The sequence below is a fragment of the Pholis gunnellus genome (assembly GCF_910591455.1).
Source record: "Pholis gunnellus genome assembly, chromosome: 4".
NCBI lineage: Eukaryota > Metazoa > Chordata > Actinopteri > Perciformes > Pholidae > Pholis > Pholis gunnellus.
In genome coordinates this window covers 10616404-10904761 of record NC_136530.1, presented here as the reverse complement: position 1 = coordinate 10904761, position 288358 = coordinate 10616404, and the positions used below count along the sequence as shown (strand labels likewise).

At 40.6% G+C, this 288358-nt stretch overlaps 3 protein-coding genes across 3 annotated transcripts; all 3 read right to left on the bottom strand.

The window, feature by feature from the left end:
- Nucleotides 1-50848: 50848 nt before the first annotated feature.
- On the bottom strand, nucleotides 50849-175324 carry negr1 (neuronal growth regulator 1; the record flags this gene model as incomplete). Its single annotated transcript, XM_079158108.1, has 8 exons — nucleotides 50849-50949; nucleotides 75618-75659; nucleotides 84829-84977; nucleotides 88332-88452; nucleotides 101036-101167; nucleotides 117427-117552; nucleotides 138589-138827; nucleotides 175155-175324. 8 exons carry the CDS (start codon nucleotides 175322-175324, stop codon nucleotides 50849-50851), a joined length of 1080 nt encoding a protein of 359 aa, XP_079014234.1.
- Nucleotides 175325-214556: 39232 nt separating this feature from the next.
- vtg3 (vitellogenin 3, phosvitinless) lies at nucleotides 214557-225087 on the bottom strand (the record flags this gene model as incomplete). Its single annotated transcript, XM_079158604.1, has 28 exons — nucleotides 214557-214940; nucleotides 215131-215234; nucleotides 215327-215465; nucleotides 215659-215804; nucleotides 216202-216405; nucleotides 216664-216747; nucleotides 216840-216949; nucleotides 217326-217494; nucleotides 217600-217735; nucleotides 218635-218820; nucleotides 218958-219045; nucleotides 219166-219355; nucleotides 219450-219569; nucleotides 219654-219755; nucleotides 219832-219956; nucleotides 220029-220126; nucleotides 220235-220452; nucleotides 220588-220806; nucleotides 220945-221070; nucleotides 221319-221484; nucleotides 222438-222595; nucleotides 222884-223034; nucleotides 223122-223270; nucleotides 223364-223525; nucleotides 223615-223866; nucleotides 224306-224457; nucleotides 224562-224582; nucleotides 225048-225087. The coding sequence occupies 27 exons, from the start codon at nucleotides 225085-225087 to the stop codon at nucleotides 215157-215159; spliced, it is 3789 nt and encodes a 1262-aa protein (XP_079014730.1). The 3' UTR covers nucleotides 214557-214940; nucleotides 215131-215156.
- Nucleotides 225088-228842: 3755 nt separating this feature from the next.
- Nucleotides 228843-242501, bottom strand: adgrl4 (adhesion G protein-coupled receptor L4). Its single transcript, XM_079157329.1, has 16 exons — nucleotides 242444-242501; nucleotides 241855-242004; nucleotides 238821-238970; nucleotides 237976-238125; nucleotides 237515-237585; nucleotides 236132-236311; nucleotides 235490-235673; nucleotides 235205-235318; nucleotides 234441-234640; nucleotides 232657-232836; nucleotides 231562-231765; nucleotides 231014-231234; nucleotides 230394-230460; nucleotides 230166-230257; nucleotides 229802-229970; nucleotides 228843-229224 (listed from the first exon to the last, which is right to left on the bottom strand). Exons 1-16 carry the CDS (start codon nucleotides 242487-242489, stop codon nucleotides 229162-229164), a joined length of 2241 nt encoding a protein of 746 aa, XP_079013455.1. The 5' UTR covers nucleotides 242490-242501; the 3' UTR covers nucleotides 228843-229161.
- Nucleotides 242502-288358: the final 45857 nt, after the last annotated feature.

Below are 288358 nucleotides of genomic sequence, written 5' to 3'. Positions count from 1 at the left end.
GCAGATTGGACTCAGATGTTTAAACAGCCCCATACACATATCAGGTCATTTTTATACCAATTGATGTAAAATAAGAAGAAGCCTTTTACTACATCTATTACATTTAACGACTCTTCATGGAGGGGGCGCTTGTTGTACAAGTGATTTGCTCATGTCATGAATAATAACTGGAAAACTTTAATTCCCATGAGTGAGTGCTACCTTTCCCCGCCACGGGCAGCCTGCTGGGCTGCTGGCAGCCTATCAGCCGTGGACTGACAGGTGATTGACATTAAAGAACTATGGGATTCAGAGGTAGATGTGAGGCGTTGGTCTGATACGTTTATATAAAGCTATTGTCAGTGACATTGCAAGCAAGCAAGTCTGTTTGTGTCTGTCTCGTCTATGTAGGTCTGTGTCTGGAGCCTCACACAGCCCGGTTGGTGGGGGGATTAATTGGTAAGGCTCTGCATGCATGAGTGCGATCTAATTTACCTCCATCAGTTGATACACAATAGTAAAGGTCCCTTAACAGGCACTGGTGAAATACATCTGAAGGTCTCATTGCCGTTCGGTGTCTGGTCTGGTTAGTACAAGTGCAACCTGGTGCCTCGACTGTCACTGAGGCCAGAGCAAAAACATCCTGCTATCTGATTGGTATTGAACACTTTCTTCATTCCATTTTAAATGTCATGCCCGAAAGACAACATGGCTGAGTATTTGCTCCGGTACGCTCCAGATCCATTCCATTTGCATAAATGGAGAATCAATTATTTCAGCCCTGATGGAGCTGATTATGCCCAGACAATAAAGGCACAAGGAAGAAGTCATAATTACAAGATGACCTTTGTCGCCTTTCCACCATCACCAGTGTACCACCACCATGTTGGTATTTCAAGGGTGAGCCGGTAATTGCCTGATAAGAGCTGCTGGGAAAGTGGGGGAAGCAGAATGACCCGTTTTGCACATCTTTTACAGCACACTTGCATTGCAACATGGACAGATTCAGTAACTGCTGAAACCATGGCCCTATACCCACTAACACGCAAACAAGACACAATCATCATACGCGTCCACAGCAAAAATATTGACTCCTCTATTTAAATTAGATGTCAAATTTAACCGATGTGTCAGATTCTTCATACTGCTGCCCATTTGTTGATAATATCCGGTGTAGCGCTCTGTGGGCTGAGGAATACAATTCAAATGGCTCTATCTCCTGAGGCAGAGGTGCTGTGATGTGCCAGCCACTCAGCAGCACAGCCCACAACCAGCGAGTGCACAGAAGTGGGTCTTACCACTTCCATGTCATGCCTGTCAGAATGAGAGAGGAGGTAACAGAGAGGCAGACAGAGCGAGGAAGGGCAATATGTGTGAAAGAGAAGGAGGGGGAGGGCTACAAGGCTTATATCTGCGCTGAATAAAAACCCAGCTCATAAAATCATCTCTGCTGGATGCCAGGGGAAATGTCACAGAGGTAATATTAAAGAGCTAGAATGACTGTTTGCTAAATGAGAATTGTGCCCACATCTTTTATACTGATCAGGACCAAGAGCACCTTCTGAGCCATTAACCCTTCTACTAAAATCATCCAGTGCCATGCCTCATCTATGAATTAATGCTTTCTAAGAGACCACCAAGCATGGAAAGCAGAATCATACTTTTAGCATTGACTTTATTAAGAAACCCAGAGCCTGTTGGAGTCATGGTGGGAAAAACACGGCTTAGCCCACTGACTTACGAGTGATATTAGCAAATGCGTTGCAAGATGTTGTAAATTATTTACATCGCTGGAAACACAGCGTCCTCTTTTGAGGATGACTTTAAAGGTTTTCCTCTCCCGACCCTTGTAATAATGTTGACTATATTAGCGCGAGCAAGCAGTAAGCATGTATATATCAGTCAGGGCAGGAATCAGTGTGAGATCAGACACAGCTTCGTCATTTCCACTCTGCCGTCACACAGCTTGCTTTTGAAGGGCCTGGCTGCAAAGAATAATGGATGCAAGGTCATTTTGGGAAGACTTGGGTACCAGCACACACACACACACACACACACACACACACACACACACACACACACACACACATAGAGATATCAACACAGAGGAGGAGAAAAAAGTCAAAGCAAGTGTTGTGTAGGTAGAGATAATGGTAGAAATATAGATATTATACAGAGATAGATGCAGAGAGCAGGCAGAGTGACATAAATGTGCTGTATTATGACTGGTATTTGACACAGTAACAATTGCAGGTCAACTACTTGACATTGATGAGAACATTGTGAACTGTTTTCACTCTTAAAATAAATGGTTGGATCCTAAAACATGAATGGGGTTGCTGAGCAACTGTGTGGATTTTGTTGTTAGTTGATGAATAGAAACATACTGTAAGAGGGAGACACAGTTGGTAATACCGTATTCTATAATTCAACTGGTAGAAGTTGTGCAAAATAAGGCTGGCATGCTTGTTCTCTTGACGGACATGAGAATAAATATTACCTAATGATGTACAGTCCAATTGTTGGAGACTGAATTTCCTTCTTGCACATCTCAGCCCCAAACTTCCTTGCAAATCATGCCACATTGCTTCCACCTTTCGAGACAGCTGGGCACAATTGTGTCTGGCAGATGTCAAGGCATGCTGGCAAAGCAACACAAATCTGGGACAGTTGGACTCAGACAACAAGCAGACGGGGCCGTCTTCTGAATCCATGCCACCACAAGAGGACACTGTTGATGTGTCAGCCTGCAGGCTTGTTTATTAATATTGATGTCCCCGCAGTTTTTATGATTTCAAACTACTTGAGTTTAACACAACACGCTTTAGATGAAAAGGTAAGTGGGAATATGCTTCCATCAACATTGGTAAATTGGGTTATTAAATAGTTGAGAAGGCTCTTATTTCATATTCTGTCTGAGAGCGGGTGTGTGCGTGGAATATAGTGGCGGGCTATATGGCTAGCTATTTCACTCTCTAATAACCTCTGTTGAAATGAGAGGTTTGGGGATAGAGATAACAGCCGATTATCACACTATGTTATTGTGATAACCATGCAAAGAAAACTACAGAGAGACACAGGGCATGGCCAATTATGAATATGAAAACCAATTCATTAAGTCAAACCTTATTCTTTTCAGACTGTAACAGCCTGACACAATAGATATCCTCTGCTGATTCCCAAATTACTTCCTGTCATGTTGATACAGATACAGGTTGAGTTGAAGTCCATGAGTGTGGTGAATTATAAATATGGATGCCTAATCAGTGAGCAGACACTATTAGGCAGCAGTGCATTATTCTCTCATTCCCATAAACATCCAGTCATATTCAAAGACATTCATGCCGCATGAATGTCCATGAGGTGTATAATTATCAATGGAAAAAGTACAGACAGAGATTTCCTATTCATGCTGACACCTTGTCTCTCTGTATTCCACTCAAACAGATACAGATGTCAGTATAATGTATTTCATAGGTGCCATTATAGGCAAGTGATGGCTGGAATTTATGATTTATTCCCTGTATTTCCATAAATATCCCATCATATTGTTACAAAATGAGGTTTAGTCTGTGATTGTGACGAGTTATCAACGTGGACACTTAAATACAGTGTCTTTTCCCAGAAGTCCAATTAACTCACACTTATGTCAATTTAGACACAGGAGTATTGGATATTTGTGCTGAAGGTGAATTATTACTATGGACAGTTAAATACAGTTCTTTCTCCCTGAATATCCCACTCACACTGATACAGAGCGTGGGGTGTTATTACTGTGGACCCTAATACAAAATCCCACATCCATACAACATACTAATTATATACACACGTGTAGAAATGGTATGCACTATTATACTAATTATCTTAGCAATTGTTTTGTACTAACAGGAAAAGATGCAATAAATGCACCGACATACATCAATCCACCAGCAACTATGGAAGGTCACTGACCAATGGAGTCTCTGCCTGTTGCCTGGCAAACAGACGCTGACGAGGCGAGTCCCTGTGAGATATAGTCTAGCACATACACTTTATAAAATCAAAACTAGACTTCTCTTTGCACAAATTAAACTAATGAGAAAAAATATGAATTATTTAGTGAATTGGTGTTCATTAGTGGTAGTTAATTAGTCTTAATTAGAGAGCTTTAGATGCACTGGTTTGCAGAGCCATTTGAACTAACCGGTTGCTGGGTTTCCTTATATCCAACAAATTTATAGAAGAGTGGTAACAATCTTCTCATCGAAGTAAAATTCTTTATACTTATTGTTGTGGTTCACAAAGATATTCTTTAGCTGTTCCACGTTTTCATTGTCTGCAGTTATCTCACCTTTCTTTTTGCGGCTGTACGTAGCTCTTTGAGTAGCTTTTCTTTCTTTTTCCTACTTTGTCCGATTACTCAAAATTATCTTGGATTACGGGAATTGCTGCATTAAAACCAAACATCATAACCAAACACATTAATAAAGACACACATGCAGACACTGGCCTGAGATGAAATAACCAGCAAATTAGTTCACTCTATTAAAAAAATTACATCTCAAAGCACAACCTACATATCAAAGTGCATAAAATATAAGCAAACAAACATGCCTCAATTTAAATGCTCACAAACAAACACACATTTGGTGGAAATCTGCAATAGTGTCTGCTTACTCCTCTGTCTATCCTCCAGGAGTTTCACATTGAAAGGTTTTAACAGATAAATGCTTGTAATGATTATGTAGCTACTTCAGATAGAATCCTGTTGGCCTGCTGAATAGTAGGCTGCTCAAACATGTCTTGGGGGGGTTAGGGTGTTTACATTATCTTCCATGCCATCGTACCTATAACCACTGGTAAAATCCTTAACGTAAAATGAAAGCTTATAGAATGAGCACAGTCTCAGAAGGAAATGGAGACCAATGGAGATCAATTTGGAACCCTACAGTAACTATTTAAAAGAAGTGACTTGTCTGACTACGATCTGGGATTCAACACAGATTTCTTCAGTTTTGATGTGCAAATGATGCTCGTCACACCAGTCCAGGAACCTGTCCACTTCATACATTTCTAAGTGCTTTGAAAAAAAAGGTACAAAGTATTGTAGAAATAGTGTCACTTTTTGGCTTCCATTTCTTATGTAAGCAAGGCTCCTCCACCCTACGTAGTTCCTGCCTGATCCTCCCTAAAGATTTAAATTAAAGCCACTGGCCTATAATCATCAGTTTTACCACCCAATAGAGACACCGTGCTTTCTGTCGGTATTCCCATCGACTTCCACTCACATTAATGCCGATCCTGACATTAAATGTCAGGATTCACCAGATACAGTATCTATTGCTGTCTCCACTGAGGGAAAATAGTAGAATGTGTTACACTGTTGCTCTTTAACCTCTGTATGATGCTCCATATATCATCAATCCACTTCCCACTAGTGCTCCCAGCTTCTTTTCTCTTCATCACAGAGCAGGTTCCCATGAAGGCATGCTGACCCCCCATGCCTCCTCAGTATGCAGGAGGTGTGTGTGTCTGCAGGAGTGTTTCTATGTGCACAGCAGTCAGGGTGACAAAGCACAGATTGTGTTATATATCTAGATGGGTGTTCTTTTGTGAAGGCTGATTCGTGACAGTGATATTTTTAAGCTGAAGCAGCTGATAGTTGTGCTTTTGTTGTGAACATTGTAGAAAGATCGTAGGAAAGTATGAAAGCATAAAAGTATAGCTATTATAACCTGTAACCTTTATTGAGTTCATAGTATAACCATCACAACATGTAGCTTGTTTACACTTTTTATAACCATCATAATGTAACTTGTTTTATTTTACGATAGACGTGGTTAACATATAAACTGCATAGATGCCTTATATAAAATGGTCACTCCAAACTTTTAGAATCCTTACTCTTCTGAACAGGATCAAACCAGTTACACTCTGTGTCTGCTCTAGAGAGAGGAGGACTCATGTGTGAGTGACACATGAACTGGAGGAGGTTCCAGCCTTAGATCAGCATAAAAAGCAGCAGGAAAACTGAGAGATTTGGGCTTCTACCCCAACTAGAGAATGGGATATACTTCTTACCCACTCTAAAGGGAAGAGAATACTCTTTAGGGGTCTTACCCCCTCAGAGATGGACTTTTTCCCGACTAGATCCTTAGGGGTCTTACCCCCCAAAAATAGAATGAAATTAGACTCTTTTATTTACCCAAAATTAGACCCTTTTATTTTACCCAAACTAAGACCCTTTTGCTATCAGAGGACAGCATAAAAAGGAGAGATAGACTGCCAAAAAAGTAAGAATGTCAGAGAGCTGACTGAGCTTCCTGCACTGGCAGGAGAACAGCAGAGCTGAGCAGAGAGAAGAAAGATTGGAGCCTTTTCCCTCAACTAGTGAATTATACCTCATAGCAAAATCAGTGAAAGCTGACAAAGAGGAGAACTTATTAAAATAGGAGTGTTCAAATTAGTCCTTGTAGCCACTGTAACTGTTTCATTGAATTGAAATTGTTGTATGTCAATTGTGTGCGAAGACCTGAAATAAAAACACAGCCTTACATTTAGTAAGTGTCTGAAACCAAACACGGTATTCTGGTCCTTTAAAACACTTTAACCCGCTTCCCCTGTCCGTTAACGGTGCGATAAGATGTGACGACTGAAACATGCAGAGGAGCTTAAGGTGAGTACCCTGGGTGAACACTTGGCAGTGTTAGTCATAAATGGTGAGAATGTTCACAATAGGCAATAGTAAATAAACACTCGAATAAAATGGCCTAAAGGCCCCATAAATAGTGTGTGGTATATCATACATTTAGCTATATGAAGCTCCACTTTTTTTGCAAGATTGAACCAGGTTCTGTATATTGTCTAGCATTGCATTGTCTGGTTTGTGTGTGCGCATGTGATTGTATGAGATGTTTGAGTGTTAGTGTGTCTGTTTCTCCCTGGTATTTCATTTTGTGTTTGTGGTTTTGAGTGCTTGTATGTGTGTGTGTGTGTGTGTGTGTGTGTGTGTGTGTGCGTGTGTGTGCAGCACAGAGCAACTGACATGGCTGTCAACTTGGCCAAGGCCCAGTAAACCACATCCAAACATTCACAGCTGTTCCGACTGTCCTCTGTGGCAATCCTGACACACTTTCAGTTCATTCATTCACAGTTCATTCTGATGCCATTATGAGCTAATTCCATATCATGTTGGTTATATGGGGGAAGAGTAGGAAACGCTGAATGTTAGAGAGCGTTGGTTTCTCACATCTCCATCTCATTACAATGCCTTTGATGAATTCATCACATCAGGGTCGGCTAATGAGTTTGAAAGGCGAATGTCTGCTTTGCTCAGGGCTTGCTGACAGCAATAAAAGCCTGAGAGCTCTCCGCGATGATGCCTTAGATGTGGAGTGGCCTTGTCAGGGTTTGACAGCTCTGCACGATATAAAAACCACACCGAATGCACTCTTTGTTATGAACTAATCAATCCGAAACTGATCATTAATTTAGCTTTAGTCATTTCAGCTGGTCCGATGGCTATTTCTTTTTTTACCCCTCTCCTCTTTTGTGCTGTGTGTGTCTGGGTACAGTAATTATACATGGAGCTGTCTCTTCATCCCTGCCAGGTGCTCTTTGTATCTCAGTTCTTTCCTTGCTTGTGTTTGGTCTTTCTGCTTGTTGTTGATAATGTAAAGCTCCAACTTGCAAAATCTCCTCCACATCCTACATTGCCGATTATCAAATAATATCCATAAAACTTGTCATGTTTCATTTTTACCATTCTAACTATTCTGATATGACTAGACCTGGGTGGTCCTCATTGCTTATCAGAAATATGGCACATGTCAAATATGTTATCAGTCTTGAAAGGGAGGTTGGTCTTAGTCCAGAGAGGTGATTAGATCACTTTGACACATTTCAATCTGGGGCACTTGATTGCAGTTAACCAAGCAATCCCCATGGAAATAATCTGGGATTATCCCGTTGCAATGCTTATCCCCCACATCTCTGAAATGGATTTCCCCAAGACATCAACCAGCACATGGCTGCAGACTGCATAGACTACACTGCCTGTCATCTGTGATGCCATTTTTGTCCATATGTGAGTGAGATCTCAGAGGATTGCTTAATGCCACTAAACTCAACTCCAACTTCTGCCAGCTTCACTTAGACACTGGATCATGCGCCGCAGACATTGCCAGTCAGTACTTCTGTTGCTGGGCAGGACACAAGGAGTGCAAGAGTTAAAGGAATACTTCACCCACATAATGACCATTTGTATATCAATTACTCACCCGTGTTGCGTTGAGTTTTTCTCGCAAGCCTCTATGCTGAACGTGTTATCAAAAAACGGAAAAAAATCTTGATGAATGTTTAAGTAAATTGTTTAACCGCAGCAAAACCAAATCAAAACATCAGGTGACAAACACTCACACAACTCGTTTAGTATAATCCAAGTCTTAAATCTGAATAGTTTCATTTTTTGGAGCTCCACAAAACACACTGTTTTAATAATAATAATAATAATAATAAATGATAAGCAGGGACCTCTGAGAAACCAAAAAATGTCATTGGTTAAAAATCATGTTAATACGTGATTCTGAAATTTCTATCTATCTATCTATCTGTCTATCTATCTATCTATCTATCTATCTATCTATCTATCTATCTATCTATCTATCTATCTATCTGCGGGAAAGTGTTTCTTAAAACATCAAACAGAGGGTCTAAACCTTTCTAAGTGGCAAGTACAAACAGACGGTACACTGTTTGTGCTGCCCCTTGAATGACAAGTCAGAGTCAAGTGACCAGTAGGAACAGATGGATCGGGTTTGGAGGGGGCCTTGATGAACTCTGGCAGCGTCTCAAGCCCCCATAGTGTTGAGTCGTCACGGCAGTCTCGTGGGGTTTGTTCGATGTGCGTCATTGGTTCCACGTAGAATAAAGTGGTGTCAACCCACCTGATTTTCTAAAGTACTAAACGTCTCGCCGGTGTTGGTTCTGTTAGAGTAATTGCTGCTGTTTGCTACCTCTCACATACCAGTTTGCAATGGGCCTTTTACAATCACGCTGAGAGTATCAGGCCTCTCTGCCTGACACAGATGAGCTCTGGAGCACGGCCCAGGTAGGAGATGATGAAGACTAGCCACAGGCCATCGATGAGCAGCTCTTGCTCCCAGTTCCCTCCTTCTATATGCTTTCCATTTTCCCCTCCCTCCCTCTATCCTGTACACTCCTCCCTCCGTGTCTCCGAGGCATGCTGCAACTGTCCCTGTACCAAAAATACCCAGGGATGCCAGCAATCTGTCACCTCCAGGGCCTCTCTGACATTTTTAATCAGAAAGTGATAGGATCACTGGTATAGACGATATTTACCCCCTTAGCAAACACACTCCCCATACTCAAGGCTTACCTAGGAGTGTGATTTGTGGGATCGCTGTTGTGAGAGTGGTACACACTGGTTTTGGAAAGAGGTAACAAAAAGAGGAGCCATGTTTCCACCTGAAAGCTTTTTGTCTCTGCGCAGTCTGTGGGTTAGACACAGCTTTGTGGTTACCAAGACAGAAATACATCAAAGGATACATGTGATGGGGTCCAATTATTGGAGTGGTGGGATTAAAAGCCAGTATGTAAAACACACTTTGCACTTTCCCACCGTTTCATGCTTTGTTATTCTCACACCAAGGGGGGGGGGGGGGGGGGGGGGGGGGGGGGGGGTAATGATTTCCCCAGAGCAAAAACAGAAAGGTTGTTTATGGGTGATGCTGTGAAAGCATTACAACAAACACAACATATTAGCACATTTAATAAAGATAGCAGATTTTAGGCTTGATCAGGCTACAACATTGCTCATGCAAGTACCAAAGAGTGCATTATAAAGTGTGATGAGAAATGTTTTGATCACACCTAGCATTCTGTATCTACCTGTGCCAAAAAGTTTGTTACATCCCATTGGCAGTTGTTAAAAATGTGTGCTGAGGGCACATTTCCCTGGCCCTCACTATAAAACATTCCCTTTGCATCATGGGATGCTGCAGCCTCGGGGAAAAATAACACACAGTCTCTTGAGCAAAGTATTCTAAATAAATCACAAATGGAAAATGCATTTAGTTTTTGTTTTTTTACTTCAGCGATGCTAATGGCTAATTAATGCAAGAGTGAACAGGAAAATGTCCCATACAGTCATTGTCAGGACCCTGCTGAGGAGGAGACTCGCACACAGGCAGATGTTACCCTTAGGCGACTGATCTAGAACAGGATTTCTCTCTCCCACCCTCTCTTACCATGGACAATAAGAGGCAAAATTATAAATTCGTCTCTGTATCTGTAATAGGAACAGTGTGCACCTTCATTAGTGCAGCTGTGGGCTGTTGAGGCAGACAGGTGAACAGGGCAAGTAATCAAATGAGAAGTTCAAAAATCCACCAACCCCACCAGAGAGATAAGCGGCGCTCCTCCGTCGAACTTAGCTGCTGTATAATTAAGGGTTATGGAGTGTCTCTCATCCCACTATTTTCTATTGCTCTTTGTCAGAGGCAGACTATATAGTCTGCAGTGGCTGTGTCCCATTTCTCACATAAAAAATGGCTGGGTAAGGGAATGGCTGCCATCCCCTCTATGGTTGAATAATGGTGTGATGCCCTTGCTGTGCAGTCCCTTGGGGATAATGTTTCAACAGTAACCTGCCAGAGTAAAGGTTGTGGCAGTAATTAAAACCAAATATTTAAGAGTTGGCCAACAGTCCAACACTGAATTTTCAGATCAGTGTGGGCCAAGCCCAAGGACCTTGTTGCCTGCCCAGGGCTCCATGTGGCCCACAGAGAAAGTCAAACAGATTGAGTCAGCTCAACTGCTGGCTAACACCACTGAGCTGTAAGGCTGCAGGTCTGCTGGGACCTCTTGTTTCAGAGCTGTATCCTTTCTCTCAATGTTTACTGAAGAGAGGAATGGGATGCACTAAGCATGTTCACTGTGCTCAGTTAAAAATATTTTTAACTTCAGCATCAAATGGGCTCTTCCCAGCAACAGCAAAAAATTGTCTCCAGCATCTCTTGATATTCTTGCTAAAAACAATTCTCATGATGCACCTGGCCAAATGCTAAATGTTAGTACTTTTAACACTGACCCCACCTGACTGAGTAATTAGACTCAGTCAGGTCTGACTTTTCACACATTACTTTGTGACATGAATGCATGTATGATGTGGCAAAGGGACATTATTGACTCCTTCAAACTAGACAAAACACAGTGTTATCCCTCGTCGTCACAGGTCACAAAATATCCAGGTCTGCATCTGTGGTTCGAGACATCACTACTATGGTAGAACTGGTGTCATTTTCTTAGATGTGTTCATTTGGTTGCATGATGGAAACCTGCACTGTACAATTATTAACACGTATCTGACTGAAAAAGTCAACAACATAAGCTTTATGATGAAAGTAATTATTTACAGATTCAATTGTAATCTCATAGAGTCAGTATAGAAGCTTGTGTTCTCCCTCTGAACCAAAGCAGAGCAGCATCAAAAGGTCAGGAGCAGGGCGAAGGCCAGCGTATGCTAAAAAAGAGCTGGGTTTGTACGAAGTGTTGTCCAGCAAGTCTGAAGACATTCATGTTGCTGCATCCAGTTGAGCACATGAAAATGTACAGGTTTCAGAAAGTTACAGAAATTGTCAGACGCTGTTCAACCACCAGACAAGCTGGAGTACACTGGCGTGTTCACAAAGCAGGGTTGGAATTCAGACCGCAGGTTCATCCAACGTTACTGCGTTGGTCTAACAGAGGAGTAAAAGGCACTTTAACATAAAGCTTTCTATCTCAGTCTTGTGACATTATTAACCCAAATAGTTTACAATGATAGTCTCACAGAGCATAGAAAAGGTGCTTAATTGTCTTGTGTAATAATTTATATTTTGAAAAACTCCTCATGGGAGCACATATACGTTCACAGTTCAATTTCAGCCAAGGACCTGCGTAGCAAGAAAATCCCCTTCTGTCAGCCCATGTTTCCTGACTGCTTCTTTACTGTTGACTTTCCAATAAAAGCAAAAAAAATGCAAAATAATCATGAAAGGGAAAAAAAAACATCCCGTGAAACTTGAAAAGCTTTAGGGCCACAGTAATCCAGGTCTTGCAGTCCCTTTTGAATTGAGTCAGTCTTTTGATTCACTCACCTTACAGTCAAAAATAATTCAGAAACCAAAATCAGGACGACTGCCAACTCCACTCCCTGGCAGCCTTCTCCTGGAGGCAGTTAGTGGGCTGGCAGTTAACATCCTTTGAGGATCATCACATCCCCTTCACTATTTCTTATAGACACTTCCCTCAGGCCAAATACTTACAACCGCAACAATTGAAAATGTTTAAAAATGCATGTATTTATACCCTTTGCATTCACACATCTTAACACCTAAGTGAATAATAGTGTAAGTTACAGAAAACCAGCATTAACACACAAGTTCTTAACACTTCTTGAGGACGCTGTTGTAAAATCTTTGTAACAGCATGTATTAGCATGTTTGTTGTACTGATTCTGTATTGCTTGTCCACTGGCTTTAAGCTGAGATTGTCTATGTCAGTGACGGTGTGTTAACAAGATTCTTGATGAAAAAAAAAACAATTCTTATTTCAACAGACAGTTAAGTTGAGTGCGGAGTGAACATGGTATGTGCTGTTGGAAAACAAATACTGTTGGTCCCTCAAATGATAAGCTGATGTAGGGAAGCATGCAGGAGTGGATTTGTGGACAGAAATGTAAACAATTAAAACGCCTTTGTTGTGGAGGAGCTTATGAGCCCTACTTTCAAAGTCTCCCCACTAAAGGAAGACGATACACACACACACACACACACACACACACACACACACACACACACACACACACACACACACACACACACACACACAGGCTGGAAGTTGAAACAGAAAGATGTATGCATACACTTACTTTATGATTAATGTACACAGCTATAGTTACATGACCTTACGATTTTTCCAACTCGTCTTTTGATTCTTGTTAACAAGCTACAATTGCAATAACTGTTTGATAATTGATCACAGTGAAAGCTACTCTTTAGTGAAAAATAAAACCATATATCTATAATTGTTGATTCATTTGTGTGTGCACGTTTGAAAGTTATTATTTACTTTGTACATCTTGGAAGTTGGATGCTTTTTATTTTTGATGAAGATGCAAGTTTTTGGTTCAGCTACTGGATGTATATATATATATATATATATAATATCTGACCTGATTGCTTTCACATTTTCTTCACATGTCAAATGGCAACTTGATGTGTCTAACAGAGATGCAGAGAAAGTGCTGCAACCAGCATCAAACTGTACCTCCCGCTTCTCCGTGCTGCTACACATGGAAGCTTGCATTTGGCAGGAGAGAGACTGCCTTGGAGAAATGGGTTCTTCAAAATGTTTTTGTATATCCAGTCAATGTCAGATGTTCCCCATCTTTGCTAAATACTGTATGGGCAGAGCATAGCTCTTCCCTATGTCATCTTAGTGTTTGCCAAAACTGTTTTGAGGGCACCAAAGGGCTCTCTCTTTGGATTCCTTCCACAGCAGAGCTTTTGCTTCTTCGACCATAAAGGCAGTAGTTCTTAGGACTATGTGACACTTGTCAAGAGTCCCTTTAAAAATGCACAAAATAACAGGCATGGTGCTACTGTCAAACAGCCTTCATCAAACCCTCTACCAGAGAAGCCCATTCAGCTACTGTTATATGGGAAAGTTATTTCACCCAATCAGCAGCATTACTAACTATGTTAGCCATTGCATTGAGGACCATTTAGTGGACAGAAGACCTAAATAAACTGTATGTGCTGTCTGATCTTCTTTTGTTTTACTATACAAACTGTCTATCTTTTCCATTATGCTTGGACTCGGTCCGGTGAGACACAACTCCAGACGAAAGCTCTTTGCTGTGGAGGGTTTGGTTGCCCTAAACAGTGTTAACGTCTTTTAGCGATGATCAGCTCTTCGCATGTGGGGACAGCGGACTATTGCAATTCATCTCTGGGAGGAGCCAGAGTGACCTGATTTATTTGTATCTAATGGGAACACTGGTGTGCATAGGCTCTCAGAGGGACAGTGCCTAAAAATGAAAAAGGGACATCTTTTCACAGGTCTAGGTTAAGGGGCTCATTTTTCTCATCAAGTCATGTGACAGCAGCAATAAAGCGACCAGAGAGATCCGCAGGGCACCTAGACTGACTAGAAGGGCACTTATAAGGATCAAGGGCTGTACACTGAGGCATTTGAATTGGTCAAGGGCAAAACTAACTAAAATAAAGCATCAAGACACACATATATCATGATTAAAGCAATGCTTTTATGAACAGGCACTCAAAAGACAAACCCCATTGAATCTGAATTTTAGCAAATTAGATTAAATTGTGTAATAACAACACAAATAAAGAGGGTTTTCAGAGCATTGTGTACTGTATGAGGCTAATTTTGTTCCATGACATTATTAACATAACATCTGGGTCACTGTCATAAATATGGGGCAATTAATTGGTTTGATTTTAGGTCTCTGAAAGCAGACCCAGATCTTAAAAAAACCGGATGTATGTATCCACTGGGGCGACACTAAATATAAAGAACACAACCAAAGTGGTTTGAAAGGACAATATAACTGTGTATTCACACAGCAAGCAACTTGGTATGTTATGAGGTCAACACAAATCCACTTGATTATAATATGATTGGATTATGCACATGTTGTTTATGTACAGGACATGCAAGCATAAATATAATTAGTGGGCTTACAAGCAAAGAAATCTATGCTTCAGCAGATTCTTTGTAGGATAAAGTTGTTCACTTCTCTCTCTCTCTCTCTCTCTCTCTCTCTCTTATTAGTTGTTGCTTTGTTGTTCACTTGTTTCACTGTGCAAAATATTTAGAGCAATGGTGTGGGCGACATTCAATTACAAACTTCTGCTACATGTCCTGCCTTGTGTATGCAATTTAAAGCTTGTAATTACAATATTGATCCGCCATTTGTGAGTAGCATGTCAATATTTTGGCTGGTGACGTGATTAAAAGTAGTGTGGTAGGGTTGTTGGATCACCTGCTGATGTTGGTGGGTAAGTGGTTTTGTAATTCAACAACTACCTCATTGTATAATTCTATTTCATGTCATTTTCAACTGTAGCAATTGTTTTTTGTAGATTTACCCAAATTACATCTTTTGCTATTCGTGACAAATTTTCACACATTGCATATATTTGTATTTTAGGGGTTATCACACCAGCCACGACGCCAAATCAGGCCACTCAGCCTCCATTTTTTAATGTCAAAAATGTAAAGGCTGTAAAAAAACATATAAACATCTGGCACAGTACTAAAAACCTCTTAGTTAGAGTAACAGCACCCAGGTAATGTTTGAGATATTTTTGTAATCATGTAATTTCTTCGTATAATTAGTGTACCATGCAACACTAGAACATGAAATACTTGTATAATAATTTGGTTGTGGTTGTGTGTATTCATGTGGCCAAAGTTTGCCAGCAGAATATAACGTTGCTGCAACATTGCTGCATGCAAATGAAGTGAACGTTTTATTGCTAATTGCTAACTCTGTTTATGTTGATTATTTCCTCTCTCATTGTACAGATAACAGCTATCTTCTATTAGAAAAATAATAAGGGTTGTGAGTTGTGCGGAGGTTTGGGGAGGGGGCAAATGAAAGGAAGATAGAACGCAGACTGTCTTGTGAATGCAAAGCCTGAGCCAACTAGAAACGACACAAGGATATAAGTCTCGGGAGAGTTTATCGGCAGCTTATGTCATGCATCGACGGCTATATAAAAATAGCATAATTTGAAAAATGTGTGAGACAGGAGCACAGAGTGAGGCTACTAGCTTACGATTAATAAAAAAGGCCTAAAATGACACCCTTTCAGACCTAAATATTTGATAAAACATCACATTAAGATTACAGCGTTAATATAAGATGCAGCATACTCATTTTCCATTAAGCGAGAGAAAATCTGTAACTTGCTTTAAACACTTTCAGTAATTCCCAACCCTAAATCTATTTAATCTTAAATAGGTGTTCACCCCTCTGCAGGCTTGACAGGTTAAATGTTCATACTTTTGTACTTTTTTGTATAACCACAGATTTAATAATTAACTATTGAGCGTAGTGGTGGTTGAGTGATTAAGACACATGAATAATAAATGTTCCCAATTTAGTTCATGCTTGGGATATTTGTTGCATGGTATATTTCACTGTTACCTGTCTGAACCTCTACAGGGACCTACGGGATGACTGTGTCTCAGCAAGGTCGTCCTACGCTAGTCCATTGGGCAAGATGCTTGGTGTGTGAAAGATTAGATAGTTTTGATGGGCAGGTGGCATCTTGCATGATAGTACAAGCTATACAAGTACAAGTCCATAACAAAGTAAAACTCTGAAAAAATAATAAACAACTATGATCACCAGAGTAACTCCTCATACGACTCATGCAGTCACTTCTTTGCTGTCCATCCATATTATCTCTTTATTCATCGCTCAAAGATTCAGAATAATGTTACTAAATACACTAGATCTATCCACAAGTACAGAACCAAGCACTGTTGTACACTGTGTTATCACCGCATGAAGGTGAAGGTTAAGCTATGCCAGTCAACCATTATGAGAGCTGGGAGTTCGGGACTGTGGCATGGTGATGGCTAATCTATATTCTTTGACATCTTGGAGAAAATAATAAGTTGTGATTGTACCTGTGGTTTGTGAGCATCCAAAATCCTTGAGAGGAAATGCTTTTTATCGACACAAACTCTACAGAAGCGCAGAAAATCTATAGAATGTCCAGAAGTGCATTTACTATGTTTCTCCAAGAAAAGTAATCAGAAAAATCAAATGGAGGAGCCATTTGATGAGCGCTTACCCCCTTGCTGTGGACCAAACAAGCGCTCGCTCTCTGGTTCGCCTCAAAGGGATGATCTTTGACTGCTGTCCAGTGATCTCTGCAGTAGTTCATGTCTGCTAAGAACAGCATTTGAGTCAATCACAGGAAGCGTACCATTTATGTGTAATTTTACTGTTTAAAAAAACGCTAGCGTTTTGCTGACTGGTGAACTAGTAGCCAATTTGTGCATTTGCTATACTGCCAGTAGTACTACCTTTTAGACCCTAGCTAGCTAGCTAACTTGCTAACTAACTAGGCAGTTGCTAAATTAGTCAAACTAACAACTTAATGCTTCATCCACACACTATTCTCACACCGAAGAAAAGCACATCACACGCTTCAAGCCAACTGTATGATATTTCCACCAAATTACTTTTCTTTACTATTTTCTGGACTGTTTTAGTTTTTCCTTTTTCAATGCAAACCAGAGAAGTTTGAAAATTGGAAACTATACATCATCGTTCAATGGTTCAACTGGACCTTTAGGTGTAAATGCATCCAGAGACTAAACTGTCTTGAGGCTGTAGTGGAGGCAGAGACTTTTGTCAAGTGCCCTCTCAAAATCATCTGACCAAAAGAAACAAACTAAAATGCTATTCCATACAGTGAATTTGATTGTCTTGGCAAGATGCATAATAACTATCAGTTGTTTCTTTTTCATATACCCCGGGGGAGCACTACTGTATAGTTGCTTTCTTACTCTTTTCTGCAGTGGGGTCACTCCATGCCCGCTCTCTAGGAGTCAGGAAACAAGTGCAAATCAGCACCTCAGCTGATGACTCAACAGGAGGGGACATCTGGGCCTGATGCAGCCTTGAAGATCCATTCATTTACTGGGCTATCACAGGGATCTTTTACACCCTCTAATGATTGCTCCACATTATGCCATACTAGCAGAAAAACATTCTTCATTTTCTCCCTTTTTATTGTGCACTTTTGTCCGTCTTGACTGCAACAAATGTGATGGTTGGTGATTGCAGACTTGAAAGGAAGGGGCAGAGCTTTGACGCCACAGATTGATTAGAAAACATGCTTGGAGTGTGCTGTGATTCATTCTATATGAAATCACAGGAGCTTTGTGCCAGAGCTTTGTGGCAGATTGCTGTCCCGTTGATTCACTTTGCCTGATAATGTGCATGGGCACTGGGACTAGACGTGGATCACAGGAAGGGTCTGCTGAAAGGGCTTACTTCAAATGCACAGGGGTCATTAAGAAAAGCAACGGCTTAAACAGTACCACGTTGTTCTTCAGACGCTGATAATCTCTCCATATCGTTCCAGTTTTATTTCCAACTTGAGTTCATAGCCTGTTGGGTTCAATAAGTGAAGCATTATGCAAATACTGCTATGTTCAGAATGATGACTTCCCCTTGGGTAAGCAAAATTATACCTTATTTTTGTACCATAATGGGCATCCGGATATGAGTGTTTTTTGTTTCAAGTAAAAAAAAGTACTTTTGTGTTTGCTGCTGCAGGAACTAGAAATACTCTGTTTATGGTCTCTCACATGAAGCAGATATTTAGTAACGTAAATTCCCAAAACCTCAGTCACTGCATTGTAATGGTACCATAGCCTGAAGTCCACCTCACATAGTCCATCTAAAAACGCCAGGGTTTAACGAGCCGGCAGACTCATGTCCACGCAAGGCAATGTCGCACTTTCCCCAAAGTTTTATTCAGGTTATAATTCTGCCAAGGACATACCCGTTTTCTTCAGTCTGACGATTGTATTGTTCAATGCTACGACTTGATGTCATTATCCACATGCGATGTACAACTCCCGTGTTTTACCAGCTTTGTTGAAAGGGGTTTCAAGCCTTTAAATCCACTTGCTACTTAAAAAAAAAAGACATGGAAAGCAGAACAGGGCTGTTTTGATATGCTAGCAGTTAGCCAGGTTTTCCTTTTGAACCATGGTTGAATCTTTATTTAATCTTTTCCTTCTATGATTAAGTCGATATGGTCCCAAACAATTTATTTCCATTTTTTTCTCCAGGGGGTAACGTTCCAAATCGTACTGTAGTTAAATAATCCACACGAGTCATCATTATTGTTGTAACGTCAACGTAAGTACAATATCAGTCCCTCTTTAGCAAGCTAGCAAGACTTCCACCCTTCCACCATTCAAATCAACCAATGGGATGCTTATAGGAGCCCTGGCCATCAGGCCCCACTCACGAGCTGAAAGTTCACGTTGATTGTGCACACACGTGTGCATATGGTATGTCGGTCCAGAGCGACAGGGGCAGTTCTGCCATGACCCACCAAGCGGAAACGGGGAAGCAGCATCAGGCACAAAGACATATTTACACAAACTACAAAGCAATATTTTTCTAAGAACATATTTCATTCAGATTATGATGTAAAATTACAAAATGTTTACGAAGTATACAATAAGTTTGCCATCATTGTGTCTGGTATAAAGTAAAGCCGATAACCTTCTGTACGACGGCTGTGCCCCACAGGCCCCTAATGCAAAAACACTGATGCTGGTAATACAGAATGGCTCCTTTCAACATGTCATACTATAGCATGTTATGGGATTATGACTAGTGTTGAATTAACGTGTCAGCAGCATTTTAATGTTGCAGTTGGTTGAGATAAGCCATTTTTTAAACTATTTTATACACTTTTGAGTAGTGCAATGTGGAACAATGAATCATATTTTATTAGTGCTGGGCAAGTAAACGCGTTATTATCGCGTCAACACATTAATTAATTAACCCTCGACAATTATTTTATCGGCGTTAACGCAGTGAACAGCTGTTTGTGTGGCGTCGCTTCCTGTTTCCTTCACCTACATTCCCCTCGGTCCTAACTCCCTCCATGTACAGCTTCTTATCACCCTCTATGTACCAACGTACATTTATAACAAATACCACACATATTACGGTAATTAGCGTTGCATGTGTCTGACCAAAATACCCCAAAAAAAGCAAAAGAGAAATTATTCATTATTCATCCTTATCCCAGCACTATATTTTAAACATTGATACTTTGTTTTGTATGTAAAATCAGAATCTGCAATATGAACTATTAACTATAGCTGTCAGATGAAGGAAGAGTGCAATTGTTCCCTCCTAAATTAAAAAGGATGTAGAAGTATATTGTGGTATAAAATGGAGATACTCGGTTACAACTATTACTTTCTACCATCGCACGCGGCACTGAATTAAGGCCTCGATGTTACATAAAGCTATCTATTTGGACCGAAGCTGAATCTGACCAGTATGTGTGACAGTGGCAGGAGACAGTAGGGGTCCTATGCTCTCGCCCTCGCTCCCCGTCACCGACTCTACAGAGCGGAGGGGGCGATTGAGTCCTGTTGCTAGGATACGGAGAATGGCTCTTAAAAAGGGAGCAAGAAGAAAACAGTGAAGCGAATGATTCTCCCCCACATACAAACCTGGATTTTCAAGGCACTGCAAATATGTTGCTGATCAATGACACTTTCCACTTTCCAATGTGTGTCATCAGTGCTGCTGCTGGCGAAGACATACTCGGTTCATCTTAGGCAAGAAGAGCAAATGATCCATAGAAATTAAGGAATTAATTTATAATTCAAAAGGCATCAGTAATATTGACATATAGGACCTATCAGAGGCACAACCATTAATTCTCCATTTTGTATACTTTCATTGAACGCATTAAAAAAGCATTAAAGCTTTGTCTCGGCGCATCAAGCAACACCCTTTGTGCTGCAGCCAGGTGGTTAAAGTTCAAGGCACTTTGTTAAAGTGACTTTTTCTTCCCATCAATCAGCAGCACTACTGACCCTAAAACCCCACGCCGTAATTGCCTTCAGGATTAAAATGGATCGGAGCCTCCGCTGAAATCCCGTATGCATTTTCCATTAGTTTTCACGAGCAGGAAGTCTGCAGATGCAGGCTGAAAGTAGGGACGCAAGGAAAATCTTGGATTAGTTTTTTTCCTCTTTTTCATCTTTATAAACACTTAAAACACTTGTCAGGGAGTGTAAATAAAGCAGTACATGCTCATATAAGCTGTTTAACATGTATAGTGCAACTTTTTGCTGAGGTAAAACTGTGATTTTCCACATGTATTTAATATTGTATTAGGCCTCTGCCAGGAGCTATGGTCGTTTTAGGCTGTGTGTCGTTAAGAGCAGGCAGTAGATGTAATTATATCAAACATTAGATTACATAACATTAGATTACAGCTCCGTCCCTATTATGAATACGGAGAAGGTCAAATGACTCACTAGATTGCCTGTAATATGATTACAGTTGAGTCAATGGAGGATAATAATGCATGAAAGAAAAATTATGTTATCAAATGCATGTCACAGAAGCAGTGAGTTGTCTCTGTGTGCTGCGAAAGCCAGTTTAAGATGCAAAAACAAGCAGCATCAAAAGACAGCAGCATTTGCATATTTATGATACAAAGAATCCTAAGAAGGCTGTTCACACAGTAATTGGCTGAGCTTACTTGGCCATAAATAGAACACGTAAATTACATGAAGCAGGTAAACATGTCCCCCCCCCCCCCCTTACATTAATGAATGCCTCCCACCAGCATGTGCATTGTTTATTTATTTCCTCTCTCTCAGTGTAAAGCAACTCGTGCAGCACTGGGAAGGGACTGCAACCTGCTCCCATTAGCAGACAATGATGTGCTGAGCTGTGTTCTCCTCCAGTGAAAGCTGCAGTTAACCTTGTGTGAGTGCTCATTACAGACAGGCTTCAGCATATGCCCTCAATCTATAGTTTACTGTGTGTGGATCCGCGCCGAAAGAAAGCAGCAATGTGCCTCTTTCCCGTCCATCTATCACTCCCCTCCATCTTCTCGTTCTGACTATTACCATCTCTTTGACTTGTCCTTTAGGTCCTTCCCCTCTTTTCTTGACATCTCCATCAGCCACACGGGATCAATAGATATATGGGACCAGGAGGCACCGCGTTTCTACTAAGACAACAGCAAAGTGCATTCAAAAACTGCTTGTTAGTCAAAATGTTCCAGCCTGCTGCCCTTTCCAGCTGATTCAGTCTTGTTTTTGTGTCTCCCTCACTGTCTTTCTCTTCTGTCTTGCATTAAGTTCAGCAAGCTGGATCAATGTTCCTTTATTTCAGAGAAAGAGAGGAAAGAAAATCTCTAATGTATCATATCACTGTGTGGCAGAATAACCGAGCTCCACAAAGGGATATCTCGATTTCAGTACTCTTAGTGGAGTTGTGACTGATTGTTCCTTTCTAAATATTTGTTATTGAAATCAAACACTTACAATGGCAAGCGTTTACTTTAATCCCTCGCACAGACAAGAGAAGGTGTTTGATGTGTGTGTTGTGTCCAGCCAATTCTCGCTGGGCCACTGAAGTCACATCGGTAAAAGCTGCTTGATGAATAACGTTTATGTAAAGTCTGTCTGCTGGGCTGAAATCTGCCTGGTTTAGTGACCCGACCGTGCAGCAGACTCTCTGCACACGCTGCTCCTCGCATCGGTCTCGAGTCTGACAAGAAACATGAAAATACATTTCGTGCCTGTAATCACACAGCTTGGTCTGATTGCACTATTGTGCTATGGTGTGTTTTTGCTGTTGTTTGTGCCTGTTGGATGGGTGTGGTAAGGTGAAAGGAACAAGCTGGAAAAGGCAATTTGATCCTGCTGTCAGTTAGCTTCATGCATATTGCTCCTGTGGGAAACAACTGAAACAATTTGTTTTTGTGTTACTGAGCGGCGGCTGTAATGCCTCCATTTTTCTGCTCGTTTGACACTGAAATTTGTGTGTTGGCAGTTAAGCGGCATATTGCTGTTCCAAGTTCTTTTCATCCATAAAGCAACATGCAGGTCGGTTTGAACCCAAAGAGGTTTCACGGTCAGCATTGCTTGCTGCAGGGAGATTTCTAAGACCAGTATATTGGTACATGACTGATGCATTTTTAGCCAGCAGTGTGGCTCAAGGGATGTTGATGTGTTTGTCAGTTGGTCTGTCGGTCCACCCCTCTGTTATATCTTATCAATTATTGGATGGATTGCCATTAAACTTTGACATTCATGGTCCCAAGAGGATGAATTGTAATAACTTTTGTGATCTTCTGACTTTTTGTCAAGTGCCATGTCATGGTTTGGAGTACAGGTCGCAGGAGAAGAACACAAAATGCAGATTCAGAAGCAAGTTTAACGGCAATGCCCCCAATGAAAGACGACAAAGACAAAATGTCAAACAACAAAGGAACTGGGCTGGTATATGTAGTGAATGACTGATTGCGAAGTGGGAACAGGTGAGCAGGAGGTGAGGCGTATGCAAGGCTAACGAGGGACAGGGGAAACTAATCGGGCGGGGCTGACCTCTAAAACCGGCGGGAAAACCCACAAAGGCAGGAAGAGAAGTGAACTGGAAGGAGAGGAGAGGTGAGTACCAAAATAAAGCAGGAAACACTAAACATGAATGAATCAAACAAAGGAAAAACATGGATATAGGCAGATTATATTTATTTAGATTATTAGTGGATTTAATTACCACCGTGGCTTTTCCAGCCACTAACAGGCCACTATATATCAAAAAGCTTTGGTTGTCATCCCATGAGACAACCCAAAGATGCAGGCCTTATAAATATACCCTTACAAATCAGAATGTATAGTAGATAAATAGACAGAATGCACATGTGATAAATACACAAACAAAACATTTAAAGTTCATTCTTTACCTTGGTAACGGTGGTGGTCAAAACGTTCTCACCACAAGTCTACAGTTTCATGAAAACTGGGTGAACTCCATCAGCTGGGCAAGACCATGTGATACAACCGAAAGCTCCAAAACAGTACATACGTTTTTTAGAATAAAGTCTTTCATGGTTGACTTGTCTTACAGTATGTGTGAATGTTCCAATCAAGCGCCTGTAATGGCTAAAGAATGTTCCCAAACTCACTCCAAGTAATGGGCTTTCCTTTCACATTCTGTACAAATGGCAACAAAAACAATGGCTGTGCTCACACCAGTCAATATATCATACAATGACACACAGGCCGACTGTATAGGACAGCACACCTATTAGCGTGTCCCTAATGTGTTTAATCTATCATGGACGACGTGGTGGACATTCGATCGTTTCTACTGCTGCTGTGGAAAAAACATCACCTTAGTTATCCATTTGTTTTTCCTTTTCTTTCTCTTCTACCTTCATGTCTCTCTTTTAGTCATTTTTGATGACAGTGGAGTTAATGTGGCAGGTGCCAATTCCAGCTTTCCTAGAAAACATAAAGGCAGGCAGCCAGGCAGGCCACAGTGATTTAATTGGAATAATGTATGAAATGAGTCAGAGTCGCAGGCGGGGAGTGTTAACTCTCGGCTGTGCCAGCTTCGACAGAGATCAATGCACCTAACCTCAATTCAAGAAAACATTCTTTAATGGATCCCCCCGGGATCTGCAAAGAGCCCCTTCCCTTCTCCTCACTTATTTATTTATTTGAATCTTTTTTTTTTACCCTTTTTCGACTGTGTCACACACTTTTTAATTATCCGCCTGAGGATTACCAGGCCAGTGGGAGAGGAGGACTTTTTCTCCAGTCACACCAAACAATGCTGTATTTACCATGTTTCTTTCATTCAGGGAGCATGCTCTCCTCTTTTTTGGATATATGTACTGTATGTATGCTCATGAGTGTTTCACCTGAGAGCATGTTAAGGTTACACGTCTCTGCTGTATTTCTCTTGACATCTTGTTTTAGCCTTAAAGAAGCTGAAATGTGATAAGCATATTTTCCCCATAAGATATGGTCATATTCTGAAGCAATTCAGTATTTTCTGTGTGTATGCGTGTTTGCATTGTGTGTCTTCAACATAATATGATGGTGATGCCGTATTGTGGGTCTATCATCAATTCATTTTCTTTTTTTAATGTCAATTTTCCTCAATAACAATCATACATTTGTGCAAAACTGAAACGAAATCAGACAAAAACCGCACTTACACTGTAATTTTATTGTTTTATTACAGTCGACATTTGCTTCATACAACCACAGCAGCTCTTTTTTGGAAAAAGAAGATGCTATTATATCAGGTCTGCTGTTGCTTGAGTGCTTTTCTCGTGCATCGACATCGCAGCTGTTTTCAGTGTCTCCAAGATGTTGGATGCATGGGAAGGCATGCAGATGAGGAACATCAGAAAACCACAAGAGTTGAGTGACAAAATATGTGTCACAATCTGATCGCACACAGAGAAACAATTTTGAGATGGGAACTGTCTTATAGTTTACATCTCTACTTTTTGTCCTCGCGAGAGTTATTAATTATTCATTGGAGTGATTTACTACCCAGTCAGGGAACAATCCCAAAGTATGCCTGGATTTGACAAATGTCCACCACGCAGTCACATTGAGTGGTAATTTTTTTTTCTTTCTTTTAATTATCTCTGGTGTCTTTGACCATCAACACATTTTAAGTGAAAAGCCACAAGCGACTGGCGTGTCTCCTTATTGCCTTCTTTCATTACCAAAGACATCAAAATGCTTTTAGGAGAGAAAAATGATTACAACACTTTTGACATTTACAACAACTAGATGCCCGTGGCTGTCAGAGATTGAATGGAACCATATAATAGTCTGACAGGTTTTATACATTTCTGTCTCAGACGTGCATACATTATGTTATTGCGTTCGATCCACTCTATTTGAAACATTAGATTGTACATTTAAATGAATATATTTGACTCTTTAAACAAATTAATAATGACGTGTCTTTTACTTGAATGTTAGATGTTTCCATTCAATGTTCCCAACAAAACGTATCATCGACGCCTGACAAATATGTTGAATGCATTTTCTTACTCATTGAATAATGAAATCATTTTGAAACCTGCATTGTTTACATGCATGTTTGCTCGCTCGCACTATTTCCTTCTTCCGTGTGCTGTGCGAGGTTGGTTCACTACAGACTTGGGCACAATCTTTGTCAGACTATAGAAAGAAAAACAAAAAGAATATTTAATAATCTACCATCAATCTGTGCTGCTCTCATGTGTTGAAAATGTAGCCAAACAATAAACAAGCTTTGACGACAATGCTGGCATTTATGTGCATCAAAAAAGGAGGAGTGTGGCCCTAGCCAGGGAAAACAATGGCAACATGAAACGCTGCAAAGTGTAGTCTGCATCATTTCGTGACGAATTGTGCTTGTTTGGTTTGTAAACGTGGGGTTGAAGTAGCTGTCACAATGGAAGAATTGGATCATAATTTGGTAGCCAAACCTCTGAACCTGCTGCACAGTGCAATCAAAGACCACCATTTTTATATTTGACCACGCTTCTCTCGCAATTGTCAAATTTAGTCGGGGGCAGCTGTGAATCAGCGTAAAGAGGCCTTAGCATTCTCATTTGCCTGCATGACTTACAAACAACATAGGGACCTGCTCGTCAAAACATCCACAGCTCCACTAGTGGTCTAAAACTCCACAGAGTACTGTTAATTGGAGTCAATCTCATATAGTCTTTGGGATGACTGCCTGCTCTTGGTTGTACTGTAGAATTTTCTCAGAGAGATGACATTATTGCCACAGCACCAGCATCTTCAATTTTCTTTGTCCTGATTGGCTGCCAGGTTAGAAGGTGAAGGCTTGTCTTGTCAATCGCCTCGGCGGTTGCTTGTTAAAGTGACAGTGCGTCCAGCCTTTCGTGAAGACCATGTGTTTGTGACAGTGAAGGTGTTCCTTTCACACTCGGAGGAAAGTTTGTTTGTGGAGCTGTTTGGTGGTCGAGCGGGACCACAAGCTTGTCCAGGTGGGAAACAGAAGGCAAAGTTTGCGCACATTCTTTTACAGCTTGCTTGAGTCACTTTACTGCTGTTTAATTGTGAGTCAAAATGTATGGCTCACATTTATTGTTGCTACTTGGTAAATCGATAAATATATGAATAAATGTATCCACCAGTGTACAGCGGGTGTACATTTTGACAGGGGGGGCTGTGAGTAACAGATGTGACAAAGCCTTTCGTCGCTCTTCCTGGATGCATGGATCACTTCCTGTCACTCAAGTCCCACATTGGACACAATATGTCACTCTGAGATGCGCTGATCAAAAGCCTGAGCTGTCTCCACAGCCATCATTCCCTCCTACTGCTTCCTTCCAGTAACAATGATACATTTATCCTCAATTCTTCTGCCGTTCATATTCATGTTTTGAACCAAAAACAAATACACATATACCTTGCATAACTGAGAAAAGGAAGGATGCCAGCACAGCAATCCCCTTAGCTCAGCATAACTCAATATCAACTACAATACCCATAATTCTATGCAGGCAACATCTCATTGCTTAAGTCAGATTCACCCTCTGCAGAACAAAGCATAAATGGCTGCTTTGTCCTCGAAAATTGAGGAGCTGAACTCCTCTCACATCTACTGCTACACGTGGCTGATTCTATTGTTGCTCAATTGTGATTTTCTGAATACCTTGATTACACCAATCTTGCCAGCAGAGGTATCTGCCCCCTCTGCGAATCCATAAGGGGCTTTTATTATCGTGCGACTGCATTTACAGCTCTGCTTTTCTTTCTTCTTTGAACATTTTTAATCATACAGTAGGGATGGTCAGAGAAAAGAATGGAAGTGACATCATGCTGTGCAAAAATTGTGCAACTATTGCAACAATTTGGATCATTTAAGGAGAGAAGACATTTAAATCTCTACAAAATACTAAAATGTACAATGCACAACCCAGTATCACTATGAACTATGTTCATACCACCTCATGTTTTCTATCAAATGCCAACGTTAAGTGCCAAAGCAAGAAGAAGAAAGTGAGGGTGTGGAGGTAATGATGGTGGATGAGCAAGTACCACATTCCACTGTCCTGTTGGAGTCCAGAGTTTGCATCCTGTCACAGACCTGCACTTAAAGCTACAGTTGCTAACGTTAATAAGAATCATTTTTTGTCATATGGGCTCAAACTGTCACTTTTTCCTGACAGTAGAGATTCCCAGATTTCACTGCGCCGAAGGAAAACAGCCAATCAGAGCAGAGGAGTCGCTGACGCAGCTGTCAATCACTGCTCGTGATGCTCATGATTTGTAAAATGTAAAATGAGAAAGTTTAATCCGGCGGGTGAGCCATACTTGGTTTAGGGTTTACTGTTTTCAACATGGCGAAAGGGTCACAGACCTTCTAATTTGAGTCCTAAACGGTAAACTAAAACATGTTTCTGAAAACACGAGGCGAGAAAGGCAATGTAGTAACAGAATATTGATTCATATTTGATCAGCGCTGACTAGTTTGACAGTTTGATTGGAGTTCATGAGCAGTGATTGACCCTGAATTAGAGACTTCTCGGCTCTGATTGTTTTCCATCGGGCGCAGTAGAGTCTTGTAAATACCATTAGGAGCTCTAGAAGGAGGCAGAGGAACCAGATTTGTTTTACAGATTATCTGTCTCACTGTCAGGATATAGTGACAGTTTGAGTAAAGAAAAACATGTTTCATTAAAGTTACCAACTGTAGCTTTAATGCCGACTTTTTTCAACCTTTCTCTAAGCTTGGCAGTGTTTTAGTTGCTCCGACCCCACCGTAGTTACCGTGCACAGAATTTGTGGGGAAGATGTTTAAAAGTTGAACATTAACAAAGAGTTTTGCAAAATCTTTCAATATCGTCATACTTGTCTGGTGAGAGGATTGCTGAATGTATTGACTCAAAGCTCCCCTCCAGGTATGTTTGACAAAGAATTTAAAAATGGGCGTAGAGGGATTTAAAGGTTAGGAGTATGACGGTACTCACAATTCATGGTTCGCTATTCACCTGGTTTTAGGATCACAGTTCAGTATATTTTGGGGAAAACAAAAGAAATGCAAATTAAAACTTGTTGTTATTTATTTTGGAAAATGTAAACAATAAAGAGAGGCCTGTTGGTTTTAATTCTAACTGTAAAATGTATGCTACAGTAACCCTGGCATGTGGTTCATGAGAAATCAATATCAATATGCAAGAAGTGCTTCAATTCCAACGTGCATAATCACAAATCAAGTAAATGACAAAAAGGTCATTAAGACAAGCTGCAGTATAGTTTTGATAAACTTGTATCAACCTTTGGAGCCAGCAGTCCAGGTTTCCAGCCCACAATTCAACCGTTTTTGCTTTCGCGTTATTCATTATTCATTATTCATTATTCAATCAAGACCTGGTGGGCCTCCATTTGTAGTAAAACTGAGTGGCTGTGGATAATGCCTGCATGACTGTTGTGCTCATTTATACAGGGCAGAAACACACCGACAGACATGTTAAGCTCAACACAGTTTTCATCTATTCCACTCACAACACAAGCATAAAGTATTTAAACGTATGTGTAGCATGGCTATACGCTTGAGACCAGATTCCTATTCATACAGAGGGACTGAGTGCATTGTTTGTAATGCAGGAGATGCGGTGCCTCTGTCTTAAAATTACACATTTTTAATGTACTTTGTGCACAATGTATCATTGCAGTCATTTCAATACTTGACACAAAAACACATCGTTATATATTCATGCATACAGCAGAAAGATGGACAGCAGTGTGTGCACTGATACATTTCTATTTCTGTCAAACATCTATTGTACTGTGTGCCTCATTCATTACACTGCATTGTTTTTGGCTTTCCACTTGATATCAGCGTCTACAGAGCAAACCATTACATATAAGTCATTCTGATTATTTACTGTCTGAGGCCCCTCAATGAACGGAGAGGCAGAGGCTTCAGAAGCAGCACGGGACAGCAGCTCATTTGTAGCTGCTCTTTCACCTCTAATTGAAAAGCAATGAGACGCATGAGTAATATACACCCAGGTACCTCCTGGAACAAGCAACACACTCTACAGTGTTTCATAGTAACTAGTTTAAATATAGTTTGCATTCTGTAAGTGAAGATGGAGAAGTGTTGTGAATTTTGGGATGGCAGTGCAGGAGATAAGCAAGAAGGATGATGCTACAACACCCAAAATTAAGATTGAGCACAGTGCCTGCTCGGGTTATTGTATTGTACGGAAGGTGAATTCATGTGGGAGGTCTTAGCTGATGACGGGTCAAATTGATGTTTGGGAATAAAAACTTAAAAAGAAGTCAAAATACAGAGATCTATGTGACTGCAGTCCTTGAGGCCTCCCATGACAAACATAAGGGAAACTTGTCTAGACAGTTGCGCAGGATGAGGGGGCAAAATGCCAGACCATCTAGTTTATTTGTGTGTGCACAGTTATTGTTTTCAATCACGCCAACAAACTATACCCATTGTCCTCTGAGTTTTCCACTGGCCAGAGCGAAACCAATTATTATGGGCAACTATGAATCATGCCGTCAGTCAGCAGCTTTCTGCCAGGCTCTTCAGGTCAGCCCATCCTGGGGTTAAATTACAGCAGAGGAGAGTGAATGAAAGAGAGTGGTGGAGTGCGATTAACTGCTTATTATGTAAAGGTGATGGGGAAGAGACTGAGGTGAGGCCAAGAGGTCATCATTTATTCTACGCATCCGCCCTGAAATCATTAACGAGCCACAGACTCCACAGGCTGCGTAATAACAAACAAAATAATAACACAAAACATGAAATGGGGAGAGCAACAGTGAGCTCAGTGGCAACTGTCCATTTCATTCTACATCTATAAAAGGATTCATTATCACTTTATACAATTGGAAAAACTGTTTCTGCACTGGTTCTAGTTCCACATGTACATTTTGAGTTTATAGGAAGCTTGTTATTCTGTGAGATGTTTCCTGTAAATGTTCCTATCAGAGTGAAGTGACCTGTGAATGTAGAGCGTAGCCATGATACAAGCTGATCCAATCCCACAATTCTGCTTCATCAGTCCAGCTGTTCTATCCCTCCAGTAAATGTGGAAACAGCTGTTTAATGATCAGTAAGTTATCTGTAAATTGGTACATTGTTAATAATCTTCATTATTAAACACGCCATATAGTTGATTGTAAACTACGCATCAACAAGTCATTTACAAGGAGTTATCAGTGTATTGTTGATATAATTAAATCTGTCATTTATTTATTGGTGATTTTGTTTAAAGGTAGAATCCAGTCCAGGCAACAAAAGGACTTGTTATTACAAACATTCGGCAGGATCAATGCTCAAAGCTTGGAACAGAGACTTTGATCTGAGGGACAAAGACCTCTTTTCGGACACGTTGTGGACAAATATCTTCCATCCTTTTATTCATTTTAAACTGTGTCAGCCACTACACCGCATACTTGTCACCCATTTTTGCATGAAACAAATACAGAAGTCGAACTGTAATACGGTGTAGCCAGTGCAACGCGCTGGGACGCAACAAACAAATTGTGTGAGAGAGCTCTTCTGGTGAAGACTCTTGGTTCTTCCCTCTAAAGTAGAATTGACAGGAAAGACTTTACCATACAAATGCACTTTGTTATGACTCAATGAGGACTCTGAATAAAAGGAACATAAACTGTTGCTTGTGCGCCTTACACCTGCCAAAAAAAATACAAATCCTTTTAGCCCAAAGATTGCTACAGCCTCACAAGTTTCCTGTAACACCAGAGAATGGAAGGTTTTCATGATATTGTACTGCTTGAATTTTGCTACTGCCTGATCCTCCACTTTGAAGATTTGGTCACATGTACTGATGCAGGCTTTGTGGGTCACAGTAGGAGCACTATGCATTATAATCTACTTATACATGATAATGCATGGGAGTCCATAGGAGGAGTTCCCAGGGAATGTATGGGTGAGGTGGTTTAACAGGGATACTGCCAGCAGTCACTTTTGTCTTGCAATTTTGTCTTTAATTGCTCCTGTATAGTTTCTATTTTTACTTCTATTTTAGCTGTATATAAGACAAGATAAAGGCTTATGTTATCTTCCCTTATCTTAATTAAGGAAAAGAAAAGTCTCGCCTCTTTCTCCGAGCTTTGGGAATACCCAGACTGAAGGTATCTTAGTGCTGATCACAAATGACCCGTATCAATTGGACCAAACTTTACCTAACTTTTCCATATAATTAACCTTATTTCACTGTGATCTACTTGTGTTTGTTCTTGCAGGCTACAACCAGTTGCAGCTCTTGAAGAGACCCTCTCTGTTTAAAACACTATTGTATTGTTTATTTCCTGACAATAGCTGACAGGAAGTAAACCCTGACCCAAGCTGTTACTAGCAACAGCATTTCAATGGAACGGTGGCCAGCAGCGCTTTGACTGATCACTTAACGTTTTCTCATAATTATAAGATATTTCATTAGATTCACATTTACATTAGACTACTTTAAAGCCAAATTAACGTCATCATAATACTAATTGATCACCTGACAAAGTAGTTTCTTCATGGTTTTCTCAATTTATACTGTAACCTTAATTTTACACTGTCCTTGCCCTCGTGTGAACGTCTAAGCATGACTGACAAAGTCATTTTAATTTGATCGCCCCAGCAGAACCACTTTCACTTCCAGACTTTCTGCACTTTGCCATTTTCCACGTGTCTACCCTCAGGGAGCATTTGTCAAGACAGCCAATTTATCAGATAATAAAATAATGATAATGTTAATTAGATTAATTCTCCTGATCATGACCCGTGCACTTTGAATGCCGATTACCATGTAAACACAATCTCTTCGTGATTTTCCAGGCTGATAGCTGGGTGCCCAAATCAGAGCAGCACACGTGTATCCCAAGGTCTAATGAAATAATAACTTCAGCTGCTCAAGCATAGTCAAGTTTTACTTCCTCCTTTTCATGCCACTGCACCACTAACAACAACTCTCCTGCCTGCTCCGAAACATTAGCCATCAATTATGCTGTAATTAAGAAATATCTAAGCTTTGGCACTTACGACCACATTACAAATTCTCCACAGCTGACTGATTTCAGAATAGTGAAAAGCAAATGCAAATGGTTTCGAATTTGGAAAAGGGATGTAGGCTAATCGAGTTGACCTTAAAATTGTCTTTTAGTCCAAATTAACAACAGAATGCGTGGAGTTACATTTGTTAAATATGCAGTGATAATTCACACACGGCGTTGACTTCTGCAATCTAGTCTTAGCACAAACATTTTTTTTTTTCATTTCATGGCAAATAAACCACATGAGTAGACTACAACTGACATAATATTTGTTGCTCTGTCAGTTTTTGTTTGTGTCTTACAGCGCTGCCCTAATACTGGAAAATATCAACCTGAACAATTTCTCTATGCAAATGCACATTTGCACAACACAGATTTCAAGTAGTGTGTGTGTCATCGAAGTTGACAGCGGGTTCACGAATGCACGGCCGGCTTGACGAGTTGGTTTATCACCACTGGCTGCAGAAACGTCACTCCCCTTAATGCCAGAGAGGGCTCTTCATCTGAAGCAAGCAGGTGCATACACGCATGGTCTCACACTGAGTCGTAACCGAGCCTCACCACATTAGCTCAGCTGTTTATGCATGTAATGCTAGCTACAGCTATACATGCAGCAAGCCATGAATCACCCAGAAGACTTTTTGTGTGGTATAAATCATTTTTATTGTTAAGCTTTCAAGAGGACAGAGTCATTTATTCTCAGTTCAAGGAGACACGGGCAGCTTAAGACACTTGTCAATGACGCGTTCGGGAGAGAGAGAGCTCATAACAGGCTGTCAAGCAGAGATGAGATGTACGCCGTGTACCAAGACAGTGCTAAAACCAACATCCTCTTGCTTATCTGTGCCACAAAGGGATGCACACACACACAGATGTAATCGATGGAGATAGTGCCAGCACTCATGTCCTCCGCCCTGCAGCTGCCATTGTAAATTATCACCTGTCATATCTGTGACATTTTAGCGAAGACACTTGATGTGTTGATGGTGGAGATGCAAACTTTTAGGTGTGGGGGGGGGGGGGGGGGGGGGGGGGGGGGGGCGTTCTGGGGGAGTTTTGCACCCGAAGACCCCGTGCTAGCGTCTTCCATTTCAGGCTGTTATCAGTCTATCTTAAGAAGATAGATCAAAACATGAAAACAGTGGCAGGATGCTGCCTAAACAGAGATCAGAGTTCGGATAAGGGTGATTTGTAATTCACCGTGCCTAATCTGCACCAGGCGAGATGCGTTTGTTGCAAACAGCTCTTGGTGTTGAGAGACATGACTGCTGTTTACGCAACACACCTGCAGCACAGTTAAGCATATGTCCAGGTGGAAAGATGAAAACATGAGCATATCCACGCAGGCCTCACATGAAAGTCACAAAGTAATTAAATGATGTTTTATCTTTAAACATATGGCAGTGTCAAGAGAAAACAGCCTCGACTCAGACGGCCACTAATGAGACACACCTGTAATTACTTGGAAATGTCAAGTTCTGCGACAAAGCCAGCCAGCGCATGTGTCGGAGACAGCGGAGAGTTGCAGTTGGTATAAAAAGCTCTGTCTGGAGGTAAACTGCATGGTGAGTCATTTTGTATTGCGGGTTGCCTCTCTGATCACCTTGTTTTTCTGTTTCTCTAGAGGGAGAGTTGGCCAAGTTCTGAGATGGAAACAGCAGAGGAGGAGGACACACTATTCCCCCGTGGGATTGTTCTGTCTCTGTAACGGTAGCGGGGAACCTTTCAGCCCACCAGCTCCGCACGTTTCCACATCATCAAATGTTGCCTGCAAAATGCCCGTTTGCATTCTGAGGAAAGTAGTCTGCTTTAACAAAGAGAAACACAGCAGAGTTCATGTCGCGTCTTTGTTTTTGAGAAACACTGAAACACACGATGAAAGGCAGCTGTTAAATGTGCATATTGCTCTCACTGCATTGTGCAAGAAGTTCACATACTGATAGCACAAAAGTTTTCAGTCTTCGAAAACGATCCAAATGACCTTTACTGGAAATTACTTCTTATCTGCTATCTCTATGGTTAAAGTTTAAATAGGATTAGGGAAATAAAACTACCTGGTTAATGCTAGGAATACATTGTCGTCACGGTTAAAACACAGGCTGTACCAACCTGAACTGTTCGTCTGTCTGGTGAAGAGTTATGTAAGAAGATTGATACCACTCTCATGTTTGTACAGTAAATAAAGGCTACAGCCAGCACCCAGTTAGCTTAGCTTAGCATAAAGTCACAACATTTCTGTTTTTTTTTGTGTTTTTCTTTGTGTAATGCAGTAACCTCCTGGAGAATGTTATCATGTTACTTCCTTTCATTACCGTTTCTGCTTAGAAAGTACGGCACTTACTCTCAGGAAAGCAAGTGAAGTTATAGATGAATTCAAAACAGCATTTAACCTGCAAAATACCACAATTTGAATTTATTAGACATGCTGACTTGGGTTATATTTTAAGAAAAATAGATCCTGGTTTCGGGTCACTGAGATCAAACGCTCCATTTGGGCACCTCATAAATCCTTTTGTATCTTCTGCTGAATGTCTAGGATGTCACAAGGACAGCTCTTACGTTGAGAAAAGCCATTTGTGCTCTTTATCTGATAAAAGCAGGTAATGGATTTGTTCAGAAAGTGCCGGTCCATCCGATGCGTCACCAAAACGAGCACAAAGTTTTGAAGGCCAGTCTTCCCACAGATTGAACTGATACATTCCCGTCTGTTCTGAAACAATTACTAATTACTAACAACTATTAAAAGCCATGACCTTGGAAGCTTGGCGGTGAGCCGGCATGTGGAAAACTCATTTTTAACCCTTTGCATATATGCCAAGCATACTCGTTTTTGAAAACACACCGACTGTGAGCAGCAGGCTGAGAAAACAAATCTCCTTGTCTCAAACCTTTATATGTCTTCTTTGTTTTGCTATTGAGCTATTATTTCCCTTTAATAGCATGCCATTCATTTGGGTGCCATTTTCTTGTACAGAGAAGTGCCTAGTTAACAAAGGGAGAAGAAAAGCCATTAAAATGAATGTCTTTCTAATCAACAGAAAGCTACCAGCGCACAGAGGCACAAGTCGTTCTCTGAAACCATCTTAATCATCCAACAAACACAGTTATCAGCTCCGTTTCCCTGTGGGCCGAGCTCGGTCCGTGTTGTTTGACATCTGAAGTCACGTTTTTTTACAAACTTTCATGGATTCATTTAAACAAGGGCACTGATAAGATAAGTCTAAACAAAAAGCGTTCAAGATGTGGAGCAGCTTAGTTTGATCAATGATAGTATTGTTTGCTTTCACTTGTCTGAAATACAGTCCTGTGGTTGTTTTGTTTTCGCCACAATGCTGTTATGAAAGAAGAAGAAAAAAGAAACCTCAACAGCGAGACTTGTGTTATCTCAGCAGGACGTCGTGCAGCGAGCCTCCTCTCTGTCGCATTTGTTCTCAAACCAATATGCTCAGTAGATTCCACTTAGTTCATCTTCATTTAGATATCTGGATGCTTGCTGAAGACGTAGTATGTCTCTGAGCCAGAGAGAGGGTGGCGTTTTATTATTTTTAATTCTTAGGTGTTTCTGTGAGATTATACATCAACGTCAAACCAGAAATCTGCAGCAGCGTAGAGCTGGAAGCTGTTCCTAAATTAATTCTTCCATTTTCTTGACGCGCTCTACCTTGAGGGGAGTCCTATGTAGGTGCATAACCGACTTAACGTTATTATATATTCAACACTTTTGAGATTATGTGAAGCTCTAGCTGTGCTTTTAAAATGTAGGATCATACTATATGAAGCATGGTGTGCATGCAGTGCCAGGATTCATCTAATTACTCCCTTGCATGGACTGCCAGTTCAAGGAGATGTGTGACAGATCTGAAGCTATTCAGCGAAGTCCAACTGCCAGCTTTTGAGGACCAAAACAAGACTTGATTAGCGATGCCTCTGCAGGGATGCTGCTCTGTACAGCTGTACAGTTGCACTGACGGCTAAGGTATCAGACAGATTCAAGCTGTCGAGGAAAAACAAGAAACTTAAGAAAGGGATGAGCATAACATGCATCTACCTCAGCTGCACTCTTGTGCAGGCAACAGTTCTGCAGCTCCCTTGACAGCTATATTAATGCTAATGACATGCTGTGTTACTCTGTGCCACAGATGCACCTGGGCTGCAGGACGGAATGGCTGCTTGATCAGCGTGATATGTCGATTCAGCTGGGAAAACGAAGCCCTTTCAGAGGTAAAGTGAACGATAAAAGTGCATCCAATTGGCCTCTCATCACAGGGTTCAATCAGTATAGTTGTTCTGGAACATTCTTTAAGCAACACGAGCAAGAAGTCCTTCAAGTTATAATCCTCAAAATCTTCATGAAATCAATTCTTGTTCATGATACTATTTGTTTTCTAAAATGTTTCAGCAATACGCATTCGATTACATTGTGCAATCACCTCTCTATCTAGACCGTTTCAAAGGAATTCCACTGCTCGGCAACAGCTTGGGCCCATGTTTACTTCCTGTCAGCTGATGTCATTCGTATGCAACCTATAAACGAAGTCCTTACGTCATCGTGCCAGACTTTGGTGCCAGCTATATTAAAGTGAATGGGGCGGCATGCCCACTATAACCCATCAGATCTGTGTCGTTTCACCGTTCTTCTAAAAAATAGAATAAAAAAAGACATTGAATTTACCGGAACCTATTTAGAAGGTGAAATGATCTAGCCTCGTTTTCTTTATTAGTGGCGGCCTCCACGGTTCAAATGTCCTATCTTCAGCATGCACCCAGTCCTAAACCCTGGAAATGAGTTAGAATTGTGTACTTCCGGTTCCCTCGCCTTGATCTTGTTGTGATATTAATTTGTCAACTGCTTTGTCAACTGCTGTCTCTAATGTCAGGGACGTGTAAACTCAACTCTCGATAAAGATCCTGCTACGTACAATTCTTTTATCAAATGCAAAGTTTAGGTGCTGCAGTTGTGACGGACATTTGATACTAAATTAAAAAGTGTCATATTTTGGCATCTAGAAATGAAATGAACCTGTAAATGAATGTAATTAAACTCTAAATGTCACCAACGGAGGCCGTGGTGTAAAGCCAACTGTGAATGGATAATTGGGACTAAACATGGGATTTTGTCCCTGGATAGATTCATAGGACACTTTTGTACCTTTGTTGAAATCCAGAGTGGGATCTTGTCGAGATGAAATACCAAATGTGCGTCATGTGTAGTCTGAATACGCATGTTTTATAATGATTCACTGCAAGAAATGTCACTCTACAGTCATTTTAATAGAAATAAACTAGAGTAAATATATTTTGTTGGAAGCACAAGTTATAGAGCGCTCAGGTCTCATCTTTTGGGTCACCTTCCGTTAAATACTAGAGGAGAGCGCAAAAGGAGCAATTTTGTCTTAAAATACGTGGACATGCTGAGCATTTTGAAGTAATGTCGGTTTGTAATGGCTGCAGCACTTTATATTGCTCTTTATCAATTTAGACCTACTGCCATGGTGCTCAAACACTACTGACAAGAGGCATTCGGAAAAAAACTGAAAACGTTTCTCTGAATAACACAATTTATTCCATAAATGATAGGCTGTGAAATATGATGCATACCACTTCGGAGCCATCAAAAGGAAGCTTCAGGGAGAAACTGCATGAGGAGGTATTATCAGGCTTGTCAGCACGGCTTGTCTAAAATAAATACAATTTGCATCTTTCTTCTATTTATCATCTGTTGCATTATGCCTGCTGTCCTCTCTTGCTGCTGATTAAATTTCCATTAGCCATGCTTACTAGTTGTGCTGGGGAGGGAGCTCCTGAAAAATGCTCTTTGAATGCGATTGCTCCGAGAGAGTCGAGGTTGGGTAATGACACGGTGGCATGATTATTTTTTGGGGGGGATATGCACCGTGTGACAGCGTGTCTTTTTCCACTGCATCTCTGGCGTCTGTCTTGGAGGTTGCCAGGAGGAGAACGGAAAAGCAAAAAAGGATACTTTGAAAGATTGAAGGGGAGGGAAAGAGAAGAGTTGGACGTTTCAATTGAATGGAAAACATCTCTTTGCATTCTCCATTCATGTATTAAGATGAGAACCACTGCTGGAGGTTGTTCGGGAAAAAATAATCTCTCAGGAAGTGAGTACTGTAGGCATCTGTATTTAAACCTTAAGAATAAAAGACTCAGTTTAATACTTTTCACATACGTACTGATGATTCAAAGTTGATTCAATGACATTAAATGAACTTATTTAACCCAAAGTCACTAAGTTGTCTAACCTTAGACTCTTGATAAATGCACAATTGTCACATAACAAATAATGAATGTTATGTAATCTCTATCCTGTGCTCATGAGGAGTTATGTGTGGTATGTTTTTGGCTCCAACGACATTTTGTCTGGACTCAAACACAAATTGTGGCTGGAACTTAAATTCAACTAAAAAATTCAAAAAGCTACAGATGTGGTCAGCATAAGACTAATGACCATCTTATAGAGACTGCAGATGACCACACAAGGGTTTATGGAGGTATGAAGCTGCAACTTTCTCTGACTAGCTGCACTTCTCCTCGGTTCCCTTAATGGCGAGCTGGATTGATTAGTGCAGGGAGGATGGGCGGCCGCGCATCCTGCTGCCTCATTACTCTCAGTTTGCAGGTGTTCCCGACGCTTCGGTGCCCCTGCTGCCTTGGCACAGAGAAGACAGAGGACAGAGAGCAGACCCACCTCGTTCGTCTTGCACGCTGTGATGGAGGTCATGCAGGAAAGCACTCTTGCTCAGAATAAGTCGCTGGGACTGACAGATGGAGTTGCAGAACGGGAGGCGAACCAGCTCTGTGTTTCATTTGTTTTTCATCTCAGGAAAGGTGGCTGCAGGCAGACTTTTGATGACATCACCCGCCAGGCTTACTTTTATGGTTACGTAAGGCACCCTGGCTCTGTGTGTTTGAATTTTACTACAACTTGATGAAACTGCAAAGTGTGTGCTGATTGTGTGTTTATTGTAGGGTTAGAACAGCGCAATATGTCTACGCTTTTATATGTTTGCTTTGCGTGAGAATGGAGGCAGAATAGCTCTGGTGGCCACATAATACACATAAAATGAGGCACTCATGTCATTTTATCAAGATGTATTGAAATGGAGAAGAGCGCAAAATGTGTTCTCATGTACCTGCTGGAGTCTTGAAATAGGAGTCCGGGAGGTGACAAAGAACAGGGTGGGTGAAGATTTGACTATTTAAAGATATGCATGTAAAAAAATAAATACGTAGATGATAAGATGTGCATACACAGTGTACTTACATGTACATGCACACATATGCATACACACACATACTCGAAAATCAAAACACAAAAGGGACAATCAGTGGATCTGCTGGGTAAAGTAATAATCTGGGATTATTTTCTAGTACATTCGTTCTTCTTTAGTTAGATTTGTGTTGACTGGAGTCCGTCTGTGGATAATAATGGGCCGTTTATATATGCTGTCATGTTTTTGATTACATTTAAAATACTATTTTTTGAGTCTTGACTTCCTGTCTGATTGTGGTTGGTTGGTTGGTTGGTTTTGTAACCAGCAAAGAGAACACATTTTACTCTCAATTAACAATAAACGTCTTAAAATATATTCTTTGTTTCCAAAAGGAACAGCAGCGGGTTCATATAAAGAAGCACAAACTGTTTTGATTTCAACATGTATGCCATTCAAGTACTTTACTAGTTTTGGACAACTCATACAGAAGTTATGGTCACAGCCTCTCCAGCACAATGGTGAATGTGGATGTCACTTGTCACTGGGATGGTTGTTGAAGACAGAGAGTGGGTCTGCTGACCGAGTTGAGTTTCGGTAACAGAGGGACCCCACAGGAGAAGGATTTGGATTGAGGTTAATAACATTTTTGTTCATTAGCAGCGTTCCCTCATTATGTGATAAAAAAATCTAACCCAAGCAGCATTACGTTGTTCTATCAAAACGTATTTTCTGTTGCAAATTAGCATCTACCCGCAATTTCTAGGCAACAGGGTTGTTACAGAACCAAGTCTAATGACTTTAGCCGAGATAGTTAAAATAAATGCAAAACAACACCTTTTGTTCTTACCAGCTGCTTCACCAAAATCTCAGGGCATTACATCCAAATGGCCATCCAGCTTGTGACGGTCCTCCTAATTGCCATGTTAGAGCAGGGATACGCTTGGGATGCAGGTCTCATTATTTTCACTTTTATTTCACAAATACTTGGCACATTCTTCCTTCCTGACTTCAGCTGCCGTCACTTATTGTTCCATCTCAGAGCAGAGTAGTTCTGGATCATAAACTCCATCTCCTCACATTTGCATATTTTTCTCCAGAGCCTCAAAGTCTGCACTTGCCTCAGTCGTCTTCTCAGGTGAGAGGGTAGACGGGCTATGCCAATTGCAGAAACACCGCAATTAAACAGTGCCACCAGGCCTGTTGTTCAAGTCTCTTGAATTTACGCAGCTTATTGTTGTGCGACGCATTATCTTGACGATCTCAGTGGGCTTTAATTATTGGAACACTGAAAGTGTGATGTAGAGTTCACCCGTGCTCTGCAACACTCAACACAGGGCTGCCAAGAAAGAAACGAGTAGGTGGGCGGGGGGCAATTAGAGTGTAGAGCAGCTTCCACTCAACTCTCGTCCCACAGGAATTCTGTCCTTACATTTTGGTTCCAGTCAATAATTCAGCCACTGAATTTAACCATTTGTCATCATATCAAACTCCCCGTTGCCACTGAATGACTGGCTTTTACAAGGAGCTGGAAAAAAGAGCTGTCAGGGTTGAACAGTGCGGCCAGGACAGCCCGTAACTTTCATGGCTAGAAGTTTGTAGAGCCATTGACTGGTTAGATATAGTGAGAATATTGAAGCTGATCTCACTTCCAACTTGTCAAAGACCGACGCTTGGTCAGTGGCTGCGAGCTTCAAACGAGGACACTCTAGGTACCCTTCTAGCGTCAGTCTTAGAAGCGTCAGGGACGTCAGGAGATCCCACTCAGTATACATACAGTGTCTTTTCAAAGAAGCTCCGTCCTTTGCTAAGTTATTGCGGTTAGGTTTAGGCAACAGAAATACCTGGTTAGGCTGATGAAAATTGGAATAAGTTGAATGCTCAGATATAAGCTGAAGGGTGACTTGGTGTGTCAGTATCAGATGCAGAGGGATTCAAAACTACATATATTTTCGTTTTTTTTTTTAGATCTGAATCCACTTGTAGCACATCGATCGTCACCTGAATGCTGTAGTTCAGGTTTGATTAACACTATTGCTTATGTTCAGGGCTAAGAGATTTAAGGATCATAAGTTAATTCTTGACTTTGGAAATAGTAGTTTTCAGTAAAGGTTTTGCAGTGATTCAAGGAGATAGAGTTAGGATTGATACATGACTTTGATGTTTAAGTTTTGAACAAAAAGGTCCTAGAAGTGCTTCTGTTGCTAGTGGCAACTGCTACTTATAGCACCGTTCTAGTTAGAGTTGATCTGTTATCTCCTCCACAAATGCCCTTACTGGAGCATTATCTGTAGGCCATTTTGTGATTGTTGATGGGCTTCACCGTCAGACGATGGACAAAATTGCAGGCCAATTTCGTCCCACGTCTTTTGCTTTCCTCACAAACTGTTCACCTGCAAACGTGATGAGTCGATACCAGAATCTTGTCCCGTAACCTACGGACTCAGTATATGAATGCAGAATATGTTTTAAGTTGTTTTGTGATTTCGCAGAATTCTTTTCCCTGCAATCAGTTTACTGCTAAGAAGGATTATAACCTTGATGATCGGTGAACCCCGAACGCAGACACAAACAGAATGTGGAGTAAATGAAGGATTTATTGTTGGAGCCGAGGGCGAAGAGGACTGTGAGAGGCTGAGCAAAGCTGATGAGAGTGAGAGCCTGGCTGGTGCGATCGCTCAGGATTACGGTAAACTGGTGAGGCAGGCAGGAAGGGGAGTCGGAAGAAAGCAGTAGTAGAGTAGCGATCCTGGAGACACGAGGAAAAAGTAAAAAAAACAACAACAACAACAACAACAGGACAAAGAAATAACTCACATAACAGCGCAGCCAAAAACAAACTGCAACTGTAGTTTGCAACAACTACTTGTGGGGAACTGAGTGAAGAAGCAGGGTTGATATACTGCAGAGGGATGAGCTCGATGGAAGGCAGGTGTGGGCAATCAGAGGTAACTGGAAGCCAGGAGGGAGCCAGGAGAGGAGCGCCACGCCCACGCCACTCAGACACAAACAGACATGCACGAGGGGGGGGAAACAGGGGAACACAAGGAAAACCCAGAGTCACGGCTGAGAAACTAATGACATCCCAGTCAGCCTCAGCTGTAGCCTACTTTGTGTTTAGCTAAAGTGGTAATTAGCAAATTATAGCATGCTGATGGTGAACATTATAGCTGCTTAGCATCAGCATGTTAACATTGCCTAAAGCCGGGCTCAGGAGTTTTAAAAACCTTGAGTTGGGTTTGTTTGGTCAAACTTCTTGGTTGAGGTTTTGGGAAAGATTGTGGTCATAAGCTGTTGGAAGGAAACAGGAAATCAGGTCGGCTGAGTCAGTGAAAACGTACTTTTAGCCCTTTCTGAGTTTACTTGAGTTTTAATTTCCTTTGAAAAAAGTTTTCTTTTTCTTACCTTTTTCTTTGTTTATCAGTTTTCTTTTAAACCTGATGATTTATGACTTGCCTAATTCATTTTTGCTGCTTTTGAAAAGTGCTCTATAAATATTAAAGATTGTTATTATCATTTTTATAAAATGCACCTGTCAGGTAAGCATAGATTGTTTTAGGCATTTGAATAGTTTCTGTTTTTTTCTTGTGAGGACACTTTCTGTATTTCTCAAATGGTTGACCTGCTGTGAATGACCGACGAAATAAAATGTTTGATAATTAGTATTGAATGTCAGGGTTTTGAGTATTTACATAAAAGATACAAAACGGACAGATTCCCATTAAAATGCATATTAAAAAACGAATCAATTAAAAGTGTTTTTACACGAGAAACTCAAATCACAAAGTTTATGTTCACTAAATGGACGACTTGGACATTATGTCTGTAACATGTTGTTATGAATAAATGATTCTATTCCAGAGTGGCTCCAGTGTGAGTAAGTTCAGTCAAATCCCGTCTCTTGAACACATTTGAAAGCACGACAGTTATTTGTTGTTGTGAAGGTCACATCAGTTCAACACAAACACAATCTACAATGCCATCATCAACTGCCATTTATTAGTATCAAACCACTGCTACAAAATTACATCAAACATGATGAAAATGGACTTGCATACGTGCTATACACAATGTAAGCTTTAAAGTAATTAAAGTACATGAATCAATATATATTTATATATATTATATATAGATATATCAATGCCACTTAAAGCCATATATATCATTCCAGTGATCTAGAGCCTATAAATGTACAACTACATCCCTGGTGGCTAACGGACCTTCATACACATTTGAGTAAACATTTTTAATTCCAGACTGTTTTTCAGCACAATGATTGAAATAACAACGAACAAATAAAAAAAGAGAAATAAGTGTCCACAGAGAAAATGTTAGGATGTTCCCGTCAACCCTCATAATATTCACTCCATTTGTTTTTGTAAAAAGAGGAAAGAAACAGTAAATATAAGTACATATATTCAACTTGCAGAACCAAACAAAAAGAAACGCTGCACCTCGTTACCTTGAACTCTAGGTCACTCCATTTAAACAAATACAGCACTGAAGACACATATGATGAACTGGTGCTACAAAGAACTGATTTGCTGCGTCTTTCAGTGTAAATAACACAATGTGTAATCCGCCTTTTGGGGCATGAAAACAAAAGAAATTGGATTACATTTACCGTGAGTCAAATGATGACATGCCCTCATTGGCAAAGCCATTCAATCCCTCATGAAAACTGACGATTGCCCCGGAGCTTTACGTGAAAACACGTTGGCGCCACAGAGAGACCTGGTTTAGATAGCTCGCTTTAAAACCCAGGCATTATCTCAGGCTCTGCATCATTGGCTGGCAACTTATTTTCCAGTTCAGTGGAAATAATGAGGGACAGGTTTGACAAATACTTGACGCAACTTGTTTTTAAAATAGCATGTTTCTCTTCTACATTTGCAGTTGCCACACGGTCAGAGGGATTTCAAAGAAAATGGAGAGTCACACCAGTCAGAAATATTTTACAGATCAATATTTTTGTACCAGATGAAATGTTTGAGAGAAAAGAAAAAGGCCTATTTTTTTTTATTTTTAAAAGAGCATTTTCTCCCCCATTCAGAGCTGAATCAAACTTGCCCGGAGACTGGTTATAGAGAAAGAAATTCATCTTTTTGGTTCTCTTTCTGCCTGCGTTTGACAGGAGGGATAGCATTTTCCTGCTGTGCAACAAACATATCTTCCAAACTGAATGCCAGCACTCAAGAAACAGAGTTTTTGTTTTGATACCAACAACTCAGTATGCTGATCAGCGAGGTGGGATGGCGACTGCAGGAGCCAGGCGGCAGTTCCAGGGTACGACACAATCTCCCAGTTAAAACTGACAAAGGCACAGGAAGGGTTTCATTAACCGCAGGGTCAGGAGGAATCCCTCTTTCACATCTCCTCCGCTCTGCTCTCTGCTCATGCCGGCCACAGACGTCTTTGTGAAAAGCCAAACAGCACTTTGACACCACGCTAATCATTTCCATAACCTACAGTACATGCTGCCTTCGTTTCGCTGCAGGATAATGCAGGAAAACTGCAAAAACATCCAGCATTGATGCTTAAATCACAAAACACTGTAAAACATTATGTGCTGAGAAAACACCCTGACAGGTTGAACATTTGTATTAGTTGCAATACAAAATGACTCATTGTCTTTATCAATGCATGGCTGTCTTTTTAAGACTAGATGCCACACACGATATATCGAATCACCTCCCTACACCAGCTCTTTATTGGCAACACAGCGGATGTGCTCCTGCTGGTGCAGCAACACTCCGGTGCGCGTGTCACAGCAGAGTTCCTCATGATGCCTCTGTGACACTCAAGAGTCGCACAACATCCGCAAAATAATCCTCGCTCTTTGTTTAAACTCAAGCTGTGTGTGTTTTCACTGGAGCAGGGACATTTTTAGACAGTGTCAGGTACAGTTTGTCAACCACAGAGAAGATTAATAGACATGCCTTTCAAATATGTCCGTGCCCATACGAAAGAAGTGAAACAGTTTGACCTGATAAAAACCGAGATGAAGACAATTTGAACCCTGCTTCCTGTTCCCCAGAAGATAAATACACATGGCTACGCTTTAACTACGCATTAATCCGAATTATTTTAACGATACCGACATTCAACTATTCATAATTCATTTGTTACCTGTGTTAACGGGTCAGAATGAACTAAATTAGTGCTGTAGTTTGCTTCTATGTTAACACGGTGAATGTTTAGTTAATGTTAAGAGTTGCTTGTGATTGATACAATACTTTGAAGGCACATTCAGTACAGCACTTATCCCCTCCAAAACTCAGCTGTTGTTTCATAAATCCAAACTTGTATTAAACGCAACGGAACACGATGATTCTGATGCATCGGGATTAGAGGAGGATGCTTTGAAAAGGACAATTTGAAAAATTCAGAGAGGGGAATGTGGAGCCGTAATAATACGCACATGCATGAATTTTTTAAATCCTCTTATCTTAAATTTAAAAATGGAGAGATTTTTTCCCCTCCGGTGTCAGCTGGGAGCGGCAGGTGAGGCAGTGATCTCTGCAGGTGGGTGGCGTGGCCTCTTTTCAGCTTGTACATCAAAATGACTTTTTTTCCACTGAACTTTTATGAGGTAGGTCACACAACCGTGGATTTTTTACTCAAGAGGAGTGTGTATTCAGGTCAGAGGATACTTGATAGCCTTGTGCTGTTGTGGGAAAAAAAAGGGTCAAATCGGCCCCTGATGTGTTATGGGACTGAATGTGCAGTGATTTATGTTTGTATGTATCTCCAGATTATACATACTGGGCAACTCACTCCCGTTAGTGATGAGGATGCGGTGCAAATGGTGGTTAATCCTGAGGCTTCTGGCCATCTGGGCTCAGGAGGATTTACGCAGTGTTTAATGGCAGAAGGGAGAGGATCAAATATGCATGATACAGCAAAATTAAGATGACTCAATTATTCAGGCAACACTGTACAAACAGACTGATATTTCCCTCATGCCTCTCAAGCCTGGAGAAAGGTCCCAGCAGTGCCTCACCAGGGTTTAACGGCCAAAACACACCAGAGCGGCGGCAAAGTGTGGCCACAGTAAAAGATGAGAATAGTTTCAGCCACGAAGTGCCACCAGAGAGTAAACAGAGTGACGAAGAATCTCACCCTGCCTGAAACACACACCTTCCAGCCGCAGAAAAAATGAAATTTTGCAACGAGCCGCACTTTGCCGCAGCCTGGTGTGTTGCGGTGTAACTGTGCCGCCTGCTCATCAGTATTCAACTTGAAGTCCACTTTGAAGAACTTGATAATTAATCTCTGCAAAAGCCGACCAATTTACTGTAGCTCACACTCAAGTTATAATATGTAGCTACATTACAGTGACACCTAAAATAACTCTCTCATTATTCCAACCACTATATCAAAAGTAGAACTGTATTTAGTGGTGATCCTGATTAAAGTGATCAAAATATTAGCGGTGATGGTAAATGTAACTGAGCGAGTGTTATTCAATTACTATCTGCTAGCTTGAGCCGTACGTTGTAGCTGTGCTGCCGTCAAGCTGCAACGTACCAGGCTGGAAATTTAATGCGAGCAGTCAGCCGATCAACAGACTCATTACGTCGCTGATCCTCCAGCAATATCGTTGATACGTTTTTTTAAAAAAAGCTAAATGGTACAGAGTGGTGGTTTTTTTTCTGAAAGATTTTGTAGAAACACAAAATAAACATCAATATTGTACATTATACATTATACGATCTAAAGATGAGAAACAGCATTGTTTCTGCTCTTGATTTTTAAGGGGGAACGTTGGGTGCAGGGAGAGTGTAATGACGAGATGGTTTGAATCCTAATGATATTTTAGTGATAACGACAACCCCTTTGAGTGCTCATTAACTCAGATGTGGGTTTATATTGTAACATGAAGACTTTTATTGCAAATAATAGTGATTCGATAAAAGGGACTTGTTAATACCATTATTCAAAAAGAATCAACATCCAGTACATTTCATATGTATATGAATACTAGCATGGTCGTGACTGCTTAGACAAGCATACCAACAGAACTCCACCATGTGCCACAATAATCAATATGACTCTGAATAGCAGATGATTTTTTCAACAAAAGTTGATTCAAATAAATCACAAACAAACATAGCCGGCTCGTCTCTAAGAGGGATGTATTTTTAGACCAGGTTTAAGAACCAAATGTTTTGGAAAAAAAAACTGCTTCCATTCATAAAAAGTATGAATATCTGTAAAATGGCCACCTTAAAACCACAGGGTAACTTTGACATGCAGCACAACCATACTCTCTGCACATCGTCAAACACGCAAGTGTGTGAAAACTATGACTACACACTGGCTCTAAAGATCAAAAGGTCTCCTATGTTCTCCAAATATACACACATCGATTCTGTTCTATAATACTGTTACTCTCCGTTTCAAAAAGTAGGTAATTTGATTGCAAACATTGTTCTTTTTAATGTACTCGTCTGACAAAAAATCAACAACAGTCATGGCATCTAAATGAACCCGACAACATTATAAACTATGCCATACTGTACCTCATTCAAATAAATGTCACATATCCAGTTTTACACGTTTCAAATGTAAATTTTTTTATACATTGTTTTCATAAAGGAAGAGAATAAATATACTTCTGACCCATTTTCATTATACCTTAACATTTAAACAAGATCATATGGTGCAGTATTTTCATAATTTGTAAAACAAGCTGATAACAATTTCAGAACAAATAATAAAATAAAAATTGTTTAGCAGACCTCAAAACAAATCACCACAAAACGTAAAAGTAATAACAGTGTTTGTGCTTTAAGTCTTTTAACTGCGATGGCTATTTCTCTATAGGTTTGCAGTTACAAGTTCATGTGAAAATACTGCGTGAACTGTTAGTCCCCCGACCGCGGGGCAGAACAGAACACAATCCAAATCCAAACAAGACCTGCAAACATGTCAACCTGTACGACAAATACTGCATTTTCATCAGATGCAACTGGCTTATTTGAAAATACCTGCAGGAGCCATACGTTGAGAAATTTAGATTTGACTGAGAATGATGCCTAATTAGAGAGATTAGTGCTACTGGTTTATAAACATTCAATAAGCAGTATCTTATTGAGAGTTTCTGGAAGTGTCCTTCTAAAAGGAGGTTCATTTAATGTCTATGGTACTATTAAGGCATTACAGTACAGTATCTCTGTTTACACCATGAATTGAAGATACTTGAGGATGAATATGCCGTGTCATAAAGCAAACCTTTACAATATTTCTTTTCTTTTTAAGCCTCGATATGGTTGATTTCAGTGAACAAAAAGCCACATTTTCTCCTATTAAACGACCTCATGGTTTAATTTATTCTCTGCTGGACATTCACTGACCTTGTGGATACTGGTCAGGTGTTTGAATACAAAAGGACTTTCATCTTGGAGGAGCTGTTAGCACCGTAGGCCATGTTTGTAGAGATGAGCATGTTCATAAGCTTCAATTTTGTATTCTGTTGCTCTTAATTTACATGAGTTGGAGGCAAGGCAGGTTTCCTTATTTGTACTTTTTTAAACATCCTAAATGTTGGTGTAGTTGCCAGAAATCTTAAGTCAATGAGCTTTGGCTCTCTGGATGTCCTTTATTTGTTAACTGGTGCAATGAAGTCAATATATGTACTGTAAAAGAGACTGTGATATATTTAAGTATTGAACTATTTGTAAAGAAAAGCAGAGACATATAGTACCGCGCTGCAGAATGCTGCTTTCCCAGAGTCCATTATTTAAGTATCGTGCCAAAAGTTGAAGCCAAAAAGCTGAAGCGACCTACAGAGCGCCGCTGTGGGTTTTCAGCTAGTTGATGATGAGGAGGTTGACAACAAATTCAGAGGCAAAACTCTCTGCTCAGACGCCCACGGGAGGTGGCGTGTTTAAAAGAACTGCATCTTTAGGAGAAAAGCTTACAACAGTTGAACTTCGGCTCTGCTTTTTCTTCCCAGCTGTAACAGCTTGTTGTGACATTCACGTATGTGGACTCTCCGGGAGAAAAAGTGTGGAGTATATACTGCAGTATTTATACTTTCGAGAAAAATGTAAACATAGGGCAGCGATGTTCCTCCCTTCATACTGTACAAAGTCATGAACTGTGTTAATGTTCTTGGTCAAATGAGAAAAGCTGGTCCCACTTTAAAACAAAAAGCCTACTCTATATTAAAATATAAAGATACAATACAGTATACTTTGCTACTTTGACGGCTGCCTGATCAAATCTGTTAGGCAGGCATAGTAACTGACGGACCCATTTCAGAAGACAACAAAGCACACCTTCAACACTGTTCATCCATCTATTGAGTAATCATGACAATACAGGTCCTGAAAAAACTCTGCCGTTATATTCTTTTGATTTTTTTCTGGGTTTTTTTTTCCTCTATTTTTTAAGCACACTTCATAATCTGAATTTGTGTTGTTAGGAATCTAAATGTCTTTCCTTTGTTCGACAACCCAAAATACATTCAATACAACATTGGTATGTTAATTCTGTGTACTGAGAGACTTGGCACAATTGCTTCTTTTTAGCCATGTACAAAAACGGATGGAAATGTCAATTTTGCGCCATCGCCTTCCAAAGAGAGAGGCATGTAAGTAACTCATTTGGGAGGTTGGGGGGGGGGGGGGGGCTGATATGACTGAAGGTGGGGTTGGGGGGGGGGGGGGGGGGGGTTGGGGTGAGCACTGATTCACAAGGTGGTCGATCAATCAGAAAAGAAGAGAGGAAATAATAATAATAATAATAATAATAAAAAACATCATAGTATTTACATGACAGAAATTTCACCAAAAAAAAAAAAAAGCAAAGAAAGAAAATCTCCCCACACAAAGTAACGCTGATTATTTCCCCCATCACGGCCTTTCAACAAACTGTACCAGATTGGATTCCAGCCTTCAGCAATGTCAAAAAGGATTCATAAATGCTCTCGACAGTCATTGTGTCCGGACCCTCGGCTAGTACATGCTGATGAAGTAGGAGAGAGCCAGGACCAGGTATTGGCAGGCCAGCGGGACGTGCGCGTTTCCTGTGCTCCCATAGGGTGCAGTGTTGGGCGCTGTGGGCGGGAAACAAGAGAAGCTCTGATTAGTAGTGATTGCATTCTTCACCATTTAAAAAAAAAAAACATGGGGAGTAAAAAGTACAATATTAGCTCTCTGAAATGTGGTGGAGTAGAGGTCTGAAGCAGCATTAAATGAACAACTAAAGCAAAGCCCAGACAAGATTAGCGTCTTCCATGCAGGGGTGCTGCGGTTGAAGTGCCTAACAAATAACGATTACATATAAACAGGTTGAATCCAACATTTACCACCAGCTGCAGTGTACGCGCTAATCAGGCAACGAAGTTCCTAGTTCACCCGCACGGGAGACTTAGCAGCCACGATGTTGCGGACAACATGCAGCCGTTTCCCCCGGTACGTTTTTTTTTTAGTTCAGCTTCGAGGTTGTCAGCTGCTTGTCTGCCTGGGTGTACTCTGTCAGAGTTTCTGCCAGTGCATCACAACCTCAAGCAAAACGTGAGCGAGTGTTTGGTTGAGAGAGAAAGCGTGTATGTTATAGCTATGAATGTAGCAGTGCAGTGTACAGTTTATTTGAATAACTGCTACAACTCCCAAGCCAAGCTGCTGATTGAAACCAAAGGGGGTTAGCCCCAAAAGTTAGTTTAAAAGACTTTTTTTGCAATCTCATCGTATTCTAGTTGGTGCCAAAACACCTCTTTCATATTAGTGGTACAGAAAAAAGGCCATCAGTGGAGAGAGGAGAACAAATGAGGATGACAAAAGGTCCGTTTCTTCACATTCCTATCCGAGGCGGCTTTGTTTTGGGCTGTTTGTGTTTCTCTGAGCAGGAGACAGCCACAGTAATATGAACAGGTATCTCTGGAGAGCTGCGTCAGGCGGACAGAGCAGCCTTTCATTTGGAGGGGCTACTCAGCCTCCTCAACACAGACACACTCTTTTAGTTTGTAGCTCAATAAAGCACACCTCCCGGGTCACGAAACATGCTCTACCTCAGCACACACACACACACACACACACACACAGCTGCATGTACGGGTCACATGCACGTCTGCGCAAGAACGCACACACACACACACACACACCTACACACACACACACACACACACACACACACACACACACACACACACACACACACACACACACACACACACACACACACACACACACACACACACACACGCGCAGTATGGCAGTGCAAACAGGCTCTGCTCTACCAGGGGAAATCATGTGGTGCACAGCCCATATCAGCAGGGTGCCTCTCTTTACACAGCCATATAATTAGTTCACAATGTAACTCCTCTGATGTGGACCTCACGTTGCACAAGCACACCGAGCAAAGCGAACAACAAAAATAACCACATATATACGCATACTGTGCGCACACACAGATGCAATCACGAACGTACAGTACGAAGTCTTTTTCTGGGGGGAGAAGCAACTCGGAGTTACACGCGGTTGATTGTTATCCCACTGTGTTGTTGTTATTGTGTCCCGGGTATTTATTCAATAAGGCGGTTGTCATTAGTGTGGCGTACCGTATGGCTGTTGGCGTGTTAAAATAAATACAACGATGCACAGATTGATCCCGACATAATAGCTTGTTGGAGAGCATTTTCACAGGGAGGTGGGGAGGGAGGGGGGGAGGGGAAGGGAAGAGACACACATGCCATTATCACCTGACACGGCAGCGCTTTCACCTGACATTTCCACCAAGCATTATGTTGGTACTGAAGTTGTTTACCTATTAGAGTGAAAACTACAGCTCCGCTGACAGATGGAAAAGGGGAAAACAGAGGAGCACAAATGGGTGCAAATTTTGATGATGTGTGTGTGTTAGACGCATGGCTGGCCTGTGTGAACTACGCCCCCCCCCCCCCTCCTTGTCTCTGGCTTTCTATCTTTGTCTCCGCTTTCTACCTCACTCACTCTCTTTGTATCCCTTTCTCTGCCTCCCTCTCTCTCTCTCTCTCTCTCTCTCTCTCTCTCTCTCTCTCTCTCTCTCTCTCGTCCTATCCAAAGTACAGGATAATGACACAGTTTTCCTGGGCTGTGAGAGCGAGCCGAGAAATGGTAACCATAGCAACAGCTCCTGTCCTGCTCAGCCGGCCCACAGAGTGCGCTGCATTGTGCTAGCCACGCTAGCGAAAAACCATTTAGGTTGTGTGTGTGTGTGTGTGTGTGTGTGTGTGTGTGTGGTGGGATGGGGAATAGGCAAATGTCACTATTTCCCTTCTTCGGTTTCTCATCAGATCATCTGTGTTGTTTCTGTCGGAGTAAATGCTGCAGTTATCACGTTAATATCTTGAACACAACTGCTTTTCCTGCAGCTCAGAAGGTAATTATGGGATTGCTATGAAGTGTCGACTGTGCTGGAGGTCGTAACGATAAAGCCCTCAGTGCTTCAGGAGGGGAAGTGTTAAGTGAGTTTGGGGGATAGTGTGTGTGTAGCCGGGTTCCTGCCTCCTCACAGCTTGTTTAATATCTCCCTGTGTCATTGCGAAAAGCGGCGGCCTCCATTGTTTTGACTGTGTGGGTTGTAACTTGCCGTTTTAATTAACTCCCCAACCAGGAACTGCCTGCAACACCATTACTCTGCTTATTAACATGAAGGGAATAAGAACGGGGAAAGAGACGGAGAGAAAAGCGAGCGCAAATTAAAGACAGATACGGGGGAGAAGAAGGGGGGAATCAAAAGGAAGAGAGAGCTGGGGAAAGAAGACAATGATTGAAAGGAGTGCGAGAGCGAAGCTGCAGCAGTGGACAGGAGACAGAGGAAGAGGGGGGGGGGGGGCCCTGACTGAGCTCTACCTCTTTTGGGTTTGAATTTAATTGCCGTGTACATCAGCACCGAGCGGCATGAAGTACCAGAATCCCAGACAATATATCATAGAGAAACCAACAGTGTCAGGATGCGCAAACGGCAGGAAGACAAGCAGCGCTCCAAAGGGAGAGGAGGGGAGGAGATAAGTGGAGATGAAAGCGATACGCTTCAATTACTGTTTTGCAACTGAATTGAAATGAAAAACTAAAGCCTCCCCAGCTCTAGCCAGAGTCATATGAAAATAACAATCCCTGGTTCTCCCCTCTGATTCTGGCCTGAAGCCATCAGCTTTAAATAGTATGAGCCTCTCTCTCTCTCTCTCTCTCGTCCTTCTTCCGTCCCCCTTCCCACCCAAATCTCCATCGACAGCAGTTTTGTCACCCACATATCATATGCACAACAAATGCTAAGGCCCTGAACCGCGGTCACTGTTGACACGGATAATGAATCATACTGAAATATGCAACAGTGACACTCAATGCTGGGTTTGTTTTGAGTGCCATCTCGAGTGTTATGCGCGGCACCGTAATTCACTGGAACATCAGCATCCATTCAATAGCAGCGTGAGCTCCTCTCCCTGCCTCTTGTCAACCCTTCAACACGCTGGGTTTGTAAGGTTTGATATGTTTAATACATGTTCCACAACGCCTGAAAAAACGCAAAAAATAAGGAACGAAGAGTAGAACAGAATCTGCCATGTGTTTTTTTGTTGAGTTGGGTTAAATACTCCAAGTCGTTCTTTTGTTGTTTAGCTGACGAGACATCCGTTGAGTTGTCACGAGGGACGTAGAGGCGGCAGCCAGCTATAGGAGCATCCCAATCCCCCCGAGGACAAGGCTTCAGAGATGGGCTGTGAAGCAGGGGGGAGGGGGTGTGGGGGGGGGGGGGGGGTTCAGTGTCCTTGACCATCAATCAGTGGCCTTAGCCCCCCCTCCCCCCAGCTCCCCTGGGAGAACCCACATGAGACACTCCTGAGCCAGAACTGATCCTGTACACACCATGCTGTAAATCGGGCTAAATCCCTCTACATGCAAGGTTCACAGCAACCGCCAAGGGTGTCTTTAACACAGTACTGCACAAACTAAAAGCAGGTTGTTGTTTTTTCTTCTTTTTTTTAAAAGAAGAACGGCGCTGGTCTCCGGTAAAGAGTGTAAATGGAATATCATACAACGCTCATGACATTTGATGATGGGATGCCGCACCTTCAAAGAATGTGCTGCGCTCCACCGTCTTTTAAATGCTCGCACACTCTCGGCGTGCGAGCATTTCATAGAAGGCGATCAAGACATTTTCCATGCTTTACCTCACTTCAATCCACTGACAGTGAAATACGCTCATCCCCTCCGCCACTCATCTCGTACCCTCTTGCCTGTAGCAGCCTGCCATATTGAGTTGCTGCACAATTGACTTGCCGACCCATCAGCGCATTCATCCATTCCTTTCTCTCTCTCCATTCCCCCCCCGTTCCTGTACAAGCAAAGTGTCCATCATGACCAGATACGATGTTCAAAACTCATCACCTTCGTCTCCCGCTATGATCATCACATACTGCTGCTCCACAGAGTCCTCATTCACACGGACCTTCGAGCTCATTAGCCCTACCAATCATTTGCATTAGTGCTAGTAATGAAAAGCCTCCATTAATAAGATGGCCTTCAGAGATCATTTACCGTCCTCCGCCTCCCAGCACTGCCATATCCTCATCCCACCCCCTCCATCCTGCCCTTCTATGCTCCACATCATAGTACCTGCCGGTTATCAACACCCAGCAGAATGCTTTTTAGGGCTGGAGCCCGGCCTCTAATAGCTCCTCTCAGCATCCGTATCTAACTGGAGAGTGAATCCGTTAGAGAGACGGGTCACCTGATAGCTTGCTGAGTGAGCCGAGGCCTCTCGATTGCAGGCAGGCTTTGGCCTTCAGCTTGACTTAATCAACGCCTCTGTGGGATATCTGGACACATAAGAGAGCCCTCAGCACGGCGTGAGCTGAGGGGGAAGGAATCCCAAAAGAGAAGACATTTCCGACGTTCTCCACACAGATACTGCTCCTTTTCATTATTGATCGACTTCTTTCTTTAACAGTCTCTCTTTCCCTCCTCCTCCTCCTCCAGAAAGTGTGCTCTGTGTCTTCCTTTTATTTGAACTGAACAGTGACGGTATGAGTCTGGCATCCAAAATTCAGAGTGACCTACACGTATGTTTATTACACCTTCCAATTCAAGGACGTACTTTATGCAGGGAATCAATGAGCTTGCAAATGATGTACTTTATATGCATGCCTGATGGATGAATCTCCATTTTTCAAATGTTTTATGAATTTTCCCCGTGTAGGTTTTTTTTCTCTCTTCTCTTTTCTAAATTTAGAGGGTAAATCCACATCAGCACATTCTGGGAATAAACAAAGAAACGCTGTACAGTGTGGATTGATACTTTAAGCGAGCGTTTTTAATTACAGCATTTCCAAAAGCATAATTACTCCATGACTTTGGCTGCTCCCAGCTAAGTCTGTTTAATGTTAGAGGCTTAATAAAATGCACAGGGACGCAAACAAATGGAGTCAGCATGTAGCAAATTCATGCAGCCCTACTTTTCCTTCCTCTCTTCCTCTCTGTCTCTTTAATAATCTCCCTCTCATATTTGGGTCTCTCACTCCCACTATCTCTAATAACTCCCAATGCCCCCGTCTCTCTCTCTCTCACTTTTGAATGCTTATCAGGGTTTTATTTCAGTGCGAGTGCTGCTGCAGGCCCAAGGATTTTGCTGAGTCAGCCGACGCTGAGCTTCTGCAGCCCTGTGATGACAGCGACAGTCTGGCCAGTTATGAGGAACGTCTTACGTCAGACCGACGCTACTTGCATCTCCAAGAGCTGCTCCATCAATACAGCCCGATAACATCTGATCTCCAACCAGGAGGCTACCCTCTCTTCCTGCCCTTTCCTTTCTGTTCCGCCCTTCTCCTTCGCCTGTAGCGTCCTAAAATAGCAATTCACTCCTATGTATGTAGGATTATGATAAGACAGCTCCCTTTTTTTTATCAATTTCCATTATGGTGCTGATAACACAGCAGGCCTGAATGGTGAGGGTTAAGTGCATTTTCTTCTTGATGGATATAAGATAACTTTATCACTGCACACTGCCTGGTTATCACAGCTCACCTGGGGCTACTCGAATCTGACTGGAATTTGCTCACGCTGAGCATCTCCGTACAAGCACACAAGCTGCAGCCCCAATTTGCTCAGATGGTCAAACTGTATACCGAGCAATCCATAATTTCTGTTACATATTTACCTACCCTGAGCTGTTAATTGATTTCTCTCAGATCAATTCAGTGGTTTACAGAAATTGTTCGACCAAAAAGGGCCAAATCAATTGCCCAAGTGATTAGCATGTGCAGTGGATTATTTCTAGCCGAGGTGCTGCGTACGGCTTGAGGCTGCGAGGAGAAGAGGCACAATTCAATGGAGGCACACGCCATATGTTTACGTTAATTATTGCTAGCTCAAAGTCTGCTTTAGATAGCGTAGGCCCATAGGCTGTGTGAGTGTCACACATGAAATATTCCTTTATTACGCCGAGACAAAACCCGAGGCAGTGAATGCACTCCAGTCGCTACTCCCCACCTTGTTGCTGACTGCCTGTGGGAGGTTGAGATAAAAGCTATAGAGTCCTGAAGTAAGCACCATTGATCCAGCGGGGCATTTTATACAGCAGTCTGAGACAGTGCAGGTCAGGCCCTGCCCCTCTCTCTCTCTCTCTCTCAGTCAGTCAGTCAGTCACTAACACACACAAACACACACACACAAACCTTATTTCTAATACACACTGTGAATCTGTTAAGTATTTAACATTTCAAGGTATAAGAACTGGATCTAAACATTCACAACCATTCAGCATTTCCTGTCACAATATATGCTTTATCTTCATGGACAATATGAGACAAAATGGTGCCATAATGCTGCTTAAATGACCCTCTCGAAGCATGTAGCTTTGGGAGATTGGATTCTGGAATGAGAATGAGTCCCTTTTTATACTGAAACCAGAAGACTAATTGTGGCGTCGTTAATTAATTCCTAATACCCTCTGTCTGCAGTCCTGGAGATGGGCTGCAATAAAGCGGCAAAAAAACAAGAAGTCACTTGTGTCAGAAGCATTTAACCTCGATAGCGTATCTAAGGCAGAAATTTGTATTCAATTTGGACGTGTCAAGTTGACGCTCTTTGTCTGACGTCTTTGTCTGGTAGATCACTGCAGACGAGAGGAATGATGGCTAGGTCTCCTGTTACAGTTCTACAAACAACACAAGAAAAGTAGTGTATGTGCTCGGCCAGTGGTGGAAGATGAAGTTTATTGTATGTATTTTTGTAAAAATGTGGATAAAGTATGAAAAGTAAAGGTGCTTATCATGCAGACAGATTATCAGTGACATATTACTATACAGTGTATATTATTGGATTAGTCTCCGTGATGCATTAAAGCTACTACAAGGAACTATAATTGTGTGTTATTTATGTTGTCCCTGTGGACAAAAGAGGGAGTGTTTCTGAGCGCCAGAGTTGCTGAAGGCTTCAAAGAATCAAAACAGTTCAGGAGTAGACAAATCAAGGTGGTTTGATGCACCACAAAAACTCTGCCAAATAAGTACAATGGGTGCATTTGAAAGGTAAGTGTGACGTACATCCAATTTGAGTGTGTTCCAGGCTCTAGATCACTATTTGGAAGGGCTGAGTTGTGTGCACTCTGTACAATGACTGGATGCTAGGGTTGTATGAATGAAAGGCAGACAATACCAGCCCACAATGAAATGTGTCAGATCCTAAAATAGGGCAATAACTCTTATCTTCGCCTCCAAATACCCCCCCCCCCCCCCCCCCCACCACCACCCGCAAATCCACTTTAGCCTTTCCTCTGTAGGCTTATCCTCACTGCCATGCTAACACTATCGACATCCAACTTTCATGGTTGCATAAATATGAGAACTGATGACGGTGACACATGCTCTTTCTCCTTGATGTAGGAGAGAAAGACTTGGTGACTGCAGCTCCCAAGTCTGTAAGTACCACTCTCTCTGCCTTTGTGTTCCTGTTTTTCACACGAGGTCAAACATTATTGACTGGAGTCACTGAGGGGAATAAGTCTGCGTTTACTGACAAATTGGACCGGTGGATTGACTCCTGGTTCAACTCACCTGGGTACCAGGAGCAGCAAATATCAATATGTCTGGTAAAGCGGCCTTTTCCTTCTCATCGACAGTGGGGCTGCAGTTTACTTTGGTTTCCAAAACTACCATCTGCTCCTGCATGGAGAGCCATTTGCTGTTCACTGCGTTAGGTTGTTTCACTTTAACAGCACTATAACTGGGTCTTCTTCTTCTTTAAGTTCTAATGGGTTCATTAGCGCCACCTATTGGACTGGAGTGTGGTGCAGGAGATTGGTAGAAAATAACAACAGCAACTAAATTATTTGATATTACTGTTGCTTTTAAAAAACGATTAGACTCTGTACTTAACCAACGTAATATTGTGTTTTTCATCAATCGACCCTTTACTAAGCCCTGACCCCACTGCTACTTATTTATTATTGATAAAACAAAAAGCAATTTCCGAGAGAAGCAGAAGGGTCTACAATGTGCGTTTGAATGATGTATCCAGGATGTCAAACTGACGCAGGGTTAAGAGTTCATTTCAACCAAACCAGAGTTGGTGATTATTGAAAAAGTGTAAAGAAGAATCAGGGAAGTTTTGGTGAGTTTTATTTTGTTTCGAATTCAGTGTTTTTTTACGACACGCTAAAATTAAGTTTTTTGTCAATGGAGTCTTGAGTATTTAGCAAGAGAGATATAGCTGCTGTTACTGGTAAAACAACAAAAACAACAAAAGTGCTAATGCTAATTAATGATGTGCTAACACACTCTGCTAATGTTAGCTCTACAGGTTCTTACGTAGAAACATTTTCTTGCGACCTCTTGGGGCAACGACTATCACTATTACGCAACGTTTAACGTTTAAGACTTGCTTGAGTCAACAAAATCCAAAAATGGATTGCATGCAGGCTTGTAAAACGAGCAGAAATTGAAAACCAACATCAATTCCTGGCAGTTGCTTGTAGTTTTCTGGACTGCCTACAAATCACTGTGAACAGTCGTAATTCTGCCCTTCCTCTGCAATTTACCGTGCTGCTTACTGATGAAATCCCCACTTTTCATGAAGTGCACTATTTTCCCTTGTAGCTGATAACATTTCATATTTATGTACAGTATTAATCATCAAGTTGACTCGCTGCTCTCGTGACAGTGAGCGTGAGTACCGGAAATGTCAGTTCAATTACATTGTATTCAGTCCAATAAAGGCAATTATGGCATAATGTAAATGGTCAGAGAGTAACCATATAATGGCGCTAATGCTATCTGTCTAGCAATAATGATCAAAGTTCCAACAGAAATTAAAAAAGAAATTGTTTTAATGGTGTATAAGACCCAGAATCCAATCACTGGGCTACTCTGTCATTGTTCATTTGTCCTGCATAATGTGTGAGGAAAAGAGTGAACCAAGATTAAAGTGAATCTGCACGTCTTCATCATGACTACTTCTATTGTTAGAACACTATTTCCAAGTAAGGATGTTATACAAGCAACACATACAGCATGCTGAAAAAAAGTATTTCCACATAAGCTAGAAATATGTCAAAGCAATAACAAAATCACTCTGACTCTTTAAAAAACCCTTTTCTAGATATAATTGCATACTTGCCAAACCGACAGCGAGAGTTTGACCACAGATTGTGCAAGGTAACAAATACCAATTCATTCAAACACACTTTCCTTCTATGATTCATGACAACTGTCTCGCTTGAGTCAGACGGTGTTCAGCTATGTACAGTGTAATTAAATAATGTTTCACACTGAAATCAGCATTCGTCACTCTGGAGACTTACGACATCTCCAGAAGTCTTCAGGTGTCAGTTCACCACGGCTATGATATGGCTGGTGATAAATCCCACGAAAAGGCCGCATCCTACCATGTATTTGTTTGTCTCGCAATCCTTTCCGACTTTCCCAGCCTGTCTGTGGCACGCAGCACCAACTCCACTGGTTCCTACTGAAGACGTAAATCCATAAAGCGGCTCAATAATATGTTGGGTTCAATGGTTCAATGATTTCCTCAATACACTTTTTGGCAAACTTTCCTCAAAAAAGAGAAAACACATTTGGTTCTCTAGAGAGTATTTACGTAACGGACTCAAAATAAACGCCAGTGCACACATTCATTGTAATGAAGGAACATGTTACACAGTGCACAAAGTTGGCTCATTAATGTGTTTTTTGGAAAACAATGGAGCTCCAGACTTTTTTTCTAAACATTTGTATATGTTGCAACACTTTATGGATGCATGTTTATAGTTAAAATCCTTGACAGAATATATCTCACGGAAAGGCGTATAAATAGCACGACATTTCCAACATTTCCGTGTGTCAAAAGCAAGAAACGCGTTGTTATTGCATGATAAATAAGAGCTAAGAGCTGGCTGGAATACATACAAATTAGATGGTTAATAAACCACCCAAGAATATTTTGGGGGTGGTTTATGAATCCCTCTCTTTTGTCCGGTTTGGTCCAACTTGTAACAAAGAAAAGGTTTTTTTAGTCCTCTCACAACCCATAACGATCAGTCAAATGTAAAAAACTAACATTTTTTACAACCAAATTTAGTGGCAGATATATAAAAGCAATGCAAATGAACAATGGTGGAAGTAGGGAACAACTCTCTGATTCTGATCTGTCCTAGGATTGCTTACTGTTCAAGTGAAAGGCACGTGGGCCCCTCTCCAGTCTGTTTTCGCTGTTTCATGTTGGGACACAGATCTGTGGCTGGAGGCCCACCGGGAGCCACCCACCATCACTAAGATCTCCCCACGCTAGCTGGTATTAGGAATAACAATTGTAAAGCAAAATGGTCTTATCCGCCCGTCTCCTTTCAAATGTGCTCAGACAAAGGCGCCTGGGATTCTTCAGTGCTAATTAACAGTGTCAATGGTGACAGGACTCTGGCTTGCGAGGAGCTCAGCCCATTGATTGTTTCAAACACATTACAGTAATTCAGCAGGACGGGGGAGAGAGGCGGGGACTTGAATTTAAAAAATGGCCGTTTATCACTTCAGAGACCTATAATGCCTTGGTGTATAGTGTCCCCGAGATTATTTTGCCAAAGGCATCTCTCAGCGTGTTCATTGACCTTTCTTCATCATTAGTGAATGTAAAGAGGGTGGATCCTTGTCAAAAGCCTCGAATAACTCATCAGCTGCAAGGCCGGGGGAATACTAAAGGGTTAATGGTTGCTTTTCGGGGTCTTCGAGGCTTTACCCTTAAGCACTTGCATTTCAATTCCTCCGTTGCTTGAGAGGAGCTGAAGAGGGGAGCGGGGAGGAACGGAGAAGGCAGTGAGCTATGCAGGGTGCATCAAATTGTTTGTGCGTGTGCCTGAGTGTGTGCGTGAAGAAGTGTATCATCAACAGTCAGCAGCAACACTCCAGGCATCAAGCACTAATGCGATCACACACACACACACACACACACACACACACACAAAACTCACACACACTCCTACCACCACCAATACTCATAAGCATGTAAGTGCTTATACAGTATGTGTGTTTGCATGTGTGTGTGTGTGAGCATGTCTTGCACTCTTTATTAGCCTCGAGGGGAGTGTATCACACATGGAAAAACCAATCCAACTTGCATTGAGAGCCTTTAGTATTAGCAGAGCGCTGGCTTCCAAACAGCTTGGAAATGGAACAGATAGAACTAACCTTGTTTAACGGCCAGACATCCAAGCCATTTCCTCAAAGAGAATGTCATTTCTGAATGTCGTGACCTTTTCTAACCGCGTTTAAAAACCTCCAAGGTCTTAAAGGTGCGGTTTGTCAATAAAAAGATTTTGAAGACTCGTGAGGAGCCGTAAACGGAGAGAAAGGCGATATGCATAATGCTCAAGCTTTTAATAGGTGGTGTATTGCAGATACTGTCATCTGTAGTTGGGCTGATTGAGAGGTTTTTCTTGAGGCTCGTGACAGTGATTGAAGAAGTGTGTGTGTGTGTGTGTGTGTGTTTAAGTGTATGTGCTAGATGAACTTAAGTGCAAGACCACACAGCTTTAATAGCATAAATACAAGAGAAATGAAAAGAGAGAAAAATGCTTTCGGGGTACCTGTGTGTGTCAGCATGATTTAGTGTGTGTGTGTTTGTTCCATTTAGTGGGTGATGGGAAATGTGGACTGATTTAAGGTTAGGGGGGAAATTGTCGAGAGGAGCAGCTCTCTCTGTTCTGGCGTCTTAGAGATAATTGTCTGGCAGAGTAAAACAACACTGTGCTGCACCCAGCAAAGAGCTCATTCTGAGAGGGCGAAGGGGCGACGCTGAAGACATCAAACTTGACAAAAGAAGTAGGGAACGATTCAAAGGAAGGGTGTCTGGGGTGTGATTTGAGAGACCGCAGACAAAAACCGTGGCTGTGCCATAAGGAGAGCACATATGGAACCACATAATCGATATCACACTGTTTTAAAAAGTGACACACGTGCAGGAAGTCGACAGGATTCATTTATAAATCTCTGTGGCCAAACGCTACCGGGGAATACCACTCGTGATTCCTGCGTTCACATTTCTTCTCCAGTATGATCTTGCATACAAAGTGGAGAATTTGTTGTGCTGTTTGTGTACTAGCTGTTGTGATTAAGAGGAGCTTCTGTTTCAGCCAAAGCTGAGATGAGATGCAGATCAGGAGTCAATGCAGCCACATCTCTGATGACTGACAGGCATTTCCATGCAAGTGCTATAAGTGGGAGTTAAAGTTCAATCGAGGGAGCGAGCCCCGAACAAACCAGCTGACTGGACTCTGTTTAACACATTCTGGTATTTAATGCACCTTTATGCATTTTTTATATGCATATTATAACTGATCCCACATTGCATATGGTTGTAATAATACTTTACTTTAAGCCATACTATTAAGCATTTTGTAAGCGTTGAGAAAAAATGTAATAATCAGTTCATAACACATGTTTACATGTACTTTATTTATCAACAGTTATTACCTCTCCTAAGACACATTTCATTGTAATATGTTTGTGTTTTAGTTTCATTATCTGTTTTTATATAATTCTCCACTTATTGGTGCCCATAGTTATAGTTGTTGACACATATAAACACTTATATCTGCTCACAACCTCGGTTATAAACTGTTTTAGGGGTTATTTATGGCTTACAAGTGCTAAATAGGGGGACTTAAAGTGTTGCAGTTGTATGGTTTGTATAATAATGCTAATTACTGAGACAATATGGATGGGCTTATTTATCCTAATTTAACACTACATTGCAATATTGATAGTTATTGCGAAACATTTTCTGGAAATTCCGTTGAGAAGCTGTTCAATCATTTAGTGAGTTTGTGATATTTAAGAGACAACTCCAGTATGAATGGTATAACAAAATGAGGGTAAACACATTTTATATTGTCTTACCATCAAATCGCAAAGCGCATAGTTAATGACGGGGATAAAATGTACTTTATTTTTTATATACTTATATATACATACGGGTAAAATGATTCAGCAACAGATTTGAACACTAAGAACAGCAGCTTAAATGCATCCCCATATTGTTATGTCTGTATGTTTGATTCATCCAAGTCAAACAAATCCTTGAATAATAATTTCTGTGCATATTTGGGAGGCAAAGGGGTTAGTTAACGGTTGCTTTTGGAGTCAGTGGGCACAGTATCTTTACTCCTCAGGCATCTCCCACTGTCAGTTTCAGTCAGGGTTTGTTTAGAACGGGCAACCTAATTACTGTGTAATTCTCAACACTTATCATGGAGTGACATACAGGCACCCCGTCCCTCTAAGATTCAAATACATGGGAAGAAGACATGTCATGGGTGGGTACAATTCCTGCAGTTCAAGTACTATCAGGATGGCTGGCAACAAAGGCTCAACCCCTCTGGCACAATCACATGAAAGACCAGTAATCTGTTGGCAGCCAGCTGTCATATATGAATATATATGAAAACACACAACAAGCTGCCCAGGCTTCACTCCCCAAGTCACAAGTGAAGCTTGCACGAAATGGTTGGATATGGTTGGAAATACAGGTTGCCTGACAGAAGCTGTGTAATAATTGCTCAGTTTACAAAGTAACACCACGGTATTGTGAGGCAGTGTTGATGGAAATTTTAAAGAAAATAAAAGTTTAACGTTACCCGTTGTTGGAAGTAAAACATTTCAGATTTAGGGAATCAATTTATATACATCCACCTGCGAATCTCACAAAATAGTGTCAAAAACAGCTGGAATAAACCACGAAAAGGTTAGCGGTAGGAAAGATTTAGACTAGATTAGATTAGATTATTTCGGCGGTCAAACGAAGAGCTGTTTGCTCGAGGATTCATATTGCATGAATATGGACGTTTTCACTAGTCGTCTTAAGCTGAACACAGACTGTGAGTAGTATTTCCGTATTACACAGTGAACCGTACGCAGTGGAGAGCTCAGGTATAGCAGCACAAAGTGAGCAGGAATGAAGTAGTTGTATGTGTTACATCGAAATCTGTGACCTGTCAGATCCAGGGTCAACTGTAGGAAAGAGTTTAACCAGCTACAGCTTGGAAATGACAACTGCACCTACTAAAAACACTCACGATTGTTTTCTTGTGAGTTGACCCTGTGCGCTCATACTCTGTGATAAACAGGTAACCGGTGCCTTTTCTGATAGCACAGTAACCATGTAACCATGGTAACTGCACAACTCAAGCACTGGTGTAGCTCCAGAAGGACGTTAAAGTAAATGCACAGTGAACCAACACTTCTACTAATAACAATCAAATGACTCAAATGAGAATTCTTGTTGAAAGACTTAATTAAAAACTGAATGAAATTTTTAAAAGTGAACCCTGTCTCGAGGCTTAGAAACGGCCGGACTTTGCACATTTTACATGCAGGTCTGTACATATGCAGTCCAGCTGATGTCTTCATGAAAGCTACTGCCTCAGCTCCTCACCCCTCACGAGCTGAATACAGAAGCTGAGAGTGATGCAGCGACGAGCATCCGAACGACTGAGCGAGGCTCGATGAGTGCATTTACTGTATTTCCAAGGGCAATGACAACATGTCCAAAGCTTTTCCTCCATTACCACTAAAAGTGTTCTCTCCTTTGCCTCAAAATTATACCCATTTAACTCTGCTGAAGAGTGCTCTCACCAGAGATGAGAGAGAGGGCGGACCCAGAGCACAGCACAGTGTGAACCCACTGCAATCTACAAGTTGGCCGCAAAAAGCCATATTTTCTGATTTACCGCAGCCTCTACTGTAAGTGTGTTGCTTTCTTCAATCATCCTCCTTAATGCACTAACCATTAGAGTCTGTCCAGAAAGAGACTATACCCTGGTGTCTCAATTATAGACCAAGACTGAATCTCTACAGCAGCCATTTGTGGTCATAAAAGGAAATGACTATCCATTTTCTGCTCCAGCTCTCACACTGCAACTGCAGAGTCCAGTCTGTTGTTGGGAGCACCAAAAACCCATCTTTCCAGCTGAATCGTCTTATTAATCGCCCTGACTGCTGTGGCGAGCGGGCCAATTAAAGTTGGAAAAGATTTGAATTGACAAAAAAAAACACTTTTCTTGTCCATTTAATGGTGACTTCCCTTCTGTGGGCTTTTCTTCTTATTTGCCAAACTTTCAACTCAAGAGTAAGATTGCATGTTTTTGAAAAACAGTTGTAAATACAACATCAAAACTGGAGAAGGATGTCACAGACCTGCAAGCACTAACACAATGCATAATGTGCTTTGATCTTCTGAGCATGGTAGATGTGTGAGATTTGGTGATCTGCAAACTCTGAAAAGTTATGCTTGAGAAAAAGAATATAAGTGACAGCGACAGGGATAAAAGCACCGCCTGCGACGAGAGCTCAAAAAAAGAGGTGGGAATAAACACATAAAAGAAAGAAGATTCTTTGGCACAATTTAAAAACTGGAAAGGCTCTGACAGCTCTCAGTTTTAATACCCACCACCAATACTATCCTCACAAATACTGAAAAATATCCATGAAAGATGAGCAAAAAAAAAAGAGTGAAGTCTGTGAAAATAGTTTTCTTGTTCTTCTGAAGACAGTTATTTCGTTTTCCGTGTGCACCGCTGTGTTTCTTCTGTGTGTGCGTGGGACTGACAGCATGACCAGGTTTGTATTTAATGGCCGACACTCCTGAGGAGATGCGAAGGGAGAGAGATAATCAGAGGCAGAGAGGAGAGCGGTACATGTGGGAGCAAGGGAATGATAGAGCTGGAAAACAGAGAGGCAGAGGGACTCAGCGAGCGAGATGTTTGGTAAGTAGAATTATCTGCTGAAGGGAGGGGGCAGCACGGCCATTTATATCCGAGACTGACAAAACAGGTGAAAAGCAACCCTGAAAACAGGTCTTTGTGGAGACAAACAGCTAATATGGATAACAACATGTTTATATTGTAAAGATTAGAGGGAAGAGAGGTAAGTGGGCTTTTGTGGGAGACCGAAATGTGCTGTGAATGCTCAATGAGAGTCTGGAATCAGAGAAATGTGGGGATATATTTTATTACTGCTAATCCAGCAATAATTCTCAGAAGATCAGATTTAAATGCGTCAGCTTAGCAGTCCTAAACCTAAACCTATCACCTGATAATGGTGACTCTGCAAAACCCCTAAATATATCCAATAGCAACATTTTCAACGTAAGATGAGGACGTTCATTTTTAAGGATTAAACTTTGGTTACCCCCGCAGACACTGTAATCAAAACACCTGCCTTTGATGTAAACTAGGAAGTAAGTGAGTACAATCCACAGCGTTCTCTCATTTGAGCCCCCAGAAGGCATCGCCGTGGGTAGATTTTACTGTTGTTTTATGATCTAGTCTTTATTATTTGCATTACTTTAGTATCATGTATTGAATCTAATAGATGCCGAGTTATTATTTCTAAATTATGTAGCAATATGATGGATATGATGTTTAATGGCTAATAAATAAGTAGCACCAAACATGTTGCATCAAGGATTCTAAGCATATTTTTGTTATTATTACTGGTAACGTAAGAATATTTGGATTGATTTATTTGTCTACAACTTAAAGACACAGGTCAGTTCATCGTGCACCAACTACGCCTTCCTGCATTTGCACTGAATGTTGCCATTAGCTGTATATTGAGTGGTGCAAATCAAGAAAAATGGATGTTAATCCTAGAAACACTGCTCATCTTCTGTCTTTGTGTATTGTAGCAATCGCACAATCAATACTAATTTCTGTGTTTCGGAGTTTATTTTAAAAAGGTTCCTTTTTTTAAAGCATATCTTAAGTGTTTCACAATTAATTAACAAAAGCAAATAAGGAGAAAGAGACATCGCTTTGTTTTAAAGCTCCCTTCCTAGCTCAGTAAAACACAAAATCAATTTCATTGTCAGTATCTCCCACATTTCACTAATCAGAATTAGCACAGAATGTGTTTTAGGGCACTGTGATAAAAAGCCCAGGCAGCCAGAGCAAAAGACAACCTAACCCGTAATGACTAATATCACACCAACAACTGAGCACCAATCAGCGAAATAGCAAAAATAACACTTTCCTTGATTCATATTCATTAAAATGAATTACTGAGAGAAAACAGAAGAGCGTACGGCAATCATATTGCGTGCTATTAGAATATCAAAAAGAATGGCTTACATTTCCTGAAAACATATGCTGTTACAATAAAGCACATGTTGTAATAAGGCATGGGATGTGTTGATCAAATAAATGAATTCTGGAAATATTATGGCACACTCAGGAGCACTATAAAAGTAATTAGTGGTCTTACTTATTGCTGGATGTATCCTGTATAATGTGGTGCATTATGAGGAGTTTTGTACATGTAGTCACTGGAGAATTGTGTTTTCCTATATTACTTTACTTTCATCAGATATATAATATAGCAGCAAAGGAGGAAATGCCAGCTCTTTTTCCACAGCACACACTTTAAACCTGTGTGCTGTAACAACAGTTTTGCGACTGGAGAAGCTCACGGCTTCGATTTTCACAGGACAAAAAGCCATCGTATATTTACATTGTCCAGGGATCCAGGGGTCAAGGATGATAGATGACATGCCATCTGCTTATCAGGCCCTCCCAGAGATGAACGTTGGAGTTAGCACTAAGAAAAAATGAAGGTCAGCATATCACCTCAAAACAAACCGTACGGGACAGGAGTCGGGGTGGCGGCGTGAGGTGGCTGCAGAAGGTTTGCACGGCTCTTGATCTTGCCACCATATAACTGATAAGGCTGGTAGAAAATGCACTGCCAAAATGGATTATCTGTGGGTAGCTCAGTGTGTCTGACACCAGGCATGCTGGGTAAAGTGAGGCAGGGCTGTTTACTGTAGAGGCTCCTCGAGCAGTTAAATACTGCTGTCCAGACTTCTAGGATATACACTGCCAGTCTTCTCAGACAAAGACCCCGGCGTAAGCTAATCAGTGGGAGACGTTCTATTGAATATTTCACAAGTGTAGTGTACTTATAATGTCATTAGCTGGGGAGACTCAGCTCACCATCAACAGTCACATTGGTGCCTGTATTGTAATTGCTTCTGGACGAAACTCAACTTTAGCGCTTCTGGCTTTTGCAGTTCACGATCTAAAAAAAAAAGCCTCTTTTTCAATCTAGTACCTGGTTCTATTTGACTTGAGAGTGTCAGACTGCTTATCTGCTACGCTAAAAAGGTCTGAAAAGAAAACAAATGGGATGTGAACCAAGTTTGGTTTGAAAAGAACTGAGGAACAGATGAAGATACAGTCTTATGAAATAGGCGATGTGTACTGATCGACGGCGATTGGCTTCACCTGGGGTGAAACAAAAGACTGCCAGATCTGTTCAGCTCATTCAATCACATCCAAGGAATCCAATATCAATCTCTGAGTATCAATGTTCTCCTGCACAATGTCAGAAATAATTCTGAGGTAAATTAAGGACGTACTGTGCCAGCAAAAACATATTTCCGTGTCTTAAATCAAAGATATCTTTAATCTTCTTTTAGTTTTTCCTTCCATGATTTTTGTGAATATTTAACTTTTTCCGGGTCACCGATTAATTCAGGATGACCTACCATTCAGGTTATCAATTCAAATCAGTAATAACTAATCCATGTGGACATGTAGCATATGTTGGAGCATATGTTGTGTATGAATTCATTGTAAGAACTTAGTATGCACCGCTGCAGGGCCCAAGAACTTTGTTAATCGTCAGTATTTTAGAGGAATGAGCTCTGAGTTCAACATAGTAAAATAGATTGTAGTGAATTATTGAAAACCAGAGTCAGTTTCTCCATTTCACCGGCTCTGATGTAGAGGCTTTCGTGTTGAAAAATGAAGAGAGCTTTTGTCTGATGTGACACCATATTGACGACAGCCCCACAAAGTAAAGACGCTGTTGAAAACAAAAGGAAATACAGTGAACATTTAAGTCACTTTGCCTTCATTACAAACCAATAGCTGATAGCATCCAATACTCGGGCTCGGCTGTCTCTCATCCACAATGGAGTGCCTCAGTTGAACTGGGTAAACATCTGCAAACTTTCACTTAAAATTTGACTTCAAACTGTTACTCTTTTATCACTATTAATTCCTACTGAGGCCAATCAGGAATCAAATTGTGATAAAAGGTACGTAAAGTACTAACATTTGAATGCACACAGCTAAAGATGCATTATGTATTAGGGCCAAAGTTAGAGAATATTGCTACAGTATTCGGAAAAAGCTGCAGATTTTATCACCAGAGTAATGCATCAAATGGTTTCAAAGACAAACAACATGCACATATGAGCTCTTTCCAGTAATAGTTAGTCTAATATTTACAAAGTGACGGCCAAAAGAGAATATTAATTCAGAACTTAAGAGAAAAATACCAAGTTGTTTATTTATTGAGAAGCCCTCGCACAGTAAGACCACCAACATGTGCCTCAGGGTCCAACTTGTACCAACATTAGATAGCAACATAAAGAATTAAAAGAGGAAACCTAACCTTGTTTAGAGTCATCTTCCAGAGGAGACATTACCCCAATTTCAGATATAAATTAGCTATCCTTTGATTAGAAGAAGCTTCACATGCTCACTAAAATAATTTCATTAACCCAGCTCCCAGAGCCTCGGGGAGCTGAGTGAGTGACTTCTGCATTTTGGAGGACTTTGGAAGAATACTTAATAAGGTAGATTAACTCTTTGATGTTCCGCTCTGGACCTTGAATAAAGACATATTTCATTGAAATATGACCTACTCTCATTCTAAATCAATCGGGAAATTGTCTTCATTAAGCTTGTGATTTCTGTGTGATTTTCAAAACATCTATAGGAAATTGATTTGACTAAAATTCAGACGACAATGCAGGGCCGCATTGTGGATTAAAAGTGAACAATTCTTAAAAGGTTGCTCCATCATGGATTCCCTCAACACAAGTTGTTTTATGACCTTCTCCACAATATTAGCAAAGACACATACACCTTCCTTCATAAATCTCTCCTTCCTTTCTCTTAGTGCTTCATGCTGGGTTGGGTTACCTCCTTCTCTGAAATTAGTTCTGATTACAACAGATAAAGGAGAAAAAATAAATAATAGTGTCCTGTGAGAAAAGAGGGCTAAGAACAGCGAAACAGTGTGTGGATCATCCTCACTTAGCTACTATCAGGCTGCCTGTATTTTGTTTATTGGGGAGTTGACATGACACATGGGAATCAGAGAGTCACACGCATTATGTATAATGCATGTCATATCCCTTGAACCAGCAGCACTGTACACTGTGCCTCGCAAAAGACAAGAAATTGGGCTCAGTACAGTGTTAAGAACATTGTTTTTTTACTGTCAAGTGATCTGCGGGAATAAACAGAAGTGAAAGCCTGTGGGAGCATATGCTATTATCACAGATCTACATTTCATCGGGATGACAGGGTGGCACCGAGCCAGCTGCTTTGGAGTATTGGATCAGTGCTTTATATTTAGGTAAATGCATACAAATCCATATGCTAAAGATAAAACAAGCTTAAGAACTTTATAGTCAACATAATGTGGTATATACTACTTTAAACATGGGCAGTGTAAACTATTGTGACACAGAAGATTCGGGCATGCAGCAACAACAGATGGTTTCTATTTCTGTCTTTGGCTCCCTGACAAGTGTGAACATGTCTGTACGACATTGACGAGATGAGATACGATGAGAAATGACTAGATAGGATACGATTTTATTCACTCCCAGGGGGGGAATTCAAGTGTCAGGGGTCAAAAATACAGACTCTATACAAAGAAGAATTCTAACCAACCAGCGCCACAACTTTTTACATTTCCGTTTTGTTCGGATTAACATGTTAGTGAGCTTTACAGGTGCTGGTAGATGAACTTGTTTCCTCATGCTTCCAGTCTTTAAGATACGCTAAGCTAAAGTGTTGGCTGCATATTCATATTAAAATGTACAGATACGAGAGTGATGTAGATCTTCTCATCTAAAATGTCAAACTATTCATTTAAAACAACAACTACGACGGTATCAGCAGTAGCATTATAACATTAATGACAATAACAGGTAGAGCCATATTTATTATGAAGTTTCAGTATCATTGTACGACAGCTGTAGAAAACAGCCTGATGTTGGAGCAGTAAGAGATGTGAGCAGTGAATGTGACAGGACTGACTGAGTGGGAGTGGCTTAGGAGTGGCGGGGGGGTCACAGCTGGCTACGGCTGTGGTCACAGTTGCTGTGATGGCAGTGGTCACAAGTGAACGCCTGAAGCGTAGCATCTTGCTCTTTGCTAGGATGAGCTGGTGGCTGAATGTCGTGTCCATCTGCTACAGCTCATCATCAAGAGAGTGGGAGGGGTTATTCAGGACGGCGTTCATCATGTCCATCATCATCCTCCTCCTCCTCCTCTGCTACTGCCTCCAGACTGTGCAGTTCCAGCTCGACCACAGAGCAGTTCCAGCCTTCATGCCGCCTCCCCAACACACTATAGCCAAGAACAGCACAGTGACCATAGATGACCCTCAGCAGCCTGTTGCACTTACTGAAGGATCTCAGTTTCCTCAGGTGGTTGTGACGTTATAAATGCGGCAGGGGGCTTCCTGCTGGGTGTCAACCTTTGACTCTTTTAGTTTGTTGATAAGAGCTTCTGGTAGCTGTTAATGACAACTCAAGAAAAACAACTTACTGCATCATGGCCAGACTATTTTTGAAAATGTGGACAGTACAGTATATATTGTTGTGTGGGAGTTTTAAGACAAATTCAGCTTTATACAGCCTGCTCAGGGCTTGAAGAAAATAACCATTACATACACGATTCATGTTTAGAATATCCAAGAAATGCACACCGTATTCAGTAATATAGTCGTAGTCTAGTTTCAGTCAATCAAACCTCATGTACAGCTTAATAGTTAGCTACCCTTCTGATTATTATACATAAATATTCTTTAATAAGAATATCGGATAAATTAAAGTGCCATGTTGTTGGATAAGCATGTTTTAACAAATCAACTTTAAAGGAGCAATATATGACATTCAGAGCATTAATAAAGCAGCAAATAACTGCATGTGAGCGTCTCCCCACTGGCTAGCTTACGGCCGTCGCTAGCATAGCACCCACCGTCTAGTTTCCCTTCAGGAAAACCCTGTGAGCTTTGTCTGCACGTTTGCCAGGGTTCTGTACTGCTAGCGCCGTTAGCTATGAGCTATCAGATCAGGCATTGCCATGTTGGGAGCCGTTGAGAACTGTGTATTATGCAACTTTAAATGATCATTTATTTCAGTATGTAACTTCCCGAGCCTTGAAACTTGCTTAGAATGTATAATCCATCAAACTTGTACTATTCAAGTGTTACTGCTGGGTGGTAATACAATTGCAAGCTGGAATCATTGTGAAAGCTATCCTTGTGGCACAAGGATGTCCACAGTTCTGTCTTTGACAGAACAAAGTACACAAGGTCAGAGTCAAATCAATCCAATAATTAGCATACAAGTATGATCTAATTAACTCACACATTTTTGCCCACCTGATTTGATTCTTACTGGCACAACAACAACAACAACAACGTTAGATATAAAAGCACAATGACTGATGTTTCCTATTAATGTTGTTTTCTCTATGTCATTTGCATTTTTTTGTCATTTGTCATTCGAGCAATGGGCTGAAACATGCACTCCAAGTGCAGTGGGGGATGAAAAATGTTTCCACTTCACAGATCTGATTCGTTTACCTTACTGACGAGAATTTCATCCCTTACTTTGGAAGCACATCTTCCCAAACTTATTCACTGGGGAAATGAAAGGCGATATTTTACTGTTCAAATTAATTATCAAACTTGATTAAACAACGGCTGGGACAAAGAACCATTTGCAGGGATCTGAAATAATTCCCTTTAACAAACCATTTAGTGAGGGTGCCATCAAAAAATTAACTTCAAATACAACTTGGAACAAAACAAGATCAGTGGGTCGCTGAGCGAGTTTATCTCCACGATTGAAACCAGTGGTGTTCCTTTGGACCATGAAATTGTCATTTGTTCTGCAAGCGTTACATCAAATGAGAGTTCAGGGCCATGCCAGGACTGTTCGTTGCTGCTGAGCTTATTTTAACTTGTTATCTCACAGAATCTCCATGGATAATTATATTTGGCTCAGATAGACAGGTACAGCACGCAGGCGAACATGGGCTAATCCAGAGTTGTAGCTCCATAGAACGCAAGTGGAAAACGATAGCGCCCATCCACAGAGCTGGACATAAAACACTGAGCGGGTTCATCATGCAGTATGAATCCTCACATGTGATCGCGGGTTAGTGCAAGTGCATCCAAGCATGTTTGAATAGTTCAGCATGTTTTCATTTCAGTGCGTATCGTGCGTGTTCGTGCCAGTGAAAGCTTTTTTCGTGTGAGTGCATGTCGACATGTTTCTGTGCACGTGGACAGTATTAAGCAACAATAATGTAACCAGTATGATAGATTACATTCTGTGACTTGCTTAAAACCATTAGAGAGGGAGAAAAGACGACCAGGCAGAGGGGATTACTCTGGGCTGGAATGTGGAAGCGGCAGAACACACAGGGGGGGTGGGGGGGTGGGGGGGGGGGGGGGGGGCGGACGAGGGTGACTTTGACAGTGTAGCACCGACAACAGCACTAGCAGGAGATCAGGTTAAAGAGGGTGGCAGAGCGCCAACTGATTGTTCTAGAAAGAGGAAAGAACAGAGACAGAAAGGGGAGAGAGAGAGGGATATAGGAAGATTAAGACAGAAAGGGAGTGATAAAAGTACAAAGACAGCAGAGATTCCATCTAGCAAACAACAAACCAAGGGCCTTTGCCACCAACAACTTCCTGGCCTTTGATGTATACTGCATTTAGGTAGCACTGATGAGCAGGAGAGTGGCGGTGTTTGTGGTGAGAAAGCCAGAAAGAGACGGAGAAGAGGAAGCCATTATGAAAAGCATCAGACCCAGGGGCCTATGGAACAGCCACTTTGATGACGCTACTGTGTGCTCCACGTGGGGGTGGTGGTGGTGGCGGAGGTGGCGTTGCAATGAAAGGAAGGGGGGCAGGGTGTTGTGATGACACAGGCTGCAGGAAGTATATGTAGCCAGGCTGGAGAAGCCAACCCAAAAGTAACAGAAAACAACCAAGGAAAGCAAATCAAACAAATAAAGGACATACAACGAAGCTGTACACCCAGCAGGCATTCCAGCCAGCCAATTGAAATAGATCAAGATGGAGGAGAGAATTTCAGCTCAGGTTAGTCAGAGGCAGCGGACCTCTTTGCTGATTTGGTGTACAGCATGGTGGCATATACTGACCTGGGCTTGAGACAGCACTAGTGGTGGTGGGCTCAATAATTGCTACAGGGGAGGAGAGGGGGTAAGGGGGAGGGGGAGGGAAAGAGGACATTCATGTATTATTAACAGAATGGAGACGTAAAATAAAAATGCATGCAAGGACAAAAGGACAGGGAATGGAGAAAAATCCTCTCCATGCATTAAGGACCGGTGTCTCTATGGCAAGATGCAACCTCCACATGCTCATAAACAATACCCGTTATCCGCCCAGTTGTCTCGGATTTGCATGGGTCAAAAATGAGGGGAACCTCGGGGTCTGGGGCGATGCACTACGGCTACACTGGGGGCCTGTGGGGTCGGGTGGGGGGACCGTAGAGAGAGCAGGCCCTGCAACTATGTGTTGGGCAGAGAGCATGATCTGGCCAATTGCTATATATTCCCCTTAAAAAGGATGGTACCCCATTAATGTAGACGAGATCCATAGCTTATCGCCATACGCCATATACAACTGCCGTGACGTCCTCGATCCTACTCAATGGCTCCTTTCATCAGCAACCAAACAGAGGAAAGTGTGGACAATTGTACAGCATTCAACAGAGTAGTTTTGTGGGCTGCCAATTTTTTTAATTCCCGGTCAAGGGAGTAAAAACACAAAATTGCGGTTCCTGTTGACGGCAGCGTGGCTATTTAAAGATGGCGGGTTTGTGCAGAATGGAGCTAGCGATGATTCTCTCTGACCAATCAGCGGTGTGTAGTATTGGCTCGGCTTGCTTGGAACCTCAACCGAGGGTGGTACCACAAAAAGTACCAGGTACAATCCACAACCTTTGCCGATGGAAAACCAAAAAAGAACGGTTCCGTAACATGCAGTGGAAATGCGGCAATGGTCTGTCTGCCTTTGATCCCTCTGTGGACGGAACTCAAGAGTACCAATCTGATTAGCTTATGAACTCATTTCAGGCTGAGCCACTGGTGGCATTTGGGAGACGGAATAATGTCACATCGACAAATGTTCAGTCCAGTGTGTTAAACTACTAGAGCAGAGCGTGTCCAAGGGAGGACGGCAGCAAACAAATCTTCTTTACTTTTGAAGTCAATGAGTAAAATGTCACACCAAGTAGATCCTATGCTGAGTCATACTTGTGGTTAAGATGCTTTTGCAAAAGGAGCCACACATGTGAGAGATGCAAAGAGGTGAAGGAAAGCAATATGGATGATTTTTCTGACACATTTTGTAGCCCAAAAACAATTATAACACATTTAGGTGTTGATGATGTTATTGTTACCAAGGACTCAAAAATGAGCCAGTGGGTACATTTCTGACATCCAGAGCTCAAAGCTAAAGCCACACTCTGCTCTGCAGCATCAATTATTGAATGGTTTACAGATATCACTGCAATGTGAACATGACAGCCCATTTCAGCTGAAGTTTAAGACAAAAAATAAATAAATAGCACGGCTTCCTGTTTGGTAAACAAGCACTTAATCGAGATAAGCTGTGACCAGATTTCTGCAGTGACTAAATCGGGGAGCAGAATCTTGGATGTGTGGCAAAGGAAAGCTGTTCATCAGAGCTCAACTCAAAGTGATGCACTGGTTAGACTCGCAGGCTTGTTATTTATTTTTTGGCCTCACAAAAAGTAAAAAACACCTTCTTCCAGAAGGCTGCGTGGTAGAGGCGGAGCCTGTCTGTCACAAGGGAAACCATGGCAGCCATGATTGCACCTCACACATATTCACGCACAAAATACGACAATATACAGAATACCACTTTATGTTGTTGCAGTGAGCTGCTGTATCCAGGCCATGCAATAGTGCAGAGGCCTATGTGACTCTCCATTTTAATCCATTTACATGGAAACTCAATGTGGCCATTTCAATTGTGGGGCAATGCTCTCAATCTGTGGTCTCTGTGTCACAGTCCAGAGGCACTCTAACTACTGCGTAATGACTGTGTTGGCGTTTAAAAAGCTACTGTTGTGCCAACAACAATAAAACATTTGCTTTCATTTGATTTCATCATTCTTTTTGATGTGGAAATTGTGTAGGAATCAGTACTCGCACATTTCTTCCACAAATGTTCCCACTTTAAGTGCTTCTGGGGGAGCCCATATGTGAAGGCAGCTTCTTTTTAGTTGCTTCTTCAAACAGGCAGGCGGGTGCTATCTGATTAATACTTGAGCATGAATTCACCAGTGAATCATTTCATGAGCTCTCAGACACTCGTCCGTTACTGTGGAACATATCTTTTGACACGCAATCTCTCCCTCATAGCTCCACACTGACTTGGGCTCTTTCTCCCATTCAGCACAGCGATGCATCATTTCACGCACTCTATATGGCGGCCGACCTTGCACATCCTGCTCACTTGCGAGATAAAACACATTAGTTTTCACAGCTATTTCATTTCATGGAATTCTTCTTCTCTTTGTTCTCTCCAGACGGGATAATGCTAGAGATTTACAGGACATGATTTGTAGGAATCCGTGTTCATGTGGGGCCCCGCTAAGTTTAACTCATCACAAGCGTAATGAGGAGTTAATACTAAAGCTGCAATATCACGACTCAATCAGCTGTAGTAAAGTACTAAAGTATGTGGGGGTAGTTATTTAACATTGGGCATGGTAGCGAGCGAACAAAAGCAGCAAAAAGGAAAGATATCTTTCCTTTTGTGGAATGAATTACATGCTGAGTCAATAACATTGATCCTAATCCTAGCAACCCCCAACAGACAGAATATGGTTATTTTTATGCTATAGTGTAGCAAGAATCTTATTTAGCATGCCTTAAAAGAATAGGTAGTAATATAATGTTCCAAAGAAACTACCAATTCTTCTTACTGCTCCATTTGAGTGCATTATCAAGTCGTTCTTCATAAAACTCTTTAGCTATTCAATTGTTTTTTTTATTTTCCTCACTGGTCCCTCCATGATGTTGGAACAGTCGGTGTTAAAGCCTGTGTTAGTTTGTGAGCCAGCAGATTACTAATTCATCCTGTGTCTTTTTAAATGCTGTCCAGAGAATGCATCATCCGCTGAGCATCCACTGGGCTCCGTCATTCAGGGATGAGCGTTCCTAGCAGTGCGACTGGCCTCCTACAGGAGTTGTTGAGGGAGGTGGAGTATAAAGTCCATTGCCCGCTGGGCTGCAGGATGAACACTCTGCTATAGCACCAAACATTTCCTCATCGCAGTGAGACGGAAAGAAATGTTAATGGATTTTATGATCGCTTATATATGGAAATTCAGGCATTCAAATGATAGAACAATTGTGCAACACTGTAAGGGTGCTTTTGGAGGAAAATAAAGGACACTTCAACCTCACCATGTTAAATTCACTCAGCGTATTCTGACACGTCATATGACTTTTAGGTGAACCCTTAAAAACTATGGCAAATAATGCCTTGTGTTCATCTTAACAATTTGAACACGGAAAAACAATCAGAAAAAGAGAAATATTGCCAGGATCCAGCTGGTTTAATGACCAATGCAGACAAATGAATAGAAAAGCTAGTTATTTTCCACAAAGAGTAAAACACCTTGCTGAGACGTGCCTTCCAATGGCTTCAGTATTACTTCCCTGCATTTGAAGCTGCAATCACACACACACACACACACACACACACACACACACACACATTTTAGGTTTCACCTTTAGCTCCCATTTCCCTGCATCTCTGTTCCATGACTCAGGTGCAATCACACAGTGTGGGAACAAACAACATCATCAACAACAATGTCAGATGAGGAGACATGTCGAAATGACACCTACACACGCGGTGATTGATAAGCGTGACAAACGAACACGACGTTCATTAACCAACTAGCCAGCAGTGTCTCTCTTGCCTGAGGGAGGCTGAGCAGAGAGAGAGAGAGAGAGAGAGAGAGAGAGAGAGAGAGAGAGAGAGAGAGAGAGAGAGAGAGAGAGTCTTTTTCTCCCCCATCAGTCTCTTCCGATTACTGCTCAGGGAGGGGAGGAGAGGGAGAGGAAAGAGGAGGAAATGAAGGCAGAGGTATAGGCAGAGAAAATCACCTCCAGGGCTAAGCCGAGGTGGGCTGGGGGATAAGAGCTTGACCAATTAAGCTGGAGGACTCTTCAGAAAATTGGAGAGAACAGCCTCAGTCTTTTCATCGAACTTCGTTTCCATCTAGCACATGAAATGGGAAGTTGAAATAGGGATTGCCAGCTTGGTGATTGATAAACCTCAGCTGAAATCATAAAGTGTGTGTGTGTGAGTGGGTGGTGTATAGTGTATGTCTTTACGCACAAGGAGAAAAACACAACCTCGTGCTTTGGAAAACACCAAATGTTATTGCTTTACTTTGTATGAAAGACTGGAAACATCCATACAAACCATTACTACTGATAATACATGTATTCTTACTATCAGTCATAAAACCGTGTACAAATTCAGCAAGACACATCTTTGTTTGGGTTAGGAAAATAATGCACAAGATGGCTAAAAATGATAAGAACATTTTTTTATTGTGTTGTGGATGATATATATCGAATCTTTGAGAATTCTGGAGATGCCTTCAGAACAGCGGAAAGTGTTGTTAGATAGCCTTGAATGCAATGGTAATATATTGTATATGAGAAACAAACTGGGGCTCAGCGGTACTATTGCTTGTGGGACAATTAAACTTAATCATATAACAAATGAACAAAACCATTTTGTAGATAATAACAGACATGCTGAATGCAACATCTGGCCACAAAAACTAACGATTGGGCTATCTCTGGCTATTTGATGACAATATGCAATGTGCCTGTGAAATAAAGTCTACAGTTAAATCAACAAACAAACAAACAAACACATAACCTGGTGTAGCTGATGACTGATCTCACTCCTCCTTTTGTATGAAACAGACATCTTTCTTAGCGTGAGAACAAATGCACCGATCCAGTTGTTACTGCTTTGTCTCAGTACAACTGCTAAGTCAAAAAAAAACAACAACCAGTGAAGTTATTGAGAGAAAACCTGTATCCTGTGAATAAATCTAACAGCAGGGACTAGACCTGTGGAAGCTGTGGGTCAGTTGGTATCTATTAAATACAAATATTCCATCTGCAATTACATGTAGAAGCACAGATAGCCACCAAAGATGCCGTCCTTTAGGCTTATTATCCAATTCAATTCATCCCACCTTTGTAGCTTATCAACTGTTTAGAAGTACAGACAATTGTGACAAGTGCTTTTCTACTTTATCGTTTGTCTTTTCGTTGATGACACGGGGTTTTGTGTTATTCAAAAAGCGACCAGGTATAGAAAGAGTACTCCGACAGGTAGTGACAAAGAGGTTACGTGCCTTCTTTATGCTCCAAAGAACTCAGTTTGTGTTTTACCACAGCTTTAAACACACAGCTTAAAGTGGTACTTAGCTGAAAGAGATCACAATCCCTGACTAATGGTTTAACAGCACAGGAACCCACACGGTCTAACGCAACTGGCACAACCGAATCCAAACCTGTCCAACGGCACACAGGGAAGAAACGGCCATCTAACTCATTTAAAAAAAAAAAAAAATGCAAGAAATTTGTCAAAACCAACCATGTCAACATGTGCACAAAGCCAGGATGCTATTCATCCTGGCTTTATTTTAAACAGAAACCAAACAGCTGTCTTCCAGTGGCTGCTTTGGTTGGTAGACATGTGCGTTTACTTTCCCTGGGAGAAGGCTCTCCAGAGTCACAGGTCACCTCATGAGCGATGATGGAATGCTTTTTCCTGGACTGATTTAAAGGGACTCTGTTAAGTTACCACAAACAGGATTTACACCGCTTATAATAAGAACCTACAGTTTCCGAATCTTGACAAGAGACTAATGAAACAGAGCCCTGAATGCTTCGTATTTTGATTTATATTTCATCTTTTTACCCAGTGGCTGTATTTCAAGAAGGCTTTTTGAGTGGGGGTGCCCCTCATTTGACCTCATCGTCTTATGCACAGTCACGAAACCTGGCAGCGTAAGGGAACCATCCAAAGAAACTACTGTACCACCCACATTGTGTTTCCACTTAATATGCACCTCGATGTATGACTATCAAATATGCATGCTCCTTTCACCCTCCCCGTCTTGCTCATCAATAGCTATCGACTGGTTCTAAAATAGCAATCCAAAGTCACCCGTGGTGAAATCTAACCTCTGGGTTTTTTGTTATTTGCATCGACGTACCGGCGAGAGTGCGCCGCGACGATTGCTTGCCATTTCTCATTAAGGGCGACAGCAGTATTGGCCTCTCTTCCATAAGCGGAGATCATGAGAGAGAAAGGGAGGCAGAAGAGACACAGTGTGTGTGTGTGTGTGTGTGTGTGTGTGAAAGAGGATGCGAGAGAGGAAGAAAGAGAGACAAGGGGGAGAAAGAGGACAAAAGAATGAGAGGGTATGAGAGTGAGATAAGAGAATCAGAGCGACAAAGCCACGATAGAAACACAGACAAAGAGATAAAGAAAGGGAATGGAAGAGAGAGAAGTTGGGGGAGGCAGCACAGGAAGCTGCCTCCTCTGACTATTCGGAGGGTTTTCTTTGCCGCTCTGCCTTTGAGGCCTCGCTAGTGTCACATTAAGATCATCCATTTGAGGATCTGAGACGAGCCTTTGATGTTTTCGTGCATACACAAACAGGAGAGCGGAGTGCTCCTTTGAGAGTTGCCAACTCTACAGGAATATCTTTTTGTATTCCGAGTCTCTGGCCTGCTCGGGACAATGTTGTCATCACTGGGTGCAGCGCAAACTGGTGAATAATTGAATTCACCTGTTCATATTTCATCACTGAATACATTAAATGGATGTTGGGTTTTTTTCACAAACACTCGTTCTCAAACGTTGGGGAAAATGTTTCCCCGCCCCATGCTGTCGTTGCTTTTTTGCTGGATGGCAGGTAGCAGGGGGACAAAATAACTGGAATGCCGAACGGTGTAGGCCTTGAAGAAGTTTGTGATTGTCTGTAGACGGATATTGTAACATTCTTCGAGAAGGAAAAGCGTCTTGTTCTCTCAACAATGAAAGTGGCTGAAATCCACTTCCCGTGGAGATTCAAAGAAGAGTCCATGCAGTGAGTGGAGCGGCTGTGGACTACAGACTCTGAATGTTTTTAAAAGTCCGTTGATTGACCGGATGACAGACCGTAGCTGTTAAGCACTACAATGGGAATAAGCCTATAACTGTATGCTTTAATGAGCAAGAATTCAAGAACTTCAATCGGCCATTAAACTCACCAGTTAGTCCTCTGATAGACTCGTCCCTGCCGGGGTACACCGGTCAGTGGACCTTAAGACTATGATAAGATGAATGCAGATATCATATGACACAAGTCTAAAACTAAAGTGTTTCAGGCCGGTGGAAACATGTACGGTAGTTTGAGGGCTTTTAAAACTAAAATCCATCTGAAAAGATTGAAAGATGGTTTCATGACTTGTCCCAGTGTTCATGGGTTAGACAGGATCTCCTCATAAAAAGGCATGTGGCTTTGTATGGTGGCTTTCTTATTGGGCTTTTGCTGAATGATTGATCCCATAATTACTAGCTTTGTTAATCTCATAATGTACAATTTTTGGGTTGTGTCACAGAGGTTTTGATCCAGTTTTGACTTTCATAATTGTCTCCATAATGGCTAGTTCCCATTGTACTGCAGTTGTTATGACTGCCTCCTCTACTGTTGGCCTCGGTAGAAGGCAGGGATGTCACGATATGTGATGTTTGATGTTTGTCTACTGAACAATCATATATAACTGTTAAATGGGAATAGGCTGTACAGACCGTAGGCTACTCAGCTGAGAGAGAGAGAGAGAGACAGAGCGAGAGAACAACAGCCCGACCCACAAGATTCTGAAACTCCGACCAAGTTTAAACTATTTAGTCTGAGCTTAGTACATTAGATAGAAACGTTGGTTCTTTAACCTTGATTTGGCCATAAATGTTTGGATGATAATCTCAAAGATGTTGGGACATATTTGAAGTGTTGGACCCCTTTGCAGTAACTTTACGACAATTGGATATCCATCGTCTACGACAACTGGTCATTTCATAGATCTCCAAAATGTCACCAATTACTGTTTGCCGATTTCAGGTGCTTTTTGAAGTATATAGGCCTATGGCTAGAATGTCAGTTCCCTTTGACTTTTTTTTTTTTACAGTTCACACACAAACATGTCTCTCGAGATGCGTTTTCACAGGGCAACAATGCAGGAATCAGGACACAATCGATAGCGTAGCTTCTACAATTCAGAAACCATGACATTTACATTGCCGCAGTTATGGCAAAATCAGTTCTAACCGACATACCTAGCGGAGAGTTGGCACCCCACGTGCCTCCTCGAAATACATATGAAATCCACTAGCCCTCACCAGGAGGGTATGATATGGAAAACTGTCTCCTCAAGATTTCACCCCCTCTGTGCAGTCACCCTGACCAATTAAAGGAAGTTGCCTGTGCAATGACACGGATATTATCCCTAACTGGCTGCCCTCCAGTGAACACTACCACTTGTGTTTGTTGGAATGCACCACCAAGCTGCCCTGGGATTGAACCTGGATTACTTCCACGATGTGTCGGTGTTTTATGGAAACTTTTGCTGTCTTAGTTTCGGTTTGCGTTGAGCAAATAATCCGTTTTTTTCAGTTCCTGAATTTATGTGAAATGCTTTCCCAACCATGTTAAACAATTCTTCAGTCCATCATTGATTCGTTAGCAGTTTGGCCTCTGAATAGTTGGCCTCTTTAGCTCTCTGTTAGATGCCTCACGGTGTCTTGAAAACTGTGTAAAGGCTGACACTCAGACCTCTTTAAAGTCTGAGTCATACTGCTACTTGGCATTCAACTTAGCACGGCTGACCTGCGTAGCTGCCTTTGTAATTGTGATGCTGTTACCTCAAAGCTAAATTTATATTTTCAGGCGGTGTTTTAGTCCAGTACACATGCAAATGTAGACTTTGAAAACAACAACAACAACACACCCACACGCACACACATACAGACGTTGCTACTGTAATAGACAATCGACATTCACAAAAGTGATGACTAGGAAATAAGACACCACTTCTACTGGTGATGTGAGGGCACCCAGTTGCAGCACTGGGTTTAACTTTAGCTTGTATCCTATATCAAGAATGCTGCAGCAAAACTGAAAACACGTCTGAGGGCACGAACCCACACTGACATCCACAACACTCTTTCAGCCCTCTCACTCTCCACCACTCCAGTTAGCCACAAGCAGATAGAACGACAACTTACGGATGAGAGGCACACTGGCATTAACCGTCCCTAGCTTGTTGGAGGCGACACACGTGTAGTTCCCGTAACGATCCTCTGTCATGTTGTTCACTGTGAGGACTGATCTGGAGCTGAGGCTCTTGATGTCGATGCCTTGACCCTTGATAATCCTGAAAACAGAACACAATCACAAAATAAAGATTCTGTTTCTCGCCCACACAAGGTTCCAAGAACAGTACAAATGTTTGTCGTCTTTAAGTTGTTCTTCAGATTGTACAGTACTCTTCATCACTCTCTTCAACAGATCTATTTATCCCTCGGTCTGTCACATCTGCCTGGGAGAGACACTCTGAAGGACTGAGAGGGAAGAGAAATGACCCAGAGATGAACCAGCTCGGTGCCACTTGACACGTTGTTCATTGTTGTGTTGCAGGTGCGTCCTATAGTGCCTGGCATGTGTGCTGTGAAATTGACAAATGTTTAATTGTTTACTTTGGTGGTCGTGTAGCGTACATTTTCGGGAAAGATGACAAAACAGTGACAAAATCTTAACTAATAAACTTCTTTCAGCAACTATTGAGAGCAAGAGACTCTAAAAGAAAAGACTTTAAATTGAAAGACAATTTGAAACTGGCAAAGATGCCTTAATGAGCCCCGCTGCTACGAAAAGGGGTGACAAGGTGACTCGGCATCCTGCTGAGAGAGATGGAGACGAGGACGAACGGTTCCAGTTGAACCTCAACGAAGAAGACGACCGGGTTCTGAAGATATCAGAGAAAGACGAACTAACTGCCACAGAGTAAGAGATGGAAGTAAAGCAATTCAAGAAACAACTTTCAAGACGCAGAGATGGCCACTGCATACAGCTTAGCCTCCCATCTGCCCATCAGGTGAAAACAATACGATTTCCAGATGGAGACGAGTTTGATGTTTCTAGGAAATACATTTAAGTCAGGTAATAAAATAATCTTAGCTAGAAACATCTTAGACTTAATATCTAGATCAAATTTCAATTAAAACGAATATAAAGTTGCTTCACAATCTTCTCTGGTGCATAAATCCGTTGAACTAAATTTGATGTAAAACGTCAATCGACGGACTTAATCGATAGACATCGATCAATGATATGAGTCACTGATTCTATCAGGCCACGTGCTAGCCTCTTTATTTGGTTAGGGTTCCTCGTTATTCATTGTACTGTTCATCACATTCTTTATTCATGCCATTCTTTTTGTTTTTTTGATAGTTTTTTCATTTATTTTCGGTTTAGTAGTTTAGTTATGTAGTTAGTCCAACACATTTTTCATTTATAAAAAGCTTTGTGTGTATATGAAACGATAGGTCCCTGTACACATGAGAAGAACTCGCTAGCAACGCTGAGATTAAGATTAAATAGATGTTTTCCTTATTTTTCCACAATTTGGTGGCATCCTAAATGTATTCTTATGTTAAATTCTGTCAGTTAAACTAATGGTGTCTTATCGCGGTAGCTGAGTACCATCATTCTTTTTATACTAATAACATTATGATTAATAATTAAGTTATTAATAATTGAATTATTTATTAAAGCTGCTACCAGCAAATAACGCTACAGTCATGATCTTCAACAGCCTGTAACGTTTAAAATTCACTCTCTAACGCCATATGTTGTGCATCGTGATTATCGCAGATATTAAAGCCGAGTTTGTTTTCATCAGTGTGGTTTGTGTTATAACATCTTCACATTTGGGATGGTAAACCATAAAATCCTCCAGAGGGAAGACATGTTTCTACCTTGGCCTTGCTGTGGCCCCCCCATGATCCTGAGCTTGGCTTCAAACACTATGTGTGACCTTATGTTCAGCAAATATCTCAAAATCTGTTGTTCCCTCTCCCACTGCGATCTCCTCAAATGTTTCCCATTTCAATGATAAATTCAGCGAGAGTCTCGCCTCTTTGCTCGTTCAACATCAAACTAGTCAATGCTCCCTTCCATCACAGTGAAAGAACCCCCCCCTCACACCCTTGCAGATGTACACATAAACATTCACCCACCTCCATTGAGGAATGAAAGCAGTGACACATCAAGAGAAAGATTTGGTTGTCAAAACTGTCACACTACTTCCGTTAGAGAAAAGCTGGCAGCAGCACTGCACTGATAGTATAGCTGCATCGACACAGAGCCGAAAATAAGAAGTGGTCTTCATTACCCACACACAGTGTTAATGTTGTGCAGACGCGACATATGTTCTGTGCCTTAGTATTTCTGCTAATGTCCTTTTAATAAGAAGGGGTGAATGAAGAAATCACCATTTAGCCATGTAAGAAGTCACAAAAAGAACAAGTCCTTGAATTAAGTAAAGACTAGAATCATGCCAACTTGCCTCCTTAGCAATTGAATAAATTTAATCCACCCCATAATTACAATTAGCGCAGTGTGAGCTGGATGATTGAAATTGTGCTCACCAGGAGTGGGTAAATGATGAGTAATGGGGGTAATTTGGTTTCTAAATTCAAGAACTGACACTTGAATCTAGACTGATTGATGTATGTGTCGCGAATGATTTAAGCCAGTTGCCAGCAAACATTTTATTAGGATGCAAGGTGAGGACAAGGCACAAATGACTCTTGCGGGAACATTTACGTGGGACCTCCCCAGAAGACCAACGCAGGCCAAACACATGCATTGTCTCTGGCTTAATTAAAGCAAACACATGGAAACCACATCTTTCCTATCACACATTCACGGTTACTTGTCCATAAACAAGTATGACCTGCTAATTGTTGTGTCAGCATGGAAGATTTTAGTTCATAGTCCAACTATAAACACAGTCCATCCTTACAAGCCCTGTGAACCTCGAGAAAAACAGTAATCATAAATAACAAATAGCATTTGTTTACTGTAGATATGCAGCTGAGCAATTCAGATTCTGTCACCCTCAAACTAAATATGTTTTCAAGGATTTTTGCAAACTTCACGCCACTTATTAGATCCAGTGTGGCAAGACGTAGCCACTTTATATTTATATGGGCTAAAACACTTCATTTCCCCTATGAAACCAACTGTATCCATTCCATTCATATTCATAATGGTGGCTAGCCCATAACTAGAGGCAGCTGTATCACAGCTGCTGGATACGATCTCTCGTCATTGTAATCGATGTGCTGATGTTTACCCGACGTGTGACCGAAGCTCCTCGCTTGCGGCTACTTTGACCTATTCCCTTATCTTGTGTGTGAGTCTATTGTAGCTGGAGCAGCTATGAAACAATTGACCTAATAATACAATTTGACAATGCATTTAATTTGATCTTTTCTCTTTGTTGTTTGTCACTCCTCTGAGGTTTGTGAAGCAGGAGAAGGAATTCTGCATTTTTGCCGCCACACAAATATCTGTTACCGAATGAATGAATTGAAAACGTGTTTTCAATGTGTTGTAAAAAACAAAACAAAATGTCAGTGAACAACAAAAAAATGAAAAGTTGCGATGACGTTGTGCAACCGACACTTTACCGGGACAGATCATACAATCACACTGGGCTCACCTTTTTTCCCCCTTGTACCACTCGAATGTTGGAGAAGGTACAGCAGCTGCCTCGCACCTCAGCAGAGCTGTGCGTCCCAGACCAACTCCATGGCTCTTCATCTCATGGATAGCCGGGGCAACTTGAGAAAACAGAGAGAGACGTTGGAGGGTCAGTCAAAAGGAACAAATGTGTTATTAACCACCACAAGGCAATCTGAAAAGATAGGTTTAAGTCGTAATAAGACATGAATCACAGGTGAAGGAGGGTTCTTGAACTTGAGGATGACATCCTCCGACATCTTGGTCATTGCACACATTACAGAGTGTAAACTCAACACTCAAGAGTTTACAGAGGCGGAGTCGGGGAGGGAGGAAGGCATCCATCCAAAAGAAATGAATTGCACTGCATGGTGATAAATGGCTTAATGGAAGTTCAAAGACTCAATGGCACACGCAGGTTCTGTGAATGCAAAATGAGGCTTCTTTCATGTGCTGAAATGTGGTGTGAATCTCTTTGTCAGTGTCATGAAGGCAGCTTTACATATGGACGGTTTCTAAGGCAGCCCAGTCCTTTGTACTTCAAATATTTACCCTGCTTCTAGTAACATTTTCCAAAGAAATTAAATTGATGAATTGAAGTTGTATAGACTTACAACAATGGCATTTTGTTAAATACATAATGTGGCTGGACAAACAAAAATCCAGCACTCTCACCGTTCCCATAGTCAAATAATACAGAAGCACGGAATAAAAATGTTTCACTTGTTATAATTGTAAACTTGTCCATCGTCAGAGCCATGCTGAACTCATAAACTGTGGACAAATAAAATAGACATCTTTTAAAGATTGAGGACCAGCTGTGCATGCTGTAAGTACTGTTGTCTGATCCTCACAGCAGTGAATGCATACAGGGATTTATGTCCACTGTTATGACTGGTTTCATGACTGGTTTCCTGTTTCTCCATTACAGTAATCAACAGAGGCAAGGAAAACGGAGAAACAGGGCTCAATCTGACATTGTGTATTGTGTTGACTTGGCTGTACTCCCCACAGCCTGTCAAATAATGAAACCGACACACAATACAAGCAAAATAATGCTGTGCCATTCATTCTGTTTAAAAGCCTACGAGACATGGGAAAAAGTTCATTCTCTTAGTCTTAGGATCAGTCCTGCAGCTAGCAGTGAACAGCCGTGTATGAGAGTTAAAGCCTGTCAGTGCTGCAGCCTGTATCCAGTGGGGGAGCTTGGCCAAACGCCTGCAAACCTTTACCTCCAATTGCATTTGGAGATGTTCCTAACGGACGACCTCAGAGTGGACAGATTTAGCTTCGGACAACACAACCCCTTGGTACTAACTGGCATCCGACTCCCCAAACGGCAAACAATGGCAAGTTGATCCAATGAATAGGTTATTCCTACATAATAAGCTAGTTCATATATATATATTTCAGATGTATGTACTTGGCCACATGCTTTATTACAGCATACATATTCATTTTATTTTTAGATAAGACATAAGCCAACCACTGCATTGAAGTGGTGGGATGAAACAGATCTGTGCAAGGTGACACGGAAACATGTGAACATTTGTGTGCGGCGTATGATCATGTAGGAGAGGCGCACTGAGGTGACAGTGTGCTCTGTGATGATGGATGCACTTCTTCTGCATCCTAATGAGCATATTCATATGACTAGTGTATGTTGATTTTCTGTCCTTTCCTTACAGTTATTTCCTCTCTTCTTTGGCTGGGCTGAATAATCCAAAGGGCTTTTGACAGTGAATCAGGAGATGGGTTATGCCTGTTCATATATCACTGTATGAAACGCTGGATTCCATGCTGGTGGGCATTAGTAGACCTTGACTGGATGTATGTGCTGTCTGTCTGTGTGTGTGTGTGTGTGTGTGTGTGAGTGTGTGTGTATTCCTGTATCTATGAAATACCCATACTCAAGGTACCAATTCTTTTCTGACTCAATATCACAAATAACGTTTGCTTCAGACATTGCATTATTAAAGGGATACCCTCCAAAATGAAATATATATATATATATATATATATATATATGTTTTCCTCTTATCAGCTATTTATTTGTCTAGATTGTTTTGGTGTGAGTTGCCTAGTTTTGAGATATCAACTGCCTTCTTTCGAATGTTATGGGACTATATGGCACTCGGGTTATGGAACATTCAACAGCCTTGTATCTTTCCAGAAATCACGACCTGGTTACTCAAGTTTATAAATAGTCCTACGGGTAAGAGGAAAAATATGTGTTTTTATTGTAACCACACCAATTAGACGTTACAGCTCCTATCAGCATAAATAAAGGAACATGATGAAGTAACATCACAGTGTTCAGCATTCGACAATGTGCCCCGGAGAAGAGCTGTACTACACTTAAAGAACAGGAAGGGGACGAGGAGAGAACATTGTAACAGTGCTACAGCACAGAAATATAAGCCAATAACAAGTATGACAAAATCAATGCAGTCTGCCGACCGACAGAGGCTTCGAGGATCCTTGTAATCCACTATTGGTGTCATTGTGCGTGGCCATTGATTATCTGATGCCTCTGAAAGCCCCAGGGTGACCTGGCTGTCACGCTGTACAGTCGCTAGGACAGTGGACATGGTGACCCAGGCAGGTGTGTCAATACTTGAAACCTCACTCATAGAGCCACTGTCTTTTTGTGTTAACACTGAGAACACAAAACCACTGCCAAACTGTCTGAGCTTTCTTCATTAGACTTAGATGATTTAACTTAACTTGGATTATTGTCCTCTATTAGAAGCAAAATTACATTAAACGAACAAAGCTATATATATATTATTAATATCAACATACAGTGTGAGCACTAAAGTAAAATAAACCCTGATTTCTCGACAGAAATGGCCCGCTGTGCAGACATGTGGATCATCTATCATCATCTTTCTTATCAAGGGCACCTCTCATAAAACCTCAACAAACTATGGCTTTATGCTGCAATTGTGCAGAATTCATATGTAGTTTGGGCGCAAGTAATTGCCCTTCTCACTACTCAAGTCGGTAAACTATTGCAACATGTTGGAGAGAAAAATACCCCCCATCATTTTGTGGGTGATCCAAAATAGTCTGCTTTTATATGCATATCAATAATATCAAGTCTTTCCAATTTAGATCCTGGCAATGGGATCTGTTTAGACAGATCACATCCATAAAATGCAGTCCAATCCAATAATTCCCAATTCCAACATGCTGGCATGTTCTATATCATCATATATTGCGCAATACACCATCAGGATTTAGAGAGTAATGTAAAAATAATGCACTAAAAATCATGAATGCCCAATAATCCAGGTAATTTAGTGTCTGGAGCATGCTGTGGTGGTGCTGTAAATCATGCCTCGAGTCGTGGTGATTCCACCAGATGGGAGTAAGGGGTCCGGTCCAGGAATAGCACAGGCATGGCAGAAAAATGGGTGCTGTGAGGCCCCGCCGGGTGACAAATGGCCAGTTGTGGGCCGATCATAAACCGACTTCCATTACATCTGTGTTATGCGGAGCTTGTCATCGAAACAAAGACAATGTCTCCAATTGTACTTCTCTGCAATGTGTATGAATGCAAGCATGTTAATGATAAATACAATGGTTAACCTTCATGCCATCTAATATGAATGGACAGGGTTTGTTCAGAGAGCAGTGCACCTTAATGTACAAGGCTTCACCGAGTCGCTTGCCTTAAGCAATCCTCGTGTGACTATTAATGATTAATTGGTGTGCTTCAGCACCGAATATGATTTATTTAGCTACAAACTATTGTTTGCCAAGAGAACCAAGAGAACGCAAGCTTTTTAATTAAAAGATCAATTAATAACCCTACCTCTTCAGCCAGATTTGAAAATGAGTTTTCATTGCAATTAAGAGATGGACTCATCAGTGCATGACTTATCAGCTTACACACAGAGACACTGTTCCCCACTGCCATCTGTGGGCTTCATTGTCCTGTTTTTTGTCGATGAGGAACGGTTCTGCTGCCAAGATTTATTAATTAATTAAGATTTCTATTCAGAACAGCTAGGGAACATTGTGTTCCTTCTTTTTATACAATGCAAGGCATATAAATAACCGACTTAGTGTGCAGGACTGCGTGGGTCGACAGCACCGGGGATTCAATCTATTGTCTTTGTCAAACACTAAATGGTTCAAGGTACAGAAATGCCCACCTACATTGCTACATTTACATATTAGATGTTGAGGTTGCTCTAATGAGGACCACACCACAACCAGAACAGAAATATCGATAACACAGGAGAGTTTACTAAGTCACCTCTAGCTGTGCAAACACACAACACATTCACGCTACAGTACGTTTGATGCAAGCCTACAAAGTTTAAGGCATTTGTCTTTTGTCAACTTCAAGGAGTTATATTGATCGTTCACAAAAGACGATGGCGGACCACGCTAGAAGAGGAAGTTGCTGTCTGTTTTGAAACTACTAGCTAGAACATTTATTCTGCAGAAGATCAAGATTACGCTCACTTATTCATGCCCCGCATGCAGCAAGGAATCCAAATAGCAATCAAGACGAGAGCTTTGGAGAGATGTAGAGAGATGGATTTACATCCAAACAGCTCTAGGGTACTGGCTTTAACTCTACTTAGGACTGGATCAGAATCCAATTCGAGGAAGCCTTCTCTTTTGAGTTGTAAGCCACCTTATTTCAATGGGTAGTGCAAACTGTCGACAAAGGCGCAACTGATTCTCTGTGCCTGGTGTTCAAATACTCCCAATAACATTTATGCTACCTTTGATCCACCAGTGCGATCAATCTCTGCACTGAGGCAGGTCTGGACACACACACACACACACACACTCACACTCACACAGTATGCGCGACATGATAATGTAAATGTTGTGTAGAGCTATGCAATTGTTATATTGTACAACGATTCTTACCGTTATAAGAAATGCTAATACTGTGCAAACATGTTCACACACCGCTAATAGATGTTGACTTTCTTGTGTATGACTTGACATTGTAATACTGGGAGGGTCATGAGGATTTATCTCCTGACCACAAGAAAACAGCTTTAGCCTCTTATATATCGGAGATGGTCGTGACTCCCCTGAACAACTCTGTCAGGGGAGTGAGAGGGGCATGTTGTGGGTGTACCCAACAGGGCAGGGCTTGAATTCCAAACAGGCACAGATGACGGGAGCTTTAGAGGCAACAAAAGAGAAGGTGATGTAAAGAATTTGAAGTATATTCCCAGCATGCCCCTGCATTTCAATCATGCCATGGAATCTATCTATACTATGGCTGTAATTGCATAAAGCATTTCTAATGTGCATGCTGATAATTCATTAAAAAATGATCACAGTGTTGTTGGCAAATTACTGTCAGCAGGAGAGAACGTGAGGTGCTCTTCTTTTTATAAGTGGCCAAGGCGAATAGGTGAGCAGGATTCACAGCTGCGGGGGAAGTGGAGGAGGAAGGAGGCGTACAAATGGCTGGCAAACTCAGAAGCGTCTACAGAGCACAGCTTCACTCTGCAAAGCAAGTGATACGTTGCCATGAAAGATAACAAGTGATGCTGAAGAGGGAGAGATGCCCGTGCTGGTTTAAACCCGAACCCTGCATCAACAAAGCAAAAAGTATGAAAAGAAATCTTGCGTGTCAGAGGTACTGAATCAAAGGAACTGTATGTTCTGAACATCATTGTGGCAGCAAACAACTATTTGCCGTGAAAAGAAAAAGTGGAGCATATCTACCTGTGCAGAGGATGAAGGTTGCTCATCCTCTGTGTGTGTAGCGTTCCAAGCTTCTCCTTGATTTGTAGACATAGACGGGCCAGCCGTGCATGCTTTTAGTGCAATGTTGTGCATGCGAGCGTGCCCCACTGGTTAGCTCGTGGCTGCTCTGCTTTGCTCTCGCGGCGTTGTCACGAAAGCGGTCGCCTAACACTGTTAGTATCGTCAGCACGTTCGCCGTAGTTTGCACTGTTAGCTATGAGCCCTCGGTTCGGCATCGTCATGCCGAGAGCAGTTGAGAGGCAATCGAATGGCTTCCAATCGCTGATCTTGCCACTTTAAACTTCCAAATGTGTGCTGAAGAATTCAATTCCATTCTAACTTTCTCAGAAACGTGGCCGTTACAGTGGCTTCATATAAAATAACATTTTGCATCAACATAAATTGAAGAGAGGCCTAATACCCCCCAAAAAGCCAGTGTCTTCCTAATGCGCATGAATAATTCAAATCTTTGATGCTAACATGGCATCAAGTGTTCTGCCTTCGTTACACATTTATTTCCTGTAAATCGACGATCACCGAACATCTGGCCTGGTTACAAATGGCTTTCGTTGAAGCATCTGAAACAGTGACGAGCCAATAAAATGTAACACAACAAGACAGTTGGCTGTCTGTGTACTTTCCACGTGTGACTAAAGTTTGTGCAAACTGTCGAATCCCATCTTGCAACATGGCGCTTAAGCTCTGTAGTGTCACTCATTCAATGAGCAGTGAGCACAGGCAGCTCTCCCTGTCTAAACTACAGAAGGAGGTCAGGCACCTTTGATTTCTCAGCTTGAAAAAGGTTTTAATAATTGTTTTGTCTGTGTGTAGTTAGTAATGAATCCCTTCATTCTACAACAGGGTGGCTTCATTAATTAATCAAACACTGGCTTTTTATCCCAGGCGGAGGTTTTTCACGGTTGTTTCCTTCTCATTCATCCCTCCGACTCAGCCGCCTAGATGTGATATTTATGTCCTTTGAGCCACACTGTGCAGCGAGAGTTTCAGCCAAATAACGGCACCCACCTGCAGTGAAGATGAATATGTAAATATGAAAAGTAGGTCAGAGATCAGTTTTCGTCAGGTAAAATCACTGCTGAAATATCCTTTCGCCAAGCACGGCTTTTCAGCCAATCTGATCCCAGCACCACCCTCTGGATAGCTGCCATGTTTCAGGTTTAACTCATGAAGGTATTCAGTTGTCATTCATTCATCCCCTGATGTATAAAGACGAGACACGAGGGCAGGCCAGTCATTTAATTAATGCTGTCTGATCAACGTAGTCTTTTGAGCCTGAGTGAAATTCTAACAGAGGTTACATGAACTGGACTTAACACTCGGAAGTAGCTGCACGGTGACAATGCCTTAAACCTTCTGCCTCCAACGCATCATATCACAGAAGGCCAAATGGCAGGCTTAGTGTTATGGCCCGCCTGGTGTTATTAAAACTCCAAACATGCTAGAGCTTAAATTTGTTTCCATTACTCTGGTTTGCTTATTTTAATTAGTGGCCTTAATCTGCAATTAGCCCAGAGGTCACCTATAGTCTTAGCTTTTTTTAAAAAGGAATCGTTTTGAAAACAGAGAGAAACTGTTTTGACATGTATTTAATTAGACTGCTGTTAACCCATGAAATGTCAGTGACACTCACTCCTAAGCTGTCTAATTAGAACAAATAGTTCAGGCATGACTGTCTGATGTTTCCAACTTAATTCAATTTAACTGCTAGTTTTTCTCAACCTCTAAAGTTTGTTTGCTTTGGCAAAATTCTCAAATGATTTTCAAAACGTGCAAACCTCCGAACCACTGGGCACTTGTTGACAACATATTTTGAACTTCTCACTCTATTTTGCTTCTCCCAATATGGCGCCGGCTGAGTCTCCGGCTCGCATCTAACAGTTCTAACGGGGCAAACTACGGCAAAAGTGCTGACAAAGCGAACGGTGTTTAGAAGAACCCGAGGCTGGGCGCCATGCTTCCCTTGGTCGGGACGACATTATCGGCTGTAAAGCCGCCGTATGAGCACAGTGCACAGCGCGTGTTGCGAGCTAGCCAGTGGGACACGCTCACGTGCATGAACGTGCACTAAAAGCACGCGCAGACAGCCGGGCTATGTCAGTGAAGCAGGGAGAAGCTGTGATAAGAACACACACAAAAGGAGAGCGACTTCCTTCTCTGCTCAGGTAGACATGACTCCTCTCTATATTCACATAGCAAATAGTTGTTCGCTGCTATATTGATGCTGTGAATCTTGTGCATTTGCACCTTAAAACAAATGAGTCAGTAAAATTGTCTATAATTTGCAATAACCAATTCACCAATTACATCTTGCTGATCAAAACTGAATGTTTCTAAGTCGAATAGTTGTACTCTCCAAATCATGTATGAATTATTTAGTTGTGTAAGGAATCACATAGTCCACAATAGGCCATTCAATGGATAAAATCTGTCAGGCATAGAGCAGGAATATGATTACAGTAATATGGATTTTTTTGTTTGTAATGCTGGTAAATTGGTAAATTGCCTGTAAGGTGAAACTTGAACTTCACTAATGAATGGGGAGTGTCTCATATCTTACATCAACCAATCTTGCCTTCTGTCAATTCAGTTGACGGGTGCTATTCATGAGTATGGATTTTGCCAAACATTATAAGGTAAACAATGAACAAGGGGCATATTCCTGCTCAAGGAAGAGGAGTAAGGATCCAAGGTGCCGAGTGAGGAGACGACAGCAGAATAGAAGAAGAGGCAGAGGAGTACAAAGACATAGAGCTGTCCCTGATAAAATACGAGCCACACCATGTAATTAACCATGGCCTTACAATGACAGAGGCTGGTCTCCGAGGGCAGCCCTAATGTAAACCATGCTACAGAGTCTTCAATTATCCAAACACATATAGTCAGTCAATACTGGAGTGATTCATATTACAGTGCCCAAGTTAAAGTAATACAGTTGAATTTAAGTAAAAAAGAAATTCAGGAGAATAACATTAAGTCAATACAAGTTAGAACAAAAGTCAATGCATGTCTGAGGCGTACAGCATTGCAGTACAACACGAATATAGTAATATTATATATTTGTGAATTCCGATGTGAAGGACTCGACTACCTTGTGCTGGTGGCAGAAGAGCAGTTTTTACGCCTCAACGAGAGCTAGACAACATTGTGGCAGCAAATAATTCTATTACACTCCGAGAGATCCAGAATGCAACCATGGAGCACAATGGCGTCTTACAAAATATCAACTCTGTCAGCATCTCCACAATAGATAGTGTTAAAAAGACATCAAATGACCGTAAAACCACTCTGCAAGGTACCATTTGATAGAAACTGTGATGGGGCTGCGGTATCAGTATGTGCAGGCAAAGTCGTGGTGTGCGCACCTAGAATATTGTACCGTGTTATGGATTTTCCTTCATTGTGACCTATATGTATTTACAGTATAGGCTTGTATATACTTATTGAAGTTGCAGAGAGGAACACAGAACATGTGACTTTGTTGTACCTACAGTAGTGAAATGTCTCACGCCCTTGTGTTTGTGGATGAGGCTGTGCGACTTTGTGAGGGCAGCTGCAGTGTGTACTGAAAGTAAAATGATTTGGAAAACAGCTTCAATGTCTCTGCTTGCTGCAATTGATGCTGCTTGTGATGACGTCTGTAGCCAGACGGGAGCGACAGTAGACTTTTGGGTCGTACGCCAGTTTTAGTGTGCTACCGTGTTAGGATATACATTACATTCCTTTTTTTGTATTGATGTTTTTATGTTTCATATTGTGCTCAGTAACCTTTCCTTAAAATAGCATTCTAGATCTGCAAATATTCAGTGTAAAACAAATGGGACAAGACTGGATACAAGGGACCACTTTCCAGGGTCCACTGCCATACTTAAGGAACTGTTAAATTTGAGGGCATTCACTTTTTAAACACTGTTTTGAAGCATGACTCAGCCTAACTGTTTTGGTTGAGCTTTTGCAGGTGGACTGTGGTGATGTAGCTTTGAGAATGTTAACACTGTTTCAACAAACTGCAACAAGGATTCTGTGGGAGGATCTATGCTGATACCCTGATAGGGTCGATGTACATCATCATAGCATCTTACATAATTCAACAACAACGTCCAATGAGGCCTGAATATTTGTATGAGAAAGAGCCCAACAGTCCCATTTTCTGCCATCATTCTGTGTGCTAACTTAAAAAGGGTTATTTGCCTAAACATCTTTCAGATTGCACGTTGACGACTGACAAGAGAGAGTAAAACATGACACATGAAGAATCTCCCAGAGGAACCTTTATGAAGTTCAGTGGCTGATTTTGTCAGCAGAGTGAAACAGCTGTATGAACATGTGCCCATACGGAGTCATATTTTTTAATAACGTTTCTTGCTATGCAATCATCTCTTGCTTTAGTTTCTGTGTCAGCTAACGTCTTCATTTTAATTCAGTACTTGGCATACCGAAGCCTCATCAATACCCCACGCTCCTGGGCGCTTGGTGAATATGGCTTGATGTGTGACAGTAAAGCATGAATGATACAGTGGATTGGGATATGGTCCAAATGCTTCTCTTTTCCTTTGCTAAGGGAGAATTGCACTGAGGTGGAGAGAACTCAGTGAAGAGTGGCCACCAGCTGGCCCAGGCTCTGCCTGCTGTGGCCATATCAGCCGCTCCAATGGACAACCTTCATTCATTCATTCATTCTGCTCCTTATCTTTGTAAATGAGCGCATGTCACACACAAGTCTCCGTGTAGGAAGGACGAGGCACCTTTCATGAAAAATACAAAATGTATTTGAGAGCTTAAACACTGGCTATTTCAAGTTGCCACGTGCCGCTTTAATGTCAGCGACGTGGTTTGTTTATGCAGGTCTCGTAGTTGCGCAGCACCTCGAATGCTAAACAGCCACAATAAAACACAGGACCCTTTATGTGTAAAGGGGCTTGTGGTTACAGGGAAGTCTGACTATGGTATTGCATGTTATCCATAGCTCAAACAGGATGTCAAGAATTATGAAACATGCATGAATTAAGTGGGAGGGAGCTTTGGCTTTTACACTTTGTGGAGACACAGGCTGCTGAACTAATTGCAGCAGACAAGACATGGCACTGTATATGTGAGAACTGTTTCAAAACGAGATTTCCTGTACACTAGAGCTACCTTTCAAGACATGTACATAATGATTTACATGCTACTTTACGGGTTATGATATTCTCCGATCCGTCAGGTTCATGAAATCATTTTAAAACCCATTGGATTCTTTCAGAAATACATTGTCATTGATTATTGCAGCATGATGTTTTGCTTAGCTCCTGAAAGGAAGCATATGGATATTGCAGATAATGGGAAGATAATGTTTTTCAATAGACATTTACTATTAATGTAAAGTGTCACTTCAGTGTATTCACTCAGGTTCCTGCTGCTGCTTTTGACAAAAGCATTCTAAGATGTCCATATTTTATAAAGTATAATCAATCCAAGCATTTCCAACAAAGGCCTGTGATGTATTCCAATTAGTCTGGCTGAGATACAGAACCTCCATTTTTCAGTCCCACAGGCAGAAGTAATAGCCTATACAGTTACCTCCTTTCAGCAAGTGGATCTCTGCTATACCTTAAGGATTATGTAAAACATCATATTAAACAGGATGCAAAAAACAGTTTCCATAAGCCAACATACCATTTACAATTATTAAAAAGAGTCCACAAAAGATATCTGGACGATTTTCTTCTGCGGTACATGCCAATAATAAAGAATGAGTTACTGGTCAATGACAGGAACAGCTCTGTAGCTCTGTAAGCTTTAGATAACTCTGGGCAGCGGGCAAATACGGCCTTAACACTTGACGAACTACAGCATACTCCCACCCAAAGTATCGCTCCGATGCTCGGGCCGTGGTGACTTTAGCTGACAGCAAAGGAAAGTCTTCCTAATCAATTCACTCAGTTTGGATACAAAGCCCACATAACTCTGCTGCCTCGCTTTAATATACGGCGTCTGACTATGACATGCCTTATCAATCACTGTGAATATCTCCTTTGTTCTGCGGCATAAAGGCACTCCTAGTTGTCAAAGCACTTTTCATCCTTGAACTCACGTCTCAGTTGAGCTATAAATAACTGGCATCTAAAACTCCTCTCAGACCCAGCTCATTAGAGCCAGGCATTACACAGGAAATAATGGCCACAAGACTTGGGTTTTATAACAAAGCCAGAATGTAAGTGTATTAACTCAGAGAGGTGGAGATACTGCTAAAGCCTTATTAGATTTAAAGTAAAAAAAAAAAAGGAATCGTCAATACGGTGTATAAAAAATAACTCTATATCCTAAAACTTGCATGATTAGCTTTCAAGATATGACTCAGTAACTGGGCTAGGAGTGCTTTTTCTTTCACTCTTCCTCTCCCTCCGTCTTTGAGGCTGAATGCATGATAAGCTTTGCCAAAAGTGAGATTTAGCACAGGGTATCTATGCAAAAAAAAAACAACAACCCACGAATAACAGCAAAGTAGAGGAGCACTTTTAAAAGGAGAGGGAACGGCAATGATTGTCAAGCACCCATTCCTGCTCATACTAGCGAGTAGTGATTTTAAATGTGACCACGACAGCCAAAGCCCAGTATCATTCATTAATGCCCTGGCTCCTCATTACTGTCTCCTCACTCTTTTGAAGGACTCATTACCTGCATAATGGAATCGTGCTTAGAACAGTCAGACCTTTCCTTAGTGTGAATTAATCACCTACATGCGCAGACAAAAAGGGAATTCTCACATTAAATATTAAGAAACTTCTCGCTCTGGCTTTCTACTTTTTCAAACTTCTAAAAGGTGTACTTCATTGAAGACATGACACCGGTATCATTGAAGACTGCCCCGATGTCTGTCATGTGTCTGCAAGGGCAGTGTGGCGGGGGGGAAGAAAAAAAGGGAAGCAAGGAAGAAGAAAGACATATACTTACAGTTGACTGTGACTTTTACTGTTTTGGTGTCAGGAGAGGCAATGTCATTTAAAGCGCTGCATTCGTAGTCTCCAGCCTGGTCCCTTGTGATGCCGGTGATGTTAAGATATTCGCCACTGTCATGCTTCTTGGCTGTAAATAGAAGGAAAAAAAAGAGGCAAAAGTACTTACACTGTGTCTACAAAGAATATAGGATATACAAACACTGCACACATATAGCTCCAAGCTGTCTGCATCCCATGGATAGAGTGTGGAAAGCCGTCATTTAGAATAAATATAGAGCTTTCAAGTTCAAGCCTGAGTAGAAGATGCAGTGCGATTAGGTATTGTACTGAACTCCTGATTCAAATAGAGGATTAGCAGTGCATTGATCCGTTCATATTGATATGGTGGCAGGAAATGAAATAATGGTGTATTCCCAACTCATCCACTCATAATTTGCTCAAGTCCACACAATGCAGTTAGAGCTACTTCCTGGAAGACAGACAGACTGGACGGCTCAATGCACACGTCAGTGCTTTATAGTTAGCCAGCAGTGCCCCAAAGGCGGCAGCAGAAAAGCACCACGACTGACATATTAGCTGGAGGGAGCGCAACACCACACAACCATGTCCCCTCTAATCAGCAAGGAACATTCAAATACTACACTACAGGACAAAATACTGGAGACAATATTGAAACTGGAAATATGATAATTGGAGAGAAGCAATGATGAGATACAAAATGGTGTGTCCATAGTACAGAGAGCATAATCAGGCCAAAATATATAAGTGAAGTAATGTTCAGTAGTGGCAATGACAGACAATAATCCCACCACACCACTGATAGATGGATAAGTGGACAGACAGACAGAGAGACAGACAGACAGACAGACAGACAGACAGACAGACAGGTGAAGTTGAGAATACAAAGAAAGAAAACCAGTATGACTGGATGTTTTTTTATAATATATGATTATAGGATTTCAGCAGGCAGCGCTGTGTATGTGTAATAAAGAGACCAGAATTAATTTCCAACACTGAGTGAAGCTCAGTGTGAAAAATCTATTTATACACAACTTTTCAGGGTGGTAATGGTGGTTTGCGATGGAAGATGTGTGGCGGCATGGGGATTAAACTGAGTGCACAATCAAGCAAAACTGAGCTCAACATACTGTTCAGAAAGCAGCTGAGACCCGACACTGACTCAGCAATATCTCATAAAAGAGTAGCCAGAATCAAGACACTCCGTGCTCCAGGAGTGGGAATGCTGCCATTCTCCAATGAAAGTGAGCTGCGTTCTTATACATCGCCGCTTTCTTATCCTGCAGCCGTGGTCGCTTTTTATCTGCTAGCTACTATGTAATAAAACTTGAAACTGAAGGTATTGTTGATAATGAGCTTTCATGTCTCTTGTCACACAACAATGGAGTCCAAGAGTCTTGGCAAAGATATTGGTGGCGACACAAACAACAGCAAAAAGAAAAAAAAATCTTGATCCATAAACAAGCGCCGGATGTCTCTGAAAAACAGAACCCGTAATATGCCAAGAGAGCACAAGGACGGGAAAATAACACAAAGGACTCTATTTTTGTGGCGGTGCACAGCTCATAGCTTGGCTTTCCACCAGTGGAGATGCTTTTTTTTTTTTTTTAGGATTTGAAAAACTTAATCCCACTGATTGGGGAAGGAGAAGGGGCATCAATCAAAGGGTGCAGTGCACAAGCTTGGTGTAAAAAGATAGCATGGATTCTGCAGGCCAGGTTATCATGGTGCAGTTCACCATCATTCATCATTCTTTACCTTGTCTCTATGACTTCACCTGTGTTATGTATATGTGAACAGCCATACCTATGCTCTTTGTGCAAATGATGCTGGGGAATTTGACTTTGGTACATTTTTTTTCTCAAGCAGGAAATAGGTACGAGAGCACTGCATATAGATATGAGATAACGTGTTACTGTGAAAATCAGCAGCACGTTTGCGATCGCTACAGGAGAGCAGGAATCCACTATCAAGTGTTCTACTTCACTGTACTAAATGGGCAGTTTTTTTTTTAGCACTAAATCTAATCCAAAATACATTAATACATCACAATTCAATTGAACTTAAAACAGTTTGCTTGATGTGTGAATTGGTCTTCCTGTAGCTTCAGTGCAAGTCATTGCCTGCGCGGTAGCCCTGCAGACACACTTGGCCTCAGTAATGATGGCTAGAATTTAAAGCTTCGGCATATGCAGAGGGACTGGATATTATCTGTTTCACTGAATCAGCAGGTATCCTGCTATGCTAGGCTGCAGCCTTGGCCAGCACTTCTGTGCTTGATAAAATACATCACATCCTCCTAAAAAAATGTGCAAAAGAATTGTTCTTTGAATAAGAATGGACGGGAAAGCCTGTCTTTATTTACATAATCTCATTTTCATCTGTGTTTGTGAGCGATACAGCATTGCTTAATTAAAATGAAATGTTTTTTATTTATCATGTATTAATTAACTGTTGATTGGACCTAATTTCAGCACAGAGCTGAAACGGTAGATAGCTGTACCAACATCATCAGTAACCACATACTTGCACATTATGATGGAGGCAGATGGGAGTAAAGTTCAGATTACATCTGGATGAGGCGAAGCATTTCAGGGCAAATCAAGCATCATTCAGTCATGACTGATACCAAGCATGCTACGGTAAGCATACTGATTCCCTCAAACGTCCAACCGTTTCATAGCTGTGCTTTACACCTGTAGTCATACCAGTACCACAATGTATTACCCAGGCCGTGATACTGTATGTTGAATTATGCACCTCTGAGCGAGACAGCAGGATGTGTTCTTGTACAGTAGCTGGTAACACACACACACAATCAAATCAAAGCAAACAATTAGATCTATTCATTTTAATGAATGCCTAAAACTTGCAAACACAGCTTTTATGGATTTGTGTGAACCATTAGTGGTTCCACTCTGTCTAGCGTGTTTACTGCACACAATAATCAATGCTACAAATCACGGAGCCTACACAGCACGGTTATGTCCGCTGCTTTTATTGTGAAGCACTTTGTGACGTCAGCACTAGACAGATGCTATATAAATGCACTTTATTTGCACAGTTGTGGATTATAAAAGGAGTATAGACTTTATGTCTCAGTGTCGTGTGTCCCCACCACCACCTTCCTCACAGGAAGTATGTTAACATGGTTGACCTGTATGCTGCCCTTACAGCATAGCTCCAGTGTATTTGACTGTAATGGGGAATTATGATACGCAGGATCTGGAAATCCACTGTGTGCACTTGTGTCATTTACTAGTGCAATGAAATCAAAAGCAGTGACCCATGAGGCCAAGTATGCCTGATGCTTCCAAAGGCATTGGATGCATTCCAATGCGCTCTTATGCATTGGCATTGCATAAGAGCGCATTGGAGCAATCAATGAACAAAAACGAGAAACGTTGAATAGAAATACAACTTGTGGATGGAATACAATATAAGTCACGTTCTATGGGATGGTGGTGAGCTGAGGCATGGTACGATCAGCAGGATGAGAGCAGAGACAGGCTTTTCTCCCTTCTGCCTAACAGTGCTGCACAGCCCCTCAGTCTGCAAATATTTGCATTGGCAACAGGAGCTTGGATGCGATTGACAACGATTTTGAAAGGCAACAATGATATTTCTTAGTCTCTATTTTGCACTCGGTTTGACCTGAAATCGGGGAGGTGATTCCACCTCCTGTCACCCAATCCCAAACTCCTCTCGTGTTTGATAGTGGTTATTGAATTTTGATTTGAGCGCTTAACATTTATGCCAGAGTTAACACATAAAAACATTTGATTACAAATTGTAATGCAACTAAGAGAGAGTCTGCACTGGGTCATTCTTACCAATAATGCCCCCCCCCCCCCCAGACTGTAGGCTTTTTATGGTCCTTTTCTTTCAGTTCATCACATGTCTCTAGACATCAGACAATGTTTCTAGTGCAAAGGGAGCGCGGATATGTTGATGAAGTAACTACATTTGAAGTTAAATCTTCTGACATAGCTTCTGAAACTTTTATCTTAAATGGCAACCACACCGGAAATGTTATTCTTGCCAGCAGAACACAATTTCACTCTACCGGACATATCTGTTTCACCTGATTCAATTTGGTCTGAAGTTGTTTCGTTGAAGGCAGTCGGTCTGATGCCGCCCCGCCTGATGTCCAGTCGGATGGCACCAGAGAGCAGACAATCCTTTCCCCCCCTCTGGCTTCCCTCTAAGCCTTTTTGTCCAAGGAATCATGCCATTTTGAATAAAGTCGGAACCTAATTACTAAAATTATGAATCTAATTTAGTTTAAATTGATTTTTGGTTTTGTGACAACAAGACATATAATAAGATACAAATGCCAACTAAGGCCAAGTATCAATAGGAAGGAATGAGTCCTATAAACCGGCAATGAGTTAGCATTTTTGCACTCGTCTCAAAGTGAATGGCTTTTTTTCAATGGGTTCTTTGTTAGACAGATACCGTCAGTAGATACTCCTCTCTTGAATTTTGAATATTTTACATAACGTTACATTTTTACCTCCGCCAGCAGCATTCAACCACCAGAAAAAAGTATAAACGTGATGTTCATTTGCGATGATTATCTTGCTGAAGAAAACATGTTAGTATCATAAACTTGTGTTTACCACTGAGCATATTTTCAATAATAGTCCAAAATCCAATGGCCTACACAAATACATCATCCCTGCAGGAAAATTAAAGAGAATTCTCCAACAAGTGTAGCTTTCATAAAACGAGAGTGGGGTGGCGTGGTTGGCCCTGTGATGTAAAACAGCATATATATGGCTGACTACTTGGTGCCTTCAGCTAACCCACATCAAATTGAGAACCCAGCGTTTGATTCAATATAAATACTTCTGACAAAGTGAGTTCTGTATCACTGAACATCGAGGATGCAGAGCAGGTAAAGGATAAACTGAAGACTTGGGCAAAGAGAATGGGGATTATTCACAGCAGGAAGGAGGTCTACATCGAGTTGAAACAGCAGGACAATTTAACTGCATTTGCCTTAAAGGTGGAGTCAACGATTCTGGAGAAATGGGAAGAAGAATTGGATTAGGATCGTTGACTGCATCTTTAATCATGGTAATTGACAACAAGGATTCAAACCATACAAATGTTCAAATACGCCATCCTTTTTGAACATGGAAAATTCCCTTTTCACATTTACACTTGCCATAAGCAGGTGAAGCACAGATATAATTGATTGAATCAATGATGGCTCCATTCTTTTGAGGCGTCCCAGTAAGCCAGCATGCACAATACCAGCGCCGTAGAATTGTCATGCAGCCATTGTTAATGTTATCTAAATGTCTGCTTGCACAATTCATAGACTACAAATGCAATTCTCGATGCAACTGGCACAGCCATGTGGAACAGGTGTGAGTAATAATGACTCCCACATTCAACAGCCCCCTTTGGTGAGATCCACAGGAGGCATGTAGGCTCCCAATTAAACTGATGGAGCTCAATATTACAGCTCGCGGGTGTTCACAAACATGACGAGAATTGTGGAGCGCTGAGCTGATGATTCAGCGTGAAAACATCTTTGAGAGGGTCAAAGACTAGTCAAGCCTCCAAGATGAGTTCGAACGAATGAAGTATAGTGGGAGATATAACATCACTGTGATTGTATATATTTTGCCGAGACCACAAAATGCCACTAAACATTATCAAAAATGTATTGTGCTCTTACAGCCCATAACCTTTGTTTATCTACCATTGTATTCGGTTACTTATACAACGACTTTGAGGCCATTGCTTGTGTAACGTTACATTGCCGCTTGCTTTTGAGTTTGAGTCTGTTGTATTCATTAATCACGCAATGCAGCAGTGGACGTTGCAGAACCACCGGGGATTATACAGCTGGAATCATGCTGTAAATGTCTTCTCTTATGATAGTTCATACAGCCTGTAGTCCCACTGGTGAGTGTAGTAAGGTTGAAGAGGTAACGTGATTAACTATTATAACCATTACCGTCATTTGTTTTCCCACTAAGAATTGTGTTATTATGACTGCAGAGATAATAGAGATATGGCTTACTCCTGTTTCTATGTCTTTGCTGCTAAATTCTGTCGCCAAGCTGTAATAAAGACATCCAAAAGATGGTCCCCTGTTGCGCAAGTTATGATTTGATACATTTTGTGGGATGAGAAGATTTGTTTTTTTTTGACAAAACCCAAAATGGAAGCCAAATAAATTGACAATATTGCAGTGTTTAGGCTTAGGAAACGCAGAGGGAAAATAAGTTTGCTGATAAGTAAAACGATTTATTGGACTGAATGTGAGTTTTAATTTGTACCAATGTGTTAGAGAGATCCCAACATATGTATTTATAAATGTGTATTTTGTTGACTGATTTACATCAGTGTAAGAATTCTTATCTTGTAATAAACATGAATGTATTTTGTTAATTTATTTGACCTACGACAGTATTATATATGACAATATTGTGAAATGTCAAACATTGTAAAAGTGCAGCAAATTATAGGTTATTATTTTGTGCCCATATCTACATTTAAACTTAACCCATTAACCCCTAAGCCTATTTTTAGCCCTCTGCTCGAAAATGTCATACCCACACTGAAAGGGGCTTATCTCGCTAACTACAAGGTCTATTTGAATAATTTCAATGGGATTATAACACTAACACTCGTGATAGTTTGTTAATATATAAGTATTAGTTGTGGTTTATGACAATTAATGCAAGATATATTGTCTTGCAAGTGTTATACTGTAACATGCATCTCATGGCCGACTTATGTCGTACGCAGATATGTTCTATGGACTCCTGTTTGATCAAACACAAAGATACACTAATACTGAAACAAATGGACAAATTTCCATTTGAAAACAAATCTAATTAGGCTGCAGTCTTGATAAATGAAAGCCAATATATTTAGTTGCATCAGCCTGCCCAGGCTGCAAATGATATTCCTATCGATTACAGGAGAAAGGGGGCTTTGTAAAGGTCATAGAAGCCATTATACAAGAATCGCATCCTTGATAAAGGCCTATACTTCGAAGATCATTATATGTTGAGTGTTCAACCTTGACATTGCAGGAATACAAAACACGCGTAGCATTATGCATCCTCAAGAAAATATGAAGGATAATAGATGGAAGATTATCCACTGTTGATGTAAGTAACGTTAAACCACCAACAGACCGAACATGCTGAGATATTTGAAAGACGTGCAGAGGCCCTTCTCACCTGAGGGAGATGTCACTCCAAGCAAATTAAAGAAATCATAGCGAGGTTAATTTCACATTCAGCGCCAATGCTTGCTAAGTCCCGTTGCAGTAAGCAATTTCCCACATTGTGTAGGGGAGCTGTGAGTACACTTCCTTCAGGGCTGCAATAGGCAGATAGGGCAGGCATCACTGAAGAATCCATTATAGCATAGAGCGGCATTTTCTACATCAATTTATCCTTTTAACTCCTGCAAAATGGAGAACAACCCACGCCGCTTCATTGTGTGCTGCTGCCTTCTGGCCCCAACTCAAGGTGTGGGCAAGAACTAGGGGTAGAGTGGCACGATGTGCTGGGCCTGCCTGGAAAACATGCTGTTAGTCGGCCTTGATACCTACTGTAACCCCTACTCTGCGCCCTGGCTATCAATCTGAGGCCGCTGTAATCCAGAGAGTGGAAATGGGCCAGAGGAGCCCCAAGTCATGTCTGATTCTATGTGTGCATTCACCTCAGTGATCCATACAATTTCCTCACTGTTACTCTCTGTGCTGACACATTTAGCCAAATGCACTGTAGAGAGGGAAACACAATTTACTGTACTGGATTTTTAGATTGGGGTTGAGAGATCTATGAAAAATAGCTCGGACAAGGCAGAGGGCAGCATTCGTCATATAGCAAACAAACGCACTGAGTGAAAACTCTTAATCTGTGTGACTGAGGAAAGAATTTCATCAACATGTTTATATTTTTCTGCATTACAATTGATGCATTAATTAATATGTTGACTGCAGTAAACATATAGCATGTATCTAATTAGTTTACTAAAAAACTCTACGGTGTATTTCCTAAATATGTTATGTAATAAAAGATGTAGTTAATAATAACTAAACACAATAGGTCCATACTGGGAGCTGAATCCCTCAGTGGATATGAGCTAAAAACACTTTTTACTTTACTATTAAGTTGGAAGATACTGTGGCGTGTAAGTGATCAAAAGTTAACTCCAGAGCACAGCTCAACTGTACTTATTATATAATTAACATCCTTGGCCGCCACAGTGCGTGGAATTGAATCAATCTGTGGAGCTCGGCCAACGCATGAATACTCAACACACAGCAATATGAATCTGAAACTATATTTAACCTTGTATGTTCAGAATGAGAGGCTTTCACAAGAAGGACGAATTGCAACAAGAATGGAACAAAATGCAGCTACCGGTGAAAACATCGCTAACAGTACAAAGAACGGCAAAAGTGCTGATAAAACGCCCAGTGTTGACCTGAGGGGGGAACCAGACGGTGGGTGCTACACTCCTGCAAAGACGGCATTGGTTGTTACGGCTGTATGAGCGCAGTGCAGAGCGGCGGCTGTGAGCTAGCCAGTGGGGCACACTCCGTGTACGAACACGCGCTGAAAGCACGCGTGGCCGGCTTGGCTATGAAAACAAAGAAAGGAGAAGCTCGCATTACCTCATACACGGATGGGAGCGATTTAATTCTCTGCTTAGGTAGACATTAATCCGCTATATCTTTACATAGCAAAAGTTTGTTTGCTGCTATATTAACGCTCTGAATATCAAATTAGCACCTTTAATTTAAAAGGAGTTTCCTTCAAAAGGGGAGGACGCTGTTAAAGAGGTTTTTTTTTTCTTCTTGTTTGTTTTAGAAGTTGCTGCCTGGAAGTAAATCATCAATGGCTGCCCGCTGCCATTAAATATGTGCAGAGTGGCAGTAACTCAATATCACATTTTAGATAAAATAAGGTCTACTTTTCATCCTGTTACTGACACGCCATTAAAGCATGAGACGATTGAGCACCTCTTTAGTTCGCACAACTCAGCTCCACAGCTGAATGGGGAAGTTGTTAAGCAGGGCTCCTGCTGTTGATATCTGAAATTTAAAATGCAGCGCCTAACTCTTTATCTTTCACCTCCCATCGTGTTTAAAGCATGCTCAAGTGTCTGCCTTTGAACTGCGCAACAGTTCACTGCAAACTATGAGAAAAGGAATCCAGTGCTGAATGAGAGATTCCTGGTGAACAGACGGCCAGAAACTAGCTGAGCATCTCATAAAGAGCTGCCAAATTCCAGCGCGACATGGCAGACACAACTCAAGGTATGTAGCAGTGATGTAGAGTCAAGTCTGAATAATTCATTGTACAGTTCACATTGAAACCAGACTGAGCTGCCGTACTTACGCACTTGCTGTTGCCACTTAGTTCGGGACCAAGCACGTTCTGTTGGATCCAGCTTGGAGTAAGCTACTGTACACATACTGCAGTTACTTGTCAGTTTAAAGGATGCTGCTGTCTGTTTCCTGGGGGGGTGGGGGGTGGGGGGGGGGGGGGGGGGTGTTTTGGGGGAAGATGTGCCTCGTGCACTTAAAAGGAAACATACAGTGTGTAGAGGCCTTGAGGTCCTTCACACTTGGCATGCCTTATGTGAGAAAGAAAGGCTATGATGAGGACCTTGATGATATATTCTCTCCACACTGTCAAAAGCAAGAGGAAGCTTTGTGCTCAGAGATTGAGATAAATCAGAACAAATTGATGATGTTATGCACCAGTGTATAAGCTTATATTAAAGACAATGTGAAGATAGCTACTAATATTATGGTTAAACAAACCTTAAGAAATGTTTAACTTTCCCTTAATTGGACTCAAACTCCACATTTGCTCCTATAATAGACAACTGTTTAGATGCTGATTTGGTAAATTCCACTTAAACGAGTTTCTGTTACGTGATGGGAGCCGAAGGGGACATCATTTTCTATTTATATACTTTGTTCGTTTACTTGTTTTTACATTTATTGGCAATTACGTTTTTATATATTTATATGAAATAGTTAGACAGATTTGTTTTTAATTTTTCTATTTCTATTTTTTGATTGATTTGATTTGATTTGAGGTATCCAGAATCCATTGTATATATTAAGTTGCCAGAAATGAATCTTCATAGATCACAGATGACCGGTATGTTCAAGGTGAATGCATTATGAATCATCTGTTTTGACTAGTTTTCAGTTGTAAAACCAACACTTGTGGACATTTAAGGACTTTAAAGTTGCCTCTTTCATTTCCATAATATGGTCTAAGTTACTGTGATCAAGTGATGTAGTCTAGTATTCAAGTATGATTAGTACATTGAGCCCTTTTAAATTGATTTGAAATTAATTGACTTATGCTGGTGTGACTTTGTTCAATCTTGAGTGCATTTTGAGATTTTTTATCTTTTTGCCATTTCAAGGTTTTTCCCTTCTCGAGGAGTGTAGTTGGTCACGGCGGGTCTCTAACCTTTTTCCAGCCAGATTGAAGTGGGATGTTTGACTCGATGTGTGTTCCCTTCGACATCCGTCAGAGATCACACTTACTCGGTGAGTCTCTTTCCTTCGAGCAGCCTCCTGTTAGGCGGCCCGGGACAGAGGTCAGTGGTGCATGTGTTCAAATATATATAGAGATATATTTTTTTGGAGTGATGTCGATCTCATGATCAAAAAGGGAGGATCTGACAGACTTTATCAAATATGATGAAATATATAGTATGTTCATTGTCATGGATTGGTATTTTGAGAGACCTTGGAGTCCTTTACACTTGGCATGCGTTATGCGAGGAGGCTCTGGGTACCGATGTTTCCGAATCCTGTGGTACATAGTCTGGAAACATAGTTTTGTCTCCTCCAACATGGCGTGATTACACTTGATTCTGTACGATGTGAGACACACTGTATAAAGCGGAGTGAATGGAATATCACTTGACGTTTTATGCGATGACTGTGTCCATGCATACGAGCTGTACCAAGATCTTCTCCGACATTAGATTTGTGTCGTTAATAATAAACTTATATCTTCAAGTGAGGAAAGCCGAGGCTCATCGAGTTATTCTTAGTTTAACCTAAAGTTTTCCAGATCAGGAAGTGAGAGAGAAAAACAGCTGAGTCCCATCACAGGAAACAATCAAGTACGCATTCTGGTAAACTAGTCAGCCTTTTCAAAGGTCACACGTCTATCCCATGGATTCAAATCTCAATTGGAAAAAGCTTATCAGAGCATTTTGCCCAACCAACCAACCTGAAACAGACTTTGATAAAGGCTGTCCCCCCCCCCCCCCCCCCCCTCCTCCTTATGACCTGAAGACGGCTGAGGAACCACAGCACAGTGCGTATAAACAATACCCTGAAAGGCTGACATGTCACACAAGCTATTGTGAGCTTTAGGAGCAAAGTAAGAAGTGATGTCAAGAGCTACATAAATGTATAATGACAGAGATGCTTCTGGGAGTATTACCACATTACTCCTTCAAATGGTATCTCTCTTTTAAATTCAGCATTTCCTTAACCATACAAGGAGTTTGAGGACATCATGAATCCTGGAGTAGAAGCTGCAGGATCGCATTGACGCACACGAACTTGGCAGCTTCCCATTCATTATTTTCAACCGATGACTGCTGCGGCACTGGAACAGTCGGGGGTACAATCCTTGCTCAAGGGCACATCAACAACGATTAATAAGAGCATGAAACATTGACTTTGCACATCCAGATTTCACCAGCTGATAAGGGGACTCAAGCGGGCTTTCCAGTCATGAGCGACCTTATCACGCAGCAATCACCCCAAAAACTCCCGAGGACTTCACTGCCAGGCACAATTTTGACATGGGTAATTAAACTGTTCCACGAAACAGCAGCGCTTCTTTAAGCCAAATGAGCCCCAGACACACGCTGACACCGTTTCTTCTCCTAGTAGCATGTCGTCAAAGATGATCTGTGTGTTACAAGTACTTGGTTCAGTTTGCATCTCTCTTGACTGAAGACTATTCATTGACTTTATGTATATGCGGCACACACTGAGCCAAATTATTGTCTCAATAAACAGTTTATGGCCACACTTCACTAGACGCACAAAGTGTATTCTTAGTTGGCAGTTTGCTGCTTGGCAGGAAGCGGGGAGAAGAAAAAAAAAAGAAAAAATGCAAACACAAAACAGTCGGAGTGGGAATAGGAACTTGACAGTCAGTCAGGGCAATTTATCATCCTGTCAAACTTCACTGAGTGCTGCAGCAGAGCTATCCACGGAGCAAAAAATCCCCACCTCCACCCCAAAATGGCTGACTGTTGAAGAGAGTGGGGCCGGCAAACAAAACCTGTCAAGTAGACATGTTTGTCACTTTACAGCCGTTTCACCTGCTTGGCCTCATGTCAATGAAGGCAATTGCTGGGCAAAAAATAGCCCAAATCATGTGCTGGAGGTGTAAGGATACCATCAGGTGCTGGTACGGTTCGTGAAACAAAAATCATGGTTGCGATATAAACTCACAATACAAAAAGTTTGACTTGAAGATACACTATGAAATTTGAAAAGTGTGTTATTCTATTCTTGGTACCAAAGTTTGTTTCATACGTTGTGTTGAAAATGCATCGATGCTATTTTAAATGAATTACTAAATCACATTTATTACAAGTAGAATCTTCTATAGATCTACTGAGAGAGCGCAACACGCTGCAATGCAGCACAGTACAAATGTCCATGGTGTTCAACTTGAAGTATTTGTGTGTTTGCTTGTATTTTCTGTATTAGCAGCAACTTTCTTTATGATGTGTAAATTGCAGGAATTGTCAAAGTTTCAGTTTAAGTTAATCCCCATTTACTGAAGAAAAGAAAGTGTGAACTTGTTCGGACCAACAGTCTCCAAACTTTAGTTGGCCACAAACTTCAATTCCAAAGCAAATGTGGTAATAACCAGTTATCATGTGTTTTTCCCCCAAAACTCTCCATCTGTAAAAAGTTGAGTTCGGTTTCATCATTTTCTTGAGAGGACTGGTGACTATTTACAGCCTGTTGGCATTTTTCAAATCCCGAGAAGCCACTTTTGCTTTGTGTTAATGCTAGTTGAAGTAGTTAAGTTGGTGTTTGCATGTCTGCTTTTATTGAATGGGACAATCATAACTGACATGAATATTTCCATACGCTTTGACTGCACACTCAGGTATCCTGAGCACTGGCTGGAGCAGACTGTTCTGCATATCCAACAGATTTAATTGAATTCCATCGATAGGTAATTAGCCTATTACAACCTTTCAGTTGTACCACGTCCTCTGGACAAATGGCCCTTCCTACAATAACCGACTCAAAGATCCCATGGCAAATGGCTTCCTTTCTGATGTGCTGGGAGACAGTCTGTGATTACATTTCGTCCCGGGTCCTTTCATTTGACCAGCATATCATTTCTTCCCCGGCATACTTCAAAGCGGGGACACTTCAAAGTAGAATGAGTGACTGCCACTCGGACTCTGAGGATGGCTCTTTTGATCATCTTCTGAAAACTCCCCTAACGCAATCAGGGTAAGCACACCAGAGAGGAGGATTTGACAGCCATAAGATAAATGCAGTCATCCTCACAGCTATCAGATAAGCGCAGCACGCTCTAATCCATTAATATGAAAATGAGGGAGGACTCGAAGTGGCTGGGTGGGGGCTTTGCAGCAACAGTTAAATGCTTTTCAAAGGGACGATTCAGTATTCAAAGCACTTAATGGTGTATGTGTGCTCTGACTACATGAGCCACCTAAATAAATTAGAATGATAATAAAAAGTCTCTGTTAATGCACCTTAAATGCCAAAGCAAATAAGAGGTTCCCCTGCTGTGATGAGAGCTGCATTTTCTTTACACATCAGCATGGAATATTCTAGGAGATATTTTACATTTTTGAAGACAAATACTGATGCAGCATATGGAGACATCTTCCCAGGATAGATATATTGATCTCTTTTTCATTGGCTGAATTGATTACTGGAGGTAAAACCCTATGGGGGTCCTTTAAGATAAGGTCATTAACGCCCTGCCATACGGGCGGGCAGAAACTAAGCCATTCAGCTCGCTCATGTATTAATACAGACTTCTAATGTGTGGCTAATTTCATGTGAAATGATCTTCTGGACATTTTTCATCATGCCAGACACACGAGTGAGTAGTCCACAGAGCTCACAAGGTTTATCCTTTTTTTTTTTTATTTGATTATTTTTAAATCATGACTTCTTTTGAAAAAGAGCACATGGATTTGTTAAATATCTTGTGGTGCAATGATTCAGGAAACTCATGAAATGACTTGCAGAACTTAATCAAATCAATTTAATTTCGAGTCTATATAATCTTTATGCAAGTGCAAGAATGTGAAAAATATGTTTGTCCAGTGGTATCTTCTGATGGAGTGAGCCTGAGGCCGAATGTGGTCGGTAAAGTGTTATTGAAAACATATTCACGTGTCTAATACTTTATAAGTGAGTTAACACTTTCCTCTCTTAAGTAGAGATATGTATCGTTAGGATTTTATGGATACTAGTATTATTATCAATACTGCTTATCGGTTCGGTTCCTTATTGACACTCTTATTGGTTCTTTTTGATTGTTTTGTGAGAAAAAAAAGACAATTAATTAAAAAAGAATCAACATTGCTTTATTATCATATGTTAACAAATAGTCTTTTGTGAACGGCAACGGCAGACATTTTTTAATAACTCACTATTGTTGACTATACTATTTCAGTGACAACATCAAATGTAAATTTAAGAACATTCCTACAGGGAGGAGTATATTTGGAGTTGAGAGCCTTGGTCATCTCCCCACAGTAAAGAAACAATTATTGTTACGGTGTGTTGGCTGGAGTGGTAGTGGACTAGCAGCTGCAAAATAATTTAGAACACTAACTTATAACAACACAGCTGCTCCCCTTATTAAGAACTATGTATCAAACAACTCAATATACACTGACAGACTTATTAGTTGTTACCTAAATCCCTTTTGAGTCCACTGTTGAGAAGGGGTGCAGGCCTTTAACAATAAACTGGATCACAGCCCTATGACACTCGTTCACCCTCTCCTGTGTCATCGTCCCTCTAGCTGCTGGCGTAAAGGGACTTGGGCTGGGACCAGTGGTGGTGGTGGGGGGGGGGGGGGGGGGGGGGGGGGGTCATTCATTAGCCCATTCTCATGAGCAAACTCATGGACGGACGGCTGCTAAACAAACAGTAGAAAACTGTGCATTTCTGCACATTTATGTTCCGCTTGTTGGCCTAGTATATTTGATGAACTGCTGCTATTACCTCGCTTACATTTGAGGATGTTATTGCATTTGTGACAATAACAGTTTTCAGAAGAATCTTTTTTTTTCTCTCTGCCATGACGTGTGTCTCACGCTGTACTGAGCCGGAGTCGGTGTGAAGCACGACACCGCCCCTCGTGCAAAGAAACAAGAGGGAGGAGGTTTGCAACACTGCTTTTTCTCACTCGGTAACTTCTGAAGTACCGATAACAGAACCCGTTAACTCCAGAGCTTACCGATAATCCGGGTATTTACTACTGTCTCATCGGCTCCCGTTTAGAACCGGTAACGGGGGGGGCATCCCTACTCTTGAGTTAAGCAAACAGAATGTACATTAGCCTTCCATATTAGATTCAATTCTATAAGTAGACTACAATTATCATAACAAAACGGGCTCCCTCGCGTGGCTCAAAGGTGTACTGCAGACACAAATGTAAAATAAAAGACAATGGAAGGAATTCAGCAAATGTATTTGCAGACCTTAAAATAATCTCCTGCGACCCACCTGCGGGTCCCGACCCAGTCTCTGGAAATGACTGCTATATGTGACCGAGGTCTGAAATATCAGTCACCTTCACGGGGCGCAGCTGCTGCGATGCGGCCGCCAGAGCGAATCGCAGCGCCTCTAAAATGTCCAAACCAAACAAATCGGCCTGCTGATGTAAACAAGTAATTCCCTTATCTTACCATTGCATCTCGCCAGGTGTCTAGAGATAAGGGGAGTCTGTTGGTTAGTGGGTGGAAACTATTTCATAACTGTTTCAAAGAAAAACAATGAATCGTTTATTGCATCTATCCTTAAATACAACTTAATTGCAGGAGCTGAGACAGTCTCCCTGTCTCCATGACACTGTATATTTACTTGAATATATTATACATCTATCTCCCTCCTTCTGCCATGAATCTATCCAACCACATCTATTTCTTGCTCCACCCCATCCCCCTTCATCTGCAACATACCTACCAGTCCTCTCTCGTCCTCAGTCCATCACCTATTGATCCTGTCCACTCTTCCTCGTTTCCCCTCTCAATTCAGCCATCCACCCATTCATTAGCATAGGCCTGTGAGAGGTGAAGTGAACTCACCTAATGGGGTTATGTGTCTCCAGGAAATGCTTGGCTCGGGTTTCCCACTGGCTGTACAGATGAGCGACACGTTGCTGCCCTCGTTTACCGTGATGTCAGAGGAAATGTCATATATCTTGGGAGGAACTAGGAAAAGAGAAAAAACAATACAGACACAAAATTAGCATTTCAAATCGGCAACCCCGGGCTCATTCACCAACAATCACCTGCCTGTGGTATTACATTTGACAGTAAGGTATGGTGGATGTCTCACCCGGTGAGCACTGTTTTGTGCAAGGAGGTACAGTGCATGCTACACTTAAATGACCCCTCACTTTGGGTAACATCACACCAGGCACCTTGTATTCAGACCCTGTGATTCAGTTTGACATTGCCATCTTGTAAAATATTCTCCGTTGGGGTGTTTTAACCCACCTTGTTAACATACATAAGGACTGCCGACTGGGGTCCCCGAGGACCCCAAGAATACACCACTGTAAGAAACAACCATCAAAGCGCAATGTTAACTTAGTTCTTCCCAAAGGATTACAAGTCATGTAATGTAATTCCATCTGAGGAAATAAATGTTACAGTTAATTAGCATATTGCAATAATTGTATGTGTATTGTGAATTATCTCTGTCTCCTTCAAAACGACCCCTCTGATAGTGTGTGATGTACTTTTGAATCACATTTGATCTATCTATTCATTTTTTACCAATTAGCACTGCATGGGCTACGTTTGGGTGCTGTTGACTGAGGCCACAATACATTGGTATTTAAAATGATGATTTAAAAAGCAATAATTAAAACACAAAATAGAAAACAATGACATGAAGTCATTAGGAACAAGCTGAATGTCATACAGTCATGAACAATTGGAACGATAGAATAAAGCACCTGTGAGATTGAGACCAATGAGAAGCACACCCAAGGTAAATTATAGACTATGGATTTAAATTGGGCTCTGCTGGTTGCTAACTTGTCAGCCGACATAGCTTGATAGCAAACGTTAGCGATGGCAGTAAAGCTGGGCGTCTTGTCTGCTCACGGGGCCTTTGGGCGTGATTCATTTGTGTTTTCTAGTTACACACGTAAAGATATCATGAGCAATGTTTAACATTTTCGTGACAGAGCTTGGCAGTCAAGTTACTTCCACCCACAAAGGCTTCGATTTCTCAAACCGTTATTCACAAGAACAAAACCAGACCGGTTTGAATCCCTCACGTGGGCAGTGATTCATAGGTCTGGTAGCAGGCTTCACTTTAGGCGGTGTGAAAAGCTGTGCATCATAAATCCACCAAGTCCTTTTTAAAAGCATATTTCCGAAAAAGAAAAGTGAAGTTCCTTTTCTACTGGGGGCAGCTCATCAACAGTCCCTGCTGGACATCACTTACAAACATAATTGACAAGTTTCTGAGCACTTAAATCCTCTTGAAGATTGGACATTAAAAGCTTCGGTATTTAGACTGCCCCCGAACACACGCAGGCTCACATGCAGCCACCCACAAAGGCATTTAAAACACATTTAACTGAGCACACATTCAGGCACATGGGTGTACGTGCACACACATGCAGGCTTATAAGACACTATTTTAATCTGCAAGATTTGAATCTCTGAGGAAGCGTTTCTGCACTGGACTGTGCTATACTGTAATGGCTTCTCAGTCGTCTGGGGGCTTCCAACCATTCCACCCCTCTGATCCCTCCTGATGCCCGCTAAAAAAAAAAAGGCGAACAAAAGAAAAGTTGATTCAACAATTTCCAGAGTTCCTCTTAAGACCCGCCAACACTTTTTTTTGGAGTCACGTGTTCTCTTTTGTCACTGAGCCCTGTCCAGTTTAGATGCAGACACCCTCCTCTTCACTCTTATTATAAGCAACAATACAGAGGCTGTGGCTAAGAACATTACAGCCTGAATAATGACGACATCCACCATATGCTTTTTACTGATATAGGTTCACTTGTCTACCCGCCAAAAAATATTGTACAAGAGTGTTAAAATAAATAAATAAACTAGACTGAAAATAGTGATCTGTGGTGTGGACCCTAATTTGTATATAAGGAGCAAGTAGCCTCCACTTAAATAAACGATGGCGCATCATTGAAAGCATCAACACTCATATAACTGGAACCTTTACAGCTATGACTCACAAACGGTAGCAGCATATAGCCTGTTTGGACCCAACCACACACAGGCACAGCCCTCAATGACATGAGGGACAATCACTGGCGTTTTCTGTTTTGCGGGGGGGGGGTGGGAGGGGGCGATAGGCGTCATTTTCGATCAACAGATCTGGATCTAAATGAGATGAAAGTGGCGGACCTTCAGTGGGAGAGGACCGGAGGCGATGTTGAATCTAGGTTATTGCTTGTCAGACTGCTGTGTTTACTTGCTGTAGGACCCCACTGTTGACATGTCTCCTCAGTGTCTGATAGCACAAAATTGAAAATGTTGGGGTTGTCTACTGATCCTATCTCTCCCAGGCAGGGACTGAGAGGTTTTCAACGGTTCAGATGAAGAGCCCTCAGTTTTTCAGCTCAAAGCTACTGTAGCTCAGTTGCTTAACTGTATGACACTGTTTGCTCCGGCAGAGAATAACAAAAAGTCTTGGAAACTGAATAAAAAATCAATAGAAGTCAGTCAAAGTTTAGACACGTGGGAATGTCTGTGAAGAACAGAACAGTCATTTATTCACCAGACAACAAGCCGTGCTTTTGTATCATGTCTTTAAAAACTGTTGTAGTTTGAGACCATCGAACATTTCAAACCTATGGCAACAAAAACTGCTTCACAAAGTGAGGGCGTGGTTACACTTTTAATCATCATCCCATCGTGCCGGGACGCATTAGTCTGCATGCTCCGAGATCAGATCTTGCTCGCATTGGGATCGGATCGGCCAGACCAAAGGTGGCCGAGGTGGCTCGGCTCGCGTCGAGTTCGGATCTCAGTGAGGTGTGGACAGCATGTGGGCAAAATCCGGAAAGAAATCATCAAATCTAGCCCCACCACATGGGAGGTATTCTCTCGAGCGAGAGCTTTGGGAAGAGAGGCGCTAAACTGGGGCTGGAGCACAGCTGAGACCTGGTGTCTGAGTTGGTTCAGTTACTACTGATGAAAACCTAAAATATCTTGTTTTTGCTGCTTCAAAACAAAAGCTTTTCGATAACAAAATAAAAAGGGGACTTTTATTAAGAAGAGTTTATAGGAAAATGTGTTTATCATCAAATTAGCAGAGCTTTGTCAGCGGCTATTGTTCAACAGAACAAGTCTAGTAATACTGCATGGAGGAGTAGCAAAAATAACAAAGAACTGAAATGTGTTCGTCGAACGTTTCACAGCTGCTCCTTTGACCACATAATGCATCTGATCACTATCCGATGTTGACGACTTGCATGTGTCCTAGATCTAAATGTACTGCTTCCTGTTCCATATGAAGAATGTATTATTATGTAGAGGGGATGGTGGATGAGTGCTCGGGGACCTTGGACACCGCTAATGCATAAGCAAAATAGGATCCTGCCATCTGTTGTCCCTCATTAAGAATAAAACAAACATCCTAAACAAGATCTTATATAAGCGAGAGTCTTGTTGCTAGGTTACAGTGCTGAGACATTGCAAGCATTGATGTTGCGGGGCCACAATATGGACGCTTGATATTTAGGGCTGAAGAGGTTTTTCTATTTGGCAAATAGACATTCCTAATGCGAAAATCAAGTTACCAAGTGGCTGCAGATTTCTTTATTTCTACCATTCTAGTGTTGGCCTCTTATTGATAAACGGTATTACTGTATTACTATTATAAGTGTTGATGTCACACACAAATTATTAATATCTATGTGTGGTTGTGTGTGTCAGTGGCGTGAATAGCATTGTTCCGTTCAGTTGACAAACAATGGCAATGTAAAAAGTCAACACAGCAGAAAAGACACAGTCTTAACCTTGTATTGAGGGCAATGACAGTGCCTGGGTTTAAAGTAGCTCTACCATTACCTTACTTTATTCACTTTCTGGTGGAGACTGATCAATACCAGGTGGAAACAGCTCGCCTGCTCTTGTCAATCGGTTACAAAATCTGCCTACCAGCACCTAAATCAGCACGTAGTATCTCAAGAGTAAGGGCTTCTACACTGGACTAGTCCTTGACTCTGAACAGCTGCCAGGTAACCAGCGAAGACTCCAGTAAGTAATAGTCTGGTACATAACCCCCCGTAGAACTACAAATTGTTTTTTACACTTTTTATACCGATTAAGCAAATTAAATATAACATGTTAAGTGATTTGAACAGGTTTTGGTAGATTTGTTACTGTTAGACAGAGCCAGGCTATCTGTTTCCCCCCGTTTCCAGTCTTTGTACTAAGCTAAGCTAATGGCTACTGGATGTCGCTTCATATATTTATTGGACAGATATGGGAGTGATATTTATCGTCTCATCTAATTCTCTGCCAGGAAGCTAATATGTGTATTTTCCACTATGTCAAACTTTTCTTAGTCCTTCGTTCCTTAGGTCCTTAGTTCAGAGTTTCCTTTAAATCAGGACCCAGTTTTTGGCAAACTGGGTCCCTCCTCGGTTACTGAGGAAGACTGTGGTCACGTCTGAGTAGGAAGTTATTCACGTGGATGTTAGTTCCTGCTGTAAAATGCCGTTTCGACACTGTTGAGGGCTTTCACGCTTGCCTATTTCTTGGTTACCACAATGCCTTGAAATCCTGAAAAGACCATAACCTTTTTTCGAGGTTGCATCTCTCTGAGTGCCACATTTTATCCTTGTTAAACCTCCTCCTACTATTGAAACATCAGAAACGGACGTAACTGTGCTGCCCCTCGTACAGCAGATCATTATAACCCAATCTCTCAACACCTAGACACACAGCTTGTTGTTTTATTTGGGTGCTAATTCAGTAACGATGCTATGATTGTCGTGTTTGCCCATTCCTCTCTAATTTTCCCTTCTCCAGCCCTGCGGGAGGTGCTGAGAGTGAGCTGCCACAGCCAATCTGGGCGGCGCCATCTTCCTCCTGGCAGACACCTCGAGTGAATAAATAAGCCTATAATGACGCCACCTTGAATTACCGAAATGCTTACAGCTGCACTATTAAAATGCAGGGGTTTTCTTCTGAGGCTGCAAAGTGGGATGCACACCTCTGGGCCCTTCTATGAATTCTGACAAGTCTCTCCAGAATGACTTCTGCTACCAAATTGCAGGACCCCATTACTGGCTAAAACTACTGCCATCCAGGTTCCCAATTAGAGCACAGAGGGGAAGCCCGGCCACTTGTTGTAATGGATGGCAGTCCGGGCGGCGAGGAGGTAGGCGAGTCAGAGAGAGCTGAGAGGGAGGGAGAGAAAAGGAGAGAAATTCCTCCTGCTTCAGTTTCTGTAATTCAAATCCTTAATTTGTCCACCGTCATCCTACACACAGGAATGGACGAAGGTGCTGTCACTGCCGCGAGCATCTCCTGTCCAAACACAATCCAATGTAATGGTCTTATTAAAATCAGATGCTTACTGATCTGTGGACTGATCATGTTTAATCAACAACATGAAGCACTTTGAAATTGGATTAGGGACAGATTTCAGTTTTAATTTTCAGCTTTGCTTGACACAGTGAACAAATCCTGAGGCGATCTTCGATTGGCTCCCTGCAATTCTAAACTCCAAAGCTTCCCAAAACCGCAGGTTGTTTGATATGACATTGATATCGATGGATCATACTATAAACCTGTAAAATATACATGTGTTTGCAGGGCGTAATATAAACCTCAGTAATGAGACAGTTCCTACACAGCTATTCCTAAAGGTTTTCAATTCCCTTTCCTCACTGCAGGCAGCGAGATAGAACCAACTTCCAGCCTGCTAATTAGTTGTCAGACAGGGAAACTAAACATAAACAGTGACAGATTATATTACTCAAAGGGATTACCTACCTTTGCAGTGTCATAAAGCAGGCACAGATCATTTGTAGTACTTAACTTTGGAAAAAGTTCATCCGAGTAGAAAGAGAAATCTGTCATTATTAGCAACAAAAACACAAAACCATGGCCCTCCAATTTAGCAATTTTTAGTGTAAAGATGGCTGACTTTGTCCCTGAGGCTTAGCCAGATGACTTATATGAATCTTTCAAAAATCTTCAATAGAGAGACACAGATACCGATGCGGACATCGGGTATCTGTCCGATACTTTGCTCACGTACTCATACTTGTAATCACACAACTACTCCAATACAACCACACCCGGTACCACTTTGTGCACTGTTGTGTGTGCACATGCAGCCACTTTCTCAATAAGTCTCAGTGCATCAATTAGTTTAACTGTGAGGATGTCAGCTGTGTGTTTGCCTGGCACAGTCTGTCAGGGTTTCCCCCAGTGTATCGCAAGCCCGGCATAACATTAGCAAGAGTGTGGTCGTGAGAGAGAGTGTGCGTTTGTTTGTTTGTTTGTTTGTGAGTATGAAGTAAGCAGTCATCTTATAGTTGTGAATGTAATAGTTCAGTGTGTGTATAGTTTATGTGTCGATGAATAAATGCTACAAATCCTCAAGACCCACGCCAAGCTGCGATGTCTTGCTTGTCACCTGCTGATTAAAGTGAAGTGTGTTAGCCCCGAAGTTAGCGACAACGTTGTCCCGGGCTCAGTTCAGGTGGGCTGACCACCTCAGAGTTGAATGTTGAAATGTCAACAACAGCATCATGCTGTAAATTTAACTTGTTAGAAAGTGAGGAATGTCGGATGAAAATAAAGCATGTTTTCAAAGTTATTGTTAGCACTGTTATGTCTTATTTAGAACTTATAGAAAAAAATATATGTGGGCCTGATTATGAAGGAAAAGGATTTTTTGGATAAACATGCCAATGTGCCGGCAGTGTGTGCTTTCAAATGAAGAACATCCAGCAGTTGACTTCCAGCCCATGAACCTTGAAAGTCACTCTAGCTTTACCTCCAATATCACCTGCTGCTCTCTCATACCATTATTAAACATATCAATCTCAATCATTTCCAACAGAACAACACACACAACCATACGCCAATAATAAAAAGCAATAAAAATGTTCAGGAAAAAGAGATGTTTTCTTTTTCTTTCCATTTATTTGAGCCCAGCAGCAATAGAGGAGGTGGACTAAGTGCTGGAATGGCAGGGCCAAGACATAAAACCTCATCAGCCTTTATTGCTTGTCTGGTTTTGGCATCTCTTCATATTCTAAGATCTCCTTGTGGCTAAGATGTTGGGTAGATTAATAAAGAATTGAGATGTGAGGAGTTGCAGCAGACAGCAAACGGCGAAAGACACAAATAGATTCCCAGCAAGTGCACATTAGCTGATGAACATTATTCCATAATGGTATCATTATCTATGATGAATCCAGTGATTTACCCTATTAATGTACTGCAGGAATTCGCCAGAGGGTCCACTGATAGTGTGTGATAGCGTAGGAATGTATGATAACTGTATATCAGTTCCAACGGATCAGATTGGTGTTTTTGATATAACAATTTGTCTTATATAGTGCAATTGCAAAGTGTTGTGTTTAACATGGGATTCCTCTGTAATACGTTTTTCTTTTTTCATGTCGGTGGGACCTAGTTGGTATTGTTGTTGCTGCCTCTCCATAGGCGCACCTAACTGTATCAGTCTAAATGCACCTGGCATAAATTCTTACTGTTAAAATCTGCGCATTACTTTAGCTGTAACCCTGGAGTTGTAGTCTACTTTCGGTTTATGGCCCATTTTTATTTTGTTTTTGCTTCAAGGCAACATTCTTGTCTCCGACTGAAACAGAAATGACCCCAATGCTGTGGTAACAATAATGTACTGGTGAGGTGATGATAGCTTGGAGGAAGAAGAAAAAAAAGAAAAGGCATTGGACAATTCAACATCGAGCCTCCAAAATGTCCCCTGCAATGTACAGACGTTGTCAGAGTAATAGAGACCATTTTTCAGCCAACGTCATGTTTACGTCACGATGTTAGGTAGAGGCCAAACAAAGAAAAAGACTGGAGGCAGACACGAATCACATCAGAGTAGTGGCTAAAGTTACTAGACACTACTTTAACGGGGAGGAGAGCAGATGGAAGATCTGGAGACTAGCTCGCTAACAAGCTAGCTAGCTAACCAGCTAGCTGTCCGTTTTTCTGCCAGCAGCGTAGGGGTTGGCAAATATGGTCCCGCTGGTTAATGTTAACTTTCTCAAGTAACACTCGCGGCCCCATAAAGTGATTGACTGTACATATTGTGAAAAACTCTTATTATTTTTCAATCATTATAAAAAACAAGCCACCCAAACATGCTAGACAGTGTTACCCAACATGTGCAGTGAGTTATTTGGCCTCCAATTATGCAAAAATTATATCACCATGTCTACTAACAAAAAAAGGGGTCAGTCGTGAAACGGTTCTCCCCATGTCCAAGTTCTTGGTTATTTGGTGGAACAGCCTCTGTTGTCAGCTGTCTCATGTTGTATGTGTAAGTACTGGTCATGATAATTGTCTGTAAGTCATTTCATTTGCAGATAGTGAGTTGATCAGGCTGAACAGTAAGCGTGCTGGAAACAAGCTCCTTGCAGAAATCCAAGAAAACTATGAACACCCTTTCTGTTCAACTTGTAATTAACCATTAGTTTATGATAATATTCCTGTCATGACCTAATGGTGCAAAAATAACATGCTTCCGCAAATGTCACAACCAATACATATGATGAGTAATTGCCAATGAAGTTAACGATGCAGAAAGCGTGATTATGGAGAGCGTGTTACCAATTTCATGCACTTCTGGGGGATTCATGAATTAAGGGAAATCAATTGATGAAAATGAACTTTTCGAAATACCTTGTGAGAGGCAATTAATCTTCAATGGGCGAGCTGCACTGGGCATGTAATTCAAAGATAAGCTATCACCCACTCATTGAAATAGTTTCTAATTTATTCATGCTAATCAGTGTATTTCAGCCTCAGCATCTTGCTTATGATAAACAAAGTTCCCCAGCATGGGCCACTCTGCTTTTGCCTTCAAAGATGATCACTAGCTTTTTCAATTAGCTGCGAGGCAACAGAGTCTTTGATTAGCGCTGCCATACACAAGGCTCATTTCAAATAGTTTATCGTAAACCACTGAGACTGTCAGAGGGCAAGCTGCTTCCCAACAACCACATATCAGCCGGTGACCAAACGACCGTTGCTATTGGTGATCCTCCGTGCATCTCAGCTCTCAGCGTGTTTCTGTGTGTGTGTGTGTGTGTGTGTGTGTGTTTGTGGGTGTGTGTGAGCGAAATGGATGATCTGATGTGAGGACACAAAGCTCTGTCTCCATCTGTCAGTGAGCCTTGATACAGCGATAAAAGTCAAAGTTCAAACTTTAGAACCCGGGTTGTGATTAACGGGGAAAGAGCAGTTGGCAGCTAACAGACCAGTCATAGGGAAGCGACGCTTTAGATTAGACGTTATGGCTCTTTGCTCATCAAGTTGCCATAAAAAAGGCTTTTGGCGCCACTGTTAGTGTAGTCATTATCAAAATGAAGGGTCAAAATTCAAGATCAATTTCAACGGTCTAACCACACTAGATCAAGGACATTTTGTATCTACAGTATAACCTAATTAATCACTTGATGTATAAAATGATCATCCGTATATAATATTAACTTGCATTTGCATTTTCAGACATTGAAAACCTTTTTGTGGCACAGAAACTGTCAACTGCCGTACTTCTCAAAGTGTCCTTGATAGTTAAGTGTCTTTTAAAATATCACAGTTTGGGATTTGTCGAGGACCCGTTATCATCGGAGTAAAGTGCAATTCCCTGTCTTTTCTTTCATGCATTCGTAATAACAAAGCTATTACCTTGAAATATGTTTGTGTATCTCTGATTGTGTCATCAGGTAGGCTAAGATTTCAGGAAGAGCATGTGGGAAGTTTTGTGGCAAAAGGGTGTAAACACGTTCATTCATTGTTTGTCAAACTCTCTCTTCCTATCTCTCTCTCTGTCCTGATTTATTTCCCTCATTGGTGAGTCGTATATGTCCATGATGAATAGCACTGACTGCCAAACAATTCAAGGTTCAAGTGCTGAAGAGGATTAGTGATTCTCAGAGGGTGTGTGCAAGTATGTGTGCGGTATATGTGCACCTGTGCACACCCACAACTATCGACTGCTTTTCTTTTTCTTCCTGATCTGCCCCTCTGGGCTGGAGGGAGAAGATTTGGACGAAACAACATGAAGGAGATGCGGGGAAATTCATACCCACTGAGAGCTTTGGAAAGGCCAAAGTCATGACTATTCAATAAATTGCTCATTATTAAAAACCCTGAGCTTGTACTTTGCAGAATACAGATGTCCGTTCTTGCGGTTTGTTTTACGTTGTTACTCTAGACTGGAGCACTGATTGTCCAAATAATAATGTCTATACAGAACATCAGTGATCATTTTAAATGAGAAGCTCTCTTATCTGCTTTGCCTGGTTGTTGTGCCTTTGATGATACACCCTCTGACACTCTATAAATAAAGCGAGCCATTGGATTCTCTAACGAAGCGGGAGGGCTTCTGCTACTGCAGCCTAATACAGCCACAAGTCAAGGAAGCCCACTGATGGGGGAAATCTCTCGCTGCTCTTTAATTGCACTTTGGGCACCGGATGAAGTGGAGCAGCACCCCCACTGCTGGTGGTCAGTCCGCATTCAGGGTGATGTATGCAGCAGTGCTGTATAGGGCCAGGGAGCGCAGCCTGTGATATTTATCTGCCCAATTAAGGCCAGTGTATCCCTGAGACGCCTGCCAATGTGTCACCCCCAGCAAATCTGTTTCACAGCTATCGTGTCGATGAAGGTGCCATTGTATGATAAACATCGCAGAGAGGGCCGTGCTCGGATCCCAACAGCAGTGAGAGAACCTATTTCTCTGTTGTGATTTACACCTCTGAGGACCAACTGTTAAGCACCAGAAAAGCCACGGCCTAACGCCACTGGTGGGTGAAAACACTCACAGTGTGATTGTTTCATCTTCTATGGCGTATCCCAGAGTGGCCTGCATGTCCAGATTGCAATAAAAATGGTCTCGGAGAGTAAATACAGTGTATTAAATTGTCTCTGCATAACACACCGCCATTTACAAAAGAAGAGGGGCTCAAGAAAGCTTTCGCTCATGTCCACTCGCCTTCTCCTTCACACTTTACAGTTCAGATTTCAGCCGTCTGACTGAAAAGAGCATTATCAAGAGGAACACCTACTTAGATTAATATAGGCCTACAGGGAAAACAAGACATGTGTGCCGGCAATTAAGGCTTGCAGATAGTTTGAGGATAGACATCTTTTAAAAACCGTCATGACACTGAATCAGATACTGATGAAAGCAAGCAATCAGGGCTAATATCAGACTACGACTGCAACTAGTCATTATTTTCATTATTGGTTGATTGCTTTGGACAAAACAGGAATATATGCCACAACACAGTCTAAATTAAGTTTTACAGCCCAAAACCTAAATATATATAGTATATATATTTGCTGTTAATTAAACAGACTTTATTATTTTTTTTGATTATTTGGAATCAAAACAGAGGCTTGAGCCAGTGATATTTAGGCATTTAAGGTTAAACATAAGAACACCTGATTATCAATAGTTGCATGGAAGTAAGCGTGGTGTGTAGTGTCATCAGCCTGGTTCCAAATGTTTGCCCACGTCTCATATTACTACGATTACTGTGTTTGAGAAAATCAAACCGGCCTGGCTTTGAACTCACTGTCAAAAAAAAAAGAGACCGATCAGCACTTTGTAGATGGAAATTAGAACATGAACAATATGTCGGGCTGAATAATGACATAATAATACAATGGCAATCCAGTGTGATTATCAGGCTGGTGTGGTATGACTTTGTTGTTGCAATGATGGAAAAGATGCTGTGGAAATGAAAGTGCTGAATTTGAGACAGATTTGTATGCCTCTGGTCAGGTTTTATTTTATTTTCTACTATGTTATTCGACATCTGTGCGTGCTGACTCCTGTAATACAGCACGGCCCATCGGTGAATTTACTTGGCTTAGCATCACAATTTTAAAACCGCTGTGTTTCACTTAATATATACTGCAGTGGGTGACAACAGAGATGGACATGTCCTGCCCATTAATCTTGTGTTATCCATAAGCACAGGCATGTAGAGAGTAAGTTGGAAAAGGAAGTGTAATTAAAATGGGACAGTTTCCAAGAAATTTCCCAGGGAGCAAAGTCTTCATTTTTCTGCTTTGCACAAACCCCATTACTGCAATCTGAGGCTCATTTTGATGTACGACTGTAAACACGCATCTCAAAGTACAAAAGCATCACTCTGCAATTCACTGCGAGTAAAGTAGGTCCAAAACCATCATGCAGAGAGCAATCAAGCTTTCCATAATGGAGCCCTCTGAATCTGAGATGAAGAAAGCGCTGACATGTTGCGGGTTATGCTACGCGGGTTAAAGGAAATGTGGTCGAATAAACGTGCAGCAGTGAGAGTGTAAGAGTCTAGCTTTATGTTCGGCTGTGTTACCTGGAATACCCAAATACAAATGCCTTAGTTCCTCTCCACTCATGGTGCATCGACTCCCTCTCTGGAGAAGAGAGAAGTGAGAGCTGAGTGGCTGACCTTTGTCCTTACTCATTTTAATTAATCATGGCTAATATCCGCCATTTCCATGATGAGGACTCACATTAGTGCACCAACACACAATCACCTGCCCACAAGTGCATGAAGAAGCACACATGCAATGTGTGCACGCACCCGCAAACACATAATGGAGAAAAGAGATTTACAGGTCCTAAGACAGGGATTCACACACACACACACACACACACACACACACAACAATGATTAGTGGCTAACTAAATGCCAGGGGCCATAAAGGCAAATCTGTTCCTTTAGACACACTCATATTCCTCTCAACACTTTCCCTGCAATATTCATGGCAGGCCGCGTTGTTTTAACGCATTATTATTCCACCGAGACTCTTGATACACAGTTATTCCAGCTGGGGACAGTAACACCAATTCACGAGCCTCTTCTCACAGCACTTACAACACATACAGTCATTAGGTGCTATCGCTACAGCGTAGTCAGTGTGTGCTTTTCTTTACTTTGATACCAACCAAGTGTTCATTTTTACAAATACTACAGTAGATCGTTGAAAACTAGGAGAAACTCCATAACCTCAAAAATCATTATCTCATCATTAGTTTTTCACTAATATTTACAGTGAAAGGTTTTTAAATTGTAGCTGTAATGCAAGTTTAGGTATACGTTTCAATTGGAATTATTTCGACTGATATTGCAATTGTGTGATTTGTGTTTTGTGTTATCTTTATGAAGATCCATACAAAACAGAGTCTGACTTTCCAAGTCTGTAGAATATGAAGTGTAGTCCAGGACATCTTTACTTTTCACTGCAGCTGGATTCTCATGATCTCCGGAGAATCCATCTTCTCAGGCTTCATGTTCTGCGTTTCTGCCTGCTGAGCCAGAGCGCGGACCGATCATCGGCCTGTGAGGAGCTGCATTTTGTGTATATATATATTCACATTTAACCAATACGGCCCCCCCTGTGATTTGAAAACAGCACTAGGCTATATTTTGATAGAATGTAGTATAATCGTGCATCCCTACGAGGATAGAACGAAGGCATGGAGAATGTTGAGCTTTTAGTTTACAATTGGTCTTAAATATTGATGAAGTTCAAATGTTTAACGACTATAACATTTCTGGTATCCTCTCCACCCCGCTTTACTCTATGAGACATATTATAGTGTACATGTAAATCTTTTGAGAAAGGGGATTAACGAGAGGGGGATTAAGCCCAAAACTCTCCGAGTGAACGACAATAACCACTTCACACACCTGTGGAGGAATAGAGTCTGCACACCTGTCGGTGGATCCTCGTCCCTGAAGTGGCTGCTCATTTAGAAGATTGACTTCTTGAGTTGTGCATTTTTTACAACACTTATAGGCTATTATAGTAAATTGCAAGTCGAATAGCGGCATCCAATTTCATCTTTGGGTGAGTCACAAAGACTATTGACAAAACGTCCCGCTGCATTTCAATGAAATATGGAGGACTTATGTAACACTAAACTGTTTAAGCTACTCGACATCAAGTTTAAATGGGAAATTGTTTAACCAATATGTTCACCCAGTGCAATCTATTTTTAATTGAATAAAGAGAAAGGTAGAGCTGGGTTGCAATTATGCTTAAACTTTATATTATTGATATAGCGAATACTCGGGAGGAAACAGTAAATGAGGGAGGAATGTCATTGAGAAGGTGTTAAATCTCCGGGTTAATTCCTGTGTCACAGTGTCGTTGACAGGGCTGTATTTTCGGTCTGAGGTCGTGAGAACATTTTATCTTTTTTTAATGAGAGTGACATAGCATATTTAGAATAAACGGAGATTTGCCGGGCCCTTATTATGCCGTACTCTGTAATTATACTCTATCTCTGCACTGACATCAAAGACAGGAGCGACGACCTGGAGGTTTAACCCTCCGTTTCACTGCTCGCTGAGAAAACACTCTTCCCACACTCACTCAATCACTCACGCCATGGGGCGTGGGCGCCGACTTTTCACCGTGGATCCGCTCTGATCCATATTAACGTCCAAAACATTTTCATCACATACGGGATTATGTCTCCCTTTTTTTTTTTTCTTAAATGTTAACTCTCTGAAGTGCTACATCACACTGCCGCGTCGATAAAGTCTTACATAAAACCTTTAACAGATATACTGCTGTTCGTTTGGTAGTGTGAGGCATGCTGGTAACATGCACTCTGTATAAATAATAGACTGATCCACACTACAATATGTCAGCAAGATTTCTCTTGAGTGAATTTTTTAAACTCAAACATTCCGGCCCACAGTTTTCAGTGAACCACATTACCAGTGCCCGTGGAAGCAGTCACTGCTGAAGGGAAGTATGCCTCTCTCCCCCTTCCTCCCTGTGACAAGATATTCTTAGATGAGAGGTGCTGTGCATATTTAATACATTATCACATCTACAATCTTAATTAACAGAGAGGGAGGAAAAAGAATGGCCGCTGAGTAGGAGGGGTACAGTCACGTGGTGTGTAGGTGATGATACCGATCTCTCTTCCCTCTGTATCCTCCATCAGATAGCGGTCCCGACTATAGACTGTAAAATAGGTCAGTGATGAAGATGTGCAGATGAAGATCAGGGGTGCAATAGAGCAGTAAAACAAGAGGAAAAGAGCGGGGCTGATGTGGACCAGGAGTCTGTACTGGTCTGTGATGTCACTGATATGGCAGCTTTACTCAGTAATCAGTGCACGGCCACAAGGCAGAACCCACTTAGCTTAATCTTGTTAAGTCAAGTATTCAAAGGAAGAGTTTAACTGCTCAGCAGTTACCTGTGCCAAATGTACCTGGTGGGAAACATGGACCCTCTTAGTAATTCAGCAGACCCCGATGGCCCTGATGAGTATTGCTTATGGCTGAGATTACCCGAGAGACCCATTTAGGCACTGGTAGATCTCAAGCTGTGCCGCGTGATAAACATTTTTACTCCCCAAATGATTCTAGTTTTGCAATATTTATGGATTATTGGAACTCCAATATCTTTGCATCACTGGAGAGAACATTTCAATTCCCTTAAGTTTGTTTGGATCTGCTGGTGTATCGTAGTGACTCTCACTTAATGTATTAAATTTGTTCACCGCCAGTATATAAAGCCTTGGATTTATTCCATAAAAAAAAAGAAAAAAAAAAAGATATAGTGTGTTTTGAATGCCACAATTTTCTCACTTCTCATGGCCTCTGTTTGCAATGAAGCGGTGCGGGGGAGGCATGAATGCAAACGTCTAATTTGTTGAAGTGACACAAGGTCTCTGAGGGGGATAAATGTCACGCGGAGATTAAATGATCCTGAGACGTGAGTGCGCAGGCACAGTCATATCTATTCATGTATTGAGAAGTGTGACGATAACGAGAAATTCCTGCTGCTGTAAAACTGCTGTAATGCTCAGGTAAAGAGCAACCCCATGGGATGTGATTAGAAAGAAATATGTGTTGTTCCCGTGGCAAAACGAATGGCTACCTCCCATTGACATTAATCGTTGATTTTTGCTGATACAGTGCGGACAAAACAAAGGAAAAAAGAATGCATGGGCAGTGACTTAAAGTACTAAAGAAAACTACAAGTTTCTTAGTTTTAGAACTTTCAATGAGTTAAGTCATCCCTGGTTTAGGGAATTATGAAGCAATGCGCTAAGTATATTTCCATCTCCATGATCAGTTCAAGAAAATTGTGCATTAAATATGTATTGGCAGAACTTTGATGAAATGACCAAACACAAAAAAAAAGGTCAAGGGCCTTACCGAGCACCGGAAATGGATGTATATGTATGGAAATATGCAATATTTCCATACATATACATACATATACAGTAATCCCTTCTTGCTCCCATTTCCTGTGTTGCTCCTCATGGTGCACTGTCTAGCGAAGCAAAAGTGCCAAAAATCCAATGCCATGAAATCCTTTTTTACTTCAACTGTAACATTCGTGTTACAGCATTAATAAATGTTGTATGCTTGGACTGAAAAAGCCCAGATTAAAGTGTCCAGCTCTTTTTTTCTTCCCTTTCCTTTCAGCAGATGAAAGAACAGCATGCTCCCAGAAGCCTCTGCAACATGACAGGCCTGCTTCCCTGCTACATCTCTCATCTGTAAAGAAATCCCTCTGTTCTCCATGAGTGGGCTTAAGCATGTGTACACAAGTACCGTACAGTGACAGGTAATGATTCACAACACACGGGGCACAGAAACAAAAGTACAAGTGACGTTATGAAGGTGCCATAACGGCACAGATATGTGGCTCCCGCACAGGAATAAAGAAACGAGACTGGCTGACAATGTAATGCACCACATTTTTAACTACCTTGAGAACCCCATCAGAGACGTGACCGCAGGCATTCATCAGCTGGAGTGAGTCATCTGTATTTCGACATACTTCCTGCCTGCAGCTCACACTCTGATTCACAGCTCTGTCTCAATGGCTGACGACCCATTTGCCTGATGATTCCACAGCAGAGTCAGATAACACAACCATAACACCATCAACCATAAACGCAACAAAGCATATCAAACTATGTTCAACTTTGTTTTCACACACTTATATTCCCCAATTATCATCTCAGCGACTGCTTCTATTTTTATTGTTGTCACTTTATGACATTTTTGTACAATTATTATTCTGGCTTCCAGAGTTTTGTATGTGTTGTGAAGCAATACGTGTGCTGCTGGTCAGGTGTTGCGAAACACAGTGTTATTTCTAAGCTGTATTTAACCAAATAAAGCTGGTTTCTGCATGTCACATTTGTGTAACCGTAGTGCAACAATTGGTATTTGTAGGTGCAACCGTTGCCAGATTTCAGCCACGAGGTCACATCCATCAGGAATTCTGGGCATCGCAAACTGTATTATAAGGCTGACAGCTGGCACATTAGCTTCGGTTTGATTGTGGCCATATGGCCAGTGGTGAGGAGCTTGCCATGACCCCGAAACACCCCTGGTAAGATTCCCATTACAGAATGTACTTCAGAAAGGCAACATCTACAAAAACATGATGGTCCTGTAGTGACCATTACTGCCTGCCAAGCAGCTGACCGCAGTTTATCACACGTATATTGAGAGGCGCGGTGCACCCCTAAAATGGCGCTGAAGCAGAAGAAATGTGACATTATCTCTGCTAACTGTCAGTGTGAATGTCATTAATTGTATACTCGGCCTTTCCACGGTCCACTCACTCTCAGGACTGTACATTAGGAAAGAAATCCACTGTTTGAAAACAGATGGACAATGAGGCAATTACGACAGCTGGAGCACAATAAGTTACATGGACGGGGACGGACGCATCATACAGCCAATTATATTGACAAATCTATCCTAGCACAGTGGTGTTGATGGGGTTTCGATGTAGAGAGTCCCCGGGGACCCAAAGGTGGCCATTTAACTGCCCCCCCCCCCCCCCCCCCCCCCCATAAAATGAGTTTTTTGACAAATTGGAACATAAAACTCGTGTTTGATCTTGTGTGCAGGATTCAATGCTTGCACACAGGGGCAAGTAAACTCTGTGTTTGGGCGGGTGGAATGCCTCTAGTGATATTCTGTAAATATATGCAATGAATGATTTACTGATAATGCTTGATTGTAAACAACAAAGTTGTGTTGAGATCGTCAGAAAGAGCTAGTGAACTGTTGTCTGTTAGCAGCCGGTATGCAGCACAGTCGTGGTTCAATAACGTAACTGAAAGCTATAGCATTAACAGAGATTGCATAGAGTAAAATCAGTATTTGGTAAAGTTGTCATGATGTGTTCAAATGTAATCTATTGAAATACAAATGTTGGCGCCAGTTGAATGAATACGTTTGAAAGAGATGTTTTCACAGATAAATGTAATGTATATTAGAGAGTGAATTGTGACCTGTTTAACTTCCCAACGTTCTAAGCAGCTTATTGTACATCATTTAAAGTATTAATGCTAAGCCGCTGTAGAAAGGTACCGGAGTTGGTGGATGTTGGAACAGTGGAAAGACTGACTGAAGACTTTGGTTTTGTTCCTGTAGAGTTTGAACGGTGTGCATGTAAAATGACTGTTTCTGTCAATGGAGTCCGGTGGCTTTAAGGAGAGCATATTAATTGTATTTTCAAGATGTAGTAAAAGTCTGATGATAAGATATAAAAGACTCAAATATGTTGCAGTGAGGGCATTCAAAGACTGACTATGACCACAGTTGTCGTTGGTGCAAATAATAAAATAAAACAGCCAAGTCACGAGCGAGCTTTGATACTCCCAGCAGGCATTCTAAGGTGTGAAAATGGCCATTTAAGTACAGTCCATATTGGTACATATTACGTTGTTGGTATAGGAGTAGCGTGATGTGTGTGCACGGTAACATAATTAGATTAAGCAGCACCTCTGATTATCAAGGAGAAAAGACTTGCAGTTACACCTTTTTTAACCATCTTAGCTTCATGATAAACACCAACATCTGGGGATACACCATTATACATTTTTCTCTCCTGGTCCCTAATCTAAGACCATCAGTTGTTGCCAAGTGCTGATAATGATACCAGTGCTCTGTGTTTTTTTTACAGACGTTCTCCTTGATTTATCTTTGTTAAACGTGATAAAAATCTTAAGTTACTGTGTCCAGTCACTGTTCCAAATGGCTTCCCCGCAAGAAAAACTGGAGAAAGAAAGAGGTGCTGTGGAAAAGGAAGGGCCGCTTGCTCGAGGGACCTTTAACAAGACATATGGCTTTTGACGGACACGTTGGAAGAGGTTGACCCTGCGACCTCTCAGCTGCGGGACAGCCACTGTAGCAGGAGAGGCCGTGGTGCTCTGACAAGTTGACATGTGCTGATTTTAGGCACTGAGCTAATGTGCATCTACATCAACAAACACTAAGTGGGGCAGAAAGCGTTCAGCGTCTTCGTGAAGGATACTTCCAAATTACAGACGTTTTAATGCTGTGACCCTCTGATAATGGGACAGGCTTGTTAACCTCTCCTCAGCAGCCTATGTTCCCCGACCAGTTTAAATCGACGACCACGGACACAAACACAATGATTTGACCGGTAATTGGGCATGTTCACAAATAAAAAAACTTAGCGTCACCCACTCAGGAGTTGGATGTTTGACACATGATAGCCATCAGCATAGAAAATATGGAATAACAATATGAGCAGAGGGCCCGCTGCTTTCAGGGTTATTGCTCATAGTGTCCTATTTGTTGACGTTTTCCTAACAGCTGTGAACACCTGAGAGGGGAAATGATGATTTGTTTTGACTATTTTCTTCTGCAACCTCTCAGGGTGACAAGTTTACCAGAACACTGTCCGGGGTTGTTTGTGAATTGATGTGACTTTTCTTTTCTTCTCGCTCGTGTTTTTCACAGAGGGCAGTGCAAACAAAGACAAAGCAAACACTTCGAATTATGTTTTGGACCAAACAAAACAAAACATGTATAATCACACCCCCTAAAATAATTTTCCTAAGCTCGCTCCATATGTTGTAACTGCAATACCAGCTGGAGAGTGGTTTCCACTTGCACATTGCACATATCACACAGCTCACACTTCTACAAGCAGTTAGTCTGACCCTTAACTCTTCTATTTATACTATGCCGTCAGTGTGAAAGTATGCAAATTCAAACAGTATGTTGGAATCCCTAACCGTGGCTTGAGCAGAATGAGAATAACTTGGTATGCACTTGTAATACATCTGATAACTGAGCAGGGATACAACAAGGCCCAAGCATGTGCAGAGCCAAGTGGACCATGAGCGCTGCACACCTTTGCATCAACCTATTAGAGGAGTAGAACATGGCACATGGAAGATGGATTTCCAGTGAGGCTGCTTTCTCGCTGCTAATCGACAGCGTGAGGTATCAGCATACAAACTCAGCCGCCACCCTATTACCCCAACAATTAGGATGCTGTTGTGCTGCAATTAGCTCTCTGTGCCCACAACAGCCTTCTTAATGTCCCATAAAACGCAAAATACACCTATTGACCTTGTTAAACACAGAGATTCACAAGATGAAGCCCAATTTGAGCAGCCTCGCAAGTGCTCTATGGAACTTTTATTATGCTGAAGGCGGAAATTCAAAAGCTGTAACACTAAAAGCGATGACACACTCACACACGCGGCATATCAATAACTATACCACATTCTTAAGATTCAGTTACAAAACCCTGATTAAAGCTACATAGTCTGCCTCCAGTCATTTAAACCAACACGCTTCTACTTTGTGTTGCATTGCCCACAGGCATAGAATGTACTCCGGAGAAGAAAAGTTCTCTGCTGAAAAGATTTTGTTTCATCATTTCATACAAAAAGTAGCTTGCGCTCTTGTTCTTACTCCAGCCATAAAATATTGACTGATGGTTGCCAGACACACATGTGGCCATTAGGTACATGGACCCACAAGACATTGTTGGATTCACTATGGAACTAAATGATCCGTGGAATAAGGAACAATGTTACAAAGTTAGGTTACAGTAAGGCAGAGGAGGACAGAAAGCAGCCACGTATGCAGCATGTGTAGGTGCAAACAAGTGGAATGCATCAGTAATTATTACGTAATACTAGCACATACAAACAGACAGACAAGCGTCAACACAGAACAACAACGGACTGCCTGTACGCACCTTTTACAATTAGGTTGAGGAGCTTTGGCCGTGGGTTGCGCTCACTCTGAATGGAGCACGTGTACTGGCCGTCGTCCGAAACGTCCACTTTCTGTATCTGTAGGCTGTACTCGTGTTTGTCTCCGACGCTGGACACAATGGAGACACGTGGGTCCACGGACCACTTGTCGTTCCCTGCGAATATGATGCTGGAGCGGTTCAGCCAGGCTCCTTTAGAGATCCCATCCAATAGGTAGCACCTAGAGTGACAAGAGACACTTCAGTCAGAGCAGGATAAATACTCGCTGTCAGGCTCGGAAAAACAACCGAGTAAGGTAGATGTTTTTGAATTTCTGTTGTTTTGCTGACTGAATACTCCTTTTCGTCCGTTGGAGATATTGCCGTCGCCTCTCTTGCAATAAGTAGTCTCTCCGTCTCTGGCAGGCAATTGCTGCTGTCAGCACAGGATTGTGTGTTTTGTAAATGATATCGATTTTCTTTTAATGCAAGACCAGAGAGCATATGGTTTAAATGAAGTATCACATTTCAGTTATCGGCACGAATGTGTGATGTGCCAGAAAGTGAGTCGTAAAATACAGATATCTCAGCACCTGAGTGTGACTCAACCTGTGGAAGCTTGCGAGACTGGATTTGACTCGAGACTAAAATAGCCGGAGCCGTGAGTAATAGTCGTGCATGACGATGGATCTTCTAAATGGGCGAAGACATTTAGTGCTACATTCTTTTCATCCGAGAAGTCAAAAGGTCTCGTTTAGCAAACATAGATCTATATTGAAGCACTTCATTTAGAGTGCGTCCACCCACATTAATGGCTTCACAACATTCAGATTGAAAAAAGTGTTTTTTCAACATAGTCACATAGTTTGTTGCATCCTATCCCGGTGAATACAATGTAAGAAACAACTTTCACTGTGTCATGACATAGCAATGGGGATGTTGGTCTTTCAGAGCTCTGAAGAGATTGGTTCTATAGTTACATAAATGCGTATGAACACCTCTAACCTGCGACTTACAACGCATTCAGTCTGTTAAAGGGTATCATGCACTCAAGTATGTTGGCCAATGAGAACTACTTATAAAGAGAGCATACATCAGACCAAAAGGTGCAAATAAATTAATACATCTTTTTACTTCGCAATTACAACTCATGGCTATATCTGCACAAAGCCTTTCAGTGGGATCATCAATGGAAGGTAGCAGCCTTCAGTGGAGCCCCACGCAATCAAACATCCCTGGCTCTTAAAAAGGCTGAATTCTACGATCACACTCTCGTTCCTGTGTGACCATTAAAAAGCTCAATGCAATTGACTTTTGAAAGCTAATTGCACAGACAAAGTTGACGTAAGAAAATCACATCATATTGTGTGACAAACTGTGATAATGAGTAGCAGAAGAGGCAATAGAGTTTGTCCCTTTTTAGCTGTTGTCAACATGCCGTGCAGACTTCCAGCACCAGTAGTAAAGCCACCGAGGAAATCAGTTTGGCATCAACCACAAAGCTCTTTAACAACTATGCCAAGAAAATGTCTGGCGGGGAAAGCGTGTATAGGACAATGGTCTCGTCCAGGCTGGTTTTTCACAGCATGCAAGGCACTGCCATAGAGGTATTGTATCAAATCAAAAAAGAAAAACAACACAAGAGAGAAGTCTAGGTCCTGTGGAAATTCCACACTGACCAGTCGGTTAGTTAGCCCATTGACCACCTGTTCCTGGCCCTGAGGCAAGAGTTACTGAAGGCGCCTCAAGGCCAGCTTCATATCGTTACCGGTTGTTTTTTTGACAACAAAAAAAGTCAAGTGCATATTTAGCTCTCGTGATTATCGAAACTTGACCTTTGTAAAAATGTAATAAAATGACTTGAATAAAGCTAATTTTAAAAGCCTTCTCTGCCTTTGAGAGCAGCAGCTTCAAAGAGTAGCGAGGCTTGCTACCTTCCTCAGCCAACGCAGGCCTTCAGTGAGTAATAATTGAAGACACTTTTGTGGGACCGCTGAGAGTGCTGACTTAAGGCTTCAATATTAACGCGCAATGCACCTCTGCTCAGCCACTGATGTGAACAACTTGTCAACAACTTGCTGTGCTGGGCTTTCATCGTTATATCCTTGTATACCAGGGAAACCATACTAAAAGGTTTTCTCTAGTGTGGCTGCGATTGATTTCTCGGTGTTCTCAGCCTATAATTGTGCTTTCAGAATCAAATATTCACTCCATGCCGGCTTGAAAGGTGGTCGTTAAAAAAAAGTTGACTGTTTCAAAAGAGATCAGAGGCTGTGGTCTGCTGTCAGTTAGAGTGTACCTCATTGGTGACAGGTTTCTACAGCTCGTAAAAATATCAAAAAGGTCTCGAGCCATTCTCGCAGCATATATGGTTTCATATACTGCTGACCACAGCTGCTGCTGTTTGTGGAAAAAAGGAAACTACAAACCTTCCAAGGATGGATTTGGAATTAACTAAGCTGTCGTGCCAGACGTATAGCAGAACTCTTAGATAGAAAGTCAAAATTCTAAGATACTTAAACACAACAGTCATAGAAGCAGCTCTTTGGCAGGTTACTCTACATTTGACATAGAAATGGATTGTGAGTACATTGAAGACTACTTCAATTGATTCACGTGGGATTGTACTGAGCAAAACGCACCCTTGAAAGGATTTCAAGCAAGAAGCAGCTCTGGCGTATAAAGAATAAAACCGATGTGGCTCAGGTGTCGACCTTCAATGAAGAGCAACTGGAAACATCTGGTCAGTGTCATGGTTACAGATGGATGCACCAAAAGTGTCATGGGGATATTTTTATTATCAAATCTAACTTTTTACTTTTTTCTTGTAATTTTTTTTTTGCTGCCAGAAATGGGCTTCCATATAAATACAGTGACCATAAACTACATCTCCCACAATGCATGTCAATTTTATGACCCGCGAAATGACGTCACCCGGCCGCTAGACAGCAGTTTTTTCCATATCGGCGTATTTCACATTGTGATGGTGAAGGTAAACTGAGTAATTAATCCGTGGTTCACGTGTGTGCCGATGTACAGAACTGCATGTACAATATGTCTACACTTGAATAAACAATAACCAAATGCAGAGACAGTTATTTAACAATATGTTAGGGAGTAGTATACAGTCTTACAGTTACGACCGGCCCTTTGAGGGCAACCATAATGCTGATGTGGCCCAGGGTGAAAATGAGTTTGACACCCCTGGATACATCCATCCTTGATGTTCTTTCCCCTTTTGTTTTGGCAGTTTGCTTATCACTGTGCGTGTCTTTGCGCTCTCCTTCTCGGGACTATTATTGTTATCTCACACCAAGGAGTGGTACAGATGCCTGTATCTGTATGCCTCCTCACAAAGCTGTGTCAAAACAGGACGTGTTTTACATTAGCACATTGTCTAAGGTGTTGTTGTTTACTGTGGCCGATTCCTTTCCAGCTGCAATCTTACAGGAACAGGAACTACATTGAAACTCATCACAAGTCTGCCATGAGTTTGACAACCCTGTGTGGAGGATATGGACTGCGTATAGTGCAAAGCAGTGATCAACTAGAATCACCGCCTTGAGGTTTTGTATGCGTCAAATCAAGATGGGATCACTTCTTCATTTTAGCCTGTTTGACTTTTGTTGAAATGGTCACAATATGAATCATTGGGTTGTGGCGTACCGTGAGGAATCACATTCACTTCAATGAGACAGATGTTAGAGATATCAGGGTAACATGGTAAAGCCCTCTGAGGCAAATTTGTATTTTGTGATATTAGGCAATACAAATAAATTGAATTGAAATTGAAATTGAATTGATATCAGTCCTGACAACTCGATATGCCCGAAATCACCAAACACTGGAGAATCAATACTGGTGTACTTGAGTATGTTTCCCTGCAGACTATCACAAAGAAACATTTGTTACCCTTAGAATAAATCCTCATGCTGCTTGTTTTTACTAGATGGAGAGGTGTGTCATCATCACCAGGATCATTTAACTTCTTGTCATATTTACAGATAATTGTAAGCCGGAACAGATCCTGCTTAATGCCAGCGTAAAGCAAGGATTTTAGTCATTACATTCCTTTCTTCTTTAAGATATTTTAAGTAGTTGGTTCCAGTAGGTTTGTCTTGTTTTCTCCAAAAAAAAATATTTCCTTCCATGGTTTGACACTTTCTGTCCAAATTCATGTTGGGACTATACTATGAAAAACATGCTAATCAAGCGTTACAAACATGCTAATCATGTCCCGAAACCGTGAGTATAAACTTGAAACCACAGCATCAGCTCGGTCTTTCTTCTGCCACATTTCCCTTGTTCATCATCAGCAGCACAACACTAACTCCTAAAAGGGGCTTTGCTTTCATCAAGCCCCTTTTCTGTAGGAGCCCACCAGGAAACAGACGTCCCATGGTTTGTACAAAGCCGGGGTAATTATTCCACAGACCTCAGAGCATCTACTCTGAAGCAGCTTTGACATCTAAAACATGCACTAATTGATACTTTTATTTATCAATGCCTCTGACGAGTGACTGCGGAGGAACCAGGCTTATTACAAGCTTCTTCTTTTTTTTTTGGCTCACAAATTACAGCTCAATTCAAACCCCAGTGATTACGCACAATGTGCAAAGAGGAAAGTGATAAACTGGTGTTTGAGCACCTCACATGAATGTAGAATGATGACAAACCATTAATTACAGGACGGCAGCTTGTAAGAGAAGCAGATTGTAATCCGTCTAGTCAAACAATGGAGCATCGTTCTGACCCTGATTATTATTTGCTTCATAAAAGTGTTTGCTAGATTCCTCTCCTGTAAATATTCTTCCTGGTACTAACTCCCCAGATCTCGTCTCGCAAACATATAGCAATATTTCACAGTGTATTAGTTCACATTCAGCACTTTTTTGTCTATGTCACTTCTGGATGAGTCGCTCTGTAGTCTGAGATTTGTTGTTATGTAACAGTTATATAATAACCACACAGGATGTTTAAACAGCGAGCCAGACCCCAGCTGCAGCTTTAAAGCTGTACCTATTTCCCCTAATAAACACATTAGTAGAGATTCATACATTTTCTATTTTTGGCATTGTTGCAAATGTATTTAAACACAACCTGCAACCACACCTAATTTAGAATGAAGCAGCCATAACAGTTTTTTTAAATAAAGTTATTGTGGTGAAAGTCCAGCTGACATGGAGCTGAATTAGCATCCTAAAAGCCAAAGGGTTTATCGAGCGGTGACACTGAACCAATAAGCTTGCAGAGCCAAAGACCAAAACAACAGGCTGAGAATCTAAAACGCTCCATAGAGAGCTGAGGAGAACTGCACAGTAGGTTGATAATAATCTGAGTACGTCACTATAAGTGAGCAATTTCACACTACACGGATTCTTAATCTATTATTAATAACATTATTGATCTGTGCAGCTTTAACTGGGCATATCATTGGGTCACTTGGAATGAAAAAGCAAATTAAAGCTACATTTAATTTGCATATTCAGCAGACCAAAGGACAATTTCTTCTGCAGTACAAAGTGTCAGCTGACAGAACGTTTAGCACTCGATGACAGGGCGAGACAGAGTTTCTGCAAAAGAAAATAGCGGCTCACAATAAGCTGGAAACATTGCATAATGTGAAGGACGGAAACAGTTATTAAGAAGGAAGAGGCGGACAACACGAGGTGGCTTTGCTGATACATTATACGGAGGCAAAATAAATATCCCGCTTCCAATCACAGCTTGTCTGACACAGATGATCACATCTGTGATCGTTCAGAGGAAAGAAACACTTGACACTGAACTCTATCAAAAACAGTCAGCCCTGTATCATTTCGGTCCTGCGGCATGCTGAATGACACTTAATCACTGAAGTACGAATCAATCTACAGCCCCCCGAGAAGACCACCTGGAATATTTAATTTTCCAGTCGGTGTTGAACTGGAGTGCGTCAGACAATGAGTGGTGCGCGGTATCATTGTATTGTAGTGGAACATCTGCTTAAAGAACAATGCTTTTGTGTTTCTGTTAATAGCGGCACCCACTTCACTGGCTTGAATGAAATGAGGGTATTGAAGAGTATAATGAGAGGCTGTGATACCGCCATTAAGATGTAAAAGGGAAAGCGGCTGTTTCCCTCCATTTTAGCAGCTTCACACATAAAGAGAGAGAGGTGCTGTAATGACAGTACCTACACTGTGAGCTCGACAGCCTTTACAACGACTCAGTGCCCTCGACACCGCTCAACTGTCCAATGAATCCTCAAATGAGGAAATGCATTTCACACTGACTGGCTGCATGATGGAGCACAAGTGAAAGGTGGCAAGGTGTGATCAGTGTGTGAAAAGTCTTGTCAGCTGTGGAGTCAGAGTGGGTTTTTAGACTGCTGTGGTACTTTTGCTTCATTAGTTACATTAAAGAATGAATGTGTCAAAGAGTAATATGCAGGGCTGCATCTAACTCATCTGTCATTATGAATCAATCTTCCAATTACTTTCTTGATACATGAATTTGTCATTAGCCAATCCCAATTTCACTTGTTTTGGCCAACAGTCCAAAAACCAGAGGAAATCAATTTGCTGTCAAAGAACACAACAAACAACAACATGTCTTCACATTCAAGAAGCTGAAACCAGTCAAAATAGTTTTAGCATTTCTGCTTTAAAATGACTTAAGCAATTAATGTATTATAACATTGTTGCAAATGAATTTCCTGTTGAACAATTGATTAATCAACTTAACAGTTTATTACAGGAACTTACCATGGAAAAACACTTGAATCACAACTATACAGCCCTTATGTTAGCATTGGGCTAAAAAGTCCTTATTGCAATACATTAAGGATGGCATCCTCGCGTAGTGAATCCTACGATATGTGTTGTCCACAGTTTGCTTCATAGTGTATGAAAAGTTTCTCCCGTCAGTTCATGAAATCCCTGCAGCCACCTGAAGGGCAGCAGAACAGATATGTTGATGAGCCTCTGATTTGACAAAGGCCACCCCAGAGCTCAGTGCCACTGCGCACGATGTCAACAACACAGACAGCAGCCTGATTGCCAAGAGTAGCCGATTCCTCGTTTATTGAGCTACTGTGATCATGCGTCCCGGAGAGATGTGACAGATTGAATTATATTCACCATCACCGAGCTCTTTTTGCACTTTGCGCTACTGTAACCAAAGTAGCAGGTGCGCATGGAGACGCCTTCACAGTCCGTGCACGCAAAGACCGACAACTTTGCTTGTGTTGATTGACAGAAATTTCTTTGATTTGCTGTTTTTGTTTGTCTACCAGTCACCCAACATTGATGGACATGATGGACATTTCCTGTCCATCATTCCTAATTCAATAAAAAAATGTGGGGGGGGGGGGGGTAGCAGTGGTGCTCCCTCTTCCCTCAAGCATAGGTGCAGGTTTGGGTTTTGTTACTGGAGGTTGGGTATTTTAGAGATGTGGTGTTGAGGGAATGAGGGAGAATTAGGACACACTGTAGTGCTGTGCAACCAAGGTACAGAGCACCAGGCTCTTAATCCCTAAAATAATCCTGTCGACTGCGGCCAGAGGGACACATACGAAGCCTTCCAGCTTTAATCCACACAGATCCAATGCTGAAACCAACACCTAACATCACAGACACAGAGAACAGTACGAAAACTGTCTCGACGCTGATAGAAACCCCAAAATCTCACCTCAAGACTCAGAAGTCGATCTATTCTGAATGTTTTCTTTTTCATTTCAGTGACAGTTTTGTCTGAAATGACACTGAGATGGAGCCTTTGACTGAGGGGAGCAGACCCCTGACCACATACAAAGCTAATGCCCCCACAACAAACCCGGTGCAGCATCACCGTGTCCCCCTCCAGCTTTGGGTCCCCTCAAGGTGCAGCTGTCCTTCTCACTGCCAGTGCATCCAAAAGCCCCCGCTTGAATGGCATTGGTTGAATGGTTTTGTCTTGTTTCGCATGCGTGCAAGCAGCGGAGTCAAAAAGGATCTCTCATGTGTGACCAAAAGTGAGACGCCTTTCCCCCTTGCGTCCTCCTCTCATATATTTCAAATGTGAGCATAAGTCAACACCAGTCTTTCTAATTCATGTTCATAAAATCGGTCAACGCTCTACATGAGCAATCTCTGGATTCATTCACAGTATTGATCTTTTTTTCTTCAAGAATTGACATGAACTGAATCAATTCAGCTTGCTGTGAATGAAAATGAATGAGGCTCACAAATTAGGGGTTGAATAAAAAGTTGAGAGCTGGAATTGTGAGAGGATGAACAGTAGCCTTTGTTTGAGGCATAATAGGCGAGCCATGTTTCCACCCCAGACAATCCCCCCTTATAAATATGTGAATGAGCTCTGTGTTGTACACTCACATCCAAACGGAGTCCACTGCACACCCAGATACTGCTAAACGTCACGTTCACAATCCAGCTAGACAGAGCACAGCTCACAATTAAGCAGTCAACAGTGATTACCAAAAAAGGCAAAATCTATAGCAATTCAATGTCAGTCAGATAGCAATTTGGTGAACACACCATTGGACCACAAACACCCACGGCATTAGGATAACTATTAGGATTACTGCACACCGTGTACTCCAGCACCTTTGCTTGAACAGCATACATTTTTCTTACCTTCAGCCATCTTAAAAAGGATCCAAACAAAGTACTGGTAAACACCTCCTGAACACATTTACCGGGAAACAATTGTCACTTGAACTTCCTGTAGCAATGACGCACAGTGATAAACACTTAGGAGATGAATGAGTCTGTATTCCTTTCATGAAACTGAAAGATGCTGCAGGCTTAAAACACATTTTAAATCGCTGCAGTTATTTTTATTGGCTCCGGGCATCCTGCGGGGGAACAGTTGCATTTCTTGAATAACACAATCCACTTTATTGTAGCAAGCTCTCCTCATTTCAGAAATGCACTTAAAAAATGTTTTACATGTAATCTGGTCCTCAGTGTCTCTGCTCCAGAGTGAGAGTGAGCTCAGGGATCCACTGTGCACTCAATGTCCGATAGTGGTGTAAAGGACTGTAGTTATTCTGTGATCTGTACAGATCATACTGTTGTTTTCACAGCAATACAGTATAAAATAGATATTACATTACATATTACTTCCTAACACTAGCTCTAAGCAGCTTATAATACATAACTAATACCTTAGTTTAACAATAAATTAAAAGTATACCATTTAGAATTTTGATCGTTAGCGCCCACTTCGGGGCCGTTGAAATACATTTTAAATTGTTTGTAAAATGAGTCTGTATCCTCGTATACCAGCTGCTTTAATAAAACAATAAAAACGATCTGTATCGACCGATACAGCTCATTGAAAATCGGTAAAAAAAAACTTGATTGGGGCATTTCTAAAAATGATATTTGCTGCTTTTCTTCTGTTGATCTGATCCATAACTCAAAACCGTGATACGATCATGGACCGTGAGTTTCTTCCGATCTGCTGCACCCCTAATGTCCGAGTAGGAGAGCATCAATTCACCATGTCTTTTCAAATCATCCTTTCAATAACAATATTTCACTCCATCATTTCCTGAGGCTAACACCATGTTGAAGTGTTAACCGAGATCCGTTATTAGAAACAGAGTATGGCCTTTACACCTGCGATTACCAGGACGTTAACCTTCACTTGTAACACAGCCTTAGGGACTCCTGGTGGAGAGCTCTGTGGCATGCATCACTAATATGGAAGAGGAATATAGAATAGCTAACTAAAAAGCACACAGCTTTGTCCCTTATGGTGTTTGTCAAGTGACTGTAATTGCTAGATGCAGAGACCACCAACAATGCATCTAGCAAATCAAATTAACTTCTCCTTCATAACTGAGGGTTTGACGCGGCACACTGCGGTTCCAACTTGAAGAGAGACTGATAATTTAGCAAATCATTTTAGGAAAGTTATAAAACTTGTCTCACGAAGAGGCACAATTGGGTCATCCTTGAAACTCTACTGCTGTCCACCAAAAAAAAAAGACAGTGAGAGGCATTCACCGCCGTACGTTTTTTTGCCATTTCTTATTAATGCACCAATTGTGAGCCTGTGATGACTGACTGGCATTTGACATTTACCATGAATACATGTCTGTCTAATTCCTCCCTTATGGAAGGAAGGGGGGGGGGGGGGGGGGGGGGAGGGGATTATAGGCAATAACTGGGAAGGAGAGGAAAATATGAATATGGCATATAACTGCATTTCTGCTGTGTATTAAAGACCCAGAGTTCAAACTGAGGCAAGCCGTGGGTGGGTGACAAACCCCAGACAAGAACACACAGACTATGTAGTGCTATATTATTGCCTGGGAGCCAGAAAACATTCTCTCCTCCATGTCTGGGCCCAATTATCAAAGGACTCCACCGATTATTTTCATTATTAATTAATCCGTTGATTATTTTCTCGATAAACCAATCAATTCTGAGATGGCATCTAGGTCATCTAGATAGCATCACGGTGTGGACAGGACAGAAAGCACAAGGCAAGAGATGCCGACACCAAGTATGGTAAGAAACTACAACATCTGGAGTTGAAGAGGTGAAGGGAAAAATAACCAATCACAACAACCAGTTATGTATAGGAAGGAGTAGACCCCATAACAGTAGCACGGCAGTCAGATGTGAGAGTGAAATTCAGATTATAAAGACTAGCTGGCCTCGTGCATGACTCCAGTGCTCTGCAACGACCAAAGAAATATTGCATTATTACTGTGTCATTACAAACAGTATTAGGTGCAGGGCTTATAAACCCAGACCACTGGGAAATCCTTAATACTCTACCTAATATATTTGAAGTCCCGTAAGAAGCTATAATGCCAAAACATCCATCGCATAGTGCTGCTAAAAAAATGTTTTGAGTGCTGGGTGTTTTACTGAAATGCTGAATTGCTCAAAAGACAAAACACAAGACTTTAATCAAGACAATTGCATCCCAAATGTTTTTTCCCTCTTTTTTTGAGCATGTTTTGGAGGATTTCACACAATTCTTCAGAGGGTTACTGTTTTCCTGCGATGTAGTGGTACTAGTGACATTTCGGAGCGTGGAACGCATTTTTTAGCATCTGCTTTCCCAAATCTAGCCACCCGCTCTGAGGTAGCCTATTTGCTCTGCGTACTTCTGTTACCGTTTCTGAGCTGGCAGGGACTACCCTGAACAGCTCAGCAGGGACATCTGCCTCCCAGAGCCATCTGTGCTCAGGTCCTCCTAATCCCACTCACTCTCTCTCTCTCTCTCTCTCTCTCTCTCTCTCTCACTCTTTGTCAACCTTCCTCTCTCCTTCCTCACTCTTCTCTCACTGGTTTCTACACCCAATTCTTCACACACATGCACATGTGTGCATGTATAGCACACACACACACACACAGACGAAGAGTTTGACATCAGTTAACAAATGAATAAATGACAGATGAAATGTTAAAAAGTGGGTCAACATGCTGTGGCTTTATAAGAGTGTGATGTTTTATTGAGGTGAGAACGAGATGTGCACGAGTTTAACTGTGAGAAAAGTGCCCACGGAGACTTTGAAGTGACAAAAAGATCAAGAAAGATTTTATAAATGAAGACATTTTTGAATATCTCTGATTAATGCCACACTTTAAATGGACTGATCATTATTCTAGTCCACTCCTCTACCTCATTTGTTTGTGCTTTGAAGTGTGTGTGTGTGTGTGTGTGTGTGTGTGTGTGTGTGTGTGTGTGTGTGTGTGTGTGTGTGTGTGTGTGTGTGTGTGTGTGTATGAGAGGTGATTCCTTTCATCACTGCTGTATGTGCCTGGTTGGGCAAACTGCTGCCGAACAGTTTACCCACAACACTCAGTGCCCAAGTGAGCGGTCAGGCTTGGCAGTGAAGTCAGAGGGATCGGGTCAAGACCGGGTGTGGGGTGCGGTCACTCATGGCCTGTAAGTTTCACTGTGTGCTGTGCTGTGTACAATACAATGTGTGACAATATCCGTTGATTAACATAACATTAATAATACACAAACACCAGTTAATGAGGCCATCTGTATGTCACTGGTAGTACTGTGTATTGGTAAGCACCTCACAATACAATAGGTATCGCAATACGATATATTGCGATATATTGCAATACGATATATTGCGATATATTGCGATACGATATATTGCGATACGATATATTGCGATTCTCATTCACCTTTACAAAGGATTAAAATGTTGGCTTGAGATGTTCTGGAGTGATATGATTTGTTCCCTCATTCACAGTTGTGGTATGCAGCTCCATTGACTTGCCGTCTAGAAATCTTTACACCCTTGACTACGATCAAAATGGCACAAATCAACACTCACCAAGAGCATGCAGAACTATGGAAATGAGAAATCTTTCATCGTTTTGACATATCTAAGGGTTTCACTCTCTAAATCAAGTCCAAAGTCTGCAAAAACATTTCAGATGACACCGAGTCCAGAAAGGCTGTGCTGAATTTAAAAGAGAACATGCGACATTTTCTCATTCTGTGGTTACATTGTACAGTGAGTTACAGTGAATCTGGCAGTGCATGGAGGAGAAGTAGCAGTTTTCTAGAAAGCAGATCATTATGGCCAAGCTAGAACTGGCATCAACAGGCAGCAACAGCTGAGGTTGAACAGTGTCTAAGCCTTTTTAACAAACAGGCAAACACCAACATTTGCCAGAGTATGAATGCCAACAGCCTACCACTGCAATCCGTCCGATGCACTGGGCTTTCAACTAACTCCATTATAAACCCAGCTGCGTCATTGTTAGACGGTCAGAGCAACTGACGTAGTACACAGAGCGAGATAGTCCACACGGGGCGAGCAGGGGACAAGGTGGACATGTCTTCAGGAGACCGCTGTTTGTGTCCTTTGCAGAACTAAAAGTAAATGTTCAAATGTGTCTTTATTTTGTATTGTTTTGTATAACATTCACTTTCATTCAACAACTGCTAACACTTTTAGGTGTCATGTGTGGTTATGATTTCTAGCCCATATAAACAGTGTCATTACGTCTTTTAACAGGAACTGCACTCGGTACTCAAAGAACATAAAACCATGAACATACTGTATGTGCCATACTTCAGGGCTGTACCAAATGTGCTTGTTCTTACATTCATAACTAAATGAAGATTTAAATGTCTGTTGCCATATGATCTCATCACCTTAAAAAAAAAAGAAATCGGATTAGATGAGTTAGCTTTTTAAAATTAAATCAACTTTTTTTAAATCATCAGTGCGTACCATACTTTGGCGAGCAGGAGAGCAAACAGTGTTTTAAACGCTGTGGAAATGTTAATTTTGAAAGACTTTAAGGGATAGTTTGGTGGTTGTATGAGGTACTTATCTATCGTCAGTAAAGAGTAGTCAAACCACCCAAACCTTAATGAAGTGTATTTTCAGTTATTTGCTACATACCTAGCTCATATGTACTGAACATTGATAAAAAAAACGATATGTGATCCTATCAAGGGAAATGTCAGGTCTTCAATACTTGCAAATGACATGAAAAATGAAATGCTTTAAAATCCTGCTGTCAAAAACAATGAGAGTAACAAGAGGGCGTTTGTTATTGCTTTCCTGCAGCGCTTTATCCACCCTTTCTGATGTGCTCTGTCCATGGCACAAATGGACGATCCTTCATTGTCAGAGGGCATTGGAACCCCTGCACAGACCGATAGGTGCGGCCACATTCATCATCCTGACAAAGGGAAATAAGCAATTGCCACAGCACTTAACTGCTTTCAGTCATCTGCAAATATTGGAATAAATACATTGCACAGAGACGAGGCTAGGCATAGTCATATTTTACATGCCCTATTTGTGCTTACTTGCTTGATTTAAGGACGGTCTGTCTCGTGGTGTTGCACACATTCATGCGGTACACGCGCAGTTCACTCTCCTACTTTAGAGTGTGGGTGAAAGAACTGGGTTGTACAGCAAGAACAGTCTCAGCATTCTGCTTTCACCATGGAACATTAGGAAACACTTTCGCCAATACACCTTCTCATACCAGAGTCATGGATCATAGATGTGAGGTGTTTAAGGGGAATGCCTGTAGCCTAGGGCGTAAATCTGTTCTTTGTCAACTATCACCACCGAATTTTCAATTACGTTGGCAGAGTTTCTTAACGCCAGGCAAGACTGCATTGTGTCAACTGTTGTGAATACTGAAAACTATGAAGAAATGTTCAGGATTCATATTTGTCTTTGTGTATGTATGTGCATGCTAGCCTGTTTGTATGGGAGGAGGCGGCAGAAGGTTGGATGAATACAGAAATTCAATGAATACTCATCTGCTTGAAATGCAGAGCCTGTGTGTTGGCAGGGACCAACAAGTCCTTAGTTAAGCTAATCGCCAGTCCGTTTTGGCAAAGGATTATGCTCAGTTTAGGGTTCGGCCCACGAACAAGGTCTCTGATTCATAACAGTGATTTGAGTAAGTCATTTTTATTGATGGAGCAAATACTCCCTTCTGAGATTGCCTTAATCACTGTAAGGTATCTATAGGAATACACCAGTAAGGGTAAAATAACATTATTGCAGTTTAACGTATCAATATGCCTCCAAGTGTGTGTGTGGGATCTATCTGGGTTGACTTGAGGACACGGTGAAAGGCATGAGTCAGAAAAAGCCAGCAAGAGTCTAAACCTTACTTCCTGATGACAGCACAACATGGGTTGAAGAGGCACTTATTTACCTCACTCCACCTAGGCTCAAAGCCTGTTGCACTCAACTCACTGAAGTGGTGGTCAGCAGGGTGAAAAACAATCCAATTCCTCCAGGAGTGTCCATACTGGTATACAGTTTTAAAGACGCATTCAAACAATCCAAAGCTGTGGCTGGTGCGTGCAAGGTAAGCTGGGCCAAACAATTTGTGTTTAATGATGAACAGAGGACAGTTTTCCAGTTTCCTGCTTCCTCCTCGAGTTTTTCTTCTTGTTTACTTGTCGACTAACTTAATTTCAAAGAGGAGTGTTGGGCAACCATCTGCCATATAGACCAAGAGTCTGCAGGTTTCTGTGAGAACCTTGTTAGTTCTTCTCAACAAGGAAGTTTGGAGGGTTATCAAGCTTAACTTTGGCTTTCCTGTATGTTCTATTTGACTGTTCCTCATCGTACAGTTTGGACCATATGTTTGCATTTGGGTGTCCAACTACAAAGTCATATTATTGATATGTCTTCTGAGGTATCATTCATCACTTCTACGGGTGCGCTTTCTAACAGCTAGAAGCCTCAAGTCTGGTGTTCCGTCTACAGAGTAACTATGTGAAGCAGCAATTCAATTTACTTTGGTAATGTTGAGAAATGATTGACGGACAAAAAAAAAAAAGAATATCGTGAGAAAAGGACTCATACAATTGCAATCTAAAAGACATAATTAAATTTTACATGTTGGCATGGGCTTAACCCAAAACCTCCATTGTCATTTTTCTCACAGTTGCTTGTTACTAAATGACCTTGTTAAGCATAATTAGTTGGAGCTAAATGAGGGTACTGTTGTGTTGAACAAGAAATTGCTCTTATTGTCTGGAAATGTTCTCCAGACAAGTGTGTGTGTGTGAGGGGGGGGGGGGGGGGGATCATTGGCAAGGAGTAGGAAACCAAATTATACAATAAGTTTAGCATTAGTAGCAATAATCTCCCAACTTATTAAACTACAGAAAAATCATCCAAGTGCAGCAGCGCACACACATCACAATTTGGTTTAATTCAATAACATACCAGAGTCCTGATCAATTGTTATTCTTCCTTCATTTTCTTAATGACAAAACTAATCAAAAATGCGGCAGAAAATTGCCCCTCTTGCATAGCTCATCCAATCAATTGAATAAAGTCATTGTAACTTGCAGGGGCAACAGCACAGCTCCAAAAGCAGTGCCAAATTGGCACAAAAACATATTAACCGCCATCATGTTGTTTATCTAAAGCTTATTAAATGATGGATTTGGGGCTGATTCTCTAACCATTGCCAGTGGTGAAGGGGAATAGCAGCAGAATGCATGTCTAAGCTAAAAGGTACATTAAGCCCATGCAAATTGCTGCTGCATCCAGGAGTTTAGTATCTTGGCAACCAGGATAATAATGGTAAAAGAGAAACACCCAGCAGAGAATCCATCTCATCCCTTCCTTCGGCAAATATTATGCTTCACCCGCTCTGGCTGCTCATTACCGACATCACACACATTCAAATGAGCCAATGGCAAATGAGCATGCATAGAAACACACAACACTGTACTCTGCCGGGTTTGAGGGGGCGAGATGATGATTCGGCACAAGATACGACAAGCTCACCTCATCAAACACTGAAAAGAAACACAGCACATAACTGATTTTGTGATTTAAACTCATTCCCGTTTATCACGCATGTGACTGGGATCACAGCACTGGAGTGTCTTGTGTACACCAAATGTAGCCCACACAAAACCCTGTTTAAAGACTACCTCATTTCAGCTGAAGGTAAAATAGATGATAAGAGGTAAAGTCAACTAAGCTCTCTGATTGGATGGTTACAGAAGTGCAAGAATCCAAATAAGATGCATGGGCTGCAGCCTGGACCAGTGTGATGTTTCCTTATCAGTTTATGAAACATGCAATTAGTTGAAGATGCCCACAAGGTTTGCTGAATAACCCCATTAAGGAGAACAGCGTTGAATAGGAAAAAGCCTGAAGGCAAATGTAATGGGTTTTTCCATTGACATGCTTTCTTTTTGATGGGAGAGAATACCTTCCTTGCTCTCAATTTAAGCCTTGGACACCTAGAGATGGATGGGAGGTATTTCTTCCATAATTTATGAATATAATACTCACAACGTAAACGCTTAAACACAATCCAACTACTGTGCCTTATACATTTAACTATAAACATCTGGCAGCAAGTGTGTCCTAAGAGCCTGGAGCCATTCTTGCTAGCCTCGTTTTGAGGGTATGATTGGAGAAAATATCTACTAAGAGTTATTGCAAGCACTCACCCATATACATTGGGAAGCAAATCATATCAACCACACCGTGAAAATCAGGGCTTAATGGAATCTATTTTTACACACAGCTTACCAAAGCATGGCTGAACAGAGCTCTGGATGCGTTTTGCTTCCATCGTCCTGGGGTTTGGTTACGTTGTGGACTAGCCAAGTCCTTCACGGCGCAGATGTCTTACCCGTGACTGTTGTGACCGTTGACACTGTTGATACGGTGCAATACATGCATGATAACAACTCTGAATGATGGGTAGCCTCTACAAGGGATTTTAATCAGCCACTTCTCAGTTTAACAAGGCCACCCCCATTCGTGTATTCTAAAAATAGGCTGCTCATCTTCAAAGATGCACTCATTGATTATATTATAGCTCTGAATAAACCTCTGATTTCTGCCCCAGCTCACTACGATGAACACATGGGTTTACAGCACATAATACACACAATACACACTCACTGTGGGGTTGAGCTCAAGCAAGCGCCTACAATTTCCTTGAACGATCGGGAAACATTGATGTCGCGATGTAAGATATGTCACTTGATCGAAACAAATAGGGGTTAGCATTTCATGTTACGTTTCACATAACGAGCAATTGCCATTCAAATGAATGAGCACCATCTTCAGCAGTGTCCCCTACCACAGGGAGAGGACTAACAATACAGCCACACCCTTCATAGCACATTTCTATTGTACACCTAAGACTTAAATTGGTGCCTGTTGTAATGATGTCCATATTGCTGTACAAAGGTGAAGGTATTGCACTGGAAGGTGGACACACACACACACACACACACACACACACACACACACACACACACACACACACACACACACACACACACACACACACACACACACACACACACACACACACACACACACACACACACACACACACACACACAGGTGTAGAAAAGGTTGAAGATTTGTATTTCATACAATCTTTTCATTTCTGGCAATGCAACAGAAACCCAGGTCCAAGACAATGCACCTGAGTGGGATTGCTGTGGGCACACTTTCTCTGGCACACTATAGCCGGGCCGTCACTTGTAGCCTGAAAACAATAGAAACTGCTGAATTATGGACAGTAATCTTACTGGCCCATGAGATTCAAAGTAGCTGTAGCAGCGCCTCCGGAAGGCAACAACCAAAATTGCGATCAGCAGGTTAACTGAGAAAACTCTTAACTTTGCAGAATTGTGTAAAAAAAAAAAAAAAAAGCCCACAGAGGTATTTAAGAAAAGCAGAGTAAGGCAAAAAATACCTCCTGATTGTTTTAATGTACTTTACTTTTTACGAGTCCGGACCCTTACTAACCCTAACTGCTAAGGGTTGTTTTGACAGATGATAAAACCTGAGCAAGTTCAGAGAAAACAAGCCTCATTTCATATTTCTAGGTGTCTAGAATGCAGGGTAATGGTGCCTTTGATCTCACAACTGAGTGATTTCCTAATAAGTGGACTTTGCAGTCGAAGCTATGGTATATGCTCATTTCTGCGGAGTCTATTTTAGCATTAAAGCCTGCAATCTGTTATCCCCGCGGACTAATGGCAGAGGCTAATTCGCTGGCTCAACATTAGTCCCAATCAAGCTGTAACCATGCTGCAAAGTGACTGGCACAGTCACACGCCCGTCTATTTGAAATGCACCCCACACACACACAGGGCGGCATTATTTCTGAAGAAACCTAATAATCATCACATTCAGCTAATGTTGGCCACAAATAATCCCATACTTGTAATCCTATATAGTTTAAATTGTAGGACTACTAGGGTCAGATTTGTCCAATCGGTGGCTTCCTCTTCGGTCTGTTGTAAAACAGGGGCCTTTCTGATTCTGACGTTTACTATGATAGATGTTCGATGGAGTATAGGCTGCGTTTCAGTAAGCTCACTAGGTTGCCACTCTGTTATAAAGCTAGTAACCACTGACCTTGACAGCGAGATAAGACAGCCTCCATACTGAAGGCGAGAGTCTGATAACCATGTCATCCATCATAGTGGCACTGAACCAAACACACAGGTCAGAAGCCTCAAGTTGGTAGTGAATTCTCACCTACACACTGTGTTCAGTGGACTGACACACACAGACACACACGCCGACACACAGACAGGCTTACAATAGGAAAAGCCAGCGGTGTGGCCTTTTAGCCCTCAAAGGATACAGCAGAATGTTCATTTTTTGTCAGCGATTAATGATGTATGGAGCTCCACAGTGTTGTGGGAGATAGGGCTGTCAGTCAACCCGTCCTACTGTCTCTCCGACACAAACACAGACACATATACACAGACAAACGCATGTCCGTGTGCACACCTGCCCACAAACACAGTACACAATCATAGGTGTGCACAGGCACACACATGAGCTGGATAGTGTTTGGCCCCCATCTCTATGGATATATTTTCTTTCCTTACGCTTAGCTGAGATAGCCTGCAGCTTCAACGTATCACCTTCTGACAGGAAAGACCTCCATTCCCCACCAGAACACACTAACAAGAGAGCCACGATCCTCCTTTACAGCATGTAGGTCAGCCCATGCCTTTCACGATTGCTGGTTTGAAGAAGAGGTTATTACCCAGTAGATCCGACTCTCCCACAGACACCTTTTTGCCTCAGACAGCATGCTTGTCCGACCTGAGTATGATCGCTTATAGAGCACATGCTCTCTGAACACAGCCAAAGCCATTGACCGCTGACCTTAAAGACATATAAAAATAAAAAAACCTAGCTCGTCCCGGTGACATCATGGTATGATACCATTTGCTGGTCGCTAATCAAGAGAAATCTACATTGACGCAATAACATTTCACACCTGAGCCAGTGAGAGCGGCACAGTCATCACGGATGCCATATGGACATTAACATTAAGATAATGTTGTTGAGGATAATTTGCCAGTGATGAAATATTGCTCTAACGGAGGGACAAAAACTTAATTACACAATTCAGCTAATGTTGATGACTGTTTTATGAAGGTTGGATGTCAGACAGTTGGACGGGGAGCCACAGGCCATATCATGTTTGCAACCCTGGTCCTGATATTACAGTCCAGAAGGACCGATTTGAGCGTGCAGGTATATTTGAAAAGCCATAACCGCAAATGCATTATCATCTGGCTAAAAATTCTCTCCATCACAAAACCTTGTCTCACTGCTCCGTGCGAGGGTAGCCTTTGTTATATCCTGTATGATATCACTGTACACCTCCCTAAGGAGAGATTATCTTAAAGCATTTAGAGCGGAGGGCATAAAATGAACAAAAGGACTCATGCCAGGAAATATAACCATGATTTAAAATTGGAAAATATGTGTCTTTTAGAAGTTTCTTACATGATAAAATACCTCAAAGATAACATTCAGGGAAGATTTTTTAAGGCTTTCATTAGCTGGTGCTGACACTGTCAAGACTGTGACAAAGCGGTGAGCAGACTCACTGAATGAGAGGCATTTTATATGATGATTAACGGTCGTTATCATTATACCCTCCGTACAGAGTTAAGTACCAATTTTTGGAAACTTTACAAATCTCCGAGCCCGTGTCACACTATGTGTCAGTGTTACAGCCAAGTAGGAACAGTTGGTTTGTACAAGGCTGACACGACAGGGAAGGGGAGTGGTGTAACCATCACACAAATTGACTGTATTGGCCAGGTCATGATGCATTATGATGCATACCGGCAGTGTTTGGTGATTGGCAATCAATAACCACACACACACATACATAATAAACAATGAATGATGCTCCATGATCTACCATATTTACTTCCTATTCAGTTAAACAGCTTTGGTCGTCAAATTATGGATTTCGTATATGTTACACTATTGATGGCAGCAACTTTGGGAGCAATTTGGTGATCCGTGTCTGGGTAAAGCACACTTTAGGAGACGCCTGACTCTACCTGCTGATCCGCACATGCACTCATAATAGCTAAATAACTTCCTATTACAGCAGAAGTAGTAAATATTGCATTTGTCGTGGATTTGGGTGAGCTAGTGAGTACAGTATGATTGTGTATGTGGGATTGAACATACAGTATCACTCAGAGCAGTAATGTGGCTCATTGATGTGTTTCTTAACAGAGGTTTGCAGCACAGACTAATAAATTATATCAGGCTTTGACAATACAGGCTATAGAAGTTAGTGAGTTGTTGGTTTTGCTCTTTCCTGACATTAGTTGAGAGTAAGAAGAATACAGGACATCACATGTCTTAGCTATAGGCTTCAATGCAGTCAGTTCCAGTGCAGTCGGTTGTCATTGCTGGAATTGGCTGACCACTGTCATTGTCTCCTCTCCATCCTTCTCCTTCTGCTAGACAGGGAAAAGGGCTGGAACGAGCCTGGAGCCAGAGCGATGATTGATGAAGCGCCCCCTCTGGTGCACACACTTCCCTGCTGACGCATAGCCACACTTTTCAGCACTAATTGGGCAACCCTACAGACTCCCATCCCCGAGTATGTGGGGTCCGGTTCTAAGCAAACCACCCACTCAGAGAAGCGTCTGATGAGCTACACTGTTCTGATAAAGCGCAGCCCGCGAGCCCCCTAGCATGTCAGCAACACACCGCGATCCTGTTTACTGCAAACTGCACATTTGCCATAAACTAAGGCAGGCACCATGAGGCATAAATATTGACGGAAGATAAGGACATACGAGTACCCTTTTGGAACAGTTGAACTATTTATATCTGCCTCTATGCCCCTACAGAATACATTATGATGGGGACTCCAAACAATGACAAAGCAATGCAATCCAGACAACAGCCACTTGATATTCCCCTGTACTGTGTTGTGGGCCAAGGTGTTATCTAGGGCTCACAGTGTTTGTTTCTCCTGACTTCATCGAGGGTGACTTACACAACCTATGATGTGTGTGTAATGCGTTTATGAAGACTGATATTAACTGACACAACTTAGATTAAGTGCCCCGCTCAAGGACACATCAGCAGTATCCTCTGCGCCTGCGTTTAAACTGACAACCTGAGGATCATTAATCCATTTAGAGCTCGGAGGGTTACAGCAGAGTAAACAGAAGGCCGGCGTCCTTTAGAAGCGTTTGCTAAACAGCACAGCCTGTTTAGATCATGAATTTACCCCAAAATTGTTCTGTAACGCAGGCCCGGGTAATTATTAAGCTCGCGAACCATATGGTTGGGAAGACATCTAATAACAGTCTGCTGCAGCTACATGCTTTTCAATGAAGGACAAAGGTTCAGCTTATGGGTTGAGAAATTGTTGCTGCGCACTGAGGCGTGACTGATCTGTGCAATTGGTGAGCACAAAGGGGTATTATGTAAAAAGAACCTTCCTGAATAAATATACATGATGTGCGTCTAAATCTGATTATGATATTGAAACAATTCAAAAGAACCATTACTGTTTGGTTGCTCTTTACAAACTCAATCTCTTGCTTCCTTTATCAGCAAAACGTTTTTTGGGGTTTTTAATTTATTTCTTCTTCCTGTGTCATTTTCTCTCTCGCCTTATTTGTTTTCGCTTCTCGTTATTTTCCTCCTTATATCTGCTTCTTTTATCCCTATACGTAATTGTTAATGTCTCTCGGCCCCCAGACTGTATAATGAGGGCCCGTCAATTCCTCACTGGAAAGGCTTCACTGTGTCACGTCCGATAGAAAATCATAAGACTTTCTATCAGGGAGGAGGTGGGGGATGATATGGTCAGAAGCCTTTGAATTTATTCCCCGGCTGGCTCTCAGCTGGGCTTAAGCAGACACTTCTGAGGACGAACTTGCAACTTAAGGTAGCCGCCTTGCCTTAAACAGGCTTGCTAGCTGATTAGCCGTTTCTAAATCCATTTATGTAAGCTCATAGCCTGAATTATTTTCATTCTGTTTTTAATCTCTACAAAGGAATGCCTGCATGAATTATTCATGCAGCTGTGTACAGTATATACCCCCATAGTATTAACTGCGAGATGAAAAATATATCTGTGGAATAATTTCGTCGGCAAAGCAGCAGCTGAGTTGACACAAGAAGTGCACATTCGGCTGATCGCAGAAAATAAAAAATCAATTTAGAGGAACTGGAAAGTGTCCATATGAAGTGCTCCGAATGCTCGCTCACAGTGAAGGTTTCCCTGCTGACACATGTAGAACAGTGCATTGTCTGCTTCAGCTGTGCCGGCAGCATGTCACTATAGCAATGTACTGTGAAACGTACAACAACTATACTATAAAAGAACACACACACACAAGTACAAAAGGACCTGCTGTGCAGTATGAGTAAGTCAGTAACTATTTCTTGTTATACACCCAGACAAACGATATTTGTCGGTCACTCAATACTTTTGAAATTTTTGTAAAAGCTTTCAATTGAATTGCTCATTGCCACGGCAGCTGAAAAACCCAATTATAAACAGCGTGTAATAAATAGCTTCTGCAACAAAAAAACACATCCTGTGAACCCGATGTCAGGGCTAACTTAACTTCAGTATCAGTGCTGCAGACCACTCACTACAGTACATCGTTAAGAAAGAAACTCAAAACTATTGATACAAATCAGTTAGAATTATTTCTTACATTAAACAGATTGCTATTTGCATGTAAAGAGTTTCAAATCCAGGCGTATCAGACTCCTACACAAAACAAGGTTTTCCTTGATACATATTGCTTCGACAAAGTCAAACCAAATTCCCTGAGTAAGAGAAATAGCTTTCCCACTGATCATGGTCCCCTCCCATTTTAGACTACTACAAAATCAAATTCTTACATATGTCCTTAAGTTTTGGTAAGACTACACAATCCCTGGACTGAAACAATGTGTAATTTGAATGCACATGTCAACACACAATTATTCTTTGAGGAAAGCTGCCTCGTTTTGAGTTGAGTGGACATAATGTCAGTTCTGTTTTACAAATCCTTCTGTTCCCCAATTTTATTACCACGCTTAAATGTATATTTCTCCTTAGAGACGTGGTGCACTGAGTTTCTGGATAATTCAATTGGCGTTTCTTCCAAAAGAATGACCTATTATGTAAAGACAGAATACATAATTCAATCACTCAATGACTGGTTGTCATGGTGGGGCAAAAAGACAACTGGGGATGGACCCAAATGCAGATGGACGCGGGGAGCAGAAGGATGATACACGGTGATTTTAATAAATAAATGTCCAAAACAAAACTTGCCAGGTGAGTACAAAAGTAGTAACTCAAAATCCAAGAGGCAAAACAACACGAAAAAAATAAATCGGACATGTTCACAAGGGATAATAACAGGAACACAGCGGACGAACCAACAGCCAGCAAACAAAAGACAGGACTATGAATACACAAGAAACTAATCAGACAACAAGACACAGGTGGGCACACGAGGGCAAGCTGAAAGCTGATTGGTGGAAGAAACGCAAGGAAACAGCAAGGCTGACGAGGCTAATACAACACAGGTGATCACAGAAAAAAGGAGGGAAAACCACAAAGACAGGAAGCCAAACTACCACAGCACACAGGAGGCATGGAATTCCAAAATAAAACAGGGAACAAACTAAATCGAAACTAAGATGGTGACACTAGCAGTAGTAAGTCCTTTAATCACCTAACTATTTAAGACGTTAACCATAATACTGTTGCAGAGGACTATACTTAGTACTCAGAGGCACATTATCTCTAATCATATCTGGGTGAGTTTCAGGAAACACCATGATTTCTGTCCTGTAGTACCTCCTTTCTCTTGCACAGTAATTCTGATGATATATACTTCTGCGGCTAAGCTCCTATTCCGTCTGGTGCGAGCGTCTCTCACACGCACCACGTGCAGAGATGGGTATCGTTAGGATTTTATGGATACTAGTATTATTATCAATACTGCTTATCGGTTCGGTTCCTTATTGACACTCTTATTTGTTCTTTTTGATTATTTTGTGAGAAAAAAAGACAATTAATTAAAAAAAGAAATAGTCTTTCGTGAACGGCAACGGCAGACATTTTTTAATAACTCATTATTGTTGACTATACTATTTCAGTGACAACATCAAATGTAAATTTTAGAACATTCCTACAGGGAGGAGTATATTTGGAGTTGAGAGCCTTGGTCATCTCCCCACAGTAAAGAAACAATTATTGTTATGGTGTGTTGGCTGGAGTGGTAGTGGACTAGCAGCTGCAAAATAATTTAGAACACTAACTTATAACAACACAGCTGCTCCCCTTATTAAGAACTATGTATCAAACAACTCAATATACACTGACAGACTTATTAGCTGTTACCTAAATCCCTTTTGAGTCCACTGTTGAGAAGGGGTGCAGGCCTTTAACAATAAACTGGATCACAGCCCTATGACACTCGTTCACCCTCTCCTGTGTCATCGACCCTCTAGCTGAGGACGGACGGCTGCTTGTCGTCAACAGTCGCAAACTCTGCATTTCTGCACATTCATGTTCTGCTTGTTGGCCAAATGTTTTGATAGATTGCTGGTATTTCCTCCCATTCTTTTGAGGGTTTTATTACGAGAGTTCTCAGCATCTACTCGAGTAAAATGTAGCCACACTTTCGATCTTTTCTTTCTCTCTGGCATGATGTGTGTCTCACGCTGTACCGCCCCTCCGATACCGATAGCAGAACCGTTAACTCCGAAACTTATCGATACTCCGGGTATTTGCTACTGTCTTATCGGCTCCCTTTATCGGGGGGCATTCCTAGCCAGGTGCATATAGTACTGCGGCGAATTGCGCATAGCATGCAATTCCTGATAAATGAAATGATATCACGTTAAGCAGACTACAACAATAAAAGCGGTAACTTCCTTCTACCTTCACATAGACTCAAATGAAGCAACTATATCGATTAAGGCATCACAGAATCGACTACGGAGTCGGAAAACAAAAAATTCAATACATTTTTTTTCTGTTTGCAACTCTTGTACAGTGTCTCTGGAGGTTGTGTTTTATCGTTGTCTACTTTATTTCCGCCCTTGAATTTCATGTGTGCATTACAGATTTCGTTTTCCTGATACTCCACACTGTAATAAGGATGCGAGCACTCTCACTCTTTGTGTATCATGAGAATACCTCATAGGCTTGATATCATCTTGAGTCAGACCTTCACATTTCATTCAGTCAACGACACATTTCTTGTCTTGAGAAAAGCGAAGAAATCTCCGTTTTGCTTTGATGTAAACACATCTGATTCTAAAGATACTTTCTTACGATGATCTGTACTACACTACCTGGAAATATTTCCTCATTACATGCACAAGATGCTCCCCTCCAACAATCAAATCCAACATTGCCGCTATACCTCAATGTGAATCATTTCATTCCCAAGAAAGAAATAAGCAGCCAATACTGTCGGGCGAAGATCAGAGCAAATCTGTGGCATCCACAGAGACCATAAACGTAATCATCTTTGAATGGCCACATTGGCCTGTCAGGGAGAATATAGCTGGTTGTTGTTTCACATGTCAACACATCTGACCGAAAAATTGAATAACAAGCATGAATTGATAGTGAAAGCTAGTTTCAAGAACCACGTCCCACCCCCGCACGTTTGTGTTGTGGTACACTGGCATCAGCATTAATACAACAAAATAAAGCACCTGGCTCAGAGATTCCCTAAAGTGAGCGAGTGCATGCCACTAAAGTCATTCAGCACAACAGCTGCTTTCCACATGCAGTCCTGCCTATGATGGCAGACATGGAACATACAGTATATGGAACGAAACTCACAAACATTGCGCTGCAGATGTTTTCTTTAGAACTTGTTGAATGGCCCCGAGGTGGCCACGAAAACAAAGATGAGAGGATTATCCTTTAGGCTTTGAAAAAGACTACCCATTAGCGACTGCACTGGCAAAAAAACGAGGGTGAATTTTCCGAAATGAAAGTGACACTCACACAGTGCAGAGAGGAAGGCAGCAGGGGCATTGTGTTGGAATCAAAGACGGCGCCTGGATTGAGGTTTGCAGAAGAAAGACATGGCCCACACACTTCCACGGAAGACAACTGTCTGTTTTAGAGATTGCGGAATGTGCTGTATAGGAACTGGAAACGGATTGCGTGCCTGAGGGAAGTTCTATTGTGGTACAGGACTGTGTCTCTCAAGATACAGTAAGATGAAACCGTGTGTGTTAAATGCCACAATTTGCTTGCACATTTTAACATGACAGAGGTGTGGTAGCTACATACACTGTATTATCTACAAAATACATTTCATATGCCGCTCCTAGGGCTGGATGCTAATTAGCTCGGAGCTGTAATCCCCCTTTTTCATAATGCTAACTGGGTATAACAAGGAGGAGAAACAGAGCCTGACATCACCACAGAGAACCTAGCAGAGGTTAATTCCATGTTGTTCTGTAAAGCTTCCATGTAAGTTTGATGGAGTTAAAGAGGAGAGTTAAAATATCTCCGGAGAGAAATACAATCCTTTTTCGTGGTCCAAAAGCTTCTGAATTATCGGCATAGCTTTTACTGCTGCCAAGCTCATACTCTGTGGGTTTGAGACACCGTTAGAAGAGCAATGTAGTTAAATCGGCTGTGAAGGAACTGGGCTACAGTCTTGGGTTGCTGGTTGGGTGTCCATGCACATTGAGTTAAGTTTTAGGGCTGCAAGTAACAATCATTTTCATTATGGATTGATCTGAAGATTATGTTTTTGAGTAATCGTTAAATGTACAAAATGTCAAAACATATTTGAAAAATGCACATTAATTTCTTTCCTGTTTTTCTGACAAAGATGATAGATGATATGTTTTCAATGATATAACTGAGAAAAGCAGCGATCATCACCATAGAAGCACGCAAGTGAATGTTTCATTGACAGGATTAATCGATCATAAAAATGATTGCAGATTAATGAATGTAGTAAATTCATTACATTTCTGTTGATCCACTTATGTATTCATTGACTAATTGTTTCAGCTCTAGACGGTTTAGCTGACAAAACAATGTGTCATACATAATGTTAATCAAACAAATAATCAGACGATAAATGATGATGTCGGAAAATACTCGTATTGGATTAAATAAACACTGTATTACCACCAGCTTCAGCTGAAACACACAAATTGATGGTGATAGCTAAATACATTGTTATGGGAAAACCCCGTCAAATATAGAAATGGAAAATCCATTGTACAGAATGCAGTATATCTTAGTTGCATTCTTTTTTTTGACCATTGTTTATTTCTTTTGACCAAGCACCCACTACTCAATCATCAATCGGGCAACAATTCTAGTAGCAAAAACACCTTTTACTGTGCATTTCACGCCACGCCCCCATAATCACGGACTCTGAGCATAGATCGATTTTTGCAGTCAGTACTACATACTAATACTAAATTGAGTTATCAGAGTAAAAGGATATACTTCATGAAGAGGCTCTGACCTACAGCACCACTGGTCAACGTTGCTGCTGTACCTAGTCGATTAATGGTTCAGTGAAGAGGTTTAGAGCAAAGGTTTTTGACAGTTATACATTCATAAAATGATTCATAAATGGGTTGTGGCAAGTAGCAAAGATGGTGGTTGAATCTGTGCATCTCTATTATGATGGTGATTTGTGATTAGGGTTACTAAAAGCCTCCAGCCTCTGTCTCAAATGGGATGTTTGATCATCATTGACTGATACGGGCCATGGCTGCAGTTTATGCTTCTTATTTTTAAAATCCCTGATGAACTGGGATCCCTTAAGCACAATGAGTTGAATATCACACAGAAACGAAGACGGCTAAGCTAATGGCTAATGCCGAATAGGAACAGACCAGCTACTGAAGATAGAACGAACCCTGGAGTGTTTACAGACAGCTCATCCAATACTGGGTAGTAACTGATCACGACTTACCCTTATATGCAATTAATGATCAGAGAGAAAGAGAGAGGTGAGTAAAGATAAGGTGAAAGTGAGAGAGAGTCAGAGACAGTGAAGTGTGGAGGAATCAGAGAAAGTCCTATTATGAAGAGCAAAAAGCCTGCCCGAGTCTAAAATTAGAACCCTAATGAGTGGCAGTCTCACAGATCAGTTAATGAATTCAACATTAGCCCAGATTGAGTCAATCTCCCGGCCATGGTGTGGTTGGGACAAAGCCCGACACCCTATTCATGTCAAAATGTTTCCTCTCTGTTTGGATTAAATCCTCTATCTTTTTTACCAGGAGCTTCAGTCAGTTGTGTTTCCCCTCGTAAAATAACTGACTGCTGTCGGAGGACTTTGTTCAACCAGAATCTGAGAACACATTGCTAAACACGCGATAAAACAATGGGGGGGATCGAGTTCTTTTCAATAACACTGCACTTACCTGTGTGGCCTATGATTGTGTTCTGTGTTCCCATAAGTTATGTACTGAGGGGACTGTGTAAAGTACATTTGAGCACCACCATATTTCTGTTCTGTTTAACTGGTTTACTCTACAGTAACACACCGTTGTGCCATCTGTGCAAAAGAGTTAATACACTGGCGTGACTCTACAATTAAGCAGTAAGTATCCAATAGGGGCATTTGTCATTGCTGGCTTTAATCTACCACACAATTAAACTAGAGAGCATCATCATCAAACCAGACAGACATATACACAACTGGTTAAGTATTCTAAACTGCCACACACACACACAGACTCACCAGGTAAAACAATATCAACATCGCTAACTCAGCTGGTAAAGAAAAGCTTGTCAGTAAAATGTGCTTCATTATTTCAACAGTACTGCAACACTATACAGAATAATAGACTTGCTGTTCATAATGTCCGCACAATATTCTCACAAATGAGGCTTTTATTCATCTCTGTGCGGCATGACACTTCTGTTACCTTAACTCCTGACCCCACTGGAAACAATAGGTACTTCTCAGCGATATTGATTTGCTCCACTACTTCTTTCTCCATTTACTAATAATTACCAATGCAGACTCTCCAATTACTCGGCTCCAACAAACATTTACAGCAGTCGGAAATCCACACAGTCATTATGCAGATGACAGAAAGAGAGAGAGAGAGAAATAAAACAAAACTCAAAAACCTGCTCAGAGCGACTCCAATTAAAATTCTTTAGCCATGCCAACATAGAGCCAAATGAATTATGACAATACCTATCTCCTTTAGCGGCTGCAGTGTCTAACCAATTGTGAGGGACAGCCATCGTGAACATATGAGTGAGCTTACCGAAGGGCTTAAAAAAGAGATTACAGTCAATAGTTCTTCCTTAATGTGGAGAATTTTCTTGATTGACTGTGAAAACACTGACAACGTAATTACATAGAGTTCTTGGTCGTGAAATATGTGTGACTCATAAGAGACTGATATATTTTTTGAGTTGGAGGAACCCTGGCAACCAGGGAAATAATAGAAGTGTTGCTAGTCTTCATTATAATTCAACGTATTACATCCTGTCATTAGTTTGCGTCTAAAAGCAGTTATATATAATTACGACACCTTTATTTATATACCTTCTAACCATTGTTTTGAAAGTGATGTGAGGTCGCACGACAGCATGCGAGCCAGCTTTACTGTGAGGTCGTGGTTGTCGTCTCAGAGAGAAATGTTTCCAGTGTAAACCCGAGATACAAGACTAATGTTGAATTTAATTAAAGGACAAGAAAATAGCCTCCACAAGAGCTGGAATCCCTCTGGATTGTTCTAACTCACTGAAGGGCATCGCTACAACAACCAAGTGTCAACACTTCTGATTTATTATACCTCTGGGATCAAACTAATGTTTACCTGAAGTCCCTCCAGCCTCCAAACATGCTCACACATAAAGATCTTACATTAAAGATAATGACATCAACCACTCGATCCTTAGGGAAAATCTCCCACGACGATGATTCAGTCTCTCTTCTTCCGCAACTAACGCTCGCTGGAAATCGACTTCAAACTTTCAGAAACGGCGCCTCGGTCAAATACAGATTTGGGTCGATCCAAATTGCATGAAAGGTTCGCTTTATGACTTTGTGCTAAACAGAGCTAAATTCAAGGATATATACGAGTACGCCTCCTGCAGAGGCTCACTAAATGTGGAGGTGTTTCTCATGCTCAGCATACCAAGTAAAGTGTACTTAGCCATACGCCCGCACTCTTTGTTTCCAAGCTCCGCCGTCACACAGGCTTCAAACTGTGATGTCAGCGAGTTTTGTTTGTAACCCGCTGACATGAGCGGCATACTGCGACTCGCTGGTATATAACTACGCTCAACCGAGGAGGCTCCGGATGAGATTATGCAATGTTGTCAGAGCAGCACAACTAATTATCACGAAACACAAGGAGATGCTAACTGATTGATTAAGGATTTTAATTGAAGGGGCTCTGAGGAATGGTTTCAGCTCTCCGTGATGAAAGACTGGAAGTGTTGGCATACCGTATGATTTGGAGCAGAAAAGGCTGTACACACACACACGCTCCAACAAAAGGGCTGGTTAAAAAAAAGAATGTTACTCTGGAATAGCTGTCAGAGAGAGAAGCTTAATCTCCTAAACACAAAGACAATACGTACAGAGAAAAAAAATCACTACACATGACTGAAAGTATCCACACTCATGTAATGACCACACTCGTAAATAATGAGCGGGCAAATCACAGCCCAGTGCTCGATTTAAATCGTAAACTGTTTCCCCTCTTTCATTGGTGTTGTGTGTCTCCTAACACAGACGTGTTCCTTTCAAAGAATTCAGTTTCAAGTAACTAAACTGTTAAATTGCCCAAGAGATAACCTGTTATTGCCCGTCCAGTCACCCTCTGTCAAGTCCAATGTTGAGGCGTATAGCTTTCTCACAACACGAAAACACTCCCCGAGATTTTTCTGCAGAATTATTGCAATTACGTGGCTGCTCGCTGCTGGGTACGGGCGAAGGCTCCATTTTCCACCCCAAATCATTTTCCCCATCCCCCTATAATTGTAGTGATTACAAGAATATTAGAAAGCTGCTTCAAAACCTAGCATAGCATCTATTTCCCTCGAAAGCATTTACCTTGGGAAAGCATTTTCATCTAGGCGTTAATTCACCGGGGCACTCAATCACTTTAGTGCTGATTGAAATATATTAGAAATAGAAATACTTCATTTTTAGAAAGTACTACGGATTGACTTGCCTAACAAATGATGACTGGCATCCATTTGGAAATGCTTTATAATGTGCTTTCAATGTGTGTATGTATGCCAAACTAGATAGTTAATCCCGCCATGTAACCGAAAAACATCCGAGAATGTTTGATTTGGGTTTGATCTTCCCACACGAGATTGGATTGTCTGTATATCTTTTTTCTTTTAAAGGGATGAATGCAGCGCACCTTAACGTATGCATATGAATGGTTACCTAGGCTCATCTGTAAATCTATACACACTTGATTTATCTCATGAGTACCAAATTATATTATAGATTGAATATCCTGTATATCACTTGACACAAAAGACTAAAAAAGGCGCACACCTTTGAGATCGTTTCTCGTCTCAGTTGAGAGAACATGCTGCTTTTTGGCAACAAGCTGGATGAGACAGTTTAAAAGAAGCCATGGCAGACTCTGAGTTTCAAGAGGATGCTGTGGAAGAGGTTAACTGGAGGTTTCAAAGGAGGCAGCTGCTATATGAACATTTCCTCAGCCACTGCTCTAGCATGTCACCTTATTAGCTGATTTCCATCTGTACTAAAACACATCTATTGCGGACGGATGCCTTCCCTTGGGCAACAGGATTTACACTCTACTGTTTAAAAGGAAAGGTCAGATGTTTTTTTCACATAAGACATTATTATGAGTTTCTCGCCATTAGCTGTATCTGTGCCAGGAGGGCTCCGTCTGCGACTCCCTCCACAACAACAGCCCCCCCCCCCTGCCCATTGTTTTTGCATCAATATGAAAGTGTTCGCTCGACAGAAAAAAGGTCAGATACTTGCCAAACGATCCTCGAGATGCAGGCACCGCGATGAGCGTGAGGACTGTGAAAGCCGGCAACACTGTGCTGACAGCACAACACTGATCGCGTTAAACATGTGGTGCAGCAAGCGGCCGAGGGGGATTTTTGGGGGTATAATTAACAGTGACAGACTCAGGTGTGCCCACAGATGTGTCAGAAGAGGTAAACCAGGTTTTCCCCCAAATGAGTGCATGAAACTGCAGATATTTGACAGCTAACGGATGTGCACACCATATCTGCTGTATCTCCAACCAAGCTGTTGGAGAGGAAGAAGCCTTATACTTTTTAATAGAACTGGCTAATTAAAAAAAAATAAAATGATGAAATGCAGAAAGTGGAGAGGGTGCTTCTCAGCCACGGTTATGGTCTGTGTTCAGGAGATAGTCAACGATTCCTTCTTTAAATGATGTGCTGTGGAGTTTGAACTGCCACTTAATATTCCCCTCTTCCGTCTTAACAGCATCTACGTTGGGATGGGGGCACCAAGCCATTTTAAACTAGATGTTGTCTCTGGCACAAGTGCTTGTAGTAAATGTCAAGACCTTTCAGAGCCATAATAATGACACAGTTGAGGAAAATGATATGGCACCGTTTTTTGTTTTTTTTTGTCCTGGATAAGGTTAGAAAAAGCTCCAGTACAATCATGTACAGCCACAAAAGATTCTCATCAACTGGGCTGTTGACATGAGGCGATGATTTTAGATTTACACGAATGCCAGACTTTCAAACTAGTGACAGGTCAATTTTTTTGCACCATTACAGAGACAAGGGCCCTTGGTGCAGGCCTTTCTTTGTGGCTGAGGGCCAACTGTCAAACTAAATGACTAAAAAAAAACAAGCTGGGATAATTGTCTTGTTCTTGATGTGTACAGCCTCACTCCAATTTATTTCCCTGGTTTCTATTTTCTGCCTTTCACTGATGTAAAATGTAGCTTTTAACGCGTGATCAGTGTACCTTTTGTGTAGCTCTCATCCTCTCACGCGTATTTAATTGGGAAGATAGAAAGCACCGCGATAAAAAGACGGACATACCTTCAAAATCATACTGCAAGTCGCAATATTGTAGCAGCCATATGCTTAATATTTCAGTCAGCCTGGACTACATGTACAGACACTCACTCTTTGCTGTTTATTACAGCTGCCTTATCCACGTGGAAGAGGCTGCCACTGATACCGTGACATGAAAGCTGCTGTATGGTGTGGTAGAAAGGGACGAGTTAGCTCCTCCAAAAAACAATGCGCTCCCCTATAGAAGCGCATAGATTTCCAGTATGTGAGAAATGCAGCATGCGTGCGTGACTTGAACACACTTGTGTGAGACACTGTGGAAGCTGCAGGACCGCTCGTTTCAGCATACACGGGCCTTTGTTAGAGGCTGAAAATGGCTGAGCTTTTAAGTAATCAAAAAAAGATTAAAAGGGTGATCATACACAGACGGACCATTCTTCATCTTCAAGAAGCTCGAATCATTTAATTGATGTGGACCCACTGTCCAACATGAGTCAGGGGCAGCAGTAATGCAGTGCTCAGAATTAAAGAGGTGCGGGAAATGAACACGCGACAGCAGACGCACCTCTCGGGAGCTACTCCATAATCCAGAGGCAGTGACTAATTGCGTGCTTCTGGGTTTGTCGGTGTTTGAGAATGCTCACATTTTTTTTGCCAGCAGTCAGCTTAAAGGCACAGCAGAAATTGCCCTCTAATAGTCCGGGGTCTTGACAATGAAGGAACTCAACAAACAGGCACTGTTTTCTGTGCTGGGTTCCTAAAAGAAATGGTTCATGTGGTGATGCCTGACTCTTAGGACCAGTGGGGGAAAAAAAGAAAAGAAAGAAGGACAAAAGCCGGAGACATGATTCCTTGTGGTTTGAGGAAATGACTAAACCAAGACAGAGCAGGCCTTTATCATCACTCTGGTGTGTTTCGCCACTAGATGCGATCCACAGGGGCGAGCGGCGCTGTTTAAGAGGTTGACAATCTCTCGTAGGTCAACAGGTGCAGAGCACAGCAAAGTGATAACTTCACAGTGGCGGCATTCACGTGAAGTGAAAAAAAAAGCCAATGAATGACTACAGTGAGTGCCGATTAACCCATTCATTAACTGTAACAACTTGGCAATGACAGCATCTTGGAAATGTTTCCCCCGATCCATTTCCTGGATGGCCTTCACTGAGGCGATGACCCACTTATGGAGAATGTTGCCTTATCGAGGGGTGGGAGGAAACTTGTTTATTGAGCTGACTCATAGCACAGGGATAATCTCTGGTCCAATAAACCATCAGGATTCAGGCAAAGCTTCATCCACTGATCACAGCCAAACTCAGAATGGCACAAGGGAATTAGACGCCCTCTCCAAAGAGACACTCAGAGGTGTAAGTCTCTTCTCAGGGACGTCCCTTTAGGACACGGAGGGAACAGGGGGGTGAAATTAATGAGTACCCCTTAGTCGCTGCCAAGGGATTTCTGTGATGAACACCTACACATTTAAACCACACTCATTGTAAGGCACTCATCTCCATACAGCCACTTCTGATGACCTTATGCTACAGAAACAATCCAGCTCTTCAGCAATCAAGTGTGGGACAACAATGACTAAAAGCCAGGCTGAGTGGAACTTTAGAGTTTAGCCACTCTGTATTCAGGTCCACGGCGAGCACCTCTGAGTCAACACCACGGAATTCATATTGAAATGGGTCAGGCCTCAGAGCCATCGCAACGGATATTTGATATTGGTAGAACACGATATTATCACAGCCCTCCAAAGATTTGAATCATTTCTCTGTGTTTTGCCCGAGAGTTTTTGAATTTTCGGAAGAAATTAAATAGACGACAAAGAGGAGATTTTTGCATTTTATAGCCCGGAGAGAAAACTGCAAGAGTAGTGTATTGGAAGTTATGCATAAAAAGTATTAGTATTTAAACTGTAGACTGATTATTGATAGACAATGTTTTTGATAGTATGCCTATATACGTATATATATATTTATATTAAATAGAATATGTTACAAACTCCTCAGTGCACTGGTCCAAACCACGCCCATGCCCAGCTCATTTAGTCCTTAATGAGCAGCCACCTTTGCAGCTGGCATCGTAGTGTACGTGATGGAGGGAGGATGGGGGAGGATGGAGGGAGAGAGAAAGCGTCACTGCCATAACTCGATTGTGATAAACAGCGGGCACAAATGCACTCTTCAGCGTCGTTTTTTTTTTTTTAAACTGCGACATCACATAATACATTCAGCCAAAGTGACAGGACAGCACTGTAAAAACAGACATGTTTCACGCTCTGTCTTGTATCTCCGAGCTCCTCTTTCAGCACTCGTATAGCATTTGAAACTGTGGGACACAAACACCAGGAGGTAATCCTAAAACGTACATAATGTCGTCCCCACCTGCGAGCAGATATACAATGAAGACACACCACATATTAAAGCACATTATGTCAGTTAAACGTGTGCACGCGAGGGGGAAAGTGTGTATGAAAACTTTGCAGTAACCATTCATTACACTTGTCGCAACAGCGGCGTCCTGCGTAGCTCTGGCCGCCCCCCTTGTCAGGCGAATAACGGGGATGGAGGGAAAATGGCCTATTGTGTGTGTTAATAGCTATTGTGTGTGTTTATAGCACGCGTTGTGCGACAGCCCAGTTTAAAAGTACTTAACAGACCTTGTAAAACGATGAACTGGTGATGAGGAGTGTGTGAGGTCGGGAGCAGAACTCCCGACAGAGAGTGAGTGTGAGCGGGAGAAAGTGGAAGTTGTGTTCGCGTATTTTTTTACCTCAGTAGAGCCGTGTCGCCTTGTCTGCTGACCACGCTTTCAACCGAGGAATAGTCCACAGTTTGTCCGGCGGGCAAACATGACGGCAGCACGCAGCACAGGCTGAGAATGATCGCAGTAAGCCACTGACCAGAGACACAAGCATCCTGCACCGCAATCATTATGTCCATCGCAGAGCCGTTATATTTTGGTGCCGCTTTTTCCCCAAGTCTGCGTGTTGCAAAAAAAAAAAAAAGGCGAAGAGTTAGAAAACCTTGACGCGAACGACGCTTTTATATTATTTCCACACTTTATTTCCTCCTCGGAGCCCCGTGAAGAAACGGTCCGCCTGTATAGTTTCCCCGGTTTGTTTTTTTTGCTGGATGTAGAGCTCACTGTGCAGGGGGAAGTGTACTCTCCAGTGGCTCGCACACCATCTAGTGAGGAAGTGCGATGCAAAATGGGAGCAGACCTAGAAGCAGACAACCCCCAGGCTCTGATCCTGTTGCCATGCGGCCGTTTCCCGGGCAACCCGTTCCCAGTGGCTCGTGATGGGAGCAGTAAAAGGTATCGATACGACCCACGAGCAATTAAAGATATCGACTGGAGAACCACCCCCTATTTATACCCCATAAGGAAATGAACAATCACGAGAGCATTTGGGTGGAAATGGAGCTTTCTGATGCTGACGCAGCTGTATCCCAAAGGAGAACTCTTGAAAATGTACTATAACAAAAAACTGTAACAACATAACAGAAAAATGTAACAATATAACAGAAAACTGATGTTCAAAGGATCAAAGAATTATTTATCCTAAGAGTATAATGTGTGATTTTATATGAAGTGTAAACAAATTAAAATCCACAAAATACAATTCAGACATTATAACATTATAAGTCATTAAGAAAATCCCTTTTGGGAGATTTGGGGAATAATACAGTGATATTTCATTATGCTAGAAAAACGACAACAATCAGTTCACACACACACACACACACACACACATACACACACAGTCATCCCAAAGAGAGACATATGGGACATACAAAGTTTGTTTTACAGCTGTAGCCGTCTGCATTATGCTGCTCTAAGCCTTTTGACTTAGCCTACATAATACTTAACAGACTGTACAGCCGTAGCCATGGAAATGACATACATTTCTCATGAGGTGACATGTTGGCTCCTCTGGGTTCTTGCAGACTGGGTTATTGTTATGAATGTGCCATTAACAACACTTCCCTCTGTATTTTTCACAACAGCAGAAAGAAAAGTCAAGCTTCTGTCAGTCAGAGCATGTGCTTCAAATTGTCTCAGTTTAAGATTTTACTTAAATTTGTGTACAAAGTGAAGTGTGGGGATATTCTAAATTGGTGCTATAACCAGTAATCACGTAACATCCTGTCCTGTGCAACAATTGCGTGGTGTTGTTTCAGCTTTTTTATTTGTTGTTTTATTGTTGATTTCATTTTCCAGCTTTGAGTCTGTATATCCTATATTAATAAATATTTCCCTCTGCACTCTATATATAACACTCTCTCGCTGACTTCTTGTACGTTTTTCTTTTTTAAACACATTGCTGCGAGAGGATCGATATAGTTTCATGATATCTTATCTCAAATTCTTATCTCACAGACCACAAACCCACGATTGCAGTTTGTGATGTTATCACGATGCACTGTCTGGAGCTGCTCCATTGAAATGAAATGGGGTGAGTGTGGCTGGGAACTTTTGAACGCTTTGCTTTTTTTACACTGAAACTAGCTTTGGAATATTGCCTCGCTTTTAGTTCAACACCAGAAAAGGAATCTTGATTCACCATAAATTCATTCTGGGTGCGGTGAGTTTTGCCCTTCCCTCTTTGGTTATTATTTATCTAAGGAGATAAGTTGTTTATCGCAGTGGTATGAGGGAGTAGGAGTTGGGACATATTTCTATTTGCAGGCGTGGTTGTGACAGAGAGCCACGGTGCTGGTTTCCAGAGGTTACAAGGGGCGTTTCACTGTGTTGGAAATGAGTCAACGACCAATGCTCCATGACAAGCAGCATTAAAAGAGGGGGAGTAAAAAGTTCATCTTGTCATGCGCAAAATTCCAATTTGCATAACTGAAGCTCCCTCTACTGTTAATAGCTGTGATAATCCCATCGATGCCAACACTTTACCTCTGGTTTTGTGACAGGTTTGGGCTGAGACAGTAAGATATTTTGCATCTTTCTCTTTTTTTTTTTTTTTTTGCTGAGCCTTTCAAGTTACCTTATGAAAATGAACCTTCCCATGCATGAAAGCTATAATTACAATGACTCCATTTTGTGTTAGTGCACTGTGCAGAGGGGAGAGAAGACTGGCAGCCTCTAATATTCAACTCATAATAACCTCAGGAATTATGAGCAAGATGAAAGAGATCAGGCACTGGACTATCACAATGTCTGAGCTGTTTTGAGTAATAGATACCTTAGACATTTCCTCACAGTTTTTATAATCAGCCGTCCTTTCAAAGCCAGAGTGAAGTCAATGCATGCAATTTGCTTTAATAGGGAGTGAATATAGTGACAAAGAAAAAAATTGCCCTTTTTTCTCAGGATGACATGTTTCCCAAGTAGAAGCTACTTCAGTGTTATCGGCATCTTTAAAAGTGAAGCATAAACTCAAGAAGAATGGCCCTGTTTGTGTGTCTGACTGTGATTATTAAGATAGTCTGCCGCATTAAAACTGCAGTTATTGCCTGAATTGTATATATGCTAACGATGTGGCAAAAACCACCGAAGCGTGTGCTGCCCTATTTTGACTGTTCTGAGTGCACGATGCAGCTTCAACCTAAATGAATTAGCATACATCTTTTATTGCTTGTTCTCTTGTCTTATTGCATGTTGTCACACTATTTTGTTTAGGTATGTTCGGCTTTACACACACAATACCAACCTCGGTTTATGGGGCTAATCTATTAACCTGAGTAATGCAGCATGATGAAAGCTATTGTTTCCTAAAGTTGGTAAGTGCATGGTCATTTTTCTGTAATAGTGATTTGGTTGGCTATTATGATAATGGATGACATCCTGCAGGGAAATGTGCCAATCGATCACAACAAACACCAACATTTGAATGCTGAGCAGTTCTATTAAATGCACTCCTGCAGCCTGGTTTTACGGGACATAAGAAAGATCCATGAGGAAAAAAGCCGTTCTCCCATTTTAGATATAAAAATACACACTCTGTATTTTACTCAGTGGAACGAGTAACAGCTTGATGTTGAACAGCCCTTCCATCTCCAGTTTTAAAATTCAATTAGTTAAATTTTTTAATTTTTAACTTTTAATTGCTGGCTAGTGTCGTTTTCTTGACAAGCAATTAGCATTTCTAGATGGATAACTTGTGCTTTAGACTTCAACCAAACATATAACGATTAATATCAACGTTGAATTGACACCACCTCAGCTCTGACATTCAGCTTTGAAAAGAGCCTGACCTGACTTTAATACAAAATACAAAAACCTTTGTGCCTTTGCTTTTGCCTTGAGTTCTTCACATACGGAAATCCATTATGTTATAGATCAACTCCTGCACTTGTCTGACTAGGAAGTAATGTATTACATTTCTCAAACTGTATCTTACTGTCAAAGTCCAAATGCACAACATAGATATTGTGAACAAAACTCATTTTGAATGAACTATGGAGTTTGATATATGTAGCCCTCCAGCAGTGATTTATTTTTGAGCTGCTCCTTTCTTTGCTTTTCCTGCACTGCCCATGCAGGACAAAACCTACAACACTCATGACTCATAACTGATTTGCACGTTCAGACAGCACCTACCGTATTTCATACATGGTGGATAGTTCAAAAAGCTCTCCAGAGACATTAAATATAGCAGGAAACAGATCTTTTAGCCCCAAGAGTGGTGTTCACTGTGAACTTTCTCCAGGATGTGGAGTGCAGCCTGATGAGTCAAATTAAAAGAGCAGGGGAGTGAAAAGTTCATCTTGTCACAACATATATTGAGAGTAGGCAACGCTCAGACATTACTGACATCTATAGGGCATAGTATAGTTTCTTGTTCATTTCTCATTGCTTAAATGTGGAACAGCTGTCTGCAACAGTTGAGTGTCCAGTTGGCTGGATGCGCAGTGGTCCGTGGTGTATTAAGTATGCTTTAGGCTACATAATAATGAGACTCTGGGAACCAACAGTGGATGAAGCCACACATGAAACCATCACAGCACTAAAGTGATAACTTACTGATCCTAAGCAGAGGTACTTCTATTAATGCAGTTTAACAACTGACCCTTTGCTAAGCCCCGCCCCCCACTGCCTCTCCATCATGCTGTCAGTGCTACCATGGAGCCCACACTGTCACTAGCTGCACTCACTGCCTAAATACTATGTTATTTCACCTGGCGATCAAGACAGAAGGCAATTAAATTAAGGAGCAACATTGTCCAAGTAAAGTCCAAAGCAGCATGTGAATACATTCAGTATACCTTCAGTAGCATAGAAGTGCCAATGATGGTTAATGATGTGCTAACGTACTCTGCTAATGATGCCAGATCCTGAAGTTTAGACAACAAAACCTGCTGAGGTTAAGGAAAAGATCATGGTTTTGGTTCAAATAAACCGTTTCTGCCAGAAAGCCGTGAAGGCAAACTTCTCCTCTGAGGGACAGTTGGGACCCTTGTTGGAGCTGGCCAATGCAACGCTATGATTGGCCAGTCTGTGGTCGAGGGGGTGGGGCAAAGGGTCAATTTGTACTTACACTTGTAATTGTATTAGTTTGAATTAAACAAGAATTACTTAATAATATTCAACTGTAAGGCAGACAAAAGTCCAAAGACCTGATGTGATTGATGGGATGAAATGATATATATTGATTAATAGGCAATGAAATAAAAGGGTTACAATGTGCCCCTGCTCTGGGAAACATTGCTAAAGGGCTCTTCCATTTATTCATTTCAAGCAACCTTGAGGGGCAGGTCCAATATGTTGATTGATTGTTCCAGAGATTTAGACTAAAGCCATTGAATCAGCCCAAAGACTGAATGTAAAGTCATCCCTTGCAGTTGAGGCTTTGTTTAAAGCCGTAATAATCTTCTTTTTTTTTTATGCCACTGGCGGGGGGCAGAAGAACAAGTAGAAAATAAAACACGGACCCATTGTCACCCGATAAAGTTGTTATGGCAAATGTGTTAGCAAAAACATGCCCATTTACACATCCAGCAAACATCAAGATCATTGTTTTCTACCTAGCGAATGCCTGATATTTATTTTCTCCACCATCTTCTGAGGAATAAATCTGACCTTGTTTTCTCATGCTCCTTTATGTTCACCAGCTAGTCTCTAACTTTGACCATCTGCCCTCTGGTGCAGGGCAGCTATTGTGCTGTAGGTTTATCTTTTTTTTTTTTGTGGCAAACAGCTGTCTGCTACAGCTGCAAACAAGGTTTACGTGACTGAAAGCCATGAAGAGCTGACATGCAGTGGAAAATTGTGTGGTAATTCTCGAAGACTAGACTACACTACAAGCGGCACCTTTTACATTACTGTGGTTTGTTCCATCGTTGTTCCAATATTGATTAGTGCAACTTAAAAATTGGCTATGACATGATGACCGACAGGTCGAGTGATCCTAAATAATGAATTTAAATTAGATTTCCATATAATTGTCACCTTTACTCCTCAGAAGACAAACATGTTTATGTTTTATTCATGTCGTCACACTGAATTCATTGTAATGAACAAGTTATTTGTTTGCATAGCAGTGTAAACCATCTAAGAACCTCACTGTGTGGGAAAGAAAGTGTAACGCTTCCTTCCTGCTCCCTAGGTTTTCTTTTTTCTTCTGTTCTGCTCAAACACCAGCCACAGGCAAAGCAGCAGCTCCCGTTTGTTTTCTTTGATTATATGAGCTTGCATGGCAAAGCCCCCCTCTGTATGTACCAAAAAGTTTTAGTTACACAGGGTAAATGTTTCGTGTCTTTGCCAAGATTAAACACTTTGAAGAGCTTTCCGTGCATTTATTTGAAGAAATCATCTTAATAAAATCATAATGAAAATCATTTACAATATTTTAATACGTGGTCGATACAAAATCATAAATGACTTAAGGGTCTACAATGTACAGTAAAGGCTCTCATTGAGAAGGAAGTCGTATGTGAGTAATCAACTAAAAAGTACTCCTCACTTAGTTGTGCTTTATATGTTGCTGTTCCTCAGTATCTCTGAACTTTGGAGAGCACTTTTTCAGATATGTGGTGATGACTGTTGCATAAAAGTTGTGATTACTTCAACGATTGGGCCTTTTCTGCGAGCATCTTCGTCACAATAGCATGACGGAAGGTCCTGTCAGGTACAATCCCTATATTAAGATTGTAGCCTGGAAGCATGGTGCATCTCATGAATAACCAGGGAGGGCGGTTTATATCATCTTTGACTGTATGACTTTTTCTGTAGTCACTTTGAAGAATCACTTTTGAAATTTGAGCATTATAGACTCTTTAGCTGTTTCTTTTCATGCCAGCACTGTGTGTGTGCAGGAAGTTAGATATTGAGTGTCAAGTCAACACCTAACAATATTTGATGTAATTCCATACGTGGTCATAAGCATCAGGGATTGACAATTGTGAGAATAATCCCCATTTCTTAAATTAAATTCTATCCTTTTATACATTCATTATTCCTTTTAAGTTGCATCTCAGAAATGGGTAAACATGCTAGGGTGATCTTTGGCAGGGGCTGTGCACCTGAGTTGATTTGATTGTCACTCACCGGGCTTTAATCTTCATTCTTCATTATTATCTCAATTTCGAACACATTCCTGCACCTGTCTGTGAGCATAACATACACCATCACAATCGCCTTCATTGATGCATTCAGCTCCAGCAGAGGTTTCTTTGACTAGAGCTTGTTGAGCCTGGAGGCAGTGTTCATATTGCACATAGCAAACCTAGCAGCAGTTGATTTCTTTTATGGAAAAAAGTTTTTATCAAAACAGTTTTCCTCCCTTTGTTTCTACCTTAGTTCTGCTTTCTTCTTTTTGACTTCGCTCAAAGTTCTTGGTGCAGTGGTGAACATTTTGAGTCTTAAGTTAAATGACATTTTTAATATGCCACTAAACACTCACGGAGACTGGATTTGTTTTCATGTTGTTATAAGAGGGAGGGTGTCTTTCAAAGTCAACTTATTTTGAAATAATACATGTTCTAATTCTACATTTACAAGGCTGCCAATAAAATAAGAATTTCTTCTGAGGTTTTGAAAATCAATGTCGACATCATCAAATAACCATAATGTACTATGAAGGAACGATAGACTGTATGAAATAGAGTCTCTCTGACGTCACCCATACGTCGCCATCTTGGCAGTGACGACATAGCCTACTTCTAAAATGGGCAAAGAGGTGGATTGTCGGTGGTGCTGAGGAGTCCCAGGTGACACAGCAGAGCAGAGCGATAGCAGCGTGTGACCTGAGATGGCACCCACCTGTCACTCAAAGGGGCCACAGGCCTAATAATGCATCATTTCAAAACTGTACAGTTGTTCTGAACAATCTATTAGCCATAGAGACCGACACCGTTTTTTGTACCAGGCATTTTAACATGGAGGTCTATAGAGAAAGGCCAATTGGTCATGATAAACAGATAAACAGTTTTTGGCATTTCCACGGTGTGTTCATTTCTCAGCAACGGAGGTTGCCACTTGGAAGACACGTATAGACAAATAATAGAAATGGAGTGAATGCTGGTACCCAGCATGCACCTTAACCTGCAAATGAGAAAAAATGGAAAACAATGCAGTTTTGTTATTCACTTTAAACATTACAAAAACATGTTTTGATTGTATGTGTTGTAAATAACGTCTTGTATAATAAGAGCTTAAATGTCACCAGCAAATCTAATTTACTATTAATCCTCACAGCTAGATAGTGACCTTTTAAGGTATTCCAAACAACAACCAGGTAATTAAAGAAAATCACGGGAATCACGGACCAGCTAAAGTCAAAACGGTTGTCTTAAGCTCTTGAATGTCTTTATTATATATATATGATATATGTTATAATATAACGATGAAAAGGACCAAATCTATACTTTCAAAACCATCAGAACAAAATAATACCAATAATGCAAATGTACTCAGTTGTATCTGTGATCATTCCAAAGAAGAATTACTGTGATAAGAGTGGCTAAGTTTAAATACAGCATGTGCACTGAGTGAAATGAGAGAGAGAAAATATTATTACCACAGGGTGATTATTCTCATTCAATACCAAACAGCAAAAGATAGCGCTTGCCTAATAGAGCTCAAGTTGATGACCCAAAACTCTAAGTTTAGCAGGGGCTTGATTTAGATCTAATCCTTGATGACTGTGACATGCAAATGTACAGTTTATGAAGAGAAGTGACCAATGACTGGTTTCACAAGTCAGGACAAGCCTCATGCCGTCAGCCTTTGAATGCGGCCCTTGAAAAATGCATTGGTTTCAATTGGAGTGCGTCAAGCGACTGCTCTTTTTGGGCCAAAAGCTTGACCTTCAAACCAGAAGATGGGAAGTTATTTTACATCTCATTGAGAGTTCAGTTTTAGAGCCGTGTGGCTCCCCTGCAGACAGCTGTCATGGAAAACCGGGATCTTCATAGCAGGGTTTAATCTGTCTGACCTTCTGGCAGAGAGAAATAGATTACCTACCACACCTCCAGAGCCTCCGCTCTAACTACCTGCGTTGCCTTATGCATACCAAAAAGGACATCAGACTGGTTGCTCATTAGTGGCTTTGTGTACATCATTAGAGGCATTTTGTTTTTTATCAATATCAGAAACGAAGTCCATCTGTGTTCTTTAAAAACAAGTCCATGTGGTTACTGGATGAGCTTGTGTGCATCTGAACAATTGCTAATCATTTGGACATTAGAACAGGAACTCTGTGTTCTTTTGAAAAAAAGTGTATGACTACACTCCACATATAGCACAGAGTTGTTTACTTCGTGAGTTCATCGCCTGCTTTTTCACATATTTCATCAACAGAGAAGAGAGTTTTCCTCTCAAAAATTCAGCAGATAAAATCATCTCGAACTAATATCTATACAGACACCAAATAATATTTCAGCCGATTAAAACTAACAGCATCTAAAAACAGATGTGAATAGAAAAAAAAAATATATGCCATCTAATGTGTCAAAAGAAAAGTTGCTAATTAAGCAAAAGAGCTATCCCTTTGTGTACCCAGAATGAAAAAGGACGATCAGCTTCCTGCTTATAACAGATGAATGAATGTTGAGGGGAATAGGGAGGGAAGGAACAAATGATGTGAATAAATAGCTCAAACAGCTAATGCTTTGACTTGTTTTCTTTTCTCCTGGCCAGTGTATGTCGCAAATTCAACCTCAGGAGAACAACGGATGGGTCGTATTTCACCTCGAATTGGCTAGATTGAAAGATTCAGCAAGAAATAATGAGAAGTGATATGCCAAAGCTTTGCCGGAGATGAAAAGCCTGAGGGTATCATGAATGCTCTAAAAAGCGCAGAGTAGTCCCCTAGATTGGATGAGCCTTATATTCACGCCAAGCATATAAAATCCAATTTATTTGACTGCTACCAGCCCTCATGTGTGCTTTATTGGAAGGCTGACCCTGACTTGACCAAAGACAAACACTTTTCACCTCTAGCATCTAAATAGAAAGGGGAATGAAACCGTTCTCTTTCTCCTACTGTAGATAGCAAAACATGTCTTTTTATACCACATGTGTTTACCCTTACCCTCACCCTACTTGAGGGTGATGTAATTCCACAGGCTATTATGCATCAAAACAGAGAGAGAGAGAGAGATAACAGGGACATTAAACTACAACGACATGAATAAGTTTCCCAACTGGAGAGATCCAAGCGATTTTGTTCCCAGCTGTGTTCTGTGGTCACAAATGTAGTTTTCATGTTGTTTTGACTCTGGCAAAAGCATGAGTTCCTTTCTTCATTTCCCCACGGCTGACAACCCCGGCAACCCTCGGCGGGATGGTGAGGATAGAGGTGAACGTGTCAGTGTGAAATGAAATGCTCTCTATCTCCTGAGGGAGGTCCCTGCTCTATGTAGCCCACCACTCAAGGAGAAATAACATTGCGCTGCACACGGATTTGTGAGGCAACCTGTGTGAAAACAAGAACATTTGACTGTGAAGTGGAACTGTGTCAGTGCGCTGGGAAAAGATTGGGGTAAATCTGCTCAAGTGTAGTTAACTAATCGTTCCATCTGTCTTTCTGTGCGATTGAACGCCAGATTAGATTGCTAATCCCTGATAGTAAATGAGGCCTAATCCATGAAGAATGGGATTGAAACATTCCATGTGAACATATTTGCTGCATACAATGCTTGGCAGGCTCCTAAAATGAATGTGAAGCTCCACGAGGGGAGACGGTAAGATTTAAAGTGGTAATCAAATGATTGAAATCATCGCTCCTGGTGATAAACACTTTAATAGGTTTCTTTTTTTCATCAGATATACCGAAGCTTTCCCACCTGATACTTGGAATTTTCGTGTTCAGAGCCTCAAGATATTTTTATTCACTGAGTCATAGATGCTGCAAAATTTGACCTGTCACATGGTCCTGTGTGACATGACACTAACACAGTAGGGTTGCTATTAATGAGTTACTGCTGCTGCTATGCCCATCAAACTTTCTATTCACTTTAAGATTATAATGATCAGTGTGGCAAATTGACCAATTGAAATGTATAATAATTTTTTTTTTTAACAATGGGGCCTTCATTTCATTCAAAGGCAAACAAAAGCGGGCTTCACATTTCTAGGCAAAGGTGATACATTTTGCCAGTTGACTTCACTGACAGATTGTATCCGCTGTAGTTAGCCAGCTAATTAAGCTAACGTTATAGGTCCATGACAAAATTGTCTCCAGATGACTTGATTTTAAAGAAATGAGTACTCTAAAGATGTCACAGTCTGTCTTTCTGCCTCAGGGACCTTCATTGCCAGAGGGACTGTTAGACCCATCGCTGGCCACCAGCCCAATGTTCAGCTCATTGTCTCTAACCAATGTAGCATTAAAGCAAGGCAAAATTAGCAAGCAAGCTAACTAACCTCCTGTCAGCTAGTTAGTCAGGCTTTCTAGCTCCACCATGATTTAATAATACACCGGTTACAGAAAATGAGCTTAACAAAGTAGTGACTCATCTGGCGATAGTAATGGGCAATCCTCCGCTGTGAAAACAGTGTGTGGAAGAAGCATTACGTTTTGTGACGTGACTACTCCACAGCTCGTTTTAGTCGTTACTCCAAAAACCTCACTTTAGTGAGTCCACAACTTGTCGTAAGTCCGTTAAATGTATACAGAAGTTGGCCCGCCACAACGGTCGCAATGTCAATGGTACACTTAAATATGGCCGCTGCTCTGACCACCCTGCGTTGATTTGAAAGGGAATGTCCTTTTTTACTCCTATTCTATTTGATTACCCCACCCATCTACACCTGTAAGTGTGTACCCGATGGCTACATACATGATATCGAGCCAAAAGACTAAGGCTAAAACTACAAGTACCAGTCCCCTACAGAGCCTCGAAGCCCCACCCCTACTGCTTCCCAGAGCACTAAAGCTTGTTTATTAGTTACTTTATTAATGTTGGGTCCTTGGGTCTCCATCAATACTCACACCAAGTGTGTAGTAGATCGAATAAGCGGTTCTCGATATATGCGAAGAACACACAGACGGACTAACGTTCCTTGCTTTACAGTGCTTTATAGATACGTGTGTTAAAGCGTTCACACTCAAATGACTCAATCAACAGCCCCAATTTCTTTACCCAACTGGACAGTTACCGAGCTACAGTTTTGCAGTCTGACCACACACTTTTCTGCTAAATTGAGGAGCATTCTTATCTGAACGCTGCTTCTGGGTGCCATTACTTCAAGTCTTTCTCTCCTTACTGTCAGCCTTTTTTCTTGCCTAAGGCAATTATATCTTTAATTGAACCCGTTCAGTGTTTAATTGGACACCTTTTCCTCATCATATAATATTATTCGCAATTTGATAAATATTTTTGAACTCTTTCAGGCACATAAAGAACACCTGCCTGGAAATGTGGCAGCAGCATTATCTTAATGGAAGTATCTGTTGTTGCCCGTTTTAATGAGGACACATTCTAAGGTTATGACATTTCTTGTCCATCAAGGAACTAGTTTTCTCCTCTAAAAAAAGCACTTAGTTTTAAAGACTCCATTCAGAATGTGCAGCAATAACATGGAACAACCTGGTCCAGCAAATCTACTAAAGTGTTATTTTCACAGAAAGGTCAAAGTTTAGCTCAGCTAAAGAATAGCTTCTAAGTACTCAATATCCTTTACCTGGAGCTTTTCTCACCTTCACAACGTGCTACCTTGAGGTATGTGCCATTTACTGCAGGAATTGTAAGAAGAAATCCCACTTTGGCCTTTGTCAGGAATCCCCTCTCTTTACCTTGTCTCTCTGCTTCATTCTTCTGTGTTCTATCAATAAATGACACAAACATCATCTTTCAGTTGAGTATTTTTTTTTTTTTGTATTGCAGAGTCCAAATACCGTCTGGGAAGTGTGGGCGCACACAAGTAAATAATAATACTTTCATTAGCTACAGTGATGCTATTACCCGCTTTAGTGTTTAGTTAATTTACTTTAATGGTAGCAAAGCAAAACAAAGCAGTGGCAGCTTTGTTTCAAGCAAAGTAAAAGCTTAACTTGATTGGCAGTAAAAATCAATGACCGAACAACATTAAATTACAGAGATTAAATAGAGATGAAAAGAATGAAAGAAATAATGAATAAAATAGATCGCTAAAGCCACCAATGATTGTACACTGCAGCAGAAAGATGAACTTAACCGTACGTCTACGTGTCAGTTTCTCATTCTGGGAAACCTTTTACATGTTGTATTCATGTCCCATACTGAGAATCTATGAACTGTACAAAAACTAGATATTTATTTCCTCCATATAAGCCATACGTGGTTGCCCATGATGAATTATTCAATGATTTCTTCTTCAAGTTATGCTTCAGTGTGTAATTGCTATTAAAGGAAAAGCTTTCACTGAGCCATGCATTGGCCTTGACAGTTTATTAATTGAAAGAAGCCTGTCAACAAATGTCTACATCTCGATTGCTATTTGGCAGTTCATAAGGTTAAGTTTTCAATATTACATTAATAGACACCAGAAATCTAGACGGTACACGTTGACGGATAGATTCTTGCTTTAAAGTACAACCCTGCAAAACCCCAAAGCAAATGTATTCGTATCCAGACTCCTTTGAATCCAAAGTTTTAGACGATTTATCTTGCTGTGACGGAGGAAATTTCAATGTGCATGCTGAGATTATAGATTCTAATAAAGTCAGCATTAAGGTATTTGGAGAAAAGGAATTGTGACATGATGAGGCTTAAATCCATTGTAGCAGCTAGATATCTTTCCCTCACCAGGACTCTTACTGTGAGACCGTAATGTCATTACCAACAGGTTTATGGACAAGAACAAAAGGGTGAAACTATAAAGGAAACAGCAACGTAATCAAAAAAGATCAGTTCAATTCATTGTAACAAAATAGTTAGATAAAAGGTGTAACATTAATTGCCTCGACCTTCATAACTTATCTACATATTTTTGTCTCTATGCCAAAACAGCAATATACATGCCTTTTATGTAAGTGTTTTAAATATTAAACTAATAATAAAATTTGCCAGATTCACAAACTAGCTTGGAAATGAATTAAACCCACCTCTCACTTACAAATGTGACGCCTTGAATGAAACAATGAACAATCAATGGTGAATAAACACATCTCTTCTCCCTCTCAAAAAGAGAAAATCTCACTCAATTGTGGCCCCCGGATCCGTTACAGTCCAGATAGTGGCAAAGACAACAAAACCAGGGATTTATTAAGCTTGTATCATGCCACACTTTAGTGGATCAAAACATATCGTGTTTGGAATTAATCTGCAGATGCTCCAGTTCAAAATGAGACCAAACGTTTTGAGCCACAATGAAGGCCAAAATATGTCCTGCAACCGACTGGGTGAGGCTTGTTTTTAGCCTAGCCGATAGCCTTTTTGCTACTGAAGTAGTTGAAAAGCAAATTGGTCACTTGCCTTTGGCAGCATCAGCAGTCAATGACTAGGTTTTAAAAAAATGATGAATAACCACAATGAGAGGTCCTTGAGGATACATAAATTAGCATAAAAAAATATTAGGCTGATGGGATGAGCTGCAGAAAGACAGGCAGACACGCATTCACACACACACACACACACACATACTACTTTATCTTCCCACAGGCTTACCCCCGCTATGTTACCGACTGATGGTGCAATCAAAGGCGTTAGATGTGTGCAGATGTTGCTGCTTTAATCAGGTGACCTGAAACACTGAAAGAAGCTACTTTCCATGGCATTTTCCCCCACTTCCTGGCAGGACAGGAGGTCAAAGAATATTTCCTCTGATACTTAAAGGAGCCACTAGGTTGCAATAGTTCAGGTAGAATATTTAGATTTACAACAACATACCCGTAAGAACCACTAGCCGTCGCTTTTTTTAAACTTAGTTATAACACAACTATGACAGAACATCCAAGAAAATCACACATTGAAGGCATTAGAAATAAAAATAGCTTGCACTTGATCTTAATATATCTATATATTAAAAGTAATAATAAGAAGGCTAAGAAACATACTCATACAGGCTTATTATACCTTACCTTGGAGAATTAGATTTTAGTGTATCTATTTGTTCATGAACTCCAAGGTGCATAAGCGCTACAGCTCAAACATCAGAGGGGATTTTCTCTCATCACAGCTACTTATTGTTTATTCTCTGCAAAAAGCAATTTGAACCAAGTACGCATCTAATAAATAATTGTGGAGTGGCCTGCGCTGTGGCTATATCCCAATAATATGAAAGCAATTTGTACTGGAGGGATTCAGGACAACGTGAGGCCAGAGGAAATCAATAAAAAGGCAGCGCATAATGATAGAGCTCCTAAAAACTCGTACATTACACCGCTGTCTCTCTTGACTGTGTGAGACCCTGACACACAAAATAAAAAGCTCCATTTGTATTCTGCACAGGGATCCTGCGATACAGTGAGGACAATGGTTTGTCCTCTCACCTTCTCCAAATCAGCGTGGATGGTACTCGTGATTAATGTCATATCTGGTCGCGACATACTTATTTTAGTGCTCGCCCAAAAAGTGACAAATTGCAGGTTTTTCTGTTTCGGTTTGTATGTATTCATGGTTTCATCTGGGTTATGTATCCAGGGCATGTGTGACCGATGTTCTCTTGTAAACCAGGGAGTAGATGCAATTCATCCCCTCTGTATGATCCGCACAACTGCTACTTTCCCGCTCAGAGGTGATTTGGCAGCAGGGGGAACTTTTCCGATGTGAAACCAGAATAGACACACATATATAGTACACGCCTGCTTATACTTACTGGGATTTGACCAATATGGGCTTAATGATTTTTGATTAAAGCAGCTTTTAGCTAATGCTTTGGGGGTAATACTCTTAAATTTGACCATTTTCATACCAAAACATCACAGATTGTAATGTGACATTGCAATCTATTTGTGGTTATCCATCTTTGTTTGTATGTTATCAGTTATCTAGAGGTTTTGTTTAATCCGTTTCCTGTTTGATTTTATAGGTTCACTTCTCATGTGTCATGTTTTGTTTTACTTAACCCTCCTGTTATGTTCGTTTTTTAGGTACAGCCATGATGTTCGCGGGTCAATATGACCCGGTGCAGGTTTAATCATCCAAAAGTTGTCAGAAACCAAAAAATCCTAATAAATATAGTTTGTACCTCATCACCAACACCCTTACTAACAATTCAATCAGTTTTTAGTGGAATGGAGTTATTCCCCCCTCCATAGATCATAGTTCAATGAGGGTAACTCACTCGTTTTAATGAAAAATACATGTTAAAACAATTTTTTAGGTACATTGGAAAAACCTAGATGTAAATTGCATTAGTCTACCATAACATGTATTTTCTTCTAAATTTTTTTTACATTTTGAAACTTTCTTTTTTTCATGGGGTGATGTAGATAAATGGAGAAGAGACACCTCTGCTGTTCAGGGTCATATTGACCCGCTCACTCAAAATCAAGCTAAATGAGTCATAAGGATTTGTATTGAAAGTAAACTGTATTTATGTTTATTTATAGTGTTAAGAAACACACATTTACAAAAATGAACAAGATATCAACACAATGAACGAGGTGTGTGTGTGTGTGTGTGTGTGTGTGTGTGTGTGTGTGTGTGTGTGTGTGTGTGTGTGTGTGTGTGTGTGTGTGTGTGTGTGTGTGTGTGTGTGTGTGTGTGTGTGTGTGTGAAATGGGGTGAAACATGTTGGGAGGAGTAAGAGATACTTTGTCTCACATTTTCAAAGAAAGAAATGGTCTAAACTTGACCCCTTTGATCCCTTATAGCCTCCACTTCACTGCCGGGTCAAATTGACCCCGAACATCATCTCTGTTATATAAACATGCAGGGGGGGGTTGCAAATACATGATTGGGTAGGACTCCCAAGCAACCCTTTCGTATGTTTCTCCCCTCTCCTGCTAAGTGTGGGTGGAGTTTTCCCGCGAGAAAAAAAAAGGTTTCCCTTTCCTTTCTCGCACAGGTGCTGTGTGTGTGTGTGTGTGTGTGTGTGTGTGTGTGTGTGTGTGTGTGTGTGTCTGTGTGTGTGTGTGTGTGTGTGTGTGTGTGTGTGTGTGTGTGTGTGTGTGTGTGTGTGTGTGTGTGTGTGTGTGTGTGTGAAATCGGGTGAAACATGTTGGGAGGAGTAAGAGATACTTTGTCTCACATTTTCAAAGAAAGAAATGGTCTAAACTTGACCCCTCTGATCCCTTATAGCCTCCACTTCACTGCCGGGTCAAATTGACCCCGAACATCATCTCTGTTATATAAACCTGCAGGGGGGGGTTGCAAATACATGATATTTTTTATTTATTTTTTTTCACGTAGATTACCCTAATTAAGGCAAGCAGAAGAAGTTTCATACAGAAAAAAAAATTGTAAATATTTTTTCTAGATTTTCAAACTTTGAAACGGGTCAATTTGACCCGCAACATAACAGGAGGGTTAATAGGCTCGTTCGAGATGAGCCAGGCCTGCGCAGAATCGATCACCGGCGATCGGTGCACAGTGCATGCCGGTTAGATTTGTGTCCGACTTGATCCAGACTTGATCTGACGTCATGCCCACGTTGTCAACGATAACCTCATGAAAGCGTGGCGGCTGCAGATTTTAGAGCCGGGCGTCGCAGTTGTTCTCCACCGACAGTATGATATGACATAGCATGATGGGAAACGCCTGGCTGTGGTCAGATCAAAGAGCTGATTGGCTCTTAGATTTGACAACAAACACCCCGTTTTGTAGAAAATCCTAATTTTCTGTGTAATTGTAATATTTAATGCTCGATTGTTGGCTATTGGTCTCATGTTGTGTGACGAAGGTTTAATCTAAAACCGTATCTTGTGTGATTCATCATATACAACACATATCAAAGCGAGCAGCAAAGTGTTTCACAGTTACACATAAAAAGAACAAAAGATAGCATACAATGCAGATACACGCATATTTCAACATAAATATATATTTCCAAACACATATGAATAAATCCGAATGTAGTCAAACTACAAGTAGCCTACAGTCAACACCTCCTGCTGCTGCCGCTTGCTCTCGTCTACTTTCCAGGCGAGGCTCAGTTCATCTCAAACGAGCCTAATGCCTTTGTGTGTTTCCCGCCTCGTTGATTATCACACCTGCCCTCAATTACTCACCTGCCCCTGATTTTGCCATTAGTCTACCCCGTTTACACACTCCCTTGTTTTCCCTGTTCCCCTGCCAGATTGTCTTTGTTCTACCCAGTTTGCTCAGCGCTTTCCAGCAATTCTAGTTTTCTATGTTTCTATGCTCCCTGGATTTTAAATTTTGTCTCCTACTTGTCTGGATTTGTTCGCTCCTCTCGGACTGATTACCAATGTATGACCACCTACTTTTTCAGTGTAGCCCTAGCTTGTGTCATGTGTCTGCAATTGAGTCTTTGTTACAGTACAATGTGGCCCAGACTGACTCAGCAGACACTTTTGTTAACAATACTAACCAGCTGTAAGATGGACACAGCAGATTTGTTCGAGGATGATCTTTTATGACTTGTCGTACTCCCTCATATGTTTGCATGGGAGTTGTTTTTATGGTTTAGGTTTTCCTATGTCTGACATTTGATTCTCAGTTCAACACAGAAGTGTTGCACAAATACTGAGGAGACAAAGCCTTTAGGACAATACTTGGTGATAAGGGAATTTCTAGGATACACAATACCGTACCTTTTTAATTAAATGGATGAATCAGTTTAATAAAATCAATAAATATAATGTGGGAAGGAAATCAAATGAGGCAACATTCTATTAAACAAATTGCAATTCATAAAAAACGAATGAATCATACAAAGGAAATAAAAAGGAATTGCAGGTTTTAGATGGTGCATGAATTAATTCTATTTTTTCTCGCCCAAAATCACAACTGACAAATTTGCCTCGATTAGCAACAGAGGAGCTCCATCAAAACGGACAGACACGCAATAGATGTCATGTGTAGACAGAAATAAAAAGTAGTACAATTACAATTCGGTGACATAACGCTCTCATGCGTTTTCACATTGTTTCCTCATTTTCCCTACATCCCTGAATCTGTCCGTTTGCTGTGTGTCACCTGATGAAGTGGGCTCATGTGGCAGCTTGCAACCCCCCCGAAGCAATGTTAGCCACGCGTTCAACTAGCAAGCGGAGGGGAGAGCTGGGCCAAGGGAGGAGAAGATGGAGTGCGGCTCCTCCCTTTCTGTCTCAGGGTGACAAGGCTTCTCCTCCACACCTTCACATTCGTCTAATGAGGTGATAAAGTGAATGAATGAAGCATGAAAGGAGACATGCTGCTGAGGCCAATGTGTTCCCAAGATGCCACTCCTCGCCCAGCAACCTTTTGCCTCTCTGTATTTTGCGGTTGAGGACGGTATAGGAGAAAAAGCTCTCAGGAGGATGAGGCAATTTCTGCAATGTGTCTGCAACTATCAGTCCTGGGTGACATACATGCAGCCTACATATGATTTGTGTTTGTTACAACGAGCTGTGCAACAGGAGTGACGATCATTCAGGAGTGATGATTGTGAAATCTTTACCTCAATCCAATGCTTCCCTCATTGTGGTTGTTGAGGCAGTTTGAGTTGAATCGCTACAAAAGGCAAACGTTTGTGCTTTCCAGTTCTCCCAGAAAAATTGTTGTTCACCCAAACTAACTCAAGCAAAAGTTCATACAAAGAACTTGGCAAATAATACAAAGAAACAAAAAAGTCCCTTTCACTTTGACTGTTCAGCCATGTAAATGTTTCAGATTTGGCCAATTCTTTGCCGTGCAAAGGAACACACTCAAAGCCTTTTTCCTGTGCAATCACTCCGAGAGATACCGACCGAGTATGCCAAGCAGATTTATTAGGGGGAAATTTAATTCAGACGAGTTATTCAAGGAACACTCTGAGCCAAAATGACTTCTTACAAAAGAAACACAGAAGAAATACTGGGTTTTTTAAAACTGGAATTCTTTTCTGATTTGCTGTATAATACTGTAGGCTGTTGTTGGGTTTCAGTCAGCTTATCTTGCTGAGACAGAGGACATTTCAAAGTGAAAACATTTATCATATTTTAAAATCCAAGATTTAAAAAAAAAAGGCTGTACTATAAATTAGCAGTGTCGGATCCTAATAAACTCAGCATTAAAGTATTTTGGAGAGGAGGAATTGTGATATAGTCCGATCAGTTGTTAAAGCATAAAAAATCAAAAGTGGTTCATCAGCCCTCTCCTACAAAAAGCCAGGAGGTATTAATGACTAATAGAGACACCTGAGTCACAAATGTGATTCAGATCCAGATAACATGTGTTGGTTTTATTCATAATGTGAATTCTGAAACAATATCCTGTGGCTGGAGGGTAGGTAAAGGTCTTGCTTTCGGACAGCTACTGCAGATTAGTGTGCTTTCTGGAAATAATGACTTCCTGCTAACAACCTAATCTGTCAGTCCAAACACTGGGAGAGGCTCTGTGTTTCACATCCCAGTGAACAGATTGGGGGACTGTCTGTGGCCAAGACAGACAGTAGATCATATCCTCGTGTTGGCACTGGGGAGCTACAGTGGAGCTCAGGCATATTAATCAAATCCTCCTATTAACGCAAACTAACAGGGATTCATCAGGCGCACGACAATCCCCAAAAACAGAACTCGGGTTTATGAGTTGTTCCCCTTTGAGTTGCAAATGTAGGGCTCTTACAAAGGCACCTACAATGTTTGCACGGTGTCTGCTTAAATGGTGAATAAATAACACCCACTGAGCCTCAACTTGGAGATAACACTCTACCCAGGGAGCAGCAGTGCAAGTGCTTAGCCCATGAGGCAGGCCTGGGAGCAGGACGGCAGGAGAGCTCAATTGGTATTCCTGCTTGAGCTGCATCCCAGAAGGCCAGCCCTCATAAATAATATGATAATGCTGTATTTCCAGTTCTGCTGAGGTTAGCTGTATGGCAGGGGAGGAACAAAGCACGGAGCTATGAGAGTGACCCGAGGTGAGTGGCAGGGATCGGCAGCCGCAGGTGCATCCTGGGGTGATTGCCTTCACCAACAGTCGGAAGCCGAGGAGAGGAGGAGTGTTGACAAGTTTAATCAAACTGTGTCGAGCTTGACAAGTGCAAGATTGGAACTGTAAAAATGGCTGACAGGGGCCCATGTTTATGCAGACAGGCCAGCACTGCTGGTACAGATCATTTACCCGGGGTTCGGGGTCCGTCTGAAGAACGCTTATGCCTCTTGTTTAAGCAAGAGTGGATCTTAAGCTGCTCCTGTCTTGACCCAATCTTTCAAAACAAACCGTGCTCCTGCCAGGCAGGGTATAAGAGCGGAAACATTGAATTTAACACTGCCATAGGGTGCATAGATGGGAAAGTGCAGGTTCAGTTTCTTCTTGCAGCTGCAGCGTAAAGAAGTCACTGCTCCCTGAAATCAACAGACACAGAGGCTTTTGAGGAGAGTGTAACTGCTCAACCCACTGTTTCAGCTGAGAACAGCTACAGCGGCATATTTTGACATCCGTATATTTATGCAGAACAGATTCCTACTGTAATGGCGTTTTATCTCTTTGGGTTCACTGTATGGATGATATGGATGTTAACAGGGCGTACAGTTATTTTGCCAGAGACAGCTTCTTTTTATCTCCCAGGCTCTCTCTCTTTCTCCCTCCCTCATATCTGCCTGTCTTTTCTCCAAAAGACACATTCAGTGTTTGTGATATTTTTAGCTCAAGTGTTTGCATTCGCTGTCAGGATTTTTTTTTTCAACTTGTCATCCCGGCACGCTATAGTGGAACCACTTAGATGTAAGCAATATTTGTTGCATGAGATGGGAAGTATAAACTGTAATTTGATATAGTGCACAGTGCTCCTTAGTGAAATGGTTTTGTACTTGACTGCAATGAATATGTTTTATGTGGAGACATCTTTTTACTTGTATTGGGCTGTATTTGTTTTATTATTGTTTTCTTTACTCACGTAAGATAATGAAAAAAAAAAGAAATGTGACAGAAGAGGTCAAGAAGCCAAAGGTTTACACAACAGACCTCCCCTCTTCTTAAGGAAAAAACAAACAAAGAATAAAAGCGGAGAAAGAAAACTAAGCTAACCAATAAAAAAAGAAATACATAAAATACTACATGGAATAGAATATATATGTAAGATAATGGTGGAGAAAATAAAGAATATATATTGGGCTGCATAATAGTTGACATTATTGTGCTTGGAGAGTAGAGCTCTGGTATTAATGCTGTGGTGCACTCCAACAGGCGTATTTTTCCCAAACAAAAAGCCCAACACATTTTTATGATCGCTGAGCCAGCATTATCTGAATCCCCACATGATCACTCAAACTATTTTCGAGTCTTCAGAGACTTATTTTGAACAACATTTTAAAGCCGAGAAGGTACATCTCTCCATTAACATATCAATATCCCTTTTTGTCTCTCAAGGATATTGACGTGTTAATGTTTATTGTCCCAAAAGAGCATTCACAAAATCCTTCCAAGAAAACAAAGTGCCACTTGAGATAGTTTACCACATTTTCACTGCTTTAGGGTTTTTATCAGCGAGTCACGACTTATATTATGTGACTATGTGACAGTTAGTTATGATCATTTAAACACAATTCTTACATTATTTGTTTTAAGTACATTAAAAAGCATGGTTGATATTTTTTGTAATAAATGTGAATAACTACAGTATTATATATTATTAATCATAGATATGTGCAATTTCACATATTTCATGTCATACCACAACATCAGTTTACCTTACAGAGTTCTGTTTAGTCTACTAAAGCTTTGAAACAGCGATTCATTTATGGTTGAAAATTGTATTTGATCATCCACCACCTACATCACAATGTCCTAATTTTCCTCTGTCCTGTATTTAGACGACAAACTGTTTCCAACCATGTCTCCTACAGGTATTCCCTTCATGCAGGGGAAATGTATTTCCATTTTAAGAACGAACAAATTTCCCCTTGCGGGATGAATAAAGTATCTATCTATCTGTCTATCTATCTATCTAGTGACTAGCTCAGAGACTGTTGCTGTTACCTCATTTATGAATTGGGATGTATATATTTAAGAAATCATTGTAGGCTGGTGGTGTTATCATCTAAATAGAAGTTGTAATTACCGTAACGATGGTATGATTTTTAAGAGTCGAGCAAAATGCAGCGAAAACAGGCAGGTTGTGCTGCTATTAAAACAATCATACACTGTAAATCATCATTAAATTCACATTAAAAGAAGCTAAATGCTTTAATTTAATGTACGGCTTTGACATTATCTTTCCTCCAAAGGTTCTCTACACAATATTCAGAGCATTAATACAGCAGCAAACAACAATTTCCTATTGTAAAGATAGAGCTTCATTCCGAGCAGAGAATGAAGCTCTGTGTGTGTGTCATCTGAGCTTCTCTGTGCTCTGTTTACTTAGCGTTCCATACTAGCTAGCTCAGGGGCGCTGCTCTGCACTGTGCTCATACGGCGGCAACAGCTTATAAACCCGTCCCGACCGACAGCGTCTTCACAGAAGCGTATCGCCCACCCTCCGGTTCCCCCTTAGGTCAACACTGTCACCTCTGTCAGCACTTTCGCCGTAGTTTGCACTGTTAGAGCTGTTAGCACCATTAGCTGCGAGCCACCGGCTCAGCCGACATCATGTTGCATTTCAAATAGATATCAATAATTCCATAGCTGGTCTAGTTGGAGCACAACATAGTAGGTTATCACAGTAAATCCATTGGCTTGTTTCTAGACAGACCATCCCGCAGCATCTTCCTCTATAAAGACGGCCCAGTGATCTGCCGCAAACGTCTGTGAGGAGCAAAGTCAGCGTATGTGAGAGTTGATGTTTTCCTACGGTGAGGGCAATACTCAAACCGCGCGATTGAAAAAGTCTGCCTGGAGGCTCTATTTTAAGACTTCCTCTTTTTTTACCTTGTTAGTCTTTTACCCACTGCAAAGGTAAAAAAAAATGAAACTCACGCCAGAGTTGATATTGATCTGCTACAAGTCATTCTTTTCTCGCCCTTGGAACCACAAACAAAGAAATCCTTTCCTCCATTGTCCCACCTACTCAGGCTTGTATGTATTTGTAGCTGTTAAAAGCACATTAAGTCAGGTTTTTACCATCCCACAAGACAAAATGACCATTATAAGCAGTATATCTGTAGGGATTTAATAGTGTTGTGAGTCATCTCAGGCACTGAGCAGTTTTCAAAACTTACATCATGACCTTTTGCTCTTTTTCATGGATGAAAGTAGGCAGTTCTACAAGGAACAGGTCAGTGCTGCAGCAGGACAAATGCTATTATTATATTGATATTTTTCACTTGTAATATAATGTATTATTTATTTTAATTACTCAAAAGCCAACTCATCTCCGTTTATTAATTGTGTTATTTCAAAGGCCAGCACAATGTATTCCAGAGTCAAGTTAGCACTGTCTCCTAGAAATTAGGTTTATTTACTGCTAATTTTGCAAGAGAAAATAAGTTTTTGTAACAAATGTTATGACCCCATGATTATGTTTTTCTCAAACTATGATTTCATGTTTTCTACATATCTGGAAAGTCACAGCATGTTCATACTGACTGTATCTGCAAAGTGTATGTAGAGTGTATTTCATTTTGTTTTCCTCGAAATATCTGCACGAAGAAAGTAAGCATGTTTAACATCAAGGTTTTTTTTGTGGCTGCTCATAACGCATAGATTGGCGTCTTGGTTAAAAGTTGAAAAAGTCAAAGGGGAGACAAAACATGGTGTTTACTTTTCTAAATTAAGACAGAAACATCCAAAATCCTTAACATAGGAAAAAGTGTTTTTTAGCCGAAACTTAACCACACATACACTTCCAAGAGCTTCAGGGCCCCATAACTTCAAGGACTGTGTGGGAACTGTTTATTTGAAATCTTTTACAGGGACTCTAAGTGGGTCCTGCTTATCAAATCTTGGAATTCTTTCTTGAAGATGTCCTTGTGTCAAAAAAATATAGTTTCCACACCATCATTAGATTTGTCCTTACATGTTGCATACTGGATTCTTACAATCATTTGTAACTGAACACAAAGCAAACCTGGAGCCATCTAGTCTTCCAGCACAGAAAGGCATTACACAGAAAGTTGAGGAATGGTAGTCAAGTTTTTCTTTTGTGTGTCCAGCCATTGACCTGTATGGGATGTAGGGCACTTTCCAGCCAGTAACCGGCCAGTTACATAATGCATCAATCACCAAAACACATGAGGCAAAACCATTAGGTATCATACTGTATATGATACAGAGTTGGTCTAGTCACAGGTTACATAATGCCCCTTTAAATGTTCTACTGTAAAATGTAATCCTTTACAAAGTAGTGATTGGGTTCCTTTTGAGGCTGTAGAGCATGACAAGGCTATGATGTGCTGAATTGTGACAGTATTGGACACGGTGCTCTTCTCTCAATTCAGGTCAGTGCCAATGTGGGACGCCGTGGAGGCATCGGTGCGAGAACAGTTGAATGTCCATCAATATGCTTGACTCACTAGAGAGACGTGTTGAAAAACTCCTGTCGAACCAGAGAAAAATGGGGGATGTAGTGTGTTATCGCAGAGAAAAGAAGCCCACTGTGTGAATGACAAGCCTCGGAGAGGCAGGAGGACATTGCATTGCCACGCTGACATTCACTCTCTGGTAGGGAGCTTACTGCCAATGATATGGCAAACCCTGTGGTGTTTTCACAGGGAGCAGCTAACACACACACACTGGCGGGCTTCAAAGCTCTTGTCAAGCCACTTTAATCTTACCCCCTCCGCTTGTAACCCTTAACCCTCACCTTTGTTTTTCACCCCCAGAATTTCCAAGCATCGTGTGCCAAACCAGGTATTTGTAATGTGTCCCTGTGCCCTGGGAGCTGGAGGAGCTGCACTGTGCTGGCTGTGACCTGTAGGTGTGACATGGCAGATGGAAGGAGCGGTGGGAGGCTAGGTGAATCTTTCGGTCTTACGGCGAGTCCCCTGGGCTGCAAGTGGAAAGTGACCGTGGTAATTAATCCATTTTCACCACTTTTTTTTTATCCTCCAAATATTGAGCCTCACGGGGAGAGTGTTCACTGAAGGACACAAGTACATGCATTTTCATTCCAGCATTTTTTTTTTTTTTGCTCTCTTCAAGTGGTGAGGGAAGGAGGGAGTGAAGTTGTGAAAGAGCTGGAAGGCAATGTGCAGTAACTGCATAGAGACGTGTTAAATGGAGGTCATGGTAGTAACGTTCCAGTGCACTGAGAAAAATCCAAACATTTTAAAGCATGGCCCAATTTAATGTACATCTTCCTCATGAATCAATCAAGTTACACTGTAATGCATAAAAGATTACAAGAGACTGGAAAGGATAATCTTCTGAGACAAAGTATTTAAATATTGAATTGATTTAGCATCAGTCTTGCTTCAACCTTTTGTTGCGTTCATTGTGATGTGTTGAAATTTGCACGTTTTTTGGAGCACACCTTCCTCTTCTTTTTTGTACCCTCAAGCAGTTCTACATACCATCACAGAGAAACCACAAATTGGTCGAAATAATCACATTTTTCTCCCCCTCCTGGCGATTCCCCTTCTGAAATCTGTTCAGATCTCAGAGGTTGCACAGACATTTCCATGTTGCATCATAGTGAAAACATTAGATCAAAGGAAGGAACTCTTTAAAATCTGTCTCCATAGATTAGCAGTGTAACAGCAAGTATTCATTTACAGAGAACAAAGGGGTGGTGTGATGTACAAGAGTGTACAAGACACAGAATGAAGCTTACAGAAGGCCAGGTGCACTAAGTAACTCAAGCACATACACGGGTGAAATACATCTTAATTATATCAATTTTCAGCAGCAGTAAAGCAAGAATGTGATTCAGCACTTGACCTGCATCAGTGTTATCATCCCTTGAAGGCAACTGATTTCTGATCAACAGGAGCCAACAGGGCAAAGGTTAATAAGGCAGTAAACAAGAAATGCCCGGGGCTTGTCTGAGAAGATTTTGCTAAATAAACAAACGGTCTTGATGGAATTTCTCCTTTGACTTAAGATAGATCTAATGCCTTATGAAATTGCCCTGAATATGAAAACATATTTAAGTCTCTCTTTATCAAGGATGCACCTTATCATATTCCTCTGAGATTAATAGAGGTTAGCGCTTGTGAAAAACACATTTTATCTTTAAGGGTATTTATGTAAAGTAGCTATGGACTGAGGAATGTGTTCTATAAAGGAGTGGGGTAACATTCATTCTACACCTGCCTGCCAGGAAATAACCTTAAACACAATACAATAAGTAGCTTTCAAGGAAAACCAACCCCTGGTTAAAATTCACAAATACCTTCCATGATTAAAGGTGCTAAATTCAAAATTCAAAGCATTAATATTGCAACAAACAACTATTTGAATTGTAAAGATATAGTGGAGTAACGTCTACTTGAGCAGAGAATGAAGTCGCTCTCCCTGTGGGCGTTGTTATCAGAGCTTTTCTGTGCTTTGATTACATTGCTGTGCAGGCCCTGCCTGCATTTCAGTGCACGTGTTGAGCCCCACTGGCTGGCTCATACAGCAGTTACAGATGATAACGACCAGACCCAGCGCGTCGTTGCGGAAGCATAGCACCCACCCTTTGGATCTTCCAACAGCTCTGTCAGCACTGTTGCCGTATTTGTTAGCTATGTTAGCGCCGTTAGCTGTGAGCCACCTGCTCAGCCGTCTCCATGTTGAGAGCCATGTGGAGGCAAGAGATATGCTCTGAATTCCGTATTAAGAATCTTTATCTACAAATCAAAGAATCATTTTGAACTGAACAAGTGCAGCTTATAGAGCATTAGTCTGATTCACAAGAGTGTGAGTCACGGTGGGGCAAAAAGGCAACTGGGATGGACCTAAATGCAGATAGACACTGTTAGCAAAACAAAGCTTAGCAAACAGGGGAGTCAAAAAATGAGTAACTAAAAATCTCATAGGCTAAACGACACGAAACAGGACCAGGTAAATCAGACATGTGCACAAGGGATAATAACAGGAACATAGCGGACGAGCCAACAACCAGCAGACAAAAGACAGGACTATAAATACACAAGAAACTAATCAGAAAACAAGACTCCAGTAGGCAGACACGAGGGCAGGCTGAAAACTGGTTGGTGGAAGAAACACAAGAGAACAGAGCAAGGCTGAACTTTCTAAATAAAACAGAAGACAAACTAAATCAAAAGCAAGATCATGACAGTGTGGGTATGAGGCTGTCTCATGCAATGGCCCGTCACTGCATCCGGTGCTTAGCATCGGCCAAGACAATTGTGATTAGTTTAAAGGCATACATTTTTTTTAAATCTTGTACCAGAATAACATTGTGTGGAGCCGTACCTATGTCTGCAGTGCTGTGCCAGCGCTGAATAAAGGTCTATGCCAGACTAATAGAGCCTTTAAAGCTTCGTAGAGAGTTCCAAAGACATCAGCATCATTAACGAGACCAAATAACTGCATCATCAGTTTATTATCAAAGACTAACATTTGACACATTTTGACATAGATCATCAATACAAATGGTTAAAAGAAGAGATCCAAGCACAGAGCCCTAGAGCTCCTTTGAGGACAGATAGAACTCTTTGAAGCAATAACATCAAACTAAGTCTGTCATCAGTTACAAACCACAGCTTGGGCTGATGACTCAATGCCAAGTAATCGCCATCAGAGAATAGTCAGATCAACAGTATTATAAGTCCTGCAAAGATCTATAAATAGGCAGCAATTACCTGTGAATGTCAGTCCAACTGCCTCCTGACAGGCAGGCTTTGTGATTCACTGTACTTGCAGCAGTGGCATTAAGTGCAGCGCTAAAGTTTTCATAACATACAAAGGTTGAACTTTCACATGCATCTAATAATATTTTCTGAGTTAGTTTTCCTCTGTGCCAAATCTGTGCAGTTTATAAAATTGAATAATATTTAATATCAGGCCAAATTATTGTCATAGATAATGTCTGGCAGCAACCTAATTCTTTTATGAAGAACATACTGTATATTATGTTGCCGTCAAGGGAAAACTGCAAGAATTGATTTATATAGTATTGTGAGTGCCGATGCTACCTATATGTTAACTAGTCAGACACAATATTATGCATACTTTCGACTAATTTGCTTTATTTTAATGGACTCGTTGAGACATTTATCTCAAAACCACAAAAGTGAACCTCATGGTGATGCACGAGGAAAAGTCGGGAGGTTGCCAAAGCCAGAAGGAATTATCTAATGTGCAAATCTATAAAACATTTTGACCTGTTGGTGGTTTCAGGGAAAAAGCCAAAGGTTCAGCTAAATCCATCTTCTGGAGATCATGAGTGTTTGTAGAAAACTGTGTGGCAATCCATTCAATAGTAAGATTTTTCAGCCTGGACCAAAAATGATGGACCGCCAGCATTGCTAAAAGCCATTGAACCGAATTTCAAGTGTGTGTCCTGATGTAAACACTAAAGCAAGGTGACGTCTCGTCTCGCAATTTAATTGTACAGAAGAATATGCAAACACAACAGATCCATCTACATGCCACCCCAAGAGCAGGTGCCTTAAATTATGATGACAGTAACACAGTTAGTGCTAAAAGCTTGAAACTATGCACCTAATAGATGTAGTTCATGAAACACTTGGTTTAGAAGGTAATTATTATATTATTCAGTTCAGGCTTGCATACACACATTAATTGTAAAATCTTACAGGATGCAATGCATGCATATGTTGTTTGCCTTTAGGTGCTATAATAGATCAAGGCAAGCAGAGAAGAAGCTTTATCGCCAATACTATTAGTAGCAAGCCCATTAATCCTGAACATGAATGCACTACATCATTATAGCCATTTAGTTATTCTTATATCTTCCCTTTTTCTTGTGATGTGCATCACTGTGGGCTGCAACTGTCTTTGGTAACTGGAGACTTATTAAGACCGGTGAGGTGAGGAGGTTCAGCGAATGAGTCCCATCGCTGATGTTTCGTTTATTGGTATAATTGTCTTTGTCCTGTGCCAACAAACGAATCCATTGTAATCCAACCAATCGTCTTTGTTTGCATGTTTACTTGTTTGCTGAGATGCTCTTTAACACCAGTGACCTGAAATATGCAATGTTACTTTCGGCAGCCAATTTCTTTGCTTTTGTGGCAACGTTTGAAAAAAGAACTGAAGTGGTCTGTTTTAACCGTTGAATAAGACTTTGAGAGGCTCTCTGAGGCTGAAATTAAAGGCAGATGTTCAGCATTTTTACTGTTCACCTTGATTATTGTTGGTTTAGCTCTCAGCTAATTAGCACCAAACAAAACACAACTGAGGCTGATGGTAACGTCATTAGTTTTGTAGGTATTTGGTCATAAACCAACGTATTGGACATTGAAGTTTTGATCTGATCTTTGTTGGGGCTTCATTTCTGGGAATCCCCAAAGTTAGTATTGTTAATTATGTGGGGAATCCAACATCTTACGGCCATTCCTCCAATAGTTGCTGAAGCATTTCAATCAAAACCACAAATGTGGACCTCATGGTGGCGCTAGAGAAAAAGTCAGGCGATCACCAAAGTCATTAGGAAACCGTGTGAGCCCAGTGGTTACAACTAATGCCATTTAACCGCAAAGTCCGGGATTTGATTCTGGCCTTGGGACCTTTGTTGCATGTCATACCCCTCACTCTCTCTGCCCCATCTTTCAACATAAAGGCAAGACATTATTAAGAAAAAGAAAGAAAACATTTTCTGGGAACCATAAAAGTTTATAAAAAGATTAAGTATATGTTGAGAAGTGACAACTTTGATGGTGGTGCAAAGGGAAAAGTCAGGGAATCACCAAAGTCAGTGGGATTCATCCTCTGGGGACCATGAAGATCCGTACAACATGTTATGTCTTATATTTCAGTCTGGACCAAAGTGGTGGACCGACCAACTTGCGTGGCTAACAAGCGATTTGATTTTCAGGACTACAGTAAATAATGCAGGGTTACACATATACAGAAAATTCTCCAAATTCTGTCATTTCAATAAAAGGAGTTGCTGACAGATGATATGAGCTCTCTGAATCCATGACACTCATATAACACAGTTATTCGACACATTGATGCAGTCTGCTGCTTGACTTTGTCACTCCAGGGATGGGGAACCCGGGTGTAAAATCTGCAAAGTGAGAATAGCAGCCTGTCGGCAAAAACCAGTGGACAAGTGCTCTCCGTACCACGACAAATTGTCTCTGGCACCCGATACTGGTCCATATTACCTGTGCCATTGTCATGGTAATCATGGCAGATTATGATGGTCATGTCTGTGCTCATTTTCGTGTCTTTCAACAGACACCCTGTGGTGTGTGTGTTTTTCAGATTACACCTATTTATGTCTGAGGCTGTGCAGCCACAGACAACTTGTCAAGTTGTTGTGTTAAATGTTACTTTAATCATTCTGCTTCACTGAGAGCAGACATGGCAGCACAAGTGCAGTAAAAATGCCAAGCACAGTGCAGATTAGGCACATCTTTTAGCAGGGTGTCTCAAAATGTTTGGTAGTTTCAAAATTGAAATTCTCTCCATTTATTTTACGTGGTGACACCATAATTTATTATGCTACTTCTTATTAACAGTGTGTCAAATGAAGTTGACTGGTAGAACACATTTGTAGCTTCATCACATCACAATATTGTGTGTGACTTCTCACATTTTATAAATGGCTTCTCACATTGTATCATGCCTGCTCTATCAATTTGCATTTGAGATATTTATTGAAACTATTAAGGTGACATATAAGCTGAAGCCAGACGATATTATGCAGTAACATAGTGCATGCACCATCGATGACTCTCCCCACAAAGAATACAATAGCGCATATTAGCAAAGAGACAGCAACACACCAATTTTAAGCATTTTTATGCTCTAATGGGCTGTCATTTTTGGCTATTATCCTTCTATGGATGTGACAATATCAAAAGCAAGATTACAGTCCTTCAACAAAGACCACTTTAGCTCAATTTTATATTATAGGTAATTAATGCAAGGCTGAGAACCAAGAAAAAAAAAATGTCATTTGATCTGAAAAAAAACCTTTCAGGAAAGAAGGTAACTACTAACACAGAGGTTTAAAAACTGATTGTGTGTTTTCTGAGCATCTTGCTCCATTATGGTGTGTTTCCACTGCATGGCACGACTCTTCTAGACTGGACTCGGCTGGGCTCTATGCTGCGTTTCCACTGCAGTCATCCCTTCAGTCATCGTAGGCGGGAATCTCAGCTGATCGCCGTAGCAGCAAAGCGTGAAATTGCCATGATGTCATCTTTAACGGGACACTTAATGGCAACCAAACAGAAGAACGCCTGCACCTACGGTGTAGTATACGAAGTGTACGGGGTTGTTTTGCAAGTCTGCCGTTTAAAAGAAATCTGGGTCTAGTGAATTAAAAATTGCTGTCGCTGTTGACGGTAGCTTGTCTATTTAGAAACGGCGGGATGTGCAGGATGTGCTGTGTCACGCTAGTAACGAGTCTCTCTTCCCAATTACTGGTCTACTGTTTTTTAACTGTCTGCTGGAAATCTGTGCGAACATTAGCAAGCAAAGCTAAGTAGCTTCGACTTTTCAATTGGGAACTTGTTAGCTTAGCAGTGGGTCCTCCAAAACATCAAGAGACAATCATCTTAAATTGCTACAAACGCTGTTACAAAAAAAGTGGAAAATGTCTAGTATGAACGTTTACAGGCTACATGGGGCTAAAACTATTCCCAGTTTGTGGCAATGCTCAATCATCAGCCTGAAGGTTGGACTCTGTTACAAATATGTAAAAAAAAAGAAGCAGTTTTGTTCGTTGTTAAACCATTAGAGTTATATTTTCTTAGACATATAGTAAAGATAATTACATTTTTAAGTTGACTTTATTTATCATGTTGCCAGAGCCAGGAATAGATTTGCTAAATTTAGCATAAAGACTGGAAGCAGATTAGTGTAGCCTGGTTCTGTTCAAAGTAAAAAAGCTTACCAACACCACTAAAGCTCATTAATTAACACTTTCATTCTTCTTTGTTTAATCCGTACACAAAATGTAACTATTTATTCTGTGCAGCGACTTTTCTTGTTTCTGTTGTTCTCCAAGAAAAATGTACAGCACATGACTCCTCATTTTAGTAAATCTCTGCTTGAGTATGGATTAGCAATCATGATAAAAATGACTTAATATTTGGTTTTCCTATTTTTATGTCTTCACTTTGAACGGAGCCAGGTTACCACTGCTTCCAGCCTCTCCATCGCTGCTGGCTCCAACTCCATACGTAACACACACTCACATTAGAGTGGAAACATCCTCTAGTCTAACTCTAGCCAATACGCATATTTATAGTATAAGCCAAATTGCATCACAACTATACATTTTCACTATAATTTTGATATTTCTTTCTCCACCGAGAATATTCACTATACTGAGACCAGATACCTTGAGCCTATCAAGTTCTACCAAATTTCCTTGCTCCATCTCGAATTCCGCAGGCTACAGAGAGGATTTTGTTCTGATGGGTTAACCATTCCTGTTGTTGAACCTCTTAATTGCATCTTGTTACGGTGTGGTTGAATGAGCCGCAGCATCAGTGTATTACACAGTGTAAAATCTGGTCTTTGCAGGGATCAAACCTGATCAAACCTGCAAGCCTCCAGTCATGCAGCTAATCTCTAATCACCGTGTTGCCCTGCCATATGCTCACCTCAGTATGCATATGTTTACTAACTACAATATAAGCTGCCTGCTAGGATTATGTATACCGCATGAGCACATGTCCATGTTTTCACTTCACATGTCATGCTGCTCAAAGATCAAGACGTGAGACCCAAGACCCATCGCACATGACTCACAACGGTGCGTGTGTGTGTTTTCGTGCTATGCTAAAGCACGTTGCACGCGCGCAACATCCGTAGACTCTCCTCGCCTGTATTGCCTAGAACCTTGATCAACTGTGAGGTTGCCATGGCGACCACTCTTCGCAGGCGAGGAGGTGGCGATAAACACGGAGCCTATAAGACAGCACATGAAGATTTAGTGCACGTGTGTGGCTGCTGAACAGTTACCTCACCGCTGCTCTTTCACAGTGCGACGTCTGTTGCTCAATCATCTCGTATCGTCACTTTGATCCAGAGGAGTAGGTGGGAATTGGCAGTGGAGCAGATTTTCTCACTGCTTTCTTTATCCTTTATGTAAAGTTTATGGGGGGGGGGAGTCTTAATAATGCAAAAGCAGTTTTGACAGGTCTCTGAAGTTTATCATTTAAAAAAGACGCTCCATGTGCAAAAGATGGATATTGGAATGTGAGGGGTGTTTCCATCAGATTTTACATCGTACCCTCATGCTGTGCACCGTAAAGTAGGACTTCTAATTTACATCACTCTTTGACACGACACTCGTTTTGTTGTGTGCATCTGAATTTCTGGGTCAAATGGGACAGGAAAGGGAGAATAGCACTGATCTGAACAGGAAGACATAACATTTTCACAAGAAGTAAAAATAGAAAGGAATTGGCTCCACAAGTAAAGGCTCCTTACGTCACTGGTAAGATCAACAGTGCCCCCTCCTGGTGGTTTGACTGTGCATGTTATCTCCTCGTTTAAAAACTGCTCCAAAATGGTTACTGGGGAAATGGAATGAAATCTACGAGTTACATTGTGTTCATCTGTAAAAATAGTAATTATGTCTGATCAGTTAAAAGGCCTAAAACAGACGCTGATGCCAATGAGAGCAATGGATATTTAAAGCGTTGATGTGTTTTGCCCGCTGTGCTATCAGACAGAATTACAATGTCGGAGAACCAAAAGATTATGTTTTGCCTACCAAGTTATTGTTTATCCAATCAGCCCTGAATGTGAATAAAATTGCTCCTGTTACTCCTATGAAAACATGTTACGCAGCATGGCACCAAAAACAAGGCAGGCACATTCCAAAAACCTCTTAACTCCGAACATTTACAGCGACAGGGGCAGACTTTCATTCCACCATAAGTTTGAAGAAAGACACTAAAAGATAATAAATATCCTAAATATGTTACATAATGTGCGGAAGATGTGTGCAAACATTAGATTTACTATATTTCTTTGATTAAAACTGCATTGAAGAAGCCCGATATATAAAAAGTTCAAGCCTTAAGGATGCTATGGTCAGTGATGTGTGCGCGTCCTTGTATTTATTTTTTTGATTTCTACTTCTTGAGTCTGCAGTTAATCCAGCAATGCAGGATCTGAGCTCGGAGGGTTTTCTGTGAAAGTGAAAAGACGAGAATATCAAAACTATCGGCTGACCGGCTACAACAATACAACAATTAACCAAACCAGAGCAATGTTTCAAACATGTGGATGAGACTCTTGAAACCTGGAATCAGCATTTAGCTGGCTTAATTGAGTCTTTTATTCATCATCAACTAAACCTGCAATAATAAACTGTAAACACAACACTGACATAGTATTACCGTTTGAGTTGATATGGTGAACTTGTCAGCAAACTTTACCCATTTTCAATCTTAGCAGACACAGAGCAACAGCAGCATTTATTTGAAATGGTGTTTCTGTCTGTTTGTAAGTCCAATATTTATAATCAAGGTCTTCAGCTGCTATTAAATACTCCGCTATGCTCACCAGCTACAGTGCGCATGTGCGTGTGTGTGTGTGTTTCCTTTATAGATTGTTATTGTAAGGGTTTAGGTCAGGCCGGTCTTATTCAGGTTGGTGGTAAGGAGCTTCATTGCAACTATAGGCCGCTGGCAGGGTTTATGGATTTTTTATGTACTTTTTTAGAAAGCTGAGAATAATCTGAAACATATTACAGAAGCAAAAGCTGCCACAGTAAAACTACTTGGTGTGTATAGATAGGATTCAGTAAACATTAACACAGTAAGATATTTGAATTTACTACACAGCTTAAAACACTTACAGTCATGGAAACAACTTAGTTGAACTGTTGTGTTTCGACCTCATCATCTTCATTAAATCATCCAATTGTATATGCTGATAAAGATTTATCTTATCTCAAATCTTATAAATGCACTAGGCATTAAGAATTTAGCTTATCACTACCGTTAACCGCTGAAAATACTCAAGTTTTTGTGAAACACTTCTAACAAAACTGTGATCTAGTTTCTGTTGTGGTCTGTTTAACCCATCACTCGAAAGAGTATATCTCTCATCAGCGTATCACCTTTCTGCTGAATGGTGACTATAAAACTGTTCTCTTCAAAATCATCTGTCTTTCCTGCAGTCGAAGCCTTTAAAGCCCTCTAGACTGTCTAATAATGACAACATTACATTTCCTGAAATTAGAATCACAGCCGGCAGAAAAACAGGTCTTGTGTAATCCTGGAAGCCTTAAACATTTCTAATTACTTTTTGGGTAACCAAAGTTAATGTATTATCTGATGGATCCACAGAACATGGTTTGAAATACAACACTTATGTTCTAATCTTCCATATTTAAACCACTAATTTGCTATCCATCCACTTTCTATACCACTTGTCCTCTTCAGGGTCGCACAAGGCTGGAGTCTATTTCAGCATGCAATTAAAAAAAAAACTTCAACAACATTGCAGTTGTTGCAACTCTGGCAGCTCGGGGCAAACCACTAATTCCACACTGGCACTAAGGAACAGTTTTTACTTAACAATAAACAAGTTTAATTAACTGGTAACAAAAAGGCTCTGTTCAACTCTATCTGAACAACTCTTTTCTCAACAAACAAAACTTCACTATGTCATTTCTTGCACCTGCTATCTAAACAAAGATAAATCAACACAATTAGTCCATTTTAATAAATAAGCAATTATATATGTGGCATCATGTGCGCTTTACAAAAATAGAAAGATGAAGAGCTAACGTTCACATAGCATTTTAATAAATATTCACTGCTGAATGATGTGAGATCTTGAATTGAGTATTAAGATTCCACTTATTGTGCAATAATATTTATGTAGCCTTCGGGCTGGTAATATACCATTTATTAGCTTACAGCTCCTGAAATGATCAGTGTATGCGCGTGCTCAGTAGAAACTGTGTGTTGCAGACAGCAGCTCTTACAGCCCGTGGCATGAAAATCTCGCTTCACCCGTCTGACCTCAGTTGGCAATTCTGTAAAGTCCCAAAGAGGCTGCAACCAGCAATAACACAGCATGGTAATCACACATTATTACAATAGTGACACAACACGCTAGTCATGATCCTGATCACGAACATATTCTTAAGATTACAGTAACGTGGGGTTGTTCTTCTCAAGAGTGAAGACTACAAATGAATTTGCTCTTCCCTGAAACCACGGCACAGATACTTGAGTGCAGAGCAACACGTTTTCTTAATAACATCAGGGAACATGGCAACAAGCTCATTTAGCGAGAGCGATGGTGAAATGATGTGAGCTCAGTGGAAGTCGAAACAGCAGGCGTGATTTCCAATTTTTAGCCCTCTGGAGGTCTCATGAAGTGTCCGTGACTAGGTGTGCCCACTTAGTAATGTCAGTGATGTGATGGGTCTCGCCCACACACATTTCACCCTGCACACAGGCCTTGTTTCAGTGCACCTTATATTAGAAGGGTGGGGGGGGTGGGGGGGGGGGGCAGTTTATGTCAGATCATGTGTGCTGGAGGAAAAGCAATCCAGTTTATGGCCCTTCCGTATTACCCGATTGATCATTCGCTAATGCTCATCTTCACCTGACACCAAACCAGCTCCCCTTGGTCATAACAAATATGTTTAAACCATTATATAACAGTGCAAATCCCCTGAACATCAGCCATACTTCTCTGTTTATAACCAAAAAAAGCATAACTAAAATAATGTGGTTCACAAAAGTTTGCTGTTACCTTCATCAGCTTGAAAAGAATAACAGTCAGAAACTGTTTTATTTTCTATTTTTCTGTTTGAATATACAACGTGTGCTCTATTTGCAAGCCAAAAAGTTCCAGGAGCCCCTTTGACCATGCCAAGACATATGTTTATTTATCCTCAAAATGTCCACATCTCCCTCTGTGAACTGACCAAATACTGGTGCCAAGCTCTTAGCACTGTGCCAGGCATATTTTTAATGTCTGGTAAACACTGTCCTCTAGCGCTCACACTCATACACTCTCGCACACGCACACACAAACATGCACGGCACCGGATTATGCTCCCTTGTTGTCAATGCCAAAAAAACAGGACTTTTTGAGGAGTTAGATTTTACAGCATCTCTTTTAAAAAACCTACTGATGTTAATGCTTATTAAAGTACACTATCTGTTCAAAATCTACCACCAATCATTTTCTATGTGGAAGTGTTGCTTGTCGAATTGGTGGATTTTTAGAATAAAACTTGTTGTGCCTCCATGGAGTAATAGCTCCAATTGCACATAAATGTCTGTAACCATGTTTTTTTTTTTTTTATCAGCTACCCTCAGATGGCTTTTAGCAGGCTGGTATACTCTGCCTAGTGAGGCAAGTCACAATCACAGAGTGAGCAGCAATAAAAAGGAAGTGATGGCATATCACTCCTCCTCCAAAATTACCTGATCAATCATTTACTAATGCTTTCTAAGCAGCTGATTTCAACTGTCAACACAAGGTCAGGGTGTCCTGCTCCTCGAGATGACAGGAGGCGATGTGAATCTCGACGTCGGCAAAGCAGATTCGCAATCAGCCTGTCAACCGGCACTTGAAAGCCCGCTGGATATTAGAGATGTAAACGGTACATAATGGTGCCATTATAATTGTGCTCATCCTGTTCAGCCTTTGATGGCGATGTCTTTTCTCTGTGATTCGACACCATCTGGCTAAATCAGCGTAGGCGGGAGAAGCAGAGCCAGGAGTAGTTAGGACGACCAGTCTTTGGTTAGGATGCAATCATTATCTTTGGCTGGTGACACATCCCATTCGTTACGACTCAAAGTTGAGTTTTTTTTTTGGGTTCGGGAGCGCCAATTACTGTTCATCAAATCTTACATCCATTTACGAAGTAATGCCTCTCCTTTCAGATCTCGGAATATTAAATGTATGTAGTGGAACGTGTCCAATACGCATCTGACATGTTTCACCGAAGGACACCGGGTGCTTTGTGTGGCAGAGGCAGTGAACTTTAAGGGCATGCATTGTGACATTGTGTGCTGATATCTGCAAACAGTTCTGTTGGGTGAGTTGACCAAACAAACAGAGCAGGTCACACAGACCTTGTAAACATCTGTCTCTTTCAGTCGAAACACTCCAAAAAGGTCATTTATGATCCAGTTTGCTGAATCCGAAGCTCAGTCACAGCATTCAGCATTTTGACAATCAAAGGGGATATTTAGAGAATAACAGGACCTGTTAACAAAGAACGTTTGGTTGCCAAATTGGCTGGTAGAGTAGAAAAACCTGCCAGCCGCGTTCAGATTGTGTTCTGTGCAGTTTCCACTCCATCTCTTACATATTGTAAGGAGGAATGGAATTGGCAATTTTAATGTGCAAATGCTTCCTTTTTTCTTTTTTTTGGGGGAAAAGGCAAAGAGTGCTATAAACTCAGCATCAGACAAAGTTGACACTTAATTAAAAAACAAGCGATTTTTTTCCTTGGTTCTGGATTTCCAGGGATTTCATCAGCACTGCTCATCACTGTCTATCATAACAATATTTTGTGATATTTATTGATGAGCTCAGATTACACCTCAGTTAGTATAATACCGTATATCAATCATTTCGGTTCTAAATTATACATCATGACAAGGCCTATTGAAACTTTAATCCAGCTGCTCTTTAATCTTTCGTAATGCATTAATAAGCAGAAACTGCATTTGGTGGAGACTCATTAAATGTTGTTATGGCTGCTCTGCATTGTAATCGTGGGTTACACACAGTTTCAACACAACATTTGGATTCATATTGATAGAATGAGAGCAAAAGAACAGAACTTGCTGAAACAAGCTTTAGTAAATCAATTACGAAGATAAAATATTTTGGTACAGAAGCATGAATTTACACAATATTCTATCAAAAGAGGATGTTCAAATATTAACATGCTTTATAATGAATAAATCAGGACCTTTACAGGTTATTTCCAAACTGATGACATCTGACGGATTACTGATGCATCTTTTATGATTCCCACTTTCATCACGGTGGTGAGATTTTGGTTGCAGCACTTCGAAGAGAGGCATCTGGCTCCCATCTGGGCTTTGTTGTCTCTCTGCTGCACAAAACATATTTTGAAAAAGCAATCAAAAACTGCACAGCTCTTTGCTTGTTTTTACACATCTGCTTTGCATAGAAATCTGTCAACACAATCCACACAAACACATTCTAGAGAATCTATAAAAAGACACAGACATTTAGTATGAACATCCAATTAAGCTTAATCATACTGGTTTCATGTAGCTCACATGTTTTCATGCAGGTCCAAAGTTGTCTATTGTTGAGTTGTCATGTTGAAACTCCTGGAAACAGGCGGCAGTGGAAATGGAATAGACCGGCGGTAGACTGTATACTAATGACGAGACGGAAGAAATGACACAATCATATAAATACCGCAGTCAATACAGGTTTTCCATAAAAAATAGTGAATGTTTCCTCCAATACCTCTGGGAATTTAATCTTCACATCAATGCTGTCTGCTGAGGATTCAATAACTGATGCAGAAATCTCCTGCCTAGGATTTCTCTCATGTTTCTGGTAGAAGTTAAGAAGGAGAGCCACACCTGGAATGTAGCGTTCAAATCTGGGAGAGATAACACATTTTTTTTTTTTTAAAAGCAGTATATGTGACATAACTGTAAACACAGAACATGTTCACACCTTGCTCTGTAAAGCAAAGTAAGTGAATCAAAGTCATTCTTCAGCTCAATCTCCTCTTCCTCCTCACATTGTCTGTTCCTTGACACACGCTTCAACTTGATTCCTCTGAGGCTCACCTTTTGCAAACCTCTTTCACGTTCTCTGGGATCCTGGTCCAGTGTATTTTGGCCTTGATTGTCGGCCTGGCGCCAGGCAGATGTGCAGTTGCAGATATTATTGACATTTCGTAGGACTGACATTCAGCTCCCCATCTAATGTTTGCCTAGACCAAAGACAGGAGATCAATCATGATGGGAGCCTCTACAAACAAAAGACTTGGCTTCAGCCTCGGTAGGCAATATAATAAAACAAAGAACTATGACTTTTAATGCATTTATAACAGTGTAGTTTACCAGATTTATTCGGCTATATTTGCAGTATGCAAATGTACCCACGTGACATGCAGTTAAGAGGAACCTTAACATACATAAAGAGAAGAGACGTTGCACACATTAAATATGTCAGATGGGATAACTTTGGTGAAAGAGTGTATTTTGAGGACTGTATGGTAATATGTGTTGTTGGTTCATGTTTTTTAAAGGATAAGGCTAGTTTTAGTCTTCTCAGGGAAATTGCTGGTATATTATGATAATATAGTGTTATTTGTTAAATGTCCTTACCTTTGTCTCGACACGGGGCTTCACACTGGTGTCGATGCACATCTTCCAGTTGGTGTCTTCTCCAACCTGGGACACAATCAGTTGGGCATTTCTCATTTTGTCTTCGGGTGTGTTGTAGAAGACTGCATTGTAACCCTCGGGCTTGTTGTTGCCACTCATGGCAAAGGCATTGACATTGAACACAGCTTGTGTTGAATTTCTGCCCTATTGAATGAGATAGAAAGCAGTCTAGTTGTTTGTTATGGGTTTGTGTACGTCATGTCCAACATATGCAGATAATTGATTTCATGTATGGACATAAAAAAACTGTATCTGTGTAATTTTTCTGGATTGATGGAATCATGAATCATTAGCACAGCTGAAAGATTTTACATGATGACACTGCTCAGTGCACACTATGCATATTGTTTTTTGCAGTGACACACATTCTGGGTCACTCTCTGTGGTGCGTGTTTAGCATACTTCCATTAAGTTGTGATGGCTGTGATGAGATCCCGTGTCGCTGGAGGCGGAATCAGAGGACAGACCTACTTGCTGGGTGGCTTCCTGTAAACAAAAATGAAACAACAGGAGAATTGGGATGGATAAAACATCGTAGCAGGTGCACAGATAATAACATATCAAGGGTAGCCAAATACCTTGGAAAGCCTCCCCAGAGTCTCAAGCAGTTGGCGTGTGCTGTCTGGAAGGTTGCTCGGGCCAACATTAACCTCAAAGTGGATTTTGTCAACAGCTTTGTTTGCCTGGGCTGATAAAACTGCACAGGTTACATTTAGCAAAGAGTAAAGAAAGAAATGTAGACAGGCTGACGCAATAGCATAGCGAAATATTATTTTACTTTCGTAATCATGCAAAACCCCAAAAATGATTAATAAAAAAACAGCAATTAAAGTGTAACTTAAAACCCGCTCAAAATCTTGTTTTTGCTGACCTCCAGTGGTTTAACTTGCTGTCGTGATGTAAACATGTACTCCAGGGTGTGTCAGTACACGGTGACATCACTCTTGCTAAATAACTGCTAAATATTGCTAAATATTTGTTATGTTCTCGTGGCCATATATAAGGATGTTATTGTGGATAGCACAGTACTGTATGATGCGACATGCTGGACCTGTTGTGCATACCTGGTACTACTTTGAATGCCATGTGGGTGTATCCCAGGAAATAGTACAGGGGGTATTCCTCATGATAATAATCTCTCCTTAGCTTATACTCCACACACAGACCAGCTCCATAAATGTTACTCTCAGCACACATTTGGTCTCTTCGTTGAAAGGTGTTTGCTGTCAGGAGCTGTTGGATTGGTTGAAAATCACAAAGACATCAATCTACTTTGAGTTCTGTAAAGATTAAATAGTTCAACTCTAACAACAATCTGCCAACGGTTTTTGACTGTACCTGATCTGACTCAGGTCTCACTGGGGGGCCCATGTCGACGACTTTGTCATTGGAGTCAAAATAGTTTGGTATTATTGGAGACCTTTTAGCCGAATCTGGCTCTTCAATGTTCCTGGTGACTGCGTACACATCGGAGCTGTTTGTTGGAAAGGAAAATAAGAACTTCTGGACTTGGCACATTGGCTGCATGGTTAGAGGAGCAGTGTGTAGGATTAAAGGGGATTAATTGGCAGGAATTGAATATATTTTCATAACTTTGTTTTCATTAGTATAGTGACCTGAAACTAAGAATCATTGTGTTTTCGTTTCCTTAGAATGAACCGTTTATATCTATATACGGAGCGGGCCCTCTTCATGGAGTCCACTGTGTTGCGCCTTCATGTTTCTACAGTAGCCCAGAATGGACAAACAAAACACAGGTTTCAGCCATGACCTGTCATGTTTTTATGATACCTGAAGGCCACCGTAGTTCTTTAACACGCTTGGAAAGGGAGCGATGAGAGGAGGGGTATTCAGTTGGTTGGAATTTGCAATTTCACCGCTCGATGCCACTAAGTCTTACACACTGCTCCTTTAACAGCACAATTGTACAACATAACCACTATTCTATTACTAGGTGCCGTTGATTTGGATTCTTAGTGTCACGATTGGATTCAGTTGAACTTCATTTTGACGTTGGTTCGTGAGTCAATAAATAGGTATGGGGCACTCTTTTCTTTTACTCCAGGGCAGTGCAAGACAGACCATTCATTCATGTTTTCGGTCTGCTGAGTAGAAGAAATTGTTGCTCTACTTTGCTAGCGCAGAACAGTCCCGCCATTTTGTTGGGGAGGAGGAGCCATGATGTTATGATTGACGTATGAAAATTGAGCTTTGGAATTTGGAACTAATTCAAAATCATGAATCTAATGTGGAACCACGTAGTCCCACGCACCGTATTGCTAGCATCATCTAGTGACTAGTGGATAAGTGAAGGAGTGGAGCGTGAGCTTGGACCCGGTGCTGGATTCAACCTCAGACAGAAATGATACATACCTGACTGAAACGAGATCAAACTCTTTTTTGCATGGAGTGAAGTCGAGTGCAAACTTCTTTGCTGCGACGTTGATCTTGGCAGAAAACTTCCACGGGATTACAAGAGGTGCTTTGGCTTTAAACTCGGAACCGCATTGGAACAGCTCTGTGTTGATTCCGTAGAAAACCCATAAATCCTTTGTAAAACTAATAAAGAAAAGGTTAATTCAGTGGTTGTAATGCCACAGAATGAATATAGAAAGAAAGCAGTTTGGTTTGCTTTCTATGATAATTGATAAACATGATGAAAGTGTGTGTTCTTTTAATTAAATTAAATATTTTACCCAATAAAACCATCAGTCTCCAGTGAAATGTCAGAAGTAAACAGTTGTCCAAGACGGTCAGTCAGTGGTGGATTTACTGCGACTGTGGCTATGTAAGAAAAAATGACTTTATTAATGGTTAAGATCAAATAACATAACTTGTTTTAGTCAATAATCAATACTAATATGGTTTGCAAGGTGTTGTATGCTGTAGGATTTGACTCCTTACCATTTACAGTGATTGCACTGATGGACTTATAATATTTGCTTATCTCCAGCGGGAAACCCAGGATGGTAGCTTGGAAGTAGCGAACCTCAAGGATTAAGAAAGCCTTTGTCCAATGCCATGACACTCCCCTCTGTAGATTCCCAATCGCGGCCCACATAGAACTCCCTTTCTCTGCATATTGACTGGCGACCTACAGGTAGGATCGCAGGAGAACAGCACGTAACAGGCTTTGTACACGCATGGTCTGTTTTGTTGACTGAGCGGTCTCTCACTTATTCTCTCACCTTGATAATGTTCTTGATGGTCTCTTTGTTGAGATCAGCAAAGAACCACTCTTGTCCGGAGGCCCGTGAATAGGCAGTCAGGACGGGCTTATCGTCGGGCAGAATTTCCCAGTTGTGAAGCTGAAAATGATAGAGCACAATGGTCACCCAAACAAACAAAGCTGACACATTAAAGTACAGTTATGATGCTGCCGTTATACTCACCACATTGAGAATAGCCTGAAAGTCACTGAAACTAAGGTCTCCTTTAAAACCAGGGATGTGGTTACCAAACAACGCACTGAGTCCGTCAGCCCGGATACCCAACTGCGGCATAAAGAGAAGAGATGATTACTGTTCGACACTTGATCTTCAATGAAATCGTTAATGCAAAACAATGTACCTCCATTAGCTCCAGAATTCTACCAATGAAATAGAATTTTCCTTTCATCATGATTTCTGTAGGAAAGAAGCTCGTTGCACTTCTCAGCATGAAGACTTCTGTGGCTGTACCAATTAGGAAATCATCTGTATCGTGGAAAAAAACAAATTGTCAAGTAACGGTTTCAGGGAAATCCAAGAGTCTATATTTGAGCATACCATTAAACCAGTCCATGTGCATTGCTTTGCTGTAGTGATAGCTGAGACGGCCATATCTAGGGGCCAGGATTTTCACGGCTACATTGCAGGCAGTTGAGCTATTTTAGAGAACACAAAAAAATGAATGTTGAAAGCTGGAGAACATCGGAGATGATGGGACTCAAACAATTACACCCAAGTGGTTATTATTGCATTGTTTTACTCACAGGAAGTGGTTGTTTGGAGTACTGGATCTGGAAAGGCTTTTCAAGTAGGAGTATGCAAAACTAATAACATGGAGGTCTTTTTCGTCCTGTAGATGTACAGTCACTATGGACACCACAGCCATTGATGGTTTAGTGTCAAACAGGATCATGAATGCCAGCATGCGAATCTCAGTGGGAAGTTTCTTCTGCAGGAACAGACTCATGGTAATGTCTTGGACCTGAAAACACAAGTATTATAATGATTAGGAGTTCAGAAAGATTGCAGATCAACCGCCCACTGTTCTGATTTTCTGTTCACATTTTTTGACGATGAACTTTAACAAGGCTTAATGTTGCATGTTATATATAGTTACACTGTGAGGGTCTCTGGCAGCTATGAGTCTCATAGACTGCACAGCGGCACTCAGCACATGAGGTGACAGATCCACAGGCGTGGCAGCAACTCCGGGGAGGAAGCGCATGATGGTTTTGATGCTGCCTGGATGCCCTGCGTTCCCCAGAGCTTTCAGAGCGAGGACCATGTCGGTCTGGTTGCCATTCCTCAGACTTTCCACGGCCATGTCCAGCAGTGGCTAGAACAGATGTTCAACACGTTGTTGACTACAATATGATTTTTCCTCACAAATAATGTGTTGATGCTACCAGACAGCCTTCTGGTTCTCATCACATAGCAAATGAAATTATGGTACAAAGCGAAGTGATTTGATTACCTGAACAACAGCCACGGGACAAGGTGTATAATAGGCACAGTGCTTGTAAACCAGAGAGCCATAGGAAAGCACCACAGTATTCCACAAATAGACATTGGATTTAGAGAAGGGCATGTTCAAGAACATCTGTAAAAAAGAGACAAACATTTAGAGATGAACTGGTATCACTCTGTGGTATTGTCATAGGCGGATAATGAGACAATGGACCCCTGGGCACAGACATGCAAAAGGCAACACCACCTCTCCTACAGGAGCAGGACACAAAGACCATACAGATGTTTAGCCTCTTTTTGACATTTGGTGTCTCTTTGTAGTCATTACGCATCTCTCTCTCTCTCTCGCAAGCAATTTCTCTGTCTTTAGCATTAACTCACTTTAGCCATCTCAACCAGATCAGGAATAGCCTGGAGATGGTTGAATGCCACCACCAGGGTTTGCAGAGCTTCATTTGCAGACACATCTCCAGCCTGGAACCTCGTTTCGAAAAACTTCAGGATTCTGGCATCGCTGACTTCAACAATCGCGTCCAAAAACCAACGTCTAATTATTAGTGAAAGGGGAGAAAATGGACAAATCAGACAGTACTAAAGATAAGAATTTTCCGTAGTAAAGAGAGAAAAATGAAAAGATAAAAGTGTGAAGGACAAGTTCAGATGTCACTTTTAATTGCACTTGTACAGCATGAAATACAAGGTGTGGATTAAGACCTTAATCTTAACGATTGAGGAAAGCAGGCCTGTCAGTCATCACCTTTCTGTCACCATGCCTCACATGATAATAAATCATTCATCGATGGTAATGTGCCAGACTAAATCCCTTCTGAACTAAGTGGGAGGATGCTCTTCAATTAGCTATTCACTTGAGTGAATCACTATCAGATTTGAGAGATGGCCATGGACTATTTTTGTTCCTCTAATACTATAATGAAAAGCTTGGGTTAAAGGTTATCTACGAAAGAATTTCCCTTTCAAATGTACAAAGACACGCTGAATGAAATCATGTTTGAATTAATACCTTTCTGGGTAAAGTCATGTTTGAGTAACTGAAATAATTTTGTCAAGGTTAGTGAAGGATCACATGTCTGAGCTCCATTGCACCACCACAGCATGACCTTGTGCTGTGCTGCATGGTCTTCACAATACTTCCTGGACTGAAAATTGTTATTCCTCACTTTGTAAAAATGACTTCATATGGATATGATCTGGGCTGCTTTACATTTTTCTCAAATCATTAATAATCACATATGAATGTAATCCGCAGGACATTTGGTTGTGCAAAAGAAAGCGAGAGGGCAGTCCGTTTCAAGGACCCAAAGACTTTTTAAAATATTATCCAGATATGAAAATATAACAAAATTGGCCTTTTCATATATGTTTTGAATTTCCATTTGACATCTGAAATTTATATTATATTCTCAATCCATGAAGTGCTTATTGAATCCCTGTTTGCGTCTTTGTTATCCATCACTGGTGAACCACTAACCAAGTACTCACCTTTGCTCCTCATTTCCTGCAAATTGCTTCCACAAAACTTCTAAGCCTTCATAAGGCATCACTCGCAGGAGTTGATACAGCTTCATAGTGTCCTCAGATGTTGCGCTGTCAATCTGGTAACGATTGACCTCCGCCAGATGCTTGATCAACTCAGCAGCCTGTAGAGAGGAACAGACATGACGATTCCCTGATTAGTGTTCGTATGCCACTCTAGAATTATGTCATCTGTGCACAAATTATTCAATTTCCTTGGATCGACTTTACTTTATAAGAAATCGTTGATTTTTATTTCATAATAAATAGGAATTTCACTGCTCTCGTTTAATTGTTTCCTGTTATTTCTATATTTATTTTGAATTAACTTTGTGTGTGTTTTTTTATCGGGCTTCCTGCGGCTTTCTGGAGATATTTTAAAAAATGTTGTAGCAGCAGTGTATCCTTATTACCTTTGTGACTGGGTCGTCCAGGTTCTGCATCAGCATGGGGACATTGGCTTCTGCATTGGCAAACTGAAAAACAAGGTTCCCCCTGCTTTGCATTGACCCAAGCGTGATGGCTGTCGCTGTGTCATTCACGCCGAGCAGCACCAGTTCGTTCCTGCAGGTTATGTAAAGCAGATGATTTGTATGGCAGACAATTATTGTGGATGAGCGGGCGTAATGTGCAGATATTTCCTTCTCTTACTCGGCTTCCATCTTGAAGTTGCCGCCCTTCACGTTGAAGGGACTGAAGTGCTGTTGCTCCAGGCCACGAGCCGAGGTAATGAGACCTCCGTCTGCTGTTGGCTTGACTGTGTAAACACATCTCACGGTCGAAACGATAGATTCGCCTCTCTAGATTGGAGGAAACACACAAACAAAAGTAGCACCGACTTTGGTCTGTTTCATTTCTAGCTGTAGAACAAGAAGCAGATGAGACAAACGGACCCTTTTGGCGTCTTCGTCGAGCACAGCGGTGGCCATTCCTCGGTAGATGGCTGCTTTCTCCCTGCAGTTATTGACATCCACGACCTGAGTGATGGTCATGTCCTTTGTTTCCGCGTTTACTTCAGTAGCATAATGACTCTGACAATTTCCATGGATGCCAGCCTACAAACAGAATCAAACATTATTGCATTTGTTCTATTTATTTTCTATTTATACTGCAGAGATGAGCTTATTTGTCAGAAGTGACTTACCTCTTCAAGCTCATAGATTATCTGTGTGGTCTTCACGGTCACTTGGAACAAACCCAGTATCCCTCTCACAATGTTGACAATAGTGTCAGAAATCTCAATAGAGGTGCGGATGTTACTAACGTGTCCACTGACGTAGTCAAACACGAAGGGTTTGCTGAGCTGGGAAGCGATACGCTGGGTGAGCTTTAGGGAGGCGTTAAAACTGCTTCTTCCCTGGACGCCGTTGAAATCTTCAAAGGCAAAATCTGAAACCTTTAAACCAGAGATGAAAAAAAAAGTTGCATTGCTCATATGCCACATTCTCAAGTATTTGTAGCGAGTCAACAGGAAATCTCTCTAATTCTCTATGTCAGATAAAACACAGGTGACATTTGTAAACCACCATCAAAAGGACAAGAATTATAAATGCACAGCCATCTGTTGGTGTGCAAACATATTTATTAGGTGGCTTTACAAAGAACTCTACATTATTTACGCAACGAAAAGTTATTTTCCAACAGATGTTAATTAAATTGGCCTCCAAAGAATTAATGAGATCTCAATAAATGATAAATGAAGCATTTATTTAACTTGATTGATGAATCAGACATGAATCAGGGCTAATTGAGCTGTCATTGTTTTTGCTACTCAGTAACAGGTTTAAACAGCATATTCTGAGAAAGTTTGCGTTACACTCTATTGTCACTCTCACCTGAAGGATGAACGTTTTCTCCGACGCACCGACAATCTTGATCGTGCATGAGATTCTCGTAGCAGACTCAGCAAGGTTCGATATGCCGAGTCCAAAATTCACGGCTCCCGCATATTTGTACTCGTATGTTTTCTTCGTGTTCAGGCCGAGCTCTGGAATCATTTTCCAACATGAAATGTCATTTCACTCCTTCCTTACGGAACGTTTTGGGAAAATATTATTTTCTAATTTTATGACGATGAATAAAAAGACTCACCATAATGGACACTTTGACTTGCTAAAGGAAAAAAAAATCAAAACATAGCATCACCACCTTTGTGAATATATCAGCACATTGTTGATTGTCATTATTTATGATCTACAATAAAAAAAACTCAACAATCAACAGTAGATTTGTAAAGAAAATCAAAAAACAAAACAAAACATCCATGTGAACTAAATACGACAAAAACAGATCAATGGCAAAAACAAAATTCACCTTACTCTATACGTGATCATAACTCACCTCTAAAAGTCTTTCACGATTGACCAAATGCAAGTAGATTCATACATTTCCTTTCCTGATATCCATTTTTAAAAGCATATTTATCATTGAATGGTGAAATAAATCCCAATTGCAAAAATGTATTCAATCAACCTCAGGATTATCAGTCATTTGCAAAATGAAGTAAAAGAATTACGAGGCTGGAATTTGAAATCTTTCTACAAGGAAATTAAGATGAATGAATCAATGAAAACTTACTGGCCAGAGCCACAAGGCAGCAGAGGAGGAGGCCCCGCATGTTGAAACCGAGGAGATGAAGGCACTATTTCAGATTTGTCCTGTGTATATATATACCAGGGAGTGGAAACTGGTTTCAGTGAGAGCTTGTGATCAGGACAGAGGTCTGGGTTAGAAGTAAACACACGCTATCTGCAATAGAGCCATGTTGACCTGCGACATTGTCACAGTGACACGAGTAATATGTGTTAGGCAACCGTTTCTTATGTGTATTTGTATAAGTATGTAGCATTAATCAATGTCCCACACCGCAGCATTGATCGCCAAAGCCAGAAATGAATAAGCTATTGTGATAGTTCTGCTGAATTTCTAACTTTTTGATGGAGTTTTATAATTTCTGTCGTGCTTCTTCCTCACATCAACACGGAACCAGTGGTGGAAGAAGTATTCAGATCCTTTAAAAGTAATAATATCACAAAGTGAAAGCGCCCAACTACAAGAAAAAGTCCTTCATTCAAAACCTTACTTCAGTATTATGAGTAATATCAGCTTAAAGTATCAACAGTAAAAGTACTTTTACTGCGCAGTAAAAGTACTTTTACTGCGCAGTAAGATGCTCAGTGTCAGTGTCTTACTATTTATGGTGTGTTCAGATTAATATTACTGCTACATTATGTACAGTATGTTGCATTTTTTTGCTGTAGATGTTTGAGGCTTGTGCTCTTTGTATCTATTCATGTACTTTTGGGTTGTGTAATTTAAAGCTATGCATCATATTCTATAAGATCATCACGTGTTTGCAGCTCAGAAAAACAGCCCTGTTTGCAGCTTTTTGACTTTTCATTTTCCACCTGATTTTTAAATACTTTATTTAGTTTAAGGAGCAGAATCATTTTTTTCAACACATAGAGGAACACTTCATCCTTCAATTCATCAGGAAAATTGAAAATCACCAAATTTGGAGGTATGTGATTTTCACTAATCAGTGAGGAGATGATAAATTGTAACCTGAAAATTAAATTAGAAATTAAAAATTAAAGCTGTCAGACAAAAAGTGAAATATTTCCCTGTGAGTACAAATATTTGTATAAAAGAAAATACTCAAGTACAAGAACTTTGAATGTGGACTTCAGTAAATGAACATTCCACCAATGCACATGAATCTGCACATAATAAAGCTGAAACCTCATCTTGTAATCAGTCAGAAAATGAAGTAAACAAATTGTTCACAGCTGAATGAAGGGATGAACCCAGCGGGTTCTGCATTCGCTCAGTGAAACCCAGCCACGTGGAGTGAAGGCAGAGCAGCTGGTTTACTCTTTTGCTCCTTGAATATCTGGAGCAACTCCCGCTATTAAAATGTATAAAGTGTCCCCTGGCGTCACAAAGCTCTCCTCCTGGATACAACAAAGTCAAAAGTGTGGTGAATCGGTGCTCTTCGTGCCAATACTTCAATCTGCCGCAGTCTAAAGGTCTCCACAAACGGCCCTGTTTATATTTGCAGTGTGAGGGTGATGACACCGAGCAGCAATCAGCCAAAAGGGTCTATTTTTGTCGTATTTCGGGGTTATGTCTGGATTGCAGTGGAAGTGTCCCTGGTGTAATCTCACATAAACCATCCTACCTCTTGCTTCCCCGGTCTTCACTTCACCTGACCGTCTGCTTTTCCTGTTCTTTATTTTAACAACAGCCACTAGAGGTCACAAACATCACATTTTAGTCCCTGAATTGACTTGAGAAACTTGTTTCTGAGGACAAACAAAGAGGAAAAAAGCCTTTGAAGATCAGTTGGGTTTGGTCGTGTCATGATCTAAGTTTCAGTAGCACCTTAGTCACTTATAGGGAGGTGGGATTTTAGGATCCAGCAGATCTCGTTAATTCGGGGAAGACGAGGAAGCGGGAACAGGTGTGTCAGTGGGAGGTAAGAAAAGGCCAAGCTTGAATGGTAAGCTTCATTGTCTTTCATATCTTGTTTGAGGTACACACTGAGATCTAGAGTAAGATACATGGAGTGATTTTAAGTTATCATATAAATCAGATAGGGTATTTATTCTTAGTAAAGCTGGTTTAACACAGCCTTCCCCACTCCAATATACAGTTGTAATTCGTCCTGAGGTAAGTCATGGCTTTATAATGTCTCTCGGCCAACATGTCGTCATATTTTACTGTACAATTGGCAGTAGTTTTATGATGGTAATCTGCCCAGATTAACAAATGTTCTGCTAATGTATGCCGTGACATGTTGATGTCCTGGTTAATTGATCTGTTCGTGAAGTGAACAGCCTGAGCTATTCCTGGAGGTCATGCACCTTATATGGCTTCCTGTGCAGGGCTGTGGGCCGTCCTCCAATCGGAAGATCAGCAGTTCTACCTCCAGCTCCTCTAGTCCTTGGTTAAAGGACACTTGGGAAAGACGTTGAATGCTTTTGAATTAATAAATACATTTTATGTAATTTTATTTAATGTTATGGAGTTTATCTTTTAGGCCTTAAATGATAATAATACATTTTATTTGTATAGCGCTTTAAAGGTACTCAAAGACACTTTACATGACGGTGATGACATGACGGTAAGGAACAGCACAAAAACATACATAACTAACTGCCCAGGTTAAAAGCTGATTTTAAATAAGGTGAGTCGTGTATTTTGGTCGTAGTGATAATACTTTTATAATCTCCTTGAGGAGGACCAGCAGGTATAGTTTTGTCAATTTTAATTAAACTGTTTGAAACCGCGCTTGAACTGGTTATTTTGACTGCTGTTTATTCAGAGCTAGATGGAGCTCTATTGTTTCACTGTTATGTTTTGTCGCCATACAACAGGCTACACCAGTGAATCCTGTATTCCTGTATTGTTTTTGTTAAAACAAGACATTCAAAGCTGCTACTACTACACTAAACTTTATACTCAAATGAACAAAATGGAGAAAATGTTTCTTTTGTCTGTGTAAAAAAATTAAAACAAATTTTAAAGGAATACAAAAAAGGCCTACAGTATTTGTAAGGATACATAACATTTTTGCAAATGGACTCATGAGTCTGTGTACAGGCATGTGAGACGTTACTGTACAAGACAAACTAGACGAGCAAAAAGTCTGACATTTATTTAGGATATTTGGTTCTCCTCTTTATTCATTGATTGATTCACCTATGTATGTTTTAATTTGACTATGACCAGTTAGAGGATGGGCTTTGTAGACTAGACTGGGATGGTTTAAGTTCCCATGAAAAGAAAATCATTGGTTGTAATGCTGTAGTTTGGTTTAATTATTTAGTATTCAGACAATTTATGAATAAAATGTTACAATAAGCAAATGTACTGTAGATGGTAAGGTTAATTATTTAGTTTGTTGTTCAACACATGGCTTCTTAAGTTAAAGTAAATACCCTGCAGCCCAGAAGACGGCTTGGTGATCGCTGCAATAAGGCAAAAACACAGCAGGAAAATAAAGGTACAACCACACTATTTCTTTCTGTTCAGGCCAGTATCACAAGGCCTTAAAGGGCTACAACACAGCTCATATGGACCAACATGCTACAAACATGAACAAATACACAAAGCGGAGCTAGCGCATATAATGCAGGTGGATATAATAAAGTGTAGCCAGCTCTTTGTGTGTCATATGTGGTTCCTCGTTATGTCCAGTAGGTGGAGCCATTGACCTTCCTCAAGGCCATCATGTGAAACGATCCCGACAATTCAACTCAACTATCCTGCACACTGTGATCTTCATAAAAGGGAGGTGAAGAATGCATTAAACAAGACGATTGATTTTGCACAAAAAAGTGAGCAGCAGAGATGTGTTAGTTTGCCACATTTATTTTTTAATAAGTTACAAAACAATTTCAAACACCAGAAAAGAAGAGAGACAACAAACTGTATGTTATTTGAAGTGTAATACCGTTAACTGCAGAGGCTTTTTGAATTACTGATGCATAGAGCCGTCTTTAAAAAGGGGAAACAAGACGTTTAGAAATGATAAGTGCTGCGTGTTCTCATTTGTTAGACATCTGTTCTAATTTCCTCCCATATTGTTGGTTTTTGTTAAACTGAAAGCATGTCACAGGATATTGCAAAGCTGTAGTGTCGACTATTATTTTACAAGTGCAAGTGATCGGGCTCAGCTCGCGTTTCTTCATCTCAGGCATTCAAAACAACATGGCACGTTTTTGAAAAGTCTGTAGTACTCCTCCTGGATCTGGAAGGACACATTCAAGAAGGCCAGAATTAGATAAAAACATATTGTATTTAAATACCATTATGAGTTACTTGAGTATTGACATTTTATCAATCCTTATTCCTTTACCTCACTTCATTTCAGAGGGGAACGTTTTACTGTTCTTCTGCTCAAAATGTAACAATACAGAAATGATAAATATAACACTTTGAATGGGGCCATTTTACTATTTAATTATATTAATTTAGTTAGTAATTTACTAATAGTTATGTACTTTGACTTACTGTAGGTACGGGTTTGAAGGCGGGCTTTTACTTGTAATGGAGTATTTTTTTTCTTTGTGGTACTTTATGCTACTTTAACAATCTTCATGCTTCTTCCTTCACCTAATATAACATATTCTAATTACATTTTCTAAATGGCAAAAAAGATTGTATATTTCCTTTCTATCAACATACCATCGTGATGCTCACTAGCGACTCATTTAACTTCCATTGTCTTGATCTGAACAGCTCACGGTGCAACTATCGCCACACAATGAATGTTGAATAGATAAGATACATCTTAGAAAACTAAATCCAAGAGACCAAAGGGTTACCTTTCTGGACAGGACACAGAGGAAGATGAAGATGAACATGCCCTGGAAGGCGTTGGCGATGGTGAACAGATAAGCAGTGAGGGTGGTCTCATTGAGGATGTGCACAACTCCTAAAGTCCAGGTGGCTCCCAGCACAAACAGCAGAGCCAAGGCACCACGGGCACAGGACCTGAGGGTGACGAAACTGACTTTAACAGAGAGATTGCAAAAAGAAAAAAATACTGCTTCATTTTAAGTCAACAAACAACTAATTGTAATAAGACACTACAAAGGACACCACATGAAACCATTCTAATCCAATGAGGAAATTACAGCTTGATTTTCAATATTCTTTTGACCTCAACAAGAGTACAGATAATCCCACCTGATGTTTTCATAGTGGCTGATTTCCGGCCTTTTCACAGCAGTATGCCGGTACACTTTGTAGATGATTACCCCAAAAGCCAAGAGATTAACCTTCAGGGGAGACCGACCAAAACAAACATGACAGCGAAGCTTGACAAACGAGCAGGATCAAATGGATATCAATCTTTGAGACAATCCCCATTTGTTGATTCCAATTAATACTTAAACAGTCATTATTAGATCTTACCAGAATGATCAGACATGCCGGCCCAATGAAACTCCATATGAAGTGGTGTTCTGTGCTCAGCCAACACCTGTAACACAAATCATTGTGTTGTTTTAACAAACACTTTTATTGACTGAATGTGTGTTTTAGATGCAATAATCCCTCCTGCAGCATCATTGCCCTCCGTCATTTCTATTCGGTCTAATCTAGCCTCATCTTAATTATGACAATACTGTACGGGCTCATACATAGCCTACTTATCTTACAAGCACAACAACAATTGGTTAGATAAAGCTACCTCTGCTCACGGGAATGAACAATCAGCACTTCTTTTGCATAATTTTAATTATATTTTACATTAATAAACAAAAGATTTACTTCTATTTATAGACTTCTATTCAAACTCTCCATGGTACCCAAAACCTCTCAGAGTTTCTTTTACACTAATCATCACCTTACTAGGCAGTCCAAGCATCTTCTACTTCCTTTATGTCCCCGCGGGCCAAATGTAATCTCTGTCCCCATGTATTTATAATTAATGTCATTTGTTTATCTTTCTTCTATGAAAAATGCTGAATTTAAATTGACAAATAGGTGTTTGTATGAGAAACTTTTGTCTTTCCACCTCTCTTTGCACTTACACTTTATCAGTGCCATAGTACTTGGAGCCGAGCGTCGCCGAGATGGCCACCACCACCGCAGGGCTCCCGTAGCCGAAGATGTAAAAGTTGCGGTGCAGGAAGCCTTTGTTGTAGATGACGCCAACCACAATTAAGTACAGATGGATGCCCTCGATGCACATCCAGGCAAAGGCCGCGAGGAAGAAATAGTGCAGCAGCCCTGCAATAACAGAGCAGAAAAGCTGCCACGAGACAGGCGATAGAGGAGCGATAGAGACAGAGATTTAACAATTTTTTTAGGATGTGTAAAAGCAGTTATTTCATCCCTTCACGTAAGAATTGTCATATGTGTTTGTTTAGCCTAATTCCTGAGATGTATTGCTAATATTTAAGCATTTTCATGTCAAAGAGATGAACAGAAACCATTCTGTTGTTGTTCTGTTAGCCAACAAAAAGCAAGTGAAAGTGGTAAAAGTGCAAATGAGAAGGGTTTTAATCAATAAAATGACACACACTCCAACACAAACAGGAGATTTCCTCCGTTTCACCGGGTTCATCCGGAAGCTCACCTTGTGTGTGTTCATGTTGATCCCCACCAGGAAGATGAACTCGGCCATGAAGAGGCTGCAGCACAGGTTCTTGTGGATGGTGGTTCTGGTGCTCTGGATCTCACTGAAGAACCAGAAGGTGAAGATGCACATGGACAGACAGATGAGGGAGATGATCATCCCCAGCTGGGTGATCCGGGTCAGGTTGGTGTAGTGGGCCTCCAGCTGAGAAGCAAATGGAAAGGGAGGTGTTTCATTCACGGTTTCATGGTATGCTGAAGTTGTAATTTCGTGCGTTTTCTGGTTGGAGGAATTGGATATAACACGGGTGGTGTATAGGCTGGGGTTACACCAATATGTTGGGTTGCAGACATACTTTGTTCTGGTGCTGCTGTATCAGATGATATGTTACAGAGAAAGAGTAATACAAAAGTTCATTTTAATTAACTTAATTAAAAATGTTTTTTTTGATGAAAGAGTTTTGTTAAAGCAGTGCTCCTACATCCCTACAGAACATGTCGGAATGTGAGGGCACTGTTGAGTGCTATAAAACAACAGGGAGTGTATCTTTATAGGGTGTGGGTGGATATCTCTGACATTTCTTTTTTTGCTTTTATTAGATATGTACAGTGAGTCACATTGCCTTTAGGAGCAGCTAAGCCCGACAGAGTTTCACTGGTTTTGATTTGAACTTTTTGTGTTGCACGAAACGATGTCTTGCAACTTATCAAGAATGTTATCCTGAGTGGAAATTAATACTTTGAAGCCTTGGTTTAAAATAAAATATAGAAATAAGTTGTTTGATTTTTATTAAAAGCCGGTACAATTTAGTTGACAGTCAGCACCTTCAACACAAAATACTGGTGTTCAAAAACCTGTCTTGGTGGAGAATAAGCACACACAGAGATTTAAAGAGTGTTTGATAAAACAACAAAGATTTTTGAATTTTCCAGATGAACTGTAAGATTACGGACCGAGAACATTCTTATCCTCTGCACGATCAACCTTTTTCCTCAAATCATTTTGATAAATAATGTAAAGCAGCAGTGCAGAAATGTAAAAAAATAAATAAATAAATAGAAAACACAGTTGTATTTGTAACGTATGATTACTCACTTTGGCTCGCCCAGAGGACATGAGGATGGCGAAGTGTGTGAGGTGATTGCAGGAGCAGGTGGTTGCATTGCTGTTGACGTGGACGGTCTTGCAGCCATGAGTGGCCCAGCGGCCCCGCAGGCTGTCGAGCTCGTACTCCCAGAAAGCACACGTCGTCACATCGGCTTTAGTGTCAACGGGCTTTAGGGGACAGAGAGGAACAAAGACGCTGATAACTGTTCATGGTGCCGTTTCTATTCCTTTTTGTTCTGCTCTTTGATACCATAACGGGGGATTAAAAACAGACTGTGCAGGTCTGATCCTTAAAATGAATTACTTTACATCCAAAGTTTGAATGCATCAGACATGATATTTAAAAAGAATACTTTAGTCTCAATTTTATGATTTTTTTTATTATTGCTTTGTTTGTATCGTCTTTTTGTACTATTTTAATGGTCTTGAAAATTGTTTGACATATCATTAGAATATTATAATGTAATATATTTATCATGCATGACTTTGGCTCAAAGCGACACAGGGGCAGCTAGTTACGTGCAGTCATGTGTGCTGCAGCTCACTGTGATTTTGAAAGCAATAACATCGGGATGTACACTAGTCCAGATTTTCATAAAAAATTCAACATGAATATTTTGAAAGCAGAGGTCAACATATTTCCATAAATTGTTCAATTTGAGTTGAATTACAATGATCCACACAATAACCACATTTGCTGTAGTCAAAAACAAAAAACACTATCATGAATAAATAACAAAAAATGCAAACGTAGTTTAGTTTTAGATATTTTCCGGTTGAATTCTATTCTCTCAATCTTTACTATGTTTAGATTCGATTTGTATTCAGACCAGTTGGTGTAGCGTTCATATATATTGTTTAACAAGAGTCACAAGAACAGGTGGAAGCAAGAAAGAAAAAATACCTCAAGGAGAAAGAATCCGCAGGAAAATGGAGCCCGAATTATTGATTGTTGCTCTTTAAAGGCAATTTACAGAAGATTTTCATTGCTCAACATAAATCATCACCTCCTTTGTTAGGCTTTAGCCTCAAGGGTCCAACAAAAATAATGATTTCACTTTCTCATACATTTTAATTATCTTAAAAGCAAAAATACCAGTACATTAATTTTTAGGGTTATTTCCCTCATTACTCCGCTTTCCTCCATCATCTATTCACCTTTCCTCTTCAATTTCGCCTTAACCGAGAGGTCATTGGAAGAAATATATTCGAATTTCATAAAAACCTGACACAAAGCACCAACTATTCCTCCCTTGTGAGTTTGTTTGAATTTGACTTTAATGGAAACTCTGGCAGTTATCAAGTTACTGCGAGAGTCAGTGTGGGAATAAGGTAGCTGTTCTTCACAGCAAAAGAGAACGCAAGGATGTTCTCCAGCTTGACAAGGATATATATGATGGGATGTTGATGAACAAGATGAACAAGATCCAATTGGGAGCTACTATAATGTTGATAAATGTAACGTATATGACATGAAAGGTAGCCGAGGGTTTAAGGTAGCAGGAAAGTGAAGAAAACCTGCATGTAGATTGCGTTCAGATTTGTCAAACAATAAAGAAGACATATTTTTAATAAGAATAATACTACTTTAAAATGCTGCTTTTATAAATCAAGTCAATAATAGATCCATCATGCAGCTAACTGTATAACTGGGTCCAAAAGTCTTTAAAACAGAAACACTCTGAAGCGGCACATATTCTGAAGGTACACACATTAAGAGTGCCGGGGTGGAACACAATGTCGCCAGCCTCAGCACTCCGTAGAGTCTTTACCTCGTTGTGTCTCAGAGTGAAGGTGACATGGTCAAGTTGGTAAACGTCAGCAGGTTTGACGGCGGCTGCGATGACTTGGGAGTTGACAGTGATTTCCCCGGTCTCAGCATGGCGAGAGTAGTCGGTGACACCCGGGTCGCTGCTCGGCTTCAGGATGTCACCGATGCTGTCATATCGCACAAACACCACTGACACACTTCCTGATGGACAACATTTTTTTTTTTTCCAACACACAGACAGGAGAGAGTCAGACTTACTGTATTTTTAATCAAACTTTGCCGGTCAATTCAAACGTTGTCTTAGATGACGCAGAGCAGAGAGCTATTTGGAAACATCATATGTAATCAGTTTTATGATTTGACCAAGTGTGTAGAGTTCAATGCGTGTGTTCAACCAATTTACTGACAGTAACTGGAATGTCCTATAAAATCATTTAACAGGCTACCGAGACGAGAATTAATGCTCCTGTTTAAATATTAACAGGAGTTGATAAAGAAGTGTTGCTTCTTGCATGCTGCATGTGTTACTGTTGCCATAAGGACGGTAGACGTGCATATTGCTCAGATTTTATTGGAGCGAATTCTAACATATGCACCTGAAGGCAAGCTACAAACAAACAAGAGAATATGATGACTTCATTTTGCTTTTGTGTACAACATATGTGGCATAAAGCAACACATAGCAAAACAGTACTCCCTGTATACCCAAGCATGCATATATATATAGTCATATATTTGACCAGCCTATAAACTAAGCTACTTTACCATTCCTGTCGTCCTCTGGTCTCAGTTTGGGAGTTAAATTTATATGATCACCTCCCAATGACGCGGACAGTTTGGCTTTTATGTGACGAGCATCAAAGGTAAAGAGTTTCAGTTCTGTGGTTCAGGAGAAAGAAAAAAAAGACAAGAGATATTAAAGAAATGAAAGTATGAAAATGACAATTATCCAAAACCTCACTTTTCTGCACCCAGGTGGTAATAAATGGCAGGACAATTTAATATAATTGGAGTGTCTATGAGAGCGCTCTGTGTTAATAATTATCTCACCCATTTCTGTGGCTTTGATTTCGAGCTCAGCAGGAGTTTTGTAGTTGTTAGCCAGAGTCAGAGCACTTTCTTCAACAGTATGTAGCAGCTTGGTGATGGTATGTTCCCGACGCTCTTCTTTCATTCGGCTCCAAGCCACCAGTTCATCCTTCTCCACCAAGTTGTTTACGGCTTTCACAAATTTCTGATGAAAAGCAGATTCATCAGAGTGACATGTGTGTGATAGTCTAGCATGTAACATATGCTTGTACTGCGATGTGTTTGTAATCATGGCTAGAACATTATGTTTATCTAGGTTTGCCTCTGTTGACTGTCTCAATATTTACTCCATATGGCTTCTATTATTTTTGGCCACAATGATAGGTTAGATTAGCAGCGTCCCATAAAAAGAGTCAACTTTTAATGAAAACAATATATAAATAAATCTTTTAGATATAATTCTAAAGATATTATAAATATTGGCACAAAACAACATTAGCTTGCACCTTCAAAACAAAAGTACTGAAGTGTCTAACTGGTCTTTCTCGGAGCAGCATAGCACAATAAGAAGGAGGTGGATTGTAGTGCCTCTTTCCCCCTAAACCAGTTCAAAGCAAAGCGCCAAACGTTGATTGAGAAGCACGAATGGTAAACAAGGATTACTGTAAGAGTTGAGTTGATGACGGATGGTTTGACAGTGTAATCCTTTTCTTCGGCAGCCAGTGTTGATGCGGATCGACACAAGGCCTCGACATATGCGATCACTTCCACCGAGGTGAGTTCGCCGGACGTCTGCTTGACAATTTCCTTCAGTAGACTCTGGGGCTCCGTGAGGTTGCTCATCTGGGATGGATGGGAGAGTGAATGAGTACGAGTATTTAACGATATCACATTCCTGCAACATGTTACATCCAGTCCGGTATTGATGCATTTTTGTTGGACACAGACTTTTAAAATGTCCACCACTGATCACAGCGTTCTTCTTATTTAAATGGTACTGGTAAATAGCTCACTCAAACTCAAACTCAAGTGCATATATTGTACATATTTAGCAAGTTGGATATTCCCCACAGGGAGGAGCTGTTTGGTCATTCTCAGAACAGATTTTGCTACCTATAGAGCAAAGGTGCAGTTTTTTTTCAGCTGCGCTTTTAACGTGTATGTTTGTTGCTGTTAAGTGGCATGTCATTTTCACACTTTAATATTTGTTTTCCATTGTAAACATCTATGAACTGAGCTGAACATTTAGTTTGTTCAGTTTGTTAGTTGTCACTAAACCAGAGCTAGATATTCTAAAGCCTTCCCTTCTCCAGTAGCCTGAAGGACCATCCTGGAGAAAAGAGCGTTCAATGACGACACGCAGACGTACTCCTCAGAAAACATTATATACTCTCGCTAACGCCTTAAACCCTGAACCCTTGAAATGGTGTAAATACGAGTGGGTCAGCACTTTGCTGCACCATATCACGTTACTATGACAATGTCAAAAAATACGATGTGCAATTGTATTTATTTTGGACTTTTTACTCCCTGATTTGAACGTCTTCCAGGCTTTTTCCTCACTAGATAGGAGGTCATTTCAAATAATTTATTTACTTGTTTTTGTCAAAACAGCTTCAATAACAAAATGAAATGTTTGATAAATAAATCTGTGTAATATAATCTCTGCTTCCATTCCTGTGAGTTCATGTGTTTTTATGTTCCATATTTAATCATTAATTTTTCTGAGTAAATGTAATTTGCCAGGCTGAACACACACCTGCCGTCCTCTTTGTTTACCTTTTTTTTACGTCTTCGGCTTCCACTGGTAACCCCGTGTTTAACGTCACATTGCTATGAATTGTGGGAAATTCCCTTGGGAATTTCAAAACTTTTTCCTGCCTTGTTTTATGGTTTATGTTTTAAGGGGGGACATTGGGATTGAGCCCTTGCAACTGTAAAATATTGTGCTTCATTTCATGTTCATAGTGTTTCTCTCCAACAGAGGGCAGTGTCATCATATCTATTTTGCCATATTTGGCTGAATTCCTGGAGAGGGGTACTCACATATTCGAGTGTTTTGTTGACGGTCTGTGTGATGCACCCGATGTTGTCATGGCAGTATTTTTGGGGATGCTCTGAAAAAAAACAACAGTTACCGTAGGCATCTCTTTGATTGCTGAATTTATTCCCAACATTTCACCAGGATAAAGCACGATACACCAACGTCTGAATTGCATAAAACCTACACAGACATAGCATCAGATGGCTCTCTTTGTGATCAAGATAGCTTAAAACATCAGTAAATTTAAGATTGCACCCTCAACTTGATGTATTGCATAATAGATTCTTCAACAAAAATGTAATTCTGCTCTGTGTTGTGTGTGCATGTGTGACAGAGAAAGAGAGAAAACAGAGATGAAGAAAAATGTATGTCCTTGGGTGAAAGTACCGGTGCGTGAGTGAGTGTGTGTGTGTGTGTGTGTGTGTGTGTCTGTGCAGGTGAGCTCTTCCATCCTCATACCGACCTTTACATCTTACACCCCTCTCCGGATGAAAGTGCTTAGTGCCTGAAGTTGGGATGTAATCACGCTGACAGGTGCAATAGAAAGATCCATTCGTATTGTGGCAGTGTGAGTTTGGTCCACACACCTGTCCTGACTTGCATTCATCAATATCTGAAAGGGGCAAATAAAGAATTCAGCTCCAATTAAAGATCAACACGTAAAGATTAAAATCACTCTCTCAACATTACATAGCATAATATAAACAACTAATAAATACAGACACATTTATTTATGTCTCTACAATGTGTCCACCTCAAAAATGTGTAAAAGCGATGCTTGAATTGAAGTGAAGTTAATGTTCTACCTTCACACAAATAAAGATCGTGGCATAAATAGTTCCCTTCATGACACTTAATACGCTGTATAATGGCTTTTTGAAGAGAAACCGCATTACACATCTGAATATTCATAAATCAGCTTCTAAAATCTGAAAGCTACACGCGTCTGCATTGCATTACATGATGTCCGTCACCCAGTTGGATATCTGCATGGATACTTTGTCCCACAACATGTGATAAAGGTGTTGTTCTTCTTCTGCAGATGGAGCAAAAGATCTCGGGTGGTTGCTCAGAATAGCAGATGGGAAGGAAGTGAAAGGCCGAGGGGGGAAAAAAAATCATCTCCAACACGTTTATCCTCCTCAGTACAGTGAAAGAGGAAACAGTTCACACACAATCCTGAAGCCCTCGCAGCTGCGTGGTGACTGCCTTCCCACATATACATGAGGTCCTCTGTCAGTATGTGTGTACGTGACCAAAACTAATTCCTCCGCGTTTAAAGTACCGAGCCAGTGAATCGTACATTACCGATGCATTCAGTGCCATCGTTGGGCTGGAACTCGGCCAGTCCTGTTGATGTGTATCCAGAGACACATGTACAGTAGTAGCTGCCCGCTGTGTTGGTGCAGCTCCCCCTGTCCCCGCAGATATTAGTCACATTCTGGCACTCATTGTCATCTGTAGTGAAAGAAATCAGGATAGATGGTAAACCGGGTTAGTTGCTGGAGAAAATAAAGATAAAGGCTCAAGAAATAAATTGGATGAGCAAAGAAAAATGAAATGCTTTCATGTTGCAGTGATTTGCCCAGACGACGTCACTGACCAGCAGGCTTGCACAGGCTGAGACTACTTCAGCCTGTTCTCATTCTTGGCTCAAATAGAAACGTATGATACGTATTTAGAGCTACAAAAATCTATAATTCAGGAAGTTAACTTAAAACTCTTGTTTATCTAACCCTTTATTCGGGCAACACTATTTCTTCATCCTTGGACACTATATTAATGATTTATGAAGTTCAATGTTTAATGCTCTTCAATTAATTGTACCGTATTAGTTTATTTTTTGCTTTTGTTCAGTCGGCCATGTCTCGGCCCTCCTTCTGCTACATTTCCCATAAGGCCTTTCAACGTACTCCAGAGGAACGGCCCTGACGCGCTGCAATCGACTCTTCTGTAAGTTTCGGATGGAGATATCTGGAGATAATTGTAGTTGAGTAATGACAAAGCATCAGTGCAAGTTTATCAAAAGTGGCTTGGGGGCAGCAGTACAGCAGCTCAGTCCGTAGGGACTTGACTAGGGAGCTGGAGGATAACCGGTAATACCAGGTACAGAGTGTGGACTGGCAGCTGGAGAGGTGCCAGTTCACCCCCTGGGCACTGCCGAGGTGCCTTTGACATTTTTCCACATTAGATGTGTGTTCGTAAATCAAGAAAAAAAGAACTAAAATTAAAAAATTCCTTATTATTAGCATTATGCAAAATGGCTGGACCATCAGAGAGCTCTGGCAAAAACTGATGTTATGGCTTTGTGTTGAACTTAAAATTGTGCAGTAAATGATCTCTGCTTGAGGAAAAGGATAACTCTACAAACAGCAGAATTAGCATGACGGGGGGAGCATGGTGGCGGCTTTTTTTTAACATGAACATCTGTTTTCCAAAAACAGAAACCGTAGGGAGTACTTTCGCCATCAACTAAGAAATTATGATTTGGTCGGATTATTTCTAGAGGGAAACTAACCCCAGACAATCACCATAGCAGCATATTTAATCTGTTTTCGGCGGGGGCTTTGAGTGCATGTTCACAAAAATATTGTCTTCATTCAACCTCCACATTTAGATTACTATTGAAAGCACTTTGATTTGATCCTGATCCTGGTGTTTGAACTTGATGAGGCTCCGTTGTGGTCTTTTCTCAGGCTCCGCTAACTTAGTCTAGCCTTGATTAAAGCCTTGCCTGGCTCTAATTTCCATGCAATTTGTACTGTTGACATTTGTGATTGCTGAGCAGTTATGTGCCTTTGTTTGATTTTGAGAAAGTCAAATCACTTGAAATATTTTATCTTTGTTGCCCAAGGTTTAGAAAGCACCAGATACAGAGCAGTTTGTTGCTGATACTGTATTGGCCCACGCATTGCAGAAAGTGCGGTTCCAGCTTTGCTCTCAAGCGCACGGACCGTCTCTGCTCGCTCAGTTTATTGGAAATGACCTGGGAAGACTTTCCGCTGATGTTTTCACTTGTCTACGATGGACGCCTTTCCTCTGTACCTTTTGCACAAAAAGCTGTCCGGTAAAGGAAATCCTGTGCTCTGATGAGAGAGGTGGCTGTATTCAAAAGGGAAATACCTCCATAACACACGGGACCCTTGAGCAGTCACTGCTGCATAAACACTGCATCCACATATTTTATGATCCACTTTGATGTCTTTGTGCGATCTGTACACAACGGAGAGTGCTTTTGTCACTTTGTTTTTGAAAAAAAAAAGTAGCCTGAACTAATTCATGGCACAAACTGTGACATGTTACAAACGATCTAACTACTAACAATATTCCCTGATTGTTTTTGCATAAAATGAACTCACACATCCAAATGAACAGAATTGTTTTTAAAACTGCTACTGCATAAGGACTCCATTAACCTAGAACCTCATTGTGCCTTTTTGTTTTCAAATCACTCGCCGCAGTGTTTGTATTACTCACAGTTTGATTTACTTTTGGCCCTTGGAATATGTAAGCTGTACTGTGATTGTGATCAGGTTTGGTCAGGAAACCAAAAGGGCTTCAGGAATTCTAAACAGCCCAGAAACAAAACAGGAGTAACAATGCTGACTGAGCCAACGCTGGCCATTAAACGTGTTACTAATAGAGCTCTATCGTGGAATGTTTCGTCTGCTTTCTAGCTAGTGGGGAAGACACATAACAAATAAAAAGCATCTCAAAGAGGATATGGTGGACAAAAAAGCCCACATGGTGCCTTCACGTATTGAAATGGAAATTCAGCTCACTCACAAGAATTAAAAGCAACATTTTATAAAAACAAATGAAGTTTCTTTGCATGTTAAAAAGTAAATCCCTTCTATGTCTGTGGACTAAGACAAGCAACATGCTGTCTTTTTTTGGGGGGGCTTACCCTCAATTTGTTGAGATAATAAGAGACAAACAGTTGCAAAAGAGCAATACAACACAAAACATCCTGATTTGCGTTGATCAAATGACCACAGTTAGCGTTTTAAGCGTGTTTATGTGTATCCCATTTTAAAAAAAATAAAAATTGTCATAAACAATCATCTTAAGAAGCTTTAACACAACTAGTGGCTGATGTTTTTAACTGCATACATCCAACTTATTTTGCACTGCACAGTCAACCACCGTGTTCTAAAAATGTTAAATTAATGTATACAAATGTTGGCCTCATGCTCCTGTGTGCTTACGTTGAGAAGCCACAAACAACAAGGGCTTCCTAAAAATAGTCAAGGCTTCCATGACGGCTCCACACAAGGTTGTACTTTTGAATCACAGCAAATACTCAGTCACACACGGGTTGGCTTTGTCTGTTTATATTCACCAGAGCAAAATGTAGTTCCATCTCCAGTATATCCATGGTTGCAGAAGCAGGTGTCGTTTGATCCGTTCAGGGCCTTGCATGTTGCAAGTTGGTGACAAGAATCGCAAATGTGAGAGAGGCTGCATGGGTCCATCAGACTGGAGAGCCATGCTGCGTACACACAAACAGCAGACACAAGAGTGTGTACGTTTTACTTATACCATGACAGAAATTGTCAAAATCCTTTTGTGATGCAACTGCTGCTTCTTTTCGCATGCATGGTTCTAGTAAAAATGACATTGCTTGTGGCTTTCTGGTTTACCTGCTACTAATAACCACTAGTATCCACTGAAATAATAAATGAAACCACAGTATGCACAAGTTTCAAATACAGTTTATGTAGCAAAACAATCTGTTGTTAGTAAATTAAAAGAAAAAAACGCCAATCATAAAACAAACCAACAAATGGTATATTAAGCTCAAATTGCTGGCCCATCACATAGCCCAAAACCAATCACAGCTAACATGAAGACCCCATGAATACAGATACATCCATCACTGTCTCACTATAAGACACCTGCCGTGCTAGAGGATCGCTAAGTTCACGTACCTGTCAAAAGTACGAGTTTCATTGGTGACTTGAGCAAAGACTCCATACTTGCGCTGGGTTCTCGATTCTACTTTTAGCACAGACTGTGTGGTGGGCAGGCTGGTGACGTAGTCCACTTCCTTGCATCAGTTTTCCTGTTTCCCCAAACCTGGCCCTTCCTGTCTTGATCTTTAATCTGCTTTCAAAAACATGCAGCCTGGCCCCTTCAACAAAGCACTCCAACACACAGCACCCAACACGCTTTCTCGTTTTGTGCCACCGTACACCTGATTCGAAAGGAGTTTTAGCAGCATTCAGTCGCTTTCTCGTTGCCTGGTTGACACTGTGACGTGTGTCGCCATTTTGGAAGCCCCCCCCCCCCCCATTGTTCTCACTTGAACGCGTACAGCAGAGCTCTGTAAACACAGGCCAAAACAACACTGACTAACTGGAAGGACGACCCCCTCCCTTCCGCAAAGGACTGTACACAAATTCACACACACATTCCAGCGCTGTGTGTCTTCCAGGGACCACATCAGTGTTCTTCAGACAGACGCTGATATATCTGTAATTCCTCCAGGCTTTTGCTGGTAAAACAAACTGGGGATACAGGCCTTCACATTTCAGTTTATATACTGTTTATATATGTGTTTGATGTATAGGGTTTCTCACTGTTTAAAAAAACATTATCAACAACCCTTGCCTTATTGGGTCATATACAGGATCTATGAATCACACTTTGTTTAAATGAAGTGGAAGAACATATTTCATGTCTGGTCTTGGCAACGGCCAGACTCTTATTTAGATCCAAAGATTCTGTCTTTTTTGCTTTTTTTTTTAAACTGTCTGGTTGTACACACATTTCCTCTAAAACAGTGATATTTTGAAGAAACCATGTGCTATTGAAAGCTGTTGACACGTTGTGCGGTTTTCTATTGTTTACATTGCTATGCACAGTGCCTTAAAAAGAGATGTGTATTTCTATCAGCATGGTTGAAGTAACAGTGGTGTTGTACAAATATGGTTGTATAAAACAGCATTTTAAGACTCTTTGTGCTGCAGTTATGAGCTAAGTGTGCCTTTGAAGATAAGCGATAAAATAACATATTTTATTTTTGTTTCTTTGACACCGGTCATGGACTAATGAGCCCATTCTCTGTACGGGAAACGAACAGGGCTGTTTTTTTTTTCCTTTTTGCCGATGGGTTACTGACCCACACAAAACAAAGTTGTGTTGGGTTACCTAATGGCAGATGTCAGTTTTAGGTTTTTCGTCTTTCTTCAAAGCATCAAAGCCATCTCAAATGCATATATTTACAGTCATTTTGCTAATCCAACACGCCCATGAATGTCAATACTCTTTTTTTTTAAAAGTAGAATTTAACTGGCAGTGGCAGTTAGGAAACAGGTGAATTCAAACGTGAAACAGTGACAATAGTCAAAAAGGAGAAGTAGCCATTCAGGTGTAACTGGGGTCTTTTCAAACTGCCTTCTACTTTTGGCACACAAACACATTCATCGATGAATAGTTTCAATTGGAAGATAAGTTCTTTGTTGACTCTATTGCAATCTGTGGAGGCGGTTTGAATTGCTTAGGCAAGGCGTTCAGTTTATTGCTGAGAAAGGCAGCTGCTTTGAATGACACCATTGGAATGGCGCAGCATTACTGTCCTGGGAAAGAGCTGGATGAAAACCACATCTGAATGTCTCGCTCTGACACTCTCTTAACGCTAAGGAAGGAAGTGATGTTGTCTCGAACAAACCTGGACTGATTGCACCCTTCCTCCTTTGCTTTTTTCGTCTCAGGAAATCTCTCATTTAATGAGAAATGTGTAAAGCTCGCAGGAGCTTGCTGGCTCCACAATGACATTGTAGAAAAGACACCTAAGAGAAACGATCTCTTGAACTGTGTGGAGGCAGTCCTGTGTAAATGTTTCCTCTTTTCCTTTCCTCTCTCATGGATATGGAAATTTTGACTCTGCAGTAGCACAATTTTGCGTGGGTTGCTATGCATGTGAGCAATTGAAGAGTGTTGTTTATGGTATTCAGGCGATATTGAGATTTGCAATACAGAGTATTCTCACACATATCTGTGCTGATGTTGGCCTTATGTTCAGCCATGATGGGAGGACTGAACGATGGGGCACAGATGGCAGCAACTGTCTCATAAACTTGGAGCTTTTGAATATTTCAGTGCACGAGGTTGAAGAGAGAAAGTACGCTTTCTGCTCGGCTTCAGAGATGACAGCTGCTGTGCGATGGGAGAACTCTACAATATTTACGTTACACTTAAGTGTAGATGGCGCTGGTTTAACAAAACAGTCTGCAGTTCATTCAGAGGGAATATCCATCCATATAATACCTGACGAGCATTACAAGAGTGAAAGGCAGTAACTTCAATTTTGGTTGAAAATGTGTCACATTTGTTGGTCATCGTCTGGTCAGGGGAAGATAAGAGGATCAAGAATATCCTCTTATAAAGTCAACAAATCACCAACAATTCAGGAGTCTTTTTAAGCTATTTGGCTGACCAGGAAAAAAGAAACCGTACAAGCATTTTTGTCAGCTTATAACTGTTTTGAACTGTACTTTTGGAGACCAAAAACTCTCTCTTACAAATAAACACAGATTTTAAAAAACGGGACAATACCCACATAGACCTGCTGCATCATAAATCATATAAGCGATATACAATACAATATAATTTACCAAAATGTGTGAATAGTAATACCAATGTTATTGTGTATAGCAAAATTGCACTCTGTGATCTCTCTTAACTTAAAACTGTTGGTATATTTCACTGATATTTCATATTACTGTCTCAAAATTAAATCCACAGATATATAATTAAGTATTTTAAATTGTCTAAATCAAAACTGTAGATTGTATAAGGACCTACAGAAAAAAGTTACATTTTAATTGATTGTCTGGGGTCTTGTAAATTATTTTTGCATTGAGTTCAATTTAGTGAACTTTGAAACAAAATGTGCGCCCTTGACCAATAGTATGCCGTCTTGAAAGTGCCGATGAACTTTGAGATGAGTCCCCAATGGAGGATGCTATAGCCAGTATACCTGTGATGCATAGGTGTTGTACCATCCACTATTATTTAAGCCACCTCTTCTTGATAAAATAGAAACTGCTACACAAAGGTTTGCAGAAGTTATGAGACAGGAGTCGACGGTGAGATTTTTTAAAACAATCATATCAATTTATTGTCCAGTTAGCACCTAAACTAGCTAGCTTGGGGAGTTTTGATAATTTGAAGAAAAATTGAAATAAAGTAATTGAAATTGAAACTGAAAGTTCAAATTTTGGTCTTGAACTTTGAAAAATACAATGCTGTATTCAAACAAAAATACGTGAAAGAAATGTTTTGGTCACATAGGTCATATATTTTTCAGATTAAGATCTTATTTTTTACAGTTACAGATGTATATTCTTTCGGTTTCAAATCTTGTTTTTAATTTCAGATCGTATTTTTTCGGGTACAGATTTATGGCCTTAATCTGTCGTGGGGGGGGGGGGGGGGGGGGGGGGCGTGGCATCAACTGAGAGGGGCGTGTAATCATGAGTGACAGCATAACAAAGAAGGCTGAGGAACATCCTCAACCACGTTGCCTTCAGGAAACGTAGGTACTGCGAGAACTATGACCCAATACTTTCTATACACCATATTCCACCATATGGAAGTAAAACGATTGACGCCAGTGACAAAGTTCTGTTTAGCAAGCTGTTTTAGACCCTACTTGGCACGAATTGCAGCATAAAAACAATAAACTATGCCAGATAGTGCCGTTCAACAACCACACTTTAATATATATGACGTTTCGCACTTCACAGGGGCTTATGGGGCTCATGCGGACACCTCGTCTCCGTGCTAACCGCGTTACGCATGCGTAAATCCGATGGTGGCGCTCTAGCGGGGGTCTGAAGGGGTGCCTCAGGGGTTCGGGTGGGTTTTGGCCGGGACCCTCCTCCGCCGGGACCTTGGCTACCTCAACAACCTTTCGTGAGTAACATCAGTCCCCCATGTCTCCAAGGAATGTTGTAACTTTCCTTGGAGAGTTATGTTACTTTTACTCTATCTCAATTTAAAGATACAATTTGTTTGGTCCTTTTGTTTTTACCATGGCCACTGAACATCCTTTTGCGAGTGTTTTGCGAAGAAGAGCGTCATATAAATCACTTTTCCGAAACGAATTTAATGAATTTTACCCACATGCTATATACCTACTTAACGACGAGATTCTGAGAAAAAATATAAGAAGAATCATTTTACTCACTCAAAACACAATTATACACAAAGTAATATATAAACTACCAAGTTCTAGCACAATACCACGTATTTTTCAGCGAGCTACAGCGAGCTACGCACTCCGAATGCAGATATCATCACAAAAAAAGAGACCGTCATGGCCGAATGATAGCTTAGCAAGCATGAGAATTCTACCCTGAATCCGCAGATATCTTCCATATTCATCTCCTTCAAACCGTTCAAACGTTACACCGTGGAACACACACAACAACAATCAAACCACAGAGCAACAAATTTGAAACGCACCGTACCGTGAGCTGGTTTGCTGGGTGAAAAACTCTGTAAATCCACTTAAATCCTTTGCTACATATGCGCCCGGTCCCTCTCTTTATTTTGGGAGTAAAATAGAGATAATCCAGGCATTTATGAATAGATAGTCCTTTTACTTTTCAGCGAATCATTTCGACGCTCGGTCTGTTGTGCAACTCTTTTGGAGTTTTAGTGGCTAAAAAGTCTGTCAATCACCTGACTGACTGGCCCACTGCATTCTACATTCATTTCCACATTCTAAGATGTATCACATGTGCAAATCGACCAATCATAGGCTTCGAAAACTGGCAATACACACACAGGGAGCGATGAAAAATCACACAAAACACAATGTTCATTTTATAAATATTGGTCCCGTTTAGAGTAAAATCTACAACAACGCAGGGCATGCTTTAGGACGTGGCTACCTTGTGATTGACAAGTTGTTGTTCGGTCTTGGAGTTGTCCTGGTATTTGTCTGAGAACTTTAACCCTTTCACAGTGTGTTTTCAGTTCACAAGAGTTAATTGTAACATTTTGGTCACTTAAAAGTGTCTAATTCAGTCTTCATTTGTACTTTGGGCTACCATCGTTCATCACTTCTGGTTCCAAAAAAACAAGATGGCGACGGCCTATAACTAAGATGGTGACGACCAAAATGCCAAACTCAAAGCTTTAAAATGGTAGTCCACTAATGGGTGACATCATGGTGACCACATCCACTTCCTATATAGAGTCTATGGTAACTAATAGCAGCAACTACTAGCTGCAGCGAGGTCTGTATAAATTACTTTTTAAATATGTTAGGCATTTGTGTGAAATATGGTTTTCCATACCAACTAACGTTGGGAGGAGGAAAGAGGACTTTTTACATACGTTAGCTACTGCAAAGCTGGTAGCCTGCGGGTCCGGGGGCCGACTTCAAGGCAGAAGTGATTGAGAAGCATGTAAAGGGACGTGGATTGCAACCCAATTTTTTTTTACATTTACAGGATTTTAAAACTTGTGGTTAAGCCTTTTGAACTGTGAAATGTATGCCCTTTATAGTCCTATCAACAAGTCCCACAATAGGCCTCTTTCACAAAAGATGCTTTGTCTGCTGTGAAAGAGGCCTATGGAATGAAAAAAATAGTGTCCATGCCATGGACTTCCTGCTAACATCCCCACAATGCATTGCGTCACATCTCAAAGATGCTCAGACATTTTTACACATGTGCAACATTACACCTGTCAAATGCAAATTTTTCTAAAAGTTTTCAAAATGGAAACTTACTGCTCACTTTTACTATTGAATGTTGATTATATAGGGAGCTGTGAACGAGTGAATGATCCTTTTCCCAATGAAACTTAGAATATAAAAGCAGGATCTTGTTATAAGTAAATTAATGACAGATAATGTTTCATTTATTTTCGTATGGTATTTAGTTGGAATGTGACTGCTACTGTAGATGTGAGGGCAGACAGGAATTTTGTATCTTCACCACCCACACACTGTATTGTTTCGTAGGTTTAGAGATGGAGTGGAAAGAGGGGGTCTTGGCTCTCGGTTCAAGTAGCCTGGTGGTCAGGAGTCAGGTTATGGTCTGCTTCCTCTCACAACCGGACAATAGGAACAAAGCAGCCAACAGCATTTTCCTCTTCAGCGTGTGAGTGTGCCATACTGCCATCATATGTACTGTGAAGAGCCTGATTATTTATGTATAACTGAGTCTAAATACTAACGGTCTTTGACTCTCACATTTAACATTTTTTGACTTTGATGAACGATTGATTTAAATGTCACCGTAAAGTTAGTTCAGAGAAATTTCACTGTATTTAAAATGATGTAAAAAGTCTACGCATTTTCCTTTTTTCCATATATTGCCACCAAGGACGTCAGTAAGAGCTGAACCCTCAAAACTTGTATCTACTAATTTTTCAAACATCTTTTCATACACAAGTGGCCATAAGCCTGCATGTTATTTAGAGATCAATGTTACTGTCAAACAGCCAGCATACAAGCAGTGATTCTTCAACCGAGTTAAACTTAAGAGATGCAAGGTTTTCGAGGCTACCCATTTCCATTTGTTACACTGGCTAGTGAAGCTCCTATTTGCTAAAGTGTTTCTAGAGTCAAAGTGGATGTCCCTGGAAGTATCTGACAGGTTTTGATAACGCATTTGAAACCACTTGGCGTAATTGCAGTGGCGGGCCGTGCATTTTATACCTGGGCCTTCACTGCTGTCCTGCAGCTGAAACACAGCTACGGTTATTATTTGTTTTGTGTAAAAATAAAGCTCAAAACCCATAAATGCACTAACTGCAGAGTGCAGATACATGATACAGATACATCTCCTCTCTGCTCTGACTGCAGCTGGGACTGCTATGCGCGAGAGAGTCCGCCTGTGAGTGCTTTGGGGCGGCTCACGGCAGCACCCGCTGCTCATTCACGACAGCGCAGAGCGGTACGTGCTTTCAAGTCAGATTCAAAACACCAGAAAAGTCTCCAATAACACCAGAAAAAGTCGCTAGATTTGTCACTAGTAGCTTTTGACAACAAAAGTCACCACGTGGGTTTGGAAAGTCGCATGTCAACATGTCACGCTAGGCCACTGACCAATCACGTATGGCTAGGCCAGCTAGCAGGCTCTTGCACGTCAAAGTATACGCCCAACATGTCAAACTAAAGATCTGATTGGTTGAACACTATGACAATCAACATCGTCCCCATTCACTTAAACTGCAAAAGGGATTCACTTGTGAGTCTGCAGGCCTGGGGCCTCTCTTCTTACCTAGAGACACAGAGGTGAAATCTGATTGGATAAAGGCTCTACTTAAAACAAGCTGCACTGGAAGCAGAGTAACTGAGGAACACAGTAGCTGTGCAATGAGAAAATAAGATACATTTATTTATTATATTATAAATTATAATACATGTAGTGTAACTTTGTGATTCTGGCCAGCAGAGAAGGCCTTGCAGGCCCTGACGGCCCACCACTGCATAATTGTAAAAGTAATTGGATGGGTCACCGGTTTAAAGTTCTTGTGTGTGACTGACCAACCAAGTCCATAATCAAAAGGTGCTTTATTTCACTCTGTAGAGAAGAGGACTTCAGTGTCTCAATATTATTGCTTTTTCTTACCTTCCTTGATTCCTAACTTTATTTTGAAAGGGTCAAATTCAAGTTGGTATAGAGTAACACTGGAGTTCACCATTTTTGAAATTTTAGACCTCTGTTTTACTGTCACATTGAATAGGGTGACCATATCCACATATAATATTCATCTCCTGGTAAATAAACCACTAATATATTGTTTTACCAAAAAAACTAAAAATAATAAAAAATAAAAAATGGCACATTCCTGAAGGCAGTCAGATTCAATGTGATGAACTGAAATACACTTAACTCAGTTGAAATCCCTGTGCAGATATATGAAACATGCTCTGTGTCAATTCTGCATCTGGACTTGAATTTGAAAAAGGAGCAATTTCTCCAAAGATGGAGTGCAATTTACAAATGAATTTCCTTCACGCTTGACTGCTTCATAAAGGAATTTGTACTGACTCAGATTGAACACAGTTGAATGATCCTATCCATATTCCTGACTTCTTTACAAGACAATGTTTTCCATTTTCTCAAACACAGAAGTCAAAAATTTCCATGTTCTCAGGTGCAACAAGTGTTACTGATTGGGCCTTTTTTTTCTGTCACCAACCTCTTGTTAGGTTACTGACTGGAACAAAATGACACTGGAAAGAGCTCGTGCTCTTTCAAGGATAAAGGGGACCCTATTGAGGTGACACATCTTTACACTGCCACTTTTCACAACTGCACAAAATAACGTGATCTGTATTGCTTTTATAGGAAGTTTTGGAACTGTCTTCAAATAGAAATAGTTCACGGAAAGAAAACTGATCAATATATCAAAACCAATTAAAGCAAATGCTTTTTCAATTTAAATATAATGAGGATTCTGCTTTTACATTGTCTTTTATGCACATTTGTAATAATTTATTGTTCATAATGAACATAATAATGGCCGTGATTACGTAATTTTCTGGCGTGTGCGGCTCGCGCCGGCTTCACTAATACGGCAAGTATAAACTAAGCTTTATACGATGAATCAATTATCCATATTTGCGTGTGACTAATCATTTCAGCTCTCCTGTAGATTTTTTTTTTTTTTTTTTTTAATTCTTAATTTTAAGCATGTGATGTGCAATATAAACCATTTAACCATTTAACCAAAGCAGTGAATGAAATTACATAATATATTTGTATATACATTACATGATATATTTATTGTTTTTACTTATTTGGCTTGTACTGTGCTTGTTGGTCTTCAAGACAGATTCAGTAATCATATGTGTGTGCACACATAAAGGTACACACACTTTCTCCCGTATGACCTCATACACCTGCCATTCACACTTCCAAAATTACGACATGTTATGATGTTAAAAACTGCATTGATACATCCTGGCATGATGTGTTCTAACCTTTGGTGCAATTGATTTATTCAAAGCTAAAGGTGAAGCCATTAGTTTCTGGTATGAGATCCCTCTGTGAGGCCGATTCTGAATTTATAAAATTTCAAGGAGCTCTGATAATTTAATTTGGAGTGCCCTTTTATAGGTTAGGTCACCTGCAGCGCGCCCTGCAAATTGAATAAAGAACAGTAATAGAAAACAGGATGTCAGGTGGGCTCCCTGCTTATAAAATCATTAACAACAGTGTGTCTTTTCTCATAAAGGAGCCCATTTAGTCTGAGGAGGAAATGTTATGAAAGTGTAGGGAGCAACTCAATTTATTTTTCATTTGGAATTAACTCAGGAGAATCACTGAGAGGGTTAATAGCTGTATCTGTACACCAGCAGTGTGAACTAATAGGTCGGAGGAAAGCCTGTTCAGACGACTGCTGTACATTTCTTTTAAATAATGCTCTCACTTAATGGGCCTTTCAAGTAAGATGCAGTCACTGTATAGAATAATACTATATTCGTTAGGGCATTTAAAATGCTTTATTTATACGGTGTTAATTGCTCACATAGCAAATTCCTTTCTGAAGATATTGCATCTTAACATTAGAGATTATCTTGTTAATGATGTCATTATATTCCTAATACAGAGGGAGGATAAGAGACAGACACAGACTGCCCCCCTGTTCTGGTCCCATGCTGATGGCTTTGTTTGGGTCATATCAGAATAATGCAGCAGCTAGGTCAAATCCTCTTCTTCCTCACCAGACTTCCACAGAGCTCCTGGTGCTCCCAGCATGACTCGGGCCATGTACCGCAGGAGGTAAAAACCCTGCCTAATCCCTTCAGTGCTCTTACAAATATCTATATTTCCTCACTAAGGAGATCTGAAGATTACTGCTACAGCCCATGTGTCTGTAGACAATGTGTTATTATTGTACCCACATGGTGGTTTTTCATAGTCCCGGCAATCTATTTCATGGTACAAGCTGGTTTTTTTGACACAGATCTTGGGAATACTGTAGAGAACGTGTTGCAGCAGCTGCAAGTCTCAAAGTGGTTTGTGTTTCTGGTTTACAGGTAAACATTGGCTATTGTTTGGCCAAACACCATGTGCCATATGTTTCTCTTTACTTTGGAGCATTTTGTTCAAAACTTTTAAAAGGAAATATTGAAACAAAGTCTAGAACTATTTACTATTAATAGAGCAGGTGTGGGATAGGGATGTTGGATTACCAATTTTTGCCATTACAGCGGTCGTATAACGCCACAGTTTCAAAACCGAAAGAATTGTAGAAGCTTGGATTCTTACCGTGTCTTGATTCCTGCATTGTTGCCCTGTAAAAACCAGTCTCGCGAGACACGTTTGTTTGTGTGTGTGCAGTGAAATCTCCTCTCGCGTGAGTCACGTAACACCGGTTTGTTTTGTGTGAGAGTCGTGCCATTCACCTGAAGCGTTGAGAAGAATGGCTGTAAAAATATCAGAGTGAACTGACATTCCAGCCTTATACCCACAAATAAAGGTGCCTTAAATGTGGGAGCATTTTGGATATATACAATAGGGAGTCATGTGAACCATGGAATAATTATACAGTTTACCTATAGTGTGAATTATTTTTACTGCTTTTACTGATTACTGATTGTTATCGGCCTGTGCTGAAATCGTCAGGAGGAGGGCTAGTAATGTTTTCATCAATAGCTAACAGCTGTTGTTATAATGTACAGAGGTTCCATTTAGTTACATTATGGTGCGTTAAAGCTCCATTCAGTAAAAATGTATATTGGACGTAAGTCAATTATAACTTTATCATGATGTGTCCAAATGTAATCTTGTAAAATGTAGCTTTGGTGAGAAACTTAAATAAATACAGTTGTTTGAAGGCGATGTTTTCACAGCAATAGATATTAGAGAGGGAATTATGACCTGTTCAACTTCATTTGTTTATCAATGAAAATACAATCTTTTATTTCCTAATCATTTGACCTGTGTGTTTTTATGCCAATAACCGCTATGGATTACTTTAACAAGGTAAAAGGATATAGTTGATGTTAATGAATATTTAAATTTATTAGCTATAGGCATATTAGTAATATTATGATTTAGAATTGTGAAAACCGTGAAAATTTCCCCTGTCAATAACCATGATATCAAATGATCATATCTTGACATCACTATTTTGGGAATAGCATTTATAAGTTATGATATGACTTTTTACAAAGCTGTTTCTTTACTGCAATCTCTTGTTAATCATTTGTCAGATACATCAGCGATCAGATAATATTGTTGCTAAATTATTGTTTGGGCTTTACTTCAAATTATCAAATTTTTCATTGACAAACTTTTCTGTTGATTAGACAATGATGAAATATTACACAGAACATCGGGTTATATGATCAATATATAGTAAAGTTTCATAGATATTTTAATAGCTTAAAGTTGATTACTTGTTTGAATTTTCCAATCATTATTGGTTGATTCATTGATTTCTTTTGATTTTTAGATTTTTATTCTATTTTATCTTAATTTGTATTATTCTATTTCTTCAAATTTAATATCTGCTCTGTTATTTTATTGTACTGTATATATTGTGCATTTCAATATGTAATATTTTATTTTACTCCTTTATTTTTAAATTGCTGCTGCTATAAACTAATTTCCCCCTTAGGGATGAATAAAGTATCTCTATCTATCTATCTATCTATCTATCTATCTATCTATCTATCTATCTATCTATCTATCTATCTATCTATCTATCTATCTATCTATCTATCTATCTATCTATCTATCTATCTATCTATCTAATAGTTTAGTCATAAATGCCAGATATTTGCTGGTTGGACCTTATAAAATATGAAGATTTGATGTTTCTCTTTGTCATATATGATAATAAACTTCTTTGGGCTTTTGAGTGATCACAAGCTGTAGTGCAGTGAGTAAACCAAAAAATTAGCATTGTCAGAATAATCAGTATTAAAAATGATTGTTAATTGCAGACCTAAATTAAAAAAAAAACAATTGGAGATACAATGTTGTCACCTGAACACAATGATCATACTGTCTCCACCACTTCCTTTATTTATTCAGGTAACCCAGCTAAACTGAAGGGCTCATACATAATGCCTGCTTTATTTCCTCTGCCTCTACAGATGAAGTCTTCTTTAAAAAAAAGGAAACTGCATACGATGACGAGGTATAAACAGATGTTTAACACACTGTCATCTGCATACATTATGATACTGAGTACATTTTAACCCACTACTCCCCAGAGTTAATGTATGTTTTCATTAGAATCTGGTGCAATGGTAGATGCTTATAATGTAAGATTGAACTCCGAGTATACACATATGGGTTATTCATGCAGGTTGTGTATTAATTAGTGTAGTGCCTCTCTGGTGTGTTTCATTAGGGGCTAGCCGTTTGAAGTGTTTCTTTACCGGCAGAGGATGCTCATGGCATTCCAGCCATCTCTGACGAAGAAGAGCCTCTCTTCCCTTTTCCCTGGGGCGCTCTGCTAATAAGTTCCCTTGGCTAAACTCAACCCGTTTTCTGTCTCATTCACTGCGATATAGAGAGAACTAAAGATGTATTTGCTCTTGTAGACAACAGTTGTACAAAATGTTCTGCTGCCTATTTTTTTTAAGAATGTAGAGGTATTTGAATCATGAAATATAAAAATAAATTTATGAGGCATGGACGGAGTTAAATATTGCCTTTTGCAGACTCTGTGTTCACTTTCCCCACCACCTCACAGTGGTGAATAAGGATTAAATAAATTGCCTCAGCGAGGGCTGGGCCATTACTGGTCAAATTTTCACAGCTTAAATCTGAAATGGAAATGAGAGGCAATTATAATATTTTTAATATCACCATTATTACATGATGACCCTTCATTTCACACTGTTTGGGCACTTTGGTAAAGTAGGCGTGTTGAAAGTCACACAGGCTTTTGTTTTTCTCTGTCTGAAAGGAGGACTTGTCTTCGCTTTGACCTCTCAGGGGAGTGCTTTGTGTGCTCACTTTACTATGTTATCTTTTTACCCTTTTTCAGCTGTGTCACGGTGTCTGACTGTCCAGGAACAGACACCCTATCTAACCTGCTGGAAAAGGAGAGGGGTTTTTACAGGCTTCTGTGGTTTCTCGGGGGGGTTATCACAAGCTGAAGTGTCCTCTACGGCCATTGGAGAGCCGCTGGCAGTTGTCATTATGTGTTTTTTTCTGCTGAGAAAAGTTGACCCCTAACCACAGATTCATTGAAATGTAATGGTAGGGGTCCAACTTTCCAAGGATTAGACTCCTCTTTTTTCTTCGTTTTTGAGAAATAAATACATTTAGAAAAAAAATATTTATCTATGAGGGAAATAATCATTAGTTTCAGCCCTAGTTGAAATATAAATGCATTTTCCCATGTTTTTCTTTGCACTGGTGTTTGTCCATCATGAGCTCTCCCTGTTCATCTTTTTCTCCTCAGTACTTTTCTGTGAGCATGATGTCTGTTGACACATATTTGGACAGAGCAGAGCCTCTTCTATCAGTGGAAGGTGTCCACATGCGTGTGAAGTTATCACCTCCAACAGATCAAAGACAGTCGGCACATTACTTATGCATTGGTGAAAGGTGAGGTATTCAGTTGAAGTCGGGCAGCAAGGCCTAGCTACCCCTTATTCTGAAGTAATGACTTCCTCTTGACAGAGTGCTCCAAGTCAAATACAGAGGCACTGCTTTGTGTCCTTTTTGCTTTGTTCTGTGTAAAAGGGCACAATATGAGACACGAGGCCCTGAGAAAAAGTAACCATAAACAGTATTGTGTATTCTCCATCCAAAACTCCACAATTGACTAATTTCGCAGAGTAGCATTATTACATTTCCAGCATGTTGTCAGACCAAAAAACTCTACTCTGTTCTGTGTCTGTTCTCATAGAAAATCATCTTTAAAAAATCTATGTCAAAATAATGATCACCATATTCCCCCTACCAAATCATTTATTATGAGTGAATATATCACTGCCAAGAAGTCGAACACAATTACAGAAGTGAATAGTCCACAAATAAACAGGCCTAATGTGGAGGTAACATTCTCCAGATTGTGATGATTCTCAAGAAAACATTGTGTTATAGAGACAACACGGTGGTGAGCCTGAGGCTACTCTTTGGCTCCTCTTTACTCTGAGGCCGAAGGCAACAACCTTGGTCTGTACATGTCCACAGCTTTCAATATCAGATGGGAGATATATGTATCCCAAGTCTTCATTTATTGAGTATCTTCACTGTTAAATTACAAGTTGTTCAAGTTAAAGCTAAAGCTTGTGTCAGATTTGAAACAAGTACTCCAGGAAATAAGAGTAGAAGTGGTCTTGCTGACTGTTTTGTTTATCTCAGCAGTTCAAACTGAACCAGCGTTAAAGGAACTGTGCCACTTTAAACAAATGTTTCTGACGACCAGTGGAAGCAGATTTAAGCAATTTGCTCACTAAGGACTATTTTCACTCAAAGGTCAACCAGGATAAGTGGGGAGGAGGAGGAGGAGGAGGAGGTACACCTCGTCACTTTTTGAAGGACTAAGTGTTCTGCTCTGAAATGGACCACTGGGAGACTCAAATGACTCAAAAGGCTGTATCAGCGAGCACTTGTGGTCGACGTTATTTATTTATTAATTTGAGGCCTGTCTACTGACACATCTGAGTGGTCTAATTGCTGCGAATTGACACCGGTTACTGTCCATAATGGGAGCTTGGGAGTCTTTGCTAACCGCGGTTCATTCAGCCGCCCCTCGCTGCAGCTTAACTGCCCTAAAAATGTCTGATTGCAACACGGGAGCTGTGGGGCGAGACAGGATTATCAGTCTTTGTTGTGTGACTGTGTCTATTATCCTGACCTCTATTCACAGTGGGCCCTTAGGAGTGTCGCTTCCAGCCACACAGCAAACTACCCCATCCCCGACAAACAACAAGTGAACCAGAGATCTCCCCCTGTCCCAATGCACTAGACACTTACAGCTCCAACACTGGGCAAAGCACTCCACTGCAGGTAAGGCTATCAAATCCCTATTGATTTAATAAAGATAAATTGGAGGCACTTCCTTTCAATGTTATTGCAGCAGATGCGATTGATTGTTTGTGTTGACTGGTGATATTGTCACCATGCTGGGTAACAACCGTTAGTTTAGGAAGTTCATTACTAGTGAAGAGCTGCCGGTAGAGTCTTTCATAGGGAGATAAAATGCAGCCAGAACGTTTGGGCTACTCTTACTGTGCTGTGTGGTTAAACCTGACAGTGACAAACTGTGTAAGCCCTGTAGCTGTGTGTGTGTGTGTGTGTATGTGCGCATGCATGTGATTTTGGTAGAGGGGTGTTTTTTTTTTTGTGTGTCATTTATTTGGTATCCTTTTAAAGTGTTTTTTTTTCTGGTATTTATTTAGCGTATAGTGCGTTTTCTAATAGGGCTAATTAGGACTGAATTGAGAATGTAACTTGTTTTATTCGGGGATATATAATTCAATTGTATTTCATTTCAGAACTAATTGTTTTAACGTAGTTATAATGGCTATTTCTTCAAATAATTACCCCCTAAAAAACATTTAATGAGGAAATGCAGATAAAGTCACTAGATAGTAAACCTGTATTTGCGTTAAACAGAATACTTGAATGCAGTTTGAGTAATAAGTGATTTAATTGTTATTACAAGCTTTTATTAAAAATATGTTCTGGTGACCAATATTTAATTTGACATCTGAGGATTGGGTTTAGTATTAATAGCAAACAATTATAATGTTCACAGTGTACCTCAGTTGGAGGAGAAATGTGTCTCTGAAAATAACCTACACCAGGAAATTAAACTTGTTATCTCTATCATTTCATAAAATAAGTATTATGTGTGGTCACCTTTTGTAGAAACATTTAATATAATTATTTTTCCTAGATGCAAATGAGTTTGCAATGCAGAACAAGTCCAAAGCCTTTTCTCTCTGTGCCACTGACGTACAGTAAGAATAGTGATGAACAATGCCTGAGGACAGAAATAAGGATCCTCGCGGCTGCTCCCAGAGGTTTGTGAATTGAGGTCTAACACAACACAAAGGCGTAGGAAGCTTTGGGACACAGTTCCGTAAATTGTTAACCATTAAATCTCAGCTAATTAATTCATCATGTATATTTTCATGGCTGATGTCATGCTGCCTATATATAAACTCTCTGTAATCATAAAGATGTCAAGGCGCCAAAAGTTTTGAGGGCTTCTGTGGTATATGTTCAGTATTAAATTTGACCTAAAACCTAAATACGCACATTATGAATGAAGGATGAAGAGAGACGGAGAATGGATTTCTCTTTTAACTTCTTTTGCTTTTACTATTCGCATAGTCGATTGAAATGTCTGTGTGCTGTCATGGCAGGTTGAAAAGAGGAAAAGGCATTGAATTTAACATCATCATTTAATATGCTTTGTATAAAACCAAATATGGTCGTGCTTTGGATTTTCCTGAGCCTATTCTTTTAGAAATACAGTGTGAGCATATTCTTCTCCATCTGTCTGGTGAAGTTTCAACCACAGCAACTGTGAATTCAATTTATTTTGGTGTGCCCTGATTCACCGCAAATTGCTTAATGGTTTGAAACTCACTCCTGACAGCACCATTAGAGACTTGTACAGAGATAATTTCCAGTGAGGGCCATTAGAGATGTTTTGTTCTTTATGCATTTATTTTGCTGAAGAGTATTGAAATGGGTGCATCCTATAAACATGGAAAATGTAAACCACTTAAAACAGAATGCTATTTACAAAAAGCACAGGTTTTAGATGCACAACAATAAAATAAAAACTTTTTTCGGGATAAAAGCCAAATAAATAGACTAGATAGGGGCATCTTGAGGGCACTTTTTTTATCCCTCTTACATACATAGTGTGTGATTGGAGCAGTGTTTGTTTTATTAACGCAAACTATGACTAAATATGTTCGTCAACAACTCTTTTTGCCATGACTAAGACGAGACGATGACGAGTTGGCACCAACGTCATTAAACACTGTGACTATATTGACGAACAAGACTAAAATTTAGTTAGAAAATTAAGCAAAATCTTAAAATGTTTTATATTCAATGCAGCACATCTATTTCCTGTGCTATGCATGCCATGTCAGCACAGTCAGGAGGACTCACTTACTTAACTTAAGTTAGAGTTGACAACAGGGCTTGGGAGAAAGAAAGAGGTGAAATTTAGTCTAGACTAAAGAAGTTATACTAACCTAGTTACGATTTTCATTGACTAATATAAAACTAATTTGCCCTCACAGGATAAGGTTGACTAAACATGGAAAGATAGCTGCCAAAATGAAACCTAAATTAGAGACAGTTTTACACAATTGTTGAGAAGTTATTGGTATTGTTTTGGCATCCGGTGGTTGCAGGAAGTAACTGTGTAAACCTACTTGATAGATTGTTATTGCTGAAGTTATCTCCAACTTGTCCCGCTGTCAAACAGAGCTGGCCGGCGGACTGTGCCTCACTTATCCTCCCTCAGCCCACTACATCAGATGGGGATGATTGCAGTCTTGAAATCAATGAAACCACAAACCTTGCTGATAATATTCCCTCTTGGGGTGCGGTGGCAGTTACAGTTGAGGCACTATTTATCCGTCCATTCAGAGTCTATACTGGAGACATTTGTGGGAACTGTACTTAATGATTTGATGCCTAAATCTGCAGGTTTACCAAAACTGTTAAAGTGTTTGAGAGGCACAGACATCATTTTATTGAGAAAGAATCATTTTACGAGATGTAAATAATCAATCAATGTGTAATTGATGGTATATATTGACAAGCCAATATACATGAACAGTGAGTTAGAATGTTTTGATGTTCCTTCTCTTTGGTCTTTAGTGTTGAGAGGATCACTACATGATGACACTGTTGTTCTTTGGATTTGTGGGAACATGCCCCCCCCCCCCTCCCCGGAGAAACATCCACAGATCTCTAAATGGACCATTTGACAATATAAAAGTCTCTCAAGCCCTCCGATCAATCATTGCTTCCTTCTGCATTATTCCCCAAACAATAAAAAGACAATATCAGATTAATATACAGTCTGTTCTTGGCTGGGATTTATTCTTGTGGGGCGGGCAACATATCCTTGTCTGAAGTCACCAAGCAGTAAGAAGGATTTGGTTGACAGGGCACAGTGGGCCCTGAGATGCCTCTGCATTTGAGGTCACTAGTGGATAGCAAAGTTATCTAAAGCCCTAGTTTGCGTCGCCGCCGCCCCCCCCCATTCCAGAGTGAGTGTCAGAGATTAGTGGTGCATCCATCCGTCGTGACCTCTAGGAGCTAACTATATGCTGCGTTGCCATCTTGTGACGTTTCAAACAATGCAAGGGCAAGACTGTCATTTCAATGCCATGCTATGTCACTGGATGGCCCTTTTGTTAAATGCTTTATAATGGGGGCCTTTCATGTAATTTCAGCCAGTATGCATTATCAAGGGCACCTTCCCCCCCCATCCCCTGAACTGGCTTAAAGAGACACAAATGTTGTTCGGCAGAGGCGAATACTGTAGTGGTATCACTCTCAGAGTAGGAATGAACTTAAGTTATGTGGGGAGAGTCAGAAGAATTTGCAATTTGGTAATCCATCTTTCTTTCTTTATCTTAAATTTCTGTTTAGCAACAAGTTCCTTTAAAAATGTAATTTCTCCTCACATCTTTATTGTAATTTTAACACATCTCATGTCCACATTTGCAAAAAGAATCATCTGACTTGCCTCATACTGACTCCCTCACGATTGTTGATTTATCTGAAACTATTTAGCCAAACCTAAAAGTAAATTCTAATCATACAGAACAATGCTATTGTGGAAAGACCTGTCATTTGGGTCTGGCATTTTCAAGCATAATTGGTTATTTGACAAAGGTCCATAGTCTTATAATTAATTGACAGACCTTTCGCGCATGGTTAATCAACCGTCTTTTGATATTCATACTTGAGATTCCAGCATCTGTCTCACTTTGACTGACACGCGAGTGGTGGAAATGGACAAAACTAATAGAAGTAGTGTCAAAATGTCAAGCAGACCATCTCCAAGAACATCAACAAAATGTCTGTATTGAATCTCTCTAAGGCCTCAGTATTCCCTCACCCAAACCACAGAACTCAATAAAACCAGAAAATTGGCATAAAAACCTCAGTCAGATATCTGACATTCCCATTTCTGAGGCTGTCAGGTCTTCTCCTGGTTCAGGCGTTGTATGATGTGTAAATCGTTCCCCTAAGGAAGTGGAGTCAAAACACCACAGTTTGCATCCACCATGTTACGAGAACACGTCAGGCTATACCAAGAGGCATGTTTTACAATATGTAATGAAAAGCTGCTGCTGAGATGTATTGTGGTGGATATTAAAGCAGCTTAGAGCAAAAAAATGTATTTTCTGAATATCTACAGTGACAGTGAAAACCTTAAAAGTGACATATTTTGACTGATGAATATGAATTCACTGTTAACAAAAATGACAACAGCAGAAAGTCACCCATTGTCTGAACGTCATCCCTCCAAATGCTTCCAGTGAAATCATTTTGTCCATTTTGAGAGAATGGCTGTTAAAGTCCACTGTTGGCAGATTCAGATAGATCTCTTATTCTTTCACTTTATCGGTGTCTGTCATATGTAGTATAAAAAGCGTGTATAGTATATTCTGTATTATTAATGGTTTGGCCAGTACATATATGGCCCAAAGTAAAACTCATAAACCCATCTCAGTGGGGATAAGCAGAGCCTACTGAAGGGGCAAGTGCTTCAATAAAAAAAAGGAATTTCCTTCAGCATTTTTTTCCCACACATTTCAAACAACAGTGTACATTTATTCAGATTTATTCTCTGTATGCATCTGATAAGCTGTTCTTTCTCTTGATCTGGATCTGAATAATGAAATGTAGGACTGGAATGTCTGTATCTATTTTGGCAAATAAGAAAATGAAAAGAGAAAATCATTACCTCAGGTCAACTCATGCAATGAGCTGCAACTTTCTTCAGCAACTAATCTGTATCGGTGTTTAGTCTTCATCAGTGTCGTTCCAAAGGAGATATTCACAATTTTTGTAGAATAATTGTATGCATAGCATTATATGTTTCAAAGAGTAATTGGCAACTTATGGCTTTAAATGACAAATAATTCAGTTTCAGAGGTGAACTCGAGGTGATCAAGAGTTTTCCTAAAAAGGTTGTTGAGTTTTAGACATTTCCAGAGTGCATTTCCAGATCCTCACTGCTTGCTGTGTGGAGGGCAGAAATAATCATTTGGCAGGACGAATTAAATGTGGTCCATGCTGCGGGAAAGGTTTTTGTAGTTTTTCCTCATCATTTTATAGTAAGTGATGACTTGAAGGTCTATGGATTCAATTAAACCAATGGAAGTGTATTAGTTTTAGGATTAGAAGGACATTGTTCACTCTGTTTTCATGCAGAGTGTTTTCATTTTCCATTGCAGCATTCTGAGGCAATACATATCAAACATTTCTTTTACTTGAGAAACATCACATGGAGTTCTTTCGATATTCCAACAATCGATAAAAGGGTTTAATAGAAAGATTGTCTGCGCTTATGTTCTTTTCAAATTTGTATTATTAAGGCACTTATGTAAGTGTTAGAAGGACACTCAGCAGCTACATCCTTGTTTTTAAGTTTCAAGCATATTTGCTTGGGTTGTCAAGTTCATTACAATGCATATGACGCAAGAGTTTCACGTGTACACATTTACGGCAAAAGATTGTCACTGGCCCGGAGCAGTATTTGAGTGTTAGTAAGTATTGATTACAATGGCTGGAATGGAAGTCAACACATCTTTTTCTGATTGATTCATACATATCGTATGAGTGACATCGACATTAAAGTTAAAACAGTTTGTCCCTCTCGCAGTGCTGGTGCACTTTATTTATGTGAGTCCTTGTGGGGGGATGTGGAAGAAAGGACAGGCTTGAGAGCATGCTTTACTTATAGTACATATTCTTGGTGAAGTAAAATAGGAGTTACTTTTCATTATGCCCATACTCATGTTTATTGTGAAAGTGTCAGCAGGTCCATACAGCCAGACTGGACTGGTGTAATAACCATATAATTTGAGTTGTCAGCCCCTTTCCACGATGCAACATAGAGAAGGAGCTGTCCATCAAGTGCTGCAGCTTTCCTTTTAAATGACCCTTTTCAAGTGATACTAGCCGCTCGGGCACTTGCGTTCCAGTTTCATGCATGGCACTTTCATTACATTACAATTTTAAGAGCACTTTGAGGGCTGTTTAAGTAGTGTTTAAAAGGAAACCATTCGTATTACTCTTAACTGAGTGGAACAGACGGTCAGGGACTGAGTCATACCACCAATGATTTGGCCTTGCCTCAATATGGGCTCTAACAATATGCCTGGCAGTCAGGAGTTAATGATGAGCATTGGAAGGAAAGACATTATCTGCTTAGTGTTCATCTCCAATAGCGCTGCCACATAATGTGTTACCTTGGCCCAAGGCGGAATCAGTGTTCGTACCTAGATAGGACCCCAGCTGCGTGTTCCACTGAGATAGCAAACCACGAAAGTAGCCATGACCAAAACGCTGATAATGGAATCTGTGACATTTGATGTCAGTTTAATCCCCCCACTTTTGAGACTCACTCACTTTATTTATCAATTCATTTTGTGGATTTGCTCCACCTTGGCTGAGAGGGGTTTGGATTTGTGGCTGCAGGAGGACTTTTGATTGATTGATATGTTATTCATATAACACATGTCTTGATTCAATGTGTGTAACTATTCTGCCCTCAAGGAAAGGGATTGACATTTAATGTTTCAGCCTGTGTAACTTCACGTAATAAAGAATCTATTTGTATCACCCATTTTTTTCAGGTCCCAAAATTCTCATGATCAGCTCTCTGTCAGAGCGGTTGCTGTCTGATTTATTTTTAAAATGAGTTAATTTGACAGGGATGATGCTCTTTGATAAACATAAAAGGAAAAGAGAACTTATAAAGGCGCATTTTCATTCATTGAAAGGGACTTTCCAATTATTAAAAAGGGAGCCTAAAATTGAATAAAATGACCTCAAATTCATACACTCAACATGATACGTTTGCACAAAATGGTACAGTACATATCCATCAATTGAGTATGACCATTGTTGCGTTTTTAAGAGCATTGAGAGGCTAAAATTAGACATTTAACAGGTTTTTATTTTATGTTTTCTACAACAGAATATTCATGCTGTCTAAAGGTATAAGGTCTTAGGGATCTCTCCATATGAAGGTCAATGTCTTTTAGTCAAGAGAAGGATTTCAAAATGTCCCATTTATTGTTATTATTATTATTATTAGTGATTGTGTAGCATAGGTCACAGCTTACAAGCTAGCATTAGGAGACATTTTCTCTTCATGCCAGCCCTAATGTCACGTATCATATCAGCATTTATCATTGTAAAATAACTCTATGAAAAAAATATAACTACATTACAACCAAATCCTTCACTAATGAGACAAGAAGCCGCAACAAGGAAATGGAAGCTGCTGAATGTAAAAAAAAAAATCAATGTAGAAGCTGTAGAAGCCCGGATATCATAGGCTGCTACTGTACATGCTGTATGGGCTTATTTGAGCTGCATGAGATTACTATGCAAGAACAGTGAGCTTTCTTCCTTGAATCGACTTCAGAGCAGACTGTTTTCAGATACCTCTCCAAGTTCTACCACATGCCATGATTAATTCAACTGTAATGTATGTTAATGTATGTTAATCTGTGTCACTGATATGCTAATGAATACCTAACTCCCACAATCCAACTTGTCTGTTGTGGCAGCACACACTCGTTGAAGGAGGGAGCATGGTGAAATTCGGAGGAAGGATCGTTATAAATTGTATTTATTTAGCTTTGGGAGATGTTTGTTGCAAACACGAGGCTTGCCCTGAATATTGTCCAATATTTCCTCAAAATTATAAACACTGGGATATTACTGTAAGACTAGAGTAATACAAATTATATTTATTTGAATTAAGTTAGTGTCGGATTCATTACGTCTTTATTTGTCTGTGTTTGGTTAATTAAAGTTGATCATAAAGAAGAATGTTTTTGTATGCTGATGTTGAAGACATGGAGATTTCTTTTTTTTTCTGTGTAAACCAATTCAATAAACAAAAGAAGGCTAAATAGAAGTGCAAACATCTTACTTAAAATCTGAGCTGCCCTATTCTGATTTTTTTGTTTTTAAATGCACAACACCCCCAAGCAATATTATCTCTATATTAACAGTAGATGGCACCAAGTCATCGTGATGTAAAGGGTGAAATGTATTGCTATTATTTTGAATCCAGTTCCACCATGAATAATTAGGTTGTGGGGGAAAAGAGAAATAATATGTATCTGCCCATCTAACTCCATGGTATGGAATACTTTCCCTTATTTTTGTATTTTTAGCTTCCATATTTAGAAATGAAGCCATGAAATACCACTCCAATTCATAGATATAAAAAAACAAAAACTCCCTGTAATCAGATCAGTCAGGTCCCGTTTGTGAGCAGCCATGCTGCTATTATAATTATGCAGGTGACGTTTATTAGAGCTAAAAGCTTGTGTTGCTACATCTGTCGAGTGAGAGATGCTCATTAAAAGGATTGCAAGGGTGTTTACAACTACAACAAAATGCGTTGCTAGAAGAAATGTCGGGGACAGAGTGAAGGTGTGGTCTGGAGATAACTCTCTTTGATCTTTGACCTGAAGGCTTCCTGGCTGCTGGTACTTGCTGTATTTTAAAAAGGCCTGCATGCCCTGATGGTATCACTTCGACATTCTTCAGCTGTGATGCATTTTTGCAACAAACAAAAAGCCAACAACAACATGACACATTTCTTCTATTGGACTTAATATTTGTTTTCCCTTACCTTTAAGTTCATGGTCAAGTTACCTTGTCTCGACGAGGAGACCGGCATCCGTGTGAAAATGACTTTGAAATGAATAATTATCAGGCTTGTGTGAATATTTTATGATTCTATTCCACTCTATTTGTCTTGGTTTGTGACAATCAAGCCATAGGAAAACAGTTATCAATTATTCACATTTGCTCAACAGGCTCATCAAAATGGATCAGGATGATCAAATGACAAGACACCTACTAATACAGCAAAAAGCTGTCGAACATTTTCGTTTTCATGATTAAGTTTTTGGAGACAATGTGAAAACAATTAATGAGGACAAGATACAAGATGTCTGATAATGGGGTTGCAACGAGCGAGGAAGACATTTTGAGTGAGTGCATTTTCTAAGGAGGAGATTGAATTTATACAGCACATTAAACGAACAAGTTTAGTCATAACTTTTAATTTCCTGTCGTAATAGCTCATGTATTTCAATCTTTTTTTATTTTGACATTTTTGAAAAATCATACTTACCATTACTTGGTGCTGTATGATATTTCTTGGGCATTATCAAAAATAGTCAGAGCTCATCGATTTCATCTTAGGTTTTGTTAGACATCATTTTATAGTATCAATGCCGATGTTTCATTTGATAACAAAAGCTCTTTGCAAAATAGTTGACAGACAAATAGTTTCAGCGCCATTTTCTGTATGCACCTGTGTGTGTGTGTGTGTGATGCTATTCAGCTTTTCTAGTTTTATTTCCCTTCGTTCTTTTTGCTAACTATTAATGATCAGGAAAACACAGATTACATTCCTGCTCATGAACACACACTGGCCATTTGCTTAGTCAATGTTGCAAAAGATAATGACATGTTGAAAATAAATGAGCCCACTCATAATCATGCCTAATCTGCCATTGCAGCCCTTCTTGCGACAGACATTAATCACGTCTGCCTCCGTTGGGATATTTTATTTGCAATGCCTCAGGATAGGTAAGTGAGTGTAGACACTTCAGCCAGATTTGAGTTGCACTGACTATAATACAATGACCAGTAATTGCTAATTATGAAATCCTCTGATTGGTAGAAGCCCAGTGAGTCCATCCCATTATTGTTTATTCCTCATTATGTTGAACTTGGTGCTAATGATTCCATTTTATTGACTGCACATACACTGAAGGGTTTACCTACTGTCACTGTGCTGGATATAGTCATTGCACATAGGTCAAGGCTGCACACAAACAAAGCTTTAAAAGTACTGTTTTCAACTGCTCCATTTCATAGTCTTAATTGAATTTAAACGATTGTTTGCTTAGAGGGCCATAAAGTCCTTCAACAAAATGTCTCTAGAATAGAGCCATAACATCAAATGAAGTCTTTAAAACAGTCAAGGAAACATAACAACAAATCTCCGAACAGCTCAACTGTAAAAACTAATTGTTATTGTTTGTGGGAAAACTCTTCCACAAAGCAATTCTGCTTTGAATCATGACGAGATTTAAGCAAATATAAGGAATGGAATTTTACAGCTTAGTTGTTTATCTGCAATCCCCAAATGATCACCCTCCGGATAGACTAAAGATTGCAACGCAGCAGGGCCACTAATGGCTCTAATAGTTTTGGCGTTGTGAAAATACTGCTCAGCAACCAGCACTGATCATACTATCTGAGCTTTTGAACATGCAGCGCAGACAATTACTGCATATCGATGCCTTAATACCTAGAGTTTCACAGTAGGTCCCTGCCACATGGGTTTTTTTGTTCCTACCGGGAGGCTCGGAGGCAGCCAATACAGTAGATCACCCTCGCAGGGCCACTCAACAGCACTTTTGCCGCAAGACAGTATCATTACTAATGACTCCTAAAACTGTCATCAATTTCCTTCAGACCATCTGCTTGCTGCCCGTTACACATTACAGGTTCATGTAAATGTCATTAATTCTATTTCGATATCGAGAAGTATGAGTCAATAACATCAATGTGAGCGGGAGTTACATCTCACTCAATCGCTCCTTTAAGTCAGCGTTGATTTTTCCTGAATTTGTACTTTTTTGAAATGATGTTGATGACACACCTGATGACTATCTTGAGGTACCCCATATATGCAGTGGATATGAAGGAAACTCCTAAAGTATGCTTTATAAAGCAATAACTCTGCCACTTTGTACCCACTACTGTGTCTCAAATTGACTTTCAATACATGTGTGTGTAGTTACATGAGGACATTTGCAGTTGTGATGATCTGGGGCAAGTGATTTCTTTGCAAGCATGTGAGCTTCAGCTCATTTATTAAAGTAGGACACCCCTGCGCAGCCTTCCGCTCTGCTCTGCAGTGTTATTGTACAGTACAAGAAGCGTGACGTGACAAGAATAGCAATTTGTTCAAGGAGGCATTTTGCTCTTTGATTGACAGTAACTTCTTATTCGGTATATTGCCTCATGCTTGTGTATGCCGTTTTCGGGCTTCTGCCAAGTGTTTTAAGGGAAACTGCTTCAGGTCAGGTTTTTTCCTCCACTGTTCTTGTGTTAATAGAAGAGCCACTCACTTATATGAACAAAACCAACTTGTGAACCACTGTACAACATATTGACATTGATCAACATGCCCTGAAACGTAAGCATTTCCCTGTAGCATTAAATGTTTTTGACTAGCTCAGCGTCAATTAAAGTTGAAGTTAGATTTATTATATGCAGTAAAAAACATCCCTAATTATAAATAGTTTAACACGCAAAACTTGAGGTAATGTAAATTGTGGGTGTCAATCAGATTTGATTGACAGTGGCACGAGCAAACAACCCCACAACTGTCATCAAATTATTTTTCATATTTTGCTGAATCCTGGTTGGTGCATGGAAGTATGTGACATCACTTATTTCCAACTGATCCCTGCCCACTTCAAACGACTGAGAAAAGCACAGGGACATATGAAAGAAGTTCAGAAATCTCTCACATGAATTAACCACAGATAACAGTGTGATCTTGTACATCACTCAGAGTAAGAAACGGTTTGAGGGCATTTAAAGGTTGGAATGAGTATAGGCATAGGGCTGAAGGTGCTTGTTTGCCCGTTTAGTATTCCACACAGTTCACTCTCACAGCTTAAATACCTCTGCCCTGCTTCAAGTCTGCTGAAAGCTGGATCAAATTATAGGGTTTTTATGTCTGGATTTGGATTGAATTGGGAGCAAATTCAATTAGAAAGTGAATTTTGTTCATAGCTTCTTTGTGAAGAACATGGATGATCACTTCATCTTCCAAAGTACAGACCAATGCTACAGTGCATGTAAAGCCCTTCCAACAACCCATGGGATTGTTTCAATCAATTTAGTGTCACCTGGCTAATTTATTGCATTCAAATGACCAGGGAGTGAAGCTAATTTAAATACTGGAGAGTTGATGTTTGTTTCACCCTTTGCTGTTGAGTGGGCATTAAATTATACATCCACGGTAGCAGTGGCTCTTTGTTGTCAAGGAAATATATAGCGTCAGTTGTAATGGTAGGGTCAGAAAGCCCACCACACTCCAGCCCTTCCTGAGTATTCTCCAGTTTTACATCCGTTTTCATGAATTATTTTGCATGTTTGTCCATCGTAATAATTTCTGTGCAAAAACATGTGCTGCTGAAATCATGATCTTAGCCCTGTTTTTATGGCATTCAAAAGCAGATGCAGGGATTAACAGGATGGCTTTTGCATTTTAAAAGTTGGATGTTTTTCAGATTACTTTCTTATTGACAGTAAAATGATCTCTATCCAATTTGTCTGAACTTGACTGGAAGTGGCTAACATGTATTTCATATGGCATTTACAACACAGTGAGATACAGTACCTCGTATTATCCAGTCATCCATCTTTTCATTTTTATGTGATCGCTTCAGGGTAAAGAATGAAGAACAGAATTCAATTGCAGTTTGATTTTTCAGGTCGTCATCATTTTGTGTTATCAAGAAGAGTAGTTTCTTTTTTTTTAATCAAGTTTGCAATGACTATAATTTGATTGAATTCCTTCCATCAGCTCAACTATTGTATTCTAAAACACCTATACTTATTCATTTCCGACATTCCAATTATCTTTGTATCAATCATTAAAATCTATTAACATTTCATGTCTTTTTATGGATTATCATATGCTACAGTTCTACACTTAATGCTGATTTTTTTTTCTGACTGATTAAAAAATGTACCGCTCATTACATTGGATTTTGTGTGTCACTATATCAGGCAACATCCAAATGGACTCATTTACATGTCCCCTTAATCGTGATTATAGCAGTATCTTTTGTTTTATGATAGGCAGCTTTCATTTACATCTAAGCCATTTTTCTCCTTTTATACAAGTTAGAAGACAAAGCATTTTTTGCATTTTTGTCTGAAGCTTGTAAGTTTTGAATGTGAGCTATGCAGTACTTTTTATGGTCTGATTTAGGATTCATGCAGTATTAAATCTGAAGGCATTGCCAAAAAGATCGGATATGTTTAGATCATTTCAAAACATGTATTTCTGCAATTCTTCTGTAGCTAGTTACCTGAAAAAATCCCAATCATTAATTAATTCTAATTAGGTTAAAGCGTTTACATTTTATGTATGCTGGGGCTGCAAATAATGATTCCATATTTAAATTGTGAATTAATAATCCGTTTTATTTTTTTGATTAATTGTTTTGTATATAAATTGTCAAGAAAGTTATGAAATGTTTTAAATAAAACGTTTTTAAATGTCTTGTTTTGTTGGAACAGAAGTCCAAAAGCCAAAAACATTTAGCTTACAATGATATAAAACAGTGAAAAGCAGAATGTCCTTACATTGGAGAAGCTGGAATCAGATATTTCTCATTTTTTGCTTGAAAAACAACTTAATTATTCAATTATCAATACATATGTCAATTTACTTTCTACTGGGCGACTAATGGATTAATTAACCTAACTATACAGTACATGCATTTAACCAGTGCTATCTGAAAGGTATATGCATTTGTGACACTAGGTGCCAAATCTCCTTGAACATTTAATCATTTAAAACTTACAGATTGACTCATTTTATTTCACTTCCATGCACTAGGGGATTTACTAGACACATCGATGCTATTGTATGACAAAGAAATGTTTGTCGTTATTCCTTCTGAAGCTGCCTCTCTTTGGGTTACTTTCCAGAGAAACCCCATTGGTAAGATTCATTACAGCCAGGAAGGGGATCAGTGCTGAATAACTTGCTCATGGTGGCTTTTAAAGGCCTCCAACCTCCGCAACAACAGGAACCTGAAACTCTATACCATATCCATTAAGTGCATAACTTAGAGTGGACAACACCTCAACTGAATGAACTTGAAAGGATTATATTTGTCAGCAGAGGATTGGTGTCAGGGTTAGACTTGGGTCTAATTTCCAGTATCGTGTAGATTTGGAGTTCAATAAAGTCAGAGGTTAAAGGTGAATTAGCCAACTGTGTGCAGTTGTGATCCTAACCCACGAATGGGCGGTCACAATTTGAAAAATGTGAATTTTAAACCTTGTAACGTTATATACCACAAGATATTCAAATGGTAAAAGAGGAAGTTGCAGTTCACTATTTTCGACATGATACTACTTTTGGAATGTAACTAAGTATATTTACTGAAGTACTCTGTAACAATTCTGAGTATAGTTAAGTATTTCCATTTCATCCTTCCACTCCGCTGGATTTCAGAGGGAAATATTGTACTTTGTGCAAGACTAGTCACTAGTTACTTTGCATATTTAGATTATTGTGATCCTTTTTATAAAATATTAAGCATTGTTATTTATTGAACTATCAGGGCACTATTATAAGTAGTTAGAATTAGTCCCAGCCTGAGCAGCCACATCAAAATGCTGCGTATAACAAATCAATAATATATAACAATTGTAACACAGGCAGGGCCCATCCTGCACAATGAGTACATTTACTTTTACTTAAGTTGAAATACATTTTCTGATAATACAAATTCACTTTTATTTAAAGGCGCTTCATACGAAATTCAGAGCATATCTATTGCATCAAAACAGATCTCAACATGGCGACGGTTGAGCCGGCGGCTCGCAGCTATCAGTAAAAACAACGGCAGCAATGCTGACAGGCTAACAGTGTCAAGGCTGCTTTACACAGCGCAAGCCTCCGCAGATGGCGTGCAAGCTCCAAACATTCAAAGAGGAAGTTATACACGTTGCGCTGTTCGTTGTATTATCGTCCAAAACGCCAGAGGGTATACAAACAAAATTAACTTTAAAGAATCAAAAAGACAAAGAGTGTAACCCATAGACTGTAGATGTAACCGGCAAAAAGCCATGAATTAACCTCCACAATGCCGTGGACGAATTGTAATCATCAGTAAACGCATATCTCCTATTCATGGACTACTGTATTGCCTTTGTACAAGCCCCGTAAAGAAACAAGTCAAGTATTACATGTATTATATATATATATATATATATATATGTAGAAACAAAGGTTGAATATCCTGTAAACAATTTGATTTCGCTCGCAAAATATATACTCAAATGAAAATTTTGAACACCAACTGTTTCTATAGCATCCCAAAAGAAATTGGCCTATTTTGTAGAATCCCCAGACATGTAAATAACGCTTTTATCAGGGAACTATTTGTGACAGTTACGTGATTGTGCGTGGCAAGTTCAGAGGTGCACGACCAAGCTGCGTCACCACTACGCGCAGCAGTGGGTGCTAGCCAGTGGGTGCTAGCCAGTGGGGCATGCTCACATGTACTAAAAGGCATATGTGTCTGTCCAGGCTATATAAACAAAGTACAGTGAAGCTTGGTCTTGGAAAGAGAGCAATTTCATTCTCTGCTCAGGTAGACATTTCTCCACTTAATCTTTATCCTGCAAATAGTTGTTTGCTGCTATATTAATGCTCTAAATCATAGGTATTCAACAGGGGGTCCGCAAAACTTTTGCTTGATTAGACCATTTTCTATTTATTTTTTCTAAACATGAATCTGCCCATTATTTTAATAGTTCAGTATTGTATGCAAGATAACAGGTATGTTTATGCATGGCAGTGGCACTTATAGGCCATCACTCATTTTTGTTTCCACATTTATGTTTAAAATGAAAACGTCAATTTGAATAGCTTGTATGCATGATTATCATGCAATTGACAGACAATGTTGATATTGGTATTGGTAGCAGTTGACAAGGTATGTTTCTAAATGGCAGTAGCACGGCCACCCTACTCATTGTACCTTGCACATATATATATTAACCTGTGTATTTGAATAGCTTACAATTTTATACAATGTATATAGTCGGGGGTTCCTGCTCCATCTCTCTATCAGTTTGGGGGTCCTTGGCCTGAAAAACGTTGAACGTTTATGCTCTAAATAAGAAACAGAGAGGATTTTAATAATATCTTCAATGCAGGACTTTTGTAGCAAATGTTTGATCTCTGTGGGATTGCTACTTCAAAATAAGTAACTACATGACACCACCTTTCATTTATGAAATAACACATTTTTTTATTTTTCTTGAAAAATATTTGCAGGTGAGTAATTTGTTCACTCGCTGCAGTCATTGTCTCCCATACATACTTTCATGCACATACCTGCACTCTTCCTCACTGGCTTTTGCAGCTAAAATAGTGTATCAAAGAAAGGCCTCAAAGGCCTTTAGAGGGAAAGGAACAAGTGACAAACTGTAGCTTTTCACAGATACAAACAGTTCTGTAATTAAGTTAAAAGAAATAAATGAATCAGAATGAAAGACGGTCCTTGGTAAAATAATACACTGTACATTTACTTATGTAATGAAAGAAAACTCAGCTTAGTGCCAGTCAAAGAGATTGATTTCCATGTTCACAGGGGGGTCAGCTTTCATATCAAAGACGCTGAGATGTGATTTTGATTATGACTGCTTCAGTGCCACCCTACTGGGATAATGTTTTGGTTGCTGTCTCAGACATTTAAATTTGCTTAAACAACAAAATGAACTGACAAACAGAAAGACTAGACAGACATTCAAGAGAGCAGATAAAGGAGTAAAACCAATTTCTTAAATAGCAACCTTTCAAGTGTTACTTAAGTTAATAAGTGGTTGTATGGTATTCAGAGTTTACAAAAGTTCTCATGTCCATGTCGACCAATAGTAGTGTTTATGGGAATAATGAAAGGGCAGTTGTATTCTTAGTTTCCTCTTTTGTATTGCAACAGAGACCTCTCAATGCTTCTGTGAAGACATCCAATTAAAATAAAAAAATATGGCCTTTGAGCTGAAGGTTACTGCTCCCAATGGTGTTCTACAAACAATACAGACAAATGTCTGTCGATGGAAATCCTTCACAGTGTTAGGCAAATGCAATGGCTTTGTGTGTATGGCTCCAAATAATGGCAGACCTGATTGCATCTCAGTCATTTTTCTCTGTACTGTTTGGTTATGGTTGTACAGTTTGGTACAGTAGCCACATAATACTTTGATGACCAGCCTGTTCCTAATTACAGGTGGAGTTTTGTGGTCCAATGAGATGAGAGTTGATAAAGTGTTTTATTTTGTTGAGTAGTAAACAGTGGCCAATGAGGATAAATGTGTAAATCCACAACTACATGAGCGTGTTCCAGTGCGGTCTATGATTAACTTCCTTCTCAAGATTCATGGCATAGTTGTGAGTATGTGTGTATAATTAATCATCTGAAATTCAAGTCATGGTGATGAAGTCATTATGAGATTGATCATTTTGAAAAGTGAGGTCACTGTGGTCACTGTAAATCAGTGGAGCTGTCACAAATATCTCAGTCATAATGGTTATGGTTAAATACAACGGGTGCTCCAACAGTAAACTGACCGACATTTGGTCTGCGAATGCTTTACACCTTGTATGAATTAGTTCAGCTTTGCCTCCATGCCTGTAATTACTGCCCCCATCTGAATGGGCTTAGCAGGCTAGTGTGAAGGAGTCCCAGTGGGGCCCAGCGTGGGTCCTTTCAGCTTTGTATATTCCAGCCGTGCCATTTCAAAAAAATGTATTACCGCCTTGCAGCTCTGGTAAATGTCATGCCATTCTCTCCTGTGTGGGAGGAATTGCAGCCATGGCGGTGGTCAAAGAACCCCAGCCCTGAAACCAACAGGAGGCCGGGCATTTTGAGAAATGGGGATAGATGAGCAAACAATACATCTTGTTGTTTTTTCTTTTCTTTACTTTTTTGGAAGGAGAGAGAGAGAGAGAGAGAGAGAGAGAGAGAGAGAGAGAGAGAGAGCGAGAGAGAGAGAGAGAGAATTTGATGGATGTAACAGATTCTACATAGCCATAGAATGTAAAATGTGTCAGTGGTCCTTTTTAAATGAGGTTTCAACTCTGTGAATCCATATTTTATAGTGCTGTACATAAACACCGTCTCCTAGAAATTACATTTATATAATACTAATTTGTTTTGCACAATTTTGAAGAAAACGAAATTGCTGCCTGGATTATGTTCACTAACAGCCTTTTTAGCAAGTGCTATGTTATTAAATGGTAATGAAGTCCATAGTTGGGATACAAAGTGCAGGATATCTATCAATGATGCAATACAGTGTTCTTTTCATCAGAGATATATATAATATGATTGTGATTATAAGATAATGCCACTTTTCCAATACCTGTTTTGAAAATACTTTTCAACACACAAAGCAGCTTTGTACAGTACCCTTACAGACTAGTAGTCCGAGGATCAGATAATCCTCATCCCTGAAGACTTTTGTTTTGTAAAAGGGGAAATTCAATGTTTTGCCAGAACATAAACCCCACAGTAGTTTGTGTAGTCAGTCAGTCACATCACTCACTCTCCTGTCAGCCTCATGAAAGCACTCAGAATAATTTTCTGTCAGTTAGCATTTTTTTACTTCAGTTTATGAGCTCCTCATCATCTGTGGCAATTCGAGGCAGTTTGACAGATGATTTGGTCCCTTGTCTGTGTCTGCAGTAAAGACGTCAGAAGACAATTTTCACTTTCCACTAGAATTTCTTTCCTCCAAAACATGTTGAACAAGGCCTCATAAACTGTAGGTTACACTTGGTTAACTAAATATTCTCCGGACTCAGGACTGACTAATAACCGATTCAACTAACTGACAAAAACTAGCTTGTCTAGCAATACTAAGGATACTAACAACCCAGAATGCACTGGTATTATCTTCATTGAAAACAAAACAAAAAGGAACGTTGTGAATTTGTAAATGTGCATTTCTCAAACATAATTCAACCCCTAGCTAGCTGATCACTCTTCAAAAGAGTAGATGTTGGTTTTCAGAGGTGATCTCTCTATCTCATCTCATTTGACTATCACTGAACTGTTGGGAACTTGAGATTTGCTCATTATCAAAAGTGCCCCACCAAAGAGGTATTTAGAGTGACTTAGCTCTGTGGATGATGTATGTGTTTATGTCAGGTCACACTGAGCTTGAGGAATGACTTGTAACCAGAATGAATGAGGCGTTGTGGTTTATATACAGACAGAAAAAACACACCCGATTGCCGAAGGTAATTGCAGCTTTTTGACTGCTTCTCAATCTTAAAGCACATCAAATGGACATGTTGCAAAACTCAAATAGCATAAAGAAATACGCACATATAGTTTTTTTTTTTGCAGTGCAAGATATCAATATTGGTTAAACCTCATTAAATATAAAGCTCAAAGTTTATTTGAAATGTGAATAAACCCCAGCTAGGAATATTAATCAGAAAGAACAAATTAATCATCTTTCTCTGCCAAGGCAATTAGGCAAGCACGGAGGTATCCCGTCTGCCAAAGGAGTGTCTATTTTTACTCAGAAATGAGCATTCATGATACCACAGCTTGGTTTCCTGATGAGCTAAAATGGCACTGAAAATACTTACACCTGACCCCTCTAAACCCCCACAACAGAAATAACTATGGGATACACTATAGGTCGGGTGAAAATGTTGTTCTTGGGTAATTATTGTGTTCTTAACAGACTGTACATTTTACAAATAACAGTGCTGAGTACAAAAAGAAACCCATTTCACTTTTATTTTGAAAGGATTTAACATTTAGTGTGAGCACATCAGCAACTACAATGTCTTTTATTTATGAAGATTATGGGGAAAATTAACTACACCACCATGTTATGCAGCATCTCTATGGCTGTTCGTGTAACTGCCACATTCAACCTATTTCAAGTAAAACGCTGTTGCTACATCCTGAAAATTCATGAAATATCAAGACCTGACTATGCGTGTTTACAATAGTAAATGTCAATGCTTTCTTGGTTTCAAATGTCAAGGTAAAGTGGGAATAAACACATTTCCTGCTTTAACTTATCATTGTGAAGTAAATGTACGCACAGAGAAGAGCATCAACCATTGTGCAACCAAGAACAGGAAATGGGTAGTGCAAGTTGTAGTTATCCCCAGTTACTACCCCAAAGAGTTTAAATGCAAGTTTAACATATATATATATATATATATATATACACAGGATTAGTTAGCTAACTGTCAAAGTTAGTATAATATAGTTCTACCGTACATTTGTTGAATGATGACATTAGTCCATTTTAAATTCTGTGTCGAAAGGATCAATTCACAGCTCCTCTTAAAGTAAGAAAATACATCTTCCATAATGAGGGATTTAAAAGGTTGTACTTAATAGCCTAACATTAAAAGTTTTAACATCCATCATGTACTGTGAAAAGTAAATACACAACACCATGGTTTAAAGTTAAAAAGTATTGTATATCTGTCAAGGCTATACTGTAGGTACATGCAGAGGTGGATCATATGCAATATTATATATGTGATCTCATTGCTTAATTCATTTGCAATGTTTTCAATAAAGTACATCATGTGGTTTAGTCAGACCTCCAGTCAATCAAACATCCAGAGTTTTTGCCACGCTTTTCATTTCACATTAATTCAGAACAGCATGCAGAGACATAACAAAAATGCATCCGTGGATTTCTTTTACCCTGGGTGAGTAGAGAAATAGATGAATTCCCTAAGGTGAAACTTTCCCTTTGCAAGAACTACAAACTAGAAAGTCTTATAAAAGCAATTAAGTATATAGAGGATACAAAACCCGACAATAGTAACTACGTTTGTCAAGATATTTCATTTTTGCTGTGACAGAAGTGTAAGAGATTCTTTTTTTTAAACCCTTGTACCTACTGAAGGTGGACAGAAACTCATCTCACCGTAATTAAATCTAATAATGGGATCTTCTGCAGCATATTTTGAGCCTGATGGCTTGAATCTTCTGCACTTCCCAAGCTTTAGGGCATTGAGCTATACCACTCAAAGAGTGTGTCTGTTTCAGACGCTTGCTTGCAGGGAGGGTGAAGCAAAGGTTATTGAAGCTCTTCAATATTTTACTGGGGAACCCCTCCCTTGCCATAATTAGACAGATTACCTGTAAGCCATGCTCTTGTGTGCAGACATGTTTTAAACGGATCTATCCTCCAGGCAAATGGAAAGGAAAGTCAAAAAGAATTACACGCTGACCGAGCAACAGTGTATGCGCTATTAATTCGCTGCAGCCACATAAAAGGAAAAAAAAAAAAAATGTTGAGTAGTGATTAATTTTTAACTGGTTTGGAGTACAAAAGGTTTGGTTAAAAATTTAGAGGCGTTGTGGCTAACAGCGGCAGTGAGATGTCGAGACAGTTCAATCCCTACTACGCAGGTTGTTTGTGTGCTGTAGCTCCGCATGGGGCTCACAAAGAGGGTTGATCAGTTACATCTGCAGTACAATACAATGTAATACAATACAACAACATATATACAAATATACAAAACTTCAAAAACAATCTTTGTATCCAATTGTGTGGTAGCACATTGGATCACAGAGTCCACTCTATTTCATAACTCTTTGCAAAAGCAGTGTCTATAGCCTCCATGCTAGCATCAGCCGTGGCTGAAAGCATCATGTTTTTTTATCCTCCACCTGTCCGTTTGTCCCATCATACGATTCTCGTGAGTGCAATATCTCAGGAACACCTGGTGGGAAAATCTTCAAATTTGGCGCAAATGTCCACTCGGACTCAATGATGACCTGATTCGATTTTGGTGGTCAAAGGTCAAGGTCACTGTGACATCAAGTCTGTCCCATTCTCGTGAATATTTCACGAATAGCTTGAGGCAATTTTTTGAATTTGGATCAAACGCCCACTCAAGGATGAAGTGACAGAGGCCACTGTGACATCAAAAAACAGGTTTTTGACCATAACTCTAGAATTCATATGCTAATCATGACAATTTCACACGAATGCTGAAGTGATGACATTTGTGGACAGCCATGAATGTGAACGGCAACTTCATTAGATGGCAGAGGCGGTAATTCTAGTTAAATAGAAGAATCACCTGAGGGACACTTTAAGCTGATCAGGAAATCAAGCTGTGATATGAACAATGCTCAATGTTGAGTAGAAATACTAATTCTGAATCCTTTGGCACATGGGAGACCTCCTTGGTTGCCTGCAGCTCTATATGGATTATATTATTTGAATAATTTACAGAGATACTTTCAGTTTTTCAATCCATATTTGATCGAAATGAGCTTTCGATTTCAACCTTCGAATTCAAAAGCAGCATCAGCGATTCTCCCAGTATTTTGTCTTCTCTCCACCCACACATACTTGCACACGTTCAAAGACAAAAACCCAATCACTTGAAAGACAAAACAGCTTAGCTTACCAGGAATTTGCAGCTGCACTCCTCGAGACACCATGGCCACTGCCAGAGACGGAGATGGCGGAGAAACAACACACCTGTACAATTCTCCTGCTGCCCTGAAGTTGCCTGGTGTGGCAACATTTTGCCTTTCCTGTGAGTTATGTAAACAAGGACAGAAAAACTACAGTTTGTAAGCTGCAGAAGATTTAGAGACCCCCCCCCCCCCCCCACACACACACACACACACACACACACACCATTAAAGAAAACAGTGCCCAGCAAACAGTTTGGCAATTTCAGCCAAGGCTGCGCTATTTACACTTAAAATCGATTGCGTGTCTACTTCGCTTTGTATGGTAAATTATGTGATAGCATGCGGTAAGGTTTAAGGTTACATTTCTTACCTTAATGTTTAAGTAATTATTGATTGCTAATGCAGTTTTGAAAACAGTGTTTGTTGGTGTGTACACGTCTAGATTTGAGAATTGTGAGAGATGAGAGTTGTAAAATCACATTTCTGAGATTCATGAGCTCTACACTTACAAACACTGAATGCACAGTCCATCTGTTAGGTTAATCAATGTCAGGGATTTTTTGGCACCTTCTTTGCGCTTTTTGAATTTTGAATGGAAAAGGGAGAGCATTCGCAAAGCTTGTGAGTGAGTTGTAAGGATGTACATAAAAGGTATGTTTACTTTCAAAGGGCATTGAAATCATTCAGTAATGGAATTGGAAACTGTAATTAAATTGGACTTCTTTCTTTTTCTTTTCAGTATAGTTTAGTTAAAGTTAAAATCTGTATCACACTGGACATTTGTCATTTTTAAGTGAATCTTTTTTTTTTACATCTAAATCAAGGATTTCAGTGGTCTGTCTATTCTTATAATCAAACTGACATCTTTGGGCGGTAGGGAATGAAGTCTTTATGAGGTTCACCTTTCTTAAAATGTTCCATAAATGCCATTTAATATACTGCATTGTATGAAGTGAAAACTATTTCCCCTCATTCAGTGCTGGAGTAATTAATTGCTTCCTACTTTTCTAATATAATCACTTATGCTATATTTATACCAAGTACAGTCTGTATAATGTTTCCCCTGTGGACAGCAGGACCATCTGTGTTGTCTTTTTTCCTCTTTTTTTTTTCTTTTTACTGATGACACCAGTGCTTCAGTTGCACAATGTTTCTAAACTTGGACCAAGCTGGATGTAATCGCCTTGCTTGTCTGTTGTATTTTCTTCTACACAAGATCTTCTTGTTCTCAGAGTTCAGCACTAACGGTACCTCACATTAGGTCAGATGCGGAGTGTGAGGTCTAGTAGCTAAATGAATTTGTGTACATTGTGTTCCAGTTTGTAAAATATGTGTCACTGTATAGCAGCATTTTGCATTGTGGTGGGAGCATCAGTCTGTGGTGGAGGCTGCGGATGGATGCTTCTCTGTAGCAGGCCCTGAAAGGGTTGTGAATGTAAAGGGTTACATGAATGCAAAGAAATACAGAAAACTGTCTGCAGTAAAAGTGCAAATTGTGAGTCAATTTATTTGCTAACAATGTGACAAACATGAGGAATAGCTTAAAAACTACTCCAATGTTAAGGTCTTACGGTAGCCAAGTTAGAGTTCAGACCTCTTTCCGATCACACATTTGAGGCGTCACTCAAATATCCTCTGTGATTCAAAATTACAAAATATAAAGATAAAATATAAGATAAATATAATATAAGATAAAAAATTCTTCGTGGGGTGAACACTTTCATGGGAACTTGTATGTGATCATGTGTACATGTGCCCTCCATATAAGACAATTGAGTTTTAATCTATAATGCTGCTGGCTTGCTGCAGTACGGGCAAACGAACCCTTGCCAATTAGACTTAGTATAGATAAGCCTCCGAATTTGTAATCACCAAACAGGAATTTCTGTCATCTTATATCCATCCGTCACTGACACCAGGCCCCTGCCTTTGATTGAATTTGTGGAGGTCAATTCTTAATGGCAGTAGGGGTTTTAAAAATAAAAGTACGAGTGAAATCCTGATGCAATATTTCATCTTGCAGAGGCCAGATAAAGCCTAATGAAAAGGGAATGCATCACTGTACACTGTGCTGCTCGAATGGCATCTGCACGCCTCCACACTTTAGTCCATCAGTATGCAAAGCATTGGAGGAGAGGCTCTAGAATCACAAGTCTTATGGGACTTACCACAGAAGGGTTGAGGACATGCAAGTACCTTCCTCACATTTAACTAAACCATTCCTTTTCTCAGAGCGTGGAGAAAAGGGGAATTGCGTAAAGAGATGACAGATCCAAAGAAAGGCAACGAGATATGCAATGTCACCGCCAGGCTATCGGGAGACTCTTTCTTTTTAATCAAAGGCCCCCATCTTAATGTCCACAAGCCTGTTCATTTGCAGTGGTCTGTGCAGAGTTGCGAAACAGCTAGAATACTGAAAGCTCTCGTTCTCGCCCTGCTGCGATTCTCTGTAGATCATCTTTGATTGACCCAATTAGGCAAGTCCACCGGGTGATGCTTGCTGCTTATTAGTGTTTCACATTGGCTTAATCATTGGATGCAGTACGTGAATGAGTTGCAGAGCAACCTGGCAGAGGGTTGACACGGGCCTCCTTTCAAGTGCAAATGAAACCAAATGATGGTAACCTGTGGTAACTCCAACAGCTGCTTCGAGTGCTTCTCAAAACCAGTCTTAATACAATTTAGTGGGTCACCGGTTAGGAGAATATTTAAGAACTCTTAAAGTACTGTAAGGCTATGACGTTCATTATATTAATTCCCAAGCAAGCCAATCTAATATTCTCCCCATTGAGAGTTTAAGTGTGTGTCAGCTAACGTTTTTTTTCACATTATTTGAAATTCACAGCATTTGTGACATTTTTTCAAGACATAATGAAGCAGTATTTCATGAGAAGAGCTGTAGTGTAGTGGGATGTGAAAGAAGCGAGCAGCAGAGCATTGTGCTACAGATGCAGGTGAACTCCCTTGTGTGACGGATGGAGGGGAAAAGGTAATTTGTGAAGAGACCTACCTGCCAAGATGATGAAGAGTTCTCCTTTGTTGATTTTCCCAAAAGTGTCTCCCAGTCAGGAGTCATAAGAGAGCAGAGCTTACAGTGACACCTTGACTGGCAATCAGGGAGAGGTAGTCCATTCTTGAAGCTTTGTGTGTGTTTAAAATAAAGAATATCATTATGTTTTGATAGGACTTTGCGGAGGTAATTCTTCTCTGCATGACAATGTTTCCTTCGGGCTTATTGCATGACAGTATTTGTAAATAGATTCACGAATCCTGGAGGATAAAGTTGTTCTTTTGAAAGTTTTATAGCTCTATTTTGACCATTTGAATGTTTTCATTGTAGTTACAATTGTTGTTCTTTTTGTCTAAAATCCAAACGTATTTTGGCGACACGCATGTTTGTTTAATTGAATTCAATAAGGTGTTTACTGAGACATTGCTGTTGCTCATGGCATTTGTTTGTGTTCCACACAGAGAGAAAGAGCAAAAAGACCTTTGATAGTTTTAGTTTCAAAGATATCCGTTGTGTGGGCCTCCCAATGAGCCTGGAGAAGTACAATTCTCGATATTCTTCTGTGGCCATTCTTCTGCAGAGCCCTTCTCAATGATGATGCAGTCTATAAATCGCATATAATCTCTTCTATTCTTTATTGTGTCATTGGATATTAATGGTATAAATATGGCTGTGTGTTATTGTGCATTTAACAGTTTAATAATTATTTGAAGTGTGATGAAGCCTTTTATTCAAGGTAAGGTATCTCTTATCTTTATATTGTTTTCAGACACTTTTTTTCTTTAAATTCAACCCTTTTTGATACTCTCGTACATCTATTCAAGCTGCTGTATGTTGCATATTGAAAGTCGAGCTATTTGCTGTTTGATTCAGAATGTAATTACGCTCACACTTAATGAGTGACTACTCGGAGCTGTGCATCCGTGTTGCATATGGTGATAGGTGTTTATGCAAAAGTACCTAAATATTTCACACAGAGAGAGATGTAGACAGGTGTTGTTTAAACAAACAGCATGCGCCTAAGCACATTCCTTAAATGAGATGCAGTTGGGAACACATCAGGATCCCCGTCTGTCATAAAGAAATGGAGGCTGGCCCAGAGTAACTCACACAGGTAGACTCAATAGTAGCGCTCTCTATGCATGTGTAATGTGCTGTCAAACTGCATGATGGTGCGACATCGTCATTTGTTCCCAATCAAATTTAATTAGAAGCTGCAAAGGCTTCATGACACACTTCCTTTAAGCAAACTGATCAGAGCTGTAGCAAAGTTGGAACTGCCTTTATGTGTATGACTTTTATTGTAATTATGTCTTATACTGTATTTTTTAAAGAGCCAATGAAGGTTCCCTCATTCTGCTCAGCCATGAATTTCAGGCAAAAGTAAACAAATTGAAAATTCCTTGGTAATATTTTCTGTGACAACAACGTGCTTTATGTTACGAACAGAACTACAGCATTCTCACCTCTATATCTAAATACAAGCCAGATTCGTCACAAATGAACTGAACATCTTGCTGAGGGGAGTGATCGTCAGGACGAGTCATTCCTTGATACAGTGTCCCATTCAACTACAAAAGATGTTTGATGCTACCAGAACTGAATTTATAAATTTGATTTTTTTTTTTTTTTTATGAAAATCATCAGTACAATATTAAGAAGCTGTGTTGCAATTTAGCTGGAATTCTTTTGTCAATCTAGAATTCTGTCCCAAAAATCTTTTGGGAAACAAATAGGTGGAAACTACAATACCTTTATTCTGCTGCAACAATGGATATATAGAAACAGTCTAGCACTACATTTAAAATATTTAAGCTTATGACAGATTATTGTATTATTATTTTAACAATTTGCATTTGTCAGGGTAATTTGTTGTCATTAAAATGAAAAAAAAAATGCTCTACTTGGTACCCACAATGCTGTCTGTCAGAGGAGTGACGCCCTCTCACAGTTGTCACAAGTGCTCTGTCTCGTGTCTCCCCTTGGACTGCATTAGTGTCAGCATGCGCTCTGCTCTCCTCATAGTGTGTAATCATTGCTTTGTCTCTGGTGCCCTGACACACACCTCACTGCATGCAACTTCCGCAGTCTCACCGGTCCCCCCCAACCACCAAATCTCTTTCCGTCCCCTGCGCCACTGAGCTGCATTCGCCTCACACCTAAAGGGATTTCTGTCACGTTGAAAAGGCCAGGCTTGCCATGCCTGACAACTTGCGTATTTGTACACAGTGATGCAAATGTTTCCCCACTGATATTGTTTTGTCACTTAATGGTGACCCCCACTAGTGCTCCATTAAGAGCTTGGCATTCCTCAGTCTCACAGAAACAAGGCATTTCTGTAAACGTGTCCCTATAGGACATTTTCAATACTTGTCCTTCTTGTTATCTAAGTGCTATTGTGTGCTGCACAAACCCATTTTCTGCTTTATTCGTCCCCCGCTGCATGACGTGGCTGGGAACCCATGGGGGGTGACAAGAGCCCTTCACGACTTTCCCTCTAAAAACTTTCTGCTTTTGTCTACGGTCTTATTTCTGTGTTAAGATGACACCTGGGAATAATCCCGGGGGGTTTTTGACATAAATGGAATTCAAATTAACTGGATTAAATGCTATAACCATAACAGGCATAATAACTATTTCAACTTTGGATGTTTTGATCATGTCCTTCATTTCATTTTCACCTTCTTTTTTACACTTGTCTCTAAATAAAGGAACATTTGGATTAAAGCTGTAAATGGAATCAGATCTTAGATTTTAACAAAAGGTCTTACAAAGGAAAAAAAAAACGTCTAATTTAAAAAGCACACTTGAAATGGAAGTTGAACTATTTGTTTGTAACCGCATTATTCTGAATTTGCAAACCGAATGTAATTGATGTGACCCAAAAATACATATATATTACATTTGAAACCATTTGTGTTGAATATGAATCGTAATAAATCATGTGTTCTACTTTCCAATGCAGCGTGCAACATATGGACCATATGGTGCTATATTCTTCTGCTGCCACATAAGGGATTGGCCTGTCTCCATGGTGCACATAGTTTATACCCTGTTACCTGTCGCCACCTCAGCTTTGAGAGACTTTGTGGCAGCAATCACTGTCACGAGTCACATGGTTATGAATAAATTCTAGTGGTAACGCTTTGAGCCTTTCACTTCTCTTGGTAGTGTGCAGGCAAAGCAAGCTGTCGGCAAAAGCCCTTTCGAGTTTCATTTTTGGAAACAATCATTGGCTGAGATTGTTAAGGATTTCCTTCTAACATTTTTACATAATTATTATAATTTAGCCTACTGACCGTTGACAGCCACAGCAAAGATACCATGGTATTTGGAACCGTTATCAATACCAAACACTTTAAGTTTGAGAGGGGTTGCTTGTCCTTGATAGTTAATAACTGTCATTACGACATCTAAATCAATGCCTTTTTCGCAATGCAGCGATTTCAAATTGTTTCGCACACCTTTTTCTTCGTGTTGACTTCAAGTTGGTTATGCAAAGCAGGGAGTAAGCAAGGTTTTATTGTCATCTTGTGAAACGTTCACGAAAGGTCAGAAAGATTAATTGAATGTATTCCACTTTTCCATTCGAGTGCTCGACTACAGTTGCAGACTTGTCTCCATTTAATGCAAAAGTTGAGGATGTACCGAGGGAAGAACAAGTATGCTGTCTGTGGAAACCTTGCTGCTTTCAAGGACATGCCATACATAACACATAAATACCTGGGGGGATTAGTTTTTTCCCTTAACAGTACATTTTCTTTTACAGTATATAGAATGAAGAGCACCCTGTTTCATCCCCTTTTTAATTAATTGTGAAGACTATGATACTTGCATATTTATGTGAACGCAGTTTCTAAATAGGTTGAGGGTAGCAGAGGAGCCATATGGTGTTGTCTGACATGAAGAAATTAGGCCACCAATGCTGTCTGTTCATTGTCATCAACCTGGCCACCTGCTTTGCTTCTGCAGCGGGTAAACTAGCGTAGGCCCCCTCCCACTGCCGCCTCCGCAGTCCAACTTGTTAAATCTTTATAAAACAAGCTCTACCAGAAAACTAAGCTATTCAGGGACAAGTCAAATTTTCATATAAATTAGCGAGAGAGGCCAGTGAAGGTTGTCTGGCTTTACTCCAGCGAGTTCAGTAGTTTTGTCTAATATTAAAAGTAAACAGATATGTTTATTTGTGGCTTGAGAGTGATAATGCAGATGGTTAGATTGGCCTCTGCCATATCCTCTTAGGTTGTGTCCTTGACGTAGGGATTCTGGGTGTAAGTGCCAAAGCCCGCACACCGAGTAGCCTTACTTTTAAAAAGTCATCCAACACGCTTTTTTTTCCCCTTCACTATAGTAAAAAGGACATTTTTTTTCTTTGTGCTTTCCTCTGGGACAGATTTACATGCACACATTTTACCAGACCCTTTTCACTGTCGGTTTCACCGTGCTACTCTTTGTTTGCTGTGTAATCCTTTACTTAAATTTACTGGGTCGTGATATATGCTGGTGAGAAAACATATGGTGACACTCGAGAGCAGAATATCAGTGAGCAGACAGTTACTTAGGTCGCATTACAAGCTGCTGGGTTCCACTCAGAGGAGACACATTTAATGCAGACCTCAATGCCGGGGGAACGACCTCTGGGGACAGACTACACACTCTTCCTGAGGCACTTAATTTTTTTTTTGGTGTCTGAATTAATTTTTCATCATTGTGCTCTAGACTCAGCGAGGCTCCATGGTTTCACTGATCTACAGTGGAGCGAACTGTCATATCCTTTTGGCAACAACTCACAGGCTACACCCAGCTGCTATGTTTGTGGCTTTGGTACGGTGATACCGATAGTTATTTAGATTGTCCTCTGTCGTATCAGCTTAGTCTGTGTCCTTGACTCTTGGATGCTGGGAAAAAGTGCCAAAGCCCACACAACACCAGGCAGCTTTAGTTTTAATACTCCTTCCAACTAATTCTTAACTCTTTGCTGCCAATACTGAATCCCATTACATTTTATTGGTAAAGAGTTTTTAATAAATTGCCCAAAAAACTGTAAAATGAATTTATTTACCAATTTATTACATTACCAACACTGTTTACAGTTGAATTTTACTTATATTCATCTCATCTACTTCATGTGAGATGTGAAGAATGCCTAAAAAATACATACTTTTTCAGATTCTTTTGTCTCCTAAGAATTGCAGAAAATAACCAAGGCTAAATACAGTGCACAGTTGTGTCTTGTGAAAACTGTGTAATGTATTATTTCTCTTATCTGCCACAAAGCTCTAAAGATGCTCGCCTAAAACCTTTGGTACAGACAGAAGATGGGTATTGGCACATGTCTCGCTCACTGGGTAGAAAGAGTTAAAAGGT

Bases quoted from the DNA above. Each gene is read 5' to 3' on its own strand.
- adgrl4 (XM_079157329.1), bottom strand. From the start codon at position 242,489: ATGGAGTCTTTGCTCAAGTCACCAATGAAACTCGTACTTTTGACAG. The intron at 235,319-235,489 runs GTGAGATAATTA...CCTGAACCACAG, and splicing joins AATCAAAGCCACAGAAATGG to AACTGAAACTCTTTACCTTT. The intron at 229,225-229,801 runs GTAACCCTTTGG...GTGTCCTTCCAG, and splicing joins TCTGTGTCCTGTCCAGAAAG to ATCCAGGAGGAGTACTACAG.